Genomic DNA, 244516 nt, shown 5'->3' on the forward strand with positions numbered 1-244516 from the left:
TGGGAATAAATCGTTTAATGTGATTCAAATTTGTTGTGACGCAAAGAAAATCTTTAACACATGGTTCAGACTGGCTCTTTGTAATTAATTGGAGTCCTGATAATGGCTTTCAATTATTTCAAAATATTTCTAAAAAATTGTTCAATGCCAAAAGTTTAATTGATGAAATGATTTCAAATCAACTGGCACGAAAATCTTGACATTACGATTAGCTGTGAAGCGTTTCAAAACTTTAGACGTTATCCAACGTCAAAATACCATAAGATCTTAGAGCAGAAATACCATAAGATCTAAGAGCAGAAATAAATAGATCTTAAGAAATAACCGTTTTGTGATTGATTTTGTGGCCAAGAAACGCAAATAATAAAACTATAAAAAAAATCATTAACTTTTGTGTCCGAAGTTCTTCGTCATGATGGTTATGCCTGTAGCATTTCCACTGCACCTTTTTGTTTTAGGAAAAGAAAGAAAGCCCAAGTTTGAGGTCAATAAGGCCGATGCATAGTCTTCACATTTAAATGAAAAAAGTGTTTTAAAATGCATTTTACACAAGATCAGTTGTTTTGCAATCATTAGTTTTCAAAAAATCTAAGATCTGACAAAAACAAAAATTGTATCGAAAAAAAAGATTTTGCATCGAAAATTTTCAAAAAACCTTAAGATTTTTTAATAAACCCAAACATGCTAAAAATGATTTTAAACGCAGGAGAATGTATTTTAATTTGATTTCAGCTGGTTGCCCACTGATTTTTTGGGCCAATTTTGAAGGGGGGGGTGACAAAAACTTTTAAAAATATTTGTACCAGCCTAAGTTCAAGAATTCTAAAATTTTAGAAAAATTTCAATATTCTGAACTTTTTAATTTCCGGAATCGATTTGGCTGCAATTTTGTATGATTTGACGTTTGCTGAGGAGTCGAAAGAATGAAAACAAATTACGCGCATCCAACTGTCACTCGCTGTACACGCTCATTAAAGAACTACTCTCTTTTAGGTTATTGTTACACGTTACATCGCAAAAGGACAATTCGGACTGTTTTAGCTAGTGATAAATCGCGTTTCACTGCTGTAATGTTTGTTTTTTTAATGTTTACGAAACATCTTGACTGCCTCCAGTCACATTCGATCAGATCATTGCTAGCTAGTGTTCGCCTTCACACAGAATCTACCGTTTTGTGGGTAAACATCAAATTGCTATGTTTTGATTTTTACTGCTATTGTTCTGTCCTACTACAGAAACATGACAGCTAATGGGGGTTTGTTTACGTTGTTGTTTTTCTGTTGTCAACACTTAGAAGGTACTTAATTACATGTAAACCTAGTCGTATCGGGACTAACCTAACCTTTTTTGGGAAAGCTCTGATTTCATTGTTTTGTTTTTTTGAACATGTTTTGCTTGTGTGGTCGCTCAACTTTCCGAAACAATAACGGGGAACGGGTCCTAAGGGAGGAAGGGGAATTACGCCTAATAGTACGAATAACTATAATTTTCTAACCTAACAATCGAACCTAGGTCGGAACCGGTCGCTACTCACAAGGAGGGGGATGAAAAATCACAGTTGTTTGTATAATGTTGATGTTTCGCTAAATACGTGTAAGTGAATACATGTTACCTACTCTTTTTTAAGGTCTCTCAAATCATCACAAGTCAATGAAAATTATCCACAGTATAAGGCAATGAATGATATATATGCAATGCATGTTTTTAATAGATGTACGTTTAAGCTACACACAAAGTGGATTAATTGGGAAAAGCTAACGTTTCATAATTGGCTCAGAGCAGGCCTTGGAATCGCAGTTTTGGTACAGCTGTCAAAACTGGATCAAGCCCGGTTGTACACGACAATTTTAAGATAACAACAACACGTGGAAAAATAAAGATCAGCCTACTACGCTCGCGCCTTCCAGCCTCTGTCAACCGCTGTGGTCGAAGAAGAGACTGGCATCAAAGTAACACGTTTCCTATCCGGTATTTATTGTCGGTGTTTACTGCCTTCTGTTTCTGTTTCAATAAATAAAATGCTAACCGAAAATAATCTTCCTACAAGCTACTAGTTACATTGTCTCCATTTAAAACCAAACAAAAATATCAGACTTTCAAACACTTTCTCGGCTGCTTCTCGCATTGGAACGTTAAAATTTGCAGCGTCTCGTTGTCACACACACATTCAAACTCAAAACAAAAAACCCAAAATCTAACGAAATCCAAAACAAAAGCAAAACCACACTTACCCTAGCCACGGCCTCTAACCTGTGCCGTGTTTGCCCGTCTCGAACAGTCCCTTCTTGAAGAAGGTCGCGTGCAGCTCGATCAGCGAGCCCTTTGTTAGACCGGGACGACCTTCGCCCTCGTAGATCGGGCTGTGCGGAATCTTGCTGCACACGATCAGCAGCCGGCGGAGGTACTTTTCCAGGCCGCTGCGCCGGTTCTTCGCAACGGATTCCGTGTTGGACGCGAAAATCTCACGGCGCGGGAACGGGATGGATGTGATCTGAAAGAAGGTGCGTTTCCCAATCACGGACGTAGGAATCTAGTAGCTTGTGGTGGTCGTGGAAGAATTTGGTCAATCTGTCAATCTGTCAATCTGTCAATCTGTCAATCTGTCAATCTGTCAATCTGTCAATCTGTCAATCTGTCAATCTGTCAATCTGTCAATCTGTCAATCTGTCAATCTGTCAATCTGTCAATCTGTAAACACCACCTACCTTATCCCCGTACACCTGCTTCATCTTGAGGTGCAACTCCCGGAAGCGGCTGTACCGCCGGAGCAGCGTCCACCGCTCGTCGGGCAGGTTGATTTTGACCTCGTACTCGTAGTGCGTCTGCTTGCCCGCGCCCCGGATGATGTACGTCGGGATGTTGATCAGGTACTCGGAGCCTAAAACAGAATCAATCGTCAAGGTCGCTGAATGGACAAAGTTGATCGAAAATACTCACGGTAGGAACCCTCGATGGACGGAAGCGAACGCGTCACGCTTGGCGCGTAAAGACTCGCCTGTTGGCGCCGAAGGTAGTCCGGATAGATGCACGAGTTCACTCGGCTGTCATCGCTGTCGGTGAAACTACCAGGAAGGTCTCGTATCGAGTCGATCGCACCTTCGCCATCCGACAGACAACTCTTCTCAACGTCCTGGATCTTGATCTCCAGCTGAACGATGCGCTTCTGCAGCTCCTGGAGCTCGTTGATCTTCCCATCCAGGTTCGTCTTGTCTCCGTTCGTCTCCAGGATCTTCATGATCTCTGCCTTCTTTGTGGCGATGCTCTCCCGCAGCAGGTTCATCTCGCACAAAATCAAGTTGGCGGTGGAAGAGGTTATCGAGCTGTTGTCCACCGACGAACCGTCCTCGTCATCGTCCTCCTCGTCACTCGCCCTCAACGGGTGAATGCCGTGCCGGATGTCGAAGATCTCCGTCCGGACACTTCCCTTGTTGCTCTGGTTGCTTGCGCTCAGTCTCAAAAGTTGCCCCCCTCCACTCTGGCCCTTCCCATGGTTCGAATTCTCATCCGACTCGTCACTGGATCCTCCAACCCTCCCTCCAGCACTGATCTCAATATTACTCCCATTCACGATCAGCGTCTTTTTCGCGTACTTTGAGTTCGGCGTCGACGCCGTCAACAGCAGACAATGATCGTCCGACTGGAACAGCAACTTCCCGTTCAGCTTACCACCCTCGCCAACTTTATTAGTCTCAAAGCTGACCCCGCTATCGCTCATCCCACCCTGACCATGACTTGCCTCTTCGTAGTCCGACTCGTGCGATTCCGTCCCATCCGTCGAACTTGGCGTCGGAATCAGACTCTGCAACGCCGGAGTGTTCAGCGCCGACACAAACGAACAGTCCGAATTGGCCGTGTGAAACGTGTCGCAGGTCTCCAGCGTTCGTGGAGCTAGCGACGTGGCGCCATCTTGCAGCGAGTGATCCGTGTCACCGCCGGAATCGGTGCGCTGACCTTCCGAGTCCGTCGTTCGGGATAGGTTTAGGGTCATACTGCGAAAGAATTCGAAATGATTATTTGTTCTACTTTTCAATACTATAAGGTACTCACGACTGCTTCTTCCGCTGGATCTGCTCCATCTCGACCTGGGAGCGCTGCACCAGCAGCTCCTGGTTCAGCTGCTCCAGCTCGGCGATCTTCACGTCCAGTTCGGCCATCTTGGCGTTGCTGGTCTCGAGCAGGGACTCCTTCTCGCGCAGCTCCCGCTCGAACTTGTCGATCTCTTCGCGCTGTTAAAATTAAATAATTTTAAAAATATTAAATTTGTTTTCAATGTAGAGCGAAAAGTAATCATTAATAATATTTTTTCAACATTTCGGCATAAAAAAATATACTTCAGAGTTTCCCGAATGCAAACGTCATAGTAAAATACCTAGGAGCAGTTTGGGTAGCCAATTATATCAATATTTCGATTCTGTCAACATGTTAATTCTGTCCACCCGCAAATTCAAACAACCTGTCAATTCTAACAACCTGTCAATTCTGACAACTGTCAATTCTTCCAATATGTCAATTCTGTTGATTTAACAATTCTGACAATCTGTCAATTCTGCCAATATGTCAATTGGGTCCTAGAATGAAGCTTAGATTGCTGATATTATTGTTTACAGCGATAAAGCTTATTTTTCTGAGTACAATGACCCTTTGTACGACCACAAAGAGTTTAAAATGGATTTTTAAATCAATTTTGAATAATTAACCTCGCGGTCCTTCTTGACACATAAGTTCCTACTTGACAGCTCGTTCCAAGGGGATCATAGTTGATCCATCGAAAAAATGTTGTCTTGTCAAAAAACAAAATTCGCGTTAAAATGAAAAAAGTGATCAGAAATGGTTTTTGATCGTGTTTTTTACCGTTGTACATACAAATTGACATAGGGCTTTAGTACCCAATTCCGTAGAACTCTAAATCTAAGAACAAGATTGTCCGTCCGACGCAAACGCAGAACTTTGCGCCAGTTCGATTTTTTCATAAACTGTCAGTCGAACAATCTACATGGGTTGTTATGTTCAATGTCCGATGACCGGCAGAGGTTGTACCAATACCAATCTATCAATTCTGTCAAAATGTAAATTCTGTCAACCTGGGAATTCTGTCAAACTGACAACTCGGTCAATTTAAACAACATTATTCGGCCATTTTCGAAAAAAAAAACAAAAATTCCCCAAATGTTTGTGGAGGAACAAAGATGCGAAATATCTCATTTGAACAAAGTTTCATACACATTTAAAAAAAGGAAAGAAAAGTCGATCTGACTAAAAAAAACCCTTGAGAATTGCTCTAGTTTCAAAGTTGAAATCTAGAGTTTTTTTTAAGGTCCTATAAGCTATTGTGTTTCATATGTTTATAGAACCTATTCAAAAAAAAAAAAACTCTAGAAATGGTATTCAAAATTTTGTATAAAAAACCATTTTTATAAAAATACAAAAAAATGCTTAAATTTTACATTATGCGAATCAAAGGACGTGAAGCTTTCAACGAATTTTTACAGCATGAAATCTTTTTGATGTAAATAACTAACAAAATTTTCAAAATATTGCATATCACACCACTTAATATCCGGGACTGAGAAAAGCGGTGTCAGCATAATTCAAGTCTGATTCAAAAGATACTTTCCCGTAATTTCACTGCCGGCCACAATTAAATTTAAAGTCAACCGACATTGAATTGAATGATTAGATTATTAAACCACTTCTACTCACATTCTTCCGGATGTACTCCCGGATGTACTGGGCGGAGTAGTTGTCCAGCGAGCGCGAAATCGTCAGCAGAATCTCCGAGTAGTCCTCGCTTTGCGGTGCGTTCTGGATCAGCTCGATGCTTGCCTGTTTTTGAGATTCGAGAGTTAGTTTTTTATTCGGAATTGAAGTTCTCTAGCTTTGCAAAAAATCAAGTTTGACTAAATCAATATACAAGTTTGACTAAATCAAAATACAAGTTTGACTAAATCAAAATACAAAAAAGCAAACAAACTAAATCAAGCCGCAACTACCTCGTCCAGCTTGCCGCAGTCCTGCAGCTCCTGTAGCTCTTTGGCGACGTACTCGAAGAAATCGCGCTTCTTGGTGTCGAGCTGCGTTCGCAGGGCCGACAGCTGTCTAACTAAAATGTCCACCTACGGGAGCATCGGGCACAGGGTTGTGTAAATGAAACGAAAGAAACCAAAGTGGAAAAAAAATACGAAATGAAATGAAGTAACAGAAAAGTGAGATAACCTAGCACGAAGGTAACCAAATCAATAGCTCGGTAGCGATAACGTGTAGAACGTAACAACTGCAATCCAATTACCTGCGTCTTTTCGTTACTCTTCTCCCAGAGTATCATCTCGCGCCGCGCCATCAGCTCGTCTATCCGGCAGTCCAGGATCATCAGCTTGTCCCGCTTGGTGGCCTCCAGCCGGTCCAACTCCTCCCGGCAGAGCTTGATCTTGCTCTTGAACTGCTCGTGCATGCGCGATCGCTCCAGGTTCAGCTGCTTGAGCGCGTTCTCGATCGTCTGCAGGATCTTCCGGTGCTCGTCCTGCAGTTCCGTGTCTTCCCGACTGGGCGTGTACTGCCGGAAGCGCAGTGGGTTCGCGGGTGAAACGAGTCCACTCTGGTCGTCATCGCTCATGAAGCTTCCGCAGAGGTTCTCCCGGGACGCGGCGATCAACGACAACCGGGACAAGTCTAACCGGGAGGATCGCTGACCTCCACTGGCGTTGTCCTGTCGCATCTTGGCTGCCTCAGCCGGGTTGTTGTATCGGAACATGTTGGTCCTGCCGAGTAGAAGGATGTCTCCCTGACTGATGGCCGTTGGGGCTTCGATGATGGACGCATTTAGGAGACACGTGGCCGAAGGTTGTGGGTAGATTGTGGCATTCCCATTGTCCAGCACGATTCGGCAGTGCTCCGGATGGATGCCGATCCCATTGAGGACAATGTCCCGAGGGTGTGAGGCGTCCGCGGTTCCGATCGTAGTCTCACCCTCCTTCAAGCTGTACAGCGTCACCCCGGTGCTAATATCGTCGTGAATGCCAATCAGATGTGGAATCTCCGAGTCCAACACAACCCCAACCCCGGACTTCCTCAACCCAAGCGACTTCTGCTCCCTCAGAATGGACTGCGCCTCGCGCCACTTCTCGGTCCATTCCTCCGTCAGGACCTTCTCCTGAGCTTCCTTCTTGTGCAGATCTTCCAGCACTTTGAGCGAGGGCTCCAACAAGGAAGAGTCGTCACTCGAAAGCATTCCCTTAAGCTTGAAAATCTCTTCCCGAAGCTCGCGGATCAGCTTGACGTTCGGATCCTCGTTGATCGTCGGTTTGTTGATGATGTTCTTAGCCCGGTTGGCGTACCTAAGCGTACTCAGCGTTTCACTGTAATTGACATCCGCCGGGGAGATCGCCGCGATCATGATCGTTTTACTGTTCCCGCCAAGACTGTCCTTCAACAACCAGGTGAGGATCGAATCTCGGTACGGAATATACAGAATCCGTTTGTTGTGAGTCGGATTGGTCTGCTCCGCCAAAGCCGATATCACACTCCCCAGCGTTACCAGAGATTTGTTGATATGTGCTCCCTCCTTCAACCGCTGCCCGGTCGCCCCAGTTGCATTAGCCCGCTCACTACCCGCCAGATCAACCAGGTGAATCTTCGACACCGTTTCGCTCGGCATGTCGTCCAAATACCGAGCCTGCACGAACGTGATCGTGAAGATCGCGTGACTTCGACTGCTCGTGTCGTTCATGTTGGTACTGGCCGTCGTTCGCTGATTATTTCCCTGAACCATGCAGTTCTGAATCTCCCCGTAGTCCGACACCGGATGTTGGGATAGATTCTCCACGTACGGCCCAAGCGTCCGATGTTCGCGAACCCTCAACCCATGACCGGCGCTGCTTGGGCCGAGCAGATCCTTCACCCGCTCGTTGTAGATCTCCAGGTACGAACACTGCGTCTTGTAGCCGACGCCCTCCTCCTGGCCGAGCTTCATGCGGCCAAACAGCGACCGGCAGATGCGCGGAATCAGACCCTGGGCTTCGGCCGTGCCCATCATGGTGAACGTCTTGCCACTGCCGGTTTGGCCGTACGCGAACACGCACGCGTTGTAGCCTGGAAAGAGGGCAATTGGATTATTTGTAGTTCTTTAAACACGGTAAAATGAGAGTACAGATGATTGAGTTTAAGAGGCTTTTGCTGCATGGGAGCAATTTAATTGCGTTGTATTCTTCTTCTCTCACAAAAACATTCAGCAGAAATCCGCGAAATCCGCGCCTATGAAATTTATAAAATTTATAAAACTTATGAAATTTATAAAATTTATAAAATTTATAAAATTTATAAAATTTATAAAATTTATAAAATTTATAAAATTTATAAAATTTATAAAATTTATAAAATTTATAAATTTTATAAATTTTATAAATTTTATAAATTTTATAAATTTTATAAAATTTATAAAATTTATAAAATTTATAAAATTTATAAAATTTATAAAATTTATAAAATTTATAAAATTTATAAAATTTATAAAATTTATAAAATTTATAAAATTTATAAAATTTATAAAATTTATAAAATTTATAAAATTTATAAAATTTATAAAATTTATAAAATTTATAAAATTTATAAAATTTATAAAATTTATGAAATTTATAAAATTTATAAAATTTATAAAATTTATAAAATTTATAAAATTTATGAAATTTATAAAATTTAAAAAATTTATAAAATTTACAGAATTTATAAAATTTATAAAATTTATAAAATTTATAAAATTTATAAAATTTATAAAATTTATAAAATTTATAAAATATATAAAATTTATAAAATTTATAGAATTTATAAAATTTATAAAATTTATAAAATTTATAAAATTTATAAAATTTATAAAATTTATAAAATTTATAAAATTTATAAAATTTATGAAATTTATAAAATTTATAAAATTTATAAAATTTATAAAATTTATAAAATTTATAAAATTTATAAAATTTATAAAATTTATAAAATTTATAAAATTTATAAAATTTATAAAATTTATAAAATTTATAAAATTTATAAAATTTATAAAATTTATAAAATTTATAAAATTTATAAAATTTATAAAATTTATAAAATTTATAAAATGATGAAATTTATGCAATTTATGAAATTTATAAAATTTATGAAATTTATGAAATTTATGAAATTTCTGAAATTTATGAAATTTATGAAATTTATGAAATTTATGAAATTTATGAAATTTATGAAATTTATGAAATTTATGAAATTTATGAAATTTATGAAATTTATGAAATTTATGAAATTTATGAAATTTATGAAATTTATGAAATTTATGAAATTTATGAAATTTATGAAATTTATGAAATTTATGAAATTTATGAAATTTATGAAATTTATGAAATTTATGAAATTTATGAAATTTATGAAATTTATGAAATTTATGAAATTTATGAAATTTATGAAATTTATGAAATTTATGAAATTTATGAAATTTATGAAATTTATGAAATTTATGAAATTTATGAAATTTATGAAATTTATGAAATTCATGAAATTCATGAAATTGATGCAATTGATGAAATTGATGAAATTGATGAAATTTATGAAATTTATAAAATTGATGAAATTTATGAAATTGATGAAATTGATGAAATTGATGAAATTTATGAAATTGATGAAATTGATGAAATTGATGAAATTGATGAAATTGATGAAATTGATGAAATTGATGAAATTGATGAAATTGATGGAATTGATGAAATTGATGAAATTGATGGAATTGATGAAATTGATGAAATCGATGAAATGTTGAAATTTATGAAATTTATGAAATTTATGAAATTTATGAAATTTATGAAATTTATGAAATTTATGAAATTTATGAAATTCATGAAATTTATGAAATTTATAAAATTTATAAAATTTATAAAATTTATAAAATTTATAAAATTTATAAAATTTATAAAATTTATAAAATTTATGAAATTTATAAAATTTATAAAATTTATAAAATTTATAAAATTTATAAAATTTATAAAATTTATAAAATTTATAAAATTTATAAAATTTATATAATTTATAAAATTTATAAAATTTATAAAATTTATAAAATTTATAAAATTTATAAAATTTATAAAATTTATAAAATTTATAAAATTTATAAAATGATGAAATTTATGCAATTTATAAAATTTATAAAATTTATAAAATTTATAAAATTTATAAAATTTATAAAATTTATAAAATTTATAAAATTTATAAAATTTATAAAATTTATAAAATTTATAAAATTTATAAAATTTATAAAATTTATAAAATTTATAAAATTTATAAAATTTATAAAATTTATAAAATTTATAAAATTTATAAAATTTATAAAATTTATAAAATTTATAAAATTTATAAAATGATGAAATTTATGCAATTTATAAAATTTATGAAATTTATGAAATTTATGAAATTTATGAAATTTATGAAATTTATGAAATTTATGAAATTTATGAAATTTATGAAATTTATGAAATTTATGAAATTTATGAAATTTATGAAATTTATGAAATTTATGAAATTTATGAAATTTATGAAATTTATGAAATTTATGAAATTTATGAAATTTATGAAATTTATGAAATTTATGAAATTTATGAAATTTATGAAATTTATGAAATTGATAAAATTGATAAAATTGATAAAATTGATAAAATTGATAAAATTGATAAAATTGATAAAATTGATGAAGCAACTGTCAACATCGCGAAATCACCCGGGTCGAAATAAACACACAATCGGGGGGGGAAACAAAGACGGAAACGGCAACGAAAATCGGGCGTGTTGACCGCGACGCACACCGTTCAAATTCTCCAACTGTCAACATCGCGAAATCACCCGGGTCGAAATAAACACACAATCGGGGGGGAAACAAAGACGGAAACGGCAACGAAAATCCGGCGTGTTGACCGCGACGCACACCGTTCAAATTCTCCAAAGCAACTGTCAACATCGCGAAATCACCCGGGTCGAAATACACACACAATCGGGGGGGAAACAAAGACGGAAACGGCAACGAAAATCCGGCGTGTTGACCGCGACGCACACCGTTCAAATTCTCCAAAGCAACTGTCTATAAAATTTATAAAATTTATAAATTTTATAAAATGATGAAATTTATGCAATTTATGAAATTTATAAAATTTATGAAATTTATGAAATTTATGAAATTTATGAAATTAATGAAATTTATGAAATTTATGAAATTTATGAAAATTATGAAATTCATGAAACTGATGAAATGATGAAATTTATGATATTTTGAAATTGATGAAATTGATGAAATGGATGAAATTGATGAAATTTATAAAATTGATGATACTGATGAAATTGATGAAATTTATGAAATTGATAAAGTTGATGAAATTGATGAAATTTATGAAATTGATGAAATTGATAAAATTTATGAAATTGATGGAATTTGCGTAATTTGCAAAATTTATGAAATTTATTAAATTGATAAAATTTGCGTAATTTGCAAAATTTATGAAATTTATTAAATTTATGAAATATATCAAATTTATGAAATTTATGAAGCATATAAAATTGATGAAATTTATTAAACTTATTAAATTTATTAAATTTATAAAATTTACAAAATTTACGAAATTTATGAAATTAACAAAATTTATGAAATATACAAAATTTACAAAATTAATGAAATTTATAAAAGTTTCATGTTCTTTCGTCATGTTTTGGTCAGCCCAGTGAGCTTTCAACTCATAGATCTAAACTAAATTCTGTGAAAATGTGTTTTTCTTAGTTTCACCTAGATCTTAGACAATATTGTTCAAATTTGCAAAACAAACAAATGTAATCTTAATTTTAGAAAATATCTCAATATTTTTTTACACCATTTCAGACGATTACTCAAAAAAAAAAGCAATTAGAAGTTAATTTAATGACCGAAATGACATTCACAAACAAAACCATCAAGAAAACGGCGCCCCTTCATTAATCATAACCGTTAATAAAGCCCAACCGAAAAACGAGCGAAAAGATCGAGGAATACGCGAAAGGTATAAAAACCACAAAACGCCAAAAAGAATAAGATGGAAATGGTTGTTGGTAAATTGAAGGTTTTGAAGGTCAATCAACCGCTTTTGTTGTTGTTTTTGTTGCGGTGTGGTCACTGTCAGACCATCAAGGTTTTTATTTTTTGGGGGGTTTTGCAATGGACAATTTTTTAGACAAAGACGAATTTTGAGTAATGAAGGGTCTTAATTTTGTTTCGGAGGGTAGATGATGCAAATTTGGGTAGATTTGGCAATTAGATAAATGCATTTTCATTGTTTTTATGTTCATGCTAGTATATAAAACGATCTTTTTTCATTCGTTCAATGAACACTTCCGACACTCTGATCATGATTTACCGTTAAATGTTTAATTTTCAAATTTCCAAGGCCCTTCCACGGCTGGAAACCGCTGAATCATGACCAAGCATTCCAATTCTGCCGACCATTTAAGAAGCGCAAGAAGACTCTTTGTTCGATTCTAATTGAACGTTTGAACATCGCTTCATCAAAACTAAAACTACTTCAGCAGCTGCCGGTGTGGTCGGTGATCCGCATCGATCGGTTACCGGACATTGCTGTGAGAGCTGGCATTACGGAACGACCAAGACTGTGTTTCAAAGGTTGAAATCCATACATTTTTAATCAGTATGAGATGGTTTTGATGACTGATTCCCAACACGATCATAAAAATCTTCAAATTTTATATTCTTAGGAAAAAATATTATTTCAAAAATAAACTCTAACCTCTCAGGATCAGCGATGATTTCGACCGCCTAACCTACTCAAACAGCTGAGCTTTCAGTCTCATCAACCAATTTTGCAACAACTTTCTGGGTCATCGCCGACGAAACCGACCCGTCATTATCTCTCTGCCCCTCTCTGTATCTAGTGAATCTCTGTTTTCTCAATCCGAATTACGCCACCTGGCGGCCACCACTTCATACCTTGAAACGCGCAATCCACAATCTCCGTGCCGAGATCCTCGAAGACGCGCTCCTGCGGCGTAAAGTGCCCGTCCGATTCGTCCACCGACCAGTACGAGTGGTCAAAGGTGAAGTCGTTCCACGGCTCAAGCCCGCTGCCGGTTCCCGGGAGGTTGGCCACGCCGTTCAGCAGCCCGGCGACCTTCGGTTTGAGCAGCCGCGTCTTCTTGCCGTCCATCTGGACGATGAGTTTGGCGCCAAGCTCATTCTCTCTGGAATTGCGGGAAGAAATGGGGGAAAAGATTAAGTTATGTCGTGTCAAAACGGAAGCCGGTACGGACGGGTGTGGATCGACCTTTAATTTGTTAGGTTCTGAAACGGAGAGGTGTGAAACGACCTTTATTTGGCGTCTTTCAAAATAACGCAGTTTTCGTCAAAACCGAACCTACTCAGAAGTGAGTATGTTTGACAAATGTCAGATTTGGGTGAAATTCGCTCAAATCTGACATTTGCTCAAAAAAAAATCTGTTCAAAGCTTAATCAATAAATTTCATTTCATTCCTATCAAATTGATTGGTTAGCCCGCCAACATTTCACTCTAGCGTGATTAAAAAAAGTTCACATCGCGAAATGTGTTAATAATCGATAATTTTTCGCAGCTAATTCCCGCGGCCGGCACGTGCTTGGAGCGCCTTCGCGGGAAAATCCCACCTCGTTCTACTGTTTCAACATGGTTTGTGAAAAATATCACGCAAAAAGTGTTCACAGAGAAGCGGAGGAAAGTACCCGGCTAGGGGGTGTACAGAGTTAAAATAATTAACGTTCGTCAATATATTGACGTTGTTATTGATATACTGGTCAATAGATTAACGAAAATCGTGATGACCTACGTTGGCACACCTTGATTTGACATTTGACAGAAGGAAACAGAAATAATTTTGGCGAATAAAATAAACAGGAATAAACCATACAAAAACAAACTGTTTAACATTTTTTAACAGAAAAGGGCCATGTTCTGTCCCAAATTGGCCAAATTCGGTCACAGAAAGTGGAGCATTTGGCGTTTCGACCGGGTAGGACAGTAGGAGATGCCATGAAAGTAGGTGAAAGCAGAAGAATTGGTTCGAGGAGGAGGAGGCAATATCAACGGTATCATCTGTGATTTTCCGTTTTTTCCCTTCAATAATAAATTGGACAGGATAAGCGAACCGTTCGGCTATCGGACATGACCATGATGATGTCCAAATATTTTCCACTTGCCTGGTGGAAAAATGAGGCAACATGTCTCGTTGTCGATTGTTTCCTCCCTTTCCGCTGCCTGGTTTCAGTTGGCCACATTTTGTGATCGGATTTGAAACATGTTCCACGGTCCACGTAGCTTTGGGACCGAGATGAGACATACTACACTGTGGTATCTAAGGGAAAGATGCACTTCCGCCACTTAGAGGATGTTACATTAATCCGGAAAGTTACTAGTGCCAAAGAGTTTTTGCTTAGCGCTTTGAGTGTTAGGTTATGATATCCGGCCTATTCAAAGAATTCAGCCAGGTTCCTTAGGAAAGGAGAAGCCTTCTCCATATTCTACTTTTTATCGCGGTTTCATTTTTGATTCTTAAATGCTGGAGGAAGAAACGGGACAGGATATAGCCACCGGAACATGGTGCTTTTACTATTGCCACGGAGACTTGTTTAGTTGAACCAGATGTTTCAGGGCATTCCTTCAACGTAAGGGAACGTAGCGGAATCAGGAAACCGCTCCACTGTATTTTCTTCTTTAGCGATTTCAGAAGTAACGTGACCTGACCAATCTTGGTCGACGGACCATTGTCCGGACTGTCCGCTCTGAAGGAATGTCCAATTCCTGCCACTTATAAATGTCCCTCCGGAAATTCCATGAGCCTCCTCACTGTCAAAATGTTTTGTGTTTATGTTCGGTTTGACATTACTATTTGACAGTGGTTCAAGGAATTACAAAACCAGGTAAGGTCACGTTAAAGTATTGACGAAATATTAATATGTTAACGAACTATTATTAGTCTATCGACCAAGTTGTCCAGCCCCTAGGTACCCGGCAAAAGATGATCAACGAAACGAAGCTAAAAAAAAGGAGCGAAAGGTTTATTTGTCTGTGGAAAAATCTTGCGTGACATTGGCTTTTTATGGCGTAATTTTGGACTCGTCAAGTTGGATGAAAGGCGTTTTTTGCAATCGTTTTACATGAACACGCATAGAAATAAAAAATATTAGAATTAATAGCAATAATATTTCAAATTTAAAGACAAAAAAGACATACTGAAATATTCCGCAAAATCAACAGAACGGAAGAAATTACTAATCAAAAAAGAATGAAAAAAGTCATGCGCCTGCTTTGACATTTTCAATGCTGCTAGATGTATGGTTAATAAGATGTCGGTGTTGCCAGTTTAGATTTCTTTTTATTTTTTTATTTAAACAAAATAAAACATTAGGAAATACTAGACAAAACTTTGCAATAGATCAAATTTAAATTGCACCACCCTTCTCAACGACAAATAACCCAATCTCCGTGTGAAAAATCAACACCCATGTCAATGCAAACTGGTAATTGACCAACTTAGTCAATGTCCAGTATCAAGTTAATTCTGAGAGAGAGAGAACCTGAAAAGTGAAACCACATTCTTGTTCTGATATCGGATTTCCAAAGAAATACTTTGCCACCACCAGACTGAAACCTAAACCGTGGAAAATTTACGCAACTTTAGCCTTATTTTGTTTCCATTTTTTTCCCTCCTCCTCATTTCTGATTCACTTTCGTTCGAAATGCACCCAAACAGCTTATCAGTTGTAACTCAAGTTGTTGAAACAAGATGCAGCGCTGTGTGTTATTGTTACACATTGTTCAATCTCTACAAACACAGAAACATCTTCATCATCCTTCTCGCATCACAAAAAGTGATGGTCATTATCAGTCCTACGAAAGAGAAACTAATATAAACTACTGCGAAACGGAAAAGTTGAGGATTTTTCCCTCTTTTTTGCTCGACTCAAACTTTTAAATCGATTGCAATGTTAAGCAAAATTGAGGATTATCGTTTCCCTTGGCTTTTTCGTCTCGTCTGCATTTGCTCAGAGGCTTAAAAACTCAATTTAAAATTGACAACAATTTAATATGTTTGAAGCATGGTTCAACCCGACATTCGGTGAAAACTGGTCGATGTCGAGTTAGTTGAACGTATATTTTTTATAGGGAGAGTAGTTTTCCGAAAGTGACAGCTCTTTGTTTACATTGTGTACGCTAATGCAAGTTAACTCTTTTGAGTTGGAATTTAAGTTTTTTTTACTTTGGAAAAAAACATTTAGTGATCATTACTCAAAATTGAGTAGACATAGTTTTGACAAATTTAAAATGTTTTCTTTAAAAAAAAACATTTTTTTAATTTACGCTTTTACCGAAGTGACAGCTCTTTGTTTACATTGTGCACGCTAATGTGCACGCTTAATTCGATTGGATCTGAATTAGAGAATATTTGAGAAATTTGGTGAGATTGACATTAAGTGATCACTACTCAAAGTTGAGTAGATTCGGCATTGTCAAATTTTGAGATGTCTACGTAAAAAAAAATTCAAAATTAGTTTTTTAACAAAATTTGGAAGCGTTTTCAGTTATAAACCAACAGAATCGCCCCAAAAGCTGGCAACCAAATCAATCATCTCAATCAACGCTTTGATAAACCTTGCTTCAGGGGGGGCAACAAAAACCCTCTAATCAAGCTTGCCACCTTGCGATTTTTCCCATCTTTTGCGGCACGAAATCTCACCTGAAGATTGCGCCACAGTGATTAGTGCTGCAATTCTGTTATTTATTTTAGCAGTATTTTTTATCACGATGGCTGGCAACACTGCACTGCAATTTGTCTCGAGCGAATTTTCAGCAACCGTTTGGGTTGAGGCGATTGGTGGTGGGGTTTCGTAATTTGGATTTTGCCTCGAATTGCTACTGGGTTACAGTCCTGAGGTGGGCACAAACTTTGCTGATTGTGATGGGTGGTTTTTTGAATTGCCAGGATGGAGTTGAGCAATGATGTGATGGTGGCAAGTGTTTATTGAAGGTTGATAAATTGCATCTTTCTTAGGAAATTTGAAGGTAAAGAAAATGAATACGGTTTATTTTTAAAATATCGAATTGATATTTACAAATAAGAGAAACAAAAAAAATCTACTATCCATAATCTCTAAAACAACTTAGGGAGCTTAAAAGCAATATTGGATAAATTCTACTTACGATAAAGAACAAACCTAAATTTACAATTGTGTCAAGCTTTGCCGCTAAATCTTTCAGAAGCGAGAAAAGAGATTTGACAAATAAAAAAAACACTCCTGCTTCGTCAAAACCGATTTTTTATTGACTTAAAAAAATAATGTCAACCTGTTCGTTCTTTATATAAAAAAATACTGAAGTAAGCGAGATGCACTGTTTGTTTACAAATATACATTAGGTCAATGAAATTATTTTGCTTGATACGAGAATTTAAGACCAATGTCAGATCTGAGTAAATTTCACTCAAAATTCAGAGAAAAAATGTGTATGTTAGATTTACAACAGGGTTAGATTTGAGTAAATTTTGAATAACTTTGGATATGCGTGTGATGTAATAGAAATGTCAAATTACACTGAAAAAAAAAAAACAAACAACAAAATTGCAACACATTTCCGCATCAACTTTAAAAAATAAGTGTGTGTTTTCCAATCGAAAACCCGCTGGCCGGCAGCGAAATTATGACAAAGCATGAACATTGAAAAATGTCCTCAAAATCCCTTTGTCCGACCAACCCAAATGAGTACTGAACCCCTTAACCTTTGTTTTCCTCCTCCAACTGTCAGTGGACTTTTCCTCAATTAAGGGCTGACCTTTGAGTGCGGGTAGTTGCTGGTAAAGTGACAACAACGACAAAACAGAACAAACAAACGTGGTTCGTGGAAAACACACGGAAATATAATCCGATTTGTGTTCGTCAGTGTGCTCAATTTAGGGTAAATTTGTGCCCGTTTGTTGTTCGATTGCGCGCGTTCAGTGTCATTTCGCGGGAAAAGCCAGTGTTTACAATCGGATGACACACTTGGCACGTGATTCGGGGTAGTTTTGTCTTTTTCGTGAGAAGTTACTAGTTTTAATTTTGCTTGTGCTACACTATAGTTTCGAAATACTCAGTTTTCGTAAAAACCGAATCTACTCAAAATTTGAAAAAGGGGCATCTGTCAGATTTGAGTTAATAAAAGTAAGTTTTGCCCAATTTTCGTTGAATTCTAGTGAAATTCGCTCAAATCCGACATGTGATTTTGAATGTGCGTGTTGAGAAAGCGTCATTTTGAAACAAAGAAACCATAAATTTACACCTCACAGCGCATCGTGTTGATTAATTCAAGTTTCACTGCCACCTCATAAAGTCATAAACTTTGCCTTACATTTTAATCATTATGATGCATCGGTGAAAGGCACTACTCACTTTTGGGGGTAGATTGCCCCAAAAGATATCGCAATGATGAAAAATTCATAACCGCTTTTACTCGCATTTCACGATTTGCCTAAGTTTCCAACCTCTTGGAAAACGCACTTGAATTTGCGCCAACTTGTCTGAGGGATGTCGGGAAAACAAACCAAAACAACTCATGTAAACACGAGCCGACTTTTCAAGCCTCGCCGTGGCCCCAAAGTGCAAAATCAACTTCCGATTTCACTTTTTTACTGTTTTTCTGCCAGTTTTTTTTTTTATTATTGTTATGCTATCGCAGTGTTGTGGATGAAGAGGACCTCGAAAAAAACGCAAAACGCGTGAAGGCAAAAATTGAGTGATTTTAACCCCTTCTCTTACACACTCAAAGAGGCAACCCCAAATTGGGGTGAATAAATTTGGAAGCAATTATCGGTTCACACCTATTGACCGCACACACCACCCTCTTGGAAGGAGGAGGAAAAATGGCACGCTGCGATGGAGAGATGATGATTGCGTTTTTTCGTCTTCGTTTGCGTCCTATGATTGTTTATTTTTTTAACGCTCAAATTTGTGATTCGCACCGCCTAATGAGATATGGTGCGGTACAAAGGTTCCGGTGTGGGCTCCATTTTTTTGGAAACCTCCGTGAAATGAAAGTGTTGAGTCGGTAGATGAGCTGAATCTTGATTAAGATACTTTATATTTAAAAATATTTTTTTCTAATTTTGTTTTTCAAATAAAAATAACTAACGAACAAGTTACTAATATTAATTGAATCTCAAAACCAATAACCACAACCTTGTACTTTTCTCACCAACAAACTGGTGAGTGACTTTATGATTTTGACAGCTCAACCCACACTTGGTTGAGCATTTGATTGGGTTTGAAACCCGACAAACACTCAGTTCCACGAAAGTATCAGGAAACCTTATCGAACCCCCAAGAGACAAACGCACCATTAAACGTTTTTCTGTGGTTTTCCAAGTTTTACTCTTTTTTCCATTAAACTCAACGTCGGATTGATTTCCTTTCGTCGACAAAGTGACGACCATGATCGCAAGTCGATCTTTCCAGCCGGAAACTGTGACGGGTCTCGTTTTGATCACCCAAACGGGGCCTACTTGGATGGCGGCGGCGACAACGAGACGCCATTATGGCATTGATTGCACCGTTGTCACGATTGTGACGACAACGATGTGGTCAGAGGGAAGTAATGTGAGGCTTAGCAGAAGAAGGATGTTATTAACCCTGAATAATGTAAAAGTTTTGAAATAAAGCTACAAAACAAAATAAACTCGCTAAAAAGACAAAATCTAAAGCTAGAATTAATCAATCTAGCTCATTTTTAAGACAGCAGATTCTTAAGAATGTTGGCTATGAGTTGTCAGACTGGTTTTTCGAAAAAACGAATTATTTTTGAGAAATCACAATTTTACTTTAAACACTCCAAGGCTTTCCTTAGGCCTTAACAAATGTAAATTTCATTTTTTTGTGTTTTTCCGTTTTTTCGCCTTTCAAGCTTCAACCAAACGATTTTTCATAATAAAACTACAAATTCAAAACCTGACGCTTGAAGGTTAAAGTCAAGTTGTAGAGAAATCCACCCAAGTCGTCACCATCATCGCAGTAATGTGAGATGAGTCATCCAAGACCATCAGCTAGTAGGTATAACGTACAGTCCACTATATGATTGCACCCAGTCAAATACTCACACTTTCACCCTAATCTGACAAAAAAAAAGAAGAGGAAGAGCAATAAAGACGAAAACTCTCGTTTAGAGGGTGGATGTTGTGTGCATCAATGAACGACAATCATAAACAAGACAAAGTAGTGTAGTTGGTGAAAGAAGAAGAGTAGGAAGAAAAAGAAGGAAGAGGAGCTTAGTCGAGCAATAAAACGGCTCTTTTTCAGATTCGGATTGAATGAACGAAAACGGAGATGCTGCGACGCGGCCAAGATGACGACGACGAAGACGATTGACCAGATAATAATAACAAACAGTGCTGAAAATGTCAGGGGTCATGACGCGAAAATCGGCGACGCTGACACGAATTTTTGAGATCCATTCACTGACCCGCAAAACCGTGACATAAACAAACCCGGCGCAGTCGTGAGTGCCCTAGCTCATTGAGCAGCTGCAATGCGAGGCAGTAGTCGACCAACGCTCATTCGACGTTGCACGCACACACATAAAGAAACAAGTTTTTACACAAAAATTTCGTATTTATGCGTGGAAATATAATTTTGAATATAAGTTATGGTTGTTTTAAGTGTTTTGCACAGTCTACAACCATTCAATTGTTTGAAAATAGTCAAAAAAGTGTTTAAAGAGCATTTTACGAGTCAGTCATATGACACGAATTGAGTGAGTGTAGCTCATTTTTTCACGTCTCTCATTCTCCAGCAGCCGACCGGCACAAGTCAGGCGGCAGTGGTTGAACAGACACAGTAGGCTTACAGTCACAAGCTAGCAGTGAACTGAATTTTTGGTTTGCTTCATGTGTACGCTGGGTTGGAAACTTTTTGCAGGCCTGATAACAAACGAGACGAAAGAATGAATCGTAAATTACTATAAATAGGATGATGGAGGGGGGAGTGAGGGAGGATGAGAAAGAGTCGAGATTGTTTTCCGGCTTTGTTGAGATGGGAAATTGCGGAGTTGTATTTGTACTAGATTAGTTGATGTAATCGAGATAGGAATTTAGTGGGAAAATGCTCGAAAAAAACAAACTAAATTTTCAAACATGTTGAGTCTAAAAAAAATATTTTTCGTTGGTCAAAAACGTTAAAAAAATATACTATAACATATTTATATATTTTGTCATAATCAAGCTAACATTTGAAAATGGCTCATATGCAAAATTATTCCAAATTGAGATACAAAATAGGTTCCGAAAATAACTTCTGAAAATAACTTTAAAAATGTCTCAGCTAGATTTTAAGTTTGATGTTTAAACTATTCATGATAATTCCAAATTTATTTTATCCTTTCTATTGATGTTTTTATGATATTCTTAACTGACAAAAATCAAACTTCGAAATGTATTTTAAAACAAATACTAATTTGCATGAAACAAAACGAACACAATTTAATAAAATTGTTCATATGAGCAATTCTCTGAGATTTCGGTCATTTGTTTTTTTTTGTATTTTTTAATCCGGCAGAAACTTTTTCGGTGCCTTCGGTATGCCCAAAGAAGCCATTTTGCATCATTAGTTCGTTCATATAATTTTCCATACAAATTTGGCAGCTGTCCATACAAAAATGATATGAGCAATTCTCTACCAAAACCGGAAATGGATTTTTTTTATTTGTATTTTTTTATTTGGCTCAAACTTTGTGGGGGCCTTCCCTATGACCAAATAAACTATTTTGCGTCATTGGTTCACCTATACAAGTCTCCATACAATTTTGGCTGTTGTCCATACAAAAATGGTATGTAAATATTCAAACAGCTGTAACTTTTGAGTGAATTTTCTGATCAATTTGGTGTCTTCGGCAAAGTTGTAGGTATTGTTGAGGACTTTTGAAAAAAAAAAATAGGTACACGGAAAAAAAAATGCAGATTTTTTTATCAACTTTTTTTTCACTAAAACTCAATTTCTCAAAATACGTATTTTTTGATTTTCGAGATGTTTTAGGGGACAAAAATCCGCAAGTTTTGAGCCATAGAGAAACATGGTCAAAAAATCTGCCGCCGAGTTATGAATTTTTGAAAAATAGTGATTTTTGGAAAAAAAATCGAAGTTTCATGCACAAACAAAAAAAAGTACTTTACAGATTTTTTGATAAAAGGTTTCGTTTTCAAGATATAGCCACCCAAAGTTTGATTTTAGCGAAATATTTGCAGTTTTTCAATTTTTAAAAATAGTGACCATGAGTGACCATTTCTAAAAATATTTTTTTTTAAAGTTCAGAAAATTTGCTATAAAATTGTCTAAGAGACATTGAAGATTGGACCTTGGGTTGCTGAGGTCCATTGAAGTTTTCTTAATCTCACCAAAACAACCCACCATTTTCTAATGACCATATCTCAGCTACTAATGGTCCGATTTTCAATGTTAATACATGAAAAATTCGTGAAATTTTCGAAAAAAATATTTTGAAAATTTTTAAATCAGGACTAGCATTTTTAATGGGCGTAATATTCAATGTTTGGCCCTTTTAAAATGTTAGTCTTGATTTAAAAATTTTCAAAATATTTTTCTTCGGCAAAGTTGTAGGTATGGATATGGAATCGATACAGATTTTTTCATAAGTGAAATTTGTCGATTTGTCGAATTTGTCATTTCGAAGATCAGCAATTCTGAGCACTAACTCTAAAAGAAAAGATTAAATGTTTTTAAATCGAAGATTGTTCATTGAAATGGTCTGCAAAAAATTAAAACAAATATTTTTTAAATCTTCTTATTTTTTTCTTCCAAAAGAACTTCTGCGATTTCTTTTGAATTTTCGTGTTTGATGTATAATTTATTTTTATATTTTTTATCATATTATTTGAATATTCGAGAAACTTTTCAAAGAAAGTAAAATAATCCTGCTTTTTCAATTTCTAAAAGAAGAACTGGTTACTGAAAAACGACAAAAAGGATTTAAAAAATAGAAAAAAATGTTAGGTTGGAAATACATTGCAAAAGTATAAATTCGAATTAAATACAAAAACATTTTCATGCTTTTAAAACCAAGTTCAATTCCTGATATAAGATATGTAGCACAGTGTTAATATTGAATGAACTTTCAACACTACACGCACATTCAAAACTAGTCAAATTACATCACCTCAAACTTACTCTAGAATGTGGGTTCAGGACATGTGTTCAAAAATCGGTAGAATCTTCTTATACGGTTGGAAAATTAGTAACAGATATTTGTAAATTTCACTCAAATTAAAAAAAGTTGAATTTACCAGATATTTCAGATTTTCATCAAAATTAATTTCTTAAGACGGGCTTCGATTTGAAAAATCGCCAAAAATCAATTTTTCAACCAACTTATGATCTTTATTATTTTATTTTATTTATCTTTATTTAATTTCAGAAAATTTTAGGGTTGGAAGTTTGCCTTGTTTTATGTGACTTTTGACAATGTTTTTAAAAATGTATTTTTTTAGGGGTTTACTTTTGCTATGTTTTTTACAAAAATTTACTAAATTTTAAGTAAAAAGAAGTATACAGTAATTTTTGTAGTGTCCCAGACTATGCATCTACGCATTTTTTACAATTTGAATGATAATGGTGCCATTTTATAGCAGAAAATGTGAAAAACAAGCAAAAAATTTAAAAAGTGACTGTAAAAACATGAAAAAATTGGATAGGCAAAATGTAATGATAAGAGGTGGTACAATAGGCCAAATACTACCAAAAACAAACATGAACTAAACAAGATAAATGAAAAATAAAACACTAAAAATGAAACATGAAAAACAAAAAAAAAGAGAGGTTAAGTTTTTTGTATAGAATAAAAGTTGCTCAAAATTGACCTGAACACGGGAAAAATAAAAATCTTCGAAAACAAAATTTGGGCAGTAGAGGGTTAACCCCTTCCCGCCCGGAGCAAAATCGAGATTTTTTTACGTTTTTCACCATTACTCGTAACTGGATCGACCCAATTGGATGAAATTTAAATGGTTATAAGCTAACATTCTATATAAACTAACGCAGCTTGAACCGGGTTGAAAAATTGCATGGTTGTAGAGAACTTTAATTTTGAAGACAAAAATTAGTGGTGCTCTGGAGTAACCATGGGCGTTTTTTTTTTTTTTTTTTTTACTGTGAACAGACACGGACCACTGCGACACTTGCGTATCTATTGTAGTATGATCTGTTCTCAGGTTTTCTGTTTTGCTGCTGTTTACAGCCTGCCGAACGATCGTCTTCCGTAGCGCTATTGTTTGAGCGAGACAGTATTGACGAATTATTCGAGCAGTTGCCCCCTCTCATTCCCCAGACCAATCCCCCAATGCCATGCCACACGAGCACGAGAGACCGATCCGAAGACGTGGAGATGAGCGAGATTGAGGGGAAATCTCGTTTATTTTTGACCCATCTAGAGATCGTTACCGATCATATAGCCCAATCTTCAGCTCGAATTTTGCCTGAAAGCATGTGACCGAGTCGAAAGTAGCATTTGAAGCTCTTCTCTGTGTACTGCTACAGAGTTCTTCAACGCTCAGACTCAGTCGCCAACAGATCGTCCGAGAGATTGGATGTGATGGGTTTTGGGGAGGTTTGGGACTTGACGAAGTCAATTCCCGTAGCAGCCGAATTCCCCTCTCGACCGCCACCTACCCCTTTTGCCTCGCCAGATGGGTTTCAAGCCATCGACCTTCCGCTTACAAAGCGAAACCCGTACCACTAGGCCACGGGAGCTCGGCAACCATGGGCGTTAGAAGGTTATATTTAACTTTTTTGTTTATGTTTGAAAAAAATACCAATAAGAGCAAGTCATGTATTTGAAAATGCTTCGATAAAAAAAAAAAACTGTGTTAAAATAAGAATTCAAATGTACAAATGTGAAAAAAGCAAACATACTGAAGATTTTAAATGTTAGAAAAACATGCATTGACGCAAGATTTTTTTTGTTTCAAATAAATAAAGAAATTGAAAAGATCTAATTTTAAGCGATTTAAATCAAATTAAGCGCCTCAAATTAAATTTCCTGTGCTCCCTAAACTCTCTTCACAGCTGTAACAAGATAAAACCGACAACCAGGTCGTGTAGAAAATGGAACTCCAGTGCATCAAATGCACTCTTGCCACACGACAACAAGGAGGAAACCCAAAGGGCACACACACCCAACTCATAGATATGTTGCTGCCAACCCAAGAGTGTAAACATGTGGGTGGGCGCTGTTTTCCCATGCGTGCCTTACTTTTACTTGTTGCAGGGCTGGGTGACATATGATAGCGAGTGTGTGTTGGTGGTAAAACATGAGGAAAAAAGCTGACAAACTCTCGGTTCTGCTCTAATATTTATGGGCCGAGCTTGTGCTTTTGAAACGCAGTTAGTTATGTCAATTGCTCTGGAGGGTGGTCCGGCTTATGCTTTTTTTAAGCTCTTAATTTTTTTTTAATTTAAAAATTCTATTTAAAAATTGCTTTGAAGAAATAAAAACTTTTAGAAATTTTTTAAGCCATTTTAAAATCCTTATCAAGAGACATTAAAGCCCACAACAAACAAAAACAAACATCACAGAAGAAGAACCATTTTACACGAATGACACACAAAAAAAAAAATCATATCGCAACCACTTGTGAACAGAGGCACAAGCAGAGGAGAAGTGCTTTGTGTTTTTAGTTTGCGAAAGTCTGTTTTTGTTGTGCAGTTGATATGTTATAGGTACACTATACATTGGTAAATATTTGAACCGGGTCAGTTATCCGATACTTTCGCTGTGGTTTATGGTTTCTCGTTTGGGGTCGAGAAATCGATTTGTGGACATTGAAATATGCCTGCCAGCGACCAGAGCACGTGCGGGGTTTCCACCGCTATCGGTGTTTGTTTGTTTTAGTTTGCACAATTTGTACTTTGTGCAATCATTTTGTAAAATCTTTTAAATTTTTCAAACTTTTTTTTACTATTTTGTTAAATTTGTTGCATAACAATTAAACGCGTAAAAAAAAAAATATGACTATCAAATCACCATTGTGGCAGTTCAGCCTGGCAACGTTCGCGTTCGCTTCAGTTGCTGCGTCATAACATCCGCACAATTACGTGATGAGAGAGAACCTGGGCTTTTTTTTCGAGTAAATTTTCCAACTTGCGGCTCAAAGCTTCACAACTACCAGACAGGCCAGCCTGCGAGTGGTCATACCCCGCTCGGGTGTGCAAAATTAAACGACACACACAAAAAAAAACGACAATTAAAACAACACAAATGAGCACGGACAAAAAAATATAAAGCCCTCTCCACCATACAAAGATTGCTGATTTAAGGTGGGTGAGCTCATCCATCAACTCTGTGGGGGAACATCAGCGCAGTAAAGGGATGAGTGTATAAATTACGACAGTTTTTAAACTTAATCTTGAAGCAAAACTTCCATAATAAGCTCACCATATTTTTTTTTGAAATTTTGCGTTTTTTCTTTTACTTTAAACGAAGCATTATTATCAACTAATTATTATTGATTAACGATTAAGAGCAAACTAGACAAATAAAAAATTTCAATAGAAAAATCCAAAATTTTCATTATTTTATTCTTTTTTTGTTGAATTAACTTTTCTAACAAAATATTGTTAGACATGAGGTAACAAATACAGGAATTTGAAAACAATCGGAAGATTGCTCGATTATTACTTAAGGTGGTATTAGACTATGGCAAACAAAACAAACAAACTCGTACTTTTTTATGTTTGACAGTTTGCCAATCTCGCAAACTTGTTTGCGGCAAACTTGCAAACAAAGCCAAATTTATGCAGGCTGAAGTATAATTACAATTGTTTGCGAGTTTGACAAACTGTCAAACACGAAAAAGTGCGAGTTTGTTTGTTTGCGGTGGTGTAATGGCTCCTTGACGTTTCTGCAAACAAATGCAGACAAACTGACAACCTGTTAAAAAGTTTATTTGATTGCGAGTTTGTTTTTCTTTGTCATAGTCTAATACGTCCTTAAAAATTCAAATTTGGTAGAATTTATTTCAAAAATGGTTCACGTGTACAAAATTTCTGGAGTTTTTGATTCCCAATTAAATTATATATTTAATCCGCCTACATTGTTGATGCCTTTCTCACTCCTGACAAAAATGGGTCACAAAAAGATTCGGACCAAACACAAAAGATGAGTACCAAAGCAACTTGGTCCAACTAAGATCCGTCCTCAAATCGAATGTTAATATCACTAAAGTGATCATAACTTGAGTCAGGGTTGCCAGATATTCTAAATTTTAGACTTGTTTGGAAGGTTTTTCGATTACCTAACCAACAATAGCTGGATAATGAATCCGGACATATTGTCCATACAAATAGGCTTTAAAAAGTTTATAAATAGGTATCACTCAAGTAATCATTTCATGATACAGGGTTGCCAGAAATACCAGCTTTTGGACTCGTTGAGAAGGTCGTTTGCGATCAGGCCCGTGATACTGACGTAGCTTGCTGAAGCCGCCACCAAATGTTTGGTGGCGCTGTTTTGGGAATAACATTTCAGAGGGTCACAAATCAAAATATAATAAGTCTTATTTAATTTTTTAGAAAATAATCCTGTAGCTGCTCATATTGATTCTTTTCATTAAAATAAACCATAAATGCCGCCAACAACAATATATGTTTAGCATCAGGTCTCAGGCAAAGCTTCCCACCAGGTGTCTTTTTCAAATCCTCTGAAATGACATTGTATGCAGATGACAGCCGAAGCATCCCCGTGTTTGCGATTGTCCACGCTCCATACAAAAAAGATTTTATTTGTATGGAAATTGTCCGCGATGGGGGGTTTAGATCTCCCTTTTAGAACAGGACTACCTTACCTTAGTAAGAAACTAAAATCGGGTTCAGGATCAAAAATTAAAATATTTGAACTTTGTTTCACAAAAGGCAAAAAAGCGTTCGGAAACGTGGAAACTTAACGGAACACATCAACTACAGCTTTTGCACCTAGATATAATTTTTTATTCATCACCTAAGCTACTATTTCAAAACAGATTTACAACAAAATTTGTAAATTTTTATAATCAAGTTATTTCAGGATTGGGTTCGTAAGTTCAACAATTTCGGAATAAGAAGACATCACTTCCTTGGTTGTTGTGTACCCTTAAAAAAATAAAACTTGCCTTATTGACATAAACTATTTTATCACAAAAAATATCAAAAAATTTAAATGATTTATTTTTTTGTTGATTTTTTTCTTAACTCTTCGACCAAAATATTTTCAGATTTAGGAAAATATGTGCATTTTAGAAAAAAAAAACTAAAATTGCTATCCATGCGTTAAAATCAATTGTAGGTGAATTTATCTGAGAAATTGTGAACGTTTCCCAAATTTTAGAACATCTCGATTTCAATTTTAATTAACATGTTGAAATTAGGTAAAAAATTGGACCTTGTTTTAAATGATTTTCAAAAAACATCAATTATGAAAATTATTGAAAAGCATAACTCCATGGTAAAAAAAAAGAATTTACAACATTGAAAAGTTCAGAAAATATTTTTGAAATGGGTTGTCGATACACGGAAAAAAAATCATGGCAATATTACTTCTGGGAAGAAGTACATCTTTTATGTCACCTCTGAAAATGTGTATTTTTACCATTTTTTTGGTGTAATGTCACTTTTTCAGTTTATATTAAGCATAAGCATAGATGCACGCAGTTATGTAACTTTTTCAGTTTATATTTAGGTAAAACTACATCATGCAAGAGGTAATATTTAACCTTCCTAAATTAAATCTTCCAAATTTACACAATTTTTTTCTGTGTAGAGCAGGGGTGCTCAAAGTATGGCCCGCGGGCCAAACGTGGCCCGAGAGGTGATATTTTGTGCCCGCGGACCCTTTTTGAATGATCATGTAAAATGGCCCGTTGACCACTTGTAATGTTATTTGATACTTTTTCAAAATTATGGTTTATTTTAAGCTTTTATATGCTAATCTTTTTTTTTCGTAAATAAAAAGAAACTCATGACTTTTCAATATTTTGATCCCCACTTTAGGATACAAATAATTTGTTCAAAATATTTTATAATTAAAACAATTTCACACGTTTTAATGTGAATGAAACTAGTAAATAACGTCAAAACTTTCATCAAACATTTTTAGAAATATCAAAAAAACGTTCAAGTTTGACTTAGGTAGAATTCTGTAATAGTTGCAAAAATAAAAGTTTTCTTTATTAATTTGCAAGTCATATAGAAACTTTTTTTGCCGGGTCCGTTGGTTTAGTGGTTAGTGTGGTAGCTTCTAAACCCCAGTATGGCCTGGGTTCAATCCCAGACGGACCCGGTGGCATTTTTCGATACGAGATTTGCCTGACCACGCCTTCTATCGGATAGGGAAGTAAAACGTCGGTCCATTTGCATAAAAGAGGTTTTGGGTGACTCACCACACATAACCTTTGGACGCCTAGAAATGAGCAGAAACTTGCAACAGAGCCCACAAAAGACCCGGGGGTCGTTAAAGTGGATTGCTTTGCTTTGCTTTTTATTGAAACTTTTATGAACTGACGCTCAAACATACATTGCACTTCCTTAGGGATTCGAACTCATTACAGTTAGATAACGAATATGATTGACTATCAACTGATTCAGGCAGACAAAATGTGGAAATCGGAGGATCAAGTTTGCAGCAAATATTTTACAAAGCTTTCGTCGATCAATCCACCCCTCCACCATTATTTAAAAAATGACTTGAAAAACCAGGAGCAAAAATATATTTTAAAAAAACTTAAAAAATGAAATTTAATTGCATTCAGCTGAAATTAATTAAATATGCATTCCTTTGCATTTAAAATCATTTAAGCATGTTTGGGTTTATTAAAAATAATTTGAATTTTAGTGAGTTTTCGATGAAATAAAAAATGTTGTTTCGCTTTTTTTGAAAATAATGATTGCAGGTTAACTATACGGAAGCTTAAAACATTTTCTAAAAGTTTTTTTTTCATTGAAATGTTGAAATTCTGGATCTCAACGATTTTTCATTAGCCACACACACTTAACTTATAGAAGAATTGTTCAACATGTAATGTCACCACCATTTTCGAAATATACAAACAAAACTTTATATTTTTATTTTTTGAAAACACAAGTACATTCAGCTAAGAACTTTTTTGTTCAAATACCACAAACAACAAAATCAACAATACCGATAGAAACTCGTTATTTTGTGTTTTCTATTATATTGAAAAGATATTTTTTTAAATAACAGAAATATTATCTTTTACATTAAAATAACGTTATTTTTGAGCAATTCCAGCTCAAATCAGGAATTTTTCTGGTACTTTTGTACCCGACCCTCTCCGATTCCAGTGAAACTTTGTAGACATGTTATCCTAGGCCTATATAAGCCATTTTTGTGTATATGGAGCCAATAGTACTCGAAAATAACATTTGAGAAGGGCGTAAGGTATTTAAATATTTTTGTATTTTGTAATTTAAAATTACTGTATCTCGAAGCCGTTGCGTCGTATCAAAAAGTGGCCAAAGACAAACTTGTAGGAAATTGGACGGGCTTTCTGAAAAAATACACTGAAACAAAATACACGCCACATCTATGAGATTTTGATTTTAAGTCTAAAACTTAAATTTAAAGGTGATGTCACGATTTTTTTTCGTTCAAAATTTTTGAGGAAATAGCCTAAAATGTTACCAAAAGACTGACGAAAAATGCAGGATGGTATGTCTCTCCTAAAAAAATACAAAAATCATTTACTAAAACTGTTTTTTTGAAAAGTGGTCTAAACGTCAAAATATTTGAAAACCGGCAGTGGGAATCGATTCTCCAGACAATTTTACATAAAAGTCTCCATATTGACCATTTTCCTATCTCCAATCCTTGGGAAGATACAGCGGTTTTAAAAATAAAAATGTTGAAAAAAACGGGTTTTTTGGTGGTTTTTGACAATTTCTATATGACAGACTTGGTTTTTAAGCCTCGAAAATATTTTTACCGGAAAGCTCGTCCAATTTCCCATAAGATTGCCTTTGACAGCTTTTTGATTTATATCGTTTTTATATTTACGTAAGCAAACTTACTATCCTGGTTTCTACCACACTGAAAAAAATATTCTATTTTTAGTTATTAGGAATGTAATAAAGCTTATATAGGTAAGCCCATACATCCAATTGAAAAGTGGTCAAAGACAATCTTATGGGAAATTGGACGAGCTTTCCGGTAAAAATATTTTCGAGACTTAAAAACCAAGTCTGTCATATAGAAATTGTCAAAAACCACCAAAAAACCCGTTTTTTCAACATTTTTATTTTTAAAACCGCTGTATCTTCCCAAGGATTGGAGATAGGAAAATGGTCAATATGGAGACTTTTATGTAAAATTGTCTCGAGAATCGATTCCCACTGCCGGTTTTCAAATATTTTGACGTTTAGACCACTTTTCAAAAAAACAGTTTTAGTAAATGATTTTTGTATTTTTTTAGGAGAGACATACCATCCTGCATTTTTCGTCAGTCTTTTGGTAACATTTTAGGCTATTTCTCAAAATTTTGAACGAAAAAATCGTGACATCACCTTTAAATTTAAGTTTTAGACTTAAAAATCAAAAAATCTCATAGATGTGGCGTGTATTTTTGTTTCAGTGTATTTTTTTCAGAAAGCCCGTCCAATTTCCTACAAGTTTGTGTTTGGCCACTTTTTGATACGACGCAACGGCTTCGAGATACAGTAATTTTTAAATTACAAAATACAAAAATATTTAAATACCTTACGCCCTTCTCAAATGTTATTTTCGAGTACTATTGGCTCCATATACACAAAAATGGCTTATATAGGCCTAGGATAACATGTCTACAAAGTTTCATTGAAATCGGAGAGGGTCGGGTACAAAAGTACCAGAAAAATTCCTGATTTGAGCTGGAATTGCTCTTTTTTTAACAACCTTTTTTGTAAATTTGGCCCGCAAGCTCATTTGAGCTTCAAATTTGGCCCGGCCTCCAAAAATTTTGAGCACCCCTGGTGTAGAGTATGGTTAAAAATGGCAAATTTGTTTGTTAGAAATGTCGTCCCGTTTCCATTTTATTTTGTTTAACATTCGATTATCTAACAAACTGATTTATTCAATTGTTTTCCAAGTCGTCTACTCAAACTTTAAGTGCCAACATCAACGAGCTTATACTTACAACAATCTACAATGCTGTAAAGTGCCTGAAACAGAAGTGTGTCCAGCTGTGCAGCTTTAATTGCATAATTTCCTCTATCTGCACTACACTCACCAGTGCAGTGAGCATTCGGCAGCAGCAGTTGTAGTGTGCTGGTCATACACCAACTCTGTGTGATGGTACAGCTATTTGCCACGGTTTATTTTCTGTTTTCGCCTATTTTCCCACATCGAAATTTTTCAGTTTTCAGCCGGCGAAGAAACGTGCAAAAATTGGATCACGCAGCAGCTAAAGCAGGCGATATCAATTTCGGAAGGGGGTGAGCACTTGATTTTGGAGGTCAAATTTTGGCAGTGCTGCCCAACTTCATGAGATGGCAAAAAAAGTTAGTTTGAGAGAGCGGTTTCGCGAAGGTTAGAGCGTTTCCCGTCCAAAGTGGAGAACGTTTCATGAACCGAAGTTGGATTGAGTTTAAATTTTCGAAGCAGGTATAAAACAGATAGAAATTGTTTAGTTTGTCTCAACATTTATACTTCGAAAAGTATTTGGCAACACTGTTTGCCAACAAAGAACTGTCATCTACACGTTTGAGCAAGATGAACGAGAGCTCAGCAAATGTAACCCACATTTGAGATTTGAAACATGATTTTTTACGATGGACTTGAAAACAACAAAGATCAATCTCACTGAAGATAGGGGCAGGGGGGGCAGAATGGACCATGGGGGCAGAACGGGCCACCCTTGGTTTTGGGCTTTAGAATGGATTTAGACCAACTGGAAGGCAAGGGTCTTATAAAGGACGTCAAATAGCATCACCATACCGAAAACGACGTTTGAATTCATTGTATTTTTCGAATTATGAGCAAAAATGTAAATAAGTGACAAAACCACGCAAATGTTGTTTATTTCGAGGTTCTTAAATATGCTTTCTGAAAAGTTGGATTTTTTGAAAAAGTTTGCTCAATGCTTATAACGTTACTAGATGTTACTACCAAGGTATACAAACAACAACGGAACCTTAAAATCATTTAGAGGCTTTGTGGTGGAAGTGTTAAATTAAAATCCACTTGGGGGCAGAATGGACCACCCTTTTCCTGCCTTATAAAAACAATCAAAAGTTAAAAAAAATTGAGCTAAATGGATTATTTCACTCCTGGTAGCTTCACAAATCACGTTTAATGCAACAAAAGTTGATTTTTTAGTTGTTTTGACGCTTAGTTGTAAAAATAGTGTCTTTTTTCGACATATTTACACTATTTTCAAAAATCTTTGTTTTTTTAAGTTACTATTTTTATAAAAGTGATCAAATTTTATGGAAACTATAATGGAAAGGTCCCTCAAGTAATTTCTTATCACCCTTCAACGTTGTATTAGAAGAAATGGCTTGTTTTCTAAGGTGGTCCATTCTGCCCCGCACCCTGGAAAGTTGGTCGAAAAAACTTTTTTTTTTAATTGGCTCAAAAATAGTTTAAAGTAAAAAAATTTCATCAACCAAGTATACAGCATTGAAGGGTACATTCCAAAGCATAAGCCTACTACACTGGATTCATAATTTTTTATGTTTTTCTATGGTTTTTGGTGCATTTTCCTTAGGCGGTCCATTCTGCCCCCTGCCCCTACAGTGTTAATTGCAATGCAAAGATCGGCAAAGACGAATGTTCACTAGCTTTGGAATGACTTCAGACTGTAGGAAAATGGCGTCTGTACAAGAGTGCTATAAATGCCTAGAATGGTAGACCCATCGTAAATGACTTTTGAGCGAATGCTAACAAACGTTTATGCCGAGCAATTGCGAAAAGACGGAAGTCTTCTTCTTTTTATTAATTTTAGACAAAGCAAAAAGCCAATTAAAGTTGGTCCTCCAAAATTTGGAACAAGAATTACCAGTCAGTACAGTCAACACGCACATTAAATTCTGAGTAAAATTTACCCAAATTTTACATGTGCTTGGTTTGGTTTTGACAAGATATGAACGATTTTCAATGACCCCTCGTGTGACAGTTTGTGAACACAAAACAATAGAATTAGTGCTGCCATTTCTTCTGACTTTTTTCAAAGAAAAATTATGACATTTCGTTCAAAACTCCGTTCAAAAGGGCCCAAATAACCCCAAACAAAGGTAACTTCATCTGTCTGTGCCTTATTGCTCGGTCGCGTCATTGTTGTCGTGAGTTTCAATTACCCTGGGCAATTGCGGAAAGGCAAACCAAACCACAAAGAGAGCGCGAGAAAAAAAGCTTGTTTGCCCACACAAGCCCGGTTCGTCGAAGAGTCAAAGCGTCAGGAGTGGATTACCACGGACCGTTACTACTGACTTCGTATGACTCAACGCTCCTGTGTGTCAGCGGGCTCAACCATAGAACGATAGTTGAGACTGGCAACACTGATTCATTTTGACAGATGTCAAAAGTGTCGTTGTTTGACCAGGGGTTGCTCAATTTTTGAACTAGAATCGTCCTCACGGAAAATTTAATCTTGAAAGTTAGTCTATGATTCCCAGTTGAGCCTTGGACCAGTCGTAGTAGGCTGCCAACTGTGCTAAAAGAGTGGTGGTTACAGTTTTAATGGATTCTTTAACCTCCAAGTCGCGCGCTCGAGGATCCTATGCAAGAGTGGCCACAGCTTTCCAACTCCGACTGCACATAAACATACACACAACGATAGACAGCGGCACTAGACCAAGCCAAAGCCTACTAATGTGTCACGGCTGGGCGGTTTCTGCCATGTAAGTACCGTGAACTGACTGACTGACAGCGCGCCAACATCAACAACAACAACAAAACAAAGCTTGTGTTCAGAACAACTCCATCGAAAGGCGAGATTAGCTGCTCAAAATTGGCAATCTTTTTGGTTCAAACAAGCTTTGACGGCGCAACTCAACTGACAGTTGGCGCTGTCAAACGGGGGATGATCCGGAAAACCTTGCGATTTTTTCACAGTGCCCAAGAAAATCGAATTTTCCGGCACATGCTCGCCATAACTGCGGCGGCGGCAGCAAAGCCTACTATGTGGCACACATTCCACTCTATGTGTGATACCACGGTGGTGGTGATGATAACTCAGTGGCGAATCCGACACAGAGCCTACTTTTTTTTCCTTCTTGCATGGCTTTTTATCCAGCCAATGAATTGGCACCGCTTGTGGGGGCTTAGAACTTGGCGAATCGTGCTCGGTAAATCGGGATAATTACGGAAAATTGCTACCGTTGCGTCACGAAAGCAAAATCTGAACCATAGAACGAGATTCAAGACGAAATGTTTTGTGTATAATGATGTCGTGACGTGTTTGAACAACTGATCTTGAATACTATTCTATGCGAAAAAAATCAATTGAGGATCATGTGCTCGAAAGGCAACCAATTCATTCTTTATTCATAATTTCGCAAACGGTCAGAGGTCAATGGATTTTGACAGCTTCTCCGCTTCGTTCTGTTGTGATTGAAAAGACAGTGCTGCCAGCATTCGGAGCCATAAAGTTAACAAAGCGTGACTCAACTTCTCAAACTTTTCCGCCAAGAAAAGAAAAACTCATTTCACTGATAAGACATTCTCGACTTGAGGAAGCCGTTGCTGAATGTGAGTAAACAAAGACGATTCCTGCCTGAGGGGTGAACGCAATCATTCTGTTCGGAAGCATTTCATGTCGAGAAGGACCCACTTTCGTGCAGGGCCAGCAAATTGCTTTGTCTGCTGGTGCAGTGCAGCAGCGCTTGTCACGGTTGCGAAAACAGTCCAGTGAGTTTATCAGTGACACGCCAGGTCGGAATTGGGTTTGCAGATTTTTATTTTTTCATTTTAATGCTCAACATTTACGTTTTATATGCATTCATAATAGTTTATAACTGACATTTTCCAACGAAGCTAGTCAAGTTGAATACATACGACGAGAGCAAAAAAAAAACAAAAAACATTTTAACACAATTTTTCGTATGCTCAATAGGGTCCTAAAGCTCTACGTCAATCTTTATGTACAACGGTAAGAAACACGATAAAAAACTATTTCTGACCACTTTTTTTTAATTTTAAAACAAAAAAATAAATTGACAGGACAACATTTTTTGATGGATCAACTATGTTCCCCTTGGAACGAGCTGTCAAATAGGATCTTTTCTGTCAAGAAGGGCCGCAAAGTTAATTTTTAAAACTGATTTCAAAATCAATTTCAAATCCTTTGCGGTCATACAAAGGGTCATTGTACTCAGAAAAATAAGCTTAAGTATTTAATGAAATAATGTTTGCTTGACAGCTAGAAAGCAGCCGAGATATGTGTTGAAAAAATTTATAAAAGTTTAACCATTTAGCACGTCTGAGAATGGCTGAGGATTTTTCACCAATCGATTTTTTTTTTGTATTTTCTTATTTAGGTATTTTAGTACTTTAGTATTTTAATATTTTTATATTTAACGGTGCACATCAACCAGAGCTTTTGCACCAAGATTTTCGTTTCAGACATTTTAGTATCTTCAAGACTACGGGAACTATCGATATAATTTTTTATCCATCCCCTAAAGTACAGTCTACAAAATAGCTCACAACAAAATATGACTATTTTTACAATCAGATTGCTGCAGGATTTTTTGGAACTTTGCAATTTTGGAACAAGAAGACAACAACTTCCTTGGTTGCTGTGCACCCTTAAGTATTGAAGTATTTAAATATTTAAGTATTTGAGTATTTAAGTATTTAAGTTTTTAAGTATTTTTGTATTTTTGTATTTAAGTATTTTTGTATTTAAGTATTTAAGTATTTTTGTATTTAAGTATTTAAGCATTTAAATATTGAAGCATTTAAGTATTTATGTATTTATGTATTTAAGTATTTAAGCATTTAAGTATTTATGTATTTATGTATTTAAGTATTTAAGTATTTAAGTATTTCAGTATTTAAGTATTTCAGTATTTAAGTATTTCAGTATTTCAGTATTTCAGTATTTCAGTATTTAAGTATTTAAGTATTTCAGTATTTCAGTATTTCAGTATTTAAGTATTTTAGTATTTAAGTATTTAAGTATTTCAGTATTTAAGTATTTCAGTATTTAAGTATTTCAGTATTTCAGTATTTCAGTATTTCAGTATTTCAGTATTTAAGTATTTAAGTATTTCAGTATTTCAGTATTTCAGTATTTCAGTATTTCAGTATTTAAGTATTTAAGTATTTCAGTATTTCAGTATTTCAGTATTTCAATATTTAAGTATTTAGGTATTTAAGTATTTAAGTATTTAAGTATTTAAGTATTTAAGTATTTCAGTATTTAAGTATTTGAGTATTTAAGTTTTTAAGTATTTTTTTTATTTTTGTATTTAAGTTTTTAAGTATTTAAGTATTTCAGTATTTAAGTATTTCAGTATTTAAGTATTTCAGTATTTCAGTATTTCAGTATTTCAGTATTTAAGTATTTAAGTATTTCAGTATTTCAGTATTTCAGTATTTCAATATTTAAGTATTTAGGTATTTAAGTATTTAAGTATTTAAGTATTTAAGTATTTCAGTATTTAAGTATTTGAGTATTTAAGTTTTTAAGTATTTTTTTTATTTTTGTATTTAAGTTTTTAAGTATTTAAGTATTTAAGTATTTAAGTATTTAAGTATTTAAGTATTTAAGTATTTAAGTATTTAAGTATTTAAGTATTTAAGTATTTAAGTATTTAAGTATTTTAGTATTTTAGTATTTAAGTATTTAAGTATTTAAGTATTTAAGTATTTAAGTATTTAAGTATTTAAGTATTTTAGTATTTAAGTATTTAAGTATTTAAGTATTTAAGTATTTAAGTATTTAAGTATTTAAGTATTTGAGTATTTAAGTATTTAAGTATTTAAGTATTTGAGTATTTAAGTATTTAAGTATTTAAGTTTTTAAGTATTTAAGTATTTAAGTATTTAAGTATTTAAGTATTTCAGTATTTCAGTATTTCAGTATTTCAGTATTTCAGTATTTCAGTATTTCAGTATTTAAGTATTTAAGTATTTAAGTATTTAAGTATTTAAGTATTTAAGTATTTTTGTATTTTTGTATTTTTGTATTTTTGTATTTTTGTATTTTTGTATTTTTGTATTTTACCACTTTAAGTATTTTTACATTTTTGAATTTTTTGTATTTTAGCATTTTTTTAAATATATTTTTGTATTTTAGTTTTTTGTATATATTTGATTTTTATTTGTTTTTTTTTTTGTATTATTTTCTGATTGTACATGACGAATGAACTAGTATAGTTAATCAAGCAGCTTTTCCTGAATTTTGTCTCTCAAAACAGAACCCATAGTTGCATAATATTCCCAGAAAAAAGGCCTAAAAATAACCTAGCTCTATACACTCACCTCTGGTTGAAGGGACGCACCCGAACCGCAACCTTGAGCGAAGCCATCTCTTCTGCGTGCGTGTGTGCTTTTTCCTCTCAATGGTACACAGCCTCCTTCGATGGAATGTCGCCAAAGCCTAGTGCGCTCTAGTTATCCAGTTATCTAGTTGGCCGCCACCAGCTCCAAATGTAGCCCGTCCTTGGTCAATCGCAGTCAGGTCCCATCGCATCGAAGCATGCTGCGATTTCCCCTTTTTTAAGGTTTGAACTTTTTTATTTCGTTGTTTTCGAGATTCAACCTCCTACTTGGATTGCACTTCTTTATTTCGTAGACGTCGTTGGACGATGTCGTATTCAGCACAAGTAACAGCAATTAGCATTTATTTTTGCACTCTTCCTTGCACCTCCGCATTCGCTCTCTTTCTCCAAAGATGCACACACAATTACGATTATTTTTGCACACTTTTACTGAACTGCACAAACGCACACGCACGCTTTGCATTGGTGGTGGCGGTACGGTATTTTCTTCAGGCTCTATTTTCGTCACTTTTGCTTATTGTCGAATGACAGCTGGTTGTTGAGACGACGACGATTGCACACCGATTTCACTCCATATCGAACCAATTCACTCACACTCACGGTCGCGCACACACACACAGACACGCAGAGAAGGTGGGATTTCCCTTTGCTTTTTTTATCGTGCAAAATAGCAAATTCCAGAACTTTTGACTGCTCGTTTTCACTGCCAATCAAGTAGGCAAGGTTTTCGCCCTCCTCAAAGTCGTCGAACGTGCGGGTTAATCAAAACAAACACTGACGGGCACCCCACCGCACACGTACTAGATCAGAACAAAACAATCACACAGCACTGATCCCACTTCTAATAAAAGCTTTGCTTCTTTGTATGGAAGATAATAAACTCGGCAATACAAGCACGAAGCGAGAAATCCTTCACACTGCGCCTTCTTCTGCCTTGACAGTACTGAGTGGTGGTATTTGTTGTTGTTGCACGAACCCCCCTGGTGTAAAATCGAAAAACACGACCGTACCGTACGAATTCTCGGCGTAAAATGAGCGGAGAGAGCGCGTAGAGTCGCGTGTTTGAACAAGGGGAGGGAGGTGCCGGTGGGTGGAATGCATTAAAAGGAAGGGAGGGGTTTGAGAACGGCGCTGGCAGCTGTCAGATGTGAAATGTTGACGGGTTTGTTTCAGCCGTGAGAAATGTTTCAGGGAAATGTTTCACGTTAACCTTCGATTAGATTGAGTAATGAAACGACTTTCTTTTGTTTTTGTTTTGGAAATATAAAAAAATGATAAAAAAAAACAATCTTTTCAAGCCTGACTGTATTTATTATCACGTACTATCAATTGTAAAGTATTGGTGACACTTGCCCAGACACCACTCGTAGCCCAGGAAGGTGGCCGAGTTGACCGGTGCCGCTCGGGCTATGACCATGCTGCTGCCGCGGAACAGTGACCGCCAGCCGTGCCGCTGTGAACAAAAGAATTTTTAAGCAACTAAAACAATCAAAGTAAATTTTGTGTGAGTTTTCTGATTGATTCATGTCAAAAATTCTACATTTTTTTTTTATTAAATTGCTTTTCCTCTTTTCTGATTTTAGATGAGTGTATCTTCGTGGTTAACTTAAAAATAAATAAATTAAAAACTAACCTCAACCAACCCCCGAAAGCAGTGCATCATGCTCTTGTGCACCGTGGGATCCGTTTCCGTCTGCATGACCGTCTTGACCACGTCGAAGGGGACAATAAACAGCCACGAAATCACCCCCGCCGTCGCTCCGGCCGTCGCAATCACCGACGCTTCGTACGTGCTGCCGACGCCACTGGCACCGGCCTGCCGGTCCAGCTTCATCCGGTGCAGTCGGTCTTCGATCCCGAGCATGTACTCGTACACGAGCATGTAAACCCCGTACGGCAGCACGTCCCGCCACATCATGGGCGTTATTCCGCGATACAGGCCCCAGATGCCCTCCTGGAAGATTATTTCCCGCAGGCAGTGCCACGGATGACCGACGACTGGAACGCGAATTGATTTGAGGTCAGTTGTGGGAATTTCGAGCAAGTCACGCAAAGTTCTTACACTGCAACGTTTGTATCCTCACTTTGACCACCTCGACGGGACAGCCGAGCATGACCTGTGTCGCACCGGCCACCGATCCGGCAATCATGACGTGCATTCGCCACTCACGCTCACGTAAACTCTTCGTTTTACACCTATAACAGTAAGAAATTCGAATTGATACGGATTCCAACAGGATGTTGCAGCAATATAAATCACCAATGAAACACAATTTCGGCGTGATGCAACGATGGTCACGGATGTTGCACGGCCAATTTGAACGCGTGTAAAACAAACAATATCAATATTGACTTACGATTCCTGAAGGGTTCTCATGTGTTGGCCGTAGACGGCAAAGACAACGGAATTGAGGGCACCGTTGGTTAGGAGTGGAAAGAACATGCCCCGATAGAAGCCTTTTAGCTGAAATTGTACAAGCGAAACATGTTGCGTGACATTCAAACTTGTCACTTCACCATTATTTAAGTACACCCAAACGAGGTATTAAGAGCAATATGTGTCACACTGTAACACTGTTAATAATTAACACTAGAAAATGCAAAGTCTACTATCAAAATGTTGCAACGCTACGCAACAAGCACAACGCGACATTTTTCGCGTCACACTTCTCGTTTGGGTGTACCGACTATTTATCACTTAAATGCATTTCTAATAATAGCGCATCCCGTGCTAATTTAAGGCGTGGAAAAACAGCTGACAGACTAATCCGCTGTCTCGTCTGGCTCCGAGTGGCGCTTCAGACAGTCGCGGCGTCACGCACTTACCCCGTTGTGACGCGTGATGATGTTGTACATCGATGTACTGATTCGGTTGTTCGAGAACTGTTGCCAAGTTTTGATTGTATCTAGTGGATGTCCTAGCAGAACGCCGCAGCCACCTGTTTGAGACACACAATTTAGCTGTCAAAATTTTGACCTTAGACCTTAAGGCGCCTACCTCCGAAGCAGCCGGAAATGAAGTCACACGTAATCAGTTTCATGGCGGGTTGGGATCACCCGAAGGTGTCGCACGGGTTTCTGCGATCCGCTCACCAGGAAGATCACCGAAGAACTGGCGCGAGAATCGGATACAGCCGCGGGAAGAGCAGATTCGGTGACGTTTTGCGAGACGCTTTTTGGCAAGGCGCCATTTTTGCCAGCGTCGCCTCGTGGTCGCGGTTGTTTATCTTGTGTGGGTGCTGCATGTTTTGCAGATTAAATCGTGATCCAAGATCAAGTGCAGAAGTAACGTGTTGTGTGTAGAGCGGTTGGTTAGTTTGTTTACAGTGCGACGGTCAACAAATCGTGAAGTTTATAATTTAATTATTGAATAATTTAATAATTTAATAATTTAATAATTTAATAATTTAATAATTTAATAATTTAATAATTTAATAATTTAATAATTTAATAATTTAATAATTTAATAATTTAATAATTTAATAATTTAATAATTTAATAATTTAATAATTTAATAATTTAATAATTTAATAATTTAATAATTTAATAATTTAATAATTTAATAATTTAATAATTTAATAATTTAATAATTTAATAATTTAATAATTTAATAATTTAATAATTTAATAATTTAATAATTTAATAATTTAATAATTTAATAATTTAATAATTTAATAATTTAATAATTTAATAATTTAATAATTTAATAATTTAATAATTTAATAATTTAATAATTTAATAATTTAATAATTTAATAATTTAATAATTTAATAATTTAATAATTTAATAATTTAATAATTTAATAATTTAATAATTTAATAATTTAATAATTTAATAATTTAATAATTTAATAATTTAATAATTTAATTATTGAATAATTTAATAATTTAATTATTTAATAATTTAATAATTTAATAATTTAATAATTTAATAATTTAATAATTTAATAATTTAATAATTTAATAATTTAATAATTTAATAATTAAATAATTTTATAATTTAATAATTTAATAATTTAATAATTAAATAATTTTATAATTTAATAATTTAATAATTTAATAATTTAATAATTTAATAATTTAATAAATTAATAATTTAATAATTTAATAATTTAATAATTTAATAATTTAATAATTTAATAATTTAATAATTTAATAATTTAATAATTTAATAATTTAATAATTTAATAATTTAATAATTTAATAATTTAATAATTTAATAATTTAATAATTTAATAATTTAATAATTTAATAATTTAATAATTTAATAATTTAATAATTTAATAATTTAATAATTTAATAATTTAATAATTTAATAATTTAATAATTTAATAATTTAATAATTTAATAATTTAATAATTTAATAATTTAATAATTTAATAATTTAATAATTTAATAATTTAATAATTTAATAATTTAATAATTTAATAATTTAATAATTTAATAATTTAATAATTTAATAATTTAATAATTTAATAATTTAATAATTTAATAATTTAATAATTTAATAATTTAATAATTTAATAATTTAATAATTTAATAATTTAATAATTTAATAATTTAATAATTTAATAATTTAATAATTTAATAATTTAATAATTTAATAATTTAATAATTTAATAATTTAATAATTTAATAATTTAATAATTTAATAATTTAATAATTTAATAATTTAATAATTTAATAATTTAATAATTTAATAATTTAATAATTTAATAATTTAATAATTTAATAATTTAATAATTTAATAATTTAATAATTTAATAATTTAATAATTTAATAATTTAATAATTTAATAATTTAATAATTTAATAATTTAATAATTTAATAATTTAATAATTTATAATTTAATAATTTAATAATTTAATAATTTAATAATTTAATAATTTAATAATTTAATAATTTAATAATTTAATAATTTAATAATTTAATAATTTAATAATTTAATAATTTAATAATTTAATAATTTAATAATTTAATAATTTAATAATTTAATAATTTAATAATTTAATAATTTAATAATTTAATAATTTAATAATTTAATAATTTAATAATTTAATAATTTAATAATTTAATAATTTAATAATTTAATAATTTAATAATTTAATAATTTAATAATTTAATAATTTAATAATTTAATAATTTAATAATTTAATAATTTAATAATTTAATAATTTAATAATTTAATAATTTAATAATTTAATAATTTAATAATTTAATAATTTAATAATTTAATAATTTAATAATTTAATAATTTAATAATTTAATAATTTAATAATTTAATAATTTAATAATTTAATAATTTAATAATTTAATAATTTAATAATTTAATAATTTAATAATTTAATAATTTAATAATTTAATAATTTAATAATTTAATAATTTAATAATTTAATAATTTAATAATTTAATAATTTAATAATTTAATAATTTAATAATTTAATAATTTAATAATTTAATAATTTAGTAATTTAATAATTTAATAATTTAATAATTTAATAATTTAATAATTTAATAATTTAATAATTTAATAATTTAATAATTTAATAATTTAATAATTTAATAATTTAATAATTTAATAATTTAATAATTTAATAATTTAATAATTTAATAATTTAATAATTTAATAATTTAATAATTTAATAATTTAATAATTTAATAATTTAATAATTTAATAATTTAATAATTTAATAATTTAATAATTTAATAATTTAATAATTTAATAATTTAATAATTTAATAATTTAATAATTTAATAATTTAATAATTTAATAATTTAATAATTTAATAATTTAGTAATTTAATAATTTAATAATTTAATAATTTAATAATTTAATAATTTAATAATTTAATAATTTAATAATTTAATAATTTAATAATTTAATAATTTAATAATTTAATAATTTAATAATTTAATAATTTAATAATTTAAAAATATTAAATATTAATAATTTAATAATTTAATAATTTAATAATTTAATAATTTAATAATTTAATAATTTAATAATTTAATAATTTAATAATTTAATGATTTAATAATTTAATAATTTAATAATTTAATAATTTAATAATTTAATAATTTAATAATTTAATAATTTAATAATTTAATAATTTAATAATTTAATAATTTAATAATTTAATAATTTAATAATTTAATAATTTAATAATTTAATAATTTAATAATTTAATAATTTAATAATTTAATAATTTAATAATTTAATAATTTAATAATTTAATAATTTAATAATTTAATAATTTAATAATTTAATAATTTAATAATTTAATAATTTAATAATTTAATAATTTAATAATTTAATAATTTAATAATTTAATAATTTAATAATTTAATAATTTAATAATTTAATAATTTAATAATTTAATAATTTAATAATTTAATAATTTAATAATTTAATAATTTAATAATTTAATAATTTAATAATTTAATAATTTAATAATTTAATAATTTAATAATTTAATAATTGAATAATTGAATAATTGAATAATTGAATAATTGAATAATTTAATAATTTAATAATTTAATAATTTAATAATTTAATAATTTAATAATTTAATAATTTAATAATTTAATAATTTAATAATTTAATAATTTAATAATTTAATAATTTAATAATTTAATAATTTAATAATTTAATAATTAAATAATTTAATAATTTAATAATTTAATAATTTAATAATTTAATAATTTAATATTTAATAATTTAATAATTTAATAATTTAATTTAATAATTTAATAATTTAATAATTTAATAATTTAATAATTTAATAATTTAATAATTTAATAATTTAATAATTTAATAATTTAATAATTTAATAATTTAATAATTTAATAATTTAATAATTTAATAATTTAATAATTTAATAATTTAATAATTTAATAATTTAATAATTTAATAATTTAATAATTTAATAATTTAATAATTTAATAATTTAATAATTTAATAATTTAATAATTTAATAATTTAATAATTTAATAATTTAATAATTTAATAATTTAATAATTTAATAATTTAATAATTTAATAATTTAATAATTTAATAATTTAATAATTTAATAATTTAATAATTTAATAATTTAATAATTTAATAATTTAATAATTTAATAATTTAATAATTTAATAATTTAATAATTTAATAATTTAATAATTTAATAATTTAATAATTTAATAATTTAATAATTTAATAATTTAATAATTTAATAATTTAATAATTTAATAATTTAATAATTTAATAATTTAATAATTTAATAATTTAATAATAATTTAATAATTTAATAATTTAATAATTTAATAATTTAATAATTTAATAATTTAATAATTTAATAATTTAATAATTTAATAATTTAATAATTTAATAATTTAATAATTTAATAATTTAATAATTTAATAATTTAATAATTTAATAATTTAATAATTTAATAATTTAATAATTTAATAATTTAATAATTTAATAATTTAATAATTTAATAATTTAATAATTTAATAATTTAATAATTTAATAATTTAATAATTTAATAATTTAATAATTTAATAATTTAATAATTTAATAATTTAATAATTTAATAATTTAATAATTTAATAATTTAATAATTTAATAATTTAATAATTTAATAATTTAATAATTTAATAATTTAATAATTTAATAATTTAATAATTTAATAATTTAATAATTTAATAATTTAATAATTTAATAATTTAATAATTTAATAATTTAATAATTTAATAATTTAATAATTTAATAATTTAATAATTTAAAAATTTAAAAATTTAAAAATTTAAAAATTTAAAAATTTAAAAATTTAATAATTTAATTATTTAATAATTTAATAATTCAATAATTTAATAATCATCATTTAATCATATTATAATTTAATTATTTGATAATTTCATAATTTAGTTATAAAACAAATATCAAAATCAATTTATAAATCATTTTTATTTTTTGAGAAGAAATATGCGCTATGGTGTGCGGTAGCATCAGCTAAACTTATTCTTAGGGCCCACTTATCTGTTGATCAAAGTTTCAACTAATCTGTTCAATCAGACAACAAATCCCAGTATTTGTTTACCGTCGCACTGTAAACAAACAAACAAGCCCCTGCACAACCCACACAAAATACAAAACAAGACGACGACCACGAGTAGACGCTGGCAAAATAGGCTCCTAGCCAAATCTACCACTTGTCTCGAAGTGACGCCATCAATCTCCGCTCATCCCGAAGTGCATCCGAATCTCGTTCGTTCTTTCAAACGCCCCAGTTCTTCTGAGATCTTCCTGGTGAGCGGATCGCAATACCCCCGCGCGACACCTTCGGGCGATCCCAACCGCCATGCAATTGATAACGTGTGACTTCATTTCCGGCTGCTTCGGAGGTAGGCGCCTTACGGTCTAAGGTCGTAGCGACGATTCTAAAGTAGTGGTACAACCCTCCAACAGGTGGCTGCGGCGTACTGCTCGGACATCCGCTGGATACGATCAAAACTTGGCAGCAGTTCTCCAACCTCCGCATCCGAACCTCCATGTACAAGATTGTTACGTGTCACATCGGGGTAAGTGCGTGCGGGATGCCGCGACGCGACGTCACGTGATTTCAAAATTCCAACTTTTCCACACGAGGCCAGGAAGGCACCAAACAAGACCAACGGATCAACCTGTCAGCTGTTTTTACGCCACGGAAGCTGCCTTTAATTAGCGCGGGATGCGCTATTATTAGAAGTGCCACTAGGCGATAAAAAGTCCACACACTGAAACCCCGATGGTTTGAGAATGCTTGTTGTCAAACGAGGGGGGTTCATTTTTAGTTTGACACCTTCTCACACACACCGCTAAAAAGTTTCAAACGACAAAGTGTCAAACCACCGGGCGCCAAGTGTATACACTCGAACGAGAAGTGTGACGCAAATAATGTCACATGGCGCTTGTTGCGTTGCGAAGCAACGATGTGAAAGGCGACCGGGTATTTGTTACAGTGTCGTCTAGTGACAAAAATAGTTCGGAACTGCTCGTTTTTGTGTACAAAGTTATCAAATGTCGCGCAACATGTTTCGTTTGCATCATTTCAGATAAGAGGCTTCTACCGAGGGATGTTCTTTCCACTAATAACAAGCGGTGCCCTCAATTCCGTCGTCTTCGCCGTCTATGGCCAGCACTTGAGAAACCTGCAAGGATTGTAAGTCAATGCTGAGTTGTTTGTTTCGCACGAGTTTAAATTGGTCGCGCAACATCCGTTCTCATCGTGTCGTCACGCCGAAATTGTGTTTCATTGGTGATTTTTGTTGCAACCACAATCCTTTAAGAATCCAAATCAATTCGAATGTCTCACTGTTTCAGGTGCAAATCGAGGAGCATGCGTGAGCGGGAGTGGCGAGCGCACGTCATGTTTGCCGGATCGGTGGCCGGTGCGACACAGGTCATGTTTGGCTGTCCCGTCGAGATTGTAAAAGTGAGGCTACAAACGTTGCAGTGTAAGAACTTTGCATGACTTGCTCGAAATTCCCAAACCTAACCTAATCGCCCTACTTTCTTCCAGACGTCGGTCATCCGTGGCTCTGCCTGCGGGACATAATCGTCCGCGAGGGCATCTGGGGCTTGTACCGCGGAATAACCCCCATGATGTGGCGGGACGTGCTCCCGTACGGCGTTTACATGCTCGTGTACGAGTACATGATTGCGATTGAGAAACGGTTGCACCATATACGGCAGGACCAGAAGGCCGGAACCATCGGGAGCCCGTACGAGGCATCGTTGGTTGCGACGGCCGGAGCGTTGGCGGGAGTGGTTTCGTGGATGTTTATTGTGCCCTTTGACGTGGTCAAGACGGTCATGCAGTCGGAAACGGACCCCACGGTGCACAAGAGCATGATGCACTGCTTTCGGATGTTGGTGAGGGTAAGTTCGTTTCCGGTAATTTGCTGGGGAGCAAGTCTCCACGAAATCGGCTGTTTTCAAGAAAATTTTAATTTTTATATTTTTGATTTGAACATAACTTTGTGGAGGACTTTTCTATGACCAAAAAGTGATTTTGCCTACAATTTAAAAATGTTTTGTAAATATTCGATAATCTATATTTTTGGAAGAGTTTTTCCGATCATTTTTTTGTCTACAGCAAAGTTATATTTAAAAAAAAACTTGTTTTAATTATTTCTTCTTTTTTCAATAATCCGTATTTTCTGATTTACGAAATTTGTTGGATATATTTTTAAAGACCAAAAAAGAAGAAAAATATCCTACATTTTAGATTTCAATTTTTTTATCTTAATTTTACGATTTAAATTATTACCCATTAGTACCCTATTAATTTCTAAAAATATTTTTCAAAACGTCTATAAATATTTTTAAAGGCTAGTACGCAGCTCGTAAAGAACGCAAAACTCTATATAAAAAACGCCCAAGAAAAGGTCAAGAAAATGACCACGAAAAGATGTTTCTTAAAAAGCCGTGTGTTTAAATGTCTAATTAATTTGGAATAATATTGATAATACTGAATCGCCCCAAAAGGCCGAATATTAAAACGCAAGCAAAAACTTGAAATGCTGCAAATTTTAAGGTTTTTGTTATTTGCTCAGAATTAAGTAAAAAAAAAATAAATTAAAAATTTCAGACATTTAAAAAATAAAAATACAAAAATTAAAAATAAAACAATATCAAATGTTAAAATGCCGAAAATCAAAAGAATGATTTTTGTTTTTTTTTTGCTCTGAATGAAGTGAAACAGATGAAAAGACTATACAAATGATCATTTAATTTTCTGAAAAAGCATAGAAAAATTAGAAATTTAGAAACTAAAATATTCAAAAAGTTAGGAATTCTAAAATTACTGATTTGAACACTAAAAAAATACAAATTTTGACAATTTGTAAAACACGTAAAATATTTATTATTATTTCTAAAGAATGGTTTTGACGAAAATTTAATATTTTTACCTATATGACTCCAAAAATGATCTGAAGTTATTCCATTTTCTTTTATTTAAGATGGCAGCATATGAGAATGTTACTCAAACAAAAGATATTTTTTTTGAAAACCATGAAAAAATATTGATATGATTACAAAATAAATTCAATAAATTTAAAAATATGATTATTAGAGTGTAACAAAAATGACTTTTTGGCGGGCATTCAGGGGTTTGTTCCGGTGGGCATACTGAGCTTAAATCCCAAATATGAGCTTGATTGGACGTAACAGGAGCTGGCGCTCCGCCCTTTAATTTTAAATGGGATTTAACCCGTAAAAAAATATTTTTTCAAAAATGTCACTTTTTGAGGCATTTTGGCCACCAATGCGTTTACCAAAAACATCACTGGCGTGTAGGCCAGATCCTTGCGCATCTTTTGGTATATATAACATTGAAGTTTGGAGCATCCTGGAGCTCGGTACAGACCTTCAAAGTTTGGCATTTTTTCCAAAAATCGGTCCTGGCAAAAAAGATATGCGTCGCACCTCGCGACGCCCGAGACGCCATTTAATTTTGCTGGGACCGATTTGTCGAAAAAATGCCAAACTTTGAAGGTCTGTACTGAGCTCCAGGATGCTCCAAACTTCAATGTTATATATACCAAAAGATGCGCAAGGATCTGGCCTACACGCCAGTGATGTTTTTGGTAAACGCATTGGTGGCCAAAATGCCTCAAAAAGTGACATTTTTGAAAAAATATTTTTTTGCGGGTTAAATCCCATTTAAAATTGAAGGGCGGAGCGCCAGCTCCTGTTACGTCCAATCAAGCTCATATTTGGGATTTAGGCTCAGTATGCCCACCGGAACAAACCCCTGAATGCCCGCCAAAAAGTCAATTTTGTTACATCCTAATGATTATAGGATTGTCTTCTCGAAAAATTTCGCCTTACATGAGATGCAGCATTTTTATCAATCTTTTGAAATGTAAAAAAAAACTTAATTTTTTCAAATGGAAATCAAAATCTAAAAAATAAAAAAGAAAACTTGATAATACCAACGCTAGTTCTATTAAAAGTTTTTGTCCACCAACAATCAGGGCAAGAAAAAATTAGTTGAAATTTTTTTTTCATTGAAAAAACTTGTACGATTGTCGATTTTTAACTATTTTTGACACATTTTTTATTAAACGGCTTAACATTTTTCTTTTTCTTTTTGGGAACACAAATTGGAAAAGACGTAAAATATTTATTATTTTTTTAAAGAATGATTTTGACGAAGCGTTTGATACGGTATGTCCATGCATCATTCCTCCCCTTTAAATTCTGTGAAATGTGATCCATTCTCAAAATCTTCTCTACGGTAAACACAACGCAGTAGAGCTGGCCACTTTAATTTTTGTAACACATTTTCGAGTGATCTCGGATGTACTACAATTTTGGATAATGAAGAGAAAGGTGTTTGTAGCGTAATCTAATCACAAGACTTTCCAGCATTCTTTTATCGATTGTGTTAGATTAGAGATTAGATTAGATTTAAAAGAATAATGTTGATTTTTTAAAAATAAATTTCTTTTCATTTCCTTAATTCTCAACAGCGGTACGGCTGGCGGTCACTGTTCCGGGGCAGCATCATGATCATCGCTCGAGCGGCACCGGTCAACTCGGCCACCTTCCTGGGCTACGAGTGGTGCCTGGGGAAGTGTCACCAGTACTTTACAATTGATAGAACGTAAAATAAATATTGTTATGCTTAAGAAAAGAAAAAGAGGACTTTCGAATTGTTTTAGAACAGTCAGAATCTGAGCGCTCGTGTTATTTTTCTCATTTGTTTCATATAATTTTATTCCTTATATAGTTTTTTTGTTTTTAATAATTATACATAATATTATTTCATTACTTTTTAAACACTTTAGTTTTACTAACATTTTACTTTTCATTATTATTTTGTTTTTTTTTTTTTAGTATTTTCTGATTTTTTTCTTCTGGTTTTCTTTCAAGTGTTTACTATTCACCTCTGTTCGCACGGTTGTTTCTTCTGCGTTTGTTCTCCTCTCTTTTTTCTTTGTTTCTCTGTGTGTGTATTTTTGTTTTCCTCTTGTCGTCTTGTTTTCATTTCTTTCATTCCGCCTTTCTACGTGTTTGTTTGTTTTGTTTCTTTTTTTTTCTTGTTCTCTCTGTCTCTGTGAGTGTGTGGTTTCTCTCAGCTTTCTTTAATTACATAATACAAAAGAATAATAATTTATTATTTACTTGCTTGCTTGCTTGCGTGTGTGTGTGTGTTTGCTGCTTTCATTCCATTCTTCTTTCATCATTTCCTGCCACAAACTTTTTTTTCTCATATTTACCGCGAAAAAGAACGCCTTCCCTCTTCTCTCTCTTGCTCTCTCGCTCTCTTTCAATAAACCACCTCGTTTGCTCGTGTCTGAATTGTTTCTGCTGGTTACTACTACAACTACACTAACACCCTTGCGCGCGCTTTCGCATCCCATCGCTCTGTCTTGCCTCTCTTTCTGTGTACCGAAGTCTGATCAAGTGACATCACGACTCGCGCGCTCTCTTGTTCGCTCTCTCTCTCTCTTTCTCACACAAGCGTTTTTCGTCTCCTTCGCTTGCGTGTGTGTGTAAAGGAACCGTTTTCTTTTCTCTTTTTTTACTTGATATTTGTTTGGCGAACGAAAGCAGTCGAGTTAATGTTTTTATTCAAATAAAATTCAGGAGGATGGGTGATGAAATTAGGGGAAAGTAACAGGTTTCTCGTCGGTTGATTTCTTTTGAGCAATTCTAAACGTGCCTTCTCTCTCTTTCAGTTTAGCGTGTAGTGATCTGATTGCACTTTAAGTAATTCTCAACAGTTCAGTTTTTTCTTTCTCTTTTTTAGGGACGGGAGTTTTCTTCTCTTTCTTTTTTATTCAGTTTTTCAAAAGTAGAATTTGGGTAGCAAAGACTTTTTTTATTCTGTTTTTTCCCTAAATTTTGGTATACAAGAAATAAGCAAAAAATGTGAAACTGGCGCACGTTCTATGAATTTGTTCCGCTCTCTTTCTCTTTCTCTTTTTGTCTCTAGACGCGCGCTGTATGTGTATGTGTGTAAGAGAGTGCAGATGTATGTATGTGACTGACTGACTGTTCGCATTCTTCTTACATTCAATGTGAGGCTTGCTGCAGTATTTACTTTACTTCGACTAGTGTGAGTGTGGGTTGTGTATGTGTGTGAGTAGAACTACGTTTGTATGTATGCATGTTTGTGAGTGTGTGTGTGTTTGTGTGGGTGATTTTTTTTAATTCGCGTCTTTTTGTTTTGTTTTGAATCAGCCTAATTTTTTTTTGTTTTTGCGGTCTCCATTTTGCTAGATTTGTTTCCACTTTTTCTGTATTTTTTTTTTCTTCTTTCTCTTTTAGTGTTTAAGTAGGCTAATCCCGGATTACTAATTTCAGGATTCTCGTTTTTTTTTCTCTAGATAGTTTTGAAGCACAGTTCTTTTTTTTATTGTTTAGCAATAGTTACGGCTGCCTATTCTGTTTCTTATTTCCACAGGTGATTTCTTATAGCGTTTTTGTTATTCTTTTTTTTTGTGTATGCTTTCCATCACACTAACACAAAGTGTTTGCATTTTTTGCATTACATTTTGTTGTTGTTTTCTTCTAAGGTTCTTTTGTTTTCGCCTAACACTAAAAAACATCGCGCGCATATTTTCCTGCGTGTAGCAACTAGATTTTCCCGCAAACACTCACATCAAAATGTTCTCTCCCGCGCTCCCGATCTCACACTCTCTCACTCACGAAACCTCGCACATTCTCTCACGCACACTAATTTGATACATTTACAAGTCTAAATATGTGTGTAGATGTGTGGGTGTGTGAGTGTGTCGGTTTGTTTGTTTGCAAGTGATCACTCTCTTCTCACAACGCTCTCTATAGAACAAAGCAGGCGCGCGCGCGTGTGTTTGTGTAAAAAAGGGAAGAAAATAGGGTTTGCTCTCACTTTATTTGTTATCGCTCACTCTTGTCGCACAGGTTGATGTTTGTATGAGTGTGTTTGTGTTTGTTTGGGTGGAAACAGCAAAATTTTATTTTCGTTAGCGCTAACGTGTTATTTTTTACAACAAAATAGTGCGATTGTTTTGGAAATATCGAACACTAATTTTTTATTCGCAAGTTTCTACGCACACTACTCTCTCACTCCATTACGCTTGCTCATTCACTCATTTTGTTTTGTTGATTTCCTTAATTTTTTCAGCAATAATAATAATAATGAGAATTGCAATATAACTACAACAAATACAATTTTGTTTTCGAGTTACCAATGGATGTGTGTGGATGCGTGTATTTTTGTATGGGTATATTTCTTTGTTTTGTTTTTTTTTTTTCAAATGTCTTGATTTCCATGTGAATAAAAACTTCAAAAATATTCAAAATATGAAATGTCATCTAGAATGCAAAATCTAACAAAAAATTATTTTGACAAATCTCTTCATTTTTGATTGTGTAAATAATTTAAAGGATGCAAACACTCACAAAAAGTAAAAACTGGCATAAAACACTAAGTTCTGTTTTTTTTTTTTTCAGAAAATACTAAAACTTTCATAAGGCCGTTGCAAATATTTTTTGAAGTTTATGTCCCACGACTCTGACCAAAGTCGAGGGGGGGGGCAAAAAAATAAAAAAGTATAAAAATTTAAATACCGAGCCATGGTTTCAACATTTGAATGAAAAAAGTGTTTTAAAATGCATTAAACACCTGTCAAGTTGCTTTGCCATCATTAGTTTCCAAAATTTCTATGTATTGACGAAAATTTTATTTTTTGGGAAAAATAAAATTTTTGCGGTGCTGTGCATTGGAATTTCATAAAAATTCAAAACATTTTTGAACAAGCCCAAATATGCTTATTATGATTATCAATGCAGAAAAATGCATTTTAGATTGTTTTCAGTTAATTGGACTAATATTTTTATGGAAATTTTGAAGTTTTATGGAAAATGTTTTTTTGCCCCTGATTTTTCAGACCAATTTTGAAGGGGGTGCGACATAAACTTTGAAAAATATTTGCAACGGCCTAACTTGCAATATGGGTATCAAACGACGTTAAATTTTGTAAAGATTTTCACTAAACCATTTCACATACTCTATTATCACAAAATATCGTTATTTTTTAATAAACAAAATTTTAATAATTTGCCAATCATTAAACATTTTTTTTAAGATTTTCACTAAGTTTAATGTTTAAAATACTCAATTTTTCACAAAAAATATTCTTAAATTTTGCAAAACAATGCCAAACCTTGCAGAAATTTTTACATTCTTTAGTTTTTGTTTGAAATTCAACGCCTACTACGTGCCGAGAAAATGATCAGCTGAGAACGATTACCAACGCAGTATGCGAACTCATGACGTCACAACGTTCAAGCGTGCGCTGCAGTACACCAACGCAAACTCTCTCAATCCTCTCCCTCTCTCTATTTTTTTTTTTTGTTGGCGTGTTTGTTGAAGGTAGGAGGAATGCATGCGAGTGAAAAAAAATTGGCAAGCAAGTGAGCGAAACAGAAATGTCTCTGTATTGGTGAGATGAGAGCGCGTGCTGCGGGATTCCCGCATGTTTGATGGTATGTGTGTGAGAGAATAAAAATAAGAACTGAAACAAATCAACGCTGCAGAATTTCCGATTTTCGCATCCGTTCCGGCCCTAAATTTGAATCCTATTTTTCACGTGTTAGTTAGTTTTTTTTTTTTGACGCAAAACAAAAAGTTTGAAAACGCGCGCATTCTTTTGCAAGTGTTTTTTTTTTAATCCATATTTTCTCTGACTTGGTGGTGGTGGTTGTGTTTGTGTAGCAGTTAGGGTGGCGGAGGCGGGTAATATGCTTAAAAATGTTACTCTCCTCGTTTTTTTATTACGTTGACACTTGGGTTTCTCTGTTACGGCTTACGGTGTGTTTGTGAGTTTAGTGTATGTTGTGAGAGAAAAGATGGCGCTGGCGTTGGCCACCTCTGGTGGCCGCATTCGGAGTTTTTTGTTTTCTTTTTGTTTGTTGTGAATGTGTAAGTGTTTTGGTGATTTTTTTTTGTTTGTTTGTTAGTGTGAGTAGGTTGGTTTTGCTTTTTCCGTGTAATAAAAGTTTCTTTTTCTCATTTTTTCTTTGTTTTTCTTTTGTTTGTGTACCATATTTATTTCTTGATAATATAGCAGCAGGTAAGTTGTTTGCTTATTAATTTTATACTTTTTTACTACCCATTCCATTATTCTTCTTTGTTCGCTCTCTTCGCTATAAAAGGATTGTGTTTTCTTTTCTTTTGTTTTTCTTTCTTTTCGTTTTGAGAGAACAATTGAATATTTGCTGTTGTTGTTGTTGTGTGTGTCTGTGTTGTTATCCGCCTTTATTTGTTTAAATTATATAACATTTTTATGTTTGTTTCCTCTCTCGTTTAATCCTTTGTTTACTAAGAGTTTGTGTGTGTGTGAGTGTGAGTGTGTTTGTGTGCAGGAGTAGGGAGTAGTGGGTGGGACAGTGAGAATGAATGACTTACCCTTCGTTTCTGGCTTTCCCGCTCTTTTTCTCCGTGCTCCGACAAACAGTGTTTTCGTTTAAATAAAAAAAACAACAACTCACACTGTTCAACATCTTTCTCGTCGTCGACGTCGTCCTCTTCTTCTTCACCACCACAACAAAGACACATTAGAAAACCAAAACGAAGGGTCTCTGATGGAGGGTGAAGTGTTGATGGTTCCGGATTTCAGGTTTGGCGAAGGAATCGGATGGGTTGGGAAAGGGGACAAATTTAAAAGTAATATTATTCAGTACATCACTTGCTTAACGGCGCGGCGGCGGCGGCATTGTTGGTGGCGGCATTGGGGGACGTGGCGGAGGATGTTGCGGAACCGCCGGCCTGCTGCAGGCTAGTTCCGGTCGAGCCGGGTGGTGGCGCCTGGGACGCGGCGGTCAGATTGCTAGCGGATGTAACGGACGACGGCGACGAGGACGACGATGTCGACGTGGCAGATAGCGTCAGGGCGTTGGGATTTAGTTGCGATCCGGCGGCTCCGGCGGCCAGCGATCCTCCGGCGGCTGTTCCGCTGCCGGCTCCACCGTCGACTAGGGGCGCGTCCGGCCGGCGGGCACTCTCGAGCTCATGCAGTCGCTTCCACAGCTCTTCCCGTTCCCGCTCTCGTTTCTTTTCTCTGTTTTTGTTTTTGCGAGTGTTTGTGTTTTTTTGTTGGCGAAAGGAGAAAAAAGACAGAAAAAGGGAAATGACAGCAGATTAGCAATGCCTTGTGTAGTATCATAAAGCTGAGTACGCAGCTTGGAAGGAACGCGGTCAAGAAAAGTTGCACATTCTTTTTAAATACCAAAATTAAAAAAAAAAAAATCTCAGGTTTCTAACATTCAAACATATAAAAATTCTGAAATTCTGAAATTATAATAATCTAAACTCTAGAATCCAGAAATTAAAATTCCTCAAATTCCTTACATTAATAAAATTATTTAAGTTTCTAAAATTTAATAAAATTCCTAAAGTTTCTAAATTCTTAAAAACCATAAAAATCTTAAAATTCATAAAATTCATAAAATTCATAAAATTCTTAAAATTCTTAAAATTCTTAAAATTCTTAAAATTCTTAAAATTCTTAAAATTCTTAAACTTCTTAAAATTCTTAAAATTCTTAAAATTCTTAAAATTCTTAAAATTCTTAAAATTCTTAAAATTCTTAAAATTCTTAAAATTCTTAAAATTCTTAAAATTCTTAAAATTCTTAAAATTCTTAAAATTCTTAAAATTCTTAAAATTCTTAAAATTCTTAAAATTCTTAAAATTCTTAAAATTCTTCAAATTCTTAAAATTCTTAAAATTCTTAAAATTCTTAAAATTCTTAAAATTCTTAAAATTCTTAAAATTCTTAAAATTCTTAAAATTCTTAAAATTCTTAAAATTCTTAAAATTCTTAAAATTCTTAAAATTCTAAAAATTCTAAAAATTCTTAAAATTCTTAAAGTTCTTAAAATTCATAAAATTCTTAAAATTCTTAAAATTCTTAAAATTCTTAAAATTCTTAAAATTCTTAAAATTCTTAAAATTCTTAAAATTCTTAAAATTCTTAAAATTCTTAAAATTCTTAAAATTCTTAAAATTTTTGAAATTCTTAAAATTCTTAAAATTCTTAAAAAATTTGAAATTCTTAAAATTCTTAAAATTTTTAAAATTCTTAAAATTCTTAAAATTCTTAAAATTTTTAAAATTCTTAAAATTCTTAAAATTCTTAAAATTCTTAAAATTTTTAAAATTCTTAAAATTCTTAAAATTCTTAAAATTCTTAAAATTCTTAAAATTCTTAAAATTCTTAAAATTCTTAAAATACTTAAAGTTCTTAAAATTTTTAAAATTCTTTAAAAAATTCTTAAAATTCTTTAAAAATTCTTAAAACTCTTTAAAAAAATCTTAAAATTCATAAAATCATAAAATTATAAACATTCTTTAAATTCTTAAAATTCTTATTCAGAAATTTATAAATTCTAAAATTCTAAAATTTCAAAATTATAAAATCAAATTATTCGCTCTACAGCATTGCCTTGGCGTTCTCGATTGCGAGATTCCTACTCGAAAGTAGGTGTTCGAAGGCTTGATTGTTGAGGCAATTGCAAACCTCTTTTTACACCTTAGCTTCCATCCACCCCGGGATTCGAACTGACGACCTTTGGATTGTTAGTCCAACTGCCTACCAGCCACTCCACCCAGGGAGACGACTCCTACACTGCCCATGTTCGCATAAATGTCCCATATGCAAAAACAGCAAGCTGAGAAAAACGCATTTGAAGTTTGTCCCATACATAAGGCTACGTGTTAAGTTTTCGCGAAAAAACTGGATTTCCTCCTGATTTCTAGAACAAAGTACTGGATGTTATAGGCTCTTTTGAAAGAGCACACAATTTTGAACTAAACTGCATCAATAACTCGAAATCGATGAAAATGCATATGGGACATTTATGCGATCAGGGGCAGTACACCTGGACTGAGTTAACGACATAACCTTTTTAGGTTAGTCCGTGGCCAACATTTACTTCCCGTCCGATGGAAGGCGTGATCAGACAAATCTCGTCTCGAAAAATGCCACCGGGACCGTCTGGGATCGAACCCAGGCCAACTGGGTGAGAGGCAATCACGCTTACCACGGTTCCCGCGGAAAAAATCTTAAAATACTAAAAAATTTGAGTTCTTAAATTTTTTAATCATCTTGAAATTAAAAAAATAATATTTTTTTTTGAAATTCCAACTTTAGAAAAATGTATGATTTCCCAATAAACGGTACTTAAAATTTCCGAAATTTAAAAAAAAGCAAGAATTTCAAAATAAAAAAATCCTCTAAATTAACGGTAAATTGTAGAATTACCATTTTTTTATGTTTTAAATTTAGAAATTCAGGAATTCTAAATTTTGAGAACTGAAAATATAAAACAAAATAAAAGTTAAATAAATCTAAAATTTTCAAATTTCAACTTTTGAATCCTTGTTTTAATACTTGATTTTTGGAATTTATTATTAATATTTTTGATGTTTGACGATTTTTTGTATGACTTTTCCCTCTATCAAATTTTAAGTCAATTTTCATATTTTTTAAACATAAAGTATCAAAAAATCTTAATGTTTTCCCGATGTGTAGTCCCAAAATTAAAATTTGTTAAGGTACAATTACGTTTAACAATGTTTTCTGAAGAGTTTTTCAGTCGCACTTAAATTTGCAAATCTGAATTATTTGATTTTTTCATTAAAACATAATGAAAAAAATCCTTTTAAGCTGCGTTCTGCTTAAGAAAAATCGTTTCGTGACCCCTTTCTTGACCGTATCTTTTTACAAAGTTTTGACGTTCCTTCCTCGCTGCGTACCCGCCTTAAATTAGGACGATTAGCTGGCGAAATGGCGTTTTATTGTTTGTCTTTACGCGGCGATCGCGATCCAACTCACTTCTGCCGTTCCGCCTTGTAGCTCGCGGTCAGCTCGTCAAACAGCTTCGAGTTCATCTCCATGAACGTTTTCAGCACGTTGTAGACGAGGGCGACGATCGTCTGGTTCCAGTGCTCCTTGCTGATCCGGTACAGGGCCGGGAACATGATCGGCATGATGACGGCGTTGTTGTCCTCGATCAGCGACATCGCGTACTCATTGTTCCAGAAGTAGAGTGCCCGCTCGGCGACCTAAAAAAAAAGAACTCGATCAGTTCAAACGCCTTCTTCAACTTGACCGATGCCTCGTACCTGAAAGTGCGGACTCGACACGCACTTGGCGATCTGCCGGAACAGCGGCTCCTGGATCTTGACGAACTGGGGCGGCTCGATCACGTCCAGAATTTCCTCGATCTCTCCCAGGAACATCACCTCCTTCTGGGAGCACGTCTTTGGCCAGAACTTGAGCAGCCCGCGCACGACCGGCTCCGTCAGCGAGGCGTCCTTCTCGAGGAACTGCACGACGCAGTACGCGAGCTGGGCGTGGTACAGCGATAACACCTTGACCTTGTGCAGCGGCAGCAGCACCTTCACCAGGAACTGCTTGTGTTCCGCCTTCAGCGGCAGGGCGAAACCGTTGATTATGCTGGAAAGAGAGAGAATAGGTTAGTATCTTTCACCGCAAAGCAGCACAAACTTCCGAATCGATGCTAAAACTCAATCATCCAGCTATTATTCCTCTCCCACGACGTCAAGCCGCACTAAAACAACGATCCAATTATTTCATCAAACTATCACCTGGTCATTTTCACTCAGTTGCCCGTGGGGGCTAAATCTAGTCCAGGTCCGGTCGTCAGTCAGTCGGTCAGTCTAGCCGGAGCCAGCCAGCAGCTTGTCACCAATAATGATAAATGGCAACATATTTTTTTTTTTTTTTTTTTTTTTTTGCGGATCGAGGTGGGATAGCCAGGATCAAGTCAGTCCAAGTCCGGTTGTGTAAAGGAACGGTAATGGTCGTGTCAATCACATGCGGATAACTCGCACTCCATGGGAGCGGGATTGAGGACATGATTGGGTAGGTTAAAATGAGATTGTGTTTGTGAGAGTATGTAATCGTGTAATGATGTAAATAAGCTAAATCGAAACTTCGTGCTCAATCGCCACCCCCAATGTTCATTAAAAACCCCATTAGCACAAGCTTCCCAAAATCAGTGCTGTAGGTTTTAACTGTCGAGACTTTTAAAACCTACAACACTGGCCCTAAGGAACTCGAGCGAACGGGGTACACTATCCACACACCAACGGACTTTTACTATATGACCCTTAACTGTTCCAACAAAGGCAAAATTATTAAAATGAATTCATATGTTGAGGTTTAAACTCAATCAGCAAAGGTAATTATTTAACAAATGCAAAGAAACATACATCGGGCAAAATTTTCCCACATAAAAAAGTCGGAACTTGTATAAAATGTTTTACAGTCCCCTGTCCTGTCACGTTCGTCAAAAGTCTTGTCAATTTTGCTGAAAAATAAAGTGGTTAGAGTTGCAGTTAATCGTATTCAACATGACCAGAAAAGGCAGGCCTGTAATACGATTATCATGCTTAAGTACTTAGCTTTAAAGAGGACGACTCCGCAACCGCCGTCAGATGTCCTCGATCACCTTCGCCAGCATAAGTCGCAATTGGCCAGTAACGAGTTTGTCCTGCTTGTCCTTTGACCAGCTCCACCGTGGGTACCATCATATCGAAATCGGAGTTCCATTACGCTACACAACCCGGCCGCTAGGTACGCTCCAATTGCTCCGAATTTTCCGACGACAGAAGCATTCGATCATTCGGTTCCGTCTGGATTTATTCTTCAAAACTGTGGCACTGTAAATATTCTTCAAATAACTAATAAAGAACTATTAATATTTCCAGACACCACTCGGCAAAGATCAATGTGTAACATCTTTGACTGGCGCTAGTATGGGGAACAAATGCTCCCCTGCTCTTTCCGTATTGGTAAAGTGCATTACAAGCCCTCCGACCGTCCCATGCTTTCCATGGGGGCAAGGTCCCAGCCGTGCGGAGGGAATGATAAATGGCAACATATTTTGCATATAAATGAATTTCTCGCTCCATCTATCCCTCTTTTATGAGTGAGATGGTGGGAGGCTGGACAAACACAACACATCACGACTCCTCTTCACATGCTGGAAGTGGACCAAGGTTCCGAACCAGTGACGAAGTTATGCAAGAGCTGAAGTGGCTGTTATTGTTTAGGATATCTTCCCGCTGGGGAATCCCCGGGAAGCAAATCCGAACCAACCGATGAAACACGACAAGAACTAATTAAAATCTCGTTCCCTTATTTGAACTTCCGGAAGTTGAAGAATCGATTGGAGAGTTCAACGTGTAATATGAGACACAAACTCGGAAAGAACACCATCAATCTTGACGAGCACGAGTGCTGAGCTCACATCATCAAACCGGCGCTGTAATGACCGTTGAGATGACCCTTTATCGATTTACTGCAGATTTTGTGTTCCAAGAACGCGAGGAGTTTGGAGTCGTAAATCTTGAATGACAGCCATGTAAGAAGCGCTGTGGGGTTGATTGAATTTCGTTTGGTAAAAAGGGGCAGGGGGGGGCAGAATGGACTGCCTAAGGGAAATGCACCAAAAACCATAGTAAAACATAAAAATTTATGAATCCAGTGTAGTAGGCTTATGCTTTGGAATGTTCCCTTCAATGTACCAAGTATAGGTTGATGAAAAAATTTTACTTAAAACTATTTTTGAGCCACATTAAAAAAAAAAGTTTTTTCGACTAACTTTCCAGGGTGCGGGGCAGAATGGACCACCCTGCGGGGCAGAATGGGCCACCTTAGAAGACAAGCCATTTCTTCTAATACAACGTTAAAGGGTGATAAGAAATTACTTGAGGGACCTTTCCATTATAGTTTCCATGAAATTTGATCACTTTTATAAAAATAGTAACTTAAAAAAACAAAGATTTTTGAAAATAGTGTAAATATGTCGAAAAAAGACACTATTTTTACAACTAAGCGTCGAAACAACTAAGAAATCAACTTTTGTTGCATCAAACGTGATTTGTGAAGCTACCAGGAGTGAAATAATCCATTTAGCTCAAATTTTTTAACTTTTGATTTTTTTTATAAGGCAGGAAAAGGGTGGTCCATTCTGCCCCCAAGTGGATTTTAATTTAACACTTCCACCACCAAGCCTCTAAATGATTTTAAGGTTCCGTTGTTGTTTGTATACCTTGGTAGTAGCATCTAGTAACGTTATAAGCATTGAGCAAACTTTTTCAAACAATCCAACTTTTCAGAAAGCTTATTTAAGAACCTCGAAATAAACAACATTTGCGTGGTTTTGTCAGTAATTTACATTTTTGCTCATAATTTGAAAAATACAATGAATTCAAACGTCGTTTTCGGTATGGTGATGTTATTTGACGTCCTTTATAAGATCCTTGCCTTACAGTTGGTCTAAATCCATTTTAAAGCCCAAAACCAAGGGTGGCCCATTCTGCCCGCATGGTCCATTCTGCCCCCTGCCCCTATCCATTAAGTTGAAGAGAAATTTTTATAATGCAATTTGGGTTTTGCAATTATTTTTTTAGTTTTAATTGAACGTACATGGACTGTTTTCAACCAAGTCCCTCAAAATTCCATGAAAGAAAAAAACACAATAAAAAATCTGTTAACTTTTTGACAAAAGTGCTAAAAAGTTGAACGTTGATAAACGCACTCAAATAAAAATTAATGTCTGTAAATTGACAAAAAATTCCACAGTTTTTTTTAATTTAATCCTTCAAAAAAAAAATAGGTTACAGCAAGAAACTAAAAGTCGTTACAATTCGCATTCGCATGGGGATGGTGACCTAAGCGGGTTGCAGACTGGATTTCGTCATATATATGTGAGAAACTAAAAATCATAGCAATATTTGAAAAAGTAAAGACATTTTTTAAAAAATAATGGTACAGCGTGTAATTTTATCAGGTGTCTTATTTTGGCATATCAACAGATTGGAATTCAATACAGTCCAGACTCGATTATCTGAAGCCTCGATTATCCGAAGTTTCGATTATCCGAAGTTCGATTATCCTAAGGTTTGTATGGGACTTCGGATAATCGAATCATGACAAAAAATTTGTTTTCGTAGTTTTTTTTATATTCTTACTTTTAACATCAAATTTGAGTTCTGTGACCCCATTTTAGTCAAATTTGAATATTTGATTGCCTTTTAAATCAAAAAAAGCATTTTTTCAATATTTCAGCCCGGCTATTTTGGCCGCCATCTTGGATTTAAAAATTCTAAATCATTTTAGAGTAGTTTATGGGTCATACTTTGGCTCAACAACCAAAAATTGGACTTTTTTTTTGAATTTTTTTTTCCGAGGCCTTCGGATAATCGAAACTGGACTGTAGTTTAAAACAGCCCGATAAATCAGAGGGCTACTTTTTAAAAGAACTTCAACATTTTATTAAAACCAGAAGTCTACTGAAAACGATTCGAAATGAATTTTCCTACGGTGTCAAATTGAAATAATTATTTTTTTTGTTGCATAATTGCAATGCACAGTACCATAAGTTTGTTTTCGCGAAAACATTTTTTTTTGTCGATATTCAAATATTTTGAAAACTAGGGGAACGGTATGTAATTCGGTCGGGCACCTAATGTTGCCATATTAGTACTTTGACATTCAATTACAGCTCCCGTGGACGAATTGACGAATGTAATGGAAATAGGACCAAATTGAAATAGGAGTAATATCAATTTGAAAACACGTTTTTTTTTTCAAATATAGTGAAAATAGTATCAATTTTCACAACATACAGTTTTTTTTTGAAAAGGTCCAATAAGCTATTCTGCCCATGTTCGCATAAATGTCCCATATGCAAAAATGGCAAGCTGAGAAAAACGCATTTGAAGTTTGTCCCATACATAAGGCTACGTGTTAAGTTTTCGCGAAAAAACTGGATTTTCTCCAGATTTCTAGTACAAAGTACTGGATGTTATAGGCTCTTTTGAAATAGCACACAATTTTGAACCAAACTGCATCAATAACTTGAAATCGATGAAAATGCATATGGGACATTTATGCGATCAGGGGCAGTATTGTGTTTCACATGTTTATAGGAACTATTAAAAAAAACTCTAGATATGTTCCATACACGCATAGAAGATTTATCATTAATGTTTCGAAAAATAACTTGAATTCCTAATAAAATAAAGCTTGTTTCAAACATTCATTTCAAAATTCAAAAACCAAAGTTTCTTGATTTGAATGTTCAAAACAGTTATAAAAACTGAATAAATCTGCTAAGAGTGGAAAATATTACTTTTTAACCAGCTGATTGCATGCTGCCAGTATAGAAAACTGATTCCATTCAGCTAGTTTTTTTAGCTGATTTAACTTGGTTTTCTATTGTTCTTGTAAGTACTTTTGATTAGTTCAGTTAGTTTTTCGAACATATCAACAAGTTTTTGTTTTAAATCGAGGCAAATTGCAAAAAAAAAACACAAAAATTATGTCATTTCCAAGCGTATTTTCGGTAGGTAGTAATTTTCCAATTATTTTAGCAGTAGTTTCAAAAAATGGAGCATAATACAAAATTTAAAAAAAATAAGGGGTCTGCCGCATCGTCACGAAATATTCAAAAATATTGAATATTGAAATACTGAATTTTGAATTAAACTAGTAAACCAACGCCTAAAAACCTAAAGTAAATCTCTTGTAGAATCAAATAAAAAACAATCACAAATGAATATTGCGAGATCTTATATGCAATTTAACTTCAATTAAATAGAACATCAAATCAAATGTGAAATGTGCAACCACATCACGGCACCCCCGATTTCTACCTTGAATAATCTCTACTACCAATATGTACTAGAGACGTATCAATCAACGCCGATCCAATTGACAGGTCGTTCGTCGTCCCATCCCGTTGTCCCGTTTGTCCCAACCTAACCAAACAATAAAACTGAACAATTCTCATTGATTTCCAATGACAACTCTAACCTCACTCTCCCTCTCCCGTTCTCCTTCTCTTTCAGAGAATCTCCCCATTTTTGGAGCTCTTCTGCCGAGCGCAAAATTGAGCTCCAAAGTCTCCAAAAACTGAGTGCTCTCTCACCACCACTTGTAAACGCCTCACGAGCGCCGTGAGTGCCCCCTGAGTTCCCGTGTACATTTCGCCCCATTTCTTCTTTTCGGGAGCAGCTCCTTCTCCCCTTCCACCTTGCCACTCAATTTCGCCCCAAAAACGTGGTGCCCCCCGAGTGCGCCTGCGTGGTCCAACGCCAGAGGAGAGCGGCGGCGAAACGAGACAAGATTTTCGACGAGTTCGGCGGTTCGATATGCCGCCACCAGCCCGATAGATTTATCTTTGATTCATAAAATAAATAGGATGCACACGAGATTGAGATTGGGAGAGGGTGGGGGGAATTGGGGGAGGTTGTTTGGGGGATCGGACATTTTTTGAGGTTCTTCCGGTGCGGGGTTTGGGAGACCTAAATTAAAAGTCTAGATTGTTTAAACTTAATTAAAATTTCTATTTTTCTAAAATTCATTAAAATTGCACAAGCCAACAAAAATGGAAAATTTTCCGCGATGAACCGCCCTAATTCTTCGTACGAACTTTGAAGAAAAACTTAAAAGTAAAAAGGATTTTACTTCTAATTTGTGCGTTTTGTTTTTTTAATTAAAAAAAAATAAAACAAGAAAAAACAAAATTTACATTGACATTAAACGTCAACCTACTTCACCTTAGAAAATAACAAAAAATAATAATTACAACAATCTCAAGCTATTCTAACTCTCTCTCTATGTATTCAAGGACACGTTGAAGTAGGTAGACAGTAGCAGAGCAACAAAAAGAAGAAGAAAAAAATGATACCAAGGTAATTACATTTTTCTCTCTAGGAGGTAGTACCCCCTCCGGCGGAAAAACTGCTGTCACGCACGGTGTGTTTAGTGAAAATAAATCGATCGAATCGATTTCATTTTACAAGAATTAAATACCAAATTGTTTATACAAGTCCATAGCACTGCAACTCGGATGGCACGTCGGCGGATAATGGCGTTAATATTTTTAATTTGTCTCAAATGCGCGTTAGTTTCTTGAATTACTCAAGCTGCAATATTTTCGACATTTCATGGACTTCAGCAAGAGCAAGAGAAAAGCGAGTTAGGTAAAGTATCGCTTAAATAAAGAATTGCCTTGGCAGCGTTACTCGGTCGGCACGACGTCGGGTAATGCCGATTTCTCACTTTTGAAAAGTCTCAAATTCACAATATTTTTTGGTTTACTCAAGTTGTAGAATTTTAAGAATTTTCATTGATTTGCAGCAACGCCCCTTGGTAGGCATGTTGGCGGGGATTAACACAAACTTCCCTCAAGTTGTGCACAAGTTACTTGATGTAACCCTCAAGTAAATCCTTGCCAAAACATCACAACTCGGCTTGGCAGTTCTGTTTTGTTTATTTATATCGAAACTACAAAATTAATCAATTTAAGAAGTTTTATGGACTCAACTTCGATAAGTAAAAACAAACAAACTTTAAAAAGTTGTTCTAATAACTCAAGTCATATTTCGCTTCAAAAAGTCCCTGCCAAAGCATCGTCACTCGGACGGGACGCTGACTGAAGAGCTTTCAATTTACACGAAAGTGAAACACAAGTTCCTTGAATTATCGCTTAAGGAAGTCCTTGTTCTTAGCATCGCTGCTCGGAAGGCACGCCGGTGGCAGCTCCTAAGTTCCTAAGTCTCAACATCTCAAATTTGAAGTAGCGTTTTGAATAGCAAAGCATTTTGATAGCAACATCACTCGAAAGGCACGTCGGTGGATAAGATTGCTAATATTTCGCAGTTATGAGCAGCAATTTAAAAAGATTTAAAAAGTTACAAAGTGAGTGTTTGTGATGAGAGCTGCACAACGCGATCGTAATGGCCTTACCTTAGTATCACAGATCGGAAGGCACGGCGACGAGAATAAATTTAAAATTCCACAGCATCTTTCATTTACAAAAAAATCAATTTAAATAATAATTACGTGTCATTTTACAATTTGTTAAAAGTTCTTTGATATTTTCAGGCAAAAAAAAAATCAAAATAAAATCGTTCAAGCACACCGTGCAGCGAAGGAAGCGTTCCCTTCCCTGCTGTGTGACAATATCCTCTTCTATTCGGGCAGGGAGTCTCCCCACACGCGGACGAAAAAAGAAGGGGCAAAACTTGGACACCGACCAACCGACCGCCGCCAGTCGTCGTCGGGTGAAGGAATCGGCGGTGATAACAGGATCGTAAAGTCAACGTGAAATTGCCAACACGTGCGCTTTGAATGTATAAAAATGACTGTTTTCTTTTTTTTAAGCAGAGAATGACCTTAGTGGTCCTGTTTTTTTTTGCAAAAATAATCTTTTTTGATTTTTTTTTAGTATTTAGGCAAAAAAAATACGAAAACAACAAGGAGATGACATTTTATGACAATTCGGTGAAAGAAGGGTAAGAAGATCCTTTAGACCAACAACGAGAAGCACTTTCTAGCTTGATGGAACGAAGACGACAATATGAGCTGTTCCGCAAGTTGTAAAGAGAGGAGTAAAGTGGGGTTGAGGGAAGGGTTGTTTGAGTCATCCTGAGATGAGAACCACCTTGAGGGAAAGAGTTAGGGTGGTTTACTTATTTTTTTTTTTTGAAAATTTTACAAAAAAATACAATTTTGCACCGTGCCCAACAAGAAATAACACGCTCTACCAGGTAAAAAGAAACAAGTGGAACCACCCTAACCTCAAACAAAACAATGTTGAACGTCACTTTTAAGGTAGGTTCTCGTCACCCTTTTGGGACAGGTGGATTGTCCGGTATTATTTTAGGCAATTTTGTGGGTGAATGAACATCACACACAAGACTAACGACGAGCATGTTTGCGTGTGCGAGCGAGCGTGTCCGAACACGCTAAGGAAAATCGTCAATCGTGTTACTTTTTGTGTGACGTTTAGAAAAGATGTTCCTAATCGCTTATCAGAGAAAGGTATTGTGTTTTGTCGATTTTGTTAAATATTGCAATCTCGCTAAAAAGTGTCCCTCTCGTAGCGTCGGTGCTCGGATGGCACGTCGACGGATTTTTATTTTTTTTCTTATTTTTTTTCGACACTGTTGGGGTCGTCCTTGTGACGTCTCTCCCCACTCTCTGTTACAACAAAAAGAAGAGGTCCAGCATCACGTTTGTCGTCATTACCGTGTGTGTGCGTTCGACGTTAATGATGAATCAACATCCGTCGAGCAGTTTGTTCTAAGGAGGAGGAGGAGGTGGGCGACGACGACGTTTACGAGATGAAGATTTCATGTCATTTTATTCTTAGCTATCACAACGCACTCTCCGGAGCTGGAGCAGGAAGGTTGAGGTTGAGAGCTCTTTGATGTGTCTTCAGACGACGTTGACAGCAATGCTGAGTTCGCCTTATATTTATTTATTCATTTAGCGGGAACGAGGGATTCGAGGAGGCGCAACAGACGACGGCGGCAATGAGACACGGAATGTGAATATTCAAGAAATCAATACTTTTCTGGGCGCCCGTGGAAAGGAACAAGACACGAAGAAGGAGCCAAGAAACCCCTATCAAAGTCGTTAAAAGGAGAGAAGGTAAGGAGCAGGAAAAAAATCCTTGTCCAAGGTTACGAGCTGACCGTCCACAAGCACCTCGTACACGAAGGCAAATAAAATGCGGTGAGAAAAACAAACAAGTAATTAATTCTACATCGCTCGAGATAGTGCAGTCTACGGTTGAGAGCCGTATCGATCGGAAGTTTGTGTTTGGAAAAAAAACCAAACCGAATTAGTCACGTTTACTCACCTTCCCAAGATCTCCAGCAGCTCGCCGACTCCGTTGAAATGTTCCGTTTCGTATATAAAACGTAGAAATATGTTGTTTATTTGCTTACGAATAAAAGCACGTAATCCTAAAAATTTGCCATATATACGATGCAATACGGTTTTCAAAAAATCACGCTCTCTCGGATCCTCGGAATCGAACAGCTCCAGCAGCTGCAAGAGAAGGGAAGGGTCAAACATTAAACTTCAAGCAAGATCGAGAGCGAGCTCGAGCAACTCACCTGTAGGACAAACTTCTGGTCGATCACCTTCTTGCCGAACGTCGCCTGGAAGTCGGCCGACTCTAGGAAGCGTAGGAACACCTCGTACACCAGCTGCAGATGGGGCCAGGACGCCTCGAGCGTCGGGTCGTCCTCCTCCGGGTCAAAGTCCGGGTTTTCACTGGGCGGGAGCGTGCGGAACAGGTTCACGGATATCTGAAGAGGGCAAGGATTGTTTGTGGTCAGTTTTGATTTTAATGTTACTTTTAAATAAATTTTAATTCTAGATTTTAATATAAATTTAACACTACTACTGCTAATTTTTTTCGATTCTGTTTTTAACCGTGTTCTGGAGGTCATTTTGACCAACCCTTGTTCTACGAAATGTTTACTTCACTTGTATCCTTTTAATCTTAATTTATTTTGAATATTTATTTGGAGCATTTACCTTGTTATGTGTTTGTTTATTGTTAGGCCTTTTCTTCAAACCCCAATTATTATTTTTTGCGTGTTTGCTGGATTTTAAATTTTCCATTCACATTTTCGATTTGCTAGTGTTTTTTTAATCATTTTTTAATATAAACTTAACTTTTTTTTGTGTCGTAACAAAATGTCATAACACAATCTGTCAAAACTAGTTTTAGTACAATTTTGACAGCAGTCCATACAAGAAGGCTAATAAAATAATCAAAAAATTGAAAATATCTAGAGAACAGTTTTTTTTTATCGATTTGGTGTCTTCGGCAAAATAGCAGGTATTCCAAAGGACCTACAGATATAATAGCTAAACTCCAAAAAAAAAAAAAATTTTTGATTCGACAAAAAAATTTAATTGCGCAAAATAACAATTTTTGAAAAATATTTTTTTTTTGGTTTGCTTTACATGACAAAAAATGCTATCTTTCGAGGTTGGCACACATTGGTCAAAATTCATTCGGCAGTGTTGCCAATTTTTCTAAAAAAATATAAACTAAATTAAAAACGTGGAAAAAAGAACGTTTTTTACCTTCATTTAGATCCCCCGGGTGATTGATGCCTTCCTAACATTTATATAGTTTTTTTTCTAAAATAAAAATTTCCAACCTACAAATGGTCACTAAACATAACTTTATATACAGCAATTCCCCAACGAAAACAGCATGAATTTCAATTACGAAAATTTTGGTATCCTAACATGTATAGGTCATCGCTGAAATTTTCATTTTATCACAGTTTTAGTGAAAAAAAAAATCGATTTTTTCCAGTTTTCGTCATTTTCCTATTTTTGCGCGTGGCGCGTCGAAAAACCCAGTTTTTATTTTCAAAAAGTCGTATCTCAGAGTATTGAAAACATAACTTCACCGTTTTTTGATATGTTATGTGAAATTTTCCGAGGAATCCGATAAAAATATTTTCAGACATAAGCTCTTTGGTCCCGAGACCTTCAAAACAGCATTTTAAGTTTTCATACGACCTTTTCAAATGTTAAGCTAGATTTTTAAAACTTCTTACTATTTTTCTCAAATAGCCAAACTAATCACCTTTCTTTTGCGTCTAGGACAGCTAAAATCGGATGAAATGGCGCGGAAATATGATTTTTTGGAATCTACGAAAATTGCCATTTTTTGAACCACACTAACACGGCGTAGGTCACCCTAATGGCCAAACAAAAAATACGGGTCTAATTATTTCGGCCAAGGAACCCCCAGAAAATTTTTGAGCCCAATCGTAGAACTTTTTTTCGAATCATTTTTTTTTTTGGTGGGGAATTTCTGTATACACATAAATATCGATAGGATTGTCAGATCTTCAATCTTTTGAGCTCGTTGGCAAGGTCTTTTGATTACCCATCCAACGGTCGCATGCTAGATCAGGACAACGTTTTCATCAAAATTTCTGATATCCAGCATCTGAAAAGCTAAGAGCTCCTAACTTTTGATAGCGTTATCAGATTTATAGATAGTGACTTATGGGACTCCAAGACGGATCGAATGAGACTAAAACGGCAGAAATCCATTCAACCAGTTTTTCGAATAACATCCCTACACACACAGACATTCGCTCAGAATATGATTCTGAGTCGATTTGCATACGTGAAGGTGGGTCTAGAACGTCAAATTAGGAAGTTATTTTTTTAGTGATTTTATAGCCTTTCCTCAGTAAGGCGAGAAAGGCAAAAAATTAAAGTACTATGAATTTTCCGAGCTTTCAGTTAAAAATATTTTCAAAAAGTTCAAATTTACCCTAACATTTGATATGGTCGTAAATAAATATTTTTGAGCGACGAGTGGTGACAAAATCGAGTTTCGCAACGAGTTGCATATAATTCTGAATAAAAGACATATTTGCATAAGATTTTTCAGTCAAACATTTGTTCAAAAACCAAAATAGTGTCGTAAAGTAATACTTTTTGATACAAGTGCACTTTTCAAACCAGACATTTTCAATGATGAGTGATAAAACGTTAATCTTTGAAATATGCCTTTGGCAACATGTTTTAGCAGTTTACATTCGATTTTGCTAAATTTTTAAAGTGTAAGGAGGACTTTTAACTTGTTTAAACTTATTCTATGTTTTAAACCTTTAAGGCCTGAATTTTCAAAAAAAAAATCTGTTTTTATTTGGTGATGGGAAATTGATTCTTACGACCATACGAAAATTATAGGCTAGTTTTGGAAATTTTAATTTTTGGGTCATATATGACCCATCAGGCCTGAAAGGGTTAAACTTCAATTTGGATATTTCGAAAAGTAAGACAATTTTATTTGTTTTTTTTTAACAGATGCATTCGAACATTTCATAGAACAGTGATCTTCATAGTACTGCCGCAATTTCCAAAACCAACTTTTTTTAAATATTTTCCCGAAAGTTTTACGACCTTTTGCTATCCAAAGCCTCAACATTTTTTTTCTTGAAAAAATATTTTATAAACTCGAGAAAATCAAAACAGTCAAAGTTGTATAGCTTGCAAACAAAGTTTCCCGCAATGGAATATCACTTTCAGGGGATCCTCTGCGATTTTTTTTACTTAATCGTTGAAGGCATACAAAGTTGAAAAATCATATTTTTTTATAGATATATAATAAATAAACAGTGAACAAATATTAACAGTTACAAAGAAGTTGAAAATATTTTTCTCAAAAAGAAAATGATATCGGAATGTATAATCGAAATTTTCAAAAAAGGTGTTTCCAAATGGTGTTTTGAAGTATTTTAAAATAAATCATACAAAGATTCACAATAGTCGTGTGATTGCAACTTTTACTTCATAAAACCTTACTTTAGAATTGATCTCCACCAACTCCTCATCCTCCTCCTGAGATTGGTCCATATCCGAGTCACGTACCACTTTTTCACAAATTCATCCAAAGAAAACGCGAAGAAATTTGACCCAAAGGTGAAAACTGCACCAGCCAATAAACAGAACTCAGTTCAACTGTAGCAATGCTCAGTTAAAACCAACAACCAAACGCCGCTGCCCAGACACAAAGATCTTTCCTCTGCGATTCTTGGACAAAGACACTGTGGGGCAACATTTTCCCCGGAGGTCGTCTGACTAACTGAGAAAACCACCCCCCTCTTTAAACTCTTTTGAATGATTTTTTCCTTTAAATTGATGATTTGGAAAACTCACCATTTTGATAATCTCCGGGTAGACGTTTTCCGTGAGCACGCCGCGGCCGTGTGTGATGTACGCCGACAGGTCGTTCAGCGCCGCCCGCTTGATTTCCTTGCCCTTGAGATCCGACAGCGGGTCCATGAAGTCGAACGAGACGCAGCACTGCCGCAGCTTCCGGATGAACAGCTCCTCCTGCTCTAAGCTGGAGCAGTCCACTGTGAAGGGGAGGGGGAAGGAGAAAGAAAGGTGAACGATTTTTATCAGAGTTCCGGGACTGAGGCGGTTTTGTTTTGTCTGGATGGTGGGAAGAGGCTTCTTATCAGCAGATGAAGGTAGTCTCTTTCTCTCTAATGCAAGATTTGGCGTAGGTCTAGACATCCTGGAAGAAATTATCCTCAACTTAATGCTTCTATATTCTAATTGTCTATAATTTTATTATAAATCATAAAACATAACATTTTGTTTGTAGAATTCAGAACAACATTCTTTTTAAACTTCCTTAATTTATGGCAAAAGGATAAAACTTCCATGTCGTCGTTTCAAACTTGTTTTGAACTTTTCGCTGACTTTGAATTTCCCCCATAGCATTTTGGCTTTTGCAGCAGCAGCAATTTTATGCGCTGACTCATCGTATATATTTTCCATAATTCACCTGTGATTTTCGTACCGAAATTGGTTCCAGTCCCTTTATCACCAACCAACAAACGAGCATCGAAGAACGCGCGAGACGACCTTCAACTCGTTTGAGGCTAGGGTAAGTGTTTGAACGTTGGACTTTGAACATTTTAGTTGTTATGTTAAATATTGAATCTCATTTATTTAATTTTTTTTTTTCAGACGTGTAAGAAGAAGATTCATGAATCTGTGTCCAAAATTAAACCCTTCACCCTATTCCAATTCACACCAAGGTTATGCGGCATCACAATTGGTTGCGCGAATCGGTTTCGGCTCTGCTGCATTCCGGCCACCGTAAACCGTAACCGTATTAAAATTTCAAACTCTGCTTTGTTTTTCCAAATGCCTCTCCTCCTCCACCACCGTTCAAACAGTTTGTATAGGGTGTAATGTAAACAAACGGTCAAAGTTGTATGAGCTCAATGCAATGCAGTTCAGTTTGGAAGGGGGTCAAAAACATAATAAACTTCAACTGGCAAAATACCCCCAAATGTGGTGGTGGTGGTAGAATAATACCAACTCACACTGCGTTGCATCATTGAACTTTTATTAAATAAAGTACTCGCACACACTAGAAAACCCAAGTAACATTTTTAAACCAACTAGCCACCACCAAGTTTTATTAAGGGTTTATTGTAGCATCTTGATTGCCTAATAGTTTTATTTGGGCATTCATCGCAACCAACAAGCAAGAGCTAATTAATAGGTTCTAACAAGGTTTTATGCTTCGGACATAAAACCGGGTGGAAATAAAAGCCGACTGGCTTTCAATATGGTTTTATGAAAGTTTTAACAGAGGCTTGAAAACCAGATGGCAATGCCATGCCAAACGGTTTTATCGCATGCTTTGTTAAAACCTAGGGTGTTGTAGCTGTCAAGTGCCATGATATACAGATATACAGTGTAAACTAACAGGATATCGTTTCAATAAAATTACAATTACAATTACAATTAGGCATGTAAAAAGCTCACTTAAAACCATAAGCTCCTTAAAGAGCATTTATCGCGGCCAAATAGCAGTGCATAAATATGGCGCTAGACGCGTGCTCTGATTGAATATGATTGACCGCCATCTTGATTGAAAAAATAGAAAACTGAAAAATTTGATTTAAATTTGATGAAAACACACATTTATGCTGAATTTCTGGTATGATTTATATAGCGATAGATGTTTAAAAATATTTTGAACATTTTTTTCAAAGAATTGCAATAAAATATTTTTTAACATTAAACACTATGATTACAAAATATTGATTTTTGATGAAGCGAGTTGAATTTTTTAGCTCTATCTACCCTACATTTATCAATAAAATTTCAACCGCAGCTGAATTTGAGCCATCAATTGTGAGAAATAAGCTTTCAAATTATTTGGATTACCTCTAATATCTATTATTTATCATCGCCATTTTTGACAACCATCTCCATATTTTCATTTGGCAAGACGAAGACTTATTTTTGCCAAAATAAAACCTATTTGGCATAAGACGTTTGAAGACGTATGACATGTCATTTTTCCATAACTCCTGACTAGGTTTTAACAAAGGTTTTATCTAGGCTTTGAGGATGTTGTTAGGATTCAGTTTTAAAGCCTTGAACTCCTATGTAGGTTTTATAAATAGGCCGTAACAACCTTTTGCGGAGGTCCTTTTGGGTTTTAAGTGGGGTTTATCAAGGTTCTGGGGAGTTTGTTACGACTAAGGGGTTTTAATGTTGGTTCTGGCTGATAGGTTTTATAGCGGTTGTGACAGCTTTGATAAAGCCTAAAATGTTACTTGGGAAGAGCACTATACTGCAAAAGTGCAATCCAAATTCAATCTTTTATTCTGTCAGTCACTTTCTCGGTGTATGTGTGTAACTCCGACTGAAACAATAACAAACTTCAATCGTAGATTGCTCGCACATACATGCACACATACACTCACAATTACGATATCGTTAAAAGGAGAGAGCAAGACCAATAAATAATGCAAAACCAGCTCGGCTCTTGCTCGCAGTAGTATAAAAACAATAATAATAATATCGATAGAAACTTCAAGTGCACACAAAAGAGATGGAGGACGGGAGCACCACTTTTGGCTTTTTCCATTTCTCCAAGAGAGAAAGAGAAGGGGGTGCTGCCTTGTTATAACCTGCGGAATGTTTACATTACATTATGGACACGGCTCCGGACATTCATCCCACTCTGCGTCACTTTGCTCGGTTGTTTGAGGGTAGTAAGAGGAAGGTGGGTGCCCAATTTGGCCGTACTACGGCAGTGTTGACCTTTGTGTGTCGCTGTGTTAAATCCTACACAGGTAAAAAGGAAGTATACCAATTGTAACAGTTTAAATTAGCTTTATTAAAACAGTGAAATTACACATATAAAAATGGAAAATTACACACCTTCACAGCAAAAAATCCGATGGTAAAATCGCATGCAAAAACATGCACATCACCTTCGTCAAAATAAACACTTAATATTACACACAGCATGTAATTTTTTTGCAAACACAAAAAAAAATTGCAACCGACGGGATTCAAACCCGGCACCAACAGTAAGGACTGGCGCCTTAGCCCACTCGGCCATCAGACCGATGAAAATCTGTAAGGATAAACGCATATATGAGCTTGACATTTCGTTCAAGTAGGTTTACCATACTGAAACGAAGTTGACTTTATAGCTGTCGGCCACCATTGCTAGTACCAACCACTAGTGTCTTCCTTTTTATCTACAAGGACTTCGCCGCCCTGGGCTCCTAAGTGTATGAAAGTATGGCACGGAGCGACGGCGCCGAATACCCATATTTACACAAAGAATTTTAGAGCGCCCGCCGCGGGATTCGAACCGTCGACCTCTGGATTGTGAGTCCAGTGCGCGGTCCGATTGATCCACACGGGTCCGATTGATCCATACTGATTGGCTACATATTTCAGGGTGTAAAATCACATAAAATTGCATAAAATAATGCAATATTTATTTTACACGCAGCTGGATTACTACTTTTTTAGCTGTGTTTCTGACTCAAATATATCCAAATTCCCTGCTAAAAACTCCCAATATGTTTACCTTCATAGTAACTTCTAAGAATCAAATTTTACCGCTCAACATAATATCTAACGTAACCTTTTGAAGGTGTTTTGAGCTGCACAGCAGAAAATCCGATGATAAAATCGCATGCAAAACCATGCGCAACACTTTGTGAGAAAAGTCACCTAATATTACACACTGCATGAACAGTTTTTCTACACATAAAAAAAGTTGGAACCGACGGGATTTAAACCCAACCCCCACAGAAACAGGACTGACGGCTGTTTGAGCTTGACATTTCGGTCAGGTAGGGACCATCCATAAACCACGTGGATACTTTTTGGGGGTGAGGGGGGAGGGGGGGTATGGCGATTGTCCACGATCCATACAAAAAAGTTATTTTTTGTATGGACAATTGTCCACGAAGGGGGGTAATCGAAACTTCGGATAATCGAGGCTTCGTTACAGATTTTCAGAAAAAGTGTCCACTTGGTTTATGGATGGTCCCGAAGGTACACATTTCTGGATGTAATTTTACATATAATTTCACACGCTCAATCCTTTTACACGTATGTAATTAACGTTGTTTACCGAATAAATGTATTACTTTCATAGAGTAGTAAAAGTATTCAACTAAAATTTCAATTTCCATTCAACACATTGATTCTTAGGTAAATTTACAATAGGACGTAACCTTGGGGCGTTTTCAAGCAAGATTAAGTTCTTTTGAAAATTATCTCAGATTTAAAAAGTTTGAAAATTTGGCAACACTATCTAAAGATTGGCTGCTTATTTTGCTGGATTATTTGGGCCGGATCTCAGAAAATTGTATGAAGATAATGTCCTTTATATGGCTTTTTGTTAAATAGGTCTGTCCATACAAAAAGGCGTTTGAAATTTTCAAAAATCTTTATTTTGAGAACGGATACACAGCTAAAAAAGTAGTAATCCAGCTGCGTGTAAAAGGCCTGGGTGTAAAATAAATATTGCATTATTTTATGCAATTTATGTAATTTTACATCTTGAAATATGTAGCCCATCAGTATGGTAAACCTACTTGAACGAAATGTCAAGCTCATATATGCGTTTATCCTTACAGATTTTCATCGGTCTGATGGCCGAGTGGGCTAAGGCGCCAGTCCTTACTGTTGGTGCCGGGTTTGAATCCCGTCGGTTGCAACTTTTTTTTTGTAAAAATTGTACATGTACATATTAAGTGTTTATTTTGACGAAGGTGATGTGCATGCTTTTGCATGCGATTATACCATCGGATTTTTTGCTATGTACTTCTTCAGGTAAAAAAAACGAGTCAAGTTTTTAACCAAAAAAAACTCATTTTTATAAAAAAATACTTTTTGATTGAAAATTAGATTTTAATTTTTTTTTCATGCTTTTTAAACTATGATTTTTTTTTAAATTTGGCAACACTGCCAAATTAAATTTGAGCTACCCAAAAAAGCTATTTTTGTCTCCTAAAACATAATCAAAAATAAGATTTTTTTAAATGTTTTTCATTTGCGTGAAATTTTTTTTTCAAAAACGGGAAAATCCGATCTCACACATTTTTGAATATTTCAATAGCCATTTTTTAGTATGGAGACTTGTGTGGACAAGTATCTTCCAGATCAAAAAATACATAAAATAACCAAATTTGTCCCACAAATAAGGTTATGTGTAACTTTCGTTTAATGATAGAATTTCCTCCAGTGTTAAAGATAAAAATACTGCTTATTTTTTATTCTAGTGAAAGAAAACATAACTTAGAACCAAACTGTTTCATTAACTCAAAAGTGATTAAAAAAGTCAAAGTAGTTATGTCACAGACATAACCGGAATGGCGTAGACTTACGTAAAATTTAGATATGTGGACATGTGGGTTTTCCATATATTAATTTGAAGAATTAGCTATATATATTGGAAGGAACACCCATTCGAACGGCAAAGAGAGGAAAGAAAGAGACGAAGGAATTTTAGCGAGCCGAATGGGGGAGGGGAGAGGGGCATAGGGGTTGGGGGCGAGAGCAGCCTCAGAAAGCTGTGCAATCTGTCGCCCCGAAGACCAAAATTTGTTCCTGAAATTTAAATTCAAATTAGCTCGCTGCCTCGTCCCGGGTGGGACGAGGGCAACTCTTTCAACACTAGAATTTGATGAGACGTAAATCTTTCAGAAGCGCTCGCCGCGAATGCGACGAGCTAGTTGGATGTCCCGATTGTTTAACAACCAAGGCTTGACCCACGAGATGCTTTTCGGCGGAAGGCAGCAGGCGCGCGCCTCATCTTGTTGATGCCTCGTCCCGGGTGGGACGAGGGATGGGGATTGAAGCACCTCCGAACCACAGCAACCACGAAAGATCCTAACGGTCCGGCCATCGAGAGGCAACTGGCTGACGGTGACGACGAGAAGGCGATGCGCACTTCTTTTCCAGTTCTGGTCCTCTCTCCTGCTGCTGCTGCTCTGGTCTCTCCTGCTGCTGCTGCTCTGGGCTGAGCTTTCCTGCTGCTGCTGCTGCTGCTGCCGGTCCGACGTCTGAGACGTGAATGATGGAATGGGCTCTGGCGCACGTTCTTATGTATGATTTCGGCCCGCTACTTCCCCTCCTTTTTCGCGTCCGACACTCGGTCGCGTTGGTCGGATGATTTTCCCCTCAAAATAGGTACTTGACATTCCCGTCCGTGAGTGGGAAGCGCTCATTTTGCTTGCAAAATCTCTGCATTTTGAAAACATTTTAAAACATTCAATTGTTTCAATAGTTAAACTATTTTGCCAACAATGAAAGTTTTATAGCAAATTGCTGAATAATTTTCCAATCGAATGGCACATAAATCGTGTCGATTCGATTAGAGGGAAGGAAGATATAAGCGTTTGACGGATGACGCAGTAATCCAGGGCCTTCGGCCCGGGTTTTTTGGAATGACACCCCAGTACCTTCGACAAAGACGTAAGTCTACGTCAATACGCACGGTGCATTTATGCAAGTATGGACAGTGCACTGCACATGTTTGTAAGTGAAAATGTGTAATTTTGCTTCTTTTCTGGTGTAATGTCACGTTTTCAGTCTAAATTGAGATAAAATTACATCATAAAAGAGGTGAGATTCAACCTTCCAAAATTACATATTCCAAATTTACATATTTTTTATTGTGTAGTTTTGAAGGTCTTTAAGGTCTTAAGGTTTATTTTACAGGGGGATTTCTAACTATTTTGAAGATTTTTGTTTTTGAAATAAAAATGTTATCGAAGATTTGGCAACCCTGTCCAAAGTTAAAACACTTTAATTAAATGTAAATATCATTTAAAAGTTTAAAGAAGAATCTGTTGGTTTATTTTTTTAAAGTTACTTTGAATGAGTTATCCTCAGATATCGCTGTTAAAATTATCGTATTTCTATAACGATAACATCAGCTATATCGCTCGACGAAAATATGGTCGGCGATAATGTTGCATTTTACGTAAAAAAATGGTTGCAGAAAATATGTCACAAGAAACTTAAAACGTCCCAGAGAATGCTGGTTCGATCTTTCTTTTCGAATGGCCAGGCCTACCGGCATAAAGATAGCCACAAAGGTGATTCGATGAAAAGGTAGTTATAGCAGCACGAATGTTCGAGAATGATCATTTCTCTTTTAACATCTCATTTGAACTCTTTTGAAATCTTTCACATCATATGTTGGATAACGTCAAAATCATGCATTAGAATCGAAAGAAATGTTGTTATTGACTCACCTTTCAGCGACGGCAGCTGCTGCAGCTCCACGTCCTGTGAACTCCTGTACCGCGATGAGCCCTGAGATTTTTTACCCTTCTTCTTGAGCGACCGTTTGGCGAACGGATCGATCCGGTCCACGAACGTTCCGGACGACATTGTATGTGTGTGTGTTGTTGTTGGCTGGTTCCGGTTCTGGTTGGTTCTGCTTCCTTACAGCCAAGAGGTCGGGATGCTGATCTCGTCCCGTCCCACTGGATGTGAGTGTGTGTTTTGGTGAGTTGTTGTTGTTGTTCTTATTGTTCCAGTTGGTGATGATGACTCGATGGTTTTTTGTTTTGTGGGTGGAGGGAGATCAGGCGGTGGTTCTTCTTATTCTTGCAGTTATCGTCGTCGTCTTCGTCGTCCAAAAAAACAGGAAAACGAGTAGTCTTCTCTATTGTTGATGTTACGCGACTTTTAGCCGTCCGTCACAAACTCATTCACGCCCACACCAGCAGCACACGCACACAGGGTCGCACTCACACTCACTCACGCACACACAAACGGTTGGAGTGTGCTTGTGTGATTGATTCTTCTTTTTGTGTGTGGGCTGCTATCTTTATCTTCTTCTTGTTTCAGGATACTTTATGATTCTCTCGATAACTTTACTTTTCTTCTTCTCTCTTTTTTTATTTATCACTTGTTATTTATTCCTTTCCCCTTTATCAGCTTCTTGATATCTTACAATTAGCACTTGCTTTACTTCTTTATACAATTTCTTACTATTTGCACTTACAATCTAAAACTTAAACCACTCTTTTATTTCGCTCCTTCTTTTACTTTTTGCACTTTTTTCAAAAACCAAAACAAAAATCGACGTTCATCCGTGTGTCACGTGCTGCAAAATTAAGTAAACAAAACGAATTTAGCGGGAATGATGATTTCACTGTTGCCTGCTGCCATATTCTTCAAACGATCGGAGGCTGCCTTTTTTACTAATCTTCTTCTTTTTCCTCTTGCCAAAAAACACTGATCAAATTACACACCACCAATTTAAGGCAAATCACCATCAGTGGCGGCGACAAATTGATTCCACGACCATGACGCGGGGTTCCTCCCCAAAAACTGGTCCAACTGCGACAAACTTCTTCTCCGTCGTCTTCCCTTTCGCCGAACCCTCAACCAGAGCGCGCGATCGGTGCGAAGCTCGCACGTAAATTTAGATCATCTTGTCTGGTGTTGCGGTTGTAGTTGTTGTTGCTTGTGTTCACACATATGGCCTGCAAAAAAAGGAAAAACGGAAAAGGGAAAAATGATTATAAATTACACATTTGCACAACTCACAACTCGCGGGCGTCGATTGATTGCTGTTATTGGCAGGGTAATTGGCACGTGAGGGTTGGAAATTGGCGTGTGTTTGGACGTGACGGTTCGGCGCTTTGCGTGTGAAATTTTGGAACAAACCCCCCAACATAGAGTGCTCTACCCTGGGCAGAATACAAAAAAAGGAGACATCAGCAAACCGAAAATGTTTTCATATCGATTCTCGTGCGCTGCCGGCTTTTACACAACGGTGATGACGACCGACGACAACGGCGTTGATGACGTCAATCCAAACAGAACCTGCTTGCGCTTCTTCTTCTTCTAGACTTTACTTTGCAAACTCTTAGAACTCAAACGCAAGCTTCTCCTCAACGAGGCGGTAATCGATTTGTCAGTGAGAGCATATTCACACGTTTTGTGACCTACCTACCTCCTTTCTTTCCCACCCTGCAATCACAATATTTGTGTCATGTGAGCTTGTTTGCAAATTGTAGTGGTTCTAAACGTAGGTGAGAGCAGTGTCATTGCTTTGAGCAATGCTTTAGATTTTGACACAAAACTTTGCCCTAAAAAAACATTTGTCACTTTCAGATCAGCCCAATTAACCACAACTCGGTTACACAAAGAGAAATGTAGTTGAAGAGTGCCTTGCAAAGTTCTTTGTCATATAGGTCATGTCTTTAACATAAACACCACCACCTGAATACGGAAACACAATATAAAAGTTTCAGACGGTTCAAAATTTGGTAGCGGAGTTGTGATTTCTAGTAAAGAAAGATACAGGCGGTTATGTAACACATGATCAATATGACAAAGAACTTGGCGAATAGCTTTTAATTTTTTTATTGAATAAATATAGATCGGCTCAACAATACAAATAAAAAAATGGAGATATTTATGAGCCATTTTCAATTAGCTTTTTCTAGTCGAAAAAATTAATTTAGAAAACGGTGTACTTTATTAAAATTTCAATTGAGTAATTCAATTGTTTGGTTACTTGTTTTGCCTACCTCACCTTAATGAGGAAAGGCTATAAAATCACTTGAAAAATGAACTTCTTTATTCGACCTCCTAGACCCACCTTCACGTATACCTATCGACTCAGAATCAAATTCTGAACAAATGTCTGTGCGTGTGTCTGGATGTGAGTCCGTGCACCCAAAAATATGCACTCGATTATCTCCGGACTGGCTGAACCGATTTAGACTGTTTTGGTCTCATTCGATCCGTTTTGGGGTCCCACAAGACCCTAGTTAATATTATGAAGTTTTGCAAAGTACTTCAAATGATATGCTAAAAAAACGATTTTAGCTAAACTTCGGAAGATTGTAAAAAGGGTGGTTTTTGTCAGAAAACCCGTCATGCTATATATTGTTAGAAAGGTATTTGAAAGACCTTTCCAACGCGTCCAAAAGATTGAAGATCTGACAATCCCATCAAAAGTTATGGGCACTTAACTGCCCATGATCGCATAAATGTCCCATATGCATTTTCATCACTTTTGAGTTATTGATACAGTTTTGTTCAAAATCGTGAGCTCTTTCAAAAGAGCCTATAACATCCAGTACTTTGTTCTAGAAATCAAGAGGAAATCCTGTTTTTTTGTGAAAACTTAACACGTAGCCTTATGTGTGGGACAAACTTCCCTTGCGTTTTTCTCAGCTTGCTGTTTTTGCATATGGGACATTTATGTGAACATGGGCAGTTAAGTGTTATTTATGCACTTTTTTGAGGCCGGATCTCAAATATTTTGATGAAAAAGTTGTCCGGATCTATTATGCGACACATCGTTGGATAGGTAACCAAAAGACCTTTCCAACGAGCCCAAAAAATTGAAGATCTGACAACCGTATCAAAAGTTATAAGTAGTTTAGTGTTTTCAATACACTTTTTTTGAGGCCGTTCTCAGATATTTTGATAAAAATAAGTGTTATTTATACGCTGTGTAGTGTATTCACTTTATGAACGTGAGGAAGGCACCAACCACCTAAAGGTGGATTAAGTAATGTTTTTTTTAAATTTTATTTTTTCAATATAGTTTAAAAAAACTGAATTTAGTTAAAATAAGAACGTCCATTATGATCTGTATCTTAAATGTTGGCACTTTTTGTCTACTAAAACAAGTTTGTCAATTGTAGTTTTGTGATAAAAAGTGAGGTAAAAAATTTGATTTTTTATCCGTGTAACCATTTTATTATTTTGTTTGCAGAGTAGGCAAACTTTCCAAAACTGAATTTTATGAAATATTATTTTTTATTTATGTTTGTCTGGGAACCATCCATCAACAACGTTCACTTTTCCAGGTGATGGGTAGATATGGTAGATATTTGGGGACCATCCATAAATCACGTAATGAACGAAAGATATATTTTTGACAGGCAAACCAGAATTAATTACATGTTTTTCTCAAACATTAAACGGTACAATTCAGTGAGTTTTTTGTCATGATATATTTACGTGATTAATGCGTGCCCAGATCCATTAGTTAGCAGAGATGGAAGAATCTTCATCAAAAGAAAATCTGTTGACGCTCATTGAGAGAAAAAAAAATCGGAAGGGAGCTTGGCTCTCCTCTCTCGCGCACGAAAGATCGGCTAAATGAAACCAAAAAAAAATCATCCTGGATTATTCGGCGAAATATCGATTTCACTACTAAACTTGAAGGTGTTAAAAAAATGGCTTGTCACGTTTCGTAGATGAAAAATGCATGTAAACAAATCAAATTAAATTAATTTAAGTGGTGCAAATAATGAAAATCACAAAAAATCATCAAGTGATTGATTTTTCCGAAAAGTTCGGGAGCGATTTTCTTTAGCATGTTTCGCCTCCTCTCTCTTTCGCGGGTGAAGAAAGTTAGCAAGCGAAAATGATTTTTTGTGATTATTCCATTTTTGTTGATTAGTCATTTTTTTCCCTAAAATCGTTTAGTCATTTATGAATCGCCCCAAGTTGTGTTTTTTTTTTCAATTAAATACATTGATTATACATTATTTGAATTTAAGAAACTAAAAAATATTTTTAAAATTGGTGTCAGAAAAATCGGCAAATTTAGTTTTTCTTGTCAAAAACGGGATGGCACTGTATATCAACCGTTTTTGATCTTTGCCACACGACTGCCAAGCCGATAAAAAGGACGGTTAAGAATAATTGAAGTTGTTACAATCCTTGTTATAAGAATTGATTATGAAATAACCTTTTGCAGGTCGTTTTTTAAACCTTGTTGAATATGGCTTTTGGAACCAACATTCCGAACAACACTGAAAAAGTTCTTTAAAGATATTTTTTTCAAATAATTTTAAAAGTTGACAGTTCAATACTGACTATAGTTTAAGTAAAGTTCTGCTATACCGTTACGAAATGTGTATTTCTGTGACCTAAGTTGAATCCACTTTACTGAACTGATGTTTTGACAAACATCGGCTTTTACGCAAAATTTTGTTACGTGAAATAAGTAACAACTAACGCTACGCAGCCCGGAAGTTTCTAAGAAACCAAAACCTTTATTTTGACACATTTCTAGTTTGTTTCCTGCACCAGGGTATAAAACTTGGGTTGTTCCCAAGTCCAACTCAACAGACATCATGAAGACCTTCAAGAGTTTGTTGGCAATTTTGGCAATCTCAGCGGTCTCCGTAGTTCTCCCAGTGCAAGGTGCCAACCACTGGACGCCAGCCCTCAAGAAGTCCCTGTCTGAGGCGCAGGAACAATGTGCGACATATCTACGTCTGGACTCGGCCACGTTGGCGCGCTACATCCGAGAGGGATATCCGTGTGAGGACCAGGTCCGGAAGCTCGTTCGCTGCATCCTGCTGAACCTGAATGTGTGGGACGACGAAACCGGTGTGAAAACACACGCAATCGTCAACTTCTTCACGCCGATCCAGTCGGACACCTGCTACCAGAGTCGAACGGACAACTGCCTTCGCGAAAACGTAGATCCGCTGCCGATAGTCCAGGTTGAGCAACGCGCCTACCAGGCGTTCCAGTGCTACTATCGATACTATGGCAATGTGGTAGAGGAGCCTCAGTACATCCCAAACAGTCTGGAAACTCGGCGTGAATTCTTCCGGGACGCCGTCACGATCGCGAACATTCCCAGACCAATCGTGGAACAGTTCAGCATCGGAAAGCTGATCGACGAGGAGCACTTCAAGAACGTATTGTACGTGCACTGTATCCGGGCCGGATACTACGATCCCAAGTACGGATTCAACCTGAAGCACGTTGCGACCGAGTTTAACGTCACCGACATTCTGAGCGAAAAGGTGGAACAGTGCCAGCGGCAGGTTAGGGAGCAGTGCTACGAGGAACCCCAGCGGATGTGGCAGACGTTCAAGCAGTGCCACGATCATCAGGAGGCTGGCTACCAAATTGTGCAACTTGCTGCCAAGGAATATCTGGAGGAAACTAAACCACTTATTGGGGAAGCTCGTGGAACGGGTTTTGTGGCGGGGTTTAAAAGCTCGCCATTTCCGAAACTAAACTTCTGCTACAATGGACAGTGCTAAATTTTAACATCACATGTTGATATGATCTCGAACGCGATATAAACCAACTCCAATTTTAGTGAAAATACAAAAATCAATTTGTTTTATTTCATTCCATAAGCATTTCTTAAACAAAAAAAAAATCATCATCTTTGTAACAAGACTGCTGGAACACGCTCATACTACTGCTTCTGTTGCTGTTTGCAAATGGGAGTTTTATCTCTTGCAACAACCACGTACACATTTACACCCTCATATGCATAATTAATTAGCCATGACTTATTAAGGTTATAGAGAAACGCGCGCAGCAGCAATTTAATTTTAGTTTGTTTTTTTCTTCTTATTTATGTTGCAAGGTGCTTATTACAAAAAAATCTTTTTTTTGCATTTAAAAGAAACACATATTTAAAAAAAAGTCACGTTTTGAACAAGCTTGAAAAAGGAAATGAAAACATTTAAACATTCTCATTCACCGTAAAGATTTTTTTCCACCATCAGATTTACAAAAGGCCGACGAAAATACGTGCGAAATGTAAACTTGCCTAATTAAGCTTGCAGTAACGGTTGGCACGTGACAGTCGGGGGAAGCAGTTGCTTTATTCGCGCAAAATTCGCAAAAAGAAACGCTAGAAAAAAGTCTCAAATGCAGGACTAGAAATGTTTTGCACGATTTATTTTTCACAAAATCAAATCTAATTCTTTCACCGCCATATTGCTTCACTCGAGGATAATCCAGATGTGGATTGCTTCCATCAGACCTAACCAGAATGTAGCAACTGCAGCTGCACCCCGGAAGTTCTGTTTCTGAGTGATTTCTGCATAGCTGCGGCAGCATTGCTAAACCCATAACCTTCGGTTGCGCAGCAAACCCGAAAAAAATGTAGATATTTGTTAATGTGATTTTTTAAATCATTGAATTTTGACATAAATTTGTTCAGTTATTTTTGAAAAAGTTATAAATAGTTTTTGCACCCTAATAATATGTTTCATTTTAAATTTAAAAAAATATTAACTAACTCCATGAACCATCATTTTCTGTAAATGACGAGAAAAGCAGAAAAACAGCGAAAAGAAGGCAATTTCCATCCTTGAAATTATGCACAACAATAGCAGAGCGTACACCCACAAAAAATTTAAATACAAAAGTGGAAGAATTAATCTATTGTTAACTGCTTTAAATTTGATTTAGAAAGCACACAAGCAAAATAACGAAAAATAACAAAAAACATCTTATAATTTAACGACCTACACAAACAGTCATAAGATTTGTCAACCCTATCTACATCAATGAAAACTTAACCCTCTACAACCCAACCCCGCCTTTAGACGGGCTTCGATTTAAAAAATCGCCAAAGATCCATTTTTAACCAATTTTTGATAATTAAAAAGCATTGGAAAGAAGAACTCTTAAAATTTTAGAAAATGTATGGGTTGGAAGTTTTACTTGTTTTATGTGACTTTGCTAATGTTTTTAAAAATGATATTTTTTTAGGGGTCAACTTTGGCTGTGTTTTTTATTAACATTTCCTATATTTTAAGTAAAAAGAAGTATGCAGTAATTTTTCTAGTGTCCCAGACTATGCCTTTACGCATTTTGTTACAATTGAAATGATTATGGTACCATTTTATAACAGAAAATGTCGAAAACAAGCAAAAAATTGAAAAAGTGACAGTAAAACATGAAAAAATTAGATAGGCAAAATGTAAAGATAGGAGGTGGTAGAATAGGCCAAATACTACCAAAAACAAACATAAAATAGACAAGATAAATGCAAATTAAAATACTAAAAACGAAACAAGATAAACATAAAACAAGAGAAGAAAAGTTTTTCGTAGAACAAAAGTTGCTCAAAATGACCTCCTGAACACGGGAAAAATAAAAATTTTCGAAAAAATATTTCGGCAGTAGAGGGTTAAGTAAACATTTCTTAGTTTTTCAAAACTGAATAAAGTCTATTTGGATAGGATTTGGAATAAGCTCCGGAGTCCACATAATACTCATCGTTGGAAAAATGTTGGAAGACGACTTATAACCCTGCCACTTAAGGGGTTACATACATGTAAATCGGCAAAAATGTCAGAGGTTGGTTTGAGCACTCACTTAAACTTTTTTCAAAATCTGTTTTCAGGGCATTAAAATATACATATTCATCTATAAACAAAACAAATTTGAAGACATTTGCCGAGATATAGCTATTTAAAGTCAGCAGTTTAAAAAAAAAACGGGTGCCACGATATCTCAACATTGCTTCGACCAAATCGGCTCAAAATTTTGGTGAAGACTCGTTAAACCGGTTCCGTGTGCATGACGAAGGCCGATTTTCAAAAAGTTTATTTTAAAAAAAGATAAAAATATTTTTCTGTATAAAAAAATTGCCAGTTTTTGATTTTTGTATTTTTTGAAAATTCAAAATTTCAAAATCAGCCTTCGTCATGCACACGGGATATGTCTTGGGAGTCTTCACCCAAAATTTCAGCCAATTTGGTCCGTACCATCTCGAGATATCGTGGCACCCGTAAATCAACTTGGTGTTCAGAGAAAAACGCTCAGAAAGTTAGACAGTTTGATTTGCGCATGGCAAAATTCTGAGCTTAAATCATCTCTAACTCAGTTAAATCATAAAATATCTTCATGAAACTTTCAGGAGTGATTGAAAGTTATCTTTTAAGTGGATTTAATAAATTTTCTGTAATATGAAGTTTTGTGATTTTCTACATGTATGTAACCCCTTAAGATTACTACTCAAGAGAGATTTATATCATATTTTCAGATTGAAACGAATTATTAAAAAAAACAAGCTCAACATTCTAAAATATATAAACAAAAAGTTTTACCCCATTCAAAAAATTACTCTAGAATCTTAAATTTGAAAGTCCAAATCATTTACAACTTTGCCGAAGACACCAAATCGATCAGAATCTGAAATGACCATTTTATAAAAATAAATAAATTAAATATTTTGAAAGAATTGAAAAACTCACTGAAATTTTGCAGAAACAAGAATAAATGATTTTGGAATAATAAGACATTTTCAAAACATGTTTGAGTTCAGACTTTTTCTCAGAACATTTTTTTGATGTACTGGGCATGCTCTTAAAAAATATTACAGAAGCAGGAATACATTATTTGGTAGGATGGAAAAAAAACTCTCAAAAAGGTTACGGAAAAAAAGAATAATTCATTTTGATACTTTTTCTTTCGCAAGAATAAATTATTTTGAAAGAATGGAAAAAAATAACTTACAGCAATATTACAGTAATATGAAATTTTTCAAAAAATGTTTCAGTTCAGACTTATTCTCACAAAACATTATGAAGATACTGTTTAGGTATGTGTGAAAAAACGATTAGAAAAAAAACATCTAGATTATTTAACTATATTGAAAAAAATAAAAAATAAAATCATAGAAATATTACATTCTTCAAAACATCTTCATCAGAAGATTGGACCTTTTCTCAAAAAAAAATTTTTTTTTGAATAAGAATTAAATAATTCAATGAGGATTTTTTTTTAATTTTGTTAGCTTTCGACCTTTTGTCCATTCGACCTTATGTTTTCTTGCCGTTTTTTTCTTTGTAAATGTCAGTGAGAGTAATTTCTCCTGGGGTCTGATGATTTTTTCAAAGAATGGTGGAGGAAGGCTCGCAAAAAACCTAACAAGAATGAACGCATAATTGCAATTTGCTCCGCAGGAGCCACACACTGTCGAGAACAAGTGTGAGTATGTGTGTGTTTAGGGTGGGTAAAAGTTGTGAATGGAAGGAGAGGCATGTCAAGTGGGCGGCACTCGAGGTGAAGTGAACCGGTGATGATTTAGGTGTATGTGTGTGAGATGTTCCTTAATGCAGCGGAAATGTGCACGCTGATGATTGCTTCATTAGTAGACTGTGAAATGCTGCGATTTGCATATATTTAGTAAAGCTCAGACTTCTATCTAGAATTGCCAAGTTTTGATAATTTTAAATATTCAGTAACTGTATTGCCAATTCCACAAATAGCTCAACCAAAAACTCAATTTCGTTTTCAGACAAAAAAAATCAGGTTTGTAACCCCGAAAACTTTATCTATCAGAGCAGACGTGAGAAACAATCGGAGCACGTTCGCTCCATCTCAAAAACATTCCAAAAACAGATTCGTTACAGCTTGGATTTGGGTTTGGCAATCAACCAATTTCCCGATTCCCGTGTCACAAAAGTTTACTCCCTCCCAAATGTTCATTTTCAATCGAAGACAGAAAAGAGAACCAAAATCATATTTTTTTTTTGGAATTCGAAACCAAGCTCGAAATTCACTTCAAATTAGGGTAATGTAACCCTAAAATTGCTCCCATAAAGTCACTGCCATTTGTCCAAATTTAATGTCAAAATTATGCCGGAAAAACAATCCATCACCCTGGCTGCTGGCTGCTCCAAGTGCTCCAGCGACGAAACGAATTTAAAATTTAAATTTGCCCACCCTTTTCCCCACTCGACGTGGGGCGAGGATTTTCCTTCTCTTTGTGAGGAAAGGAAAACCCACCATGGAATGCATTTCCAGCTGCTGCTGCCGAGAGGGAAGTAGAACATGTTGCACATACTTCCGTCGCGCATTTCAACGCCCCAAACGCCGCTTCAACATTTCTAGCAGGGAGCTTTCATGGAAAAGTTTTGAGGGAGTTTATTTTTCGTTTCACTTGGATCTTGAAATTATTCTTACTTATTTGTTAAATTCAGAAACGCAAAAAAAAAGTTCTCAAGAAAATTTAAATTATTTTTAAAGAATTTTGTAAGACAATCTGGCAGCACTGTTACTTTATAAAAATTTGTAAAATTTTGACTAAAAAAGCATGCATTTTTAATAAGTTGAAATCCATAGTTGATTCTGACTTTTCACACATTTAAATTGCATTTTTTTTTTCAAAATTGTAGAAAAAAGCTTGACAGGGTTGCCAGATCCACCAAAACTATTTTAACGAATTTAAGATACCTCTCAGAAAAACAAGTTACACTTAAAAAAATATGCATTTTTCAAGTCGACAATTCACACAAAAAGTAATAATCGTTTTTGAAAAATCTTTTTTTAAACGTTTTAGATGACAAAAATCCCCTTTTTTGAATTTGGCACAAGATGTTGCCATTTTTTGCCAAATCGATAAAAATATATATACTTTATTTTGAGATATAAAATAAAAAATTTAGGTACTTTTCATAAATTTCGATATCCGATTTTTAATTTAAAAAGTTTAAGTATCGTGGTCTCTCGAATAAATATGTTAAACCTAACATTTGAAAAGGTCCAAAAACATTTATTTTCAATCATCTCAAGTAGGCTTAATTTGATAATAATTAAAATATTTATATTCGAAAGCTTGAAAAATTACATGATTTTTCATTTTTGACAATGTGAATTGGATTTTGACTTCCAAATCCTTCTTCATCTAAAAATTCTACAAATCATCAGCCGCAGAGAGGATTTTATAAACGGATCACATTTTACAGAATCTAAAGGGGATAAAGGATGCGTGGACATACCGTACCAAACGCTCGGGCACCACTGATCTGAGGGAACGCTTGATGAAAATGTCTTCAAAAAGCACCTTTCTTTTTCAACATTGGATAAAGATTTTAAATCTTACGTTACGGTTTCTTTGAACAAACCCTTAAAGCTCTCACTTTACCCCATACATTTTGATCGACCGGCAAATATTTCAACACTCCAACTTTAATTACTGTTTACGACATGACATTACGTTGCCCGAAAGTCGCTCGTTCGTCAGACTATAAGATGTCTGTCTGTGTGTCTTTGTATGTAACTCCACAGCAGCTGACAGCTGGAGGTCGCACCCACGACCACGACGACCTTTGCACAGTTTGACACACAACTCACCAAAATGGCATCATCGGTTGAAACGGGGGGAAAAGAGGTTCAAAGTCCCGCAGCAGCATCAACTTGACCTCTAGGTGGTGCAGCAGCTGCGCTGGCAACACTGTTACAAAATTGTAGGATATTTTTTTTCCAATTTGTTGACGCAAAAAATAATACATTTGATCACATGTAACTTTACAAATTATTTTTTTCTTGCATGAAATCCACCTAGAAGTCAACCGGAAATTTCCGTTGCCTTCAATTTCCGGTAATTAAAGTTGGAAAATAGTTTCGCGCTTCTTTGTTCGCCCAACCAAGATGGTGGAGATTGTCGGTGGTAATGAAGGAAACTTCAAACTGGCAGTAATGTTCGTTTTTTTTCCTCGCTTCGTCGTTTATGATTCTTGGCGCCTCGGGTCGATGTTTGGAATTGGGTCAACTGAGGAAAACTTTTCACTTCGAAATGACATGTTAAGTAAAAGTTTTGCAAGTGCAAGGGGTGTGCACACTTTACGCCTTCGGCTAATGTTGTGCCACACAGTTAAAAATTGTGTAAATTTGGAAGGTTGAATACTACCTCTTTTATGGTGTAATTTTACCTCGATTTAGACCGAAAAAGAGACATTACACCAAAAAAGATGTAAAATTACACATTTTCAGTAGTAGAATTACATTTGTTTTTCTGACCCTTTTTAGATGTAATATTACCATGATTTTTTTTACTGTGCACTTGGTTCATTAATTAACGATAAATTACAAGATTTTTTTGAAAATTCTGACTCTAAAAAAATCAATAGTTTTCCAAAAGTTGATCCAATAAAGGTTCAACTACCCTATCAAACTGCATTGTAGCAAGTCGAGACACATCCGTGGGCCGCTAGGCCGGGCCGGGCCCCTGATAGAGAGGTTACATGGCTCTCTATATAGGAAGACTGTGTGTAGTTGGCGACTTGTACACAACCAACATGCCGGGAATAGCGAAACTTTATGAGTGTTTTGACACAATTTAGCGACCCGCCAATGTGTGGGCGATAACGTGTGGACTCTGGAGTCCACAAATTGTTGCCTATTTAAGGGCATCTGATTCTGGTCTAGTTTTGAATGGAGTTTGAAAAATTGAATAAAAAAAATGATTTCTCTCAAAAATTAGCCAAATCATCTCATGATTACATCAAGAGACAACCTCAGTTTTAAACTAGTACAACAATGACCACCTCTAATGATATTAATACTTTCCCTTTCGCATAAATCTTTTACGATGGTTGGTCTCTAAGTCTACTCTATAAGAGTATCTCTACCGAGAGCTCTCCAAAAGAAAAACAAAATCATGATTCACCGCCTCAAAAACAATTAATCTTCCAACCCGGCGTTTGGTCGTAGAAATTGCCATATTGGCTACTTTAGTGTTCAACGAGCGAAACAAGTGGCAACCATTTATGGTTTCCATATTTATCCACTTCACCGTTTTAAGGGGATATGGGAAAGTCTCCACGGTAACCTCAAATATGTTTCACCTGGAGTTGGACGATTTTTGAGAAGGCAAAAGGTCTAGAATACGCCCTAAGCAAGCGTTATGACCACTGGCCGTTTTAGCAAAACAAAAAAATCTTTTAAGCTTGAAAATTTTCAAACTTTTTTTAAAAGAAACTTAAACAGTCAAGTGCCACCTCACCACAATCAATTTGGAAGGTTAAATATTACCTCTTTTGTGATGTAATTTTACCTCAATTTAGACTGTAAAATTAACATTACACAAGAAAAGCGGTAATATTACACATTTTTTCTGACATAAAAAATGAACCCCTTCCCAGATGTAATATTACCATGATTTTTTTTTTGTATATGAGGAATTTGCTGACAAAATGGAAAGCAAACTTTTACAGTAGCAGCAGCTGCTGCCTCCCTGTTGAGCTGTTTGCAATCAATCAACAAATTATTTGTTGGTTTAATTTTATTCACCTTCCAGTTCGCTCAGCCTTTAGTGAACTATGCAGTTTATTGGCTTTGTTTTCTTTTTGAGTTCGCTTTTTGTTTGTTTGTCCAACTTTCACAACAAACTTTTAAAAGGAAAAAAGTGTTATGTCTGACACGTTTTTTGTCTGAATAAAAATTGCATAACACCTTAATATTTATTGTTTTTTCTTAAACAAATAAACCCCAAAAATAGCTATGGCTTCTTTTTGTTAGTCATGGCAAAAGTGGCCAAGCCAAACCTTCAAAAGCAAAGAAAAGGGAAGAGTGACGCAGCATAAACAACTTTTTCTTATTATATTCCATAAAAACTGGCAAAAAGGGTTAAGATTTTGGGGCCGACCTTCGCAGAAAAAAGGTCAGCAAGAATGGCTAGTCAGTTGCTGCGCTGCGGTGCGATGATTATTAAATCGAGCTAGCTCCAAGGTTGGATGGAAATTGTGGCGAACGAAAAACTTAGGTAGAAAATGACTCTGGAAATTTCAGGGTGTCAAAGAGTGAGTGACCAAAAAAAATCACGAGCAAATACCCAGCTACAATTGAACGAATTAGTTCCACTCCGAATTTCATTGGTCTACTTTTAAGAGAGAGAGAACAAAAAAATCTAAACATTATTCAATTATTCCAATCAGTGGCATTCAAATCGTCGTCGATTCATTCCAATTCCGAAACAATTCGACGGACCCAGTGATAGAGTTGCTCACCAGATTTTCCTCAGACACAGTAAAAAACAGTTGAATATTGGAATGTAGAAAAAATGTATGGTTGAATGTTACCCCTTTTCAGGTGTAATTCTACCTCAAGTTATGTGAAGTAAGTAAAATTACATACAAACAGATGTAATATTACCATGATTTTTTTTTCTACTGTTAGCCCTGAAACACTGACAACAAAACCACATCAACATCGCCGGTTGTCGGCGGTCGTTCGGAGGTTCGATCGTGGTGGCACGTGAGATGCATATCAATTGGCCGGGAAAACGGGAGGGGTGAGAAAAGGGGAGCATCTAGTCGATTCCCAACCCCACCGGGACCAACCCACATCCCGGACTCGTGGAGTTCGATGGGAAGCTTTTAAACGTGTGCTGAACAATCAGTTTAGAGCACCCGTGGGGTGGGGTGACTTTGGCAAGTTGTTTTACTGAATGTCAAAATTGCATTGTACACCGTTAAAAAATCAATTTAAAATACATCAGGGAATGTTGAATGATTTTGTGTCATTAAAATGTGTAATATAAGTAATACTTTTAATATATGTAAGTTTACAACTGTTTACGTGTAATTTTACTAATTCCACATAAATTAGTGTAAAATTACATGGAAAAGGGGTCAAATATATCAACCTCTCAAAATTATTTTAATTATTTAATTAATGTGCACACCAGATTAGGGATTGCTCAGAGATTAAAACTCACCCCAGCGGACAGTGCCTAAACTGGAGACACATAATCAGCACACAATTGGAGCGCAAACCACCTGAGAACGTTTGCTCTTGATTGGCGGTTGTCGCGCGGGCTGGGATTGAGTGGAGTTTTTCCATCGGCGTCAGGTGTCGGGGGAAATTTAAGCGTGTCAGTATCATGTCTAAACAAGCTTCTAAAAAAACACAGAAAACATGAATTTCGGGAGGATTTTTTTTTACAAAAATAAATCAATCAAACTAACGAAAAACCAAGCCTTGTAGTATACATCCCTTTAAAATAATTTAATAAAGGATGATAATCTACCAAACTGTGTAACTTTTACAAATCGAAACCTTTAAAAAAAATGCTGTTTTAGATACTTTGCAAATCCAACTTCTTAATCATTTTTATTTTTAAACAAAATCGGAGACAATGATTAAAAGTTTCATCATTTTTATTAAATCATGATATTAAAACTCTTTTATAAAAAAATACTAATGATTTATTTTGGCGCATTTGGCAAATAATGTTTTTTTTTTGTAGAATTCAATCTTTCAAAATTAAACTTTTTCTACTCGGAAATTCGTGTATAAATTTTGAAAGGTTGAAAATTTTATGATTTTTGTAATTTTACCTGAAACAATGTGTAGAAAAGTAAAATCCTACGTAAATTTTTTTAATTTGATGAAAATTTCACCAGTTTCTGTTTCAAATTACATTACATTTTCGACTGCAAAACTTTCTTGAAATATTCCTGGTAATAAAAATGTGTAATTTTACATCAGGAACTGGTGAAATTTACATCAGTTTCTGTTGAATTTAAAAATTTTACACATTAATATTTCAGGAAAAATTACACCACCAAATTTTTCAACCTTCTCAAATCAACCTTTTTGACTGTGTTATGTTTATTTATTAAACATTTAAATGACCATCGAAAAATAAACAAACTTCTTTTCTACAAGGGATTAGTCATTTTGATCCCTAAAAATTTAAATATGTTTTTTTTTATAATTTCAGCTATGCCTGTGTAAGTGCTGTTCAATGGCCAATGAACCGTGCACGATGACACCTCCCGGTATCTGCTATCTGTACTCAATTGGTGAGTTTTGAAGTGATTGTACGGTGCGGGCGCGGTTGGTTGGCACGCCAAACCTATCTAGCTCAACAAAAGTGATGATAAAAAAAACGCTCGACGCATGCGATAACATGGCAGTATCTGCAGTGGGTGACATATTTATGAAGCTTGTTCTTCTTCTTTTTTTTTATTAGAAAGCAATTCAATCACAAACGTAAAATTTTTAAGTTTGTAAAATGATGTTGAAGCTAAAATTTCACAATGTGGACTAAAATTCCCCAAAATGTCAAACTAATTATGGCTTAAAAAGTATTGCCACTGACCTTCCCACTGCAGCAGCAAACACACAAATTTCAAAAAGCTGGCGTCTACAAAAAGAGTAGACAAAGATTACAGTGGTCAGTACTGACAGCAGTACCTCTACCACAAACCGATGTCGGTCGTTAAAAATAGCAATCAGACAGTACGCGACAAAAGATTGGTTCTGGTTATAAATAGAAGGTACACAACAACTATGAGACAAATACCGGTGACGTCACCAAAGTTATGTTTTCCTTGTTGAATTTGAGTTTTTTTTTCTAAACTCGGATTGAATTTCTTCAATGAAACGAAAAACTGCTATCTCAGCTGTGAAAACGTGACTCGCTTCTCCATCAACCACAAAGTCCAGGTTCGAATCCCGTTAGGCGCGAAAAGCTCGCCGTAATTAGCAGTCGAAAACTGTGAGCGCTGGTTGGCCTCCCCCGCGCGAAGCAACATAAATATTTTCACGCCTGCTGACCTCCTCCTTCTCATCCGGCTCGTTCGAGACCACAAGTTTTCTTTTGTTTAATTTTCGGATTCGACCGAGAGAAGCACCTTTAAAGCGTAATTTGATTTACACCTTTAAAATAATCGACCGTGCACAAACTGCAGGCGCACCTGCTGCTGCTTAAGTTTTATTTTACGGTTTATCTCGATTATGAAGCACGTTCAAGACCTGGAACTGGTACAAAGCCTACGTAACCAACTTTGAAAAGTTCAATTTCAAAAAAGCGAACCAAGAGCAAACTGTGCACAGCTTTTGTGTGGGAAGAGCAACCCCTTTGGAAAACACATCCCTTTGAAGAAATGCTCAATCAAAACCTCATGACATCGTCGTCGTGGTGCACGAACAACAAGAGAGCTCTCGTTCTAAAACACCACCCAAAGTGGTCGCCCTTGTCTGTCTGGCGATCCTGCAGCTCTAACCCTTGGCTTTCATTTGTGTTAACCCTCAAACGTCAAAGGTCATCCAAAATTGTAAATCTTTTCTTTCTTCTATTGTTGACACTAAATGTTAAGCTAATTAAGTAAGACAAATCGAGGGATAGCTGCCCTAAGAAGTCACACATGTCTCAGGGTGCGACAAAACAACGCCAACAACGACAGCGCCTCCTCAGCAGAAGCAGCACGGGCGAGGTTTCAATGTCACGTGCATGTCGGATTAGCGATTTACACCAGGTTGGTCGGCGAGGAGGGGGTGCTAGCCAACACCGCGATCACGTAATGTTAGTTTTGGTTCACGCCTTTGTCTACAATAAAACATTGCACAGTGGGAAAAAAGGACCCAAAAAATTACCGCAACATGATTTCGCGCAAACCATCGATTGCTATACACCAAAAGCTTCGTTTTTGCACTAGGAACAATAATCCGATGAAAAATCGCACTGCACGGACCGGTGGCCGGAGTGCAGGCCACCGGAAGATCCGGATTTTTGGAAAAAGTGTCAGATTTATCCAATTGTGAACTGATAAGCTTTCTTCTACCATGAATACTCATGCAAAACAAACTTAGAATAATATTAAATACCATAGGACACATCGGAACCGGTCCCACCGATCTCCGGTGGCCACATCCGGAACCGCATTAGGAAACAGCGTAAACTAGTCATGCGACGTATCAAACTTCTTGATTTTGGATGGGAACATGAGTTATACACTCCTCTTTTAAAAACATGAAGTTTGATATGTCGCAAGAGTGGTTTCAGGAATTTGCCAAATATGATCTTCGGATGTGGCCACCGGAGAACCTGGGAACCGGTCACCGGAGGCAAAAATACATTTTAAGGATACTCTCCATCAAAAATCAAGAAGTTTGATACGTCGCATGACTAGTTTACGCTGTTTCCTAATGCGGTTCCGGATGTGGCCACCGGAGATCGGTGGAACCGGTTCCGATGTGTCCTATGGTATTTAATATTATTCTAGAATTGTTTTGCATGAGTATTCATGGTAGAAGAAAGCTTATCAGTTCACAATTGGATAAATCTGACACTTTTTCCAAAAATCCGGATCTTCCGGTGGCCTGTACTCCGGCCACCGGTCCGTGCAGTGCGATTTTTCGTCGGATTATTGTTCCTGGTGCAAAAACGAAGCTTTTGGTGTATAGCAATCGATGGTTTGCGCGAAATCATGTTGCGGTAATTTTTTGGGTCCTTTTTTCCCACTGTGCATTGGATGATGACCGAAATTATAATTAGATTTTTTTAAAGTTACTTATTTCACCAATTGCTGGTACCTCAAATTTAAATCTGGAGTTTTTTTAAAAAAAAATAAAGGACCAATAAACCAAATTCTCAGTTTTTGCTTTTTGGGTGTTTTTTTAACAGCCCTGACTCAAGGCGGTTTCAAAAACACCCAAAAGCAAAAACTGGAAATTTGGATTATTGGACCTTTAAAAAAAAAACTCCAGAAATGATTGTTTGATCTGAAATGATTCGTGGAAGGGTTGCCAGATCATCAAACCATATAATTCATTGGTAAGGACATTCAAGTTTCCATCCAATAATGTAAATTCCCATTTTTTTTTATTCAAATCAAATTCAGTAAATTTCTTATTACAGTGTCGCCACTTTTTAAACATCAGATTATCCAAACGAAAACTGCAGTAACTTTTTAAGGTCGCTTCAGCTCACCAATTTTAAAGCGGTAGTCTGGGCAGATCGTATGGACTTTTGAAGATTTTTTTTAAATACTTTATTTCTAGAAATAATGATTTTTTTTTTATAAATTGGCAACACTGACAAATTAATAAGGCATTTTTGATAATTCGAAACATTTCAAAAATGGTTAGTTTGAACAATTCTATTGTGTTCTTTAAAAACAATAAATAAAACTAGAACATTTGTTCTCCTAGCAATACCTTAAAAAAAACAGAAATCAGTTTTAAATATTTTGATAAATATTTTTTATTGACAGCTACCAAAATTGTATAAAGATATTTTTGGGATTTAAAACCTTCAACATTGTGTTTCGTTATCGGCCTGTTGAAGATGTTTGGGGGAAAAAAATAGAAGATTTAGAAATTCATAATGGTAAAATTTTTATATTCCTAAAATATAGAAAAATTATAATTCCTCAAATTACTAATATTACTGGAATTCCTAATGTTCCTAAAATTCTTAAAATTACTAAAAATCATCAAATTTCTGAAATTCAAAAATCATAAAATTTCAAAAATCCTGAAATTCCAAAAATTACTAATAATCTTCACGCCTGTGTGGATCAATCGGACCGCGCACTGGACTCACAATCCAGAGGTTGCTGGTTCGAATCCCGCGGCGGGCGCTCTAAAATTCTTTGTGTAAATATGGGTATCCGGCGCCGTCGCTCCGTGCCGTATTCAAACACTTAGGAGCCCAGGGCGGCAAAGTCATTGTAGATTAAAAGGAAGACACTAGTGGTTGGTACTAGCAATGGTGGCCGACAGCTATAAAGTCAACCTCGTTTTTACTAATAATCTTAAAATATTTAAATTTCAAAAAAATCCTAAAACTCCTCAAATTCCTAAAATTTGAAAAATCGCTGAAATTTCGAAAATTCTTAAATAAGTAAGTCTTAAATCTTCTAATGTTCCTAAAATTCCTAAAATTACTGAAAATCTTAAAGTTTCTAAAATTCGCAAATTTCTTCATATTCCTCAAATTCCTGAAATTTCAAAAATTGCTAAAATGTCAAAAATTCCTAAAATTTATAAAATTGCTGAAATTTCGAAATTTATTAAATAAACAAGTCTTAAATCTTCTAATGTTGGGACCATCCATAAACCACGTGGACACTTTTTTGGGAATCTCAACCCCCCCTCGTGGACAATTGTCCATACAAATAAAACCTTTTTTGTATGGATCGTGGACAATCGCCATACCCCCCCCCCCTAAAGTGTCCACGTGGTTTATGGATGGTCCCGTTCCTAAAATTCCTAAAATTACTTAAGATCTTAAAGTTTATAAAATTCACAAATTTCTTCATATTCCTCAAATTCCTGAAATTTCAAAAATTGCTAAAGTGTCGAAAAATCCTAAAATTTCAAAAATTGCTAAAATGACGAAAATTCTTAACATTCCTAATATTCCTAAAATTAGGAAGGAAAAATAAAAAAAAAATCTTCTAGATTTACTAAAGAAAAGGATAGAAATAGAAAAGCTTAAAACTAAATCACAGTATATTTTGTCTATTGACGTCGAAAAACTTCGCTGCACAAGGCAGCTTATCCGTGTACTTCAACATACTATATCATAAAAAAAAACTATCAAATTGCTATTTTGGGAAAATTTAATGAGGTGAGTTTGAAAAGAATCTCCAACCACTCTGTCAAATTAATTTAACGCAACATCTAAATCAATGATAAAAATCGTTAAACTTACTCTTTTTTCTTTGAAACTAATTGAGCAAGTCTAATTCGGATCGCAAGGCGTTGCTCTACCAAGTTTTGTTTCATTTACTTGGAATGTTATGTAGAAGAATGAATTTAAAGGTTTTTTATAACAATGTGTCTAAGAGGCTCTAATTAGCATATTGAAATTAGCTGATATCCAAAAGTTCTATTATAATCTATTTTTAGCAAAACTTCTCCAGTTATATGAACTGTTCCCAAGCAAAGCTACACAAAAAAACGTTACTTAATCCACCTTTAGGTGGTTGGTGCCTTCCTCACATTCATAAAGTCAATACATTCAGTAAAAATAGCAACATTCCCTTAACATGTTTAACAAATCAACTTTATTACTAATTTCTTTTGATAGGGTTCGCAGACCTTCAATTTTTCTGGCTATCGGCAAGGTCTGATAAAAAAACCTATCCAACGATAGTTCGCATGGAAGATTCAGACAATATTTTTATCACAATATCTGAAATCCGACCTCTAAAAAGTGTATAAATAACACTTAAGTGCTAATAACTTTTGAAAGGGTTGTCAGATCCTCGATGTATTAGGCTAATTTGAAAGGTCTTTCGATTGTCTAACTAACGACAGGTCGCATGATGGACCCGGACATCATTTTTACTGAAATATCTGAGATCCGGCCACCAAAAAGTGTATAAATAACACTTAAGTGCCAATAACTTTTGATAGGGTTATCAGATCCTTGATGTTTTAGGCTCATTTGAAAGGTCTTTCGATTATCCAACTAACGATGGGTCGCATGATGGACCCGGACATCATTTTTACTGAAATATCTGAGATCCGGCCTCCAAAAAGTGTATAAATAACACTTAAGTGCCAATAACTTTTGATAGGGTTGTCAGATCTTTAATGTTTTGGGCTCATTGGAAAGGTCTTTTTAATACCTTTCTGAATATGTATAACATGATAGGGTTTCTTGCAATAACCACCCTTTTTACAATCTTCCGGACATACGCCAAAATCGTTTTTTTAGCATAACTTTTGAAGTACTTAACTAAACTTGCTGATTTTAAATAGAGACCTATGGGACCCCAAGACGGATCGAATGAGACTAATACGGTCAAAATCCGTTCATCCAGTCAGGAGATAATCGAGTGACAATTTTTTTGTCCACCCACCTACACACATCCACACAGACATTTGCTCAGAACATGATTCTGAGTCGATAGGTATACGTGAAGGTGGGTCTACAAGGTCGAATTAAGAAGTTCATTTTCCGTGTGATTTTATAGCCTTTCCTGAGGAAGGCAAAACAGTCTAATTTGCAGCCCTCTCCAATTAAAACCCACATTCCAAACAACATGCCTCTAAGCAACCCAAATTACGATCGAAAACAATTGCGTGTAGTACCCACGCCGACGTTGTGTTGGTGGCGGAGGTGCTTCCTCTTAATCAAGTACTAATTTAGTTTGTTTTTTCTCCCAGCCCTCGCGAGTTACTTTATCCATCTGGGGTGTTTTGCTGGGCGGCCCTCGCCAAGTAATTAATCAAAATGATAACACCCTTCCCCTCTCTCTGCTCCATTTGGGATTCGCGCAATTAGTTGATCGCGCATAAATGGGCTCGAATCACGCACAAAACCACGCCAACCGGTCGGTTTTTGGTGCGAGTGTGTGTATTTTAGTGCGCTAATTGTAATTTGAAAACAATTAGCCTCCGGTGACCCCTCCCGCACTTGGTCAGAGCTGCAAAATTACGAATACGAAAAAATAAAATCAAACAGACTCGCTGGTCACTTCCATCCCAGACTTCAATCTATGTCACCAAGGCACTTCACCCTCTGTGACTTTAGTGTGCAGTGGTACATACTTTGTAGTGTTGTCTCATTTAAATTAGATTGCACTCACCAACACACTTACACCTACTCGTGCACACATACAGCAAGTGTGTTTGTGTTTTTTTTTTTGTATAAATTAATTAAAGTCATTAGCATCTGCTGGTCGTCGTGTCGCGAAGCGACTACTTTAGTTCAAGCTAAACTGTACTGCGAACGAAATAAAGCCACAAAGGTTCCATTTCGATTGGTGAACTTTGTTTTGGGAAGGTGTTTGCAGTAAACCTACACCACACACACTCACTCACACAGACATTTGAATTGATTTTCATGATGGTGGTGAGAGTGGTTTGTGGAAAAGCCACTGAGTAAATATTTTCTTTTAGTTTTGGGAAAACAAGAAAATATATAGTCCAAACGAAAACATTGAACCTTGCAGCCAAAACAAGCCGAACACACAGTGACAGTGATATATCGACGAACCAACCTCTTTTTGTACTATCTTTGAAGCTAGATCGCGAGAGGATGCAAATGTGCGCGACGAGAGTGGTTACATAATGTATCACTTTAGCAAGTAGATGGAACAAATAGGGTGGGGTCGAAATGTAATGTTGAACTTTTCAGCACCGCCCTTTTTAAATCTTCCGGACTTTTGCTAAAATCGTTTTTTAAGCATAACTTTTAAAGTACTTAATTAAACTTTATAATTTTCAATAGCGACTTATGGGACCCCAAGACGGATCGAATGACACCAAGACAGTCTAAATCGGTTCAGCCAGTGCCGAGATAATCCAGTGCAATTTTTTTATCAACATCCCACCACACACACAGACATTTGCTAAGAATTTTATTCTGAGTCGATAAGTATACATGAAGGTGGGTCTGGGAGGTCAATTTAGAAAATTCGTTTTTCGAGTGATTTTATAGCCTTTCCTCAGTAAGGTGAGGAAGGCAAAAAATAAAATTCAAAGGGTGATTTCGGATTTGCAAAAAAAAAAATATGTTCAACTCGTTGCAAAACTGGATTTTTTCAGCACATGTTGTAATTCTCCAACTCGGTAAACCTCGTTGGATGAATGTACGACTCATGCTGAACAAATCTTCTTTTTGAAACTTGTTACACACACTATTTTTTTAATGTGTATCTATTTTTCTGAGGATTCCTAAGAGAAGACAATTTTGCCGAAGATTCTAAATTGATCAGGAAATGCTTTCTCAAGATACAGATTTTGAATATTTTAATAGCCTTTTTTTATGGACAAACTGATGATGCAAAATGTTTTTTTATTGTCATAGAAAAGGCACACACAAAGTTTCTTATGAAAATACAAAAAAATATATGTCGGTCAAGGTGGATTGCACCATGTGTAAATTTGGAAGGTGTAATGCTTTGATATTGGAATAATACTTGCTTTATGTCTTATAACGTAATATTCAATGAAGGTTGAAAAAGGCATTACACTATAAAATTGGTAAATTCACACAGTTTTAAAGTAAAATTACTCTTTTTTCTGACATAAAAGATGTCTTCATTTCTAGACGCAAAATTACCATGTTTGTTTTACTGGGTAGATTAAGAATTAGATGTTAGGAGATGGTTCGACCCGAATACGTTATATTAATATTAGGTTGAGGTTTTGTTGTCTTATTTTTTTTTTAATTTATGTAAAATGATTTAGAATTTTTAAATCCAAGATGGCGGCAAAAATGGCGGTGTTGACATATTGAAAAATTGCATTTTTCTGTATCATGCTAGTTCCTAATGTAAACTTCAACTGACGTAACGGGATAGACTCTTTGTTTATACTTCGTTTTCGTTCAATGTTTTGCTTGAAATGTTGAAAAAATGTTTTTCATTTTTTTCACCATTAGAAGAGGTGATATTCACAGCTAAAAAAGTAGTAATCCAGCTGCGTGTAAAAGGCCTGGGTGTAAAATAAATATTGCATTATTTTATGCAATTTCATGTAATTTTACACCTTGAAATATGTAGCCCGTCAGTATGGGAAACCTACTTGACCGAAATGTCAAGCTCATATATGCGTTTATCCTTACTGCTTTCCACCGGTCTGATGGTCGAGTGGGCTAAGGCGCCAGTCCTTGCTGTGGGTGCTGGGTTTGAATCCCGTCGGTTGCAACTTTTTTTTTGTTTTTGCAAAAATTGTACATGCAGTGTGTAATATTAAGTGTTTATTTTGACGAAGGTGATGTGCATGCTTTTGCATGCGATTTTACCATCGGATTTTTTGCTGTGTTGTCAACGTTTGAGGTCAAATTACACATCTTTTCTTGCATACACGATGTAGCCATTCCCAGATGTAATATTACCAGACTGGTGGCAAGCTTGTCAAAAAGTGAACCTCGCTTTTGACAGTCCATATAGGGTGAAAGCTCCATAAACTGATTGCACAAAATAGAGTATACAGGCCATTTATGAGTAAATTTGGAAATAAGTTTATTTGATATTTAGGTTTGTAATTTGAAATTGTTATTTATTGTTTATTTTTTTTAATGGGAGTCATGAACCCGGTGCGGACCAACATAGCTGGTTATCGTTTCCCTTCTGGATTCGATTTCTAAGTAAAGGAAAAGTAGTTTATCGTCACAAGCTGGACATTATCTTCTTGGAATATTGACATTTAACACTAAAATATGTTAATAAGTTAACATTCAAAAATGTGAACGATTGACTTTGTCCTCAAAAGGCTGGATAATATTTTATTTTTTCTAGTTATTAATTTTTTTACAAAGCATATTCAAAATTATTCATCGAAAACAAAATTTAAAATATTTTTTCACAAAAAAAAACTTTTTTTCATTTGCACATTTGCTCGGTCTTTAACCCTATATTTAGCTTCAGAGGGGTAAAGCGACCAAATAGCGGGGTCCACGGGCCAACCAATGTGAGTATCGCGGCCCATACATACAATTTGACAATCTTGCCATCAGGCTGAATATCACCATAATTTATTTTACTCTGTGGCACACCTTCAAATTGTCTGGCAAACTAATATTTAGTACACAGTAAAAAAAATTGTGAATTTGGAAGAATGAATATTACTTTTTTTATGATGTAATTTTACCTCAATTTAGACTGAAAAAGTGACATTACACCAGAAAAGTGGTAAAATTACACATTTTCAGAGTAAAAATTAAACAATTTTTCTGACATAAAAGATGTACCCTTCCCAGACGTTATATTACCTTAATTTTTTGTTACTGTGTAGAGCCCTATTTTTCAGTGTTCCAGCTTTTACAAATCAAGAAGAAAGCTTCAATTCCGTCTATTCATAAGAGCTACTAGACTAGTCGAAATTCTTAATCAGGTGTTTCATATGGCGAATGCTAAAACACTAAAGTCACTTATGTCAAATTTTGTGCAGTTCACTAATACATCCATGTTTGACTCATGTTGTTACCACAGTGTCACTTTAATTTATAGTACGATGAGTAATTCCACTATTCTACCAATGACTACATAATAAACTACAAATCGTCCCACGACTACAACATTTGCATGTCCAAAGATGATTCACACAGTCCGTTTTCAACGGAAACTATTGTAAACAGTCTCGAATCAATAGACAAACCAGGAAAGACCCCCAAAATAAAATCAATCGACAGCTCAATTCACGCGTAATTCGCGAGCGCTCTCGTTCGAGGAAGAATATCGTGCGTTCGCCGAGTCTTGCCGTATCGGCCGTAGAGAGTAGGCACCAATTTGACGTTTTACCGTTTTTTTTTTTCTGTGTGCTGTATATTTTATCGTGCACGAATGTGTTCGTAAAGCCCCCCGTCTCCGTTGCAAGGTTAGAAGAGTGCTCTTGTTGTGTGTAGAGTAGGCCGAGACCGACGACGACTGCTACACATCTTCAGTCGGTGCTGATGACGGTCCCGTCCCGTCGTCGGAAGAAGAGAGTTTGCACCGAGCAGAGGTCAGAGGCCAATGTTTACTACACAAGTGCTGTCATTGCAAAAAGGCAACACAAAAAAAAAACTGTGTAAAGAGCAGTTCACTCACACCAGCTCGGCAATCAATGAATGAGTTGCTGGTGAGTGACTGAGAGCTCAACGTTTTGGGTGTGTGTATTGGTGAGTTGGCGAGCTGTCAGTTAGGCCCAAAGATGGAACCAACACCAGCACCGAATTGTGGCAAATACGTCAAAAGTACTGCTAACTTTTCTCGATGGATCACGGCGAACGAACGGACAGACTGACCGACGTACGGATTCACACACACACGGTCGGAAAGTAGGAGTAGGTTAGGAAGAAAAAGGGAAGACACACATTTTGACAGATGCAAAATATCGCACAATCCGAAACGATTCCTACCCGTTGGCGTAGATCCGGGACCTTCCTGGTATCCCAACTCCGGTGCTATCCACCGCTCGCCCTTCCGGTTCCGCTACCCGCAAATCTTCACCGTCTGGCTTCTTTTACACTGCTGCAGGGCAAACTACTCCCGAAACGTCAAAATTATTCATAATTGCATCACTAAAGGCAGGGTTCCCGACGACGGACGACCTTCTCCTAAATTCCTCACACCGTCTACGGATCACTTGCGTCCAAGACCTGCTACCACGACCTGGCCACGTTCCCTGCAATCTTCCGCATCTTCCAACGACGGGGCCAACTCCACAAAACTTCGCGACGTCGTCGACTTCTGGCACAGGTTCAAAACTTTCACCTCGCGACGTTCCTTCGCACAAAAGCAGGGGCGCGCGCAGTCCAGCGAGAACCGGTGGAACCACGGATTGTCCGGAAACGCACCGCAATCGGGGGTTTCTTCGCGGATTTGACCGTTCGACCGACCGACCGAGAAAAAGACCGTCGTCCCGTCCTTCCTTCTTTTGCACTTTTTTTTTTCTTCCTTCTCGGCTACTTTTGCTGCTGCTGCTACCGAGCGCGAGTCGATGCTGGGTAACCCACTACAAGGTACTACTGGCCCGTGCCTCACAACCCGATGGACGACGACACGGAACACCGTACCTCTCACCGCCGTACTACTCGCCGGAGTTGCAGGAGAGTGAGTTACAGGGGGTTCTCTGAGAGATAGTTGATGGGGTGGTGAGGGTTTACAAAACATTATTTTATCTTTATTTATATTTTATAGATATTTAGAATATTTTACAAATCTAGAATTTCATTTGAATAGGTCCCATAAATCTAAGGAATCCGTTTGAAAGACGGCTATTGTGTATGCTCTACATTTTAAGAAGATAAGGGAAAATCTCCATTGTACAGTCCATACTCGATTATCCGAAGGCCTTGACAAAATTTCACTTCATATAATCAAATCACGACCAAAAAATTGTTTCGTTATCTTATTTTTATTGTTGAGCTAAAGAATTACCCCTAAACTACTCTTAAGTGATTTAGAATTTTTTTATTCAAGATGGCGGCCAAAATGGCTGTGTTGAAATATTGAAAAAATGTGTTTTTTTTATTTTATAGGCAATCTACCTTTCAAATTTAACTAAAATGGGGTCGCAGAGCTCGAATTTGATGTTAAAAGTAAGAAAATAAAAAAAATATTTTTGTTCGTGATTCGATTATCCTAAGTCCCATACAAACCTTCGGATAATCGGACTGTATCATCAAGTAAGTTTCGCTAGAAATTGGACGGTTTTGGGAAGGTGAATGATCTAAGGAGCCACCCTAGGCGAGGGATAACGATGCATTGTTGAAATTCTTCTTGTGTTCTCACTTCAAATGTAATTTTATATAGTTCTGAAATTCAACATACATTCAAACTTGTATTCCCTTCCGATTCTTGAAATCTACTATATCAATCTCCTAGTCCTATCAAGTCCTACTTACATTCGCTCCAAGGTCAAGTGGATAGCATTTTTCACGGGTCCCCCACAGACCGTTATTATGAAAAAAAAAATTCCACCCAAACCAATGATTGGACATGGTTTCTGGGACCATTCTGCACCTCTGGGCCGAGTTTCAAAATATTTGCCGGCAGAAATTTCAAATACGGTCAGTTTTAGTGTTTTGAGTAGAAATTAAGGAGAAATCAAATGTAAAATGCGTAGGAAATGATCAAAATTTCAATGTTTCAACTCCAAAACATTACTGGTCATGGTTTTAAATTGTATTAACATGTAGCAGAATGATATAAAAACGATTTACAGCTCTGACTTAGCCGGATTAAGCCTAAGTGAAGTGACTTAAGTATATTATTTACAAGTTTATACCTTAACATTTAAAAACACTCATACATCAAAGAATTTTAAGTCAAGGAAAACTAAATTGCACAAAAATAACTTAAAATGGGGTGACTTTGAGCCAAGGGGTGACATTGTACCAATAAACGCATAAAGATTGCTTTGATAAGCTTGAATTTTATGTTAATTTATTTATTTGTAGACAGATTAATTTGGTTTATTTATGTTCCCCCAAAGCAATTTGATGATATTGCTACGCAAATCTGCTTATTCTGTTTGAATAAAGCGTGATGATTTAAAATTAAATTATTTAAAATAAATTTAAAATCTCCTGGAATCCTCCAAATTTGAAAATTATGCTCACATTTTTCAGTTCTGAATCAATTCCTACTGAAATCAAATAAAACAATCAAAATATTAGGGAAACAAATTTTGTGACGTTGCAAGTTTGTGACATTGCAAATTTCGACCTTACGAATGAAATCCGGAGAGTACTCCAGCTATCATTTAGCTCTTATATTTTTGTTGTCCTGTGTAATGATTATACTTAGCAAAAGTTTAATGACACAACTTCCCACTGGATTAATATTTCAAACCAACCAATTATTTTTCATCATTGCAGTTATCGTCATAAAATAACATTTTATAATTGATTTGATTAATGTTGAAACACTCATAGTTAGAATTTAAAAGAACATATTGTTGAACATCAAGAACGTTCACTAATAATGTATTCAACAAAACAAAACCTACTTCTGCCCAATGTGAAAACACAATCAATCTTTCAACAAGCTTGGCATATCTTATGAAAACATGAAAATAGTACAGTTAAATATCAAATCAAATCTAATCAAATTGTTCGCTCTACAACATTACCAGCCTAACTGGGGTGAGAGGCAACCACGTTTAACACTCTACCACCGATCCCGGTATAGTCAAGTATGTACAGGCGATGTATGTTTTCAATGTGACTTGTGTCCCAAAACTCTTGTCGGGGTCAAACGGTAAGGCTTATGAAACTAAAGCTTAATCTATTTTTTTAGTGTTGCGTACTTATTGAACTTTTTATGGCAGAGGACAACATAAGAACAATATTTGCAACGATTATACTTTGCAATTCAAGCTTATCGAGCTTGTTGTTAAGCTATCTGGCTATTATAAAATCGTAAAAATTGGTATAATGTCACCCCTTGGCTCAAAGTCACCCCATTTTAAGTTATTTTTGTGCAATTCAGTTTTCCTTGACTTAAAATTCTTTGATGTATGAGTGTTTTTAAATGTTAAGGTATAAACTTGTAAATAATATACTTAAGTCAATTCACTTATGCTTAATCCGGCTAAGTCAGAGCTGTAAATCGTTGTTATATCATTCTGCTACATGTTAATACAATTTAAAACCATGACCAGTAATGTTTTGGAGTTGAAACATTGAAATTTTGATCATTTCCTACGCATTTCACATGTGATTTCTCCTTAATTTCTACTCAAAACACTAAAACTGACCGTATTCGAAATTTCTGCCGGCAAATATTTTGAAACTCGACCCAGAGGTGCAGAATGGTCCCAGAAACCATGTCCAATCTTTGGTTTGGGTGGAAATTTTTTTTTCATAATAACGGTCTGTGGGGGACCCGTGTTTTTGCTTACCAATCCAAAGGGCGGGGAACAGAACCCCGCCAAGAGTTCAAGTCTCTGTCATTTCAGGATTCAATGAGTCCAGAAAAAAAAAATATCAAGCCTGATTTTCCATTTCCTCAGAAACTAGTAACTAAAAGTAAAATGCAATGGTATAATTTAATAAATTAATAATTAATTTATTTAATCATTGAATAATATTATAAGTCAATAATTTAATACTGTAATAATTTAAATATTTAATACTTTAAAATTTGTATAAATAAATAATTTCATAATTGAATAATTTGATAATTTAATGATTTTAAATAATTAAATAATTTATAAATAAGGCTGTTGCAAATATTTTTTAAAGTTTATGTCCCTCGACTCTGACCAGAGTCGAGGGGGGGGGCAAAAAAATAAAAAAAAAAAGTATAAAAATTGAAATTACGAGCCATGGTTTCAACATTTTAATGAAAAAAGTGTTTTAAAATGCATTATACACCTGTCCAGTTGTTTTGCCATCATTAGTTTCCAAAATATCTAAGTATTGACGAAAATTTTATTTTTTGCGAAAAATAAAATTTTTGCGGTGCTGTACTTTGGAATTTTATAAAAATTCAAAACATTTTTAACCAAGCCAAAACATGCTATTATGATTATCAATGTAGAAAAATGCATTTTAGATTGTTTTCAGTTGATTAGACTTCAATTTTCATAGAAATTTAGAAGTTCATTGGAAATTTTTTTTTGCCCCCTGATTTTTCAGACCAATTTTGAAGGGGTGGGGGGGAGGGCGATATAAACTTTGAAAAATATTTGCAACTGCCTAAATAAATTTCAAGCATGATTTTCATTTCCTCAGCAACTTGGAGTAAAATGCAATAGTCTTATTTAATAAATTAATAATTTATTTATTTAATCATTAAATAATTTAATAAGCCAGTAATTTAACACTGTAATAATTTAACAATTTAATACTTTAAAAATTTAATAAATAAATAATTTCATGATAATTAAATATTTATTTTCTCTTAAAAGAGCACCCAGCTAGCAAAATCTAAACGTAGAAATATGTACCCTCCCTGCAAAGGCCTATGAATTGATCTCAGTTGAAAGGTTCTCCAAATCTCTGAATTGCAAATGTAACATCCTGTAGCAGAACTGTTAAATTCTAATAAAAACACTATTGAATTGAATAATAATTAAATAGTTTGATAATTAAATAATGATTTAATTATGTCATATTTTAGTTATTTAAAAATTTCATAAACTTAAAAAAATTTTGCAACGGCCCAATTCAATAATTCAATAATTTTGTTACTTTTAATAGAATTAAGGTCCCTTATTTTGATTAGATAAGATAAAATTAAGGTGACTTTAACCGAAAAGTGGTCATTCGTCACAAGTCCGTAGTAACATTTCAATAGGGCGAATCCGCGTTTGTAAACAAACAGTCTATCCCTTTTGCTCAAGTGACAGTTCACGTCAAGTAAGACAGGGATAGACTGCTTGTTTACAAACGCAGATACGCCCTATTGAACTGTTACTGCGGAAGTAATAAGTGAATGACTTAACTATTAAATACATTTATTAATTTAATTTATTATAATATTTTTATAATTTAATAACTTAATAATTTTAATTCAACAATGCAATATTTTAATAAAAAAATGAAAAATGAGAAAATACAAAACAGGCAAAAACAATTTATGTAAGAAAACGAACACAATACTATCAGAAATTACTTGAGAAGATAAAAACAAGTGAACATACTAAAAATGGAAAAAGTTAAACAGGAAACCCAAAAATGAGAGCAGCAATGATTTTTGAAGAACAAGTAAAGTAAAAAAGACGTTTGGATCATTTGAAAATACAAAAAATACAAAGAGTAGAGATTTTTTTTTCAAAGTCCAATAAATAAAATGTTTAATTTCATGTATAGGACATTTAAAAAAAACTCCAAATTTATATTCTCCCAAAAATCATAACTCTGAATTGATCATATAAAATTATTCAAAATAGGTTTTGTTTTAGATTCAGAATAGTCAATACAGATTTCTATATTTGAACTACTCATTTTTATTACCATCCTTTAAAATGGTATCGTAACTTGTATGGAAAAACTTAAAATGAAATAACAATTTCATCGTCAGATTTAGAATATTTTTTTTAAATCTTATCGATTATGTAAGCCCTGCCTGTCTACACCTCCCAACCGGTGAGCGACTCGGTCACTCACTCTCTTTGTCACCGCTCTTCGTTCTCGGCTTTTTCCTTCCGACGTCAAAGTCTCCCCTTAATCAGCCCACTTAAGCGCTACCAAAGCAAGATCAAAGTATTGCGCTAAACTCTTATAAACCTGCTAATTATCGCAACCGCCTCGGATCATCATAATACACCCAACTAATTACTACCCACGGCAAATATGTAAATAAAAATCAAAATGGCGGAGCGTACTCTAGTGGCACCCAGCGCTCATTCTAAGCTGGCACTCATTCTCCCACACGAAGCTCGAGTTCAGCTTCTCGGTGTGCGTGTGTACGATTTGCGTAATTTCACACACCAGCGAAAGCAGAAAAAATGCGAAGAAGAGCAAATACAAACACTTTCACACACTGTTGCTGGCAAAGTGTGTTTGGGTTTGTGTAAGATACCGTAACAATATTAAATTTAGTGCCGTTGTTGTTGTTGTTGGTGCGGCGAAATTTCGAGTCTCACGTGAGTGACGTTTTGTTGACAGCTCGCCACTCACACACACACTTGTGTGAGCGAGAACTCTCCACATACTCACACAGCGGCAGGGGCAACTTAAGTGCCGATATGAGCGTAAATTCCTCGACTTTGACGTCTCCCGAACCGCGGTGGGTGTTCTTCTGGGTCGTTTTATTGTTGTTATTATTGTTCAATCCCAGAGTTTTTTTTTGAAAAGGACCAATAAACCATTGTCTTTCATATGTTTATAGGACCTAATCAAAAAAAACTCGAGAATCATTGATCGCGGTGCATGCCAGCAATTTACGCATACGCACACTGTGTTCTTTTTGGCGTGTAAATTTAGTGTGTGCATAGTGCGGACCTGGCTACGCACTACGATTGATTAGGGCAGTTTTTTTCTGTTCTTTTTATGAGTTTTTAAGCGAGCCCAGTTGAAGTGGGTGCCATGACCGATAGACTATGTTGTTGTTTTTGAGGTGCTGCAAAATATAGCAAAATATCTTTTATTCAATCCTCAAAGTCGATAACATTCCATAACATTTAAGAGAGTTTGATAATTTGATTTAACGAATGACAGAAATGTCAGCGTGAAAATATAATATTGATTTTATTTGTTGATAGAAAAACCATTTTTTCTATTAAAAAGATTTTTTTCATAAAATAAAAGATTTTTTTGTAACGCAAGGCCTATTGTGTCAAATTAACCGCAATGATGATTCATTGAAACGAGTTGAGTTTTAATGCCAGAATTGGATCATTTTCTTAACAAGTCACCTGGTGGTGGTTCACAAATCTAGAGCTATTTTTTTTTTCAAAGCAACCAATGGGCCATGGGTTTTCTTTGTACATAGGACGTTTTGAAAAAGATGACGAGATTTTTTCAATATGTAATCACAGCCATTTTGCCCACCATATTGAAATTAAATATTCTGAATCACTTCAAAGTAGTTTGGGGGTCATACGCTCGACAATCAAATATAAGACAGCGAAAAGAAATATTTTTTTGTGATTCGATTATCCGAATGAAATCTTTCCTAGGCCTTGGGATATCGAGTCTGGACTGTAACTTGTCTAAAATCAAAATTTGACATAGTTTTAGTCAAAAACTGTTTTCAATGAAGTTATTTGATGTCTTCGACAAGCTTTGTGAAAATTTTCAGTTCTATAACATTGCCAGTCAAAAGTTCATTAAAAACTCTGATATTTTCTCTAGAGAGCCTATATGGAGAGGCGAAATGTTATTCTCTGGATTTCAATCGAGAGACAAGAGGGCTTTTGTTAATTTGATTTGGTTAACCGCGGTGGATTTTCTTGAAATAATTCGAACTATCAAAAATCCACCAAAGGATCTACCGGTGGATACTTTTCTACCACAGTTTTTTGTGTGATCAATTTGGTAGATGTTTTGGTGGATTTTTGACAGTTCGAATTATTTCAAGAAAATCCACCGCGGTTAACCAAATCAAATTAACAAAAGACCTAAGTCCTTGCAAGTTTAAGGTTGGAATTTGTTTTAAATATGTTTGATCTAAAATCGAGATATCACATATCGACGGTAACATTTCAAAAGGCATCTTGTACATTTTGACACTTTCTGGGTTATTGCATATTCTAAAAGTACTCCTAATAAGCTACCTCTCCATCAAAAATGAGCAAAAGTTACTTCAGTAAAGTCTGTTTAATCATGATTTTAAATAAAGTAACATAAACAAAATCTCTGCCATCAGCAGTCCCTGTTTATATAGCCCTGTCAACCTGTCAAACAAAAGACTACATGAACCTCGTGACGAAAAAAAAGCATCATGAAAAAAGCGCCATGTACATTCGGCGAAGAAAAACGAATCATAACAAAGCGTCCCCCTCAATGACAGCAGGGTGATATAGACGTTGGTGATTTCAAAAGGAGTTATGTTTGTTTTTCTTAAATAAAACGACGGAAATAATGTTTTATTGAATTTGGATGATCAAGTATCAATGAAAGCAACGTTTTTCATCGTTTGTTATTATTAGAACATCTTATTTTGCTTTTGTATTAAAATGGGAATTGAAAATGGATGCTCAACATTCAAATGCGTTTTTCTCAAAATGCATGGTTTGTACATGATGCTTTTTGAAATGTTGGCGTCGATATAACCAATATAAACAAAAGTTTCACAAAATGTGTGATGATAAAATACTTGTTTTCTGATAAAAAATATAATTCCAACCTGATTCTTACAAGGTCTTGTCGCTCGATTGGAACCCTGTTTTGGCAACTAGATTGAAGCCCGAAGAGCAACAATTCGACTCTCCATATAGGCTCTCTACTTTTTTCGAATATTACATTTTTTTTTATTTTACTTTTGCTAATGTTTTGAAAAACGAACATTTTTGACGTTGAATGACGTCTTACTCGAAAGCTCGGAGGTGGATTTTAAAATGTGTCAGAAATTTTCTATTAAATTTCAAACAACCTTGGGTCACTTGTTATTTTCTTTATTTATAAAGGCTAAATTTGAAAATATTTTCTAAATACTTTTAATATCCAAACAAAGTTAGCGCTTCCCAAACGCATTTCCCTACCAAAACAGGAAATGGATTTTATAAGGCTTAAACTTTTTGGAGGTCTTCCCTATGACCAAAAAAGCTATTCTGTGTCATTGGTGCACCCATACAAGTCTCCATACAATTTTGGCAGCTGTCCATACAAAAATAGTACGTAAATATTTAAAAATCTGTAACTTTTGAAGGAATTTTCTTATCGATTTGGTGTCTTCGGCAAAGTTGTAGGTATTGATGAGGACTATTCAAGAAAAATAGGTACATGCGTTTTTTATTTTCTAGAATTTTTTATATTTTTCATGGGACAAAATCCTGCTATTTTCGAGCCATAGGGAAGTATGGTCAAACATTTTGCCGCTGAGTTTTGATTTTCTTATTTTTTTATTTAATAAGGAAATTTTACGGAAAAACGGAATCGACGTAACACCTTATAATGTGGCCCTCTTAAACCTTGCGGTTTCGTCAACGGATCCACAGACGTGTATCGTTCTTTTTGCGACAAGACTCCGCCTCCCGGGTCTCCTAAGTGTGAAGGTATGGCACGGGGAGAGGGCACCGAATACCTATATTAACACTTAGAATTTTTGCGTCTGCCTCGGGATTCGAACCGGCGACCTCTGGATTGTGAGTCCAGTGCGCGGTCCGATTGATCCACACAGGCAGAAATTTTACACATAATTTTATTTGGGGGGTCTGAAATCCCCAAGGAGATATGCTGACAAATTAAAAAAAAAAAAAACAAAAAAAAATAGCACTAGGGCGTAGCCCATTATTGTGACAACTAAGAGAAATTTGGAGCTGGAATAAAGGGAAAAAATCTACTAAAATCACATAGACAACATCTTATTGGACTGTGTAACAGTTAAAAAGGTGAGCAATACAATAATAAGAAAGTTGTTTTTTTAAGTTAGATTCGGTGCTTACGATAAGTTAAAATTTTATAAAAAGTTTATATAATGAACGTTTCTGGAAAACAGACTTTGATAATTCAATTTTCAAAAATGTTTTTAAAATGCAGAAATTTCGAAAGCAAAATGAGTGCTTCATTAACACCGACGTGAAGGACAAGTGCTTTAAATTGGTCACCGAAACAGCGCTTCCCTAGTACGGATGTGAATTTCAAGTACCTAAAATGCATAGAGAATAGAACCTCTCGATTAACTAATTTTACATTAACTAAGTTATTCAACGCCATTGCGGCTATGTCACGGCAGAACAACTTTGATTTTTTTCAATTTTTAGTTCCACCAAGATTCCAGCACCACAAATATGACATGAGACAGACCCCAAAACCCCCACGCTTCCGTTTGCTCCCAAGTAATTGCTCGTTAATCTAGGGTTATGATTCCCACTGTGTGTGTGCGTATGTGCTCGATTCCGGGACAGCCTGCCGTGTCTGTCCAAGGATGGATGTGTTTTGATGGTCCAATTACGGCGAGTCCGGCAATCGCCGTCGTCGCCGCCGCCGCCGCCGCTCCCAGAAAAGGCAATTCTTAGGCGCGCTGCTAGTCTGTCCTGCTTGCTTGAGGGTGTGCGTGTGTATTGGTTGGTATCGATAGCCGCGATGAGGCAGCAGATCTCTACACACACTGTTTTGAGGGGGGCCGCCCCCGGGGAGGAACCTTTCCCCGCACAATCTGTCACTTGTGCGAAATTTGCCGTCTCTGAAAAGGGATTTCGAGTGCGGGAGGGGGTTGGGTGGTTAAAGGGAACGAGGTTGAGGGCAAAGTGACTCACCTGTGCGAGGTTGGGGGCTGGACGAAAAGGTTAAGTAATCCGGGAAGAAGGTGGTCGCAGTTTTTTTTCGGGCGTCTAATCCGATTTTTGTTGCCTGCCTACTGTCAACTTTTTCTCGCCATCACTCACACTAGCTTGATTCTACTTTTTTACGGAAATTGCACACAAACCACTATTCACTGGTCAAATTTTGAAAAGAAAAAAAAACACTTGAAACTTTCACTGAAATTAAGAAAAAAGCAGCCTCCTTCGGTTCCTGCAACGAGCACTTCCGGCGCGGAGATTTCCGCGTAGATCCAAGCAACCTTCTTGATTCTTCCTTCTTCTTGGCCTGCTTCGTTTTCTTGCCTTTCTTCCTTCTTTTTTCTCCCTAGCTGACTTGCGGAGCCGCAAAAATCAGACGCAATTTTTTCCCCTGCGCTCGAATTTTGCCCACAAGAAGCAATCAAAAATCAAGAACCAGGTTCCGGATTCTTCCCCGTGGAGCGAGAAAACTCCGCCAGCCGAGCCGAGAATCCGCAATTCTATTTCCGTCTCTTTCGTTCCGCCAGGGGGCGCCTGCTGCGATGACGATCCGCGGCCAACTTTTTTTCTTCCTTGTGCTTCCTCCTCTTCCCCTATTTTTTTCAGCAGCCCCAAAAAAAATCTTCCCTGCAAAGAAAAAGCCCCCTTTTCTTACCGCCGTCACGCACTCTCGCCCAGAAAAACACGCACACGCACTTCCGGTTGGTCACGCACGGTTAATTTTCGGGGTCCGGTCGGTCGGGGGGTTCCTGCGTGGTTCTTCTCCGGTGCTTCCGTTCCGCGGCGGTCGTGAAAATCGATCGCGTTTTTTTCAGAAATTTTTTCTCCAACTTTTTGACGTCTCGTTCGCTCGGTGTTCGCTCGTTCTCACATTTTTCTCGCTCTCTTTCTATTTCGCCGCAAATGTCGCACAGGTCTGTTTCGAAAAAGGCCGCACAGCCCTGTTTTCGAAACAAGCCCAAGTTCGAAAGCTGTATTGAAAATTCGGAAAAATCTGTAAGAAAATATAAACTTTTTTTTTTGATCTGGAAGTTTTCACAACATTCCGATTTCACAATTAAAACACTTTTCAAAACTTAAATTTTTTACACTCTTGAGGGCGGAGGGGTCGTACATAAACCAAGTGGGACTTGTTTTATACAAGCTCATTTTTTTGTTTAGCGGGCACTCGAATTGGGTACTAAAGCCCTATGTCATTTTTTATCTACAACGGTAAAAAACACGATCAAAAACCATTTCTGATAACTTTTTTCATTTTTATTCCAAAAAAAAAATTACAAGACAACATTTTTTCGATGGATCAACTATGGTCCCCTTGGAACGAGCTGTCAAGTAGGACCTTTTCTGTCAAGAAGGACCGCGAGGTTAATTTTTCAAAATTGATTTAAAAATCAATTTTAAACTCTTTGTGGTTTTTAGGGTTTTTTCTCAAAATTTATTTTCCCTAAAAGAACACCCAGTTAGCAAAATCTAAACTTAGAAATATGTATCCTCCCTGCAACGGCTTATGAATTGATCTCAGTTGAATGGTTCTCCAAATCTCTGAATTGCAAATGTAACATCCTGGAGCAGAACTGTTAAATTCAAATAAAAACACAATTGAATTGAACTCTTTGTGGTCGTACAAAGGGTCATTGTACTCAGAAAAATAAGCTTTATCGCTGTAAACAATAATATCAGCAATCTAAGCTTCATTTTAGGACCCAATTAACGAATCCGCTCTGTACAGCTATTTAAAAGTGATAATTCGACGGTAACATTTCAAAAGGCATCATGTACATTTTGACACTTTCTGGGTTATTGCATATTCTGAAAGTACTCCTAATAAGCTACCTCTCCACCAAAAATGAGCAAAAGTTACTTCAGTAAAGTCTGTTTAATCATGATTTTAAATAAAGTAACATAAACAAAATCTCTGCCATCAGCCGTCCCTGTTTATACAGCCCTGTCAATCTGTCAAACAAAAGACTACATGAACCTCGTGTCGAAAAAAAGCAACATGAACAAAGCGCACGACAAAGCGCCATGTACATTCGGCGAAGAAAAACGATTATAACAAAGCGTCCCCCTCAATGACAGCAGGGTGATATCATAGACTAATAATATATAGATATGCCACTCCCCTGTTGGGGCTGGCGACACTACCGCCACGCCACGTTTACACCTGGTGGCAATTCACAGGTACTAATTTCCCCTTCGGGAATTTTTGAAAAAGTTGCTCCCTCGAATTTTAGTTCAGTGTTGTGTGGGTTCAGTTCGATATCATAGCAACCTAAGAACCACTAATTTTGTTGACATTGTATCTGTCAATTCTCGTGCCGTTTTCACCTGTCGTAGAATCGCCAACTCCGTGGATTGTCGATTGAGCAAATCTTATGTCCGGAAGTTAACCAAAATTTGGATCTGTCGATCTCGCCATCAGCAGTAGCATCGATACTCCAAACAACCTCAGTGAAGCGGTCGGCGATGAAAGCAGAATCGATGGAGTATTGGATGGAAATGAAGCAAACGAAATGGACGAAAATTAAATCTTGATGTTTGTAATTAAATTTTGTCAGCAAATGCAGGTGAGGTAATTACAAGTTTTATACAAATTGTCATCACAAAGGTCCAACTTCCACAGACCCCGCGGGTTGTGTTCCGTCCAACTTGATGTTCGATCGCGTACAAGAAGCCGAATTCTCCAGTTCAACTTCGACCATCGCAACTTAAGACGATCCAGTGGCCATGACTGACCTGGGTGCTGCAGAATTCCAACAGCAAAAGCTCCGAGGGAACCACTTCAGGTGGAATCAACTGTGGCGAAGCCTGCAACAAGAACCAGTTGCCCAAGAATCGCAGCACATGTCGCAGCGACCCACGAAGCCATCCACAACTCGCTTCTCAAACGGCAGTGCCAACCGAGGTGCCAACTGTCGCTGAGATGGCAAGAAATAGTGCAATAGGAAGACATTTTTTGTAAACAATTTTAAATAAATGGTTAAACTCGAAGGCAAAGCTAGGAGATTGTTTGCAGGCTAAATAATCCTTAATTTTCACAATACATTGACAAATTCATTGACTTATGCTTATGCTGTTTGCTCATCTCCTCCTCTCACGGCTCGGGGTTATTTTTGAACTCCAGGTCACTTTGAGGCTTCGGATGACCACCCGGGCGGCCGTGCTAGCCCAATAAACACGCGCATGGCTCCCCACAAGAAAAAAAAACCTTCAAGGAGGAGGTCCAGGTGTCACTCGGACAGAAGGATCGCGAGGGCTGGATCGTTTCCGGACTGGCCCACATCTACGCCAGCTTCAACGACACCTTTGTCAACGTCACAGATCTGTCTGGCAAGAAAACCGATCTACGGCGGCATTTAAGTCAAGGTCAATCACGACGAGCAGCCCTACGGTGCTCAGGATGCCGCCGAGAAGTTTTATTTGCTGGGGATCACCGCGCTGCGCATTAATTTGCCTAAGGAGGAAATGGCACTCCGTGCCATGGCCTGTTCGTCGATGAAAATTGGCCGAATCGAGGACGTGACGTCAATCCCGTCCGATTCGATCCGCCGTAAGGTAGGTCGGTCCTTTTTGTGGCACTGTACGAATTTCCATTCCACATTCAAAAATGTAACAATTGAAGAAATTCGGAACTAAATATTTGGTGACACTTTGTTGTCAAGAAGAAAAACCAATTTGAAACAGGAAAGTGTCATGAGTACTACGATCTTGTTTACCAATTTAGTACCTGTAACTTGACTGTGGTGGCGCTCGGAGCGCTAAAGGGGTGTCGCCAACTGGATGTATGGAAAAATCCCGAAGTGAGACATCTAGGTAATTAATAATCTAAGCTTCTAGAAAGCCGAACAGAGTCCCTGTCAAGTTCTGGAAGAACAGAAAGTTACGGAATACTGCGGCGTTAAGCGAATGTAACTCTGCCATGAACTCTGCACAATCGGCATTTACATTCACTTCAAGAATTCCCATTGTTTTGCGCCTGAAAGAAAGAATTAATTGAAAAATTACTTATGACAACTGTAAAACGTAAGCAGATTCTTACTTATAAAAAAATAGTCTAGACTTTAGGGCCGTTTTTAATTCGAAATCAGCAATGTAAGCACAAAACTGCGAAAGAAAACAATAGCGATTATCTGACAGATGTGTACACGGTTAAATTACTTTAATTACTTTTTACATTTGGGCTTAAGCTTTTTTTTAGCTTAAACATTTGTGAACACGCTAAAATAGATCAAACTTTTTTGCACACTCAGCAGACGTGTAAATCCGGTGCACCCTAACCAAAAGTCATGATTTTCTGAGTTCAATATCCCACTTTTCATACGAATTTTTCAGTTCAACCCATATAACTATTTTTATGGTTGTAGTACCTGAACTCAAAAAATTGTATGAAAAGTGGGATATTGAACTCAGAAAATCATGATTTTTTGTAAGGGTGTACCAAATTTGCTGCCAAATCTTTTCCAAAAAAGTTCCGGCATCAAATTGTTTATGTAACTGTTCAAAAATGACAAAATTAAAAGGTTGTATGATTTCGGAACAAATCATTTTGTTTTTTTTTTTTTATGGGATGCTTAGAGTTTTTTTCTTTCTTTTAATTTATTAACAAAATTAAGTATAGGCAGAAACTTTTTAAGATTTTTATTCAATTTAATCAGCCACAACGGGGGCGTAATCTAACCACAAGTTCTTCCAGGATGCTTTCTTCGGACTGGCTGCGCTTGTGTTCGATTAGATTAGATTAGATTTAATCAGCCACAACTTGTTTTGTTATTTTCTTTCAAATATTAAATCATTGACAAACGATAACCTCAAAGAATTATTGTCCCCGACCTCGCACAGGAAGTTTAACCTCCTCTTCGTAGTCTTCCTCATCGTTTGAGGAAATGGCATCCGACTCGACATCACCACTCATGCCATCGACACCTTCTTCGTCGTCCTCTTCACCGGCAGCATCCACATACTGTTCCATCTGGCCGCAGACCAGCCCAATCTTCTCCAGTATCTCCTCTGCCAGGTCCTGCAACCTTCTCATCGTCGTAACTTCCCACTCGCCGCCCAAGATGTCCTCGTCGAGGGGTTCATAATCCTCGACGTACTGCTCGAACTCTTTCTTCGCCTCTCGGAATCGGTGCAGCCACCAGCCGGCATCTCCGGCAGGACGAAATTTATGGTCCTCCGTGAAGGTTTCCAGATCCTTGGTCAACTCCCGGCAGGCGGTCACAAGCTGATTCACGTTAGATTCAAGCTGGCTCACGGCGTCAATGACCGAGCAATCGGGTCCGGTGGCCGCTTCCGAAGTGTCCATAGTTTTGGGGTCTGGAAAAGGATTTTTTTCCAAATAAACTTGAAGAGCACTCCCTAACAAACTTTATCTTGCCTTTTTTCACAACTTGTCCGTTTTCAAACTTCACGACGAACACAAAATTGCAAAAGAGAACAATAGAGAAATCTGACAGATGCGTACACGGTTCAATGATTACACGTACTTTTGTTTTGTCTTGAGCAAAACTACAGAACCAAGCAATTTTGGATTATTAAGGATTATTAAACTAAAACACGGACATTTCTAATTAACGTGTAGATATGATTTGATAGCTCATTAAACACGAAGAACGATTTAAAATATTTTTTTTGTCTTATACACATAATTACGCATTAAAAAACCTGAGAAGGATTTATTTTGAACAGGTTTTTTTTAATTTAATTTTCTTCGTTTTTGATGAGCTGTCAAAGCATGATTTACACGCTTCATTAGAAATGTGTATGTTTTAGTATAATAATTATGATTTAAAGACAAATCTACTCAGTTACAGGGTGGTTAAAAATCTTCGCGGATTTCGCGATTTTCGCGGTGCGGATTTCGCGGATTTCTGTTGAATGTTCCTGTGGGTCTATCTTCAAGAATACAACGTAGATTTCGATGGCTAGTGAAAATGTTTGTCTAAATCTAGTATTTCCAGAAGAAAGAAAGAAAGAAATCTTCGCGGATTTCGCGATTTTCGCGGTGCGGATTTCGCGGATTTCTGTTGAATGTTCCTGTGGGTCTATCTTCAAGAATACAACGTAGATTTCGATGGCTAGTGAAAATGTTTGTCTAAATCTAGTATTTCCAGATGAAAGAACGCAAATTTATCTAAATCCTGCTCGGTGAGAGCAATTTAGATTTCCGCGAAATCCGCGAAATTCGCGAAAATCGCGAAAATCGCGAAGATTTAACCACCCTGCAGTTAGTTCGAATCAATTTCTAAACAACATTTCGATTCGTATTCCGTTCCAAATGCAAAAATATAATAATATTCTTTTTTTCTAATATTATTTAATTTATTTTTTAATAATATTTATTGCTATCTCGAATATTTTCTATCATAACAAGCGGATTTGGTAATTCCAAATTTCAGTGTAAAAGTGCACACCTTTATCGTAACAGTCAATGCCAACTGAGAAAGAAAGTTGTTGTTGTTGTTGTTAATTCATTTATTTCTGGCAGCTTTAACCTTCGTGGTCATTGTAGAGTCCTAATTATTCTGTGTCTCGCTCCGTGTGCACTACTATTGTTCTGCGATGGCCTTCCACCCGTCCGCCCGCTAGCCATCGATTCATCGCGTCTGTCCGTACGACTCACAATCATTCCCTCTGCTCAGGCCGGTGGCTTACTAACAATAATCCACCACGCGCTCTTCTGTCATAATCCACAATAATGCATAGGTTGCATACAAGGTGTGATGCAAGCGCGATATACGCATGCAAGTTTGACTTGCGTCGCATAGGACCCTACACCCCCATCTTACCTTATTAAAACACAAATGGCTGTCTCATTTACTGTTAAGCTCTGCTCTAGAATCAATCTCCAAAATGGTATATTTTCATTTGCTCCACGAACTTACTTGACGTTAGCCTATTGTAAAACCATAATGCAGAAGATTATTAATGAAGAAGTAAGCGCGACTCGTGAGACTCTTAAACTACTCCTCATTTTAATTAGATTTCGTGCTGATCCTTTACTCATCTTTTTAGTAGATAATCAAACAATCATAACGACTTTTGCTGTTATTCTAGAACACTAGACTTCTTCATGTTCATAACAAATGTTCCGACTTTTTTTAAAATAAAATACAACACATACGAAGATATAAACATTAGAACTAAAGTTAGTGAATTCACAGAACCTATTTTTATGATGGTTAATTGTATGTCTTTAATTAAACTTAATTCGATCCACACCAGACAAAACAACTAGAATACGATTATTCAAAACGCACAATGCTCTGAATTCTCCCATGAATTGACTCTCAAACACTCAAAGAAGAATTGCTAGAATAAATATGCCTAATACTATTATATCTCATGCGATTTCAAAATAAAACTTTTCAAAATAAAACTCTTTTTTTTTACACTCTGCTAACGATAGCAATATACTATAGATTGCTTGCCTTCTTTCATGCGTCAGTATCATCAAATACTGAAAGCAAATACAGTATAGCATTCCAGATAATTCAACAGTCTCAATGAAGGGAATCTCCTGCACAGCAATCACAACTTAGGAATCAATCAATTTATTCTCTCTTAAGTAATAATAAGGTATAAAGGTATCCACGGACAAACTGAATCTTCCTACTTCCTTTCCAAACCAGGTTAAGATTACCAACCTGTCTTATTTGGCACTGCTTCCTAAAAACTTTTTTTTTTATTATTTAGTTTCCTGTGCAGAAATATACCGTTTTTCATTAAAGCAAAACTGATTTCATGTAATGGTCAACAATGGGAACTTTCTACCAAACACCCTACATTTATCGAACATCTCAGTTGTAAATGCAAGTTCTATTCTTAGCACGTTCAACTCTAAAAAAAATCAGCAGAACATACTGTACCAATAAGCATAGAACTCCTCCTCCATTCTAACCTCTTTGTCGCCAGCTTTTTTTTTTTCTCTTCTCTCGTCTTTGAGTTGGTTGCTGTCAAAGATCTTTTCAACGGAACTGTTTACGAACATCCTTGCAACGTGATTAGTCCACCAAAGAAGACCGAGAATCGCCTCTTAAACGAGGCAAAGCGTACGGTCCAGGACAGGGATATAAAAATATCATATTTTCAATTCTCATCCACTACAATTATCATGCCCGAAATATAATCTCCTAACATTCTGCCCCTTTCCGCTGCGTGATTCTCAGCAACAAAAATAACCGTTCTCTATTTCGTGTTAAGAAAATCCCGAGTGACAATTTCTTTTTCTCTCTCATTCTTACATTCACAAACATCATTTTTCAACAGAACCTTAGCCAAAAAAACAGCACAAAACATAATTTGTCAACGCAACTTAATGGAACGTAGTGTATGATCTGTTTCCAATCCTCTTCTCGTGTTCTATCATTTCGGTTTTCTGAGAAAACAAAATTATATTTGGCGAGTGTGCGAATAAAATAAGAAAACACACAAGCTATAGTGACGGTCACTTTACCTTCTGACATTTTGGTGCAAGAATCATCGAACGATAGTTTCTTTTTTTCACCGCCAATTTACAACACTGGTCCAGGGTTCATGTGCCTATCCTAGGTCTCTGTAGCAGTCCGCACAACACCATACATCGTCAATAAAACCCTCAGTTCCAACTATAACCAGTGATATTTTATTCATTGACTCTTCATCCTGAAATCCTGGATGCCAACCCTATTCTGTACCGTGTACCATGCCAACCCTACTCTGTATCGTGAAGTTTGTCAGAAAGCTGTCATTTTTTTACACATTTCTAAGATTGCTCGACTTACAATTCTTTGCCGATTTAGGTGTCATTAACACCCTACATCCTATCTAAACAAATTGTCATCATATCTTAAATTTCTGCGTCTCAATGATCTCAAAACAGTTGGACTTCAACACCATCAGTAGGTTTACAACAAGTTCTTCATCATTAATTTTTTTTTTTTTTTACATTTACTCGGTAACTTGCATCAGATCACCCTTCATTACAATACCCAAAACCCATTTGCCTGTCTTCTGATGTTTCCATCAATGGAAGACTTACCGTTATTTATCATTTACATACCAGTGGCAATCATTCGTCGAGTCCTATAGGCCTCAATTTCTATCACATCTCAACGTCTATCGAACCTCATATTGTTCCATATTGGTATCGATCTCTTGCACATTTCAACTTCATATCAAACTCTTCCACTACTCAACGATCCATGCACATCTGATTAAATCGGCTCATATCGAACTCTAGCACAACCCAGCGATAGCCGAAATTCTAATTGATCCTCGCAGACATCGTTCTCTTGCACATCTCAACGATGGCCGAACCTCTTATCGATCCTTGCAGGCATCGATCTCTTGCACATCTCAACGATGGCCGAACCTCTTATCGATCCTCGCAGGCATCGAACTCTTGCACATCTCAACGATGGCCGAACCTCTTATCGATCCTCGCAGGCATCGATCTCTTGCACATCTCAACGATGGCCGAACCTCTTATCGATCCTCGCAGGCATCGATCTCTTGCACATCTCAACGATGGCCGAACCTCTTATCGATCCTCGCAGGCATCAATCTCTTGCACATCTCAACGATGGCCGAACCTCTTATCGATCCACGCAGGCATCGATCTCTTGCACATCTCAACGATGGCCGAACCTCTTATCGATCCACGCAGGCATCGATCTCTTGCACATCTCAACGATGGCCGAACCTCTTATCGATCCTCGCAGGCATCGATCTCTTGCACATCTCAACGATGGCCGAACCTCTTATCGATCCACGCAGGCATCGATCTCTTGCACATCTCAACGATGGCCGAACCTCTTATCGATCCACGCAGGCATCGATCTCTTGCACATCTCAACGATGGCCGAACCTCTTATCGATCCTCGCAGGCATCGATCTCTTGCACATCTCAACGATGGCCGAACCTCTTATCGATCCACGCAGGCATCGATCTCTTGCACATCTCAACGATGGCCGAACCTCTTATCGATCCACGCAGGCATCGATCTCTTGCACATCTCAACGATGGCCGAAAACCCTTATTTTAGATCATATCTGCAAACACAAGATCTTCTCATCTCAAAAGGAATCTTAGCTCGATCTCAGGTTTTGCTAATACAAAACCATCAGTTTGCTCGTTTACATACATTCAAAATACAAAATGATAACTTTCACTTCAGTTCAGATTGTATACACACAATGGTACCAATACGTATGTTTTACCACCTTTTTTTTTTCAAACCCTGTTCCTGCTGTTTGCAACCAACTTACACTTCCAGCAGATTTTATTTTTTCAAACTCAATATTTTAAAATAACGTTGCAAACATCCCTAACATAAACTTCCAAAACAAACCAGCTAAGCCAAATTTCCCTCCTTGTCTTGATACTTAGTTTAACTAACAAGTTATCGTACCCAATAAAACAACAAATTACAAATTATAAAATTTAAATCAATATAAACTTAGTAACTTTTGGAAGCAATTCACATTCTAACTCTCACCTTATTTTATTACCTTTGGTCTTTGTTTACTGTTTTTAAATAAATCTCTAACAAACGCCAATACTAATAATCATACAAAGAAACCAAAACAAAAACAATTATTTTTTTCACAATCTCACAATTACCTCTAACATGTCAGCACTTTCCCCTACAAATGAGATGCTGCACAGCATCCGCGGTTCAACAAAAAACGCAAAAAACAAGCACACACACAAACACTGTTGAAAACAATCAAACAAAAACACTTATAACACTTTAACACTTTTTTATTTTCTCAGCAGCTATTTTTTTTTTATCCTCGTCGCCAATTGTAGAGTCCTAATTATTCTGTGTCTCGCTCCGTGTGCACTACTATTGTTCTGCGATGGCCTTCCACCCGTCCGCCCGCTAGCCATCGATTCATCGCGTCTGTCCGTACGACTCACAATCATTCCCTCTGCTCAGGCCGGTGGCTTACTAACAATAATCCACCACGCGCTCTTCTGTCATAATCCACAATAATGCATAGGTTGCATACAAGGTGTGATGCAAGCGCGATATACGCATGCAAGTTTGACTTGCGTCGCATAGGACCCTACAGTCATTCGCTGCCCTACGGGAGAAAGAAAGTAAGCAAATCAAATCCATTCAATTTACAGAACGCGCACATTTATTTATTACTTCAATAGCGCAATAACAAATCCATTTTGTTCAGACACTTTTCCAGCTAATCCAGCTCAAATTCAATATCATCTTTATCGACGGGAGCCTGCTCTTTTTCCTCGCCGTGCCGTGCCTCCACCTGCTGCCGGAACTTTTGCATCGCCATGTTGCACACCGCGCCAAAGACAAACCGTTGCGACCTCGGCAAGTTCGCACTCAGCTCGCGAATCATGCCCTGTATCTTTTGCAGCTGCCCTTCGTCAGGCTGGCCCGACGAGAAAATGATCTCCTTCATGGCCATGTTGAACAGTAACCCGCACGCCACCTTCTGTTCCGGACCCAACATCGAGCCCATCTCCCGCGAAAGATTCCGGATAGTTTCCAACTTCTCGCGGTCCAGCTCCATGGAAGCCATCTTACTCGCGGACGACACTTCGCCCACGTCCTTCTGCTTCTGCTTGACCTCGTCGCTACTGCGTTCGGAACCTGTTTCAGGAATTGCCTCTCCTTCCTTATTCGACGCCGCTGCCCTTTCGGCCTTCCACCGCAAAAAGTTGTCCATAAACTTGCCGATGAACGATTTCAAGTGCTCGAGCTTTCGTTCGCTCAACTCCTCCTTGGGCTTCCAGATCCGGGTGGAAGGTCCCTCGAGCGGATCGTAGTCCAGGTTTAGGTTAGGTCCGGACATGGCGGCTATTTGATCGGCGATTGGCTAAAAATGCTATTTGTCCTTATTATGACCACACGCAAGTCTTGAAAAACTTACCCAGTTTGGGGATAGAACCGTTTGGAAGTGGCCTGGATCAAGCCGGGAACCGGTTTTCCTGAGGGAAATCGAATCAGAATGACGGAGGGAATCCAAACAACACCATTTGCCGTCAGAAATGTCAAATCGAATTGACAACTTTGTTACACGTACGTGTTTGTGGGTTTACTCAATATTCGAGTAAAGTTTAGTTTGAAACCCTGCTGATGTTATAGTGAATAAATGGAACTCGCAACTGGGTCCTATAGCCTGTATTGATTTTTATGTTCGGCAAACTTTATCATAATTCTATTTAAAGGCTAGTACAGAACTGTTTACAAAAATTTACAACCAAAAAAATCACTAAAAGTAAAAGTGTCTATTTAAATTGTTAAACTGCCTTACCCAAAGCGTTCTTATGGTACGTTCGTTTGAAAAGCCGGTGCGGCACTGAGTGCCACACTCGTCGGTGCCAGTTTTGGTTCAATCGAACGTCATTTGTCAGTGCGCGTGGAACTCGCATGAAACTGAAAAAAAATCGAGTGCGGCACTAGAGTTTCAGTTCCAAGATGGCGGCGAAACTCGTGCGGAACTAGCGCGAGTTTCTTCAAAGAAACACTTTGACAGCTCTGAAGCCTGATCTACATCGGGAAACTGCTGCGATCCTACGCTGCGCCGCGATGACAGATGTAAAAAAATTTCGTTCTAAAAACGCAGACTTTCCTGCGAGTATCTACAATGAGCTGCGTTGGTTGCTGTGATTTCCCATTTGGAACTGTCAACGCAGAAATCCTGCGAAAATTTTCATTTATTTCAAAATTTAGAACATGCGACCTGCGGTCTGCAATTTTAGTACAGAATCGCAGCAACGCAGCATTGTCATTGTAGAAGATCAGATTGATTTGCACGTGTTCAAAACTTGCGCTTGCAACTGCGATCCTGCGAGTTTCCTATTGTAGACCAGGCTTGAGTGCGGCACTCAGTGTGGAACTAGCCATCAAACGAACGTACCATTAGTCTCAGATGGTAGTCCCAGATGTCCCCTACAAGCTGCAGGTCGAATCTGGATATCTGGATGGAACACTTTTTTATTTGAGTTTGAAAATAATACTATTTTTTCACTAAAATGCCAATAACTCCCTTTAAATTTAACAAATTGGGATGCTCTACCCTGCATTTTGTTGATTTTTTTAAGCCCTTTTATATGCATTTTGAATTTTGAGAATAAATTGAATTGTGCATAAGTTAAAGCAATTTTATAATTTTTGACGTTTTTGAACCTTCAAACTTTGTGCCCCGATTTGACCCACTTCCCGTTGACCTAAAGTGCTCATTTTTTGAATAGATGCTCGGGTGAGTTTTCAAAAAGCCGTAAGAGCCACCGTGACCTCCGACACTAATTTTCGTTTTCTCCAAATTGCAATAAAATTTCATTTATGTTTAGTTTGGAGCACTTAAAGGACGTGTAGATGAGCAATCTCAAGCCTTTTTGAAATTGGTTTTTCGAAACCAATCGGTCGAATACCGATGCCAAAAGGACTTTTTTTACCAATGGCTCTTACGTCCTTTTGAAAACTAATCCGAGATATGTACAAACAACCCCTGAAAATTTCAGGCAGATTGGTGAGGTCGATACGAGATGGGTACACTCAAAGTAAAAAGTATCCTTTTTTCAAGTTCACCCGTCGTCACCCTTTAAACGGGTTTCGAAAATGTACTGAATTTGACATACCCTTTTAAAAGGGTGACGCCGGGTGAACTTTAAAAAAGGATAGAAAGTATCCTTTTTGAGGATTGAAAGTACCCTTTTGAGGGATACTTCTGATCTTGGTACACTCGTGACGTGCGACAACGATGTGAGCTGCGAAGTGAAACGGCGGATTAGTGCTGCAAACAGGGCCTTCTACGGTCTTCGTAGCCAGCTAAGGTCCCGCAGCCTAAGGAAGCCTACGAAAATCACGCTGTACAGGACCTTGATACTCCCTGTAGCTCTTTACGGTCACGAAACGTGGACGCTAAAGGAGGCTGACCAGAGAGCACTTGGGGTCTTCGAGCGGAGAATCCTGCGTTCTATCTTCGGCGGCAAGCAAGTAGGAGACCGGTGGCGCAGGCGCATGAACATCGAGCTGTACCAAGACTACAAACATGCTGATATCGTAAAAGTCATCAAGCACGACAGGCTGAAGTGGGCTGGACACAAGGGGTTGGAAACTCTTAGAGCTATAATTATTATGTTAACCAGTATATCAAAATATATGTTAGTATACTTATTATTTCCTTTACATATCGCCAGTATACTTACCAATATACTGAGAGTATCTTAATATACTAACAGTTTATTGCTTTTCGGTTAGTATACTAACAAGTATACTGGAATATCGTTAGTATACTAAGTATTCCTAAGTAATATTAGAGTTTCCAGCCCCTTGGCTGGACATGTAGCCAGAATGTCGGGCGGCTAAAACGATATTCAGCAGCGAACCTGGACGCGGTCGTCGGCTTCGTGGAAGGCCTCGTACGCGTTGGCTGTGTGCAGTCGACGAAGATGCAAGAGCGGCCAACATTGTAGGCGACTGGAGACGAGCGGCCCAAGATCGAGCATCCTGGAAATCTTCGATTAGTTCAGCGTTGGGTCGATAGACCTGTTGCTGATAAAGTAAAGTAAGTAGTTAGTAAGATAAGTAAAACTGTTGTTTGAACAGTGAAATTCTGCAAATTTGACGGAAAAAGGGAAGAATTTTAAACCATCCGAAGATACTACAAGTACCGTTAAGCTTCGATATTTATATTTACAGTAGTTGTTCGGTAACTGGGCTGAGAACGTAGCCCAGTCACCGAATGTTGCTCGTTAACTGGGCTGAACAAAAAATAACCGATGCATAATATTTTCCAGATGAAATATAAAAATAAAAGTTACTCAAATTTATTTATAATGCTTACTTTTCATTTTTCTTTAATTGTAACTTGAAATTAAACAAAAGTTTGAAAAAAGTTTTTTTTATTCAATATGATTTTTGCATCCATTAACCCCTCGGTCATTTTGGTTTGTTTTGGTTTTTTGACGTTTTTCTTTTCCAGTTACTAGAGACCCTAAATAGGGAGACTAGAGACCCTAAATAGGGAGACTGGTCTAAGCTTGCTAAATCGATCTGGCAACGTATGTTTTGAGCTTGGCAACACTGATAAGTTTTGCTGGGCGTAAAGGCAAATGCTCGTTTGGATACGTCAAACTCGCGTCTGTTTGGGTACGTCAAATTCACTTCGTCCAGTCTCCCTATTTAGGATCTCTACCAGTTACTGGGCTACGGCCCAGTTATCGAGCGCCCAGTTAAATAAAAAGCAGCCCAGTTAAACAACGCCCAATTACCGAGCAACTACTGTATTAATATTTATTTATTTTTCAACTTAATCGGACTTTTCGGATCGGAACACAACAAATGAATATAGTTTTCATTATTCTCCTTTTATTATACAATCTAATAAACAATAAAACTAGTGCTTCCAACCGCATTCCTTACGACGACCCCTCCGTCTTGCCGGATTTGTCCCCGCTCTCGAGCTGCTGTGCCTTGAACATTTCCAGCAGCACTTCGGTGGCCGTCTGCGGTTGTCCCTGCACGCGGCCCAACTCCTCACTCGGAAACTGCGCCACATTCGTCGACGGGTGCTGGTGCGTGAACGGCGTCCACGGTCCCTGCACCGACGGCACGTCCGTGTGCCACAGCTTGCGCAACCGAACTCCCCCGGCGGCACCCGTGGCCTGCGTCCGCAGCACTTCGACCCACTTCCGGATCTCGTCGCGGGTGCTGTTGCCACAGTTGACCCACTGCCGGTCCCCGTCCAGATACTCGGCACTCATGACCGCCGTCCGGTGGCGCCGGGGCTTCACGTACACCACCACGCCCGGGTTGGCCCGGCTAAAGTCCACCAGGTCGTTCTCCAGGAACTCGCGCATTCCCTTGCTGGAGCCGTGATTTTTGCAGTACTTGAGCGTGATTCGCTGCAGCTGGCACACGTACCGGCCGACGCCGTTGGCCAGCGGGGCCCGCGGGAAGGCCGACTTGAGGAAGAGGTGCGAGTTGGACATGATTCCGGCGGCCGGCGAAATCCGGTGAAGCACTTTTTTTTTTTGTTTTGAACACGCGAGGACAGACGTAATCACACAACACTGCTGCTGCAGATCAAAACATGTCAAAGTGCGCGCACGCTTGTGAGGGAAGACTCAAAACTGCTGTTTCTTTACTCAGTTTTGTCTAGATGAAATGTGCTAGCAAAGACGCAAACCACTAGGGAAGTTTTCAAGATTACACACACACACACACACACACACGTTTTACTGGGCCTTTTTCCGTTTTGATTATTTTGTACGTTTGATTGAAAATAACATTAAAATGTATTTAATTTAAAACTTTAAAACCAAAACCTACCATTTCAGTTGGTTTGGAACAGAAAAGGATAAACAAACGGTTTAGGTCTATTTTTTCCTAATTTGTTGTAAAATTGCTTTTAAAAAAGTCTTACGTTGACCTGATGTAAGCGAACAAGAAAGAGTAGCCAGAAGCACCAAAACTCTATTAATCAGTAAATTTTAAGAAAAAAGCAATAATGTTAATTGACAAATTTGAGAATTTAATTTTCTGAGAGGTTCGCAGTTTTTTTCAGCGGTGCCAGAAATGGCAGTTCCTATTAGCTTTGATTTTTTAAAAGTGAAAAATCGCGCGTTATTTATTTCCTATTATTTTCGAACTGGTTTTAATGCAAAATGTTGCGAACACACTAAAAGTGTTCATTGTTACGATCGAATTTCATATTGTATACAATTGTTTACACGTGTGTAAACTAAACTGTATCAAAGACGATTTAAGTCTTGATTTTATACCCCGTTCGCACGGGCGAGTTATAGCCGGTTTTAACGAAATGGTTATAAGTTATAACCAACTTAAAACCAAACCGTTCGCACGGGCTCGAGAGGTTTTAACGGTTTTAACTGTTTTGACAGTTCACAGCAGGCTGTGATTATTTTTTTGTTTTGATTTTTGCACGGATGTCATCCTCGGTGTTCTGGTCTTCATGGCCATTGGCACTCAACCCGGCGCCGGACATAATCCCTTTTCGGAACCCGCTACGTGGCCTTTACTGGAAATCTTGTTTGCGGGCCCGCTACATTCGCTTGAGGCACTCCTGGAAACACAGGCAACGGGGTAACGATGCTGAAGGAATGTGAGTTCTAGAAGGTCGTCAAACCTCAAATTAAACGGTGAGAGATTGTTTAACCTTCGGGAAGTCGCGTGTTTTCGCCTTTCTTACAAGTGCCCTTACAAACTGTGTACAAAGTACACGTACGCGACCTCCGGTGGGTTAAAGAGTTGAACTCTTGTTAGCGATTGCGATGATCTTTGCAGCGGAGAAGTATTACGACGAGGACTCGGATGAGGTCTGGCTTCTGGGGATTACGACTGAGGTGAAGCAGGTCTCTGATAGTAAAAACAGATGTTTTTGAGGAGATGATCAAACTCAAAGTTGTTTTTTTGGACAAATCTACCTCGACAAGCATTTAATAATAGGACTCGGATAAAAAAACAAACGATCAAATCTATTCGAGGCGCCTAAAAGAGCTTCACAATGTTGTAAGAAGAGGGGAGGGGGGGGGGATAGTCTACGATTTATACTGAAAGATGGGTTAAAAGGATCAAGTTTTATTCGGTGTAAATGTCCATGAGGCAAATTTTAAGTCGACATGGTTGATTCATGGATTGTACTGAAGATTTTCGCTGTGCTGGAGCCAGATTCCAAATCTACCGCAGGACATACCTCAGAGCATCTACATTGAAGAGAAGTGGCGCGAGTGAGACAGCAACGAACACGACAATTAAAAAATAGACCGTTCCGGCTGGAAATGCCCAAGAATCAATGGAGCTATTAAACTAGAATTGCTTTTACAATTCGTTGAAATTTCCGGCAGATCGCTATATTCAGCTGCCCATATCGAGGTGTCCTTCAAAAACTGCGCCGAACTAAAAAAACATTCACAGCATTGGACATTTTAAAGCGCAACCTTGAGGATGATGCGAATGGACGCTTGCGAGATCTTGGCAAGAACATAGCCTGGTTCCTACAAGGTGTGGTCCATGGCGAGGTTCCCGAGCCACCTTAAGAAGTATTGTGAAATCGTGTCATCGTAGAATATCCCCCCCCCTCCCCTCTTCAGCCCTATATCATCTTTTATTAAAGAATTTAAAAGAACATGCAGACAAATCACAGAAGTTGTAAACTAATCAAATGAAAGCTGGCCGCACTTCGTACAAATTCAGCAGGTCCTTACACTTCCATGGCCGGGTGGTCTCTTTGCTTGATTTCTCTTGAATCTTTCATTCACCAGCCAGGATCGCATCTGGAACAGCAGAACTAGCGGGTCACGCGCGTTGTAGGTTTTGCAAGCCTGGGTGGATTTAAACGGGCAAAGATCCGTCTTGAGAACGTCTAAGGGACAGGAACAGTTTGCCGACTAGCACGATTTGCAGTCCATGAGAGCCTCCTCATCAGGGTCAGGGTTGCCAAATCGAAAAAGCCGATGCCAGCGCTCCGTTTGATAATTGGATTTGGACTGGTCTTCTTTGACTGGCGGAAGGCAAGAACGAAAATCTCGACAAAGACGAACTACTGCTTGAGGAACTTGACCGCTATTAGGAACTGCTCTTTTATTCACCAATCTGAAAGTGATGTTCATCAGAAAATACAAAGCAAAATCGATTTAATTTTAAAACTTACCAGCAGCTTCTTCTTAAGTTGCGATTTTGCAGTATTTTCTCGGTCTCGTTGCTACTTCTTGTCCACTTTTTTGTATGAACCAGCCAGGACGGAGCTTTTTTCGAAAGAAGCTCAACAAACGAAAATCGCAACTTTTGTCAGCTTTAGGCTGCCGGGAACGAAACAAAATCATTCGCTCTACAACCCACACACAACCCACACTACCGGAATCCACAACGATCATGCCTTCCGTACTCTGCAGGAATATGGTCCGAGATGGTTGATCAACAGCGAATCTTGTGCCTCCACAAAAGTCCTTTTCCACATTTGAGTTAACTCATAGGCTCCAATTTACTTTGATGTTGGCTAAAAGATTTTTATAATAAGTTAAAATTTATATACCTATCTGTCTCAAAACTCACCAATAAATAATGATAAACCCGATCCCATAACGACAATCACCAGCTGAAAAAAAAAGTTATTTTGTTCGGTCCATGACAACGTCAAACTTTTTGAGGTTTACCAAAGCCTACTAGTTAGATTTTTTGAAATTCTAGCAGTCAAATCCCTTTTTCGAGCAGTTTTAACCTGGTTATAACTCTTATAACCGGTTTTAATCTGACAGTTCGTTGTATGGGCAAAACCAGAGTTATAGCCGGTTTTAAGAGTTATAACCACTTTTGGTCTTATAACCGGTTAAAAACAAATATTCGTTTGAAGTTTTAATTAAAGTTTGTTAAGTTAAGAGTGTTCAAAATTAAGTGTTTGAATACTTGAGAATTTTGGAATTGAAGAACTTTATGGATGACGAAATATTTTTTTAATTAAAGAATTTGTAAGAATTTTAGAGCATAATAATCTAAGAATTTAAAATTTTTAGAATTGGGTCTTAAAATGAAGCTTAGATTGCTGATATTATTGTTTACAGCGATAAAGCTTATTTTTCTGAGTACAATGACCCTTTGTACGACCACAAAGAGTTTAAAATGGATTTTTAAATCAATTTTGAAAAATTAACCTCGCGGCAGCCATGCCAGATATACAGATAAATCTGTATTATACAGAATTTTTGATCCCGAAAATCACAAAAATCTGTACATACAGATTTTTTAAAAATGATTTAATTTGAAAATTTCAATAATTTAGTAATTGAGTTATGCTTTAGTATGATTAAAAAGCTTAAATCTGTTGTGAAAAGTCTAAAAAAATCTTCTATGGCTTCGAATTTGACGTGATACAGATAAAATACAGATGTATTTTTAAGAAAATACAGATTTCCCATAAAATAATCTGGCAACGTTGCCTCGCGGTCCTTCTTGACAGAAAAGCTCCTACTTGACAGCTCGTTCCAAGGGGACCATAGTTGATCCAGCGAAAAAATGTTGTCTTGCCAAAAAAAAAATTTTTTGCATAAAAATGAAAGAAAGTGATCAGAATTGGTTTTTAATCGTTTTTTTACCGTTGTACATAAAAATTTGCATAGGGCTTTAGTACCCAATTGAAGAACTTTATGGAGTACGAAATATATTTTAATTAAAGAATTTTAGAGCATATAAATCTAAGAATTTTAAAATTTTCAGATTTTGAATTTTTTTATTAAAGAATTTTCAAATCATACATTTTTGGTTTCTTGAATTTTAGAAATTAGGAATAATGGAATTTTTAAAATCAAAATTAAAAATTTGAGAATTTAAAAAAAGTCGGATATTTTTAGTTTGAGAGTTATTATTTATTGAATAATTTAGGAATTTTAGAATCTTAGAATTTAAGAATTTCAAAATATAAGATTAGAAAATAAGAATGTTAAAATTTAAGAATTCAGAATTTATTTTTTTTTAATTTTAGAATTTCTGATGTTTTAATTTATAAATTGGTAATTTTATAATTTCGGAACACTATTATTAGTATCAGACTCCAGAATTTTTAATTTTTGTAACGTCTTATTTTTAAATTAGAAAGATTTTTTTTATTGAATTTAGAATTTAAGCATCTTATAATTTTAGAATCTAAGAATTTGAGAATTTTTAAATTTTATGCCTTTAGAATTTTACATTTTCTGAATCTTAGGGATTTTTGAATTTAAAAATATTTTTTATAGAATTTTATATTTTTTTAATCAGACCATTAGAATTTTAGAAATAAGGGATTTTCGAATTTTAGAAATTTAAATTATGGAATTTTAGAAAAAGGCTTTCTAGTCGAAAATTTAACAACACATTCAAACCACGGTTCGTCACTGAAGTTAAATCATAGTTTTTGCACTGGGCCTAAAGTGCAAGAACTCTAAAAGTTTAGGAATTAGAAATTTAGGAAATTTTATTTTTCATGGTTTAAAAATATTAGGATTTGAGTTAAACTTGTAGTTTCCGCATTTTAGAAAATTAGAATTTCTGAGTTTCTTAATTTTAGGTTTTAGAATTTTTAAATTTAAGAATCTTTGAATTTTAGAATCCAAGAATTTTATAAAATTTTAAATTTATATTTTCAGAGCTTTAGAATTTTGAATTTCATAATAGTATAATTTTAATATTTAACAATTTTGATATTTTAGTGTTTTGGATTTAAATAATTTAAGAATTCAAAACTTCGACATCTTAGAATTTGAGAATTTTTACATTGCAGCAATTTCGAATTTAAACGTAAAAAAATTGACAAATCTTAACTTTTTTAAATTATTAGATTTGATAAGTTTAAATTCTTTAAATTATTTTATTTGATAAGTTTAGATGAAATTATTAGATTATAAAATTTTATAATTCGGAAAATTTTCGATTTTTTTTTATTCTGAAATCCTGAAGTGTAATAAAAAATTCAAAATGTTTAGAATGTTAGAATTTAAGAATATAAGAATAATTAATAATCATTTACTTTTTTTGAATTTAAGATTTTTGTTTATAGTTGTTTCTTATTGTTTTGATTTAAGTGTTTTGTTTTATTTTAATTTACTGATTTTTTTTATATTAACAGAAAACTTCAGGGAGGTTCGGATACATTTTATTTCAGCAAACACAACAAGATTTTTTTTATATTTCTCAACTAATTTATTCAATTTCATTGAAATGGAGCATAAACTTTTGTCACAGTGATACATTGGGTTCGTGTGTCATTGTATATTTACAGGCTCAGTTCAGCATATATTTTTAAATCGATTATTTTTTTTCTTGCTTCAATTTTTTTTCCAATTTTTCGTAACTCTGTCCTATCCTCGCCCTCAAGTCTTTCCAAAACAACTTTTTTTTTGTAATGATTTTTCGCGTTTCTGTTCATCGGTCACTAACAAGCGGGAAGAAATAAATAAATAAAAGCATCGCGATGTCTGGGACACCGCGCATCTCTAACCTACTAACTGGAAAATCTACCTTTTTTTTCTTCTTGTTCCAATAAATCCTTCCTCTATTAAATATCAAAACTTGTCCAACTATTTACACTTCCTGATTACGCGCCGCAAATTTGATTGTTGGTAAACACTAAAACAAAGAAGGTACAGCATAAAAAGAGGTGATAAAAAGAGAACCGCTCCCAAAACTAAAAAAGAAAAGAAGAGAAAGTAACAAGGGTGCAAAACCAGAGCCACTCGCAATTCTCTTAACCATTTTTTTTAACTATGCAATATTAAGTGCTAGGACTACTCCAACGGTAGGTATACTTTTTTTACTCTAAGCAGTCGAGAGGTGTTTAGTAAAGAGTGGGGAAGAGAGAAGGAGAAAAGGACGTTTCTATTAAGGGGGAGAGTCTACGTTTGAGGGGAAAAGTTTGTTTTTACGTTTTAAAAATAGTTTGTTTTCCTTTTTGTTTTGTTTTTGCTTATTTACACATCCAAGGGATGAGGGGAAAGAGTTTGGCCCACGTGGTTTTGTTTTGTAAATTGTTTTGATTTTAACCCAACTTTGTCTGGTTTCGTTCTAGCATGTGATGGTCGTTAAACGTTGTGATCTGTCAAATTCTAAAAAAAACTGGATGAAAATTGGAACTGGATTGGAAAGAAATGTTTTGTTTTCTCTAAAAGTCGACACATAAATCCAACGGAAATCAAACCGGCCACCGGGTTCGATTCTGCAAGAGTAAGCTTGTTCCATTCGTTTCTAGGTTATGTAACAACAATCAACGAGTATTTGGCTTCCAGATCTCTTAGGCTCTCAGTTGGTTCCAGGCGTCACCGGTGGTGGCGGCACGGTGCTCGTCCGGTGCTGATCCGGCAAGGACTTTTTGTCGTTGGCGCTGAGCACAAAGATGGGCGAGCTGTAGTCCAGGTACTTGTCCGCGCCGATGCTCATCATCCGGTTGCCGTTACTGTAGTGCTTCATCTTGTTCTTTCCGCGCTTAAGCATCACGAAAACGACGAGGATGCTGACGAGGAAGGCGGATGCCGTGGCCAGCACGAACACGATCGTCTGGAAGGTGTTTTCCGGAATGCCGGACGATTGCTGGGGAACCGGAAGGTTGGTGGAGATCTTGTGCGAGAATCGCGACTGGGTTACGTCCGCAATCAATGCTCCGTGGTACATTACGAAGGCATGGTCACGGACCATCTCTTCAATGGCAAAAGCATCGTCAACCTTATTGTCCTCGATGAGATCGAACCGAAGCATTACGCTTCCGTCGAGATTTTCGTGCACTCGATAGTTGTCGAAGATGCTTCCGATGAGTCCGGTCAAATCGTTCCGAAGAACTTCGTACAAGTTCAGCAGCGATCGTTGGTGCTGATTCGTCAAATGCAGTTCAATCTCCACCGCATCAATTGGCGTAAAGAGACAGTTCCGGAATCCCCGCTTGAACGTACTCGACAGCGGAAGTTGATTTCCGGCCGCGTCCACGCACCAGCACGTGTCTCCGTTGCACTGAGTCGGCTCGAATGCTCCGTTTTCATCGCAGGCCACCGGGAAGGAGGCGGCCAACCGGAGGGCCTGACAGCGCGTGGTCGACGCGCTCAGCTTCTTGCCGGAATCTTCGATAAAGTTGCTGCCGTCGTCGGTGCGGGCCATCTCGATGATCTTCTCGGTGACGGCCGCCACCGGGCTGATGTTCCGGACGCGCGGTTCCGGCGCAAAGTTGGCCAGGGTGTTGGGGGCGCTGGCCGACGGAACCGTCGGTTCCACGTCTTCGTCAATGTAGTTGTTTTCGTCCACCAGGAAGGTAATTTGCCGAATCAGTTCCTCCATAACTGTGGGTAAATAATGATTAAACATTAGTCAAAATTGGGTAACTTTGCACGAGCGTGTATAGTGACAGCTGGCAGTGAAGGCGAGCCCATGGTTGTGTTTTGATTGATTGTTAAGAAATTCTGCGGTAAGTTGTGGTGAAAGTGAAAGTATTAAAAACGCCAAATTTGCGCGACTTGCGAAAGAGAGAATGAAGATTGTCAAATCACCTGGATCGCTGGATTCCTCGCCGCTCGCGGACAATCGCCTCCTGGCCTGCCGGCTGCTGCACTTGGGCTCGGAGCCCTTCGTCAGCGAGCCCTTCACCGGGGCGCCCTTTTTGTCCGCACACCAGCAAACTCCCAGGCTGGGAGTTTCCTGCGTCGTGGTGCCGTTGCTCGGGCCCGTCGAGCCCAGGCACTGGACCGGGCTCCAGAAGCCGGTTTCCGGATCGCACCGCGGCTGGAACCACGTGCTCGGCTGGCCGGCCCGCTTGGCGGCCATTGCGTTCTTCAGCCGGAGCCGCTCGCACTGGGACAGCACCGGGCAGACGCTGTGGCAGGCCTGCTCGCTGTGGAACAGGTTCTTTGACTGGCAGACGCTCGCCTTGGGCAGGTTGACGGGCACGCACTTGTTGAGGCGCGGGCTGAAGCGCCACTTGGTCGTGCTGTCCAGGTCGTTACTGTCGGAGAGGTGAATCTCGGACGCCAGGCAGCTCGATTCGATCGATTCGAAGCAAACATCTCCTGTTGAAAGGAAGGAAGGCAGGGATTTAGAACGCTGTAAAGAAGTTAAGAGGCTTGAGTTGAGACTTACTTGTTTTAGCGCAACAAGACCCCCGGTTGCTGATCGGATTGAGCTGGCAGGTGTGCGTCGAGGGGCACAGGTCGGCGTCCACCTGCGGTCCGCAGGCGATCTCGCGCCCACCGGATTTCAGCGGGAGTCCCTCCGGACAGACGGAATCGCGGATGGGCACGCAGATCGGCATCTTGGGACACGGCACCGAGATGCACTCGACCTGGATGAGCTGGCACTCTTCGCCGCGCGGGCAGCTGATCTCCTGGCAGGGGTTGCGACACTCGCACGTCTTGCACCCGTTGGCGTCGATCTTGTGGCCGTACTCGCACGGTGGACACTTGCGCAGCGGGCACTCGCTCTTGGGGTATATTTCGCAGTTTGGTTGAGCGTCGATGGTTCGTGTTCCGCTCTTTTCGTTGCCGTTCTCGTCAACGCACCAGCAGGCATTACCGGGACCGCACTGGATCGTTCGGAAGGTTCCGTCCACGTCACACTGGGCGATGTACTTCTGCTTGGGAGGAACTCCCAGCTCGCTGGCCTGGTGCAGCTGGATCGTTTGCAGATGCTGGCAGGCGGTTTTCAGCTGCGGCTCGACACACTGAGTTCCGCATCCGTTCGAGCAGCACCGCTTCGATCCTTCGCAGTGGGAATCCGTTCGGCATTCGTACTCACACGAGTCGGACTCGGCGTTTTCACTACCCGGTGGAACCAGGAACGGACACTGGCCTGGTTTCTTCGGGAAGCAAGCCGGAACCGGTGGGCAGTACTCACCTTCGCAGGAAACCTCAACCGAGCGACATTCCTGACCTTCTGGACAGCTCACGGTATCGCACGGATCACGACACTCGCACGAAGGACATTGCGAGTCCGAGTCCAGAATGAATCCGTAGTCGCAGCCCATTCGGCAGGTCAGATCCAAACAGCCGAGCGATTCACGCAGATCTTCACAGGACTTCTTGGTTGCGTTCATGCCACGAGTTTTCGGAATCTCCGTGCCAAAGTTGTCCACGCACCAGCACTCTTCAATGTCCAGCTCGATGAGTTCCTCCGGAACAGCTGTGACGACCGAGGACGTTGGCTTCTTCAACAGCGTTGACGGCTTCACCTCCGGCTTGTCCAGATTCGCGTTGGAGTTCTTCGACTCCAGCCGATTAAAGTCGATGATCTTCGCCGATCGGCCCTGAACTCCGAGATCGTCAACGGTCTCCGCCGAAACGAGCATTCGCTGCCGCAGGTAGGACATCATCGCGGCATCAGAATCGGCGACTTCCGTCCGCGCACTTCCGTACACATCGTCCACCTTGATGAGCTTGAGGTTCTGCGTCGTAGGCGTCACCGCGGAAACGTCCCGCCTGGCTCGCTTCGCCTCCTCCAGCAGCTTGCGCATCTGGCGGATGTTCTTCTGCTCCAGGTAGCGTCGCTGCTCGACCCGGTTGACCCGCGCCTTCCGGACCGTACACTGGACCGCTTCGTAGGCGCCGTCCATGCTGCAGGACGGCGGAGGCAGTGCCAGCTCCATGCCCTCAACCGTTCCCTCCATGCGGTCGGAAAAGTCCCGCAGGTATTCGCACACTAAGAGAAATACAATTGTGTTTAAAAAAAAAACGAACTTCTAAAACATATCCGACAAACAAAGCAAGTACTCACTGGATTGTTGACGTCCTTCCGGCGTCGGAACGGTTTCACTCTCGATCGGACAGCAGACGCTACCGGACTCGCCGTGCAGCTTGCGGCACTCGTGCGTCTCCGGGCAGACGATGTTGTTCGATAGGGACCGCTTGCGGCCGTTGGAGACGTCCTCGTCGTCGGCGTCGTTGAAGAAGGTGCGGCTCTGGAACTCGCGGCTGCGGGGGTGATCTAAAGGAAAAGTATAAAATTAGTTGGGGTCTAGAGAAGTATACAGGAAGTACTCACCAAGATGGCAGTAGGCCAGCTCGCCGGTCACGTTGTCCGCAAGCGGCGTTCCCAGCTCGCACGGGTTAGAGTAGACCAGGTCCGGCTTGCAGACCGGCTCCGAAGAGCACAGTCCGGAGAAGGACGCACAGGATGGATCCTTGGCGACCTCGCAGTGCGATCCGGACGGGCAGAGGAAGCCTTCGCAGGGTTCGGAACACTCGCACGTTGGACAGCCGTTGTGGTCACTCTTGAAGCCGTACTCACAGACGGCGGCGCAGATGTTGTGGTCACACAGGCCCTGGGAACCGTCTACGCTACGACCTCCGCTGCGACCGATCATGTTCTCAACCCCGTCGCAGTTGACCATCTGGGCTGCACCCATCGTACCCTTGATCTTGTTGCCGTTCTTCGGATCGACGCACCAGCAGACCAACCCGTTGCGAGAACACTGCCTCGTGGAGAAGCTTCCTCCGGGGCCGTCACACTGGGGCACGTAGCCACGACCTTCACGCTCGTTGACCGACAGTAGTTCAGAGAGCATTCGGGCCTGATGACAGACGGTCACGTTGTGCGGCTGTTGACAGTTGCGGCCACACCCGTTTGAGGTGCAACACTTTTGCATCTGGGGACACTCCAGGTCGTGACCGCAGGGAGTTCCGCACAGGTAACCAGTACTGTCAGTGGACATGATCTCTTCCGGTTTGGGGCAGGTTCCGGGCTTTTCGAACTGAAGCGATGCCGGACAGCACACTCCGTAGTCGTTTCCGGATTGGACTAGACAACGGTACAGTGGTGGACAGGACGGCTTACCGGGGTCGTTACCGCACAGGAAGGGCCGAGCAGTTCCGCTGATTGCCAGCGGTTGACCCGCTGGGCAGAGATCCGACAGCGAACGAGCTTTGCGACCTGTTGGAATTAAAAATCAAGATTAGTAAGAGACCATCGTGAGAATCCTCAAAACCTACAAGTCGGCACCGGTGGGCACGGTTCGTTCTTGCACTCCACCTCCAGCGGTTCGCACTGCTGTCCCCGCGGGCACTCGATGCCCTCGCACGGATCGCGACACTTGCACACCGGACATCCACTGCCCAAGTCCCGCGCGAACCCAGCCGGACAGAACATCCGACAGCTGGACGCCTGACACTTGGCAACCTCCGCGATCGTCGTGTCCGTGCAGTTGACCTCGTTGGCATCGCCGCGGCGACTTCCGGCCAGCTCGACGCCGTACTCGTCCACGCACCAGCACTCGGTCCCGTTGACCTCGTTCGAGCACTGGATCGCCTCAAAGTCCCCGTTGGCCGTACACCGCGGGATCTGCACCGCCAGCAGCAAACTATCGCCTAGTGACTTGGCGCGCCGCGACTCCGCCCGCCGCAGGTGCTGGCACGCTGTTAATTCTAATTTTTCTGGAAGGAGAGGGGGAAGGCTTGATTAGTTAGTCCGCTTTGTGACATTTGTGATCGGAAGGCACGTCGTTGGGAAAACCCCAGTAAAAAATCTAAGGAATTTTAACTTATCGGACCGACTTCAACCAAAATCAGCTTGATTTTGGACAAAACTAATATTTGTCATTTTTGACAGTTGACATGTGTGCACGCTAAAACAATAAAACTCATTTTTGAGTTGTAAAGAGAAAAGAAGTCAACTTTTCGAAGGTCATTCAAACAGGTCCCCATGTGTAGTGACTCAAGCGGTTTGATGCCGCCGGGGGTTTGGCAAGACGATGGATTACAACAACAACAACAACAACACGATACTAAGTGGTGCATCTCCGGTTATCGGACACAACTTTGCCTTCGAGCTGTCTGTCGTCGACAAAGTGCATTCGAGATAAAGGGGGAAAAACTCGTGTAGAGTTGGAGGAAGGGTGCATGCTCGGGTGCATGCCTTTGGGCGCTTGAAAGCAGCAAATCGGAATCAAAATGGAATTCTGCTGCTTGGTTTGGCACGAGATTCGCCGGCTACCCGAGTGGGTGTCAGTTAAACTGAAATTTGATATTCTAGTTTATAAAAATAGAAAAGTTAGATTTTAGTATAAATTTGTGCTGATTTCCATGAGCGTGTAGCGCGCACAACACAACCTTCCTCCCAAAATTCAATGTTTCGTATTTTATAGCAATCACAAGTTTGCCATAAAAGTAATTCTTAAAGCAAATCGTACACGCTAAAAGTTATTTCCAGCGATTTATTCAAGTTTGACCAGCAAACTACTCGAAATAAACCACATTTCACCCGCAATTTCTCCTCGGGCTGTTGAACTCTTCCCAGAATGTGGGGGCGAAAGTGGCCACCACACGACAAGAGGCAAAAAAAATCCCACGAGAAGTACGTCCAAACAGATTGCGAAAAATTGCAGCCGCCGCCAGCTTCCGAAGCCGTTTCGTTTGTTGGTTGAAGGGGTATTTCAGCCCGGGGAACCAGTTTTTATTGGTTGGGTGGCAATTTAAATAACCTGTCGCACGGCTACCTGTTGGTCGCCACCTTTCGACTCAACTTTTGAGATTTTTTTTTTTATTTCAGAACATTCATTTTTACTGTTAGGTTGATTTTTCTTAAAAAGTGAGTAATCAACAAGAAGCGTGCAACGCCCAACTGTCAAACGCTTTATGGCATTCGCCATAATGGCGTTATCGGAAGGAAACCCTTCAGAAACGTCTCGTTCCAGAGTTTGGATTCACCTCACGACGATAATTTATCGTCAAGGTCTGCGAGCCGAACCCATTATCACATAACGGATTATTTGTTCAACCAATTTTGGGGGGGAGGTCGGTGGTGTAGCTGATGATGAACAATCGTCTTTATGGCAAAGCACACACATACCATACAGTTTCGTCTTCATTTACAATTCCAGCGTCGTCGTCGCAAGCTCCATGGTCGTGGAATCTCGCGAAGAGATCCTTATTATAGCAACCACAAACGGCTTTGTGTGGTTTCTCTGTTATCGGCTCAAGAATTTATCTTTTTCTCATCCCAGAAGCGACGACGACGCTGCTGCCGCGAAGATGATGATGGCTCGTTAGATAGTTGTGGATTCTAACCTCCTCGAATGTGATTTACATTTTCTGGCCATTAAAGAAGTTGCGCGACGTTCTTGGAATAGATTTTTTTTAGGGAGATGGTGCTGGAATAATTTGTGGTATTGGTTCGATCTTTATCTGAAGAATTTTGGGAGGAGAAAGAGAACTTATGAAATTGTGGCAGCTGCTTTGACAGCTAACAAATTGGTTGAACCCAATATTTTGCACCTTTATTGGCGTGGATTATGCGAACAGCTTATAAAACATTTAATTTATGTATTTATAACGGAATTTGGCAACTATAAAACATTTCGAAAATAAATCTGTTCACTTTGGCGTCCCTTTTTGACAGTTTAAAAGTATTAATTACGTTACCTCAATGTTGATTCATCTTGATCCGAACTTAACAAGAAATACATTTTGCTGCCAAACGTCAGATTTGGGTAAATTTCACTCAGACTTTAAACGAGTCAGATCCATGAGAAAATTACTCAAATCTGACGTGTAGTTTGCACGTTCCAAATAACTCAGTTTTCGTAAAAACTGGACCTACTCAGAAATGAGTAAATAAGGCTTCTGTCAGATTTGATTGAATTTCACTCAGAATGCAACGGAAATTCACTCTAATCTGACAGATACCACATTTATTCATTTCTAAGACGGTTCGGTTTTGATGAAAACTGAGTGATTTTGAATGTGCGTGCAGATTTTGACATTAATTTGCAAACTGTCAAAAAAGAAAAAGTAAGCCAAACCGGAACTCGACAAACAAGCCACAACATCCGAATTCACACCTTTCACATTCATCCGCCTTGGCGTGCCCAATCTTGGCCCCGCTCTACCATGAATATTATATTTTAACACTTTGCGGACCATCATCATCGTCGTGCTGCGCGAGTCGCGCCATTATGGCGAACCTTCTCTTTAGGCCGAGACCACCGAAGAAATGCATCATCGTTTGGATTACAAATTCCCACTTGTTGCGAAAACGAGAGCTTAAATAAATTTGTTTTGAAACCGCTTTCACGCTCGGTTTGCCGGCTGCAAACAGCCGATCTACCATAATTATGGCACATTTTGACAGTTCACAGCCGGCGCTGGAAAAATTTCTCTTTAGGCATGACTTTAAGCCCAACTTTAATGACCACTCTCTGTGGTAACAACGACTGCACAAACATCAAAGGAGGCACTGCTGGTCGCTTTGTAATCACCATGGCGCGGGAGTCGTCACCGCCGCCATCTTTGTTGGCTTTCGAGGTTAGGGTCCAACCTTACTTTCTCCGCGCACGCGGAGAGATGGCGCCAGCAGCGTGTCCAGTTCGCGGTGGCCCCGATCGATTGTATGCTAATAACTACTCTTGTTACTACCGACTATCTCTCCGGTGGTGGTGTTGGTACTAAAAAGACGCCCTCCACATGGTTGAGGACCGGTTTCCAGTGAAAATGAAAGGCCGTGTAGTTTCTTTTTCTTCTTCTTCATTTTCAGGTTGAAAGGGAAATTGACTGGCGGTAGCGATTGCTAGTTGGTTACTTAGTAAGGCTGCGTTATTTTTTACGATCTGCGGGCAGATCCGATCAATTCCCGTTGGAAATCGATGACTTTCCCTAATGGGGCGTGATAGGAGTGGCTATCCCCTCGGTTATTTCTAGCTGTCATCAATAAAGTTATTTAGACATTAAAATTCAATTTGACAGATGAAAGTGTGAGTCCCCTCAGTTAAATTATAGCAATCTGACAGTTTATTTCCAAAAGCTTGATAACATCACTTCGTAATTTTTCCCCACGCCTAGTTGCCAGACAGCCATTTTTCCTCCTTCTAATCCCATAATTGTCGCATGGCGTGCGAAACAAATTTGTTTACGAGGTGCTGCGGACGGCACACTTGGGCTTGCAATTTGTCACGGCAATCCATCATGTCGGATGAGTGATTTTATTTCCGGACCCCCTCCCCAACCAGTAAATACCGCAAAGCCAAAGTTACATCTCATTCTCACACCGTCTAGCGCAGTAGGCCAAGCTAGACCGCCATCGATTGCGTCTTGCTGCCGCCGGCAGCGCCATCTCGTCTGCCATAAATCTCAGAGGTTGCTCTGCAGAGAAGAATACGTTCTCGGCGAGACGCGGCCTGCTCCGATTAGATCGAAGCCCAGGCATCGTTTAGCGAGCGATTGATGTCGATTTGGGGCTCTTCTTCTCCTCTTTGGTTGATTTTTTTTTGCCAGAAATTGATAAAAACAGACGCGGTTGTGTCCGGACGCGCTGAACCGTGTTAGTTGGTCACTCCTTCTTTCCGGTTCGCCAATTGCACTTGCCCGAAGGCCTTTGATGATTAAAGGAAACATTTTTTTGCTGGCTTTGACAGTTCGCTTGCGAAAGTGGAAAAGTCTGGCAGCACTGCCGGCTACTCAGTTTGGGTGAAATCTAATTACCGGTGCTTGGCAAAATGTAATCGGTGGGCGTAGATTTGCAAACAACAAAGAAGAATGAGTAAAAGTTAATTAAACCCTTTCGTCTTCAATTTTTGCGATATTTAACCCGCAGAAAAAGTTGTTCGACCCAGCCTTCTTTTTAATTGGATCTTGAAGATCCAATCTACTTTTGAGTTCTTTTCAAGTTTTCGGTAGGTCCGCCACATTACCGAATCGATCAATCTGGCAACACGCGCGCCAGCTGTCAACCAACCGGCCTTCTTTGTTGAAACCCCAGCCAAAAGTTCTGCGTAGCGTGAAACAGCTTTTTCACGAGCTTGTGCAGCGAAATTATCCGAAAACTTTTTCATTTTCTACCTCAACGATGCGAAACTGAGAACTGCAGAAAAGTTAAAAAAAGGTTCCATTGTTCTACACCCTTCCAAAGGGACGACGCCCTGGCAAGTTTCCAACAAAGTGTGCCATGACTCGAGTGGCGCCCCCCTCGGATCAGCAACTGTCACCGCGCTGACGGGTCGCTGTCGGCGTAAAGTGTTTCGTCAAAAAGTTTTTGGACAAGTCCTTCTAGGAGGCATGGAAAGCGATCCCATGCTTTATGATGCAGTTTTTTGGTATTTCTGGTTTGGAATAGTTCATTTTCCAGCGGAAAACTTGAGAAAAAGTTCAAGGTTAATAGTTTTGAGTGGGAAAAGTTGGAACTTGCAAAAAGGTTTGGTCAGAGACAAGCAGAATTGACAGTTGGAAAATGAGCAAACAAAACACAATAATTTGATTTGCGTAGATAGACTTTTTGACGAAAAAAACAAAGTAGCGTCACTTGATGGCAGTCAAACGGTGGAACAAAGCAAGCCTAATGAAAATCAACGAGACTGCAATTTTCGAAGGTGAGGGAGAAACTCAAGACAAGAATAGACTGCAGAAACTTGAACCGGCAAAGATTCCGTCGTGCGAGGAAGCACCGGAAAAGTTCCAAAAATTGAAATTCATCACAAAGTTTGGCATTGTTCCCACCGCGTTATTCGCGGTATTTTGTTTGTCAAGTTGACAGCTGTGCCCGCACACCTTCACCGTTCGGCCACCTTGATAGTTTATTCATGCTCACAATAGCAGAGTCGTTACCAACCAAATCGTTACGACTTGGCTTTTGTTACGCTCACGAAAGCGCAGCGTTGCGTTGAACTAGTTCACGTATTGTTCGCCAAATGCACCCATACATTATTCACTGGCCCAATCGTACTGCAGTCATCAAAATTGACGATTTTCTGTATGTTTTATTTTGCGGGCACTTTTGACAGCTGATGACCGCTGCAGCGGTTATGCAACATGGCCGCCACATTGACGTGACGCGACGCGCCGCGCCCGCAAACTGGAGAGATGATTTCATAATCCAAGTTGGCGGCGACGCCGAAGAAACCACTCGAACTCGGGCGTGTGTGACTTGTTTTGGAGAGCTGCGCAAACCTGTTTCAGCGGGAGAGTGTGTGTACGTGACAGATAATGTGAATCACGGGGACCTGTTCCGAACGGAAAGTGGCAGGGGTGAATTTGGCGCGGTTGATTGTTTGCTGATGTTATGCAAATCGAATTCTGCGAGCTTCTTCGCTGTCGTCAGCGGGATTTGAAGAAGCTGCCGTGCAACAATGATGCGCAGTAGGCGGTGAGCTTTAACATTTAAAGGCGCTTTGTCAAATCTCTGTCAACTGTCAATAGAGTAATCTACGTGCGTATGTATTGCGTGTATGTACACGAAAAAAAGTGAGGTTAAATTTTGTCCGGCCAGCAAAATCAAATGGTGCGCTAGTGTGCGTACGCGAAACGTCATAAAGCTCTATTGTTAAATCTGTCAAACAGTTAAGGTGCAAGTTTCATGTTTGACACCTTAAGTGGCTTCGCAGCCTCTAGCAAATCAGGTTAGTCGCGTGTTAAACTGCAACAACAGCTTGCAGTACACGTTAAACGCTTGAACCTCAACTTGTTTGCTCTTGAAATGCGTTGAGAGAGAAGGCAAAAAAAAAGCGAAAGTCCCACCACTGTCAGTCGTGTTTGTGGTTCAGTGGCAGAGGAAAAGCTAGATGTAGAGTAGATTCAGCGTACCGAAAAGAGACAGAGCACACGGTAAATATTTTATGCTTGCAAATTAGCTCTTCATAATTTAGTGCGATTACCGTAAGCGTGCACCCGAGGGGGGTGTCACTGCGCGCACGTGGTGCGAACGTGACACGACCCGCCGTAACAAGGTTTGGGGCGTAATTTTGCGTGACAGGTTTGGGTTTGGGGGCGAAAATAGGTGAATGACGCGATAATCGCAAATAATTTAGCCCGAGCCAATTGAACTGTCACCGTTTGATTGCCAATTGTCACTGTCGTGACCTAGTTGTCAAATTTGCACGCTTAAAGCGTAAACTTGAAATTGAGTTTAACCTAGATTTGCTGCATTGGCCAACATTCGCCACCACAATCCAATTATCACCCCGAAAATTGATTAAAATGCAACTCAATTTCAGCGAAGAGGTGTCACACCGAATAAAATTGAAATGCATCCCAGCGGCAGCCGCAGCTTAACCTCGTTGTGCGTAATTTTATCAACCAATTACACGACATGGGAGCTGCGAATGCCACAGAATCAATTAAACTTCAGGTCGGTGCAAGAGGAGGAGGGGTTGTAAACAAACCGCGCACGTTAAATATTTGTCGATTCGTGCGTTTGTTGTTGATGTCTTTTTCAGCCGATGTTCCTTCCATTCGATGAGCATGATGATGACATTTTCGGTTTTTTTTTTCCCATCCGACGATCGCAATTCCAGCGTCGCAGAAATGCAATAACGTCGAATGACATGACGCTTAGCGCCACAACTGTCACGCCCGCCATCTTTCGCCAATTCTGACAGCTGCAGCTTTTGCATGCAAACATTGCGGGCCTCACGACACGTGCTTTTTGAAGAGTCGATTGGCGTGACGCAAATTACCCTGTGGTAATTTTGCTGACCGGCAGTCATTAGAAGAGGGGGCCATTGTTTGTTGCCTTGCAATTTTAATTGTTCACACAAATTGTGGCGGTGTGATTGCTGTATGGAGTACTTTATATAAGGTGGGGGATTTTGTAACATTCTTTGACGTCCAAGGACGTTTGGTGGGTGATTGTTGCGACAGGTCTGTCATAAATTATTAATTTCGCAAACAAAAGATTCATAGAGCAGCATTCAAGTAATTTTTTCTAAATCACAATTTGAATACTGACTAAAATTCAGAACTAAGTTAAAAAACAATTCAAGAGTGAATTTCGGGCATGATTACTACAAAAACAATAATTGAGTAAAAAAAAATTCAAAAATGCGCGTAACAGGTCTTTAGTATTACTCTATGATCATTCCCAGGTCAAAATTAGCTTTCCCAAATTGGAAGTCACTTTTGGGGCTTCTGTGGGGGTGCGTGCTTGCCCATGGCCTACTTTAATGCTCGGTAGTGCTTCGACCAGGACCTTTACCGTTGGCCTTATTGATTCTAGGGTGTTTTGGAATAGAAAACAATCGATTTAATTTTGGATTCAATCAAAACGGAGGGCAATAAACAATCTAAAAAATTATAACAAGCAAATTATTCCACATTATTTGTTTTTTTTTTTTTAATACTTTTTCATATCTTTTTGGTTGCCACAATCAATCAAAAATGTCAAAATCTCATAATGAAAAACAAACCCAAATGTGGATTGTTTTCCCTTTCATCGCGTAAATCCAACACAAAAAAATCGAGTAAATCGAGCATCGCACGCTCAATCCATCCCGCCGGGAGTCCCGCATCGTTCCAAGGAAAAGCAAATCACACAAAAAAAAAACCGCTTTATTAATGTTTACTTTGGCGCAGCACGTGCGTGCCATAATAATGCAGCGGAGCCATTTTTAAATCCCACTGTGCCTAACACAGCTCAGCGATGCTCTTTATTGCTTTTGTGATTTATCGATGTCGAGGGATGTAAATGAGAAATTTGATTTTTTTGTGAAGTATGAACAATTTGAAGCGTTTGGAATTTTTTTGAGTTGCCATAATTAATTTGGTGTCGATTAAAGTTTCATTTGTGACGCTTTAGAGTTAATTTTCGGTAGCGTGCATCCTTTTGACAACATCAAATGTCAGTTTGACAGTTGGAGCCGTTATGGCGGTAGCTATAAAGTCAAAATTGTTGTTTTCCACAGACGTGCATCCTTTTGACGCGTCAAATGTAAATTTGACAGTTGAAGCTTTTATAGCATTTGCTATAAAAAAAGCTACTCACCACTACTACTACTATCATCTAGGGGTGTACTACTGCTAGTGACGATCTGCGTGCACAGGAGTCCAACGGCCAACAGGAGCGCCGTCAGGCGATGATGTCGCCGAACCGCTGTGCTACACCTCCTCCGAACTTCCTCGTCCATCTTTTGCACCTGCCAACAGTCGGTGCCGCCGCCGTGGGCCAGCTTCCTACTGCATACGTCCGGTAATCGGTCCATTTCCCGCATTCTGGTTCATAGGATCAACGCGGGTGACCCGGGCGGTTTGTTGACTCTGGCGAGCGCCTCTCTGAAAACAAAACAAAGCAAAGATTCAAAATTAGAGGGTAATTACGGCGAGAGCGTTACGCCAGCGGCCCCTGTCTCAAAAAAGGAGGTCGTCAAACTCCGTGAACCGCTCCGTTCGAAGCGCGAAGGAGGTTACGGTTTTGAAGAGTTGAGATGATGATCGCAAATAAGGCGTCAAATTTGGACCGACCATCATTGGTACCATTACGCCGCTCCGTTTTTAATTCAGTCGTAATGGGATTATACAAAGTAAAAAAATCATTGCTAAGAATGGTAAACAACATAATTTGCTATAATTATGGCAACGTCATTCGACAGCTGGCAGTCGCATCGCAGCAGGCTTCAAACCAACTTTTACTTTTGTAAAACAACAAGCTTTTTGTGTCGTACGTGAAACATAAACAATTCATCGAGGATCGCAGCAATCCTTGGTCGCGGTTGGTTGACAAGAATTTGCGCTCCGCGTTTTTTTTTGGTTTCTCCTCGTTTCGAATTTTTCATCGTGACGTTTTACGGTTCGTGGTTTTTAGACTTTCCGGCGGGACATTCCGTAAGAAGTTCTTTCGGTAGTGTAGTGATTTTGAGTGGTACAAGAATAAAGACGGATTTTTGCAGGTTTTCATGTGATTTGGGTGTTGTGAAGAGGTGACACTTTGATGAGAAATCTCGGTCACCGAACGGAGTTTTTTGAAGCCATTTGTTAAATTTTGGTCAGTAATTTCTGCCGATACAGGAGGTGGCCTTCAAGAGAAAAAATGGGTGGATTTTCCAGGTTTTTATTGTTGTAAAGTTGTGAAAATTGCTGAGGAAAATGTTGAAGGAGTTGAGTAGTGAGTGAAGGGGGCGGGAGTAGGCAACGTTTGCTGAGATTGGCGGCTCGATTTCTGAGCGGCTCAAAATGCAGGCGGCTCGAGAAGTCGCCGGATTCGTGACGAAATCGGAATGTAATCGCTGCCGGTTTGACGGATGATGCTGCTTTTCGGGTGAGAAACTTCCAATTGGTAATATGGAGCAGCCGTGACTGACTGGTTACGGTGTTCGCTTTGTAAGCGAATGATCCTGGGTTCGATTCCCATCTGCTCCAAACGAGAAAGATCAGGAAATATGAATTTTTGAAACTCTAAACATGAACGAAACATCAAAGTCGCTTGAACCGGGGTTCGATCCCCCGTCCTTTGGATTGGTAGAATTAGGAATACCACTACTACAAACTATATACGTGCTGGGTCTTTGTCCATTTGACAAGGACTCGGAAGTGCTAAATAACGTTTGAATCCGATTGATGCAAACGTTCTTTAGGGCGGGGCTTGTCGATTCAAGCTGAAGTACCTCGCGCACGGCTAGCCTGCGTAGAAATGGGTCACCGAAGCTCGGCAGAGCTAACACCTGCCAAATGCCTATGCGAGTTATTTGCATGTATAGGATTTAAAATCTAAAATACATGGAAACAACTCAATTTGTAAGAAGCGACCGCGTGGTCCCGTTTGGTTGGTTGCACACACACACACACACGTGAAACATAAACAATTCATCGACATCGAAGCAACCCGTTCCGCGAAAGAAAGTGAAATGTGATCCACGATTGCTTCGATCAAGTGCAAAAATTTGCGCTTGTCAATTTGTCAATCTGTCACTCTGTCACCCAGTCAATCTGTCAATCAGTCTAACAAGAAGCCAGAATTCCTCACGAAAAGGCAAATGAGCTTCTTGTCAAGTTTTTTCCCCGCAACTCCCTCACGCCAATTTCACTCCATAACATGGGATTTCTTCGCTGGCGGAGGAGGAGGAGGGCAGAATAAAGCTAATAAAAAGTGCTTTTTTAGAGCATCTCCTCCCCGTTCCACCCAAACGAGAGTAAGGCGGGTTGATGAAGCAGCTAAGCGGGCGTACAACTTTTGGCGTGCGTGACTGGCAAGCTCGACGGGCTGTATTTTGCTAATTTTATTTATCCTCCTCGACGACATCGTTGATGTCAATTACTTACAGGCTCTGCTCACGCAAAGCTGGGAAAACGGAGCGAAGTTTGCGGGAATTTTTTTTGTCGAAAGAATGTTCTGCATTTGAAAGGTACGAGAGCGGGGATTTTTTTTTATGGCAGAAGAAAAACTTTTCCCTTTTCGCTGATATACGATAATGGGGCTGGTTTTTTTTTGCTGGGAAATTTGGCGATTATTGAAAGTATGATTGATATAATGGCGGAACGAAAAGTTATAAAAACGCTGTGGTCGCTGAAAGCGATTGCGAAAAAGTTGGGTTTGACAGCTCCGTGGCTTGGTATAAAGAGTGACTGCCCCCTCGGTTAAAGTATTCTCGCGTTACACTTTAAATAAAAATTAAAATATTAGCGAAGAAAAAATTGCTTTTTTTTTGTAAAATAATGCTGCATTATGGCAGTTTGACAGCTAATCCCCGAATCGAACCTCTTAATCTGTTGGAATTTAAAGAACTCACGCCCAGTATCTTCTCTGATTCCACAGAAAGCATTCCAAAAATCGAAATCGCTCCCTCTTAATGGAATGGAACCCGGTTTTCCGGAATGTGAAAGAGCAAATTCTTCGCCAAGCTCCCCATTATCCTGCCCCATTGAGTCCGGGCTTAATCAACCGTCGATAATTAAAAAAGTGGATTCGGACGAAACTGTCTTTCGTCCCGTTCGCAAGAAACATTGTTTATTCCGGAAACGTCGCTTCTTTCAAGTCGCCCACTTGCGGACTTTTCTTCCCCCACTTAACCTTTCTCCACTTCCGTTGCTCACCGCGGAAGCCCCAAAAACCATAAAAAAGAAAATTTAATTTTCCCTTAACCGCATTTTGGTCGTTCCATTCGGTTGAAAATGTCAACATTTCTCAGGAGTGACCGTCCCCTCGATGGAAAACCTCGCTGAAGAAACGCGACCCAACTGTCAATCAAAGAAGGCCGCGTGCAGTTTTATGGCAAGCAAGCTTCGACCGTTTCTTGTTGTTGTTGTTGCAATCAACAATACGAAACAAAATGTAAAAAAAGGTGGCCAATGGCCGCGCAGCGGCGTTGCGCAACGATTGCTATTTTGTTTCGGTTCGAAAGCCAAAATTACACATGTTGCGCGGATCCCCACCGCCGCCATCTTTTTTTCTTCTGCGTTTTCAAGTTTGCGCGCGCTTGGTCAAGCGTTAATGGCGCGGGCCGATAACACACAAATTGACGTAATCGACATCGAGCGAGTCATGGCTAGCTTTGTTACGTCGCGTTGTTGTGGTGGCGAGCGCGTGCTTTGTTTTGGTGTCAGACATCGCGCGCCATAATGGCGTCGGCCGCACTATAATGCAGTTTGACAGCTGGAGAGCGCTAGACAATTTGTCTCTTCGCTGGAGTGGAAGAAGTGAGATGCTTTCGATTTTCTTCGAGCAAAATTCAATCACGGCGCGCGATCGGGTTTCGATGGGCAAATAGAGCGTGACAAACGGGGTGGAAAAATAATGGTGATGTTTGGACACGTGTGTTTGTGCACGAGGTAAACGGCAAATCGGCTGTGCAAATGTCGGAACGTCAAGAGTCGTGGTGGGTGATGGTTTCAGCGAAACGGTAGAGTTGTTCAGTGTGAAGGTCACCGGAAATGAAGTACGAAGCAATTTCCCTTCTGGCCTTGCTGGTGCATCCGATTGGGAGTCTGGCGGTTGACATATTTGACGTAGGGTTATGAATATTGCAACAGAAGCATTGAAAGTGATATGTTTGACTTTTTGTAGGGCATAGAGGACGGAGTCAGTGAACCAGCAGAAGATTCATTCGATGTAACGGTTAAGGACGAACCGGAAAATGTCCCAAAAAAGTGCGTCAAAGACATCATACCAGACGATTCGATAAGTTTCAAGTCGAAAGCTCTCCAAAAGCTTCAGAATCTACCAAATGAAGTTCCTCAAGCTCCTCCACTTCCAAAGTTGGGTCAATTCTGGACCCAAATAACCACAATCTTTCAGCAACCAACTTTCGGCGAAAAGGTTGAGGAGGCAAAGCAGGTCTTCAACCACTATCGTGCCCTGATTAAGGCATTCAGCGACGAGTGGTTAGAGTTCTTCACCAAAAATCGTCAGGATGCGATCGAAAACGTTCAAAAGGTCATCCAAGACACGAACCAGGAAATTAAGAGCTTTTTCACAAGAAAGTTCAGCGAATTTGACGGATTGTGCCTGCCGGAAGACAATGAGTGTCTGCAAAGTGTCCAGAACAGCTTAAAGGAGTACTCCAAAAAGGTCGAGGAAAATACGGCGGCTTGCGGTGAGTTTGTCGATCGTCAGCTCGATCAACACGATCAACTGGTCGCGGACGAGCAGAAGAAGCTGGAATCGGGGATGCTGCGGATCGACGGTTGCTTCCAGAAGAAGGAATTTCTCGGTGAAGTTATGGCTTGCGTTGGAAGTGTGGTGAGTAGGCTGCGACAAGAGTGTGTTTTTGACAGTTTCGAGGGGCAGGACACTCCCACAACTACGCAACTTAAATTTTGAGAAAATTGTAGATATGGCTTAAAAATGAGTAGAAACCACCCAAAGTTTGACATTTGCCACAAAATATTTTTTAGTGAGTTCTGCTTGAAGTTTGAAGAGCAAATGTCAAAAATACACACTAAAAGAAACTTCAATCACTTTTGAGTGCTTCCAACACACTTTCAGGCGGCCAACTTTTTCCACCAAACCTCGCAAGCCACGCAAAAGTTCGCCACCGTGATGGGCAAAGCTTCGGCCAGCGTAAGGAACCGGCTGGGCCGCTTCCGGACCTGTGTCGTCGAGAGGAAGCGGCTGCTGGCCGGGGGCCAGAACCAGATTGCCGAAAAGGCCACAGCTTGTCTGAAAGCGCAAAAGTCGTCGTCGTCGGGGGCTGGTTTGTTTCAGTAGTGGGGGTGTGGTGAGTGTGTAAAATAGATACAGTCTGGCGTTCGGGGAAAATTAATATTAATTAGACGCCATTAGTGATATTGATGACAGCCACTTTCGAGGGGGAAGATGCTAAAGTGCTCTGGGTGTTACTTAGTGAAACAAACGGGTGTTCTAATTAATTTAGTCACGGTAATCGGTTTTGGGAATCGATGAGCAGCTGTTGCCGCCGACGGAGATTCATAAATTGCACGGAAATGATCTTTTATTTAATTTGAGAGATTTTTTTTCCATCCATTGATTTCTTACTCAAAACTGAGTACATCAATTTCGAAGTGACTCTTTGACATTTCTCAGATAACATTTCAAATTCCATCCAAAGTGGCAAGCAAACACATGTCAATTTGTCTTTTTCACGAATTCTGCCAGCAATCTAGCAATAGTAGAATGATTCAACCCGGAGCAAACGTCTTTCTCCAGAAGAAGCCAACCGGCATCAGTGAGTCGGGTCCCGGTGGGATCGATCCATCAGGTTGTTGTCGGGGTCGACCACCGAGCAAACTTTTGCATTTCGAAGAAAGAAGACCCACCAGGACGACGCGCCACCTGGTGAACCTTATATCAAGCTGTCTGACAGGTCAATAAATACAACCTCTGGCGTGGCAGGTGTGCTCCTCAGACAGAAAAGTGTAACAACTTTTTGCTACTTTATGATTGATTTAAAAATATTCCTTAAAAATAAAATAATAGGTAAAATATGGCGAAATTCGATTGCTCTAAACCTCAGCGTGCAATGAGTTTCGAATGTCGAACTTGCACTGAGAAGCGGAACTAGCCTATTTGTTTAAATTTTGAATTTACACATTCGGTACACTAACTTAAATTTGGGTTGCTTCTTGTAAATCTGGAAATTGAGGCTTTTTGTTTACTTTTCCAGAAGTTTCGCAAAGAAACTTTCATCTTGCATGCATGAATAAAAAAGCAAACCCGCAACAAAGGCAAACTCTCCCGGGCCCCATTAGCATCGTCAGTACGATCCCGTTTGTCGGCAGCTGGAGGAACGTCCCTGTTGGCGCAATAAAGTTGATTGTTGAACAACAACACTGTTACAAACACACACAGTGATTGTGTTTGTGTATGGTAAATCGAACATTTGTTGATTCCATTCCTGCTCAATGGCACATGGACAATGTCTTCCAGCTGACGAAACAAAAGAATCTCGGTTGCTGAGCAGTGCTGCCAACTTGATAGGTTTTTGCAAGTGAGTTGACCTTTTCAAAGTTGGCAGCACTGCCGGGATTACGCTATAAATTGAGCTTCCTCTTGAAGTCGTCTGTAATTTCTGGTCCAGAGCCGGAACTCATTTGTTCTGCCAACACGTATCGTCACAAGGCAAGACAAAGAGTCCATCATCACCGACTCGAAGTAGGTTCCGGAGCGGCAATCCTATTATAGGACTTTCAAAGTGCTTCCCCTTCAGCTGGTTTCTGGCAAGGCACCGGAAGTTTCATCTAAAATCTGTGCGCAAATCTCCCAAGAGGCAGAGCCGAGCATCAAGGTAGACCACAATAACGAGGCAAATTTTCCGGCTACACAGGCAGGAATGTGGACCGACGGTATTATCCTACTTGGGACCTTGATTTGTGCCATTCTACTGCCTCTGCTCGGCGTTGTTGTCGAGCAGGTGGACGGGGAGGTAAGTGAATTGAGGGTATTTTGCATAATGTACTCTTCTCGGCCTTCCCGTTGTCTATCGAATTGTGGGTGGAAGGCACAAGCCATAGATTTTCATTCTAGATACGTTACAACTAGAAATTACTAAGATTAAGGGAGAGTGTACTTTGACATTTACCACTGAAACAAGTTTTTTTGTAACCTTGATTTAAAAACCTTGAAAATTCTGACAGCTTCAGTACTTAATTTTGGGTAAACGTCTATGTTGACAGTGTTACCAGTTCTGGATTTTTGACAACCCCGCACAAAAGTCACGCAAAAAATAAAGTCAGGATCGATTTGGCTTTCTTCGACTTCGAAGAAGTCATGCCCGCCTCTATAACCTTGACTTGACATCCGAGCAAATCGGAGCATCTGCTTTTTTATGCAAATTGAGCTGCTTTTCTTCTCGGGGCTCAAATGTCATCGATGGCTGGCAGATGCTGTGTGGGGAGCAATAATCATAACAGTATTTCGGTGATTTCGGTTTGGCTTTCCTTTCAAAAGGGGAGGACGAAAACCACAATCAAACGATTACGAATTGATCGGAAGCCGATAGGATTCGGAAGAGGGGAACAATTTGCAAAAACCGCTTCCGAATGGGCTGTTAGATGTCGAGATTGGGTGTGATTTACTTCATTTGCTGCGTAATCCGAGATGGGAGTGCACCGTCTTTTGACGTGTGTCACTTTTTATAGCAACCGAAGAATCTTCGGTGCGAGCGCCATTATGGCGCTTTGACAGTTCTGCGTTTTTATAGCATTTTTGACGTTTCAGGCCAGCATAAACAAATGGGACAACTCGGAAATATGGAAGGATTTGCCGGAGCTTCCGGCCAAGTGGGGTGAACAATACGATTTAAAGCTTGAGCGGGATTGTGGCGTACAGGATGAATTCGTGCCAATTATCACGATGCCGAAGGAAATGGTTGGGGATTTGTTCGCTAAACAGCAACCGATGGAGGTGGAATCGACGGGGTTGTTGAGCAAAGGTAGAACTTGGTTGAAGAATTTTGTGACGACGACAATGAGTGGGATTAAGGAGAAGTTGGAAGAAGCAGCTGGTAAGGTTAAAAGTATGATAAGTGATTTTCAAAAGAAGAAAACGGATGCTGTCAAAAACGTTAAAGAGAAATTAGACAGAAAAACAGATGGAATCGAAACTAGCTTGAAAGAAGCTTCTAAACAAGTTAGTTGTGAGAAAACTGCAAACAAATGTGTTCAGAATGCAAAAGAAGGGTTTGAGGAATATCAAGAGAGCTTGCAGCAAGCAATGAATACATGCTTGAATGAGATGAAGGATGCTATAAAAGGTCATGAAAGCAGAATTGACTTAGCGAAAAGAGAAGTGAACGATCTTCTGAGTCAGCTGAAGAACTGTACCGAACAGGGCCGTAGCCAGGATTTTTGTTCGGGGGGGGCTCTGGTGCAAAAATTCAAAGAGTATAGAAACCAGCAAATTTTTTTTACCATCACTTGGTTTATGGTATAATTATTAAGATGAATTGTAAAATTGTAAAATAATGTATGCAAAAATGTTTAAAAAGATTTTCTTCTTAAGTTTTTAATGTCTTTATTGAAGAAACTCCTTCGTCAAAAGTTTCTCTTCAATCATACAGCTAGTTTGTATTAAAGGAGTAGAGAAGAAAGTGTTTTTTTACATTTTCTTGAATTGTTTAATTGTAACTGAATTTCGTGATAAACTGTCGCTAAATTTAAAATATACATAACTTGAATAAAAATTTTGAAACAAAAAAAATCCTGAAAAAATATCGATTTATCTAACCATAAGTATGATATTTTTGTACTTTATACTGAGAGAAAAACACACGAACAAACTGGTAAATTTGAACTATCAAATTTCAAACCGTCTGGATTTACATTTTCAGCTGTGTGATCACTGTGATGGTTTATCTGACAAATTTGTTTCAGAATTTGAGGATTTTAAAATTGACAAAAAAAATCAGATCTTAATTAAAGGTAATTTTTAAATAAAATTTCAATGTATCGTTTCAGTGTTGCTTATCTTTGAAATTAAAAAAAAAAATTAAAAATAATTTTCCCGATCGAATATACGGTTAAATTTCAACCAACGAGTGTCAAAAAATGCTTCAAGACATTCTTATCCAGAGTCAACATATTTTTAAGTCCATGAATTCATAGAAATAATTGATTTTAAAATAAATGCACAGTGCTTCGAAGTGCTTATTTCATTAAAACGCAAAAATTAACATTATCAAATTTATTGAAACTAGTGTACAAACTGTTTAACAAGTAATTTCAATGAAAATGATATAACAGCAACTTCAAGCAAAATTTGTATTGTTCTTTATCGTGTAAGGACTAAGAACCATTGGAAATTGGTCTATTAGTTCCTGAGACACATCTTCTTTAAATAAAAAATAAACTTGTACGATAAAAAATATAAATGCGAACACGATTAACAAATTAAAATCTTCAATTTACTTATTTCTTTATTTTGAAATGACTGTCAAAACTGAATTAATTTTTAAAATAAGTGTTGATAACCAATATGATTTTAAAAGATAAAGGAGGAAAATAACGTAAAAGTGAATTGGTTGTGCTGGTTATAGAAAGCCTTTCTGTATCTTTCTAAACAAAAACAAAAACACAAATGAAATCATTTTTTTGGATTTCTGAGATTTAACTAATAAAAATTATGTTGAATAATATAGAATTGTAACCATTTATTAGAATCGATGTTTATTCAAGAAATATCTTGACTCTGGGAACAAAATCCTGCACATTTTATGGTTTAGAAATTTTATATTTGAGAAACCTTGCTAAATTAAAAGTAAAGAAAACTTTATGTAAGAATTCATAAATCAATTAGATTTTTCCTGTAAATCTAATCTTAGTCTGCCCTTGAATTCAAACATAAAAATATTTGAAGCATCAAAAAATTAAGATTAAAAAACATAATTTATTGATTTTATTATTTTTATAGCTTTTGTTATTTTGCAATTTCTGATTTTTTAAAATTGTCATGTGTTTATTGTAATCTTAAATTTATGATGTTTTAAAAGGAAATAAAACTTTATGTAAGAATTCCTCAACCAAGTAGATTATTCCTGTAAATCTAATCTTAGTATGAATTTTGCTACAATATTTTACATTCAAATGAAAATAAAAAAAATGTCCAGTATACGGAGACTCTTAAAACTCAATCCAAAAAATGCTCAAGAAACAGTCAAGAAAAGATTTACGGAAAGATTTTGCTTTAGCGGTACGCAGCTGAAAAGTAACAGAACAAAAACGGCTTTGGATATTTCTTCGGGTGCAATATGTGTTGATGAGATTTTGATTTTTTTATTTGAATGCGACTGAGAATAACGTGTGAAAAAAAAGTATTCGCTAAAATAATATTAATAATAATAAGAATTGCCACATGAAGCCGGCTGTCAAAATGCTGAATCTTAAAATGCCGAATATGTTAAGAATGGATTATGTTTTTTGTTCAGAATTAAGTTTAAAATAAGAGAAAAGACATTACAATAATCAATGGAACAATAATGGTATTTTAAAATTTTTTATATTTTTTAATTTTAATTATTTTATTTATGTTTTGGTTTTTTTTTTGTTCTATTGATTTTTTTTTTAAATTATTATGTTTAATTGTTATTATAAATTTTGTGATTTTTTTATTATTGTTATTTTTTATTTCAAGCTTTTCTTTGTCTTATACCAACATATTTGAAATCTAAAATTTAGAAATTTAAAAGCAGTAAAATTTTTTAATTCTCAATTAGACCGTTGCAAATATTATTCTGAACTTTATGTTACTAAACTCTGACCAAAGTCGACAGGGTAGAGCAAACAATGAAAAATATAAAAAAATTAAATTACAAGCCATTGGTTTATCATTTTAAAAGTGTTTCAAACCCTCACCAGGGATGCCAGGTCTGGTGGAAGTCGAATCCGTAGACTTGTTAAAAAAAAATCCAGGTGGTTGGTGTCTTGGGAACCCAAAATATTTTTATTCTAGCTAGGGGTTATAGTATTTCCCAAACAAATAGTTTTCTTTTTAAAGATTTTTTTACTAAAATTGAATTAAGGTTTTATCAAGATCAACAAAAAAATAATTTCAAATTTCATGCCTAATTTTACTATATTTCCACAGTTGTGCTACTGTACATAAACTACAAAATATAAATGATTTTTGAAAATATGTTTTTATGATTTTATGTACATATGTCCGTTATGATGGTTATGATACATTGTGCCGTGACAGAATGACGTTTCTTTTCTCAGTTTATTGCTGTAACTCGGAAATTTCAAAGAAAACATCCTCAATATTGTTACAGATTCTGAAAGTAAATATTATATTCTATTTTCTGGACAACTCTGATTTTTATTACAAAAAATGATTTACCATAATTTGTTAGGTACCCTATTTAGAATCGGGCTGCCGATCCCGATGATGCTATGAGACGCGGGTTCGATTCCCGCCTTATCCACTGAGCTTCTATCGGATGGTGAAGTAAAACGTCGGTCCCGGTTTCTCCTGTCTCGTCAGAGGCGCTGGAGCAGAAATCCCACGTTAGAGGAAGGCCATGCCCCGGGGGGCGTAGTGCCAATAGTTTCGTTTTTTCGTTTCCTATTTAGAAAAAATGGCACCATGAATTTATGTGTATTACATAAAAAATATGTCCACAGTCTTATTCCCATCATTGATGTATAATTTGATAAACCTTCATAATACATATAATATTACTTAAATGACATTTGCAACGTTTTCAAGTGGTTTTTAAATAGTCGAAATTTTTTATCTTGCGAATGAACTATTCGATTGATTTGGTGTTTTCGGAAATGCATTTTACACCTGCCCAGCTGTTTTGCAATCATTAGTTTTAAAAATATCTAAGTACTGACGATTTATTTTTCGCTGAAAAAACTTTTGCAGTAATGTACAACGGAAATTCACTAAAAATCAAAATATTTTTAATCGATCTCAGGCATGCTATATATGATTTTTAACTCTTACAAAAAAATACACATTTTATAATTAAATTTTGAATTCCCAAAATTTGCATTTAAATTTTTCCAAAAAAACGTATGTTTGGCCGTGACTTATACAATTTTCACACAAATTTTAAACATTTTCAACTGCATTTTGAAATAAGAATCGAACTTGCAATCGAAAAGCTATTTTTGAAATTTTGATAAAGATTCTACAATGAAAAATTTTTCTTCATAAGTGTCCATTACTTTTATTTTTTTAGTTTTTATTTATGTACAATTTTTTATAAAATCGTCTAAAAACATTGTAGATTTGTCTTTTCGTTCTTGCGATACAGCCACTTAAATATATAAAATAAAAAAGATAGTTTTCAAAATGTCACCCGAACAGCACGTTTTTTTTATTCAAGATAACCCTTTCATTCATTAAATATTATCTAAATTTAGAAAATTTTAAATTTTCCGCAAATTCTAAGCCAGGGCTACCTAAGATCCGGCAGCGAAGGCATTTTATCTGGCCTACGGCGGTTTTCGAAAATTGTTTGTGTAGACCGTTCATGAAAATTATATTAATGTCATAAATTCAAAAAAAAAATCAATTATATGATAAAATTTTTTAACATTTTTAACAAAACATTTATTGAAACATTTATATGAATTTTGTTTTTATCTTTTTTATGTACAAAAAAAAATCAAGGACGTGCTGGTATGGAGAAAAGTTACAAATTGTCTATATATATATATTTTTAAAATGTTTACATGGATTTCAGGTTGTGTGATATTACAGCGTTATTTTGCCAAAATTAACACATTTGAGCAATTCTCTACGGAATCGGTATTTTTTCTTTAATTTTAATTTTTGTATTTTTTAATCCGGCTGAAACTTTGTTGGTGCCTTCGGTATGCCCAAAGAAGCCATGTTGCATCATTAGTTCGCTCATATAATTTTCCATAGAAATTTGTCAGCTGTCCATACAAAAATGATTTATGAAAGTTCGAAAATCTGTATCTTTGGAAGGATTTTTTTGATCGATTTGGTGTCTTCGGCAAAGTTGTAGGTATGGATAAGTTCGATACTGAAAAAATATGGCAGTTGGTAAAAAAAATTAAGTGATTTTCTACTTCACTTTTTGTCATTAAAACATGACTTTGCCACTATTTTTATTTTTTTATTATCTGACATGTTTTAGGGGATATCAAATGCCAACTCTTCATTCATCGGTCTTTTTTTTTAATCAAGAGCAACAAAGTTCAAAAATGCAATATATAGAGAATTTTCTCAGCTTTTCAAAAATATTTTTTTCAAGAGTGGGCACTAATTTTAAAAAATAAATAACTGCTACTATTTTCAAAAAAGTTACCTGAAAATTGCTATAATTTGAAAACGGTGCACTTTATCAAAATGTAACTAAAGTTTTTTGATTGCAAATTTGATTTTATATCGAAAAATTAAGTTGACAAATTTTGTGACCAATATTTCGATTTTTTTAAATCCGTATTGATAAAAATGTATAACTCGCTCAAAGACTTTTTGCCTTTTCGGAAAATTTCTAATGTCCCCTAAAACATATCAGAAAATAAAAAAAATAAAAATAGTGATTTTTGCAAGTCATGTTTTAATGAAAAAAGTGAAGTAGAAAATCACTAAATTTTTTTTTACCAACTGCCATATTTTTTCAGTGTCGAACTTATCCATACCTACAACTTTGCCGAAGACACCAAATCGATCAAAAAATTCCTTCCAAAGATACAGATTTTCGAATTTTCATAAATCATTTTTGTATGGACAGCTGACAAATTTGTATGGAAAATTATATGAGCGAACTAATGATGCAACATGGCTTCTTTGGGCATACCGAAGGCACCAAAAAAGTTTCAGCCGGATTAAAAAATACAAAAAAAAAATCGAATGACCGAAATCTCAGAGAATTGCTCATTTACCATATTAATGCTCTGGACATATGTATCTCGAAGCAAATTTGGTTTTAGTTATTAAGAAATAAAGAAATAATAAAATTTATAAACAAAAAATATTTTTTATAGGTGGTTTGAAAAATATTTTTTCCTTAGTTTTGTTTAAAATCTTTGAATTTTAAATCAATTTGATTTCACAAATTAAAAATTAAATAAAAAAACACTTTAAATTTTTTTGACTCTAAAATTAATTTAAAAAAACAGATTCAATGTTTGATTTTTAAATTGTATTTTTGAATTTCATATCAATTTAAAGTAGAAAATAGAAACTATAAATTAAATCATCGATTTGAAAATGCTGCAACAAGAAAACTGGATTAGGGATTTTTTTATCAACCTGTTTACTACTCCAATTGCAATTTTTAAATCAGAATTTTTTAAAGCAATCGGCAAACATTTGAATTTAAAATCAATTCATCAAAGTGGGGAAATATTAAGGAGCGCGCAAAATTGATGCTTCGCCAAGGGCCCCTTGGACCCAAGGTGCATCCCTGAAGAAAAGTGACATTTTTCGTAGAGCAAAAGTTACTAAAAATGACCTCATGAACACGCGAAAAAATATGTGGAATTTTCACTTGTAACCTTTTCTTAGAAAGTTACTCAAAACCCTATACAATATTCCTATGCTCAATTTTTGTTAAAGTTTTTGATCCGGAGAATAACTTAGTATAACATCGCAAAGCGCTAGGAGTTGATTCCGAAAAGAAACAGGATGTTTTGGGATATTTTTTTTGTTTCTTGGGCCCAATACACACCACATGTTCCAATTTCAATCCAAATTTGCCTTTTAACTCAAGTTTAACTTATGTTACGATTTTGTTTTAATTTTTTTAATCATGTTTTATGTACACCAACATAATAATTTTTTTTACAATCATCGACTTGACGTGACCTCAACCCACTAGATCGATTACTTATCTATCCAGGTTTTTAGGCGAAGATGGCGTTCGAATGTTGAACGTCCGAAATATCAAAATCGCGCAAGAGCACCAACATTAGAAAAAAAATGCGGCTGTCATGCCATGGCACACTTTTTTCGTAATGTTGGTACCACTGCGTGATTTTGACATTTCGGGCGTTCACCATTCGAACGCCAAAAGCTGGATAAGCTGCACTGGATTTCAGCCATCGCCTCATTTCTCCTAAACGACTTTTCATTTTAACGTTCCTCAAAACTTCTTCTCTAAAACAGATTGTTCAAAACGTTTTCATAAAACATTTGTATCACGCAAAAATATAATTTCACGTCCTTCATACAATTATCAGCCAGCATGAAAATCCGTAGATTTTGGAGATCAATCCGTAGATCCGTAGAAATGGCTGAAATCCGTAGATCTACGGAGAAATCCGTAGATATGGCATCCCTGACCCTCACTTTAAATCAGTACAGTTGTTTTGCATCATTAGTTTTCAAAATATCTAGTTACTGGCGAAAAGCTTTTTTCGTGAAAAAAAACTTGCCGCGGTTCAACGAAATGTTACAATGTTTTTAAATATTTTTAAACGAGCCCAAACATGTCGTACATGATTATCAACGCAGAAAAAAACATTTCAAATTTGTTGTCACTGCTCCTAAAAGGACTTAATCGAAATAAGTTATGAATACAAAAATAACTGTTTTCAGTTGATTAGACTTCCATTTCCATTGAAGCTGTGAAGCTATTTAAAAAAAATATATATTGCATTTGCCCTCTGCCCCTTTTGAAAGGGTGGCAACATAAACTTTGGAAAATATTTACAATGAAATACAATTAAAAAAAATAATAAAGAAATTTTAAAATCTTCAAAATGGAAATTTTAATCCATAAAATCCAAAAATTTGAAATGAAAAAGTTTAAAAATGAATTATTTATCAGAAATTTAACAATTTGAAAATGATGTTTCATTAATTGCAGAGTTTTTGAATCCAAGCTTTAATTTTCTTTTTTTTACATTTTGAATATTTTTATCATTTTATTTCTTGCTTCAAAAATCGCAAGCTCATGCACAAAGCGAAAATTAGTTGATAATAAGGATTCACTTAGTTGATCTTTAGATTTTTGATATATTAAATAAAAATTGGAGAGTGGCCACGGTGGAAACAAATAAATGTAACCAAAAGTAAGCATTTTGGACGAGTGGTTTCGGGAAAAAGGATTACGAAAAAGTAATAAAAATTACACACAGATATTTCTTAAGCATTTTTCTTTGAGGTCTCACATATGTAAATAACCATATTCTAAAAACCAAAAAGATAATATTAGAAGTGTATTTCTGATAATAGTCGAAATTAGATTTTGAAAACAAAATCTGAATTTTGCAGAAATTATGGCATATTTTGAAAAATGTAGAAAAAATCATTTGTTAATAGTATGAAGGTCCTCAAAAAGATAAGGGATTTTAATGCAAATAAAGAAGGGTTATTAATTTTGCAGTCCAAATTCGACAAGCCGATTATCCAAAAGTTCGAAGGACTTCGGATAAACGAATCATGAACAAATTGAAATTGTTTTTTTATTAGCTTGCTTTTAACATCAAATTCTGCATCTGCAACCACATTTGAGTTAGATTTGAACAATATTTCTTGGCCACCATTTTGGCCGCCACTTTGAATCTAAAAATTCTAAATTATTTTATGTTTCTTCAGGGGTCATACTTAAGTTCGAGCCTTCTATCGGATGGGGAAGTAAAACGTCGGTCCATTTGCGTAAAAGAGATTTTGGGTGGCTCACCAAACATAACCTTCGGACGCCTAGAAATGAGAAGAAACTTGCAACAGTGACCACAAAAGACCCGGGGGTCGTTAAAGTGGATTACTTTTTTTTTTACTTATGTTCGACTATCATAATTAAGACAACGAGATTTAAGGATTTTTGCTAAAAAATTATTAGCTTCCGAAAATGGCAATTTTTGCGCAACATAACAGGTGCATTGCCAGGCAAGTTTTTCCAAATTTAAAGAAGATATTAGTTATGAAAATTGGTAAGAACTGGGTAGTTATTGCGCCTTCCACAGGTCAAAAACTGAAACAGTTGCTTTTCTCCATATATTTTGACGATTTTTCCCAAACTTGGTGGTCAGTGGTCATAAAAAGCTCAAATTTGGAACTTAGGCTAGTGATCAATCTTTGATTTTAGGGGGTAGCCTCAAGAAAGCCCAGATTTGGACCACACCCTAACCAATGTAATGCTAAAACTATGAGATAAATGAAATGTTACTGAATGGAACGATGTTCAAACAAGTGTTCAAATCTGCAGCTCAATTTTTAAATATTGGATCCATAATCTACGAAAACTGAGCTCGGCAATGGACAGGCAAATTACTTCGTTTGATCAATCTATTCTTGATTCTCTATCTTACAAATTATTTCTGTGGAGAGAACAAACAATCATTGTTATGAGATTTTTAAGGTAGTACAATTTTTAAAAAATGGGAAAAATTTCGGGGGGGGCTGCAGCCCGGTAGCCCCCCCCCTGGCTACGGGCCTGGTACCGAAGGTAATCCAACTTCCGGTGGAGTAAAGGAAAGAATCGGTGCGGTATTTGGAACAATCCAATGTGCAACAAAAACGGTGAGTTTTATTTTATTTTAAAACTTGAGATTCAAACTAAACTTATTATAGCTAGCTAATCAAATAAAAAACCAACTGGGAACTGCACTGAAAAAACTGGCGGATGCGGTCAAAAGGGCTGGAACGCTGAAAAAAGAGGTTGACGGTGCCAACAAATGTATCGATGAACCTCCAAAACACGATCAAGTTGAGAAACAGCAAGCAACACTTGTTGGATTGTTCGGTCAGTGTAAATAAGCGTGTAAATTAATACACAAAAATTTTAAGATTACAATCATTTAAATATTTGTATAGCATCCTTCATTATGGCATCAGTGCTGCCAACCAACAAACGAGAAGAAAAAAACATGACTCCCCTTCACAAGATAATCCAATTTTCTACGCGTCACCTCGTTACACACCATTCATTCATAACAAAACCAACAAGAGCCTATACTGCACAGAGGCATTTATCGTCCCTCGGCGGAAACTGGATCCGTCACGTCAGTCCGTTATTTACGTTTGGGAATTTACTCCTCCGGCGCGTCACAATGCGGTTCGGTTTCTTTTCGTTCGATGGAATTTGCTGGCTCATTACGTCGCTCTCTTTTTCTTTTTTTTTTTGCGTTTGGAAATAAGAAAAGTGATCCCTTGCAGGCATCCTTCGCGACTCAATTGTGTCAAGGTGGTGTGAAAAAGGTAGGAATCGGGAAATAAATATGCTTGTCAAAATTTGACACCTCATGTGATGACAGCTTGCTTAACTGAATAATATTCCCAAATAAGATTTTTTAAACTTTCGTTCCCACCTTAGCATCAACGATCTTGACTTCTTTCTGTCATGTTTGTTTTGTCCCCGAATGGTTTTCGCAGAAGAGTGTCGGGGGTGAGCCGCAATTTCTTCCATTCATAATCTGTTTTCGTTCGCTTTCGTTTTCGTCAGGGGCTGGCCCCAGGTGTAATATGTATTTATTCAGACGACGTCCGTCCCCCGCAGTAGAAACAATTCGAATCGTCAGCGCAGATCAGACCAGGGGTGGGTGGCGCAGGTTAATCGTGAAAAGTGGCAAAAAGTGTCCGGAGGAGGGCGCATCATGGGAATAATTTAGTCAAGTTTTGTAATGTCATCAATTTGTTTTTTTTTTCGTCGGGGAAATTTTCACTACCGGCGAAGAAAAATGTAAATATAAATTTCATCACAAATTGATATTGCTCCACGAGCAGCGCAGGGCTGGGGGAACCGCAAACTTAAATCGAAAATTAATTTTTAATTTCCATTTAAGCTCGCTTGAAAAACTTTCAGCCTGTCACGATTTTCCTGCACCCAGGGGGAGAAAGCACAAGTGGGAAAACGAGCGCAAAGTTTGAGGTTAATTTCCACCCTTCAAAAGTTGGCGCAGAGTGCAACTACTACTTTTGCTACGAGGAACGGCAATCACGATGATGCAGACAAGATTTGTGTGCTCGGGTTGAGTTTCAAAGTTTTTCGTCGTTCGCAGCCCTGCGGGTGACAATGTTTTAAATTTGTGACCATAGATAAACTGTACTTAATATAGTGAGAGTAGATTGGAAGTTTTGATTTAACAAACTTTATATGAAATTTGACATTTCCATTTGTCAATTTGCACGGTTATTTCGATTACATCACTCATCGATCTTAAAATTTGCTTTTATAGCAATTTAATGACATTTATCCGTGCACGATCTAGAGTGCTTTGCAAGCGTTGCACGCCACGCTAGATTCAATAAACGTCAAATGCTTTCCACCACGTGTCCATCGAGCGCAGGGTTGCTGCGCTGTCATGTTTTCCCCTCATTAAGTTTATAACATCATCAAAAAGTTAGTGACTCCCGCTCCGCGCGTGTTCGGACTCTCCGACCAACTTTCAACTGGGTTTGCCACTTAACTGTGGCAGCAGCCCTGAAGCTGTCACCATAAATGGGGCTTCACGCTAGTTTGGGCTGCTCTTCAACCATTATAAAGTGCAATTCCCACCCGCTTACAATGCGAAAACTTTTCCCACCCCACGGTCGGTGTTTATTTTTGATACCGCACAGTTTGTTTACATTGGTGCGAATGTTTTTGGTGGGGGGCTTGCTATGCAAATAAACCCCACCCCTGAGCGCGTCAAATGTAAACAACCGCAGCGACAGCGCCACCATGTGGCGGATCGCAGTAGGCGAACACGCGCTGGGTTCCATTAGTGTAAACAATGCACCAGGGGTGTGCGGATGTTATTATGGCATCTATTTTGGAATTTAATGCGGTTTTTTTTTTCTTAACGCAAATTCAATAAATTCACCACCAGATGGTTGCAACAGCATCGATTTGATAGTGCGCGGTAGGAAATTGGAAAAGCCCGGGTTTGAAAGCTCGGTTGTTTTGTTGACGTATCCGCAGGGATGGGGTTTGCTGACCGAGGGGGTTGTGTGCATTTTGTCCAGTTCAGTGCACTGTAAATACAAACGTGAACCGGGCGCAAGTGCAAGGGGCGCCATTGTTGTCCGATCTGTTTGTATGGCTGTATTATTGATTACGTCCATACGACCAGCAACGTTTGAAGTATAATTCCAGTGAATCCATTGAGCTGCATTCGACTAATCAGGGTAATCGATAGCTAGCATGAGGAAACTTCGATATACACGAATGCATTTGTACAACATGATTTATGCATTGAAAACGTGGTTTTGATGTAGCTATGATGTCAATAAACAACTTGTCAAAATGACGATTTGAACTAATTTAAAAGCTTGTCAGATTCCGATGCTATAACGACGATCTGCAAACTGTCAAAAAACGCCATAATGGCTTTTTCGTTCGGAATAACCGCTGCGACAAGTCAATCTTCGTAATTGGCTTCAACAAAGGCCAGTTTCCACCAGACTGGCCCTTACATCCATTATTTCTACGTTCAGCTGGATGTAATCGAGGCGTCTATCGTTTCACCGAACTTATCGTGATCCCCGGGGACATCGTTGACGTCGTAAAGTATCCTTTTTCTTTAGTCACATGGGAAATTGAATCCCGCTTCAGCTGCTGCTTCTATTACTCTGGCTTGCCAGAGAAGACCGCTGTTGGGATGAACCCAAAAAAAGGAAGCTAGAACATGAGGGGCTTCGCTTATCTCTGTAAGTCAAGATGATGAATGATCGGTAAGCAATTTGAGATTTGTCATGCGCCAATGTTATCAAACCAATCAGATTTTTTTTTGCCAAAATTTTTATAGTTAATCATAGTTTTGTTTGGTTTTGAAATTAACTTGCAACCTTTCGTTCATTCTCTTGGCTCACGATGGCTACATGCCAGTTTCGCCACAGGCTACTACGACCCAGTGACAGCAATTGTGTCATTTTGCACACAGACTCATTCGCTACTAACATGGTGAGATATAAATCAAGAACGAAACGTCGCCGTCGCCGTCATCGTCTCTCAGCAGGCCATGATGCCAGCGGGGATCATCGTGACGCCATTGTCATGGAAATTTCGGCTGCCATAAAAATGTGAAAGGGATGACATAAAATATCCCCATGTAATCCACGGCGCTCGCGTGACGTGACGCGCCGTCAACTGCCGAAATGAAGACGTGAAGCGCCGTGAAAAACACACGCGGATTAAGGTGAAGCCTGGCGCTGAAAATTTCATGGAGTTGGCGTTTTATGGCTTCTCCGGAGGCAGTGCCAGATTTAATGACACTTTGAGAGTGCCTTGCTCACGGTCGGGGAGGTAAGAGTGAATCAATTTAGCTTCTTAAGGGCCGTCTTGTTGGAGCCGCGCCGACAGGAGCAACTTTTCCAATCAAGGATTAATTCAATTCAATTCCATAAATTAAGCTGGGGCTTCGCGAGAGCGCAAAAGGAATCCCCACGCGAAGCGAGCGCAAAATTGTTAGGCAAATTGGTTCGCTGATGAGTTTTGAAAATGCGAAATTGAATTCCACTCACAATCTCAAAGTGATTCGATTAACTTGAAAATTTCTTACACTTTATGGCAATATTCACGACTCTAAGCGACTTCTCCCTTTTTATGGCAACCAACCGTCAAACACCGTAAATCGCGTGTTCACGCGTCGTTTCTCGAACTGACCTTCGGCACTGTGGCCAGATTTTCCACATGACACAACAATTCATCAAGGGTTCAGACACGCAAATCCCCTCCCCCCCTCCCGTCGCTCTACCCCGTTCGTTACATTTTGCTAATCAGCCGCCATTATGGCAAACAAAAAGAAGAGAGAAAATAAGCCAACGCAGCAGGCTATTTCTGTCGCAGCGTCACGCAACACCGTCGGCCTACTACGACCGCGACCCGCAGCCATTAAAGCTATTCTAATGCTCGGTTAGTGCGGAAAACTGGCCCGCCCCCTCCTCCTCCTGTCAAACACGCACAGCACGCAACCAAAGTGGCTGCGTGGTTGTTTTTACTGTTGTTTTATTCTGTTATCAAGCGGTGAGGATCCTGTGTCAAGCTGTGTGTTACGGAAGGGTAATAACTCAAACCACGAGTCCCCTTTTATTATGCGGTGGGTCGTTCACAGATTGCGTACTTTTTTCCGCAAACGGTGGAGGGCAATACAGTACACAAAAATAAGCCATCCAAGTTAATTGCGTCGTCGTCCTGCCGAGGCTCACGAGGAATGCTTTATTCAAAAAGGATTTTTTACGATTCCGGTTGGGTCTGTTTTGTTGACGTCCCTTCCGGAGAGACAACTTTCCTTATTTCACGGATCGCTGAAGGTCATTACGCGAAATTTTAATTGAAAAACGATTGGATTTTGCTTTTTATAGTAACGAAAGGAAAAAAATATAATTTAGTCAAATTTAACGTGTAGCTCCGATCGATTACAGTGAATCAGAAGGGTTCATCTCACGTTCATCTCGTCTTTTACGTTGAGTAAATATTTGGGCAAGTGTTCAACGTTTAGACAAGTATGCCGATACGCCCTTTGGCGTTCTAATCTAAGCAGGCAGGTTCGTGTCACGTAAATAGCTATCGAGCCATCTCATCACATTCGACGACATCAAAGTAACCCGTTGCCGGGGTTGCTGTAACTCCCGGCGGGGAAGAACCCTCCCGATATTGCTCCGGTTTGGAAGCAATTTGTGAAAAAATGTTGAATGTCCAAATTTTTTTCATGACCTTGAATTCGCTTAGACCCTTTTTATTTAAATGTTGTGGTTACATACGTCAAATTTACACTCTTGCTTAAAACTGATGAGTTTTGAAATTTGTTATTACCCATAAAAAAGTTCTCAACGACCGCTTACCGGGTATGCTAATGCAGCGCCAGAATATTTCCGACCTTTCGACAGCTCGCCAAATTGAGGCAGGCACCTTCGCAATTCATCCCCGGAGGATTGCCTTCAATTTATCCGATCCACCCTCGACCGTGTCGTCAGCTTGATATCTTTTGACAAAGAACTTTGTCCTAAGGTTTCTATACGGGGTGTCAATCCAAAATTTTCGCGAAGCGAAAACGTTACGTGACGAATTCCCCTCTCGGCAAATTTCCCCTCTTTTTGGTGCACGCTGGTTGGTTGAACAAACGTTTCCCAATCAGTCAATATAGAGACGTGAGATTGATGTATCTAAAATCACCCCCACTCTACCTCATAATTTTCGGATCTTCGACGCGGCAAAAAGCGAATAAGGAGATGTAGGAGAATGGGTGCAAAGAGGCGGGGCATACGTCCCCGATCTAAATTAACAAAACTCGGCTCGGTCGGTCCCGAAAATTCAGTCTGTTCCTGGCCGTCGACGAGAACACATCAGGAGCACATGGCCTGGTGGCCCGTTTGCAGACGGCCTGGAGGCCCGGGAGCAGATAGCCTGGAGGCATGGACACGCCAAAACATGCCAGCCGGCATGAGCGGGAATTGGAATTGGCCACCACTTGGAGTGGCCGGAGTCCCCGGCGGGTGTTCCGATAGGGGGACTTTTCCCGAACCATAAGAGTTGGGGCAATATGGGTATCAAACTTTAGGGTTTTTGATACTGGATATGAAATTGGACATTTCGGCAGTAGTGGCCACCACCTGGAGTGGCCGGAGGCCCCGCGGATATTCCGATGGGGGGACATTTGCGGAACCATAAGAGTTGGGGCAATATGGGTATCAAACTTTAGGGTTTTTGATACTGGATATGAAATTTGACATTTCGGCAGTAGTGACCACAATCCGGAGTGGCCGGAGGCCCCGCGGATGTTCCGATGGGGGGACATTTGCCGAACCATAAGAGTTGGGGCAATATGGGTATCAAACTTTAGGGTTTTTGATACTGGATATGAAATTTTACATTTCGGCAGTAGTGGCCACCACCTGGAGTGGCCGGAGGCCCCGGGGATGTTCCGATGGGGGGACATTTGCGGAACCATAAGAGTTGGGGCAATATGGGTATCAAACTTTAGGGTTTTTGATACTGGATATGAAATTTGACATTTCGGCAGTAGTGGCCGGAGGCCCCGCGGATGTTCCGATGGGGGGACATTTGCGGAACCATAAGAGTTGGGCCAATATGGGCATCAAACTTTAAGGTTTTTGATACTGGATATGAAATTTGACATTTCGGCAGTAGTGGCCACAATCCGGAGTGGCCGGAGGCCCCGCGGATGTTCCGATGGGGGGACATTTGCGGAACCATAAGAGTTGGGGCAATATGGGTATCAAACTTTAGGGTTTTCGATACTGGACATGAAATTTTACATTTCGGCAGTAGTGGCCACCACCTGGAGTGGCCGGAGGCCCCGGGGATATTCCGATGGAGGGACATTTGCCGAACCATAAGAGTTGGGGCAATATGGGTATCAAACTTTAGGGTTTTTGATACTGGACATGAAATTTGACATTTCGGCAGTAGTGGCCACCACCTGGAGTGGCCGGAGGCCCCGGGGATGTTCCGATGGGGGGACATTTGCCGAACCATAAGAGTTGGGGCAATATGGGTATCAAACTTTAGGGTTTTTGATACTGGATATGAAATTTGACATTTCGGCAGTAGTGGCCACAATCCGGAGTGGCCGGAGGCCCCGCGGATGTTCCGATGGGGGGACATTTGCGGAACCATAAGAGTTGGGGCAATATGGGTATCAAACTTTAGGGTTTTTGATACTGGATATGAAATTTGACATTTCGGCAGTAGTGGCCACAATCCGGAGTGGCCAGATGCCCCGCGGATGTTCCGATGGGGGGACATTTGCGGAACCATAAGAGTTGGGGCAATATGGGTATCAAACTTTAGGGTTTTTGATACTGGATATGAAATTTGACATTTCGGCAGAAGTGGCTACAATCCGGAGTGGCCGGAGGCCCCGCGGATGTTCCGATGGGGGGACATTTGCCGAACCATAAGAGTTGGGCCAATATGGGTATCAAACTTTAGGGTTTTTGATACTGGACATGAAATTTGACATTTCGGCAGTAGTGGCCACAATCCGGAGTGGCCGGAGGCTCCGTGGATGTTCCGATGGGGGGACATTTGCCGAACCATAAGAGTTGGGGAAATATGAGTATCAAACTTTAGGGTTTTTGATACTGGACATGAAATTTGACATTTCGGCAGTAGTGGTTACCACCTGGAGTGGCCGGAGGCCCCGGGGATGTTCCGATGGGAGGACATTTGCCGAACCATAAGAGTTGGGGCAATATGGGTATCAAACTTTAGGGTTTTTGATACTGGACATGAAATTTGACATTTCGGCAGTAGTGGCCACCACCTGGAGTGGCCGGAGGCCCCGGGGATGTTCCGATAGGGGGACATTTGCCGAACCATAAGAGTTGGGGCAATATGGGTATCAAACTTTAAGGTTTTTGATACTGCACATGAAATTTGACATTTCGGCAGTAGTGGCCACAATCCGGAGTGGCCGGAGGCCCCGGGGATGTTCCGATAGGGGGACATTTGCCGAACCATAAGAGTTGGGGAAAAATGACTGTTAAACTTCTGAAATCTGTTTCTGGAAATTTAGAATAACTATTTCGTAATCAATTAGAGCCCTGAATAGGCTCCAATTGCAATTTTCATCCCCTTAGTTCGATAGGACGTTGATATTATGCCTTAAAACTTTACAAATCAAACAGCCTGTTTCAGAGCCACGAAATAGACCACAAAAGAGTTGTCTTGTGTAATTATAAGGGAATCATGGGGAAATTTGGATCGGACGTTCTAATCGAAAATTTCAACAATCATCTAGCAAAGTTCTTTGTCATACTGGTCATGTGTAACATAACCACCTGCACCTTTTTACTACACGGCTTTTGGATGAACTTATAAAAAAAATTTAACGTTTCAAATGTGTTTTGTCAGAATGCCATAATGGTCGCTGCTATAAAAAAGGTGCAGATGGTTATGTTACACATGACCAGTATGACAAAGAACTTAGCAGAAAAGCTTTTAAAATTAAACCATTTTGTTGAATTATGTGTCAGATAAAATCAAAACATTATTGGATTTATATTTTCGCTCAATTTCTTTATGCTCCATTAAAAAAACCATGATATTTCTATCTTTGTTTATTTATTTGAAATCATCTGACCCGGTGGTCTCAATGAAGTTTGGTTGCTTAAAACTAATAAGAAGTTTACAAACATAAATATAGTCAAGTTATCAAAACATAAATTTAAACAAAACATGATTTAACGGCTAGATCTTCTTGTCCTTGATGCACGTTGTTGCGGGTTTTCAGCAGGACGAGATGAACGAGAACGATCTCGGAGTTCAGTTCGAAGTCTTTCCAAAAATCGGCTCACAGGTTCGTGGAAGTCGAACAGATGGTAGAACTCGTTGAAAGCTGTGGCCAGCGTACGAATAGGGGAGTTTTCCGCATAAACCCAGCCCGGGAGCATGTTGACAGCTCCCATACAAACTGAGCGTACCCCGTTTTGTGGGCCCAGTGGGCCTAAGATGGCGGACTTCGATATTATCTAGCCATATTTTTGAAAATGGCGAATAGTTTAATTTAATATAGTTTTTGCCTTGTTTTGGTTTAAAACGACAAAATAAGCATTATGGAATCATTTTCTTTAAAAACTGGTTTAGAGCAACGCCACGTTCAAATATTAGTCTAGAACTGTTGAAGTGAGCGTGCCACAAAAGCCGTAACGAAAAAAAAGTTTCCCATGGAAATTTTGAGTTGCGTATTTGATGGGCGTACTCCGACGAGGCCCACTTGCCATCTGCCGGTGGATACGCGCAACTCACGAAAACTGTCATGTTAGGGGACGGTTGCATAAACCGTACGGACCAACGGGCGTGAGAGGAATCCAGGGGTTGGGCGTAGATTCCTTGGCTGCACTCTGGCATTTAACTGGAAAAGAAGATTAGGGGAGTCGATTTCAGAGGTAATAACTTTCGCAGTGAATACAGCCCTTGAGATTGTTTGCCGGTTTTGGAGCGTCTCTATTCCAAGCAGGTTGCACCGAGTTTCGTAGCTTGGTAACTGAGCAGGATTATTCCACGGGAGGCGTCTCAGCGCAAACCAGACGAATTTCCTTTGCACATGTTCAATGCGATCGATCCAATTCTGGTGATAGGGTGCACAGACAACTCGATGCCTCTGTGCTCTCTTGTTCTTAGCTTGCTGCTTTTCCTATCTAGTTATCATAAGAGAGCACAGAGGCATCGAACTGCTGACGTCTCAATGTGCGATCTCACAAGAGCACAGTACAATGTCCTAAGACATAACGGATCGTCAAATTCTTGAGCAGCCTTGAACATAAAACCAAGTTTCTGGTTGGCTTTGTCAATTACGGAAGATAGTTGCAGGTGAAAATCCAATTTTAGGTCAAGAAGTACACCCAAATCCTTGACAACTTCTAGGCGTTCCAGCACGTGAGAACCGAGATGGTAATCAAAAGTGAACAATTCCCGACTTTGTTTCCGGTTGAAGGATATGACGTAGCATTTTGCGGAGCTGAGTTCCAGGCGGTTGTGCCCGCACCACTCCGAGAATTTGTCCAGCCTTGATTGTAGCACGTAACAGTCGGCCAACGTGTCGATAGGGAAGAACAGCTTGAAGTCATCAACGTAGGATAGCTTACAGTTTCCGCTAAACAGGAAATTGGCGTCGTTGAAGAACCCGGAAAAAAACTATAGGGCCGAGGTTGCTCCCCTGAGCCACGCCGGAGCCGTTGGTAAATTCCAGTGAAACGGATGCGCCGATCTTCACCTGGATGATTCTACCCTTGAGATAAGATTCTAGCCAACGGCATAGCATCGGCGAGAAACCCAGTTTGGAGAATTTTTGTAGTGCAATATCGTGGTCAATCCGATCAAAAGCAGCAAGCTCCGGGAAGAAGAAACACGCAAGCGTGTGCGTGAAATTGCTGCCAAAATGACGTCGAAGGAGAAAAACAAGGCCTACTTGGATGGACGCTCGAGAAGATGGCCACAAGAATCAACTTCTGCTGCAATTTAACAAAATGGCGCTTTTCAGGGCCAACGAAAAATTCACGAAAGAGTTATTGTTTCAAATCATTCATGCACTGCTTTTGGTGCTTTTGACGCTTGGCGTAGAAATTAATTTTAAAATATTTCCCCCCAAATTTTCATCAAAATAAAACCCCAGGAAAGGATCATTTCCGTGAAGGATTTAATTGGCTGCCAGAAATCCATGGCCAACATGAGTGTTCCGGATTGACACCAAACAAAAAACCAGAAAAAGATTTTTTCAAGTCTTACGAAATCTCACGAAAGAGTAATTCTTTTCAAATTTTAAAATTTCATTTCGCCTCATTTGAGCAATTCAATAAATAATTTATTTTCACAGCGAAAATTTTCTCAAAGAGCAGCAAACCACCATTTTGTTTTGAGTGTTGCTCTTGCAAAGCAAACATACTCATATTGCCAAAACTCGTTAATGTTCCGTTAATGTCTCCCGGGAAAACCTTCCATAGGGGACTGGCCACCACTTTCAAAATTACCATTATCATTTCCAGTATTAAAAACCATGAGTTCTTATACCCATATTGCCTACAATCGCATGATTCGGAAAATGTCCACCCGGTACAACCTTCCTGAGGGCACCGGCCAGATTGTGGGCAATACTGTCAAAATGGCTATTTAATTACCAGTACCAAAAACCAAGAAGTTTGATACCCATATTGCCCAAAATCGTATGGTTCGGTAAATGTCCTCCCGGGAGAACCTCCCTGAGGGCACCGGCCATTACAGGTTGTGGCCAATACTGTCAAAATGGCCATTTTCATTACCAGTATTGAAAACCATGAATTTTGATACCCATATTGCCCAAAATCGTATGGTTCGGTAAATGTACTCCCGGGAGAACCTCCCTGAGGGCACCGGCCACTCTAAGTTGTGGCCAATACTGTCAAAATGGCCATTTTCATCACCAGTATCAAAATCCAAGAAGTTTGATACCCATGTTGTCCAGTCTCGTATGGCCTTCCATCGGAACACCCCAGAGGGTTATGGCCACTCCGGGTCTTGTGGCCAGAATATTCCGGCTGGCCAGCCCCCGCTTGGGCTGCTCCTTGCTCCAGGCCAACTGCTTTTCGGCCAACTGCTTCTGGGCCTCCAGGCCATCTGCTTCCAGGTCCAAGTTGTTGTTCACTCCTCGGCGTCCAGCGATAGAATGATTTCCCTGGGCTGATCGAGCGGGGTTTATATTGGCTCAAAATGGTGACGGATGCTCCGCCTCTTTGTGCCGGTTATCCCAAACCTCATAATTCACTTTTTGTTGCAACTGTGTGGAGAATTCCACGCAACAGTGCCTTGTTGCGTTGCAGACCCCTTCCCCAGTACCACGCATGCAACATTTTCGTAACGTGCGACATTTTTCGTTTTTCTGGATTGACACCTCACCAGAATAGAGCCCTTAGGACAAAGTTCTTTGTCAAAAACACCCTAAAAGCAAAAATTGGAATTTGGTTTTTTGAACCTTTTCAAAATAAACTCCAGTTTTTTTTTATTTTGCAGCCGCAAAAGAAATTAATCTCTCACGGCTTCCAAAAAAGACTGGATTTCTTAGGGGTCCAGACTCCCACCAAGAGCATTCCTAGTAGCGAACTAGCAAGCAATTAGAAATGAAGAACAACTCTTTCGTGATAATGGTGGTTCTAAAAAGAACCATATTATTTTGTTGGTGCGCTCCACTGCTTCTCCGGGTCGATCCTTGACTGGCTGCTCTGGGTGGTCCTCCAAACTGCTTCCTCTAAGTGGCCAGTACGATGTCCAGATTTAACTTATTTTATTTTAATTAAAACTCAGGCCACTTTAAGATATTGAAGCCATAGTGCGTTAGCGATGGCTACAACGTCACGAAGAAAATTACGTACATATATGATGTGCCGACGGGAGGAAAATGGGAGAAGAGAGGACATTGAATTTAGAGAGTCGCCAGCGCATCAAGCATCTCTCTCTCACTCCCTCCGTTATCTGCCGTGGCTCATGAGTCACGATGTGCCCTCTTCCACAGCCAGAATTATTCTGAGCTTGAGCATGACCTGCATGACCGCTGGGTCGAGGCTCCAACTTGTCAATCGCAACTGAACCTCGACCCAGCGAGAGGGCGTCGGTCATGCAGTTTTCGATTGCCATTGCGCGTGTGTGTGTGTGAGAGAGAGGGAGAGCACATGGCGCGATGAATTTTGCTCTGCAAGAGCGGCACCCCAAAACAAAATGGCGGTCAGCTGCTCGTGAATAAAAAATTTGCTGTGAAAAGAAATGATTGATTAAATTGCGCAAATGGCGCGAAATGGTTTTTTTTTATTTGAAAAGAATAACTCTTTCTTGAGTCTTGAAAAAGACTGTTTAGTTTTTGGGTTTTTTGGTGGTGTTGATCCGGAATTTTCATTACCAGTATTGAAAATCATGAATTTTGATACCCATATTGCCCAAAATATTATGGTTCGGTAAATGTCCTCTCCGGAGAACCTCCCTGAGGGCACCGGCCACTCCATTTTCATAACCATTATCGAAAAACATGAATTTTGATATCCATATTGTCCAAAATCGTACGGTTCGGTAAATGTCCTCTCGGGAGTACCTACCTGAGGGCACCGGCCACTCCAGGTTGTGGCCAATACTGTCAAAATGGTCATTTTAATTACCAGTACCAAAAACCAAGAAGTTTGAAACCCATATTGCCCAAAACCGTATGGTTTGATAAATGTATCCCCGGGACAACCTCCCTGAGGGCACCGGCCACTCCAGGTTGTGGCCAATACTGTCCAAATGGCCATTTTAATTACCAGTACCAGAAAACCAAGAAGTTTGATACCTATATTGCCCAAAATCGTATGGTTCGGTAAATGTCCTCCCGGGACAACCTCCCTGAGGGCACCGGCACTCCAGGTTGTGGCCAATACTGTCAAAATGGCCATTTTCATCACCAGTATCAAAATCCAAGAAGTTTGATACCCATATTGCCCAGTCTCGTATGGCCTTCCATCGGAACACCCCAGAGGGTTATGGCCACTCCGTGTCTTGTGGCCAGAATATTCCGGCTGGCCTGTCTGCGCTTGGGCTGCTCCTTGCTCCAGGCCAGCTGCTTTTCGGCCAACTGCTTCTGGGCCTCCAGGCCATCTGATTCCAGGTCCAGGTTGTTGTTCACTTCTCGGCGTCCAGCGATAGAATGATTTTCTTGGGCTGATCGAGCGGGGTTTATATTGGCTCGAAATGGTGACGCAACAGTGCCTTGTTGCGTCGCAGACCTCTTCCCCAGTACCAAGCATGCAACATTTTCGTAACGCGCGACATTTTTCGGTTTTCTGGATTGACACCTCACCAGAATAGAGCCCTTAGGACAAAGTTCTTTGTCAAAAAATGACAGCTGTCAACAAAAAACTTCTTCAATTTTTTTCTCTGTGCCTGCTACGATGACATCGCGACGACGACGCCGCCGGCAAGGACACGGGGGTTCTGGGACAATCTCATTTGGTATGCAGCGGAGCTGGTTGGCCCTTATCATCCGGAACGTCGCTCACACGCACGCACCTCCAACATGCAAGGCCAGACCCATTTCTAATCTTTGTCCGAGGGAGCTGGGCTCCGGTGAGATGGCATCTCACCTTTTTGTGGGTGTTCCGGATGAAGGCAAGCGGCGTTTTTTGCTGAATTTTGTAGGATTCTTGTAATTAAAACACGTCTGTGTGGGGTTTTTTGGGGTGAAGTTGAAAAATTATGCTCAGTTTTAATTATATTGTACATCAGAGAATTTCTGACAGCACTGCTGTCAAATTGAAAAAAGTTTTTCTGACCGTGCCATCTGACAATACCAATTACACGATAAATTTAGTTTAGGTAGCTTTCCCCGACTTATTACCCACATGTTTTTCTCACTTTTACTTTAGAAAATTGACAAGGTAATGATTGTTGGAACTGTTAACACTAAACAAAGAAAGGAAAACCCCTTATCTTCCACCTGATTTGCATAACTGGCACAATGACACTCGCTGGGTATCGTTAGTCTGAATAAAACAATAAATGTAGGCAGAAATCAACACTCAAAGTGCAAATTACCATACAATTAGCAGTAAAAACGCGTGGAAATTTCCACCTTCCGCCGTTTTCCGCAAGTTCAAACCGGTGGTCGCTGCCGCAGTGGCAAATTGAATCATCTCTGTCTCCAAGGCTCCCCCAACCTCTACCGGGAAACGCACAGCTGGAGCAAATTTTCTCTTCGGAGAAAAAAGAAAACAAAGTTGTATTCTCGAAAATTATCAACTTTTTTTTCCTTTCGCGTTGCGAAAATTCCGCAGAAAATGTGGAAATCTCAATGGGACGACGACACACTGTGAAAACGTGGGAGGAAAACACACTTCAAAGGAAAAAGGCCCATCCACCCCGCTGGGCATCCCCTTGAGACGCTCATCATCCCACACTTAGGGGGGCTCTTGGTAGGGGAGGGTGACCAGCAAAATGTTAAAGCTATGTTACTTACGTTCCCATTTCTATAATTTTTAGTTTTATTAAAGTTTTTTTTTGTGGCAGGTTTAAAAATATTAAATCTGACAGCAATGAATGAATTGGGTCCTAAAATGAAGCTTAGATTGCTGATATTATTGTTTACAGCGATAAAGCTTATTTTTCTGAGTACAATGACCCTTTGTACGACCACAAAGAGTTTAAAATGGATTTTTAAATCAATTTAGAAAAATTAACCTCGCGGTCCTTCTTGACAGAAAAGCTCCTACTTGACAGCTCGTTCCAAGGGGACCATAGTTGATCCATCGAAAAAATGTTGTCTTGTCAATTTTTTTCTTTGCATTAAAATGAAAAAAAGTGATCAGAAATGGTTTTTAATCGTGTTTTTTACCGTTGTACATAAAAATTTACATAGGGCAACAACAATTCAGTATATTTAAAATTTAAATTAATTTAAAAATTTCCTAAACGCTCATCGGAAACTGCTCATATTCGGCAATATTGAACTCACGTAGAAATTAGTGAAGAGAATACCGTCAAAATTGAGTAAATTTAATTATTCCAAAATTGATCAAAATTCAACCAAATGTGTGAAATTTGCATAATCTTAAGTTTTGACAAATTCTTAGCTGATTTAAATAAGAGTGTAGTTGAAACTGCTCAGGTATGAGTAAATCAGAAAAATCAGATTTTCGTTAATATACGTCAAATCTGGGTTGAATTCCACTCACGTTTCATCGACTTTGTCAGATTTTAATGAACTTCAAGCAAATCATGGATAATTTATTGAGTTTTTTTAAAGGTGAAAAAAAAGTTTTTTGCAGGACACTCAAAGAGCAAAAATTGAAAATTTTGAATAAATTTAACCATTGGTTAAAAAAAATACAGAATTTAACATCACGCAGTTTTAATTTTTGAGTTTAACACGAACACTAAATTTTAGTTTCATTCCGCTTAAATCGAGGCTACTCATAAATGAGTAAGTGAGACATGTTTCAGACTTGAGTAAAATTCACTCAAATCTAGGCCCACGCAGGTTCAAAATAACACAGTTTTCGTCAAAACCGATTATACTCAAAAATGAGTAAATAGGGCATCTGTAAGATCTGAGTAAAAGTTACTCAAATCTGACAGTCACCCCATTTACTCAAATCTGAGTATGTTCGGTTTTTAGGCACACTGAGTAATTTAAAATGGGGTTACATATTTTCGCCAGTTTTAATTTAAATTTACGTAAATCTGAGATTTTTCCATGACTCATTTTGTAGTAGACAAAATCTGAGTGTTCTGTTTTCTAAATCAAGATTCCCAAACCTTTAACTGTAAAACCAGGTTATCGAAATTAGTAAATCAGTCACATTTATCAGCAAAAAACCAAAGTGCAAATATTGCCACTAATTACTCCGATTTTCCCAGCAAGCTTCTAACGTGTTTCCCAACTCCAACGAAAGCGCAAACACTAAACGGTTTGCGAGGAGTGAAGAAGAAAACTTTTATTTCTTTCTTCCTGCGCAAGAGCTGACGCTCTGTAAGTGAATTTTATGTGTTTTCGGGAAGAAGGCGCCACTTAGGATGTCTTGTTCAAGTTTTTGAAAACAGAAGCAAAGAGCTTCCACAACAAGCTGATAGCCCCTTTTGAAAACTTGCTCTTCCCCCCAGAGTGGGTGAAGTGGAAAAGGTCGCGAAACGTGATATTTGCCACGCGGTGGAAATAAACAACCCGGCAAAACGGGTTTAGCAGATTTTCCCACTGGATCTGGAGGGGTAAAAAACTAGAAAGAGGGAAAAATCCGGACTTATTATCTGATTTCTGATGAAAATTTTGTTTTTTTTTCTTCGCTTTTTTGTTGAGATGAAAACGAACTCGGTGCAAATCAGCGCCATCTATGATGGTTGCCAGCGTGATGATGTTGCGGGGGAAAACAGTGTTTTTGAGCTCTGGATCACGTGGACAGGTAGGAGGATTTTGTTTGACCTGACTTTTACCAATTCGATATTCGAGAATGTGATTATGGATTCTGAGTAGAAGCTGCTTCCACTCGTTGATTGACTATCATTTCTCTCTTTTTAGTGGTTTGCTTCCAAGGTGGTTTAAAAAGTGACAGCTTTTTGTTTACATTTTTCTATTATTACTGGAAATGAATGTTACCCAAAATTGAGTATGTAAAAACATATTTGTTTACATTTGGTAAAGTAAGTGCGTTGACTACACTGATGTTCGTTTTCAGTTAATATTTACTGAAAACTGCACTACTGAAATTTTCAGTTAGTATTTCGCTGAACTTCAGTTAAAATTTGTATGGAGCTGTCAAAGTTTGCTGAAATTTCAGCAAATTTTCATTTACTGAAAATTTCAGTAGTGCAGATTTCAGTAAATTTAACTGAATTCAGTAATGAGAAATTGGTGTGTACACTGTAACTGAAAATCGCACTTTGCTTTGATTAAAATTACCGTGTACTCATTGACAGCTGCAGTTGAAAGTTACTCAAATTACATTCAAACAAATTACTCAAACAATTTCCATAACTAAACCCATGTTCCGCCCCAATCAGCCCGCTTTCACAAGCGAATAATTGCTGTAATCCAAGTGAATCCAGTGTCAAGCCCCGTCAACTTCGTGACCTGCGTTATTAACATTTCCGTTCTGCCCAAGTTTCTCACACTTAACTCAGCCAGGCTTGAATACACTCTCAAATTTACTCACCAACCAACATCTAATGCTGCCGCCAGTCAGTCCTAAGCCCATTTCACACCCATTTAGTCTTCCCGTCCACCCTCATAATTTCGCATCCTCCGGAAAGTGGGTGTTTAAATTTTCCGACCTCATTTTCGCCTGTAATTATGCACATAGAGCTTGGCGCTAGACCTTTTTCTGACATTTTGGTGGGGAAATCTCCCAAGGCTCTACTGTAATGGTGGGAGTCACCCTACAGTAGAGGAGCAACCGTGTCGTCAGTTCGCTATCTTTTTACTACACGGCTTTTGGACGAACTTAGAAAAAAAAAAAAATCATTTTAACGTTTTAAATGTGTTTTGTCAAAGTGCCATAATGGCCGCTGCTATAAACTTTTTTTGACAGCTGTCAACAAAAAACTTTTTCATTTTTTTCTCAGTGCCAGCTACGATGACATCGCGACGCCACCGGCAAGGACACGGGGGGTTTCTGGGACAAAACGGTGGGACAGTCTCATTTGGTATGCAGCGGAGCTGGTTGGCCCTTATCATCCGGAACGTCGCTCACACGCACGCACCTCCAACATGCAAGGCCAGACCCATTTCTAATCTTTGTCCGAGGGAGCTGGGCTCCGGTGAGATGGCATCTCACCTTTTTTTGTGGGGGTCCCGGATGAAGGCAAGCGGCGTTTTTGCTGAATTTTGTAGGATTCTTGTAATTAAAACACGTCTGTGTGGGGTTTTTTGGGGTGAAATTGAAAAAAACATGGTGAATTATAATTAAATTGTACATCAGAGAATTTCTGGCAGCACTGCTGCCAATTTTTTTTATACAAATTAACATGCTAAAACAATGTTTTCCTTAACTGTGTAAACTGACATACCAATTACACGATAAATTTAGTTTAGGTAACTTTCTCCGACTTATTACCCACATGTTTTTCTCACTTTTATTTTAGAAAATTGACAAGGTAATGATTGTTGGAGCTGTTAACACTAAACAAAGAAAGGAAAAACCCCTTATCTTTCACCTGATTTGCATAACTGGCACAACGACACTCGCTGGGTATCGTTAGTCGGAATAAAACAATAAATGTAGGCAGAAATCAACACTCAAAGTGCAAATTACCTTACAATTAGCAGTAAAAACGCGTGGAAATTTCCACCTTCCGCCGTTTTCCGCAAGTTCAAACCGGCTATGCCGCAGTGGCAAATTGAATCATCTCTGTCTCCAAGGCTCCCCCACCCTCTACCGGGAAACGCACAGATGGAGCAAATTTTCTCTTCGGAGAAAAAAGAAAACAAAGTTGTATTCTCCAAAATTATCAACTTTTTCTTTTCGCGTTGCGAAAATTCCGCAAAAAAATTGGAAGTCTCAATGGGGCGACGACACACTGTGAGAAGGTGGGAGGAAAAGACACTTCAAAGGAACAAGGCCCACCCACCCCGCTGGGCACACCATTGAGACGCTCATCATCCCACACTTAGGGGGGGCTCTTGGTATAGGGTAGGGTGACCAGCAAATACTTAAATCTATGTTTGTTATGAGTCCACTTCTATAATTCTTAGTTTTATTAAAGTTTTTTTTTTGTGGCAGCTTTAAAAAGATTTAAGCTGACAAAAATGAATGAATTATCAACAATAATTCAAAATATTAAAAAATTTAAATTAATTTAAAAAGTTCCTAAACGCTCATTCGAAATTGGTCAAATTTTAGCAATATTTAACTCACGTAGAAATTAGTGAAGAGAATACTGTCAAAATTGAGTAAATTTAATTATTCCAAAATTGATCAAAATTCAACCAAATGTGTGAAAATTGCATAATCTTAAGTTTTGACGAATTCTAATTGATTAAAGTGAGACTGTAGTTGAAAATTAAAAAATTGCCACACGCTTGTTTGAAATAACCATTGTGTTGATATAGGTCGGAATGTAAACCTTTTTAGGGCTAAATAAGTGAGGGAAATATAGAAGTTGAGTAATTTTGAGTAATTTTGGAATAAATTCATTCAAAAAGCTCTCAGAAAAATCAGATTTTCGTTACTATTCGTCAAATCTGGGTTGAATTCCACTCACTTTTCATCGACTTTGTCAGATTTTAATGAACTTCAAGCAAATCATTAATAAATTATTGAGTTTTTTTAAAGGTAAATTTTTTTTCTGGAACACTCAAAAAGCAAAAATCAAAAAAAATTGATTAAATTTACCCTTTTGTTAAAAAAAAATCCAGAATTGAACTTCACGCAATTTTTATTTTTGAATTTAACACGAACACTCACAATTTAAACTCAATATTTTAGACTTGAGTAAAATTCAGTCAAATCTAGGCCCACGCACGTTCAGAATAACTCAGTTTTCGTCAAAACCGAATATACTCAAAAATGAGTAAATAGGGCATCTGTATGATTTGAGTGAATTTCACTCGGAATCCAACGAAAATGGAATGAGTAATAGTTACTCAAATCTGACAGTCACCCCATTTACTCAAATCTGAGTATGTTCGGTTTTCACGCACACTGAGTAATTTAAAATGAGGTTACATATTTTTGTCCAGTTTTCATTTAAATTTACCCAAATCTGTGGTTTTTTTTTCATGACTCATTTTTGAGTATACAAAATCTGAGTGTTTTGTTTTCTCAATCAAGAGTCTTAAATATTTCAACTGTAAAGCTAGGTCATCGCAATTAGTAAATCAGTCACATGTATTAGCAAAAACCAAACTGCAAATATTGCCACTAATTACTCCGATTTCCTCAGCAAGCTTTTAACGTCTTTCCCAACTCCAACGAAAGCGCAAACACTAATCGGTTTGCGAGGAGTGAAAAGAACTTTTATTTCTTTCTTCCTGCGCAAGAGCCGACGCTCTGTAAGTGAATTTTATGTGTTTCCGGGAAGAAGGCGCCACTTAGGATGTCTTGTTCAAGTTTTTGAAAACAGGAGCAAAAAGCATCCACAACAAGCTGATAGCCCCTTTTGAAAACTTGCTCTTCCCCCAGAGTGGGTGAAGTGGAAAAGGTCGCGAAACGTGATATTTGCCACGCGGTGGAAATAAACAACCCGGCAAAACGGGAGGGGTAAAAACTAGAAAGAGGGAAAAATCTGGACTTGTTATCTGATTTCTGATGAAAATTTTGTTTTTTTTTTCTTCGCTTTTTTGTTGAGATGAAAACGGACTCGGTGCAAATCAGCGCCATCTATGATGGTTGCCAGCGTGATGATGTTGCGGTAGGAAAAAGTGTGTTTGAGCTCTGGATCACGTGGCCAGGTAGGAGGGTTCCGTTTGACCTGACTTTACCAGTATGATTTTCATTGAAGAATGTGATTATGGATTCTGAGTAGAAGTTGCTTTCACTCGTCGATTGACTATCATTTTTCTCTTTTTAGTGGTTTGCTTCCTAGAGATAGGGTTTAAAAAGTGACAGCTTTTTGTTTACATTTTTCTAAACTATTGACATATTGACATCTGAAATTAAAAGCTACCCAAAATTGAGTATTTCAAAAATGACAGCTCTGTGATTACATCTGGTAAAAGCAAATAAGCTGAATACTTAACGGCTGAAATTTAAAGCTACTTAAAGTTGAGTACATTGAAATAAATTACTCAAGCAATTTCCATATTTTAACCCATGTTTCGCCCCAATCAGCCCCCTTTCACAAGCGAATAATTGCTGTAATCCAAGTGAATCCAGTGTCAAGCCCCGTCAACTTCGTGACCTGCGTTATTAACATTTCCGTTCTGCCCAAGTTTCTCACACTTAACCCAGCCAGGCTTGAATACACTCTCAAATTTACCCACCACCCATCATCTGCTGCTGCCAGTCGGTCCTAAGCCCATTTCACACCCATTTAGTCTTCACGTCCACCCTCATAATTTCGCTTCATCCGGAAAGTGGGTGTTTAAATTTTCCGACCTCATTTTCGCCTGTAATTATGCACATAGAGCTTGGCGTTAGACCTTTTTGGCGGGAAATCTCCCAAGGCTCTACTGTAATGGTGGGTGCAACCCTACAGTAGAGGAGCAACGTTTTTCACCACCGGATCAGTATCTATATAGCTATAGCTTCTATAAATCATCAATATCTCCGACAAGGTGATGAAAGCTTTCTTCTTCTATTTTTTTGTGTGGCTTCCCGACAATCCGGCTTGGCTTCCGCGAAGGGCTCTTTATTCCTCGGTGACCGAGATTATCTGCGGGGCTTCCCCCTTGGTAACCACGGCATAGTGGCTGGAGGAGGTTCGGGATTCAGAATGGTAATGAAAATGTATTACCCTGATACCTAGATTATTGGGTGAGATATTGTAACCGGGTTCGTTGGCGTAACGAGGAACCGTCTTAAGGTGACACTTTTGATAATTATTTAATTTTGAAACTTTTTGAATAAATTGAAATCTGTCAAACCTGCTTGGTTCCATTTAGCGTGCATAATGGAAAAATGTCAAATGTCAAACTTGCACGATTAAGCGAGTTAGGTATTTAAAGTATTTTTTTAAATGCCAAATATACACGGTAAACCAAAGATGTTCAATAAAATTAGTTTTGAGATTTTTTTCTAAATAAAAAAATTTAAACAAATTTCAATGCAAACCCTACAACGGTAAGCAATCTTTCTTCCATTCATTATTTTTTCGCGTTACTTCCGCAGCGTTGGCGGTTGGGGATTTTCCGGCGAAGCCCCGCAATTGCCAGGATATCTCTTCTGCGTGTGAACTTAACCAACCTGCTAGGTGCAAGCTGAGTTCGTTGTTCGACTGCAGCCAATCCGTTTTGGCTGGTGGTGGCGGCGCCAACAGTCGTTGGAAAAGATGGAAAAATGGATTATGAAGAAATAAAACGGAAATATTAATCTCGTTTCAACGCGCGCTTTCATGGGGAGTTCTTGGAGAAAGAAGCCAGTTGCCTCCGAGAAGAAATGAGAAATAAAAGGACTTGACTGGGTTTTTCTCTTAAGCGTGCAAAATGTCAAATTTAAAATTTATCTACACGCTCATTCATAATAAATTCTTTGTAAGAATCTATATTTTGAAATAGTTTTGAAAGCTTTTTTCTTTTCATTATTTTTAGTAATTTTCATACACCCTTATATTAAATCACTAAGTTTCCGTCATAACAAAACCTACTAAAAAATTAGTAAATTGGGCTTATTAAAATTTTGGGTAAATTTCATTCAACTTTTATTGAATCATTACTGAATAGGTTCTGTTTTGACCAAAATTTAGTGAAAAAAGCATTTTCTAGATATTTGATCTCTTTCACACTAAATTGCAAGTCAAATAACTTTAACCTTTTTGGACATTGTTCTACACGCCAAACTGAGACGGGGTCAAAGGGTGAGTTCGAAAAAACTACCAGGGAAAATCGAAAGTGAGCTTTCGTTACGCTCGGGGGTTCGTATACGTAATAAATTGATATTAGAGAACAAGTTTTGGCTGGCACGGTGATGGGGAAAAAGGTCAGACCTGTTTTACTCTTTTTGCCCAATGTCCACACCGTTCGGTGAAGTCAGCCAGACAAAAGTTTACGATGGCAAAAACCGCCGGTGAGCGTGTCTTATCTGGCTTCGGTGTAAAGATGTAGAGGAGAAGATGCTGCTTCCACGATTTTTTGCTCTTAGGAATTTCTTGGACTACTGATAAAAGATGTCAGACGGGGGCAAGATATGTTGCAAATAGAAACGGTCTTCGGGACAAGTCGGTGAGGGTCCGCAAGTTGTGTTTCACGGTGAGTGTATTAAAAGATGGTGCCGAAGAGATAAAAGTTTTACGAAGCAAGATAATTATTTGCGGAGGAGGAAGCCCGAGCGTGAAAGGTTAGTTATGATTAAATATTTACCATTTATGTTTTAAATTGGTTCAATTAATACAGATGCTTTCACAAACCTGAAAAGAGATAAAAAAAAACATTGTAGTAAAACGCGTAATCAAACAGAAACTGAATATTAAATGAATGAGTAATATTAACTTAAATATGATTTATTGTGAATGACGGTGCATATATTTGGTTGTCATTTCGACGGTAACATTTCAAAAGGCATCATGTACATTTTGACACTTTCTGGGTTATTGCATATTCTGAAAGTACTCCTAATAAGCTACCTCTCCACCAAAAATGAGCAAAAGTTACTTCAGTAAAGTCTGTTTAATCATGATTTTAAATAAAGTAACATAAACAAAATTTCTGCCATCAGCAGTCCCTGTTTATATAGCCCTGTCAACCTGTCAAACAAAAGACTACATAAACCTCGTGACGGAAAAAAAGCAACATGAACAAAGCGCCATGTACATTCGGCGAAGAAAAACGAATCAAAACAAAGCGTCCCCCTCAATGACAGCAGGGTGATATAGACGTTGGTGATTTCAAAAGAAGTTATGTTTGTTTTTCTCAAATAAAATTACGGAAATAATGTTTTATTGAATTTGGATGATCAAGTATCAATAAAAGCAACGTTTTTCATCGTTTGTTATCATTAGAACATCTTATTTTGCTCTTATATTAAAATGGGAATTGGGTCCTAAAATGAAGCTTAGATTGCTGATATTATTGTTTACAGCAATAAAGTTTATTTTTCTGAGTACAATGACCCTTTGTACGACCACAAAGAGTTTAAAATGGATTTTTAAATCAATTTTGAAAAAAATAACCTCGCGGTCCTTCTAGACAGAAAAGTTCCTACTTGACAGCTCGTTCCAAGGGGACCATAGTTGATCCATCAAAAAAAATGTTGTCTTGTCAAAAAAAAATTGGCATTAAAATGAAAAAAAAAGTGATCGGAAATGGTTTTTAATCGTGTTTTTTACCGTTGTACATAAAAATTGACATAGGGCTTTAGTACCCAATTGAAAATGGATGCTCAACATTCAAATGCGTTTTTCTCAAAACGCATGGTTTGTACATGATGCTTTTTGAAATGTTGGCGTCGATTTGACAGTTCACACGCACGTTCAAAATCACTCAGTTTTTGTCAAAACCGAACCTACTCAGAAATGATTAAAGGGGCATCTGTCAAATAAAAAAAAAATCAATAAAAAAAGTTCGCTCATAAAAATCGACGTAATAAAAGGTTACATCTTAAATAAATTTCTGTTATTTTGAATAAATGAAAAGATTGGAATTTTGATAACGTTTTCACACAGCCTAATTTTGTTACAACATAACCAAAGCCAGTCGTTCTGACTTTTCACATCTCTCATAATTGTTCCACCGTTATCGTTCGCCAAACCATCCCCCGCCAAACAAGTTCAACTCAACTTTGATTGCACTAGTTTGTCGATATTCCCGAATGCAACGACAATTGCTTTTCATTTTTTTTTTTTTTTGCTCTTTGACGACAACAAACCGCAGAAAAACTTGCCACCGCCAGTTCAGTTCAGTGTTGCCAGCTTTTCCCCAACCATCGACTTGTGGTCAGGAAGGAGGAGGGTCGTATAAAAATTGTCGTCTCAGCCGTAATGAACTTCCTTGTCCCAGATTTTTCCACAGTCCACCACAGCCACTACTTGGTGGGGAAAAAAACTTTTACAACTTTTATATTATGTGCTTGAATGGGGTGGTAACTTTTCAAAAGGTCGAAATGTCAAAAAAGCTTAAAATCAACAAATCATATTTAGACATTAATACAATGTTTAATTTAAAATTATAAAAAGTAAAACTCTTTCAAAAATTTGTCTTTATTTTTTCCACAACAGACGGGATTGTCATATCGTAGCAACCGACGCGGACTTCCGGTTCTTCCCCGGGTTGCATGCAGCCATGGCCAACTTGGCCGACGAATGGGACGCGAAGCGTCCTGGCGACGACAACTGTGTTGTGTAGGTATGGTGAATGTAATGTAAAAAAAATATGAAATTATTTTTTCCTGCAATTTGGCCGTTGTCGTTTGCATCAAGAGCGCGCGTTGGGGTGCATCAAAAGTTTTCCACTGCACGTTTATGCAAAGTTGCGGAAAAATTAGTTTTGACACTCTGCATAAAAAGAGAGTTAATATTATTTCTAAGGGAGTGGCAGTCTCTTTTAAGGTGCTGTCATTTGTTTTATGGTATTTTTTGACATTTATCTTTTTTATAGCAGACGCCATTATGGCACCTTTGTACACGTTAAACCAGTTTGAAGGTTGCCAGTTTCCCACTTACAACTTCCAACAGTGCATGCAACATTTCACTCCTCCTGAATTTTCCAGAGATCATTCCGCGAACTCGCAAGCGCAAAAAAACGTATACTTTTTTAAGCTTCAAGCGAAATTTTATTGCTTGCTTTCGGATGTTTATGTTGTTGCTGCCAAGAGTGATGGTTTTCGTTATTCAAGCTGTCTATCTGAAGCAGATTTTTTTTTGCGCTGCAAAATTTCAACACGCGGATGAAAAGCTTCGGCGCTGCTGAATGGTCCTTGGAAATGTGTGGACTTTGTATATTTATTAGAGTGTAACAAAAATGACTTTTTGGCGGGCATTCAGGGGTTTGTTCCGGTGGGCATACTGAGCCTAAATCCCAAATATGAGCTTGATTGGACGTAACAGGAGCTGGCGCTCTGCCCTTCAATTTTAAATGAGATTTAACCCGTAAAAAGATTTTTCAAAATGTCACTTTTTGAGGCATTTTGCCACCATGCGTTTACCAAAAACATCACTGGCGTGTAGGCCAGATCCTTGCGCATCTTTTGGTATAGATAACATTGAAGTTTGGAGCATCCTGGAGCTCGGTGCAGACCTTCAAAGTTTGGCATTTTTTCGAAAAATTGGCCCCGGCAAAAAAGATATGCGTCGCACCTCGCGACGCCCGAGACGCCATTTGATTTTGCTGGGACCAATTTTTCGAAAAAAATGCCAAACTTTGAAGGTCTGCACCGAGCTCCAGGATGCTCCAAACTTCAATGTTATATATACCAAAAGATGCGCAAGGATCTGGCCTACACGCCAGTGATGTTTTTGTAAACGCATTGTACAAATGCCTCAAAAGTGACATTTTGAAAAAATCTTTTTTTACGGGTTAAATCCCATTTAAAATTGAAGGGCGGAGCGCCAGCTCCTGTTACGTCCAATCAAGCTCATATTTGGGATTTAGGCTCAGTATGCCCACCGGAACAAACCCCTGAATGCCCGCCAAAAAGTCATTTTTGTTACATCCTAATATTTATGCATTTACACACACACAGTCAGTGCGAGGGGTGGAATCACTACGTCTTTTTACGATGATGCAGCTTCGCGGCATAATGTGCTGTGAGAGAGCTCGTGCACTTAAAGCATGTGTATCCAGTGAAAGTGGAATTTATTTTGCAAGCAGTGTTGCCAGTTTCTGAAGCAAACGCGATTATAGTACATAATATGTCAAAATTCGATTTTATAGCACCCTCGAAGTTGTTTGAAAAAAACATAAATTTTGAAGAAAAAGCAATTATACCAACTCTGTCACCTCTCAAGTGGCATCATCTAAATATTTCTATTTAGCATTCTTGAAAAGGAAAATTCCTCCTCGTTCGTTTCTCCTTACAAAATGTTTACCCAAAGAGTTAACCCACCCCGCTTGGGCATAAAACCCCCTCCCCCCATTTCGTCGGAGGATGTGAAAATGAATGTTTTGTAAATGATTTTCCAAGTGCTTTCCCTCGAAACGACCGGGCAGGCAAAAGAGCCAATAGAAGTGCTCCAGCACTCTTTGCACGTGTACGTGAGTTGATTTTAATACCAAAAGCTCACCCCCCTCTCTTCTCTCTCCCTATCGTTTCATATGGATGTCGTGATTGTATTTTTCGCTGTTTATGTTTTTTTTTTGCTCTTTTCGCAAGATTGAGTGCTGATTTATGTAAACTGCTCGAAACTTAATCAAAATAGACGGGAAATGAATTTGTAGCAGCTGCACGTGCTGAATCGCGCACAATTTGAAAGCGATTTTGAGTGATTTGACGGGAGGTTAATAGAGTGAACTTTTGACTTGGAGCCATAATGGCGGATGCCATAAAGCATAATGCACGGTGAATTACTCTGAATGTTTTGAAATCAAATTTACTCGAAAAAGAGTATTGAGGAAAAAATGCACAATTCATGCTTAAATTTTATTTGAAAATAGGAGAAATTCGTTCGGAAATCATCCTTTCTGAAACTCAAGACTAATATATGAAAGGGGCTTAAGATTTCAAATTAGGCCATTTTCTAATGTTAGTCTTGAATTTACGATATCGGCATTTAAAAAATTTAATGCTATTTGGGGGTATCTACAAAAACAACATTTTTCCTGTTTCTTTTCGTTTTTGTGCCTTTTTTCAAACTTACACGACCAGGGTACAACTGAATAAAAAACAAATAAAATCAATATTTTCATGAAAATCAAACTTTAGGTGATTTTTCATTTAAAAATAAATTGTTTTTTTTTTCAATTGTTTTTTAAAAGTTTTTTTCAATATTTTTTTTAAGTTATGGCAGCAACGCCAATTAAAATGTCAGAAGTGATGTTTGACGCAAATCGATTTTTTTGTTGTATAAAAACATGTATTTTTCGTGGCTTACCTTTTTTCAGAATCGACATTACCTAAAACATCGCCAAATTTATCAGAAATTCCGTTCTAAAGATACTGACTCTACAATATTTAGAAACCATTTGTGTTTTGACAGCGGTCAAATTTTTATGGAAACTTGTACGGAAGCATCAATGACTTCAAAGTTTATAGCAAATAAAAAATACAAAATATTTTCGATGGTCGCACATTTTCTTTGTTTTGCTTGGAACACCCTCATCCAAATTTACTCATAATTTGTCCAAATTTTCTCAAAAAATAGCAACACACATTTCAAATTTAGAATACTATCACTCAGTTTTGAATTAATTTAATCGCTCAATTTTCACATTTGCTTAATAAATCAATTTTGGGTAAGTTTGGTTTTTACAAATTATGAGTAATTTTGGACTGAATGAACAAACCATGATGAAATGGGGTTTCTCCTGAGTTTTTTCATGACAAACTGCAAAAAGAAACCAGAAAATTCCAACAGAAGTCGTCTCCATCAGTGTAACATTGAGAAAAGCCAGAAGACAGAGCTCCATAGCAGACCATGTGACAGACGGTGAATTCTTGACTTGATGTTGGGAAGGTGGAAAAAGGATGAAAAACAAGAGCGATATTTTTTCGTGAAATTTTTTCCAACAACAAGTTTGCGCCAAAGTTGCGAGCGCGTGCCAGAAAATGTTATGCTTCAATTTCCGCTTGTCGGCGGAAAAAATGTGAATGCATTTGTAGAGATTTTTTTTTTGGTTTAATAGAATGGAAATGTTTTCAAAGAATTTTGTTTTGATGGCACCATATTGCTGCTCAAAATCAATCGTTGAAAAGATCACTTGAAGAAGGTCAAATTAAATTGTTTTGTCATTAATATGTTGTGATCCGTCGAAATATCTTAAATCAAGACAAAAAAATTATTGCTCTACATTTGTGAGCTAAATATTTCATGAAAACTGGCACCACTGCTATGACTTTGTTTGAGTGCACTCTCATACAATTTCACTCAAATTTAGTTAAAATTTGAACATATGTTACAAACTTGAATTATAATTTACGCATTTAGAGTCTACCCAAAGTTGAGTGCCTCTCGCAAAATTTCCAGTGATATATTTTTTAGTAACGAAATTTTTGGACAATGTTGCCAGCAAAATGATGTTTTTAATGGGAAAAGTAAAATAATAATTTCATGTGCTGAATCTGTAAAACCAGAAAATATTTTCCAGCAAGCAAGGCCAAAACAATTCCGCAAACAATCTCACCAAAGCATTCCAACCACCACGAATTTCAAGCTCGCGCTTTCGTTTTGAACATTTTCCCCCCCAAGATACAACTTGAGAAGCTCATCTTGGCCAAGAAAATCGTGAAATTCTCCCCCTTGAGGCATTGTCTTTACAGCGGTCCCATTCTCCGACACAAAAAATAAACAAAGAAATCCCCGAAAATTGCTTCGCACGTAAAATTTTTTACTAGCCAGTAAAATTTTATTTGCTGTGCGTATTGATTTCGCAGATTAATTCAGCCGAATCGTTCTTCGTGACGAGGGAAATTTTGCAGAGGGACGACTCCTCCTCCTGGCTTGCAAATTGGAAACTGGATACACTCCGCAGAAATGTCCCCACTTCCCTCCCTGGAAAAGGGGCCCCTCTAGGCAATTGGGGGGGAAATTCTCAGGCAGTTTATTGATTTTTATATCATCGAGTCTCGAAGAGTCCTTGCTTAGAATGTGACGTGGGAAGAAGCTTTCGTGACTTGGCATCGTTGGCGAGGGGAACAATGATGGACGAATCTTTCCTTGGGGCACTTTTTAAGGGAGCTTATCTTTTCGGCGTTTGAACAATGGAATTGTTATTTGTTGGGGAGGGGCGAAAGGGAGGCGTTTATGAGTTCGACGAAATAACGCAAACATCATGTTCGAGATTTGGTTGGATTTGTTTTGCTGGAAAAGTGGGAGAAAAACGAAAAAGTTTATCTTCTTTGAGGGTATTACTGTGGAGGGGAACAATCCGATGGAAAACGACTGCTGATTGAAACCACAATTTAGGTTGTGATTCCTTCAAAAAGGTTAAATCTAGATTTTTTTTTTGAAAGGGACCTATCAGCTATTGTCTTCCATATGTTTATAGGACCTTTTAAACAAATCTCTAGAAATTGGCTTTAACTTTTTTAATTTGTTTGAACTCTTCAAAGAAAATATATTCTGACAACACTTCCATCAACAATGTGTCAAATACACTGCTATCGTGAACTAGGTAATTGAAATCACGTTTCAGTAAAAATTCGTCAAAACAAAATTTACTCAAAAATTAGTTTTTTTTTTAATTTGGATTAATTTAAATTGTGCTGAAATTAAACCAAATCAGACATTTGCTTTGAACACAGTTTTGGGTAAGAACAATTTTTACGAAATTTCAACGATATTTCTACTGGCGAAAAAGTGTTGCCAAATCGTCTGAAAAATTATTACTTCAATCGTTAAAGGTAGATTTCGTTACCAAATTCGGCCCACAGCTAATCACCGAAAAAAACATTTTCAAAAAGGCATTCATCACCACAACTCTTCTCCATTTCATCACTATAATCATCATCATCATCTTCGCGGTGTAAGCCTCTTCCATTATTGCGTCGTACATAACCGCAAACCTGGGCTGCAGCGGTTTTCCGACCAAAAAAAAAAACCTTGTAACGAATGAAATAACGACCTCCGGACCGTGGACTTTCTTCACAAAAGTTTCCGTCGATCCACGATGGCAAATTTGCAGCAAGATAGCATCGTCATTCGGCTTCGTCCAGTTTTGCAATCTGCAATTTAAATTTTTGGCGTTAGCCTCGAGACCGTCATCCTTTTCGGCGTTTCCTTCTCACATGTGCTTTTTTGAGGGGTAAAAGTTGGAATTTTGAAACAGTGACTACTAAATTTCCGAAAACGACAACCTAAGTCAATATTTGATACCTTTACCCTACTCACCCATGGTCTCATACACATTCCAAAGGCGCACGAAAACACACCATGAATTACTGCAGATGGGTTTTCGGGGCAGCACAAGAGGATTCGGGAAAAAAAATGTTTCAAGAAGCAAGAAAAAACGATGATCCCATCAGCCCCGAAATTACGTTCGCCCTTCGGTCCCTGGTGGTATTAATAAAAGGGCTGGAGCTCCTTCAAACAGGATCCTGAAAAATTGACCACGCGAAACTAGGAATCCGGATCTCTGGTGTTTTGGGAGTGTAGAAACAGAATCCAAGATTGGATCAGATTTGGAGTTGAAGATTTGGAAATTTAGACAACCATTTCCATTTTGTAAATTTCCTATGAATTTCAAATAAAATCATGAAGTGATTAAAAAAAATATATTTAAATAAAAATGTGAAGAGTTAAGATAAATTGACAAGTTTAATTAACAGTGCACGAAAACGTCAAACAGCAGTGCTGCTAGAAATAAAACAAAAGCTCAAACTTGATATTAAGTTGTGTTTTAAAATTGTTTCAAAACATTTATTAATAACTGAAGATTTTGAAATTAGTTCGAACATCATAAGAATTGAGTAACCTTTGTTAACATTGTACGAAAGTGTCAGAGAGCAGTGTTGCTAAACAAACAATTTGTAACAACACAGATTCAAACTATAAATTTACTACGAAATAAAAATGCAGCGAGCAAAATTTAAAATTCTTTTTCGGCGATGAAAAATGTCATTCAATATCTCATCACAATTTTTTTTTCAGTTTACAAGAAAATCTTCTATAAAGAATGGAAAAAGGAAGCTCAAACGCCACTTGGGAAGTGAATAGTTTAAAATCGATCTCAACGCACACACAAAAAAACGATTTCCCCTTGAAATTCTCGCAAAGAAGATTGATTCTTAAATGAATGCCTTCCCTCACACAGGAAAGCGGAAGAAGAAAAAAAAACTTTCATCGCAAAAAAAAAACGATCAATCTTCTCGGACAGGGGTCGGAACAACGGGGCCGTCCCCAAATGATAACATTTATGCTGAAATCTATCCCCTACTGCTTGTAAAGGGGGATTAATGCGGTAATAATCGGATTTTTTGTTCGATCCGGACGATAAACGTCCCATGACGGGACAGTTTGAGATTTTGGGACGGTGATAAATTGTGAGACAATGTTGTGATTTAGTTTGGATTTTTTTATTCTTTACTATTTAAATAAAGAAGAATTGAAAAATCCTTGGTAAATTTGAAGAAATTCGACAGACTTCAAAGAAAGGGGCCAATTTTCAGTTTTAAATGTAGATTTTATAATAAAATGAGCAATCCAAATTTAACGTGTTGTTTACAGATGCTTCATAAGAAATGTCTAATTGTTTTAGCTTTCAAAAGTTATCATATGTTTGATAACTCATTTTAAGCAATCTAAAATGTTCATGTATTTGATAAATGCTTTTTAAGGAGTGTTGACAATTCTTTTTCACTTTCAGAAAAGAATTTTAAAATGTTACCATTTTTGGTAAATAAAAAGTGTTATCAATCCCAATTAAACCTAAAGTGACAAATATTTCGAAAAAAAGTTTAATTTTTTGTAAGTTACAAAAAAAACAAGAAAGCTCTAATTAAATTTCATTTGTATTAGAAGGTCACACTCAATTCAATTCGAATCGTATACGAATTCCGTTTCAAACGCAACAACAGGTGTGAACACGGAATTAGAATTAAACTTACTAGGATTTTGCATAAGAAGTGTTGCCAATTTTGTTCCAAATTTCAAAAACTACCTTATTTGATAAAAAGAAAATGTTTTAGGAATCAAAATTAATCAGGTATTCGTCAGATTCCTCATAAGAAGTTTTGTTAGACATTCATTTTCAATTTTTGTTTAATTCAAAGCCGCATCTAATCCTGAAAACCACTCAACAAAAATACACGCTGAAACAAAGACGAGCGAAAAAAAAGTACTCAATTCTAATCCGACTTTCCGCAATCCTTCTGTTGATTTTCTTTTCCTTCATGACTTTCCACGGCAGGATCAGTGTCATAACGGGGACATTTCCAGCACCGCCTACTAGGGTGAAAGTGTTGCCAGCGTAACAGCGCCAAAAAAAAAACAAGCAAAAAAGGACGAGCTGAGTGACAATCTCATTAACAACTTCGCCAACACAATCCTACCGACGGGATTGTCGAGGACTATTGCGATGGGATTTTTTTTTGGGGTTATGTTTAAAGTGCTCTTTGCCAAATGAGGGTCCGCCCCGGTACGCAATTAAAAGATAATGTTTCGGGAGGACCGAGCTCGGAACCCGTGACAAGTTAATCATTTCGGACCGTGCATGCTTAAATTAATCAGGGAAAATATTTTCCAAATTGAATGAAACTGATATATTTTGCACAAACGTTAAATTCAAAGAAATCCCTTTGTCCAGCCAGGATAATTCCAAATGTGGCCATCAATTCCAGAGTTGATGCATTATTTGCACCGAATGCCCATTTCGAGTCCCTTTACAGCGCCAGATAAGCCATTACGACGTCGATTGCGTGTTGTATTGTCCGGTTGTAATCCGTTGTCTGTGGTTTTTCACGGATTTCCCAACCTGACTGCCAGCGAATAATCCTTTATGACGAGCTGTGGTGGCAGACAATTCAGCAATCGAAGGGTGGTTTGCGGCGTAAATTCGAACAGAAGTGGAGTTGGAGAGAATTGTTTGTTTTTGAAGCTGATTAACAGATGATTTATTGTGGGAAAAATAGCAAATATGGCAAAAGAGCAGTTATTAATTACGGTGCAAAAAACAACGTCAACAGCTTTTGCAAATATTTACAGTTGACATTTAGAGATTTAATATAACACAATTTCAAACAATAATTATGACAAGGTTCAATTAAACATTGTGCTGCCTGTTTTCTCATTAGCGTGTATAAATTGTCATCTGTCAAATAACAGGGTTGCCAAATATTCTAATTTGACGAAATCTGTAAGAGTTTAAAAATCGCTTAAAATCGTGTAAATAAGTAGGGTGAGTGATGAAAACAAATGCGATCTAACCATCCAAACTGTAACAATTCTCCAAATTCCCACGCAACATTTCGATACAAAATATACGCAACAAAACCCACTTTCGGGCAAACATCGTTTTCCCCGAAACTAAACAATTCATTTGATTCCGAAATTTGCGTGGAAACCTGCAGCTTGGTCCGTCCATCCCCAGCAGCAAAAGATCAAACTTTGGTCCGGCCAGCATGAATGGTGTCCTTTTCCCAGCATGTCCATCCCTCGGAGAATCGGTTGTTGTTGTTGTTTGTGAGGGTTTTGTGGGACCCGAAATTCGAAGCGAGGGGGACCAGGTTTTATGTAAATGTGCGCAACAACAGCCCCAGATGGTGCTGTTCTCCACCAGTGGAGGTAGTTTTAGAGTGGAACCGCTTGTTCTTTTTGCGGGAATTGAGCATGTTTCAGTTTAGTACACAGTTGGGTCACAGAGTTTTAGAGAAAATCTTGACAAAATGATGGATTTAACCCAAAATTGGTACTGTTTCTGAGGTTCGTGTAGCTGTCAATTTTAGTAAAGGTGTCATTCAAGTTCGGGAAAAATGTTGTTTGAAAAACGATACAAAATGGGGAAAAACTTGTCTTTTTTTTTTTTTTTTTTTTTAATTTGTATTTATTTTGATTTTCATTTCCATGTACATTCATTCAGTTAAAATATTATTGAGTGTCCAATCACAATCGATGACTTTTCACCTCAATTTTAAATACTAGCAACTTTCATTTATTCATGAAATATTGTAGCTTTCGCTATTCAGTGATTTCAAATGTAGGAGGTCCTACATGTACAAAAGGGAAAAGGGATACCTTAAAACTAACTTATAAACTATATAAAGAGCGGATCAATGCAGCTGAAGACTGCAATGATTTTTGTCGAAATGCATCAATTATCTTATTGGACATAACATCCAAAGTGTCAACTTCGGCTAATTGATGAAGTTCACTGGTGCTGAACCAGGAGGAAGTTTCAGAATCATTTTCAGAATTTTGTTCTGAATTCTCTGAAGTTTTTTCTTCCTGGTTAAGCAACAGCTTGTCCAGATCGGCACAGCATAAAGCATGGCAGGTCTGAAAATTTGTTTATAAATTAACAGTTTATTCTTGAGACAAAGTCTAGAATTCCTGTTTATAAGCGGATACAAACATATAATATATTTGTTACATTTAACCTGGATACTTTCAATGTGATCCTTGTAAGTAAGGTTTTTGTCAAAAGCAAGTCCAAGATATTTTACTTTATCCTCCCACTTTAAATTTACCTCATTCATCTTTATAATGTGATGACTTTTTGGTTTAAGAAAATCAGCCCTTGGTTTGTGAGGGAAAATAATAAGTTGAGTTTTTGCAGCATTTGGAGTAATTTTCCATTCTTTCAAATAAGAATTGAAAATATCCAAGCTTTTTTGTAATCTTCTTGTGATGACACGAAGGCTTCTACCTTTGGCGGAGATGCTTGTATCATCAGCAAAAAGTGATTTCTGACATCCTGGGGGCAAATCAGGCAAGTCAGAAGTAAAAATATTGTATAAAATTGGACCCAAAATGCTTCCTTGAGGGACGCCGGCACGTACAGGTAGTTGATCAGATTTGCTATTCTGATAACATACCTGCAGAGTACGATCCGTCAAATAATTTTGGATAATTTTCACGATATAAATCGGAAAATTAAACCTTTTTAATTTCGCAATCAAACCTTTATGCCAAACACTGTCAAATGCTTTTTCTATGTCTAGAAGAGCAGCGGGAAAAAACTTGTCTAGCAGTGGAATACCACCTTAAACAACTAAAATATCTCCAAATAGTGAATGTTAATTTTTAACACTATGTTTTCTGATTGTCTGTGAGAATAGTGAGGACATAATGTTGCACAACTTTGAATTCATGTGCACGTGTTTAGATAGTTGCTCGATTTACGAGCTAAACTAGGACGTGGTTCTGCTGACAAAGTTAGTTTCATTGAGAAGATGTGACAAATGAAGTCAAACTGAAACTTAATTGGGAGAATTTAGTTCAAACTACATAAGCAAATTTATTTTGAATGGAATACATCATCAAAATGAATCCAAATATCTGCCGATTCCAAATCAAACAGCATCAAAAGTAATTTGATTTTACGATAGTATTTGCATTCCACCTACCACCGGAATTTACACTCCAATTGCAGCGTTAGCACGTGGATTGCGGAGTTGCATCAATTATTCGTGTGGTCGTAGGTTGATGGTTTGATTGAAATTAATTAATTAACAGTTCGATGCGACCACGGCAAATGCCGCGGGAATTTCATGTGAAATTGAGGAGATTGAGTGGCGAATTTAAAAATAAAAATAATCAATTTAATTTTTAAATCGTTCAGGAGAAAAATCAAATAAATTGGCAACACTTCCCAAACCCAAGACAAAACGTCATCTTACACGTCCAATGCAAAGCACTCACTTTTAAACTAGAGAGCCTGGACCTTATTAGAGAACGGCCATCTCAAACCAAAAGTACCAATCGAAGCACGAGAACTGTCAAACGGAGGTACCAATCGAGCAAAATCCTTTGTCTTTTGCTCGATTGGTACCTCCGTTTGACAGTTCTCGTGCTTCGATTGGTACTTTTGGTTTGAGATGGCCGTTCTCTAATAAGCTCCAGGTTCTCTATTTTAAACCTGAAAGTGGCCCTCTGCAAACCATTACTTGGCCACCGATCGGTGGCAAGAGCATCCCTGGCCAGAACTTTCTCAACGCGAAGGTTTACTCAGTCTTATGGGGAAAGTGTTCCTTAATGTATACAAAAAAAGAAACACTCTGAAAAAATACTACCCAAGTAGCGCAGGTGCGGGAAAAAGAAACAACTCGTCGCAGTCGGTTGATTATTTATTCAAAACTTTACCGTTTCGCACCAGAGCGCGCAAGAAAGCACGACTTTTTCCTTGTCAGAGCCAGTCAGAACGGAGGGAAGAGTGTTTTCTTTAAGACACTCATACTCGGGAATCACAGAAAAACAGATGATGATGTCATTGAAAATCACTCAGTTTCCGTCAGATGCGGATTTTCTCAAAAAATATTGATTGTTTTGTTTTGAGATTAATCGTAAGAACTGAATATTTGTATAATTAGGAGTAAAATTTTCCCAAATCTGACGTTTGGCTTCAACACTCATTCCTGTGTACACGCACGTTAAAAATCACTCAGTTTTCGTCAAAACCGAACCTACTCAGAAATGAGTAAAGGGGGCATCTGTCAGATTTGAGTGAATTTCACTCAGAATTCCACGAAAACTGAGTGATATACACCCAGATCTGAGTGAAATTCACTCAAATTTGACAGATGTCCCCTTTACTCATTTCTGAGTAGGTTCGGTTTTGACGAAAACTGAGTGATTATAAAAGTGCGTGTAGGTTATCTTCTGACGGCAACTGAGTGATGTGCGTGTAGTTTAGTTTGACATCTCGAAACACTCAATTGCATTCACTCAAATTTGAGTTAAAATTACCCGTTTGCATTATTTTTCAAAATTTTAAGTCTGTTTTCTGTTTCTGAAAACTGTGTGGGCCAAATATTTCCGATCTGAGCTAATCAAGCACACTTCTTCCTCATCGTTACCTTTGCTCTGTCTTTGGCACGTGCAAAACTTTGATTAAAACGGTCGATATTAATAATTGATCGGACTTGGTGCAGTGATTCGTCGTCGCCCTTCCGTGCCTTTGACCTTGGGGTAAAAGTTTTCTGGCACCGTGGTGGCAGCTCCCATGCTCACAGGGTCATCCGTTACACTGCTCCAGTTAACGAAAAGATTTTGTTTTTCGCAAAAACGAAACTTTTGAAAGCGTGCCAGCCGAGAGTAAAGGGCAGGTTTTGCTTGAACTGAGCTGCCGAAAAGGATTTTGTTTCATATAAATAAGGAATGAGGTTGTAAATGGAAACGTTACAGAACGTTTGAATCCGTTGCAATTTAACCCAAACATGGATTGTTGTTATAGGAGCGTGCACTGTTTTGAGCTGTCAAATGATTTGGTGACTGACAGGAGGCAGCTTTACACTCACAATCAAAATTACTCAATTGTGTTAAAACCAAACTTGCGCAGAAATGATTTTGGATTGAATTTTACTCAAATCCTACATATGGCTCAAAACTCATCTATGTATAAAAAAAATTTCGACGGTTTTGTTCGAACGCGAATCAATTCAACACGGAACGTCGGATCAAGGTGCTTATGCCAAAAAGTTACAACTTTGGCCACTCGGGAACCGATTCCGGAAAATCTGCAGATTGTATGGGAAAAGTTATGTAAAATCAAATTTTGATCACAGGAGGCTGAACAAGCAAAAAAAAAAAGTTCAAAGCGTCAACAAACGAAAAATGGCAGAACGAAGTTTGTCGGGTAAGGCTTGTTTTTGTATAGTTTTTGTTTTCACACATGACTGAGTAGTTTTGAAAGATTTGAGTGAATTTCACTCAAAATTCTACGAAAATTGAGTGGGTTTTACAGAAGCTGAGGGATTTGAATTGGAGTGTAACTTTTCAACTCTTTGTCAACAATGTAAAGTTGTCAAAATTTTTCACAGCTTAATGGCGTCAAACAAAAGGCATCATCAGTCAAATTTAAGTCAATTGCCTTAATGGCGGCGTAATGGATTGTAATACCCCCTCGTCATTACCATATTCTTCTCCATAATTTCGCCTCATTGTCCTTTTCCAACCGACAAATCCTACCTGCGCGCTCATTAACAAGAGACAAGGGTCGTCTTCGAGCGGAAGTTCAACTTTGCGTGAAACTTTCCTACCAAAATCCGGGCCTCTTTCAAAAGGGACACCAATATCAGACTAGAAATTTTCGCTGAGAAGGGCACTTTTTGGCATCAACCGTCATCTGCAGTGCCCAGAAGGTCCTTCACCGGGTCCGGGTTGTCCTTTTCCCCCGGAGTCCGTCGCAACATCTATATTCAAATGCTGGTTATAGAACACAAATTTTATTGCCATTTGTCGTTGGCCACCAGGAGCTACTCCGAAAGAATGGACGTCAGGAGGACGTCCTCATCCTATAAAGGGGGAAACAATGCGAACTACCCTTCTCCTGATTCCCAAAAGGATGGTTAAGGAAGAGTGAAGTCAAGCCCCAGCGGGATGTTTATAGGGTTGGGGGGAAGGACGTTGGACGGGTTGTAGGACATTCCTCTTTTGGGAGTTGGTCGGGTGTCACCGAAGCAACTGGCATGCCATTTGAATTAAACAGAGAATGTTAGTTTTATGATGGAACGTGATGGAAGATGATGAAAACGGATTTCCCCAGGGGCAGGAGTGGAATTCTGTGCTTTGCATTTGAATGCTGAAACTTGGAATGTCAGTTACATTTTGCTTTGCAGGACGTTTTGTAAATTGAAAAAAAAAGCCTGTTAAAACCATGAATGTAACTGTTTTTACCCACATTGTAACCAGAAAACAATAAACGTGTGAATTTGACGTTTATTTTTAAGTCATCAAATCAATGTTTTTGTCAAAACTGAACCTACTTAGAAATAAGAAAATTGGCATCTGTCAGATTTCAGTGAATTAAACTCAGATCTGGGTGAATTTCACTCTGTTTTCGTTTAACGCTGAGCGAAATTCACTCAAATCTGACAGATGCCCTATTTATTCATTTTTGAATTGGATTTGGTTTTTGACGAAATTTGAGTGAAAATTACTCAGAGTAAGCTCATGGTTTTTTGGTAAGTTGGCACAAACATTTTGACATTTTGTTAGAAGAAACCAGTGTTGCCATTTTTTTTAGTTTTTAGCATTTTACAGCGATTTCAACCCTGCCCAGCCCAGACAGAGCACTCAAGGTAAGGAGAACGTGGAAAGTGGACACCTTGAACGCCTCCCCCAACACGCAGAGCCTTTTAGCGTCAGCTAAGCTGATGGAGAAAACTTTTCCTGACGTTTCACCCACTTTTAATTATAATTCATTGACTACGGGCCGGCTTGAAACCAAAGGAGACCGCACTCTGCGAAATGGCACGCCATCAAAGTGGGCTGTTTCATTCACACTTCGCTGGGCAGCGTCTTCGTCGTCGGCGGTGGTTTGCAAAACGATCTGGCAGCACGGCCTACTTGAGGGCGCCCACGAGTGTCACTTTGGCCAAGATTGATATTTTTTTCAAACGACCATTTAAAAAAACCGCAACAAGCAATTCACATCGTCATTTTGAGCTCGAAACGGGCTCCATAAATGGGACGATTTGTCCTGCTTTTATTTTGGGCCGGCGCCTAGATCATCACTCCTCGGGGCCGGAATTTATACAGATCCAGCAAATTGGTTCATATTTCACGCACATTTTCCGTGCATTCCCGTGCGGGGCCATAACTTTCGAGGGAATAGACACGGTCGCAGCAAAAAAGTTCGTGCGCGCGCCAAGTAATCCCCGGGTCGTAATTTATGGCGTAGTCTCTTTTTTTGGCCTACTGCGATTCGGCTCGAAATTTTTGGAAAACAAAAAATAAAAACAAGCAAAAAAGAGTTCCCATGTGCAAACAAACTCGTTAGACGAGAAGTACACAAGGCGACTGACTCTCTTTTCCGGGGCTTTCTGTTGGTCTTTCCAGTTCTGGCATTCTTTCGTCTTTTTCGAGAGATCTTCACTTTAGTACCATTTTCCTCCACCAGAGGGGTGGCGGCGCGCCGAAACGTCAGATCGAGCAAGAGGGGAGCAGGAAAAAGTTCTGAGCGCCGTTTTCCGGAAGACAAACAAAGTTCCTTTTGCCGGAAAGTGAACCCATTATAAATCCAACCAGAGGGAATGCGGGTTTTTATTTTCGTTTGGGATGTGCATTAACCATGGCTGGAAATGCTTTTCCGGAACTGGATCGGGACGATATTTTTGCCCTAGGGTAGTTTGTACGGTAAAAAGTAGTGCCAAGGATAGAAAATGGGTATTATCGCAGTTCATTAGAATAAAAAGTTAGGCAGTTTGAGGGTGCAGCTTATTGCTGCTATCAAAATTGAGTTGATCTCCTAACAGTGCTGCCAACTTTAAAAATAAACTAAAAACATTTTGTTGTCAAAGTCAGGAAACCTCGGTAAAAGTGCGAATTTGACATTCTGTTCAAGAGACAGATTTGCAATAATTTCAAAAGTGTATCAATTTTGACAGCTACAGTGCTGCCAGCAACATCACACAATCGATAAAGCTGTCTAGACCAAAACCGTCGTTTCCCAACCGGGCCGGAATTCTTGGAGGACACGAAGAACCGGACCGCGGCTGTGAACCGGAACTTCGCTCTGATTAATCGCAACCGGAGCGTGAAGCTTTGCCGAAGCGGTGGTTTTCCGTGCGGTTCAAGCTCGATTACGATTACGGGGCACACACGAAATGACTGGTGTAACCACTACGGTATCAGTCCGACCAAACCGCCCGGTGTCGTCAGCCTGGGTTGATCTGGATTGAAGGGTAGAGGGTACTGATTTCGTCATGAAGTCGTTTTTTTACTCTCCACTGAAAAGTTTAAGATTCAAAAATCGAAAAGAGTGTCCTACCCCTCGGTGCGCATCCAAAATGGATGCGCTTCACTGAAGCATTACAGTTCAATTAATTATTGATGGTTTGCCTCCCCCTCCCTTTGGGACGATACAAAGTGCGAAAAGTTGGTGCCCTAGCGCAGTCCGGATTTATTCCCTGGCCGCACCGCACCATATGGGGAAAGTTCTGGCCAGAGCCGATTACAGAACTAAATTTATGGAATTCCTCACACCAGTGCACAAAGGACCGACACTCCCTATGCAAATTCCGCCCTTCCGGGGTGGGAAATCCATGCCGGAGCTCGATTTCACTAAACAAATCCACGCGCTGACAAACGTGCGGCACCGTGTGGAGGATAGAGAATGTGCGCTCGGTAAAGTTTCGTAACGTGGAAACCAAAGTGGTGTAACACTTAACAAAGCTAAATTTTGGGTAAATTTTAAAGTTAGGTCGATAATCCGCAACAACAGTGTAGCGTTGACGTTTAGTATATTGATGCCAGTTTGTCAAATGCGAAATTCAACGTTGAACTTTCAAAACTAATTTCAAAACAAATCTCATTCAAGGCTTGCTTCGATGCAGAAAGTTGGTGTAAAGGACGCCGGATGTGTTCTCGAAATATTTATGAAATCATTTCCGTGAGTTCCAAAATATGTTGCAAACTTGTTTGGGTTTCCTAGAATTCACAAATCATCCCCGGAAATGTAGACATGTGTTGGTGAGTGTAAAGAAAACACCCCCAGGGGGAGAATGTTATGGTAATTATTTAAAACTAAATCACTTCTGCCAATCTGACAGGCAAATACACTCTAGCTCGGCCCATATCTCAACCCAACGATAAGCACTCTTGTTTGATGCTTTTGGAACACTCATCCTTCTGTTACTGATTTATCTTCACCCATTCCACCATGCGGGTCCGACTCGAACGTAGTAGGCTCTGATTTGATAAGGCGTCATCAACAGACGCACCCGGATGGTAGCAGTAGGCGGTGATCAAAGGAAAAAGTTTTGACGTTTCTGATTTGGTCTAGTTTACTAGTTTTGTTGCATGGTTTAGCAGAAGTGGACGAAATTCACTCAGAATTTGAAGAAAACTGAAAGAAATACACCCAAATAGAAATTTGAGTTAAATTTATTCAGTTCTGAGTGAGATTCGACCAAATCTGACGTTTGGTCTCAAACTCATTCTTGGGTAAATTTGGGTTTGATGGTAGCTAAGTGATTTTTAGTGTGTAGTTTTGTCCACCATGATGGTTCAGAAATGTCAAACAGCAGACAGTGTTGCCAATTTTATTCTGTGATTGAGAAAAAAACACGCATTTCCAAATATACTTCCGCTATTCTGACTTCAGGTCTTTCAGTCCCTGAATACCCTTATCGGCCCGATAAGGCTTTGTTTGTTCCCTGCTGTCATAATTATGAATATCAAATAAGATTAATAACGAAAGCCTTTGTGGGCACCACCTTTGTGGGGTTTGCATAGAGCGTCCAATTTCCCGGGGTTACAAATTTCCCGGGAAACGGGAAATTTTCGACCAATTTCCCGGGAAATCCCGGGAATTCCCGGGAAATTTTAAATTTATTGAAAATCTGGTTTTAATCAATATTATGCAACAAAATTGTATAGGACATCAACATTAATGGTTTAAATAAGTGTGAAAATCAATTAACAGCTTGACTGCATGTAAAAAATCATTCAACTAAAAGAAAATGCATTAAGGTATTTTTTGATGAGGAATATTTTTTCCCAAGTAGCACACTTATTCGCCAAAGGATTTCCGAACTTGTTGTTGAACTCATTTACTATGTTTTCCCAACGTCCCTGAGAACTGTTGAACGCTGGAAAAAGCGCACGTTTTTCTGTTGTTGAACATCTCTTAACCTGTTAGAAATTAGCGTGGTTTAATTAAGTTTTACCAGCGCACGTCCTACTTGCATAGAGAACGTTTGTTAAACATGTCATAAGAACTCTTGGCTATAAGATTCTGAACCGGGTTGGATAACGTCGTTAGAACCGTTTAACAACATTCTGCCTTTAAGATTCAGGAGGGAGTTAGGCAAACGTTTTTATAGCCGTTCAAGAACATATCGTGGCAGACAAGAATGTTACACAGGCTTTTCATAAAATACGTTCAAGGTGTTCGCTCAAAAGTTTTATTTTCTTAATTTAATCCTTTATTTGTGAGTAATGTCGCTTTACGATACTTTAACTACTAGTTTTTTTTTGTAATTTATTAGTTTGGACAGGGATACGCCATTTATGAATGATAAAACCGTAAACTGGGGTCAATCGGGACACATGGGGCGAATTGGGACAGCATTTTTAACCATGTTGGAGCACAATATTTTGATTTTTCTAGTTGGTTTCGGTTAGAACAGACTCAGGCCAACAAAATGTGTACATCCATTTCCAAATTTAAAAGCTTTAAGTGCTCTAAAAACTGCTGTCCCTATTCAGACTGTAGTCCCGATTCACCCCAGATTACGGTAATATGAATGATGGAAATACAAAAATATCAACCATAAAAAATCATTCAATTTCCTAATTATGCCTTAGGGGATTTTTTTAAATTATGTTTGAATGTTGAACATTGCTTGCTACTACTACTCTACTACTGCTGCTGGTTTCCGGTGCTGCATTTTCAGTTTTCCTTTTTGATGAAGAATGCTCAGGGCAAGTATCGAACCCAAGATCACTCCAAATGTCAAGTCCGGGCGCGCGTCTGCTTCTTTCCATGAGGGGTTATGTTGGATAAGCAGGCCTAAACGTCAATAAGAAGTCTGCGGTCATCTAGGTTTTACCAAGTTCACTAACAGTTTGCCAAAATTTCTTTCGAACATAAGCTGTTTCTATTTTTAGAACTATCCTTGCTTGTTTCGTCAACATGTCCTTGCTCGGTTTTAGAACACGAACGCGAACTTCACATTAACAACTTGTTTACGAGAAATACCAGTCGAAGCCAAAGTTCAAATCTACTATGTTATCACAGTTAGCAAACTGAAATGAAACACCATGTCTGCAAATGTCATTTTGCTTTTCGAGTTCTACAAGCATGTTTCATTGAGGTCAGAATAAACTTCAAAATTAACTATTCGTAATCCGTTGCTAGATTTGGCATTTGTGTTACACAGCCATGTTGAACAATGGTTTTTTGATCAAAATGTAAACAATTCACCAAATTTTTTGACACTTGTTCAATAATTATCAAACAAAAACAATAATGCAGCAATTGTTCAGCAACAAAACAAAGAGCGATGTTTTTCTTGCTACTTGGGTTATCAATGTGTTTAAAATGTGAGTAAAATGAATCCATAATCCACACTCATAAAATTTCTTTTAAACTTGCCTCTGTAACCAGTTTATTGAAATGAGAAAAAAAAACATGCAAAAATTATGTTTTTCATGACAAACACTGGTTTCAGCTCTTGAACAAATGGTGAAGCTTTTTAGTGTTGGTTTTACTCCAAACAACCTTGAGTTAAGTGGTCCTTAAACGCAAATAAATAAATAAAAAAAACTCCAAACAACCCAATGTTTTTAAATATTTGAAGCAAGCTTTAAATTTATTTTTGCATTTTTTGAGAACAAACAATATAAATAAATTTTTCAATGATATTTTTTTTGTATAATTATGCAACATGATTTAAATTATACGATAAATTAACATCATTTCACAAAAAGTCTTCTATTTTTTCACATTTAACCCTCTAACACCTGTAGTTGAACGAGTGCTCCATAATTCTTTTACTTCAAATTGTAATTTCTTTAGTACTAGGTTTTCAACCAATTGAATTAATTATTTTTGCACAAAATCGATTTTCATCTCATTTGATCATGGTAAACAAAAACGTAAAAAAATCACAATTATAATTTGGAGGTAAGGAATTCATTTTGTTTTGATGAAATAACATCAATCTTATGAAAGCTTACCTAATTGTAATAATTTAATACTCATAAGCAAGACCTATTCCCAGTTGCTTCAAAAATTAATATTATCAGAAATAATTCTGATATCATAATTTCTGATAATCTGATTAATTATATATAAACCAAACAATACATTTAATTGAACAAAATCATGTTGAGTTTGTTCATTTATTATTTTTTCAGAGCATTTTCAAAAAATAGTTCCAAAAATTTAAGAAAATGTTTACTTCCACTTGAATTTCGGGAATTCCCGGGAAATTAACAAATTTCCCGGGAAACGGGAAATATTTTTTTTCGGGAAATCCCGGGAATTCCCGGGAAATTTTTTCCCGGGACGGGAAATTGGACGCTCTAGTTTGCAGTTTCATAAAGCTCCGATGTGCAAACATTGTAGAGCCGGTCCTAATCTATATGTAAATACACACATAAACACACAGAACTTATACGACTATATAATAACCAATGTTGATAGAGTCTCTCTTCTAAAAGGGGGGTTTTTGCCTTTTATCCTTTTCCTGACAGGGTTGGGGGACCCCGATGATGATGACCGGCGGCAACCGGTCTCTGCCTTTATTTCTAGGTTAGGAAGAACATTTGCCCCTCTCACAGAACACGTGCACCACAGACAATCAGTCTTGGCAAGATAATTTCACAATTTTTAATTTCTAGAGCAATCTACATTACGAATCACTCAGTGTTTGTCAAAGTCTGAATTGGGATAAATTAAAATCCCATTTCATTGAATTCTGATTGAAATTAACTCAAATCTGACGTTTGGTCAATTTATTCATTTTTGAGTAGCGTGTATCTGTCATTTATGCTGCATTCATTTGACATCTGTCAAACTTGGCGAGGAGCCAAGTTTGACAGATGTCACTTCCGTAACAGAAACTTTGACAGCAAGCAATTCCAATGTAGTTTTTCAAAAGGTCGTAATCTTTAAAGGAAATAAACAGTCAATTTCGCTCACTCTAGTAAATATTTACATTATGAAATTTGACAGCTGAATAAAAACCTTTTCTCTTGAATGAAATTTCATAATTTTTCATGATTTCATGTCCGATAGTCTCGGCAAACGTGTTACACAAACTCACCCGTGGTGACGTTTTATAGCTGAGGAGTGGTGTGTTGCCTCCGGTCACAGGTGTCACGTAGGAAGAGCACACTCAAGGTACACAAGTGCTCTCGGTTCCGATATGAGGACACCGACCGAACGGTGATTACGGCCTTCCTCGAAAGGGTTGACCGGTGGTTTTGCGAGGAGCGGTTGATTGAAGGGGTTTGTTTGATTATTTGCCATAATGGCGGATGTCAAAGTGACAGTATGAATATTTTATGGAAAGATCTATGCAAATAGTTGCAAAATCAATTCTGTTTAACTTTCCGAACAAAAGCACTTAATTCTCGATAAAAGTTCAAACAAGTTGTCCGGACCAACCGGGGACACATCCGGCCTTTGATCCCCAAGGGAACACGAAGCTTCTGACAGCACCAGATTGCTATTAATTTTGTGAGAAAAGTTTTCCCCCTTTTGCACCACATCCAAATTGGGTGTGGAACTACGGAGGAAAGTCATTTCCCTTGGCTTAACTTGACGACCAACGAACGCTTACTACATCAGTCCGGATCGTTTTTGTTCCTTGATAGATTGGGGTTGGCAAAGGGCAAAAGAAGTTTGCTGGCTAATGAAAGTGTCAACATCAATGTATCGTAACTCGTTACTGAGCTGGAAGAAGTGCCGTTTTGGGGGGGCTTTGCGACAAAGTTAGAAGAATGCCGTTATTGAAGTCGAAATTAAAACAATATTATAGCAAACTGACGTCGTTATGACAGATAATCTTTCTCAGTGGAATGTACAAAACAACTTGAAAAATACTTTTTATAGCATCCACCATTATGGCTCGTTTGACAGAAACGGCCTTACACTCAAGCATCGTTTAAAACATAAAATTACCCTTCTCACAAGCATTGTTGTAGGAATTTAACAATTTTGCAAAAGCCCTCGTCGAACAAAGGCCTACCAAATGTATACCTTGTGCAAAACAAAAAACTCACCAAAGTTCCACCACCGCGAAGGCTGTTCCGTTTGTAAGCGATTAATGTTTGGCCAGAGAAAAAAAAAACGAAAAACAATGGCTCGAAATTGTTTACACCCTTCTTCACGACAAGCTCAACCAAGTCGAGACCAAACAGGTTTGACCCCCATGCACACACCGAGGAGGAGGGCTGTGAATCAGTGGGAAAGTTAATTGTTCAATTCAATAATTCACCACATTCGCGAATGTTCACGAACATACCAACAAAAAAACGAGCTGCTGCTTTGGAACATCCGCTTTGGAACGCCTGCCAAGATGGTTGACGAAAAGGTGGGAAAGCGAGAGCTGTCAAAATCAAAATCATTTTTTTTATATTGAAACAACAATTTTACGTTTATCAGAAGTCATTTTGAAAAATGAGGTCACACCTACAATCCATCACCTTGAACGAGAATGACGTCGATGGCTTTAAGGGCCCATCTGCCTAAAATCTACCCAAGTTTGCGAAACAATGGAAAAGAACGCGATAAAAACGGCCGCGTCGATTGTTTCGACGAAATGGCAGATACGCCCTTTTGGGCTTTTTTTTTCCCTGTGCCTGTGCGGCACTTTTGTGAAAATTGGACAGCTGCGGCGCGAGGTTTTGTAATTTTTTGAGGCAGCACTAAAAGCTTGGGCTGGAAACGAATAAAAAGTTGACCCAATTTCCCAACCGATGCACTCCATTTGTAGGATGAAATTGAGCAAAAAATGATAAAAGAATGATTCATTAGCAATTCGAGCATTGAAAATGTTGGTTTTTGCTTCATTTTGCTAGAATAAATATAGATTTTGCAGAGGTCAATTTGGTGGAGTGTAATTTAAGCTCAATTATAGCATGATTTGCAATTCAGCGAATTGCGAAAATTACGCAATCGAGTTTAATTAAACTTCAATGCATTTAAAATGTTGTTTAATTTATAAGCACTATGCAAAAACAAAAAATTAACGTGTAACTGTCAAACAGTGCCGTGCTCCCAGTTTTTCTATTTCTCTGTTTACACTCTAAATTTCTCCCCGCAATTTCCGCGCAAATTGCCATTACCCAACGGCTGTGTTGTCATTGAATTACAAAACAAACACGAACGATTCACTCACCTCTGAACAGCCAATCGAATCGCTGCTGCACCACTGCAATTTAATCCAAGGTTATTGCACTCTCAAGCTGCTTCGCCAACAATGATGAGCGTCTCGCAAAAAATAAAAAATAATTTCCTCCAAAATTATCACACTGTTTTGCATTCACTAACACAACACTCGATGATTTTCCAAGCTTCCGGCTTCTTCTTGGCTAGCCTTTACTTTGCCTATAATCGGCAATGAGAGAGAGAGAGAGTGAGAAAAAAACAAGATTCACTTTTATTTCGCGATTATTCACTCTTCAAGCAAACTCGAAAGATCAAGTGGGAACGAGAGAGAGAGAGAGAGAGGGAGGATAAAAACGGTTATTTTCACTTTCATCCGCGGAACTTCCCCATAACCGGATCAAGACGAACCAGAAGAAGAAGAAAAAGTTCACTGATCAGAGCAGCGGTTCATTCATTATTAGCGCATGATTGTGCAGTTTAACGGACACGACTGACGGACAGTAACAAAAAAGAGAAAAGGTTAAGACTCACTCCGCACCCAGCGAGAGATAGAGAGAGAAATAGAGGAAACAAAGCGGGAGCGACTTGAAAAGAAAATAGTCGAGAAAGAGAGGTGAGGACGAAGAAGAAGAAGAAGGGTGAAACGCATAACCGGTTCGTCTCTTTAATCGCAGTAAGCGGCGCGGCGTGAGGCGAACGAACCCAAACGAAATTGAAAGGGAAACATGATTGGACAAGTCGCGGGAAGCGGGCAGCAGCAGGCCATGCAAAGCGGGAAGCGGTTAAATCGAAAGTGATTCTAGAAAGGGAAGAAGAAGGGAAAGAAAAAGAAGCGGTCCGTCACGTCAAGAGAAGCCAAACAAAGGAGGCGGTGTGGTGACGCTTGGGAAGAAGACAACACGGATCTGCTGTCCGATTTGACCTCGTGTCGTGTCTTCTTCTCGCGTGAGTTGGTCAACGCAAACGAAAATGTGGGACACCGGAACTTGGTCGGTAGCCGGGGAAGCATCAGCTGGGTGTGGACCGGTCGCGTGCAGCACGAGAAATTCCGTTTGATTGGAGATTAATTAACGGGGTAACTGTCAACGAAGTGTTTCGTGTCTTTCAGTTTCACCAAACTTCAAATTAATCGTTTATTTATCGTGAAAATATTTCAAAATTTAACTAAAACGCTGAAACCGATTCGATTCGAACAGGTTCAAAAGAGAAATTCAAAATTAACAGCCCTGCGAACTGTCACTTTTACACGCTGATTTTTTTTCTGCTTTTCACAAACATAGTGTGATTCAACCTGTCAACAGTTGCGTCACATCGTGTTAGATCCACGCAAAATGGCCATTTTTGCAGCACTTTTTTTTCGCTCCATCATTTTCTCGGAATGCTTTGTTTGCAAACGCGCACATCGAAGTTTGAGTTGAGCTTTTTTCCAGTAGATGGCGCTGCGCGTTCAGGTGGAGAAAGTTTGAGCGGTTATTTTTTTCTCTTTGCTTATGTTTAAGATGGATTAGCACTTCGTTTCACGCGGCTTAGCTGCTTGTTAGCAAATTGGTTTAGTTTTTATTTTAATTAAATGAATCTTAATTGGCAAAACAGATTCTGCGTAAGATAATTACATTCAAAAAATCAATTAAAATTTTGTAAATCTTAAACAATTATTGAAAATAATTCAAAATTTTACATAAATGATTTTTTTGAAACTACACGCAATTTTGGCTTCGTTGTTACTCAGCGTACATAACAGGTATTTCCTTTTCCACAGATTTTTTTTTTCAAAGCCAAAAGTTCTTAAAAAAATTCAAATCAGAAAAAAGCTATAAAACTGATAACATTTTCCGAGCTGTCAGTGATATTTCCCAAATTTTACATGTGTGTTAAAGTGGCCCAAATCATGAATTTCCGTTAAAACTCAAACCTCAGTTTGTTCAGTTAACACTAAATTTGAGTGACTTTAGATGGAAGTGTACAATATATAATAATAATAAAATAAAAATTTCTTTAAACTATGATTATTTGCTACGAAAATCATTTGAAGGAATTTATGGAGCTTGAGTTCGAGCTACATAAAATCAAACAAACGATCAATATTTTTTCCAGTTTAAGTTAAGCACACCCTTACCAAAAATCATGATTTTCTGAGTTCAGTATCCCACTTTTCGTACGATTTTTTGAGTTCAGGTACTACAACCATAAAAATGGTTAAATGGGTTGAACTGAAAAATTCGTATGAAAAGTGGGATATTGAACTCAGAAAATCATGATTTTTGGTTAAGGTGCATTATGTATATTGTACACTCTCATTTAAAATAACTCGAATTTCGTATTGATTGAGCATACTCACAAATCAGTTTCGAACTGATTTCGTATGCGCAATAAAAAAAATGATTGATTTTAAATGAAAGTGTAAAATTAACATTATGCTTAACCTGCACTGGAAAAAATGTTCATCTCAAGTTTATATACATTTTTCACATAAAAAAATCAGAAGTTTCCCTTCAATGGTAATTTGAACTATAATTGGCTTGAAATTTGTTTAGCCAAGTATGACCAAAATCAAAATTAAACCATTTTTCCATCATTATTTCTAAATATTTTATTTATTCAAATTTTACGTTCAGTTAAGTAAAATTTAAGGGTTATCCAACAAAAACGTTCAAACCTTTGGCACAGAAATTAATCATTTCGCAGATTTTATGCAGAAATACCAAATATTCAGTCATGTTTGCCTCAAACTCGCCCCACCATCTTTCATCAGCAAAGTAACTCTCACTAGCGCCACTCCATGCTCCGAGCTCCACTCCTCTGGTAAGTTACTGCCCCTCCTTTAACGGCTTCGTAACTTTCGAAACAAGCATGCATTTCTCAAATCCTGCTTCGCCAACTGCCCATTCCACGACGCAACCACACGCGCTGAAATTGCCACCTTTAGTTCCTTGTGCTTTTTATTTCTTTATTTCGTTTTCACTAAATGCATGTCACTGGTGCTTCTTCTTCGTCGTCGTCTCCTTTTCACTTCTTGGATTTTTCGAACATCTTCCTCTCTCTCTCTCTCTCTCTCTCTATCTCTCTTCCCCTGTCACATTTAGTGGTTCGTTTTCGCCAATTTATCCGCTGCCTTCTTCCGAGAGTGCCAGCCACACACGTGCACACATCCACATTACACACGTGTCTCGAGTACCGCCTCGACACGGATGTTATTTGCGAAAAATCTTCCTCTTCCGTCGGTGGTGTTCTTCACGCCTAGTGTGGCCACTTTACGTTTCTTAATTTTGCTGAACAGTTCTTCAGCGTGAATTCCGATTGTTAAAACTCCTTCAATTGTTTGCCAAACCAATTCGCACACACTTTCCACGCGTTGATTTTTTGCAGTGTAAGTCGACTTTTACCCGCGCTGCGCGCGCTTACGACTTTCACTCACATACACCGCGTCAAATTCGCACCACACAACCCTTCCCCTTCACTGTCACTCGAAGACAACAACAATAACAAAAACAACAACAACAAAAAAGTCGTCGCTGCGCGCCAGGTTTCACTTTACGCGCCACTTGAGCCTCTACTGTACCTCGGAGTGGGGGGGCTTTTACGCCAGTTTTGCGGAAAAAATACAAACGACGTGCTGCTCGGTCCACGGTCCAGTATCAACTGAAACTGAACTCTGCTGAAACGGTCGCCTTACTACGTTGGGTTGGATTGGGGAGTAAACACGACGCCAACTGCGACGACGACGACGACGATAAAAGCTTCCTTTTGAAAGCTTTGCCGAGTGCGACACGAAGCTGAACCGAAGTAGGCGCTTGGAAGGTGGGTGGAATTCACGGTTCGATTTTCACGGTGAGTGAAAATGATGAACATCTTCATCATGCAAGAGGTCCTTTTGACAACTTGATCGGGTTACACTGAGGTAGAAGTTGACTTAAAAGTAGAGGTGGGCAAAAAAAGAGCGAGCCGCTCAAAGAGCCAGTTTACTGAAAAGAGCGATCGAACCGTGGCTCACAAAAAAAGAACCGCGGTTCTTTTTTAAACTCCAGTCTTTTGAAAGAACCGTTTCAAGATGGCATAATTTTTGTTATAAATATAATTTATTGAACTTCCAAAAGAATATAGTAATAAATTTATTTTTGAGAAATGACAATGCAATTTCATATTTTTCAATGCTTATAAAAATTAATCCCAAAAGTAAATGATTTTTAAAACAACACAAAAAAAATCTTTTCACTGTACAACTCATTGTACATTAAAGAATTACCGGAATACAAAATTTGAGCATTTCAAATTGCATAATTTGTAAAATATTATCAAAAATCTACTGAATAGTTTAGAGATTTTGGAAAAAAAATCCTTTTATCCGATTATACTGTAGCGTTTATAGATAGAGTCATCTTTTAAATCAGAATGTAGAAAAGAGTTAACAGAATATTTTCTCCAAATAAAATATTAGCATTAGTTCAATTCTTGCATAAATAAACGCAATTTTAAAACTTATAGCAATTTTTCCAGCATCCTAGATTAAATTTTGGATGCCATTCAATTACTCGAATGTTTTTTTTATCGAATAATTTATAAAAGTCCAATGTGAAATAACTTATATAATCACACGAATCTAAAAAAAAAACTGTTCATCCAAATTTTGAAAAAGAGCGAAAGAGCCGTTCAAAAGAGCGGCTCTTTTTAATGAGTGAACGAAAATGAGCGGCTCCTAAAAAAGAGCGGTTTTGCCCACCTCTACTTAAAAGTATAAAAAACTCAGAGTAGAATTTAATCAAACTTTGACAGAACAGTTTTAGCGTGCAAAAGGTAAGTTTGACAGTTCGACAGTTACACACTCAACGAGGTTTACAATTTCAGCTATTTTTTTTTAATTCATGAAAAAAGCAACTTAAATTTGTTTTTTTTTCTGAAAAAAATCACGAAATTCGTGAAAACGTGACTTTCACGCCAATTTCCACTGCCCAAGCAAGTGACGAATCGCTGGAAACTTCGCGTTTCGCACATGGTTCCGACTTTGCGTCCTGGTGTTGTTATGATTTGTAGGCTGGGGTTGGGAAGGGGAGAGCAAAAAAAAAAGCTTGTCCCTCGAGGAGGGTTTGTTTTGTTACACGCTTCAGAGGTGCCACTGCTTCCATACCGTACAGGCCTACGCAAACACACACACACACGCGTGCCAGGATATATGTTTTGGGCCAAATTTGGCGCATTTTGAGGTCGACAAACAGGATGTGTAAAGTTTGCGACGAATTGGGTGGGTCTGAGAAGAAAGTTTGAAAATAACTCTCAAGTTTAAGAACCTTTAAAAACAAAATTAATCAAAATGTCATAAAAATGTGAAATAATTTGACTATTTTTGAAAGAGATTTCAACCAAAATGAGCGCAACAAGCAACGAACCTGCAAATTTGGTTGACAACTTAGAAATTGAATGACAAGCAGTTTTGTTCATGAAAAATTGGTCAAACTGTTAACCATGTATTTTTGTTCCAAAATGGGTAAAAATCCGGTAAGGACCATCGTCGCGTTAAGTTGTGATTCACGAAATCCGGATTGTCCAACCACCTTCAAGCATCATCCACCAACAACCTTCATCACGTGTGTATTACTCAATCCACTTCACTTTTTTTTTGCCGGACGCACAGAAAGTGCACAACAAAGTCCGGTGCAGAATCAATCACACCAAACGACGCCATGGCGGCCATTGCTTCCGTCACAAACTCCGGTCGCGTACCCTTGGTCGTCGTCGACGAGCCCATCGCAGTAGGCACGAGGGAAATTCCGCGCGCGTTAGACCGAAAATTGATGACGGATTGGCCTTCGGGGAATTCACAGCCAGCTACTCCGCTTGCGGCGATAGTTCCGCTTTGTTGTTGTTGCTGTGGTGGCCACTGAACTGAAATTGACAGTTGTTCACAGCAGAGCGGTGGTCATTTTTGTGGCGCGAACTCACTCTCTCTCTCTCTCTCTGGCGATGGCCTCCGGACTAATTCTGACCGATTGGAACAGCTGACCGGACTTGAGTTCAGAGTGGATGAAGAGCGTTGAACCGTGGCCGTCATCGCGTTACCTCATCCGAACCAGATCTCCTCATCTCATCTTCGGTGCGGTAATTTCTTTCTCATTAGCTTGTTCGGCACAGAGTAATCAAATATAAAAGTTTTCTCCGAACTCCGGTCGGCACCCACCCACGCTAATGGCGAAAGCGACGCCATGGTGGACGCCGTGCAGGGGTGGGGTAATGTGGATGACACACCACACCGTGACACCCCCCTTGCTACAATTTGCCGAGGAACACGTGCGTGGGACAACCCGGCTCGATGCAGTGACTGGGCGTAGCGACCGAGTGGGAATTCTAATTAGAATAATGTCTTGAGGTCTTTTCTTTTAATGTATTTTCCATGCACTCAAAACTGATTCTTTTGTTTTTTTTTTTAGAAAATGCATCAATTTTACACATGAAAAACGTTTTGTCGTTTGATCGTCAAACTGACAGCTACAAATTTGTCAAACGAAAAACTGTCAGTTTGACATTAAATTTATGCGGTCGTACACCCTTATTTCAAATCACTAAGTTTTCGTCAAAACCGAACCTACTCAGAAATTAGTCAATGAATTTCAAATCTGACAGATGCCTCATTTAGTCATTTCTGACAAGGTTCGGTTTTGACGAAAACTGAACAATTTTAAACGTGCGTGTAGATTTTTTCAGCGAATCAAAATCTTCCAAAAATAATATTTGACAGTATTCTCCAATTTTGGGTTGCCAGTTTGTTGGACCCAGAACCCGAAAACGATACCGTACAAAACAAAAACAAAAACTTGATTTCATCCACGAACTTGGTATTCCGGTCTCGTTCCGGAGCGTGAAGCATAGGTCGCGCCTTTGCCTTCGTTTGTCGTTACTCTTTATTGTCGGGGATTCTCGCTCCAAACCCGAAATTTAGTGACAATGATACCATTCAATTTAGAGGTGTCACATCTCAACTTGATTTAGGATAGAAGAGCGCATAAGTTTGACAGTTGTGGTTCGCCATAATGGTGGATGATGCTATACAATCTTGTTTTACACTTAAACCCCGATGGTTTGACACCAACTGTTGTCAAACGAACGGGGTCACGTTTTAGTTTGACACCCCTTTTACACGGAGTTCACACACACTATCAAACGTGTGTTTTGATAGTGTGCGTGAGCGCCGTGTAAAAAGTCACTTTTTAGTTTGACTTTGACCAACGGGGTACAAACTAAAAAAGTGTCAAACGAAAAAGTGACCAACCACCGGGGGTTGAGTGTATTTGATTTTCTGTAAATTGTACGAAATCTGATAAAATCCATGATTTTCGCTACCGTCGAGCCTCATCATTATACCATTTGCCATTATGGCAACTTCTGGTTGCAGCAAAAAGAAACTTTATTAATGACTTGAAACAATCCATTACTCATCAGGGATTCAGAAAGAGGAAAATTCCTCCTGAAAGGTTGTTTTTACCATTATGTAGAAAGTTATAACCAACCAAACCGACGGTTTCTCCCTCGTTCAGAAGTATTTTATGGCAAAATAATCCCGAGCTTGTTTTCATTGCCAAAACAAAGTTTGCTTCCGAAAAAGTGCCATTCTTCACCATCACCCCAAAACCCACAGTTCCGGCTCGCCAGTTCAAGTGATTAATCGCATTAGCCCCCTCTTATTAATTGACCGTGTACCTAACTTCTGACAGCTGCGGACTCTCCTACGGCTACCAACTAATACCAATTTTCCAACCGGCAGTGACGGATTGCCCGGCCGGCACGGTCAACTCGATTGCTCAACCAACTCAACGAGTTTGGTTCGGTTTCGGTTTGCGAGGAATCCACTCTCGATCTTTGGCACGGAGGTGGAGGACCGAAGACCAACAAACCCACGAGACGAGAAAGTTTCAAGAGCACTCGACAATTGAAATTTATTCAGCCTTTCATCGGCGAAGGGGGTTGCTACCCCTTGCTCTCACTCCATCCGTTGTTATCCCTTCGACATCCTGGTTCCTGTGAAAGGAGAGAGGAGGAGGCACTGAATGGAAAAGTCTCGTCTTTCACATCGAAGAATGCGAATGCGAGCTTCCGGGAATGTTTCCTTTGAGATGGGGGCGATTCAAATCATCTGGCGCAACAAGCAGCAACAACAACTGAAATAACATCCTCATCAATTGGGAAAACGTCAGTCGAGTCGAGGATCACGGTAGGCGGCGGGGTGACGGTTACCATGGTAACGGCCAGCCTGCTAGGATGACCTTTCAACGAACATTTCAAACTCACTTTAGAGGTAACATAAATTTGCGTCAGCTGTCAAATTTTTCAACCGGCGCCATTAAGGCGAAACGTCAAAATAATTTATGGCAAGCATGGAAACTGCCTCATAACACTTTTCCGTGAATTCGTTCTATGAGTTGATCCTTTTCACTCGGTTGGATAAGGTTAAACGAAGACCAAGGTGACTTCAAAGAACGTCAACGAGCTATCATGTGATTACGCTGGAGAAATTTGATCGAAACGAGTGCTCTTGACGTGTTGTAGGAAATTTATTTTCTCAGAACAAGTGGTACTCTGTTTGGAATGGAAACGACATATCTCCCAGTACTGTAACATTTTATTTCATTCGATTTTTTTAGCAAGAAGACCAGCACGTAAAGATTTTTAAATGGCATTTTATTATCTATTTTTTTCAGAGGCTCATTGACACTGTTGGTGACGAATGACCACCTTTTGGGTGAAATCAACAACAACATAGACATTGTAGACAAACATTCGAATGTTTTACATTTATTATTATTGTGTAGTTGATTTGCCATAAAAAAATACACACACATTCAAAATTGTGTAATTATTAACTGAAAAAAAAATTAACTGAACCTACTCAGAAATAAGTGAAAGAAGCTTCAGTCAGATTTGAGATAATTTCACTCATAATTCAACTTAAATTGAGTTAAATTTACCCAGATATGAGTGAATTATTGTAACGGATTTCCGGATTTGTTTCGATCGTTACACTCTAAAGAAAAAATATTAATTTCAAGCTTAATTTTATTTCAGACATACTTTTTTCAGTGGGCTAATAGATGATTTCATCCCTGAAATATCATTTATATTAATTTGTGAAACTCAGTGATAAATTGGCTTGACAGCTGCACCTTAATATGTACGATTGGTTATCACGTGACTGCAAATTGGCGCGCCGACACTTGTCCAACGAAAGTGAAACCCATCCTCAAAGTAACCGCGTCCACAAATAACGCCCCGCCGCCGCCGCCGCCGCCGGAACTTTCCGCGTCACGTGTGAAAGCGCTTCGCGTTAGTCACACTTCCCATCGCCCGAAAAAAAAGCAGCAGCAGAGGGCGATAACGTCATCACTTTGCACATTTTCGTGCCAGTGTGTATCGTACACACATCCGCAAACGCGCTGACACGCTACACGCTAAACGATTTGACTTCACTTTCTACTGCACACAAACTCGCCTTAAAGTCGCGCGCGCGCGTAAATATGGGTTGCTGAACTTGAAAAAAAGTAATCTACATGAAAAAGAGACCCCACGGCGGCCACTTGGCGCAAGAGCAACGACGACGGCCAAAAGAAAGCGACAGTCCAACCACTTCGGTTCGTGTTGGGGTGCATCAACAGGCCACTCACCGGCGAAAAAATATACGGACCAAGGCTCGGTTAAGTTTGTGGACTTTGATTATTAAGATGCTTTAAGGTGAGATGTTTGTCGAGGTAGGGTGATCTGAAAAATAAGCCTTTCTCTTTATGAAAGTTTACCCCTAACAAAAAAAAACACTCGAATTCAGATTAATTCGAACTCACTCAGAAATAAGTGTTGAGGCAAATATTTGAGTAATTTGTAATCAAAATTTACTCATTTGCCCGAAACTAACTTATGAGTAAGTTTAGTTTTGAGCAAATCAATATTTAGCGTGTAAATGTCAAACAACTACGTTGAAACTAATCCTGCTTTAAATTGAGTTAAACACTTCAGAAAGTGATGAGAATAAGTTGTCAAACACTTTTTTTTTCAATTATAAATATCAAGTTTGGACTGAATAAAATGATTGAAAGTTAAATGGTTTCATCAAAATTTAAAATTATTCGACCACCCTAACATGCCCTGCTGCTACGGGGGGCTCTCCACCTTTAGTGACCACGAGATAAAGCGAGATATGTAGTAAAAAAAATGACCAGGATATGATCCGGAAACTTTCGACGAGATTTCGTTTATTTTTTTCATTATTTCACCTCGTGAGAGACGACAACCGATGATGATGATGTGTGTCAATCGAACGATGGGCTAAAAATAACTAGTCAATCCGAAACTGCTTTGGCACTTCCGGTTTCGAGCGTCCCCCGACGCCACTCGTTTGGGCACTTTCTTTCTCGTGCGATGAAAGTTGACCTTATTGGGAGGGGTTGCCGAGAGTGGTGACCACAAAGTGGAATTAAAAAGCAGGTGACAAAGTTCAACCGTGCAGTTCCGGATTTTAGTGTGACTCTTGAGTCATTTTATATTTTGACATTTGTAAAATTTTAAATATTGTTTTTTTTTTGTTTGTCAATTTTTATATCAAATTTTCTCCAAATGAGAAAAAATACCACTCAAAATCAAACAATCCACACTCATTTGCTGTTTGTCAATTGTTATGCCCAATTTGACCAAATAAGAGTAAAAATTACCTAAAACCATTGTTTTGCCTTTTGTCAAGTTTTGGAAATTTTAGATAAAATTACTCAAAATCAAACAATATACACTGTTAACTGTTTCATAAATTTTGTGTCAAGTTTGATCAAATTAGATTGTTAAGTTTTATGGCAAATTTGACCAAATAAGAGTAAAAATTACCCAAAATCAAACAATACACTTTGTTTTGCTGTTTGTTAACTTTTATGTCAAATTTGACTAAATTTGTTTAAAAAAAAATACCAAACAATACTGATTGTTTTGCTGTTTCACCATTTTTGTGTCAAATTTAACCAAATTCGGATAAAATTCCTCAAAATCACGCAATACCCATTGTTTTGCTTTAAATGTCAAATTTGACAAAGGAGTGTAAAAATGACCCAGAATCAAACAATACTGATTGTTTTGCTGTTTGACCATTTTGATTTCAAATTTGACCAAAAGAGAATAAAAAATTACCTGGACTCGAACAATACACATTTTTGCAGTTTTATCAGTTTAGTTACAATTTGAACAAATTTGAGTAAAAATAACTCTAAATAAAAATACACATTGTTTTACTATTTAATGTAACATTTTACAAAATTCGAGTAAAAAATACTCAAATTCAAATTTTACCAAATAAGAGTTGAAATTACACAAACCTAAATAGCATAGACTAGATAAAAACATCTTTCTGGATTTTTTTTTAAATTCCTCGGGTTTTTCGATCTTAATTAGAAATCCTTAAACTTAGCATCCAAATTCCAACGCTTCAACATAATTAAAGCTCGTCCCCTTCGAAACCAATAGCGGCAGCTGCAAGTTGGAAAACCATTCCATTTGTTCCCAGCGCTACACTCTGTGAAGTGGTTCTGGCTCCACTCTTCTCTAGCTTTCATTTTCGGTTTAAGGACATGGCTCCGCCTGTGTAGCAGAGTGCTCCTCCATTAATTGGTGCTTGATTGGCATATTTATGCGCGAGACAATGGCTCTCAGCGTGCTTTTTGGGAATGTTTCAGCTTAAAACCAGGATGCTTTTGAAGCTCGCCTGGTTCAAGTAGTTCGGGGTCGACCCTTGGCTTCTGTCAACAATGGCGGTGGCAGCTGTCATATTTACTTCAAAGTTATGTTTGAATATTAGCAAACATAAGTAATTTAGCTTAAGCGTGTAGCTAAATGTCACTTTGACATTTGGACGTAACCAGCCAAGGGTTACCAAGGGGTCCTTCCATCGTGAGGGCACTTTACCCCCAAAACCGAACCGAAAAGGAGAAATGGCAGCATTCTCGTCAACATACACACGGTAAAGCTCAAGGGCTCCTTTTCTTTCCGCTTGTTGTAAGCTCGTAAAAACAAGATGTTCCCATTTTCCGCCAAGGAGCACTAGATGTTGTCCTGATGGTGGTCGCTCTTAGCGCTGCAAACCGAACCGCGTCGCTGCCGTTGTTAATGGCATTTTCGTTCGCAACTAAAAGCAGATGCTTCCCAAAATGAAAGAGGGGGCCACTTCAACCCCGTCTTCCTCAACAGTCTGCGCCGGTAAATGAAGGAAATGTATTTAGAGACACTGACACAACACGCTCATAACCTAATTAAATCCTCGCGCGAAAAACCGTTGCATCAAAGTAGGCGACCGTGTCGTTACAGTTTAGCAGCCGACCATCCAAGTAGCCACTGCTGGCCTCAAAAGCGGTTCTTTTCTTCTCCGGCCGAAGGTCTGTTGTCGCTGACCGCCGCCATTATGGCACAAAACGACTTCTTTTGGAGACGACCGCTCGTTGACCCAGAAGCGTCGCCGATTCATTATCCGGAAACCTGGAGACATTATGCGTCGCGTTCCGGGCTTTTGGTGGGAAATTCCCCCCGTCGGCGGTGACTTGAGATGGATTCAATGACCTGGCCGAAAATAAATGATGATGATGATGACGAGTGGTGCTACTGCTGAAATGAAGTCACCATTGTTTGATGGTTATGTGCCGTACTAACTCTACCGTTTTACACGGCCCGGGTGTTAAGGCTAGAACATGATTATCCGTTCAATTTTGACGCAACGCAGTGTTTTGCGTTGCGTTTGTACTAAAAAAAATGACGCAATATGAAACGCATTCCTGACACAGAATGAACGCAAATGTTCCCTGAAAACGTTTTAAATTTCTGTTGCCAAGCAACGTGTTGTTTGTTACCATTCTCTGACAATTCTGGTCATGGATTGCAATCCGGATTTCGAAACAATTTTATTAATTTTTGCGGCCGTTTCGGCCGTAATTAGGAACCGTAGAAATCGGACCCGCATACGAACCTATACTAGAAGATGGTATGTACGTCCGGCCAACGAGTCCAGAGAGGAGCAAGGCCTTTATGATACCAAGTATCAGCTTCTCCGGAATCGTGATCCGGAGTATTTCATGAAAACGGTGCGGATGGATCCAGATACTTTCGATATCCTGCTTGGGAAGGTAGCACACAAACTAGAAAAACACTCCATCCGGATGCCTATCACCCCAGAATGTCGCCTATTTTTAACTTTGAAGTAAGTAATCCAAAAGTAAATATTATGATCAAATTAAATACTAAACAAATCTAGAGTTTTATATGGAAAGGTCTGATAAATATAGGGAATCCCAAAGCTTTTAGGTCCTCTTTAAAACCATGCTTTAGACCATGCTTTAGAAAATTTTAAATTTGTTAAGGTTCATGAATCGTAGTCTGGCTTAACCGAGAAGAAAATTTTGTTTGCAAATAGTTCGGTTTACCCATTATTGCTGCACAAAACCAAAATCCGGAATGTGGTCAGAAAGTGCAGTCACCGTAAATCAATTTAACCAGCAATTCGCCAAGGCACTGCTCCTGTCTGTGTTGCCCCACTCGATCCGCAAAAGAATTAAATTTAACTGATACACAACGTTTAGATCTTGAATTCACAACCAGATTGATAAAATTTGTCAGATGTGGTGCTTCTTGTCCAGATCGCGACAATCGCTGGTATTGGTGGTTCCGCCTGTTTTTCATGTCGTAGTCACCTGCTCAGTAGAATTTGGCTAACTTTAACAAGAAAACTTCTAATTGAAACAATTTTTCCCCGAAACATCCCCGCACTTTCACAATATTTTTCGTTTGCTTGTTTTCAGACTAATATCTTTTGTTATTGTTTGGTTGACATTATACACGCTTAGAAGATTTAAACTGCTCGAATTTACGGATTAACCTTTTTTAGAGTATTCAATCCACAATCGAGCACTCCAATCAAAACAGAATAAAAGCAACACGCAAAATCCAGATGACACAGATTTGTATAAAATTTTACACAGATTGCTCAAAACTGGAAATACTCAGAATCTGTGTAGAAGACTTGTACACAGATCTTTGTACAGATAATGTTTGTCAAATTTGTGTAATTTTTAACGAGGTACCTGTGTAAACTTTACACAGATTCTGGGTAAAATTAACCACAGAATCTGGTTTAAATCCACATTAAAAAAAAACAGGTGTTGATTAAACATTTTCAGGTTGATATAAATAAATAAATGCTACAATAATTTATCCATGGATTGAGTTTCATACATAAAACAACATAACTTAAAAACCACCACCGAAATGCCGAAAAAAATGAACACTCCGAAGTGTTCATTTACTCGTGCTATCTCCGGAACATCCCACCAGGAACCGGAACCAGGAAAATAGTCAGCGCGGGAATGTTCTGGTGTTCCACTCGCTAAAGCACCAGTCGGATGCATATCTTTCCTTGAGAAGCTATGTGTGACACCCTGAATAAAAATTAAGTTAGTTTAGAATTGCGCAGCAAATATTCATGAAATACATTTCCAAGCAAACTCATGAATCCAACTGCTTCCTGTTGGTGAACGGTGCAAATAATGATCAGCATATACAAAATCTAAAAAATAAAAGTATTTTAATAATGTTACAATAAATAATCACGAAAAAAAAACTTATCAAAAATCTAAGCATCGACGAACGCCATCTTAGCTTTTTAGTACCATAAGACTGTCAGTTTAATTCGAACACTTAAAAACGGAATTGCGCAAAATACTTTGATTTTTGAGAATCTGGAGCAACATTTGTTATTTTTTGTAGAGATGCAGTATTTGGCAAATTACTCTCCAATACTTCCGGAACAAATTCTACCAACCTCCCGCTGTCCGAAAGTACATCTTCAGCTGTCAAAACGAGCTGGACATTACACTCTAAAGAGTGTCCAGTCATACAAGGGGTAAAACCCTACATTGTTAATCGACTTCTTCGAATCGCTTGACATTGTTGCTAGGTTTTTTTTTTATTGCACTAAAAGAGCATAAAACGCTGGCAACGATATCTACGGCCAATTTTGCCAATAGCTCGGAAACTTTTGGTCCGATTTTCTTTAAACTTTAAGCTTTAAAAAATGATACATTCGTGAAATTTTCTTATCCTTTTGACAAAAATATTCTAAAATTCAACCCTACCGTTTGAAAAGGGATAAAATAAAGATTTACAACCTACAGGCAGTGCCGTACATTGGGACCACGGCGCCCTTGGCGCAGTGCATATTTTAAAAAATATTATTTTTTTTCCATGTATTAATAAGATTTAAAAAAAACAGTGATAATTAATTTAACAAAAACCAAATAAATTTAAAACAGTTTTTATAATCGATAGAAAAAAATATTTCGACCGATCTATGTTGAAATTGAAATGAAGATTTATTGTAGAAATAAAATTGTTAGAATACTATAAATAGATTTCATAACATTGGTTTGTACTGTACTGTACTTTGTACTTGTATTTTTTCGGCAGAGTTTGCTTATAACCTGAGCCTGTAGATTTGTAGAAATTGATCTGATCTAGCTGTGATTTCATGACATAAGCAACAAACAGTAACATTTTTGAACAAGCAGCGGCAGCATTTTTTGTTTTTTTAATCAATAAAAAGTAATTGCAACTTATGATATAAATATTTTCAACAGTAATAAAAATAGCATCCCAATATAATGTTTTGATTAAAAATATGAAGACAACTACTTATATTTAATTGATGTGCAAGTTCATAGTTTAAAAAAAATTGGGAACCATGAGTTTTTTTAACTTGATCTTATTTTTTGTCGATTATGCTTGCATAACCTCTTACAATTATAAATGTTAAACCATTTTAAAAATTGTAATTTTTTTGGCGAAGTTATATTCGAAAAGCTCTAAATATAAAATGCATGTAAAAATTCTAAATTTGTTTTTAAAATAAGCATTTTTTAAATCATTACCGAAAGAACTAAGCAGCAAATAGATTTTAAGGAAAATTAAACTCCAACAACCAAAAACATCCGATTTAACCAGCTTTTAAATCGTTGCAATTCAATATAAGGTTTAAAGGCAAAGTGATGTTCAGATCGCGGTGAATTTTTTTCGAGAACATTAAGATTACAAAATTCAACAAGTCTGATATTTGGCACCATGAAAGAAGGGCTCTTTCCCAACATTTGTCAACGGGGTCCGTTAAAATATTTCGTTGGGGGGTCTACACAGTAAAAAAAATCATGGTTATATTGTGGTTTCGGAAATAAATCGAATTTTCGCGGCGACTTATCTGACACTACGCTACGCAAACTTATCAACTCTAATTCTGAGTGCAACGACATGTTGTGTTGACAGCGAGGTTAAACGTCACTCAAAAAAATGTTGCTCTGGCCAGCCATGCCAGATATACAGATACATCTGTATTTTACAGATTTTTCGATCCCTTAAATCACAAAAATCTGTATATACAGATTTTTTAAAATTAATTATAATTAAAAATTACAACAATTTAGTATACGAATAATGCTTTAATATGATTAAAAAGCTTAAATCTGCTGATATTTTTTTTATAAATGCCTTGTATGGCTTCGAATTTAACATGATACAGGTAAAATACAGATTTATTTTTAAGAAAATACAGATAATCTGGCATCGTTGGCTCTGGCCCCCACTCAAAAAATCGTTTCGATTTAGTGCCAGAAAATGCGGAGAGAAAAAATGCGGCGAGAGTGGAAATCGCTCGTTTCGATTTAGTGCCAAGAGCGACAATATTACATCTGGGAATGAGTTGATCTTTTATGTCAGAAAAAAATAGTAATAGGTAATTTAGAGTTTCATTGGTTTCCACAACTCATGACACCAAATCGATCAGATTTTTGAATTTTCATATATCATTTTTGTATACACATCTGCCAAATTATAATGGAAAATTAATTGGACAAACTAAAAATGCAAAATTGCTTCTTTGGGCATACCAAAGGCACCAAAAAAGTTTCAGCCGAATTTAAAAATCCGCAAAAATCGAATAACCGAAATCACAGAGAATTGCTTGTCCTGTCAACCAACCTGTCAAATAAAAAGCTACATGAACCTTGCGACAAAAAAAGCACCATGAAACAGACCTCATGTACATTTTGCGAAGAAAAGCGATTTTTTTATACAATTGAACTTTTTTCAATTGTTGTTACAATAATGATTATTGACTGACCAAATCTTGGACCAAATTATCCTAAATAATTCAAAGACAATTAAAAAAAAAACCATAATTTTTAACGCAGGGGAATGATTTTTTTTCCTTTTGCATAGTTTTGCTAGAGATTTAGGAAGTGTCTGAAAAATGAATTTTGTTCCATAATGCCTTTAAAACGTAGTACCAATTTAGTTATATTCCTACTTACTTTGAAATTTTATTTTTAACAAGTGACTCCTACCTTTTAATAACAATAATTTTTTTCAACAGCTACCTGGCACATGGTGATTCAGTATTTGGATTATCAAGAATATACCGCATGGGCGTTTCAACTGTTCGGAGTATTGTTCGTGAAGTATGCGAGGCCTTGTGGGGAGAACTATCTCAAGAATACATGCCTATTCCGGGTGAAGCAGACTGGAAAAAATCAGCACGGATTTTTTTGAAAAATGGAATTTTCCGCACTGCTGTGGCGCTGTCGACGGAAAGCATGTCGCTATACAATGTCCAAGGAACGCGGGATCGGAATACTTTAACTATAAAAAGTTCCACAGCATTAACTTGATGGCTGTTTGCGATGCTGATTACAATTTTGTAGCAGTAGACGTTGGTGCATACGGTGGAAATTCCGACGGCAGCGTGCTGGCGCATTCAGCTTTCGGCAAATTACTCCTGGAAAATCGATTGGGCCTACCAGTTGCAGATAATCTTCCATATTCTCCCATGAAAGTGCCCTATTTCATAGTAGGGGACGCTGCTTTCCCTTTGAAGGATAATCTCATGAGACCATATCCAGGAAAACAGCTGCCAAACGTTCGGGACAACTTTAACCAACGCTTGTCTCGTGCCAGGCGCACGATTGAAAACGCTTTTGGCATATTGGTTGCTAGATGGAGAATTTTGAAAAACACGCTGGTGATGGAGCCCGCATCAGCCGAAAAATTAGTTCTAGCCTGTGTTATCCTACACAATTTTGTTAAAAAGCACAAGAACGTACACAATCAAGCTCACAATGCTCAATTAGAGGCTCAGTGGAATAATTTTGTTGAACCCCTTCAGGGCATCAATCCTGCTGCAGTGTTTATTGGTAATAATTCGAGACAATCCGCATATCGTTATCGTGACATCGTTGCTGAGTATTTACTTCTTCACCCATTGCAATTGTAAATTTCTTTCTTTTATCTTTGTTCAATAAATAAAACGCACAAATGTTATTCTACTCAAAAACAATCAACGCATATATTCATGAAAACAAAAGAAAGAGTAAAATTATTTGAGCTCAGATAGGGTTCTCCGCTTCCATCAACTTGTCGTTCACCAACTTCAGGATTTCCATTTCGAGTTGTAACGCTACTGGTCGCGGAAGCTGTGCCATCCGCTCCGTCAGCATCAACGCGAAGCCAGATGGACGAATTCCGACGTCACGTGCCTTCATCGAGTCCATGTGGTTGCCAAGCTTCTCTAAAATGGAGTGCTGCAGTTGGTCCGAAGAAGCAGCAAAGTCGATCTTCCTTTTACGCCGCTTTGATTGCGATGTTGTGGCACCTCCTGGCGAAGCGGAAGGCGCTGCATTGACCGGCGGAGCTCTTATGTCCACGGGTTCGACTGGTTGTTCGTAAGGTGCCTCTTCGGTTTCTGGAGATTCTTCACCGTCTTCTTCCAAGTACTCTTCAACGATAATCTCAATGTCTTCGTTCAACAATTCGTTATTTGCTGGGACGGCTGTGTAGTTGCCTTGAGTTCTGTAGTTTTTAAACCAGGGTTATCATTTTTTTTAATAAATTTTAGTTTTAAACATGATTTTATTTTGAAAAAAATAAGTGGAAATCAACCCAAGATTCCGATAACTGGTTCAAATCGGGACAACTGTCTGAAAATGAATGTTCACATTTTGTAGCTCTATACTATAGAGCTACAAAATGTGAACATTAATTTTCATTTTGTGATTTATTTCAGACTGAATCTATCAGATAAATCTTATTATAATTTTCAATCCAAATTCGGTTAAAACCACTATTCCATTTTTAACATGTGTCCCGATTCGCCCTAGGTTCACTTCAACGGTACAACAGCGAACGCGACGTATTTTTTGAAAATATTCAAATTTTAGTACAACCATTGCGTTTTAGAACACTTGTAATTGATTGTCAAAAATGGCTCTATGATTCGTGTAAACAAATTAATATCAAAGCACACTTTTCGATAATTTGTTAATAAGACCTACTATTCAACTAGTTGAAATACTTAAATGGCATTATAAGCGTAGGAAAACTATCAAATGTATGATATATTTTTGTTTTGCATGCCTTAAAGAGAAAGTTTTATATTTCAAAGTGTAAAACTTTAATAAGTTAATTAAAATAAATTAAGAGTGTACTATGCCAAAAACAAACTGCTCGAATCGAAAATTTCTCGGAGCACGGCGCGATGATTTTCAGCGCACGTCACACAAAAACAATCTGTACACTGTAACTGAAAATCGCACTTTGCTGAGTTCGTTTTCGCACTTTTTCATACGATTTTTTCAGTTCGACTGCGATTACACAAAAAAGTGTAATCGCAGTTGAACTGAAAAAATCGTATGAAAAAGTGCGAAAACGAACTCAGCAAAGTGCGATTTTCAGTTACAGTGTATGATTTGGTTGAACCAGTTTGACGTTAGAAAATGTAATAAAAAAACTATTGAAATTAAATTGATTAAATCATGCATTTATAGGATTAAGTACAGCAAAGTCAATTAGAGCTTTAAGCCTAGAGAAAATTGAGAATGTGAAAAGTGAAGGAAAAAATAAATAAAAACGAAACAAAACTAGCTGATCTGGGAAAAGGTAAGATCACATTTTTCCTAAACAGATTTCTTCGAATGAAAAGTAAAAAAATGGAAAAAAAACTTACTCCCGCTGGGTAACATGGTCCTTAATGAACATAAGCTCTTGGAAGAATTCGAAGGAAGATCTGCTGCTGGAGGCCCCCGCCCCAGATTTTGTTGCATCCTCCTGAGCCCTGAGTGTCTTGCAGAACCGGTCCCGAAGGTTTCTCCACCGCTTCTGCACCTTTTCAACTGTTGGGAGATGGGGGAGGGGGTTTAATCAGAGAGCTTGAATTAAAATTATGATAAATAAAAACTTACTAGGTTCTCCTGTTTCCTTCGCCACCTCTATCCACGTGTTGCACCTCGTTATGCCCTGGCGGTAGTCCCGCGACTTTTTCGCGAACAAAATTGGCCGATTCCTCACCAAGTTAATCAGAACCTCGTTCCGACGCCGTTCTTGTTCCTTGGAGGCCATTTTAGAAAATGACATTTTTAAAATAAAACTCATGGCTTGCTTTCGCCAAACGGACGCAACAATTTTGAAAATTTTGAACGTTTTAGTACAGGGAAACGCGTCAGGACGCATTCACTGTGTGTGCTGTAATTAAATTCCATTACTTCAAACTGAACGCAACGCAAAACACTGCGTTGCGTCAAAATTGAACGGATAATCATGTTCTAGCCTTTAATGAAGTATGTTGTGATGCCACGGCAGTTGCTAAACGGGAAGTTAATGCCATAGCATAGCATAGCATAGCATAACGGGTCTGCACCACGCTGTAGGGGGTGCCACAATAAAAAAAAAGTAAATCTTTCCCAGTTCCTGAGGGGAACACCCGTGAAGAGTATCGGGGCCGGCATTTACAAAGCGGATTCAGTGGCAGTTTTTCATTCAACTAATGTTAACATGTTTTAGGCTAATGTTAACATTCCATAGGTCGCCTCCCTAAGGTGTCGTGATAAGGTCCAGTTTGTGGCGATACACTACCTTCCCTTTACTAAGCAATCGATTCCAGAAGGGAAAAGATCACCAGTTGTGTTGGTCCGAGCCGGGATTTGAACCCCGATCTACCGCTTACGAGGCGGAAGCGTTACCACTAGGCTACGTGGCTCGGTGCCACAATGGTCAATTCAATATTCTTAGACAATTTGATTGCTGCCCGGTACAACCAAGAATATCTAAGAACGTAAATTTCCACACTGTGCTCCAAGGCTACGCCCATACAGTCCCGTGGGGATTTGGGAGGGGATGTTTTTGTTGTTCACTAGTGGCAAAAGTGCAGGGAACCCATGCGACTTTTAAAAGTGAACGGAATATTTTTGGGAGGTTTGGAATAGGGGTTAGGGGCATTTCATCGGGCCGATGAAAATTGTTGAGTGCGTAATGTATTTAATGATTTGAATGTTTGTAAGTGTAAATGTGAGTCTGTAGTGTATTATCTAATAAGCATATAGTTTTGTAATAATGATAAATAATAAATATAATAAATATAGTAAATAAAATAAATATAATATATATATAATAAATACAATCAAGATGATTCCAGGAAGCTGTAAAATAAAACAGTTATTTAAAATATAAATGCTCCAGATGGTTCCCATGCTGTTTTAGAAAGTTTCGTTAATTTAAGCAATTTGATCATATATGGTATGAGGAGATGGTATATTACAGGAAAGGAATAGGATAAGGAATAATATGAACATTTAAATAAATCATATAGTGAGTAGACAAATTTACATGTAGGCATTTGATTTAAAATAAATGATTCCAGGAAGCTGTAAAAAATGAAAATAATTTTAAAACTAATACTCCAGATGGAGACACAGATAAAACAACAAAGACACAAGAATCCTAACACGCGGCTTCGCACCTTCCACATAATTCGACATGAACACGATCACGAATACAGCACAAAAAGAACGCCACAAAAATCCATCTTCCCGGCGCTGCTGCTCACACGATAATCTGCTAAACGGGAAGTTAATGCCATATCGTGAAAATGCACCAAATGATGACGAGTAAAAAAGGTACTTGGTTAGATGGTTCGTGTCTTGAACGGGATGAGAAAAGGAATCTACCTCTGTTTGCTTGACATTTGACGTGGCGATATGGTATAATGGCGATTGCTATAAAATTTGAACTTTGATTTGAAATCAGCTAGAAGTTTTTTGTTCCAATTTCAAAACAATTGAGACGCTTTCTCGCTTATCAACCCTTCGAATCGATTCAAACATTTGCCAAAAATCTATATTTAAAATTTTAGAAAGTTTTAGGGTTTTATTTGTTTTATGTGACTTTGCCAATGTTTTTAAAAATGTTATTTTAATGTGGTTGTGTTTTTTACTAAAATTTTCTATATTTAATGCATACATAAGTATGAAGTATTTTTTGTAATGTCCCAGACAATGCCTCTATGCATTTTTTACAATTTCAATGATAACGGTACCATTCTATATTTTATACTATAATGTGCAAAACAAGCAAAAAATTAAATTGAAAAGGTGATTGTAAATGCATAAGAAAATTTAAAAGGCAATACTGCCCATGTTCGCGTAAATGTCCCACATGCAAAAACAGCAAGTTGAGCTAAACGCTATTCAAATTTGTCCCACGCATAAGGCTACGTGTTAAGTTTTCACAAAAAACTGGAATTCCTCTTGATTTCTAGAATAAAGTACTGGATGTTGTAGGCTTTTCTGAAAGAGCACACGATTTTGAACCAAACTGCATCAATAACTCAAAAGCGATGAAATTGCATATGGGACATTTATACGATCAGGGGCAGAATAGGTAATGATAGGAAGTAGGAGAATAAAGGAGGTATTAGACTATGATAAACAAACTCGCGCTTTTTAACAGATTTTTGACACTTTGAAAGCAGAATAACTTAATGCATGCTTTTAACATTTTGAGCTACTTTTCGCTTAAATTGTTAAAAATTTTGCATGATATTGTTTTTTTTTTCATTTTCTCTAAATCAATTAAAACTTATAATATCGCCGTGCATTTTAATAATTTATGATGTTGTCCAAAAATGCATGAAAAAAAATATTGGGACAGCTGTTTTAGCCCCGTGACTGTTCAATATTTGGATGATCAACAAAAATAGTGCATTGTTTTTATCAAATTTCAAGCTTTGAAGCTCTAAAAACTGCTGTCCCTATTCAGAGTGAAGTCCCGATCCAGTTGATGGTAACAAAGTCGGGTTCAAATCATAATTTTTGGCCCGGGTCCACGAGGCGAGGAGGCAAACAAATTAACTTTACTTCTTACTCTGCATTTTTTTTTGTTTTCTGATATCTTGGAGAAAATGGGAAGTCAAATAAAAAATTATGAAATTTTTATAGTTTTGGATCGATTTGGTGTCTTTAACAAACTTGAAGTAGTAGAGTAGCGTAGTCATCAATGAGACACTTTTGGTTTCCAACTTTCAATTATTGATTAATTGATTAGCGATTGATCTTTGGATCGACCTATGGCAGAAAAGATTTTAAGTCCAAATACAATTTATTTCAATTTGTTGAATGTTGTTAGACTTTTAATTAACTTTTAGATAGTTCAAATTAATTTATAACCTCTAAATGTTCCCATCAGATTGTTGAGAAAATAAATTTATTTAGCTTGGAACATTAAAAAAAAGTTCAATATTTAATTCAAAGAATTTTCATGACAGAAAACTAAATGAATAAATAAATCAAATGCACTGGAACCCCTGCAAAAAGTGCAGTTTCATACTTCACATCTAGATGGCACTTTAGCTTTCAAAGCTTAGCGGCGAGCAAGCTTGCTCCACAGAGAGAAAATGTGAAGAAAGCACACTCGACTTCACAGAATTTCGCTTTGCGCGCGTTCTTGATGACCATACCACGTGTTTAGGCTCATTTGGGGGATGTATTTGAATGTAACAGAATGTTTAAAGAAAATTACAAAAGTAATTGAAATAATTAAATTGAAGACATTCCAAAAAATTAAAGACAGCGGCAAAATGATTTTAAATCCAAAATTTATTAATTGAAACAATGAATTTATAAAGAAAGAAAATTTAAAAAAATAAATAAAAGGCAATTTATTTGATAGCAGGAGCATAAGCTCCATCAAAACAGTCAAGACTCGATTATTCGAAGACTTTGGACTAATTTCGCTTCGGATAATCAAATCAGGAAAAAAATCACTGTCTTTGAATGTATTGTCGACCCCCACAACTGCTCTAAAGTAATTAAGAATTTTCTCAATCAAAGAAGGCGGCCAAAATGGCAGTGATGAAAATTGAGAAAATGCATTTTGTAATTTAAAAGGCAATTGGGTACTAAAGCCCTATGTAAATTTTTATGTACAACGGTAAAAAACACGATTAAAAACCATTTTTAATCACTTTTTTTTCATTTTAATGCAAATTTTTTTTTGACAGGACAACATTTTTTCGATGGATCAACTAAGGTCCCGTTGGAACGAGCTGTCAAGTAGGAGCTTTTCTGTCAAGAAGGACCACGAGGTTAATTTTTCAAAATTGATTTAAAAATCCTTTTTAAACTCTTTGTGGTCGTACAAAGGGTCATTGTACTCAGAAAAATAAGCTTTATCGCTGTAAACAATAATATCAGCAATCTAAGCTTCATTTTAGGACCC

The 244516-nt window shown here is 37.6% G+C and overlaps 12 protein-coding genes and 1 long non-coding RNA gene across 19 annotated transcripts; 5 read left to right on the forward strand and 8 right to left on the reverse strand.

Annotated features, from left to right (window-relative positions):
- Nucleotides 1-1057: 1057 nt before the first annotated feature.
- Nucleotides 1058-39553, reverse strand: LOC6032671 (kinesin-like protein Klp98A). 2 transcript variants are annotated; one of them, XM_038254846.1, is made up of 9 exons: nucleotides 38508-39553; nucleotides 12986-13236; nucleotides 6287-8085; nucleotides 5991-6113; nucleotides 5701-5823; nucleotides 4048-4226; nucleotides 2938-3989; nucleotides 2706-2878; nucleotides 1058-2491 (listed from the first exon to the last, which is right to left on the reverse strand). In XM_038254846.1, exons 1-9 carry the CDS (start codon nucleotides 38552-38554, stop codon nucleotides 2246-2248), a joined length of 3993 nt encoding a protein of 1330 aa, XP_038110774.1. In that variant the 5' UTR covers nucleotides 38555-39553; the 3' UTR covers nucleotides 1058-2245. The 2 variants fall into 2 exon arrangements, with proteins under 2 accessions (XP_038110774.1, XP_038110780.1); XM_038254852.1 differs by lacking the exon at nucleotides 5991-6113.
- Nucleotides 39554-39817: 264 nt separating this feature from the next.
- LOC6032669 (mitochondrial arginine transporter BAC2) lies at nucleotides 39818-41623 on the reverse strand. Its single transcript, XM_001843182.2, has 6 exons — nucleotides 41526-41623; nucleotides 41354-41466; nucleotides 40885-40991; nucleotides 40590-40723; nucleotides 40161-40525; nucleotides 39818-39980 (listed from the first exon to the last, which is right to left on the reverse strand). Exons 1-6 carry the CDS (start codon nucleotides 41566-41568, stop codon nucleotides 39843-39845), a joined length of 900 nt encoding a protein of 299 aa, XP_001843234.1. The 5' UTR covers nucleotides 41569-41623; the 3' UTR covers nucleotides 39818-39842.
- Nucleotides 41624-46811: 5188 nt separating this feature from the next.
- LOC6032668 (mitochondrial arginine transporter BAC2) lies at nucleotides 46812-51168 on the forward strand. Its single transcript, XM_001843181.2, has 6 exons — nucleotides 46812-46914; nucleotides 46979-47091; nucleotides 47605-47711; nucleotides 47873-48006; nucleotides 48072-48430; nucleotides 51031-51168. The coding sequence occupies exons 1-6, from the start codon at nucleotides 46872-46874 to the stop codon at nucleotides 51166-51168; spliced, it is 894 nt and encodes a 297-aa protein (XP_001843233.2). The 5' UTR covers nucleotides 46812-46871.
- A 3724-nt stretch (nucleotides 51169-54892) lies between these two features.
- On the reverse strand, nucleotides 54893-118696 carry LOC6032667 (serine/threonine-protein phosphatase 2A 56 kDa regulatory subunit epsilon isoform). Of its 4 annotated transcripts, XM_038250086.1 has the most exons (9): nucleotides 107360-107966; nucleotides 81492-81725; nucleotides 80484-81343; nucleotides 73093-73292; nucleotides 69501-69695; nucleotides 69242-69432; nucleotides 59679-60012; nucleotides 59389-59618; nucleotides 54893-56610 (listed from the first exon to the last, which is right to left on the reverse strand). In XM_038250086.1, the coding sequence occupies exons 3-9, from the start codon at nucleotides 80620-80622 to the stop codon at nucleotides 56235-56237; spliced, it is 1665 nt and encodes a 554-aa protein (XP_038106014.1). In that variant the 5' UTR covers nucleotides 80623-81343; nucleotides 81492-81725; nucleotides 107360-107966; the 3' UTR covers nucleotides 54893-56234. The 4 variants fall into 4 exon arrangements, with proteins under 4 accessions (XP_038106014.1, XP_038106011.1, XP_038106013.1 ...); XM_038250083.1 differs by lacking the exons at nucleotides 81492-81725; nucleotides 107360-107966 and adding an exon at nucleotides 118493-118696; XM_038250085.1 differs by lacking the exon at nucleotides 107360-107966 and adding an exon at nucleotides 117814-117831 and having other exon boundaries at nucleotides 80484-81725.
- Nucleotides 85350-86276, forward strand: LOC6032665 (general odorant-binding protein 45). Its single transcript, XM_001843178.2, has one exon. It carries the CDS (start codon nucleotides 85350-85352, stop codon nucleotides 86274-86276), a length of 927 nt encoding a protein of 308 aa, XP_001843230.2.
- On the forward strand, nucleotides 92419-121649 carry LOC119765098 (40S ribosomal protein S14-like). Its single transcript, XM_038248233.1, is given in 3 exon segments — nucleotides 92419-92463; nucleotides 121005-121177; nucleotides 121179-121649. Coding segments are annotated over 3 exon segments (513 nt in total). The 3' UTR covers nucleotides 121474-121649.
- A 7297-nt stretch (nucleotides 121650-128946) lies between these two features.
- On the reverse strand, nucleotides 128947-129817 carry LOC119765076. The gene is made up of 2 exons (XM_038248207.1): nucleotides 129725-129817; nucleotides 128947-129663 (listed from the first exon to the last, which is right to left on the reverse strand). The coding sequence occupies exon 2, from the start codon at nucleotides 129643-129645 to the stop codon at nucleotides 129022-129024; it is 624 nt and encodes a 207-aa protein (XP_038104135.1). The 5' UTR covers nucleotides 129646-129663; nucleotides 129725-129817; the 3' UTR covers nucleotides 128947-129021.
- A 3332-nt stretch (nucleotides 129818-133149) lies between these two features.
- On the reverse strand, nucleotides 133150-133912 carry LOC6032661 (39S ribosomal protein L43, mitochondrial). The gene has a single exon (XM_001843176.2). It carries the CDS (start codon nucleotides 133787-133789, stop codon nucleotides 133217-133219), a length of 573 nt encoding a protein of 190 aa, XP_001843228.2. The 5' UTR covers nucleotides 133790-133912; the 3' UTR covers nucleotides 133150-133216.
- Nucleotides 133913-135274: 1362 nt separating this feature from the next.
- On the reverse strand, nucleotides 135275-136973 carry LOC119771225. The gene is made up of 3 exons (XR_005279098.1): nucleotides 136872-136973; nucleotides 136471-136815; nucleotides 135275-136412 (listed from the first exon to the last, which is right to left on the reverse strand). It is a non-coding gene; the product is annotated as an uncharacterized LOC119771225 (long non-coding RNA).
- Nucleotides 136974-139628: 2655 nt separating this feature from the next.
- LOC6032660 lies at nucleotides 139629-223613 on the reverse strand. Of its 2 annotated transcripts, none has more exons than XM_038248720.1 (9): nucleotides 223494-223613; nucleotides 219945-220153; nucleotides 153999-154285; nucleotides 145247-145687; nucleotides 144300-145187; nucleotides 144033-144242; nucleotides 142404-143957; nucleotides 141818-142333; nucleotides 139629-141610 (listed from the first exon to the last, which is right to left on the reverse strand). In XM_038248720.1, exons 3-9 carry the CDS (start codon nucleotides 154222-154224, stop codon nucleotides 140586-140588), a joined length of 4860 nt encoding a protein of 1619 aa, XP_038104648.1. In that variant the 5' UTR covers nucleotides 154225-154285; nucleotides 219945-220153; nucleotides 223494-223613; the 3' UTR covers nucleotides 139629-140585. The 2 variants fall into 2 exon arrangements, with proteins under 2 accessions (XP_038104648.1, XP_038104656.1); XM_038248728.1 differs by lacking the exon at nucleotides 223494-223613 and adding an exon at nucleotides 223350-223474.
- On the forward strand, nucleotides 157795-159192 carry LOC6032659. The gene is made up of 3 exons (XM_038248749.1): nucleotides 157795-157951; nucleotides 158010-158684; nucleotides 158931-159192. The coding sequence occupies exons 1-3, from the start codon at nucleotides 157877-157879 to the stop codon at nucleotides 159150-159152; spliced, it is 972 nt and encodes a 323-aa protein (XP_038104677.1). The 5' UTR covers nucleotides 157795-157876; the 3' UTR covers nucleotides 159153-159192.
- On the forward strand, nucleotides 160652-238293 carry LOC6032658. The gene is made up of 6 exons (XM_038248240.1): nucleotides 160652-160827; nucleotides 161622-162222; nucleotides 171265-171347; nucleotides 171399-171570; nucleotides 237348-237432; nucleotides 237491-238293. Exons 1-6 carry the CDS (start codon nucleotides 160735-160737, stop codon nucleotides 238242-238244), a joined length of 1788 nt encoding a protein of 595 aa, XP_038104168.1. The 5' UTR covers nucleotides 160652-160734; the 3' UTR covers nucleotides 238245-238293.
- Nucleotides 238292-240567, reverse strand: LOC119765253 (transcription factor Adf-1-like). 2 transcript variants are annotated; one of them, XM_038248740.1, is made up of 4 exons: nucleotides 240208-240567; nucleotides 239973-240138; nucleotides 238596-238819; nucleotides 238292-238538 (listed from the first exon to the last, which is right to left on the reverse strand). In XM_038248740.1, exons 1-4 carry the CDS (start codon nucleotides 240473-240475, stop codon nucleotides 238357-238359), a joined length of 840 nt encoding a protein of 279 aa, XP_038104668.1. In that variant the 5' UTR covers nucleotides 240476-240567; the 3' UTR covers nucleotides 238292-238356. The 2 variants fall into 2 exon arrangements, with proteins under 2 accessions (XP_038104668.1, XP_038104661.1); XM_038248733.1 differs by having other exon boundaries at nucleotides 238293-238819.
- Nucleotides 240568-244516: the final 3949 nt, after the last annotated feature.

Source organism: Culex quinquefasciatus, chromosome 1, assembly GCF_015732765.1.
Source record: "Culex quinquefasciatus strain JHB chromosome 1, VPISU_Cqui_1.0_pri_paternal, whole genome shotgun sequence".
NCBI classification, from domain to species: domain Eukaryota; kingdom Metazoa; phylum Arthropoda; class Insecta; order Diptera; family Culicidae; genus Culex; species Culex quinquefasciatus.

What these genes read in the sequence shown, in the direction of transcription:
- LOC119765076 (XM_038248207.1), bottom strand. Translation starts at nt 129,645, where the DNA reads ATGTCCGGACCTAACCTAAACCTGGACTACGATCCGCTCGAGGGACCT.
- LOC6032658 (XM_038248240.1), top strand. Translation starts at nt 160,735, where the DNA reads ATGTGGACCGACGGTATTATCCTACTTGGGACCTTGATTTGTGCCATT. An exon ending in TCGAGCAGGTGGACGGGGAG is followed by an intron (nt 160,828 to 161,621) that starts GTAAGTGAATTG and finishes TTGACGTTTCAG; the next exon opens with GCCAGCATAAACAAATGGGA. An exon ending in AACACTTGTTGGATTGTTCG is followed by an intron (nt 171,571 to 237,347) that starts GTCAGTGTAAAT and finishes TTTTTTCAACAG; the next exon opens with CTACCTGGCACATGGTGATT.
- LOC6032659 (XM_038248749.1), top strand. Translation starts at nt 157,877, where the DNA reads ATGAAGTACGAAGCAATTTCCCTTCTGGCCTTGCTGGTGCATCCGATT. An exon ending in TGGCGGTTGACATATTTGAC is followed by an intron (nt 157,952 to 158,009) that starts GTAGGGTTATGA and finishes GACTTTTTGTAG; the next exon opens with GGCATAGAGGACGGAGTCAG. An exon ending in TGGCTTGCGTTGGAAGTGTG is followed by an intron (nt 158,685 to 158,930) that starts GTGAGTAGGCTG and finishes ACACACTTTCAG; the next exon opens with GCGGCCAACTTTTTCCACCA.
- LOC6032660 (XM_038248720.1), bottom strand. Translation starts at nt 154,224, where the DNA reads ATGCGGGAAATGGACCGATTACCGGACGTATGCAGTAGGAAGCTGGCC. An exon ending in GTGCCCACCGGTGCCGACTT is followed by an intron (nt 145,188 to 145,246) that starts GTAGGTTTTGAG and finishes TAATTCCAACAG; the next exon opens with GTCGCAAAGCTCGTTCGCTG. An exon ending in GGAAGGACGTCAACAATCCA is followed by an intron (nt 143,958 to 144,032) that starts GTGAGTACTTGC and finishes TATTTCTCTTAG; the next exon opens with TGTGCGAATACCTGCGGGAC.
- LOC6032671 (XM_038254846.1), bottom strand. Translation starts at nt 38,554, where the DNA reads ATGGCTTCGCTCAAGGTTGCGGTTCGGGTGCGTCCCTTCAACCAGAG. An exon ending in TGTGGATTGCGCGTTTCAAG is followed by an intron (nt 8,086 to 12,985) that starts GTATGAAGTGGT and finishes CCCTCTTTCCAG; the next exon opens with GCTACAACGCGTGCGTGTTC. An exon ending in AGCAGGTGTACGGGGATAAG is followed by an intron (nt 2,492 to 2,705) that starts GTAGGTGGTGTT and finishes ACCTTCTTTCAG; the next exon opens with ATCACATCCATCCCGTTCCC.
- LOC6032667 (XM_038250083.1), bottom strand. Translation starts at nt 80,622, where the DNA reads ATGTCGTCCGGAACGTTCGTGGACCGGATCGATCCGTTCGCCAAACGG. An exon ending in TGTCGAGTCCGCACTTTCAG is followed by an intron (nt 59,619 to 59,678) that starts GTACGAGGCATC and finishes CTTTTTTTTTAG; the next exon opens with GTCGCCGAGCGGGCACTCTA. An exon ending in TACAAGGCGGAACGGCAGAA is followed by an intron (nt 56,611 to 59,388) that starts GTGAGTTGGATC and finishes AAACAAAAACAG; the next exon opens with AGAAAAGAAACGAGAGCGGG.
- LOC6032661 (XM_001843176.2), bottom strand. Translation starts at nt 133,789, where the DNA reads ATGTCCAACTCGCACCTCTTCCTCAAGTCGGCCTTCCCGCGGGCCCCG.
- LOC119765253 (XM_038248733.1), bottom strand. Translation starts at nt 240,475, where the DNA reads ATGCGTCCTGACGCGTTTCCCTGTACTAAAACGTTCAAAATTTTCAAA. An exon ending in GAAGGAAACAGGAGAACCTA is followed by an intron (nt 240,139 to 240,207) that starts GTAAGTTTTTAT and finishes ATCTCCCAACAG; the next exon opens with TTGAAAAGGTGCAGAAGCGG. An exon ending in GACCATGTTACCCAGCGGGA is followed by an intron (nt 238,820 to 239,972) that starts GTAAGTTTTTTT and finishes TAAAAACTACAG; the next exon opens with AACTCAAGGCAACTACACAG.
- LOC6032669 (XM_001843182.2), bottom strand. Translation starts at nt 41,568, where the DNA reads ATGAAACTGATTACGTGTGACTTCATTTCCGGCTGCTTCGGAG. An exon ending in TCATCACGCGTCACAACGGG is followed by an intron (nt 40,992 to 41,353) that starts GTAAGTGCGTGA and finishes GTACAATTTCAG; the next exon opens with CTAAAAGGCTTCTATCGGGG. An exon ending in ATGAGAACCCTTCAGGAATC is followed by an intron (nt 40,724 to 40,884) that starts GTAAGTCAATAT and finishes TTACTGTTATAG; the next exon opens with GTGTAAAACGAAGAGTTTAC.
- LOC6032668 (XM_001843181.2), top strand. Translation starts at nt 46,872, where the DNA reads ATGCAATTGATAACGTGTGACTTCATTTCCGGCTGCTTCGGAG. An exon ending in CATTTCCGGCTGCTTCGGAG is followed by an intron (nt 46,915 to 46,978) that starts GTAGGCGCCTTA and finishes ACCCTCCAACAG; the next exon opens with GTGGCTGCGGCGTACTGCTC. An exon ending in GCTTTCGGATGTTGGTGAGG is followed by an intron (nt 48,431 to 51,030) that starts GTAAGTTCGTTT and finishes AATTCTCAACAG; the next exon opens with CGGTACGGCTGGCGGTCACT.
- LOC6032665 (XM_001843178.2), top strand. Translation starts at nt 85,350, where the DNA reads ATGAAGACCTTCAAGAGTTTGTTGGCAATTTTGGCAATCTCAGCGGTC.